This window comes from Pipra filicauda, unplaced genomic scaffold, assembly GCF_003945595.2.
Source record: "Pipra filicauda isolate LSUMZ 115617 unplaced genomic scaffold, ASM394559v2 scaffold87_size3191425_pilon, whole genome shotgun sequence".
Classification (NCBI taxonomy): domain Eukaryota; kingdom Metazoa; phylum Chordata; class Aves; order Passeriformes; family Pipridae; genus Pipra; species Pipra filicauda.
The window spans coordinates 1962553-2230317 of record NW_024105064.1 but is presented as its reverse complement, the minus strand read 5'-3'; the positions used below and the strand labels follow the sequence as shown (position 1 = coordinate 2230317).

At 48.2% G+C, this 267765-nt stretch overlaps 12 protein-coding genes and 1 long non-coding RNA gene across 27 annotated transcripts; 7 read left to right on the top strand and 6 right to left on the bottom strand.

The window, feature by feature from the left end:
* The first annotated feature begins 12979 nt into the window (after positions 1-12979).
* NADK (NAD kinase) lies at positions 12980-31397 on the top strand. Of its 2 annotated transcripts, XM_027728690.2 has the most exons (12): positions 12980-13104; positions 16938-17151; positions 20091-20174; positions 22642-22771; positions 23392-23500; positions 23719-23804; positions 24138-24240; positions 25044-25195; positions 25689-25788; positions 26679-26836; positions 27011-27093; positions 28180-31397. In XM_027728690.2, the coding sequence occupies exons 2-12, from the start codon at positions 16979-16981 to the stop codon at positions 28325-28327; spliced, it is 1326 nt and encodes a 441-aa protein (XP_027584491.1). In that variant the 5' UTR covers positions 12980-13104; positions 16938-16978; the 3' UTR covers positions 28328-31397. The 2 variants fall into 2 exon arrangements, with proteins under 2 accessions (XP_027584491.1, XP_027584493.1); XM_027728692.2 differs by lacking the exons at positions 12980-13104; positions 16938-17151 and adding an exon at positions 17736-17831.
* A 1341-nt stretch (positions 31398-32738) lies between these two features.
* Positions 32739-42703, bottom strand: LOC113991936. Of its 2 annotated transcripts, XM_027728701.2 has the most exons (9): positions 42449-42695; positions 42213-42303; positions 40939-41092; positions 38811-38956; positions 37335-37511; positions 36524-36637; positions 34991-35077; positions 33960-34107; positions 32739-33525 (listed from the first exon to the last, which is right to left on the bottom strand). In XM_027728701.2, exons 1-9 carry the CDS (start codon positions 42457-42459, stop codon positions 33494-33496), a joined length of 960 nt encoding a protein of 319 aa, XP_027584502.1. In that variant the 5' UTR covers positions 42460-42695; the 3' UTR covers positions 32739-33493. The 2 variants fall into 2 exon arrangements, with proteins under 2 accessions (XP_027584502.1, XP_027584505.1); XM_027728704.2 differs by lacking the exon at positions 37335-37511 and having other exon boundaries at positions 42449-42703.
* Positions 42561-52214, top strand: LOC113991934 (solute carrier family 35 member E2A-like). 4 transcript variants are annotated; one of them, XM_027728698.2, is made up of 9 exons: positions 42561-42665; positions 45693-46218; positions 46656-46791; positions 47535-47662; positions 48396-48516; positions 48847-48900; positions 49210-49282; positions 49845-49990; positions 50219-50462. In XM_027728698.2, the coding sequence occupies exons 2-9, from the start codon at positions 45894-45896 to the stop codon at positions 50460-50462; spliced, it is 1227 nt and encodes a 408-aa protein (XP_027584499.1). In that variant the 5' UTR covers positions 42561-42665; positions 45693-45893. The 4 variants fall into 4 exon arrangements, with proteins under 4 accessions (XP_027584499.1, XP_027584496.1, XP_027584497.1 ...); XM_027728695.2 differs by having other exon boundaries at positions 42578-42723; positions 50219-52214; XM_027728696.2 differs by lacking the exon at positions 42561-42665 and adding an exon at positions 42739-42988.
* Positions 52215-53071: 857 nt separating this feature from the next.
* Positions 53072-69089, top strand: LOC113991932 (cyclin-dependent kinase 11B). 5 transcript variants are annotated; one of them, XM_027728689.2, is made up of 20 exons: positions 53072-53419; positions 54424-54554; positions 55060-55175; positions 55494-55618; positions 56210-56348; positions 56921-57051; positions 58182-58304; positions 59448-59543; positions 59656-59787; positions 60522-60587; positions 61095-61264; positions 61814-61904; positions 62152-62273; positions 62591-62696; positions 63238-63359; positions 63563-63670; positions 64376-64492; positions 64720-64868; positions 65700-65889; positions 66713-69089. In XM_027728689.2, exons 2-20 carry the CDS (start codon positions 54444-54446, stop codon positions 66803-66805), a joined length of 2307 nt encoding a protein of 768 aa, XP_027584490.1. In that variant the 5' UTR covers positions 53072-53419; positions 54424-54443; the 3' UTR covers positions 66806-69089. The 5 variants fall into 5 exon arrangements, with proteins under 5 accessions (XP_027584490.1, XP_027584488.1, XP_039246769.1 ...); XM_027728687.2 differs by having other exon boundaries at positions 61089-61264; XM_027728688.2 differs by having other exon boundaries at positions 53073-53419; positions 59445-59543.
* Positions 68597-78191, bottom strand: MMP23B (matrix metallopeptidase 23B). Its single transcript, XM_027728700.2, has 8 exons — positions 78021-78191; positions 74659-74801; positions 73244-73383; positions 71746-71913; positions 70965-71129; positions 70659-70769; positions 69683-69809; positions 68597-69036 (listed from the first exon to the last, which is right to left on the bottom strand). The coding sequence occupies exons 1-8, from the start codon at positions 78189-78191 to the stop codon at positions 68862-68864; spliced, it is 1200 nt and encodes a 399-aa protein (XP_027584501.1). The 3' UTR covers positions 68597-68861.
* A 7349-nt stretch (positions 78192-85540) lies between these two features.
* Positions 85541-126818, bottom strand: MIB2 (MIB E3 ubiquitin protein ligase 2). 2 transcript variants are annotated; one of them, XM_027728685.2, is made up of 19 exons: positions 126512-126818; positions 114732-115052; positions 113040-113211; positions 103956-104062; positions 102006-102200; positions 100636-100778; positions 99072-99179; positions 97521-97625; positions 96678-96840; positions 95796-95929; positions 93801-93949; positions 92994-93150; positions 92284-92438; positions 91613-91739; positions 91043-91273; positions 89528-89706; positions 88294-88478; positions 87460-87525; positions 85541-86236 (listed from the first exon to the last, which is right to left on the bottom strand). In XM_027728685.2, the coding sequence occupies exons 2-19, from the start codon at positions 114976-114978 to the stop codon at positions 85995-85997; spliced, it is 2865 nt and encodes a 954-aa protein (XP_027584486.1). In that variant the 5' UTR covers positions 114979-115052; positions 126512-126818; the 3' UTR covers positions 85541-85994. The 2 variants fall into 2 exon arrangements, with proteins under 2 accessions (XP_027584486.1, XP_039246803.1); XM_039390869.1 differs by lacking the exon at positions 126512-126818 and adding an exon at positions 116247-119250.
* A 1842-nt stretch (positions 126819-128660) lies between these two features.
* Positions 128661-138092, bottom strand: LOC120325193. The gene is made up of 3 exons (XR_005567073.1): positions 137611-138092; positions 129862-129966; positions 128661-128735 (listed from the first exon to the last, which is right to left on the bottom strand). It is a non-coding gene; the product is annotated as an uncharacterized LOC120325193 (long non-coding RNA).
* On the top strand, positions 137950-163488 carry LOC113991945 (Golgi integral membrane protein 4-like). The gene is made up of 14 exons (XM_027728723.2): positions 137950-138662; positions 142928-143002; positions 144254-144303; positions 145850-145903; positions 149763-149913; positions 151664-151746; positions 153129-153266; positions 153390-153659; positions 154176-154333; positions 156407-156615; positions 156757-156824; positions 157261-157425; positions 158455-158526; positions 159537-163488. Exons 1-14 carry the CDS (start codon positions 138476-138478, stop codon positions 159645-159647), a joined length of 1791 nt encoding a protein of 596 aa, XP_027584524.1. The 5' UTR covers positions 137950-138475; the 3' UTR covers positions 159648-163488.
* Positions 163489-164888: 1400 nt separating this feature from the next.
* FNDC10 (fibronectin type III domain containing 10) lies at positions 164889-167637 on the top strand. The gene has a single exon (XM_027728824.2). The coding sequence runs from the start codon at positions 164977-164979 to the stop codon at positions 165652-165654; it is 678 nt and encodes a 225-aa protein (XP_027584625.1). The 5' UTR covers positions 164889-164976; the 3' UTR covers positions 165655-167637.
* A 2974-nt stretch (positions 167638-170611) lies between these two features.
* SSU72 (SSU72 homolog, RNA polymerase II CTD phosphatase) lies at positions 170612-189991 on the top strand. Its single transcript, XM_027728819.2, has 5 exons — positions 170612-170765; positions 176709-176852; positions 186499-186638; positions 188356-188474; positions 189361-189991. Exons 1-5 carry the CDS (start codon positions 170686-170688, stop codon positions 189460-189462), a joined length of 585 nt encoding a protein of 194 aa, XP_027584620.1. The 5' UTR covers positions 170612-170685; the 3' UTR covers positions 189463-189991.
* A 3366-nt stretch (positions 189992-193357) lies between these two features.
* On the top strand, positions 193358-207680 carry TMEM240 (transmembrane protein 240). Of its 5 annotated transcripts, none has more exons than XM_039390868.1 (4): positions 193358-193637; positions 194826-194932; positions 204821-205029; positions 207254-207680. In XM_039390868.1, exons 2-4 carry the CDS (start codon positions 194841-194843, stop codon positions 207400-207402), a joined length of 450 nt encoding a protein of 149 aa, XP_039246802.1. In that variant the 5' UTR covers positions 193358-193637; positions 194826-194840; the 3' UTR covers positions 207403-207680. The 5 variants fall into 5 exon arrangements, with proteins under 5 accessions (XP_039246802.1, XP_027584624.1, XP_027584623.1 ...); XM_027728823.2 differs by having other exon boundaries at positions 193358-193641; XM_027728822.2 differs by lacking the exon at positions 193358-193637 and adding an exon at positions 194278-194566.
* An 8369-nt stretch (positions 207681-216049) lies between these two features.
* On the bottom strand, positions 216050-239667 carry ATAD3A (ATPase family AAA domain containing 3A). Its single transcript, XM_027728818.2, has 16 exons — positions 239420-239667; positions 238096-238172; positions 237345-237446; positions 235853-235912; positions 235423-235492; positions 234205-234370; positions 233199-233268; positions 230912-231067; positions 230640-230696; positions 229582-229707; positions 228666-228790; positions 226330-226381; positions 225375-225445; positions 222792-222959; positions 222398-222506; positions 216050-216459 (listed from the first exon to the last, which is right to left on the bottom strand). The coding sequence occupies exons 1-16, from the start codon at positions 239643-239645 to the stop codon at positions 216280-216282; spliced, it is 1815 nt and encodes a 604-aa protein (XP_027584619.1). The 5' UTR covers positions 239646-239667; the 3' UTR covers positions 216050-216279.
* A 969-nt stretch (positions 239668-240636) lies between these two features.
* VWA1 (von Willebrand factor A domain containing 1) lies at positions 240637-256169 on the bottom strand. The gene is made up of 6 exons (XM_027728742.2): positions 255579-256169; positions 250216-250779; positions 245491-245769; positions 244675-244947; positions 243394-243663; positions 240637-242295 (listed from the first exon to the last, which is right to left on the bottom strand). The coding sequence occupies exons 1-6, from the start codon at positions 255649-255651 to the stop codon at positions 242255-242257; spliced, it is 1500 nt and encodes a 499-aa protein (XP_027584543.1). The 5' UTR covers positions 255652-256169; the 3' UTR covers positions 240637-242254.
* Between the last annotated feature and the right edge of the window lie 11596 nt (positions 256170-267765).

Genomic DNA, 267765 nt, shown 5'->3' with positions numbered 1-267765 from the left:
CTTCCATGGGGCTGGAATCCTCTCATGGAGCTGCAGGGAAGGAGGAGTGGAGGAAGAGAGAACAGATTTCTCAACCTCAGTACCCAGAGTTAGGACTTAGAATATTTTCTGTGCCCAACGTGGCCTTTAATTTCTTAGTGAATTAAATGTATTTTAAAAGATCTGAGGTGCCAGTAGGAAAAAAAAAAAGTGAGTTGGGCATTAAGTGCCCTGAGTGTTTGAAATCAGCTGTGAGACACACTTAAAGTGACTGATTGAATCATGCCCTGTAAGAGCTAAAAATAGAATAATCTGGGTTCTGGGAAGTGGCAGAGTAAATAAAGAATAATAAAACCTGTCACCCATGCTGAGTTCTGTGGGACTTGGTCTGAGGCGAGTCAGGATCCTGTGTGGTTTTGTGATTAACACTTTGTAGTGGAGGTGTAACCATGAGTTCAGATTAGAGGGGATAGAAGAAAAGGAACAAGTTGGAGCAGCAGTTGGCTGTTTCTGCACAATGATGGTCTGTGTTCCTTCTCTTCATATCATCCTCAGAGTCTGCCTGTGATTTAAACGTGGATTCCTGGTGGATCTGAGCTGGATTTACACTCCACTGTGTCATAATTCCAAAGGATGTGAAAAGTTGAGTTTGTTCTGTGTTGGGGCTGTAGGAGAAAGTTTGGAAAAATTAAACCATAGATTTCAGTTTCACTCTTCTAGAAAGGGGAGGGCTTAGTGCATTCCCTGTCCCTCCTGCCCCAAATGGCCCTGTCCTGTGGGAATTCCCTGTATCCAGGGATCCACTGGTAAACCAGAATGTTCCATCAGTCACTGGGGTGAGAGAATGAGGGCTTTGATCCTGACCTTCACGCCCAGGTTTGGGGTCTCAGGGGCTGTTGGGGACCATTTTCACCTTCAGTTTTGGGGTCCAAGGTGTTTTGGGGGACCCTTTTCACCCCTAACATCTTGGACCCCCATATCCAGGGTGAGAAGGGTCCCAGAAAACACCCCGGGACCTCCAAATTTGGGGTGAAAAGGGTCCTCCCCTCACCTAGGATCCCCAAATTGGGGTGATAAAGGGTCCCCATAAACCCCAGGAACCCCCAAATTGGGCTGAAAAGCGTCTCCAAACTCCTGGGACCCCCCCATTGGTGGCTGGATGCAGTTCCAGGCTGAACTGCTCTGGTTAAAGCCTCTCTCCAGGAAGCTGCTGGGACAATGTGCAGTTCCTGGCAGGGGCTGGAGCAGGACTGGCACATTCCTGGCCTGCCCACGGGCTTGGAGCTGTGCTTTGCTGCCTGCTGAGCCTGTGCCCTGGGCATGTTTCATGCAGACCAGGGACGTTTCCTCATGTACCACTTGCTCTGGGGCTTAAATCAGTTCAGTGGAAGCAGGAAAGCTTCAAATATTAACAAACTGTGGGATCCCAGATCAGGAGTTGATGTTCTCTTTTAATAATCTGGGCCCATTCAAAGTATGCTCGTTAAAGGAAAGCCAAGTTGAATTATTCTGCAACTGCCTACTCAGCTTTTTCTTCAAATGTCAATGCTAAAAGGTCTCCAGGGAGTACTTTTAAAGCATGTATGAGATAGTTAGTCAGTGTTTGTAAAATTACCACTTAGCTGGGAAAAACAGAAATGTGAATAAAACCTGGGTGAGCTTCTCATTGCTCAGAGCTGACTGCTAAAAACTCTGGAAACACAGGCCCTGCACGACACTCATTCAAGTATTTCCTGCCTCAACCCAAGACAGTTTTTGTCATGAAATAGAACAAAGAGAATCTTCCTCCCTCAATTATTCATCAGGCCATTTGCTGGAGCTGAGTGCAGTGAGACGTGATTGACCCCGAGAGGTGGGGAGTCATCTGGGGAGCTGGGAGTGCCCAAAGGAGATGTCACAGGTTTTTCAAACGGCAGAGGAGATAAGGGAGGGGAAAGTCTGGTCGAAAGGGATGGAGGTGGTGACACGCTGAGGTCTCTGGGAGCACACACGGGGCAGCTCCATCTGGTGGTGGAAAACATGGAAAACCCCGGGAAATGGGTTTTCAGAGCAGAGAAAACGGGCGTGACAGAGCAGCCTGGGCTGAGTTCCTGGTCCATGGAAACCCCCCTCCCTGTGTCTCCGGAGCCCACTGAGGATGTTGTGGGTTTTCCATAAAGCCTTGCAAACAAACCGGGCTTTTCCTCCTGTTTACTTTTAACAGGGATTTTCTTATCTAGTGTTTCGTGTAGGAACTTGAGCCAGTGGGGATGGAGAGGTTAAAAATAGCCACTGGTGCCTGGAGCAGGGTCTGCTGGACAGCTTCAAATCCAGCTCTTGGTTAGGAAGTAGTGGATGGAGATGATGAAGAGCCTCAGTAATTCCCTGCTTGTCTCCCCCAATATTTCTGAGCTCCCTCTCAGTATTTCTGACATGCTGTCACAGCTCTGATCCCAACTCCTCGCTCTTCCCAGCCTTCCTCCTGTGCTCTAAGTAGGAATTGGGATCTGGAGTCACTAATGAAGATATTTTGATGGACAGGGTGTTCCTGCTGAGATCACTGTGATCCCAGTGCTGTCCAGCAGGGAAGCACCTCTGCCTTCCTGCGTGGGAATGAGGGCTGCCCTGATCCTCACTGTGGTGTGGGAGAGAGCCAGCACAGAAATCCCAAGTCCTTGTTTATAAAAATGGATGTATTTTAAGATCTGTAGAATTCTAATATGTAGTTTTTGTCTCCTTTGCACAAGAAGGATTCCTGGTGAGTGAGGAGCAGCAGCAGCTCCTTCTCTCCCCTGGCTGGTGCTTGGCACAGTGAGTCACACTGGAATGACACGTAACTGCATGTATTTATCTCAACTTCCATGGATCTTCCACCATAGATTCCTTATCTTTGTTTTATTGATTTACTTTCTGTGATATTACAAGCAAAACTGAAACAATGTCCATTGGGAATAATCACATTTGATCCTTGGCTCCCTCAAGCTGTTGCTTAATCCCATGGGAAGAGCAGGACAAGGTTTAGAATAAATGGTTGACAACATCTGACAGTTAAAATTCCTCAGGCTTTATAACTGCAAGGTTTTGCTCTGTGTTCTCTTGTGCACTGAAGGTGCTCAGAATACCTAGAGGGTCTTTCACCTCCCCTTATCTTCTTCAGAAGGGCTCGAGGGGACAAAGTTCATCCCACCTTGTGGCAGTAGAAGAATTAAAGTGACAGTTGGTGGATTGCTGGAGCTGAAGGCCATCCACCTCCTGGAGCCACTGAGAATTCAGCCTTTGTGGTTTTCTTGTGTTTGAGAATTTAGCACTGGTTTCTTTCTGAAAGCAACAAAACACAGGTGAGGGGAGGAGTCCTGAGGTGAGACACTGAGCTCCCCTTAAGAGCACCACGTTTCCTCTGGGCCCTTCAGGCCCCTGCAGGTTTTCTTTTCGAGCACAGGGGCTGTTTAAGTGATGAAGTAGCTGCTGTTCTTTGCCTGCTGGGGATCTGAGCCTTGAATGAACAATAAGTATTCAAGGAGTGACAGCTCTGGGAGTGATGGACACCAGTTTGCACTAATGAGAGATCTGGGAGCCTTGCCAAGGATGACTGCAGCACTTAATTGAACAATTCTATATTTCATCTGCCTCTTGCATCAGGCATGTGTTTAACCCACTGCATTCTGAAAAGCTTGGCCAGTCTTGTCCCAGGTTCCTGCTGTCGGGAAATGGGTGAGAGTTGCCCAGGGAATGAGTTATGACTGAGTTCTTAAAGGGAAGCCAAAGAGCCAAGAACACTCAGATGGTGGAAAATGAGGGAGATGCACTGGCCAGGCTGGTTCAGTGGCAGCTCTAAAAAGTGATGTTGGAATTAAAAACTGACTCTGTCGAGCTGTTCTATCTCCCTCCTCCCATGGCTTCCTTCAATCAAGTGATAGCATCAGACGTGCTGGCAGGAAATGGAGCAATTACAGATAGACTTCAAGGAACAGCTTATCAGAATTGGAGGTTAAACTTTCATAAGCAAAAGGATCATTCCTGTTCTTTGAAGCCTGTCACAGCTCTGTGCACCACGAGTAACTTCACCAGAAATACCAGATGGGAGCCAGGCAGCCCCTGACCTCAGCTCTGATCCTCTGCAAGTGGAAGTTCCTCTCCAAGCTGTAAAGCCTGAATTAACAGGGCTGATTTCTCGTTCTCCACTGAAAAATATAAATGAAAACCCTTGGGCCTGTTTTGCAGTGTATCAGCTGCATCCTCCTTGCCCTTAGAGCCCAAATTACTCTGTCAGGTCTCTGCCCTTCCACCAGCCTCCTCAAGTACAGTTTGTGGTGCAAAACAGGCGGTTAAGGTGAGTGGTACAACTGCTGAGAACTGCAAAACCTCCCTGCCCTCCTGCTGATTCTGAATAGTTTAACTTACTAATACACTATTTCACCTCTCTGTTCATGTTTTGAAGGGCAAGCAGCAGCACTGGCAGGAGCAGCAGTTCACTTGCTTTTGCAGGGTGAGGTTTGCAAAGAAGCCTCTTGATCTGAATTGAACAATTCAGATCCATGTCAGACCTCTGCGTGCCCTTTGCCACCTTGATCATTCAATGCTTGCTTGTCTCTCCAGCTAAAAAGGCAAAAGCTCCCAAAGGATTTCATCACACTCCTGTGAGGAAGGAGTTTCCTCCACTTTGCTGGGATTTCCCCTTGTCCTGTGCTGGTGAGTGAGAGCCCCTGAGCTGTGTGTGAGGGACACGTGGGTTCCTTTGCCCTTCCCTTTCTGCCCCACATCCGAGGGATTTGGGCAGTTCCCATCACCTGCAGAACCACCCCGGGGAGCCCCAGGAGGTGATGGCAGCAGGGTCAGGGTGGGGTGAGCAGGACACGCTTTGGGAGGAAGCCTTAACTGTGATGCCTTTGGGTGTGAGCCAGAGGGAGCACAAATATCCCTAATTTTACAGTTTATTCTGGTAGAGGGATGATCTTGGAGCTGTGTTTGGCCGAGTTCATCCTCTGCACTCACGTCCCAGGGATCTCTAAGCCAGTTTGGGGTTGTTTGGGGAGGCTTTAAGGCTGTGCAGTGTGGACACCCAGCTCTGGAGGGAGGCCAGGCCATAAAATGATTGTCTGGGCTCTGAAAAATTACGTAACTGGGCAGCTGCATCCCATCTGAGAGTGGCTTGGATCTCTCCCCTGCTCCCCTCCTTCTCCATGTCACAAAGCCAGCAACTCCCATTATTAACCCAGAGCTGTTGAAACAAGTCTGAAGTGACTCTAATTTGTATTCCGGCCTGCCAGGACAGCTCCCTGCACTGCTGCTGCTGGAATCCAACCCCTGGGGATGCTGACAGAGCCTGTGCCTTCAGCACTAACTCACAGGAGTGCTGTGCATTATTTAGGAGCTTTCCTTGCATGAGTGCTCAGGCCCAGACTCTTCAGCTGCTGGGAATTGGAGCCTCTGCCATGTGTGAACATGAAATCCTGCTTTTCCTGGGCTTGGAGGACGTTTGGGGTCTGACTTCTGGCCCTGTAGTCACAACTGTGTAATGACTTATCAGGTTAATGACATCTGAGTGGTTTGGTTTCTGGTCACTGACGATAACTGATGTTTGACAGAATGTGCTTGAACTTCCAGGTGCATTTTACGAGTTTTTTTATAAAATAATAGATAAAATTATATATTTTTAACAAAATAATATTTTATAAAATATGAGATGTAGGGAACAAGTCCCTAAAGTTCAGCAGGAGCTTTTTAGCTGTGGATTTTGTGTGTGCTGGCACGTTTGCACACACACAGTACAGAGTGGGGAACATGGATAACCAATCAATAGCTGATGGATTTGCCTCCTTTTGCATGATATTTTCCCACGAGGAGCATGAGAACAGCCCCCAGTCTGCTGTGGTGCTGGATAGTGGAGCAAACCTGGAGTTTGCAGGGAGCCCAACGTGTCTGGGGGCTCCAGAGAACCAGCCTTTGGCTTCTGCTGCCACCTGCTGCTGGTGCCCAGTTTAGCCTGGGAACTGGTCCCAGGGATCCCAAATGCTTTGCAACACTAAGGTGTGGCCCAAGGGCAAAGGAGGCACCAAAATACGGGAATGGCAGCTGGTCTTCAGTGGTTCTATGGTGTGTAGTAGGTCAGAGCATGTGGTAAGAGGCCACTTTGATGAAAGCTGGGCAGCAAACACCGTGATTTTCCCAATTGTATCGAGGAATATTCCCCCCAGAGCCCGTGGTATTTCACAGGGGTGAAATACCTGCTGTTTTTAGGGAATAGTGTTATAGACAATATTTTTGTAAAACCTTCAATACCAACTCTTGCTATGTCCCTCCTCAGTGCCTGGTGAAACGTGCTGCTTTCCTGAACCTTCACTTACTTACAGACACGAAAGATGAGGAGGAGCTACTATTTCTTCTGTGCTACTCAATCTTTACAGCCAGTGTGTAAAGGAGTAGTAAACCCAACCTTCTGTGTGCTCCAAAGGAGACTGACCTCAAAGTTACCTGCAGGGAACTTGACTGGGAAAGACAGAACTGAGCTGAGCTGGCTGGGGGGCCCCAGGGCTGGGGGGAGCAGCGTCACTCAGCTCAGGAAGGTTCCCCTTTGGGGCTTGAAAACCTTCTGGGCTTCATTAAAACGTTCAGTTATGAGCTTTGCCCAGTGCCAGGAGCACTAGAGGGCACTGCTGCAGTTCTTACAGCAGCTCTGCCCTGGTTTCCAGGGGATCAGGGAATCACACAGTGTGCCCGAGCTGGGAGGGACCCATCAGGACCATCGAGTCCAGCTCCTGGCCCTGCACAGGACACCCCAAGAACTGCCCGGGTCTGGGTGGGGTTTGGAGCAGAGTTAAGGGGTGTAGCAGGAGCAGCAGTTGCACCTTCTGCCTAATTTGGGTGCCCCTGGCCTGGGGACAGACACAGCTTGTCCTGTCCTGTCCTGAAGTCCCCCATCCCAAGGGCTGTGTGTGCCTTCCTGGGGCTGTGGCACCTCTGACCAGCCCTGAGGGGTATCTGCTGGACATGCCATGGATAAAACCCCCCCTGCCTTGGGGCAGAGCAGTGTGTGACCCCCTGACCCATCACCAAGTGCTCCTTTCCCGTGCCTGGGGGTTGTTCAGTCCCAGATCTGTGAACGCTGACCTGAGTGTTCTCTGAATAACAGCCCTGCTGTCTCCCAGCAGGTGAATGAATGCTCAGGGACAGAACAGGAAGGGAAGGCAGGATTTGGGACCAGCCCTGGGATCTGTGATGGTGAGTGGGGGATGCTGCCAGGACAGGAAAGTTTGTAGAGGAAGAAACTGGGATTTGCAGGAAACTAAAACCAAATCTGCTGGGTTCAAAAAGAAACAGTGACTTTGAGAGGTGGTTACCTGGGGGAATGAGGTGCAGACAGGTCTGGTGGGAGAGGGCAACACACACCAATGTTATTTTGGATGATACTCTGATGATTTCGCTGGGGTTTTTTTTGTAAATAGCTGCCTGGCCATCTAATTAGGAAAATCATCTGTGAACAAAGAGGGAAAATAAATTGGTGCCTCAGTGAAGCCAGTCAGTAACCATGAGAACAAATCAGCCCTCCAGGAGCAGAGCAGGGCTTTTTTCTGGTCCTTTTTGCAGTGCAATGTTTTGGGGAAAGGAGAGGTTTCCCCTGGGGCCACGATCACTCTCAGGAGGGAGCAGGATCAGTGGTTTCACCCACTGGAAAAGCAGGTGCAGGTCTGAGTGTGTGTCATTCTTTTATCTGAAAAATTACCCCGCTTTTTTTTCGAGGAAGAAAAGGATCATTTCACTCCAGTGCAGGCTGTTCTTTGGTGAGGGGTATTTGGTCAGGTGTGTTTCCTCTTGTGCAAAGGCAAAGGGTATCTGCAGCACCTTTCTGAGCACTAGAACAAAGGGGCTGAGTGGGGAGGTTTTCAAATGCATCTGTGATCTGAGCATCTGCAGAATACAAGGCAGTTGAATACATGAAAAGAAGAAGTTAATAACACTGGGCTATAGAGAATTCTGATGCAAATGAACCAGAAGTTGGCAGAGACCAGTCTCTTTTCATGTCTGCTTTTGACAGTCACAAGAGTGTGATGCAAGGCTTATATTCAGAATTAATCCTACCTTGCATTGAAGCTTCTGGATTCCAGGCTGATTTCCTCTGCATTTGTGTTGTTCTGATCACATCGACTGATTTGATGTTCCTGCTTTCAGGATTATATTTAAGTTTCCCCTTTGCACAGGTTTTTTTTTCCAAGCATTAATTCTGTCTCTTCAAGTCCACGTTGTGCTTTGCCTTAATGTGGCAAAGCAGGATGGCTCCATGTGACCCTCAGCAGCAAATCGGGGTCCAGGCACTTACTTTTGAAGCTATTCCATCGAGATTTCAAGTTTCTTAAGGAAAAAATAAGTAAATAATAATAAAAAAAAAAATCGTGGTGATCCCAAGCCACTGCTTAGAACTCTTTTTTGTGCTGGTAAATAACTCATAGGGCAGCACAAACCTGAAGGTCAAAGGAACAAAAAGCCTCAACTACAAGAAAAAGTAACAGAGGAAGAGCAACTTTTTTAATGCAGGGACTGTTTTGTGGGTTTTTTTACCAGTGTTTAATACAAGATTAGGCTCTGTTTGATAAGCCAAGGACTGCAATGGAGCACTGACTTCCAAGGAAGATTATGTCAGTGACTTTGCTGATTGTGGAGAACACAGCTCTTGAACTTGGAACTGCAGTGTCTGAGGGCTGCAAGGAAATCTGTGTTAATGGCCAAGCTGCAGATGGGCTCCTGAGTGACTCTGAGGGCAGAGGTTTGTGTTAACTCAGGGTGAGTTCCCAGGGATCAGCCCCTGCAGCTGGAAGGTGTGTTTGCAGTGCACAGGGAGTGGGACTCGCTGCAACCAACCCGTTTGTGATAAGGCTTTGTTGTGGTGACCCAGGCAAAAGAAGGAGCTTTCCCTCTCCTTCCCTCTCCTTCCATCTCCTTCCATGCTCCTTCCATCTCCCTTCCCTTTGAACATGAGGAGTTCACCCCAGCACAGCACTTAGGAAGGGCCTGCAGGGACAATTCCCTCCCTTGCTCTCCCTTGGCAGTGGGAGAACAGGGTTTGGCCGTTCCACTTGGAATTCGTGCCTCTCCTCTCAGCTCACTGCAGGGCTGCAGAAGGGTCTGTCAGTGGCACTGGGGACACTGATAACGAGGAGGAATCGAAGGCAGAGGAGCCATTTCACTGTGTTGTTCTCTCTCATTGGGCTGTTTGCAAGGTTTGGGCAGTTATGGAACTCGTGACCCAACTTCCTCCAGTCTGACAACAGGGTGTTTATCTTCCTCCTTGGACTTGGGTGACTTCTGGCAAGGAAAAGCCCCAGAACCACCACCAGCCCTGCCATTATCAAGGCCCAGCTGGTGGCTGAAATGGCAACTTCAGTATCTTTTAGCAGTTTGTTCTGGGGTGTGTTCCCGTGGCAGTCCAGGACATACAAATACAGCATCAGCCTGGAAATCCTGAGAGCCAGAATCCTGTAAGGACAGATCCCGACCCCTCTCCTGCATTCCTGTCATAAATGCTGGAAGCACTGCTGGCCTGGGGGCAGGAAGCAGCTGCAATTCCCAGACCTCCAGACAAGGTGTTTTACAGAAAACCAAGAGCAGGTTTTCCCTGGCGTTGCCTTTGGTCTCCCCACTTGGAATTGCAGACAACGTTGACTTTGCCAGTGTGAAAGTTTAGCAGGTTTAAGGGGTGTTGGACTTCAGAGGGGTCCTACAGAAAACAGAATTCATCCCTCTGGCCTGCAGACCAGGCTGGTAACCGGGTTTAAAATGCAGTGCTGCAGCAGTTTGCCTGTAGAATCATCTGGGAAACTGTAGCAACTGAAAGCTTTTACATTTTCTAGTTAATCGAGCTGCTTTCCTGAAAAGAGTCAAGGTCCTTCCTTAGAAGAATCACCAGTTTTCCTGTGAACAGTGAAATGGTGTGATAAGCAGACCAGTTTTTGAATTCTTTTTAGTAGAGTAGCAACTGGAAACCCATAAACTGAAGAATTCTTGCTTCTCAGGCACACACAGCTTCCTGTGCCAGTGAGATTAGAGTCCTGACAAGATGGATCAAGAGGAAAGTCGTTGTTTTTATCTGTTTTGAAGGCACAAACCCAGACTCCATTAGTCACACGGGGAGAGACAGAGCACCTCCCAGACACCCAGAGCTGGATCTCAAGCTGTTCTCCACGGCTCTGTCTCTTCTCCACATCCTGCTGGGACACAGGAGGTAAGTCCTGGCTGCCTCTTTTGATCCTCCACATGTTGGATTTCTCCAGAATCTCTCCACTTGTGTTACCTAACCCTTCTTTCCTGGCTGCCAGCAGCTCTCAATCCTCCCCTGACACTATCAAAGGAGATCTCTGTCATCAGTGGGTCGAGTGTGGGGCTACAGGGCAACATTCCCCATTGCTTATCTCAGCTGGGACACAGATTTATTAACCCTTGTGCTAGCCCATTAATCCAGTTCAGTCCTAAAATCGGGATAATGACATTTATGTAACGACTGGAGGTGTTGGTGATCAGCCTGAACAATGAACACAATGCTGGGGACATTTCTCTGCCTTTGTGTCACTGGGTGACCACTGAGAAATAACTTGTTTGTCACACTCACGTGCCACCATTTTCAACAGAATTTAAAACTTTGTGGCACAGTTTTATTCCTCATGATTCCTCAGGAATTCTGAGTCATCAGAGACTATTTGAAATTGAGGCTGAGAGGTAAGAACTATGTTCTTCAGCCCTGCTGGATGTTAATAGAGACAATTTGCTAATTGTTTCCTGCTCTGTGGAAACACCTCCCGCTGAAGGCAGGTTTGGGGTGTAGGTGGAGACTGAACAGAGCCTCTCTGTGTCAGGCACATCTTCTGTGCAAGTTGTCAAACAACAGCGGTTTTGTTAAATTATCTTTCTTGTTAATCTAAAGCCAGTCAAATTGTATTTCCAAGAACTGAGAGCCTCATTAGAAAAAAAAAAAGCAGAATGTTTTTATGCTCCTTTTTCTCAAGTTGCTGCCAACATTTCTCTTTATTTTCCCTGGGAGAGAGGGAACACAGCCTGGGTTAGAGAGCCGAGCTACACTGTTCTGCTGGTGGTGTTGGGAGGACAAGCTCAAAAGGGACCTAAAACTCTTCTGTTTCTTATGGCCCTTCAGTCTGTGGAGGGAAGAGCTGGTACAACAGCCTGGGACATCCTTCCTGCCTCCCAGGCAGAGCTCCCAAGGTCGAGGCTGGACCTGCCCAGCTCAGAGCTGCTGTTTTAGCCGTAGCTCTTTTATAAATAGGCCCAGCTCAGCTGCTTAGCAGACTTATCTCCACCAATTACCAGGGATAAGTGCTCGGTGCTGCAGAGTTCATGCCTCTTACAAAGTGTTGAGTAACTGTGGGAGGTTACTCTGTGTGTGGGGAAAAAGAACCTGCCACTGGAAATGTGTGTTTTTTAACAGTCACTGTATATTGGTGTGGAAAATGGCTCTAGTGGGGATTTATTACTTTCTTCTTAATGAATTTGGGAAAATCCATGCCAAGAGCCAGCTCAAATGACAGGGTACTCCTTGGGCAGTAGCTGGGTGTGGACAGATGTGGCTCACAGAGGTGTCCAAGCTCCTCTCACCTGGAATGTTTCGCTGCAGACTTCAGGTTAATGCTTTGACCCTGTAAAACTGAGCACTGAGTTCCTGCCCAGTGTCATGTTCTGGTGTCCCTTCACAGTTTGGGAATCTCTTCCACCTCATTAAAGACATTTGAGACCCCGAGACATCATTAACTCCATAGCACTGTGTACTGTTGCCTTAATTCCTTGCAGACTGGGCTGAGCAAGAAGGACTGAAGTGACATTTTAACTCAAACCCCTGGACTTTCACAAGTGATGTAACCTGGAATTTTCCCACATGTAGCAACTGCTTCCTCTTTTTCAAGTTTGTCTCAGCGTTTGCTGACTGTCAGTTGTTTACAGCTTCCAGTTTCTCGAAAACAAACTCCTACATGAAGGAGAAAACAAAATCCCCGATTGCCACATTCTCACATGGGGTAACTTGTTCTCTCTTTGTGGCTTTGTCCTGATGTGATTTATCCAGTGAGTCTGTGATCTCTTCAAAGTACTATTGGTTTGAGATGCAATTTAGGAATTAGAAAACCTGCCTGGGTTTGGTAACTGAAGGAGTCTTTTACTGTTGGCATCTGTACAGGGGCTTGATCCTGCCTCTGTTGGAGGATCTGGTTTTTTGTGACAAAGCTCCTGGTGATTTCAAGGGACTGAAACCAGATGCCTTTTGTTTTTCCAGATCAAGTACAGACTGGAAAATGGTTTCCTCCATTTCAGCACCTTCTGCCTGTATTTGAGTGACTCTGACACAGTAATGTGTGTTGTCAAACAGGGGGTTTGTACCAGAAAGAGAATTTAACTGATGATGTCAGGCCACTTGAGGGTAAAAGTTCAGGACAGGTATTGTGGGAGATGTGAGGAGGGCGTGGGTGAGCTGTGCCAACAGCTACACCCTTGGCAAAGGGAGGGGAAGGCGTGGTGGGAGCTGGAGGGCACAGGGAGACAAGTGGGTGTGCAAACTGTGCCTGTCCTGGCAGTGCAGGTAGGGGGGACATGGGGGGATGGTCGGGGGTGACTCTGTGACTGAGGGGAGAGGGTTGGAGGAGATGGTGGTTCAAGGGGAGATGGTCAGAGGAGATGATGGTTGGAAGTGGGATGGTTGGAGGGAGATGATGGTTGGAGGGGAGATGGCCTGAGGAGATGATGGCTGGGGGTGGTGGGGTGGTCGGAGGGGAGCTGCCCCATGTCCCACAGCCGGCACCTCTCCCGCGCGTGTACCCGCACCCGTGCGGGATCGCACTGTTGGCCACTATACAAACCCGACCATCCCCGATTAATTAATTAATAAATATCTGGGCGATCAACCAGCCATGAGGGAGTTGGGGGGCGGGGGGGGCGGCCCCGCGCAGCGGCCGCGCCTGCGCGCTGGGCCCGGGTGGCTCCGCGCCTGCGCGCGGGGAGGCGGGGACGGGACGATGGAGGCGCGCAGGGAGCGCCGGGCCCTCGCCCCGCACCGACCGCCCCGCGCCCGCCACAGCGCCCGGCACAGCGCCCGGCACGGCGCTCAGCACCGCCCGCACCGCCCGCACAGCCCGCACCGCCGCTGAGACACCGCCCGCGGTGAGTCCGGCCCGCGCACGCCCACCCGCGCAGGAGCGCGGCCGGGCCGGGGGGAGCGGGGCGTCCCTCTGTCCCTCGGTGCGGTTCCCTCTGTCTCCCCCGGTGCAGGTCCCTCTGTCCCCTCGGTGTGGGTCCCTCTGTCCCCCCGGTGTCCGTGGGTCCCCCCGGTGCGGGTCCCTCTGTCCCCCCGGTGCAATGTGTCCCAGTGTGTGTCCCTCTGTCCCTCTCTCCCCCTGGTGCGGGTGTGTCCCTCTGTCCCCCCGCTGCTCGCGTGTCCCTTGTGCGTGTCTCTCTTTTCCCCCGGGTGTTTCCCGGTGTCCGTGTGTCCCCGCCATGGGCGTCTGTCCCCCCGGTGCGGGTCCCCAGTGCGTGTCCTGTCCCCAGGGTGCCTGTCCTGCCCCGGTGCGTGTCCCTCTGTCCCCTCCGTGAGTGTCCCCGGTGCGTGTCCCCGCCGGGGCCGCTTGGATCTCCATCCCACGTGCCCGCATCCCCATCCCGCATCCCTCTCGGGCTCCCCGGGAGCTCCGGCCAGACCCAGGAATGTTCCCCACCGGGAACCCCGGGGCGGGACACTTCCCGTAGGGATAACAGCTCATCCCGGAGGAATAACAGCTCATCCCGCAGGGATAACAGCTCATCCCGCAGGGATAACAGCTCATCCCGGAGGAATAACAGCTCATCCCGGAGGTGCGGGTCCGGCTCAGAGCGGGCCGGTGGGCTCGGGGTGTTAATGCCCCGCCCGTGGTGCTGTCGGGGGGTGTTTTGGGGTGGAAGGGTTAACAAACGGGCTTGTTTTGCCCGAGTGTCGCACACGTGATGGTCACACCGTCTGGTTTTTGGTAGAAATAGCATTTGGGTGTGTAATCAAAACCCGGGCGGATGAATTGCAGCTGCTGTCAGAGAGGGATCGGGCTTGTTCAGACCCACGAAAATGCGAAGTTCTAAACCAAACCAAGAGGAAGTTTTGGCTGTCTCATACACTTGTTCCTTTTTCTGCGTGTGAGAGGGGCGTTTAGTGCCCTGGGGGAAAGAGTCAAAGGCAGGTAAACCTCTCTTGCAGTGCTTCCTTCAGCCAAATACAACATAAAAAAACCTTCTCCACAGAACTAAGTGATCCAGCAGACAGGGCTCTGTAGCAGTGGGGTGAGTGGTAGCAGTTTTGGATAGAACCTTGTCCTCTTTTGTCCTAATACAAGGTACAAAACAAGGTGTTTTGAATACCTCTTCAGTGTCCAGGAAATCAGAAATGCTGCAGCCTTGAAGGCGTGTGAGGATCTGGTGGGGATGGACCTGCACTGACCCTGTAACCAGGATCACTCGGGGCAGAGCCTTTGACAGGGAGAGTTTGTTATGAAATAACAGCTCTCAGGTCATTAAAAAATAAAATTAAGTCCCCTGGTGATTTGCAGCCTTATGCTCCTTCTGGGGATGTGATGGCCTTGTGTCCCTCTACATAAAGATGGTTTGATGAAACCTCTTCATGGGAGTGTTAATTCACAGTGACAGAGAAATGTGAGGTGGGAAACTACAGTAAAACTGCAGTTGGATCCATGTGAGAGGTGATTCACCTGGTTCCTGTGTCACCATCACAGATATTTAATACTGAATGTTGACAGTTCCTCAATTGTCCTTCATTCTGCAATGTTGTTTTCCTTAGTTTTTTTTTTTCTTAAGTTTTTTAAATTCTTGACATGATTTAAAGCAGAGCAGCCTTTTCATTGCTTTGTTAACATGTGTTTAAAAGTCTTTGGATCCAGTCCTGGAAGCTGTTCAGTGATAGTTTTGTCCTTATGTCAAGTCTGCTTATTTAATAAAGGTCTTGTGAGGGAACGTTAATTAAACAGTGCACGGTGCAAGCTGTAGTTAAAACAGCCTGAATTGGAAAGTATTACATGGAGGGAGTTCTTAGGCTGTATTTAGTAGGTCTGTGCACCTTCTTACTTCCACTTTTGTGCTAATCTGATTTTCTTTACTGTCAGCATCTGTCAGATGAACATAATTCAATCAAAGTCACATGGAAACACTCCTTACTTATTGCTTATTATATAAATTATTGTTCTCTGCCCTCCCCCCTTAGTCACCTAACTGGCACAAGCTTTACATTGAGCTTAAATTGTCTCAAAATAGAGGTACATTTTTTCCCCAGTCTTAGTTATGAGGAGTTATGAATATGTTGAAATGAGGATTTCCCAAGTGCTGGTCACGGGTGACGCTGAGCAATGAGTAACCCACAGCTAAACTTTGATGCCTCTGCAAGTGCAGGATGTTATCAATTATTGATGGTGGCAGTAATTGTACCTGTCTGTGGGGGTGACTGAGCTGCAGCAGGAGCAGAAGTCCTTTTTAATTTGATTAGCTGGTGGTTCTGTCTCATTCAGTAACGAGCCAGTGCTGGGTCTGAAATTCCAGCTGCGTTTTATCGGTGGTTTTGTTGCCTGGAAGTTGGGATGCTGGGAAACAGCACCTGTAAGATCATGGAGTGTGTCATCCTCTGGGGATTTTTCTGGGACTGTTTTCCAGAGCCACAGCCCATTTTAAAGGTTTCAGGGGTGCTCAGTTCCCCTCTGCACAGGACAAAGTGGGAAGTGCATCCAAAGGGATGAAACTTTGAAAAACGTCTGCAGGTTTTTAAGGAACCAACTTTTTCCCCGTCTCGGAATCCAGTGCCTCAAGGAATGTGCTGTTCCTCTGGGCTGCTCTCCTTGGATACTATTTGTTTATAGTTTGGTGTTTGTCCATACCCTGAAAGTTGGTTTCTATTTATATTCTGATAAGGCTGGTTCTGTTCGCTTCAAGTAATGAGAACTTACATACGAGATTTCTGGAACTTTTGCAGTTATTTCAAGTTTAGGTTTTGGTTTGGTTTTGGTTTGGTTTGTTTCTGCAGAGCTGGGCTTTAACCAGCTGTTTATCTTCTGTTTGTGCTGGTTGTTGGTGGAAGTGAAATACTTCACATTTGTCCTTATTTTGTCGTGTTTGTTTTGGACACATTTTGTCACAAATGAGTTAAGAACTTTCTTCCAACTTCTCCTCCAGCTTGTTTTTCTCTCTTCTCAGCTTGGAGTTAACCTGATTTTTGTGAAGAGCTGAGGTTTATTATGGTTATTTCTATTTCATTATCTGACAGGGGTATTTTTTTATGCTCTGTCTTAGAGTATTCTGGTTTTATGTGTCCAATATATATATCACCTAATGGGAGACTTTATAGTTTTTCCTGAGTCTTCATTCCTTGGCACATATTTAAAGCTTTCCCTCCTCTTCAGTATCAAAAATAAATTCATTTTATCCCTTGTGTAACTGAAGACATGAATCTGTGCTGGTCTTGAAACAACTTTGTACTAAGCCTGTTCTAAATCTGGGAACATACTGGTCATTTTTAATTCCAGTGTCTCCTGATTACCTTGAAGAACTTCCCAATTGGGATCCTTCGGGGAAGTGTTTGTCAGTGGGTGTGAACTCGGTGTTTCATGTACCTCCCAGCTCCTCTTGCAGAAGCTTTAATAAAAACCAATTAAAAAACCACTGTGGGGGCACTGGGAGGACCCCACCTGAAGCACTTTGTGGTGAGTGATGCTGAGCACGGAGCAGGGGCTGCAGAAAGCAGGGAAATCCCCCAAACCACACGGCTCATCTTGGCAGCAGGGGCAGTTCCAGTCACTTTTTGATGTTAAGCACAGCTCCAGTAATTTTTTGGTGTCCAGCACTTGAACTGCTGAGAGAAGAGGGCGCCTTGGGGCAGTGTCAGCAGCCTGGGGTTAAAGCAGTGATCTGCATTTGAAGGGGAGCCCCGTTAGCTTTGCTAATACCCACATTTTAATTTTTTTTTTCCCCAGGGATCGAATTTCTCTCTGGCTGAGGCTCCTTCGCTTCCAGGATGGAGATGAGTCGGGAGAAGCTGTGTGCCAGCAAGGCTGAGGGCAGCTCAGACTCTGGCTATCACTGCTCAGCCTGTCACGATGACGAGGAGTGGGGCAACACCAGCCGGGGACGGTCCAAGTCACGAAGTCTGTCGGCTTCACCAGCCCTGGGAAGCACCAAAGAATTCCGGTACAAACTCCTGCTTCTTCCTCTTCCTGCTAAAATAGATCAATTTAGCTGGATTTTAGTTTTCACTCCTTTTGTATAACCCTAAAATGCACCTCAGGAGGTTGGTTTTCCAAAGCGAGGGCAGGAAGTTGAAGGTGGGGGGTAAACTAAGAAAAACAATATAATAATGTAATTAATAATAATTAATAAAAGTGGCCTGGCTGTCTAAACAGGTGTCTGAGAGTTCATAGTCTCAAAAAAAAAAAAAAAGGCACAAATCAACAGCAGAGACACTCCTGCAAATCTTTACCAATGTTCTAGTGCTGCTTTTATTTCCGCTAGGCAGAGCTCTAGGACTGTGTTAAAACCTGTGTGAGTGTTTAGGTTCTGTGTGAGGCAGCACAGTCAGTTTGTGTTTGCAGACACTTCCCCAGCCCTGAGAAAGTTCCAGTTGTTCCTTTGGGCCAAATTTCCACTCTCGCTGCAAGGCCCTTGTCATGTGGACAGTGATGGAACCTCTGATTCCGTGATCTTTGGACCCTCTGCAAATATTGGGCAGTGCTGGGGCAGCAGTGGGTCTGCTGTGGTGGAAGGCACAGCAGAACTTCACCTTCCTTGCCCTGTGAGCCTCTCAAGCACGGCCAGAGCCACAGAGGAGTTCCCCAGCCCATGGAATGTCATCCAGAGTTCCTGCTTTGCTGGTAGGAATGTCCTTGGGAGGCAGAGCACGGGTGGGTGAGGCTGCACTTCACAGGGTGCAGGGAGGCAAACTGAGAGCCTCGGTCTGGAGAGGCTGCAGGGTTAGGAAAATACCCTCTGTGTGTGGAGTTCAGGGTGTTTAATGCTTCTGGAAGGGGTTTGCTGAGGGCTCTGCTCTGACTGTTCCATCCTAGCTATGGTGGGGTGTGTGTAGTCAATAAATAAGACTTTAAATCATCCTGTAAAACTGGGGGGCTTCCTCTGCTCCACTTTATGAACATAGACTTCAGTCAACCTGTGTAAAAGGCCATGTGGTCCAAATTTTTGTGTATTATCTTCTGGCTAAATAACTGCTTTTTCAGCCAGGAGAGATCTTCGTGGGCCCCTGTGCATTGTGGTTTGGGTTGGGGTAATTGCTGCTGAGATTTTTTCTTCATTAAGATGCTCTGCAGTCATTCACTGTCTTCAATTTAGGGCTAAATTGTCACAAGACTGCCAGGAAGTGCTGTCAGGCTTCCTCTGGAGTGCTCAGATGGAGGGAGTTGCCCATCTGCTCTGAACTGACAGGCAGATTTTCCTAAAAGATGTATAATTTCCAGGGCACTGCTGCTCATTCCTAGCAAAGACTGACTACAGATAACTTTAAATTCAGTGCAGGCATTTTATTGAGTAAATAATAAACCCAAGTGAAACCTCAATGAGAAGTTACACCAAGTATTGATTCATCTCTGGAACGTCCTGAAGGTTGGCCGTGGATATTTGAGGCCTCATGTGGGATCAGAATTCCAGTTACTGGGAGGGGCCTGGAATTCTTTCAACCTGTGTTGAAAGAAGGCAAAAAATGACAGTTATCTGGGAGAAGCTTGAGTGGGGCAAGAAGTGGGAGGTGATGTTGTGCCAGGGTGTTATTTAACTCTCCTCATTTCAGGTGTAATTGCTCATGAGTGGAGGGAGACTTATCATTCCCTTGCCCGTGTTGGCACACACGTTAATCCCTCGTTATGTCAGGCCTTGCTCATTTTTCTGCTTTAATGTAGATAAGGTAAACTTTATAAAACACTTAGTAATACTCTTATCTGACTGGGTTAGTCATGCCTGGCCTTAACAGATGGAAAAAAAAATTATCTGAGAAACGAATGTAATTTCTGTTTTCACGGTGGGAAGTCGGATCTTGGGCGCTCACATTTTGTTAGACGTGGAACAAGCAAGATGTTGCTGTTATTCCTTAATTATATGTATTTGTAACCTGTGATCTGGTTTTGATTTTTATTAGATTTCTGAGGGGTTTTTTTTTAGCTCTAAGAGTGAGTCACAGGGCTGGCCTGAGCTGCTTTATAACACACACAATAGAAGGCAGTGCAGTAATGATGGTGGCTGCCAAGCAGTGGGGTAAGTGAATTAAGCACAGGAAAGGCATGTTTCCCCCTTCTTTTTAATGGAATAATTCTGGGAGCACTCACAGAACGTTTCAACAGTTCCATGATCAAGTTTTGCTCCCCTTTCCAGATTTGCTGAGGGAGGTGGGAGGGAGGTGAGTTCTGACGTGCTCCAGATAATCCCATCCTGGAGCCAGGAGTAACCCTGTGTTCTCCTGTCTTCATTTTGAGCATAAATGAGACCTCAGAGCTCCTGTTTGTTTGAAGGCAAAGATCACATGAGATAAATAAATAGTGGGGGGAAAGCATTTTTTTCAATCTGTTCAAAACTGTAGCCTCGTACTGCAGATATCTCTGTGTAGAACTGAAGGGTTTGCATTTCATTAATTTATTGAGTGCCAAGATTTAAACAACAAGAAGGTGTTTAAATAACCAGGACATGCATCACTGTGGCAAAAGAGTTTGAAGGAGTTGCCTTGGTGTTGGAGATCTCGCTGTAAATGCTTGTCAGGGCACACACTGGGAGACCTAATGCATGGACATTTTTGAGATGAAGAGCCCTCACCGAGCCATTTTCCGTGCATTTACACCAGGTTTAGTCATTCTAAAGATGTTTGCTTTCAGGTGAGATCTACATCTTAAAGGAAGAGAGGAAAAAAAGTATTGTTACTGTGCCTGCAGCGGCCAAGCTGGTGCAGACACCTGAAATGTGAGAGTTAATACCTACAAAATGAAACGGTAACAATAAATGTAGGGTTAAGAAATGCACTTTGCCCTGTATTTCTTAGTGCAGCTGTTCCAGAGAAGTGGTTTTGGTGGCTGTGGAGCCAAATGTGCCCAGATTTCTTTTATTCACTGGTTGTTTGGGTTTTTTTGTCCCTTCAGGAGAACGCGCTCCCTGCACGGACCATGCCCAGTGACCACGTTTGGACCAAAGGCCTGTATGCTGCAAAACCCTAAAACCATTATGTAAGTGCTCATTCTGGGGCAAAGAGAAGTTTGCTTTCCCACTCCTCACCCCCTAACCAGTGCTGTGTGTGTGTTTTTACCTGATGTTTGGAGGTTTTGCCATCCTGGGGCTGCTCTGCCAGACTGGCACGATCTGCAACCCACAGTTTGGGGGCAATAATGGCAACTTTAATCACTGTAAACTCGGGGGAACAAAAATCCTTCAGGACAGCTCGAGGAAAGGGAGAGGAATTGTTCTGTGTGCTGTGGAATCTGAGGAGAGGCTTCTCCCTCCCTCGGTGATGATGTTAGAATGGGTAGTTTGAGTTTTTTGTGTTTGATCTCTGGCACTTTCTCTGTATGAATATTGTTAGGGCAGGCTTGCTTTCAGACTGCTGATCAGTGTGGAAGGAAGGGTTGGTGTCTGCTGAGTGGGCAAATAAACATTTTAATTTTGTAGGTTGGGTGGTGTCAAGTGTTGCTTTTTACACCATGTGTTATATACTCAGGAAATGGTGTCTTGGTCAAACGAGGAATGTCAGGGTTTGACCAAGGCAGGAGTCCCTGATTTTGGGGTGGGGAGGCCCTGGCACAGGTTACCCAGAGAAGCTGTGGCTGCCCCATCCCTGGGAGTGTCCAAGGCTGGGTTTGAGCAACCTGGGCTAGTGGAAGGTGTCCCTGCCCAGGGGAAGGGAACTGGGTGACCTCTAAGTTCCCTCCCAACCCAAACCGTTCTGCGATCCCGTGATTTTTGTCCCTTTAAAAGGTTTTATTTCTTTGCTCTCTCCATTAAGTGTGAGGTATTTCAGTCAATATTTACCTGCCCAAACCTTTCCCTCAGTAGACAGTGATGTTCCTCAGAACACTGGTGGCACCCAAACCTTTCCATCAGTAGACAGGGATGTTCCTCAGAGCACTGGTGGCACCCAAACCCTCCCCAGGCAGGTGTGGCTCAGGTGAGGGCACCCTGAGCTTCCTCATTCCTCGTGTGTGGTGTAAAAGGTGCCCTGCAGAGCTGAGTTCAGCTGAAACCCCGCCTGGGCTGTGTTTCCTCACCTGGCTGTGGGGGAGCAGCTCCTCCCAGGGGCTGGCCCAGGACAAGGGATATAAACCAGGGACAGGAGCCCTGGGCTGCAGAGCCTGCGGGTGACACGTGCCAGGGAAAAGCTGCCTGGGCAGGAGAGCTGGGGAGCAAAGGTGCCTGAACTGAGGGACTGTTGGAGGACCAAACTGTAAATGTCCTTTTCTTACCGCACCCGAGGTTTTGTTGGATCTTCTAAAAACAAGCAAAACATTTTTTGTTTTGGTTTGGTTTGTTTTTTTTCTCTTGTGTAATCAATAATATTGTTAAACTCCCTTCGCTGGGAGGGATTTTTTAACAGAACATTAAGTACAGGCAGAAGTCAGTGAAGGTCTTGGCGTGTCTCTCAATATGACCATCGGCACCAGAGCTTGCAAACCTGCTTTCTGAAGGCTGTTATGATGAACTGAATGAAGACTCAGTGAAAAAAGGATCAGGTGGTTGTGCTCTTTGAGAGAAAGGGGAAGTCAAATACCTGCTTTTAAAGCTCTTTTTTGAAATGGGGTTTTCCTGACGAAATCTTGCCTCTGAAGATCCGGAATAAACTGTTTTACAGGGGATTTTTCTGTGAAGCCTCACTGCTTTTTGTTGGGACTGATTGCAACACTTCATAGGGAGAAACATTTTTCAGAGAAAAATGTTTTCTTCTGAGGTCACAGTTTATTAATTAAGTGATAAAAGCCTCAGCCTTTGACTTTTTTGGAGCTGTTGCATTTGCCTGACTCCTGGAGAGAAACATGAAGATCTTAAAGTGTGTTAGGAGTAATGTTTCCTTTAGTAGAACTGCGTGGAATTGGTGAGTACAGCTCAAAGCAGGCAGAGTGGCTTCTGTCTGAATGAAGTTGGAACTGGTTCTGGGCTTATCCAGTGAAATCAGTGCTGCAAACTTCAGTTCTTGTCAGGTTTATTGATATTAGACCTCCTGCATTAACTTGGTTTCTACTGTACTTGTACATAGAATATAGGCATTAAAATGAATTTTAAATTTACATTAAGCTGTTTGACTTACAGTGTTCAATGGGGGGGAAAAAATTATGCTGTAGCTTTTTTCTGATCCTCTGATTGAGTGTTTCTCCTTACTTTGAGTGGGCTGAAGAGGGCAGAGCACTGAAGCAGGCTGGAGGGGAGCAGGGGAGGTGGCACTGGAAGGGTTTGATCCGAGAGCTTTTGTGGGGCTGCTGTTCCCATCCCTGCTTGCCCTCGTTGTTCACATGGCAGCAGGGCCAGGAGCTACAGCACTTTAATCCTGGGTTATCTTCAGATATCAAAGCACTGATTGGTTTCAGGAGCATCATTACAATGTGAATTATTGCGTTTTCCTGCCTCTCCTTGCAGTGCTGAGGGCTGGGTGTGTTATTGGCAGGTGAGAGCAGGTCAGGGTGACCCTGGGGGGTTTTTGTCCTGCAGGCACATCCAGGATCCAGCCAGCCAGCGGTTGACGTGGAACAAACCCCCCAAGAGTGTCCTTGTGATCAAGAAGATCCGTGATGCCAGTTTGCTGCAGCCTTTCAAGGAGCTTTGCGTGTACCTGACCGAGGTAACGAGATGGAAAATCCAGTTTTACCATAAAAAAAGATTTACATCTAAACCTCTTTGAATTACTGAGCCTGTTTAATGTGCAGAATTATAAATATATATAATATATAAATATTCACACCCATTGCCACTGGATGTAGTAAAATCTGTTTCAGAGCTCAAGATCAGTGCTGAAGTATTTCAAGCTAAAAACCAAAAAAAAGTGAAGTAAAAACTTCCTTCTGCAGTCCCAAAATACAGGGAATGGGATATTTAAAAAGCTTGAAGCCCTGAACAAACAAACACAGCAGTGGTACTGCACCATGTAATCTGTGTTCCAGGCTGTAGTTTAGTTTATGAGATAGGTCTGTGCACGCTGCAAAATTCTCGTGAGAATTAGAACCACACATGGAAAAACAACCAAGAAATGCAGAACACTCCCATAAAATATTATTATAAATATAAATATAATATAATTTTAAATAATGTAACAATATTATAATATTATAATGTAATATTATAAATATAATATATTACATTATAATATTATTTAAATGTTTTAAACTAATGCAAATTGTGGGGAGAGTCAAACGTGTTGGCATTTTAAGACTTTAATAACGAGCTTATTGTCTCTCTCTCAAGGAGAACAATATGATAGTGTACGTAGAAAAAAAGGTGTTGGAAGACCCTGCCATAGCTAATGATGAGAATTTTGGACCAGTGAAGAAGAAGTTTTGCACCTTCAGAGAAGGTATGGAAGTGATTCCCTGAGGGTGCAGTTATTGCTGTTTGTCAACCCAAAGTGTCTTTTGGCAGTGTTTGTTGTTCCATCCCAGCTGTGGGGTTTTTAATGTTTGTGAGGGAACGTTGTGGTGCTGCAGCTTGGAATTTTTTTTCCTGGTTTTAGTTGGGAAACGAAGAGTGTTGCTACAACTGAATTCATATGTTGTGTTTCAATGTTGCTTCCAGATTATGATGATATCTCCAATCAGATAGACTTTATCATTTGCCTGGGAGGAGATGGGACCTTGCTTTATGCTTCTTCACTCTTCCAGGTTGGTCCCTGTGAGAAATAAACCTGTAAACCTTTTTTGTTTTTGAAGCATTTGAAAGTGGTTTTTCCCCCTTTGCTACCGAATTCAGCATTTGTCCTTTGGTGTTTGTTCCTGTTTCACCTTCTGAAAATGATGAAAAATGTGTTGGTTTTGTTAAACACAGTTGAAGTTACATTAAATTAATATTAAAGTTACAGTAAGTAACTTTACATATTGAAGTTACGTTAAATTAATATTAAAAATAAAATTAAGAGTCAAAATATTTACAGGCAACGAGTTGAAGTGTGAATTGCTTTGATTCAGTGGCTTTAAGATTCTTTTCTTTATTGATAGGGTAGTGTCCCTCCAGTTATGGCTTTTCATCTGGGATCCCTTGGATTTCTTACTCCATTTAATTTTGAGAATTTTCAGTCCCAAGTCACTCAGGTTATAGAAGGTAAATTTAAGGGGACAAGGCTTGGGGTGTTTCTGTTTGTTACATTTCTTCTGTACCTTTTTCTCAAGGTGAATTAAATTTTCTTAACTCATTTGGGTTCTCCCTTAAGATTGAGACTGGAGAAACGTGTATTAAATTAACAGAAGTATTGCACTGCATTGACCCTTCCAGTGCTGCTGTTCTGTGAAGGAAAATGGCTCAGAAATAACTTTGTGGAGCAGACAAGTCCAAGATGATGCAGAACTCACATTAAATGGCAGCTAAACATAGAAATAGAGTTTAGCTCTGAAGCCTCTGTGCTGGTTCTCTAAGCAGTGCAGTGCTTAAAAACAGAGAAGTCAGGCAAATATAGAATATTTAAGGAAATAAATACTTTATTTCTTCAATATGAGATTGAGTTGTATCCAAAGTAGATTCCTGAGAAGATGTATAGAATCCCCACATTTCTAGAATGTTTCCTTTTAAATACATGTTTCTGCTGCTCTGATTTTCCTTAGGCTTAGCTTTTGCCTCAGTGAGGATCACCTGAGCCCAGCAGCGTTTTCCAATCTTGATCCACGTCCCTATAAAATCAAATTTCACATAGTGAGGAGGGTGGGAAGGGAATGAGTTGAAATTTTACTTTAATTTTGCTCGTTGCTACTAAAAGATCAGTTTTGAGCTTTAACCAAGTGTGGCCGGTTCCCTCGGGAATGAAACCGGGAAGGCTGGAAGCTCAGGAATAGAGGGCTGGCATTTCATGCAGTTTGCTGGGGGGGATTTTCTGCATTTAACATGTTTTTTTGTGTGTGTTGCACCCCCAGGCAATGCAGCTCTGGTTCTCAGGAGCAGGCTCAAGGTGAAGGTGGTGAAGGAGCACAGGGAGAAGCTGACGGTCCAGAACGGGATCGAGGAGAACGGAGTCGTGTCTGCAAACCTGGAGAAAGAAGTGGGCAAGCAAATTATGCAATATCAGGTCAGAGGGCAGAGCAAGCAGAAGAACTAAATGCTGGTTTTGAATTGCTTTGTGCTTGTTTTATGATGACTCTCCCCTTTTCTTTAGCTGACTCTCGTTAGCCCAGCACTGTGGGACTGATCTGTGCTGCTCTGACTCAGGGTGGGCACTGAATGAGGGGGATGTGGTGCCCATTTCTGCTGCTGCTGTGCTTTGCTTTGGCAATAATTTCACAGAAATCACAGAATTACTTAGGTTGGAAAAGACCTCCAGGATGGAGTCCAACCTTCCTTCTGTTTTGAAAACAAGTAGCAGCTCTAAAGTGAGATACAGCAAAGTTTTTTGTTTGTTTTTTTTAATAAATGAAAAGAGAAACCACTAGTGACCAGCTTCTGGAAATAACTGTTAATCAGCCTGAATTTTTTGGAGGTCTGGAAAACTTGTTTCCCTTTGTCCTTTATTACCTTGCCAGGGCAGCAGTGCCAGGCTGGGGTAACATTTGGTGTCGTGGCAGGTCCTGAACGAGGTCGTGGTGGATCGTGGTCCTTCCTCCTACCTGTCCAACGTGGATGTGTTTCTGAATGGACACCTGATAACCACGGTGCAGGGAGATGGTGAGTCTGGGGCTCCATCCCTCCCCTCCTCAGCTGGGCACTGGGGTTATTTAACTGCAGGATTCCCTCACCTGGAAATGAAATCTGAAGCTTCAGTTCCCCCGTGGCAGCAAAGATGAGTGTGCAGAAATAGGTGTGCTTGTTGATTGGTTAGTGAACAAACTAGGTGTTGTAAGCTTTGTTTTTGGGCTTGTGGAGGCAAGTGGCAGTTTCTTTGGGTGTCACATGTTTGGGCTAAAGGCAAGAAAGAGCTCAGAAAGGATTGGCTTGGACCGTCTGGAATTTGCCGGAGGCAAACAACCTCAGCTCCCAACAACCTCAGCCCTCAACAGCCTCAGCTCCCAACAACCTCAGCCCCCAACAACCTCAGCCCCCAACAGCCTCAGCTCCCAACAGCCTCAGCCCCCAACAGCCTCAGCCCCCAACAGCCTCAGCTCCCAACAACCTCAGCCCCCAACAACCTCAGCCCCCAACAACCTCAGCCCCCAACAACCTCAGCCCCCAACAGCCTCAGCCCCCAACAACCTCAGCTCCCAACAACCTCAGCTCCCAACAACCTCAGCTCCCAACAACCTCAACTCCCAACAGCCTCAGCCCACAACAGCCTCAGCTCCCAGGCTGCAGGAGTTAATCTGCAGAGCTCTTACCCTTAAAAAAAAAGTGAGAGTCACTGTTACAAAACCCTGTAACCCGAGATGCAGAACTTTGTGCAACTCCCCTACAACGCAGGGCAGGTGGGATGAGGAGGGAGTTTCTCCCTGTGTGTGTGTGTTCCAGGCTGCAGTTCTGCTGGGAGGGACGAGCTCTCTGCTTGGTTTTCACGACTGTGTGATTTGTGTCTCCCACTGTGGTGCTGGTGCAGTCCCAAACTTGCTGTTTGTCCCCCCCAGGGGTCATTGTGTCCACCCCCACGGGCAGCACGGCGTATGCAGCTGCAGCAGGAGCCTCCATGATCCACCCCAACGTTCCTGCCATCATGATCACCCCCATCTGCCCACACTCCCTGTCCTTCAGGCCCATCGTGGTTCCTGCTGGGGTGGAACTCAAGGTCGGCTCCTTCGCTCCGATTTCTCTTTGTAAACCAAAAACATCAAGTGTAAATGTGTTGTGATAAATATATAAATGTTGTGGGCAGTCAAGGAACACCCATGGGAGTGGGACCAAAGCAGGGGGGGTTGGGGAATGCTCTGGACCTGGGATTGAGTTCCTTTCTCTCTTTCAGATCATGCTGTCCCCTGATGCCAGGAACACAGCCTGGGTTTCCTTTGATGGAAGGAAGAGGCAGGAAATATGCCATGGAGACAGGTCAGGCCTTTTTTTTGATTGTAGTATCTCTAAGTGTAGAAAATCCTGATCCATGCAGTTCCCTCATTCTCTGACATCTGCTAAAGGAGTGAAGAAACAAACTTTTATAAACCTCTTACAGCACAAACTGCACTAAAAGGGTTCAATTTCCTTATATCTTCCCATTAAAGCAAGTGAAACGTTCAGACAGAAGCATGTGAACCTTGAAAGCTTGGCAAGGGAGATGGGCATGCCTTTAAAAATAATCTATAAATTTTAACTTCAAGATAAATCTTGGGAGTTCTAGCAGATGTAAATCAGCAGGAGCTGCCTGTAAACAGTGGTGCTGAAAATCTCCACGTGGTTTAAGCTGTGTTAACCTGGGAAATGCTGGTGCTCACTTGCTCCTGCCTTGAGTGAGCAGAACACGGGGTGTGAGGGTCCCTCAGGTTTTATGGGCAGTGTATGGTGGCTCATCCTCATGGGAGGGGATTTCAGGGGTTTAAGGCAGCTGTGAGGAGGTCACTGGTGCATTTGCCATTCAGGAGGAGTTTTTTCCTCTTGGCCCAGACAAGTTGCCAGGAAGGAAAATGTACAGCTGGCATAACTCCATCCTGAACTGCTGGTGTTTCCTCTGAGGCTGAAACATCTTTAAAGTAGTTCTGTAGAATATAGAAACATCTTTAGAGTAGTTCAGGAGAGCAAGAAGGTTTCAAACATGAGGTTTGGCCCCGTTTTAGTTTCTGGACTCTCAGTGCTGTTGCTTATAGTTAAAACTTGAAACTTAAAGGCCAAGGTGGCCACTTGGGTGTTCCTGTGTCACTGTGGGGTTGATGTGAAGAGCAGCAGAGGGGCTGCAGGGCATCCTGGGCTGTGTTCAGTGTTCTCACAGTGCCAGAAGGTGCCCACAGTGCAGCTGGGAGCCATTCCCAGCCCTGGCTTTGCTCTGCTGAGCCGAGCCCCAGTCCCGGTCCCGGCTGGGCTGTGGGAGCTCTTGTTCTCCCAGGTTGGTGGCTGTGGGGCTGTGTTAGCTCAGGAGCAGGTTTGGTTTTGCCCAGAGTGCTGTTTGCTGCCCTGCCTGATGGCTGTCCTGTGTTGCTATTGCAGTATTAGCATCACTACCTCTTGCTACCCCCTTCCTTCCATCTGCTTCCGAGACCCCGTGAGCGACTGGTTCGAGAGCCTGGCCGAGTGTCTGCACTGGAACGTGAGGAAGAAGCAAAACAACTTTGCTGTGGAGGAAGAAGAATTTTGAGTGTCTGCATCTCCCCAGACCCGTGGGAATGGAGTGTGGCAGTATCCCCTCTGTCTGCTTGGATTTTGGAGCCTTTGGCTGCCAGCGTGGACCTGCGCTGTGGTTGTGGTTTTATATCTGTGAGATCCCGTGGCTGGGAATTGTGTTACTGCTCCCTGTGCAACCAAGGGTAGGGATGGAAGAAATTGGGCTCTAGTTGCTGTAGTCCAGGGTGAATTTCCTTCTGGAAACTGGATTCTTTCTGATTGAGAGCGACAGCCACATCTGCAGCTTTGATTGTAACCTCTCCCTTACCAAGGGCATGAATGTAGATACACCCCAGGAGAGTGGCATTAAAACAGCCTGGTTTATTTGGTATATTTGTAATTCCATTGAACACTGCTACGAGTATAAAGGCTCTAAGAAGTTTTCTTAAAAAAAAAAAAAAAGATAATCTCTCCTCTTTGTTAGCTTAAATACATCTGGCCCAGAAAACACTCTCTTACTCTCAGATGTGACACGCTGAAGAAACACCCCTGGAGGATGTTTTTTATTGATAGATGGAACTAGCACAAAAAAGTATCTATTTTTTATGTATACATTTCTGTCTCTTGTGCCCATTTGAACAGTGGCTGACCCTTGGCTGTCAGCACTGTGGAAATACCCACAAATATTATTAGTTATTGCAGCTATCTCTGGTTTTGTAGCTGAGCTGCTTTTAGAGCTCTGCAGTTCCTGCTGCTGGGAATCATCCATGTGTTGTGTTTTTCTAATTCTTTTTGTTTGATTCCCTGGAATAGCATTAGAGACCACCATGTTTTTTAAAAAGAAAAAACAAAACAGTCCTCCAAGTGTTCAGGAAGAATCTGGACTTCAATTGCTACAACATTGTCTAGTTCCACTATTGTCTTGAGGAAAATATCCTGTAATGCCCTCAACTTCCATGGATATCCCTTCCAGCTCTTGGTGCTGAGTAAAAGAGGACGGGATACTGCTCTGGTGGCTGGAGAATTGGAGAGGACACATTCCCAGTGGAGTAGCAACGGTGCCTTCAGCGCTCAAGATTATTCTGAGTCTCGTGTTTTTCCTTTTCTAAGATGCTTTCAGAGGTTTCTAACTTCTCTCTGTACATATTTTATCGTCTGTGCTTTTTCTGAAAGAACAAAAAACAAAAAAAACCCAACGGAAGAACTGGTTGGGGGGGGAAAAATAAAAAAGGGTTTGCCCTGTACTTTACCTGAGAACCAGCAAACCCCAGGATAATGTTTACATTTATGTTCTCTGTGGTGCAGTCTCATGATCATTAATTACCCAAACTTTAGCATTTTTCAGTCTTGCTGCATCGGCTGGTGAAGGAGTGGGCAGGAGCTGTTGCAGTTGGAGTCTTGCAGTGGAATTAGTTTCCTGGTTGAGGTGGGATTTCCTTGGAAACAGAGTGAGGAGCTCTGGTGAACTTTCCCTGGTCGTCTTACGTTGTTTCTGTGGTCCAAAGTGGAGATGGGAAGTGTGTTCATTCCCAGACCCTGCCTGGCCTCTTGTCCTCTGATGGTCTGAATAATGTCTCATCCATTCTGGGTGCTGCCCTAGTCTGAGTTCATTAAATCCAGGTGAGAGCACTTTGCCATAAAAGAGAAGCAAACTCTTGGTTCAAATCACAGTGAAAGTGTGTTGGTAGAAACGAACACTCGGTTTGTAAATGCTGTAAAATAGAATATTGGTTTGATTTGGTCTAAACAGACGGATTTTGTGGTACCTGGGAGAATATCCAGGTAAGCTTTTGGGATTTCTCTTTCACTTGAATCTGCAGTAATTGCTTTATCACTGTTTTCGAAGCTGCTTACGGGTTTGCTGGGTGGAGTATCCAGTTATTTGATAACTGTTTACTTTTTGAACTGTAGAAGTGTCAGGCTTTTTTGCTTTGAAACTATTTTATTTAAACATGCAATAATTGAGAGAAGGAACAGGGTATGGGGAAATGCCTGGTGAGGTGGAAAAGGAGTGGAGTTCTAGGCACACTAGGAAGTGGGAATCATTTTGCAGAGGCAAGGTGAAATGATTTATGAGCCTTATCTAGTATTTTTTTAAAGATAAAACTATATTCAGCACTTTTTATTTATGCTTTTTATAATAGTAAAGCTGTTCTTGACTAAGTGGCCGGACTTTTGATTTTCAGAGTGCACAGGTCATGGAATCTGTAATCAAAGTGTACTGAACTACTTTAGATCTACGTTAGGGGTTGGCTTTGAATTTATTCTTTCAATTTATCACCCACTGCAGCTGCACTGCTGGCTCTGAGGCTGCTGCAGTTTTGCTTGGGGAGCACTCCCTGCTGAGGAGGTGTTTGGGTGTGTGCTCAGCCAAGGCAGAGCTGCATCACCCACCCGAGGCAGGGCTGACTCGGGGCTTGATTTTTCCTTCCAAAAGCTGCCTTGATCCCAGTTATCCCAACTGCTCTGTGCCCAAGCACGGCCCAGGCTGTGCTCAGGCATCTCAGACTTATCTGAGTGTACAAAGTCCCTGGGCAAGGCTTTTAATCCACGAGCTGTAATTCCCAAACCGTAATTCCCAAGCAGGAGAGGGAGGCTGAGCAGCAACTGGGGTTTTCAGACTCAGCTGCTGTCACGTGGGTGAATTTTTTGCTCAGAGCTGAACCAGAAAAAAAAAAAAAAAAGCTGTAAATGCACACTCGGTTCGTTGGCAATAAAACCTCGTTCTGCTGATGTAGCTCATTCGAATTAACTCGTTGAAACTGTACTAAAAACAAAAAAAAATAGGGTTTTGCTGATTAGGAGTTTCTAAAACAAGGGGTTTGTGGGTGTCCCTGTACCCTGCAGATCCTTTCCAGTCTACAAAGGGCCAAAATGGAAGCTGGGAAAATGAATTTGTTTTTTTTTTTAAAAAAAAAGTTATTATCCTCTAGTAGAAATTGAAGTCATTAACAACTGTGTAGCACGGAATAAAGCAGTGTACTGAATTTTTAAAAGCTGAAAAATCCTGTTACATATTGTTAACGCATTGAGAACTCGTTTTGAATATTGTTGAAAACGAATATTTTTCAATCCTTTCAATAAAATCTTTTTGTAAAGTTGCATTTGTCGAGCAGCGCTTTGACTGGGGGAGAATATCAGATTAAGAACACACACACAGTTAGTTGGAGAGCAAATGTCCAGGGTGGGCTTTGACACGTTGTCTCGTGGAACAGGGGCATCTGTTTTACTAAAATACAGCCAGGGCTTTTCTGAGGGTATTGTCTGATAACAGTCTGGGCTCAAGAGTTTCAAAAGAAATGCTGGATTTGCTGTGCAAATTGAAACAGATCTTGTGTATGAGTAGCTGGGCTACATTAACTGTGTTTTTGAAGGCCCAGGGATAGAAATACCAGGGCAGTGATGTCAAATAACCTCTGATAATTTGGATAGCAAGATGAAGATTGAAAATGCAGTTTAATTGCCTGTTGTGTCCTTGGCTTTGCACGTTCTGACCAAGTTCCAGACCCTTCCTCCCTGGAACTTGTCACTAATTGTGTTTGAGAGTCCTTTGGTTTCCTCATTAACGTGTCACCCCTTCCAGCAGCTCCTGCAGGTGCTGGACAAGTGTGAGGAGACACCTTGGGCAGGTGATGGAGCTGCTTTGGAGTTCATTTGTTTTACAAGCACCTTAGGAAGGATTTTCCATCTTCTCCTGCCTGGCTGGTGACAAACTCCTGCTGTCCCTGGCCAGAGCAATAACCCCCATTGCTGGGACACTGACACTCAGTATGACATAAAACTATTTATTACTCTATTTATTGCATAAAACACACTTTCTTCACCTAATTTTGGTCAAGTCCAGGCTTTCTGCAAGGTCAGAGCCTTCCCTTGCTGGTCCTGCTCTGGGCAGGCCCTGCTGCACAAAAGGCCTGAATGTGCTTGACTGTGTTTCTCCATTTCAGCAACAATTCACAGTCCCTCTGACTTGTGCAGTGAAGTCACAGCCATCAGCTGCTGCTCTGGCAGCTGGGGCCACACAATCCAACCCTTTCATGCCCCCCTTGGGCCTCCTGGAAAGTAGATTTGATTCAGGTTTAGGAGACTGGGATGAGAAAAATACAAATTTTTTAATAGGGCTTTTGAATTTATTTTGTATTTATAATAATTATATACTTAGATATTTAATTTATTTAATTTTATATTTACATTTGTTTTATATATGTTTTATATTATTTTTTAATTTTGTATAGGGGTTTTTTAATAGTTTTTGATATAATCCTTGCAGATTTCCCTGATCAGCTGCAATCCATTTTTGAACTGCTTTGTGCAGTGTACAAGATAAAGATGTGTCTGAGGAGGACTGATGGTCACAGCACATGTGAATTCCAGCCCCTTTCCTGCTTGGCTTGTGAGATTTCCCATTGAATTCGTGCTATTGTAAGTGAAATAATTAGCCACACACACACTGTGCTTGTACTTTATTTAAAAATAGCCAGTAGTTAAAGGTTGCAGTCAATAAAATAGCAAACTTTAAATTACAGTATTAAAGGCTTGTAACAGTCCCCCTGGCGTGGGATGGCACGTTGGTTAGAGACACTGGAGGGGAGCAGGAGATCAGAGTGAGCTGCTCTCGGGTGTAGCTGGGACTGAAAAACAAGTAACTGAAATGTTCTGAAGTCAGAGGAGGAAGAAGAGCCCCAGGCAGGGAAGAGCTGTCACCAAACACCAGCAGGGCTTGGCTTTTCCACCATAAAATCTGAGCTGAGCAACAATGGCAGGACAGAGACACCCAGACCTGGGTATGGGGGGTGCAAAGAACTGTCACTGGGGCTGTGCTGGCCCAGGAAAACACTTTTACAGCAGCAACACTCTGCTCTGTCACTGGGGCTGTGCTGGCCCAGGAAAACACTTTTACAGCAGCAACACTCACATGCACGTCGTGAACCTCCCGTGGTTACAAAGAGCAGGAAAACGAGGAGTGGGAGATGCTCTGTCCTGCCAGAACTCCCCGGGGTGAGAGCACTGACTGCTCCTCTGCTCTCCAAGCCAGCCCCAGCTGCCCTGCTGTGGCTCTCCAGCACCATCCAGGAATGTGTGGTGTTGTCCCCAGCCCCTGTGGAAGTGGCCCCTTAATTTCCCACTCAGAATCAGATGCTTGGTCAGAGCTGCCCCTGCTGTGCCTTCACTCGGTGAGAGCTGCAGGGGGAGCACGGGGGGCTCAGGAGTCGATCCTTCCATAGGAAGAAAACACTGTGGGCAGAGAGGAAGGTCAGTCAGCACCAAGGCAATGCTCAGCAGTGCCCTTCCTGCCAAAGGAGGTCTGAGTTGTTTAGGATTAGGAGCTCTCTGGAGCCCTTTATCCTGTGTCTCTTTGTTATTATACAGCATGGTAAGAAAAATCACAGGTATCTGAGAGATTCTTCCACACAGGCCTGATTTTTTTGGATACCAGGATTCCTGGCAAAGTTGGCAGCAACTTTAACTAGTGTCAGCTTTCCACAGGGAGAAACCACACATATTCTGCTCAAGCTTCTGAGCTTGGTCAGCCCAGTAAACCCTGAGGCTGCAGAAGTGCCTGAGGTCCTCAGAGATGTGCCTTTTACTGGGAGCATCCCTATTTTCCTGGCTCTCCACTGTGATACAACGGGCCACAACCTTCCCAGGTAAGTTTTTGAGGTACTTACTTCTCTCTCTCAGCCCCTGCCCAAAGCTGCGGTACACGTGGAGCAGGGCCCAGAACAGGACAGATTTAATGGCAACAGAAATGCAGGAGCCAGTAATGAAAGCAGCTTCCAGAGTGTAGGAATTCCCTTTGCCCCACTCCCTTATCACCTGCAGGAAAAGGGAGACATAAAACAATCAACACCCAAGATCTGGAAGCCATAAGATGCAATGGAGCACTGAATTTCTGAAAGAAGTGGAATTTGGGGGAAGAAAAAAACCCAAACTGGTCGCTTTTAAATTTAGTTTCCTGTTTAGATGATGGAGGGTAAAGTGTCCTGCTGTGCTGTGCCAGATCAAGCAGGCCTGGAGTAATGGGAAGGGCCTGCTTTGCCTGCACCCTGTGACAAACAGAACCCCAAGGACAGGGGTGGCTGCAGCCCCGGGACTTTTATCCGTGTCTGGAGACTGTGGATGTGGAGCAGGAGAAACCCTGGCCACTGTCAGCATTCCAGCCCTTCCCATGGTGAACAGTCTGCTCTGCCCTTGCCCTTCTCTCTCCCTGCTCCTTTCACATCTTGTGGGAGGTGCTGGAGCCCCACCGGGAAAGGCTTTATCACAAAATAACACCCAGCACTGGACTTGGGTGGGCTTGTTTTGGCTACACCAGGATCAACAGCTGGGGGTGCTGCCTAAGAAATCCTTTAAAACATAACAGCTGAGGCCCTGGTCAAATGCTCTGGCACCACTTGAGGCCTCATGAAGGAAAGGAGGCATTTTTGAGGAGCTCTGTGTCTTGTACTGGAAGATTGTGTTGCATTTTTCCCTAATTATTCTGGACACTTTGCCAGAGACTTCCAGAGCCTCTCCTTGTGTCTAATCAGTTCAAGATCAAGCTGAAATGGTTCCTGTCCTGAAAAATGGATCCTGAAGAGGCAGGATGTGCCTGCTGCTCTTTAGATTCAGCAGGAGGACATTTTGGGCCCAAGGATCCAGCAGGGAAGAGGAGCCCTCCAGCCTTGCTGTTCCCAGCCAGGTGAGTTTGCTGCGTTACCGTGTACAGCAGGTAGATGAGATACACCACTTCAGGGACATTCTGGATCAGAAAAATCCACACCAGGGGTTTCAGCTCTTTCAAAATCTGTAAAATAAGACAAGACACACATACAGCTCTATAACTTGTTGTTATATACTCTGTAAAAGCTACAAACAGCTGATTTTTCAGTGGCGTTTCAAGTGTTGGTCAGGCTGAGTTCTCAGCTGTAACTTTGCCCTCCTGGGCATTTTTTTTAAGCAGGAAATGCAGTCTCTGCTTTGCACTGAGCTGGGCCAGGAGTGATGGTGGTTTTTCTTTGGGTATGCTCAGGTTTTTCTCTAAAACAAAGGAATGTTAACAGCCTGAAAGCTCCCTGTGCCTTTTTTCCCCACCTTTGTTTCTACTTCAGAGAAGTGCAGGCACTGAGGACTGAAATGTCCCAGTAAAACGTGGGAGAAGCAAGAGGATTTCACTGTCAGGAGAACTCTGTTTCCCAATTCACCTTGGGACTTGGGAAAGAGGGAAGGGACTGCCATCCAGTCATGTAAAGACATGAGGCCACCTAACTGGAGCAACTCTTTCTTTTCTTACAAGGACAGAGCCTCTTTTAGTGCCTAAAGGCAACTCCAGGAGCAGCAAAGAATTTATAATCTGTGAGCAGCAACTGCCCAGGTGAACTTTGTTGCTGATGGTGAGGGGAAAGTAGCTGAAAGTTTTTTACATTTTTAATCCCATCAGGAAAACAGGCATCACTCTGATTAGGAGAAAGGTGATTCTGTGTTACCTGAGTTATTAAAGTGTTTTAAAAGCACAGTGCTTGGTGCTACCTCCGTTTTTAGCAAGGAAAGCCACCAAAACAATTGGAAAGCTGTATTTCAGCTGCCAGGAATTCGTGTGAATGTCAAAGCAAACAGCCAAGGAGCCTAAAAAAAACATTCACCCCCCCAAAAAAAACCCCCTAAACTCCTTCCTGGTCATAAAAGACTCACGTATCTGATGTACTTTGGCCCCGATTCTGCAATCACTCTTGGAACAGTCTCATGATTTCAGAGGAGGTTTAGTCTGACTGACGTGAAAAATGACATTTCAAGTTCACAAATCCTCATTTTAACCTGGACACTACCCCTGAACTCTGAAGAAGCTGTCCCCATAAAGGACCACTCAGCCTTTCTGGTGTGGTTTCCTAAGGATTTGAGGCCTGTGAAGTCTCTCTGTGTCTGTATAGCCCCAATAGTTTGGAGGACTGTTCCCAGTTTCACCCAACCTTGTCAGAGAGGTTTCAAACATGGAAGTGTGATCCTACAGGTTTCACTTAAGTAGGTGATCAAGGACTGAGAATAAAACTGTGTCCCTCAGACAGGAAGAATGACACTGTGACGTTGTTTCACCCCCTCAGGTGAGGCACAGATTTAGAAGTGCTGTTGGGGCTCTGGTTCTCTCCATCCTGGCTCCCTTCCCTTGGCAGAGGGGTGTGGAAGGGGGTGGCTGTGGCTCCCCAGGCTGGGGGGAGTGCTCAGGGGTTGTTTCCCTGTGTCTCAGCTGAACACTCACTGCGATGATGCCGATGGTGACCTTCAGGCAGCCCCACAGGGCCCCCGTGGCCGAGATGATGTTGTGCACCAGGGTGATCTTGTGCAGGCTGATCAGCAGGATACACAGGCAGAGCTGGAAGGGGCAGAGACGGGGAAAAAATCATGGCTTTGAGACCCTGCAGCCACCGAAAAAATACCTGGCACAAATCCCCAGCAGCAGAAAGTCGGGCAAAATCTTTCCTTATGGAATGGGAAACCAGGACAGAGGAACTCCCCTGTGTGCCATGATACCAACAACAGAGATGAAGCAAAGATAAGGCAGATAAAGCATAAGGTAACACAGTGGTAAAGAATGAAGGGTAGTGGACAGAAGTGCAGACTTGGTGAACAAACTTGGGGTTCACTTCCCGTGTCTGTAACTTCAGTTGTTCTCTCACCCCCCTGCCCTGTGGGGCAGGTTCCCCTCTCCCACCCCAGGATCACTTCCCCAAGGGTAGGACACAGCTGGGATGTTGTGCAGGAATAACCTTTCCTGTTTTAGGAGGCTGTGGGTGGGTTGGAGCTTCTGGATGTTACTGTTTTTATGGACAAACTTCCCAAAAGTAAGTTTCAGTTCTCCTTTTGAGCAGGACAGTGATAAAACATGTGTTGATTCATTTTTATGGATTTTACCTGAGCTTCCCCATAGAAACCTGGAGATATGACCATTATTATAAGGTAAGACAGAGGCAGGATTGCTCTGGGGAGTTAATAATTAGCTCAGCTTGTCCAACTTATGACTAATAAGAGGAGGAAAAAAAAGGGAAGGTGGGGGGGGCAGAGCTGTTTACCTGTGCCTGGAGATCAAAAGTGAGCATGGAGAAGCAGAGGTTGAGCATGAAGTACTGGGACTGAAGGCTCTCCAGGGCCCCCCCCACCCGGAATGCCATCATGCCCTGGCTCTGGATGAGGATGATGGCACAGATCACATCGAAGGAGCCAACCAGCAGGATCAGCACAAAGCGGGCCTGGGGGGCAGAGACAGGGCTGTGACTGTCAGGGAAAACAGGGACAGGGGGGGACCTGGGATCATCTACCTGGGAATAAAGGAGTGCAGCAGTAAGGAAACCAGGCTGCCCAGTAAGAGAGACTGGTTCTAAGCCTCCTGTTGGCATAAACCAACCGGGGGGAACCTTCCCCCCTGATTCCAGTGGGTTATTCCCAATGCTGGACCTGTTAAATTCCAGGAGACACAGGTTTTGTCTGGGCTGTATTTACCTTGCTGGCATTCACACTAAACCTCTGCTGCTTTAAAGGTGGCTGAAGTGGCAAAAATCCCTTCACAATTGCACTGATATGAGAATATTTACACTAGAAATGATTCCTGCTCAGGAAGCAGGAGTTACAGTAATTCAAGTTACTGTTAAGACTGGTAAAAAAGCCAGTCCTTAACAGTTCTCTTCACATCTTCCACAGCAAGCTTTACTTTGAGGTTCTTGTTTAATATATAAGCTGATGAGTTGGCTGCACATCTTAAAGTACCCTGCACCCTTTTGATGCCTGTTCCTTATTGACCCAAACAAACAACCCAATTTGCTGCAGATAAGCCTGTTCAATTATATGTACAATTGATAGATAAACTAAATTGGAAAATTCTTTGCTCCAGCTTCCTAGTTTGGTTGCCACCTCTCCTATTGAAGAATAATTTTTGGGTGACTTCACAGCAAGGAACTTCCTTCTCCCATTTGTGAGAAAAATGTGATTAAAAAGGAAGGACTTCTGGGAAGCACAGCAAGGGGAAGTTTAACTACAGATCTCAGTAAGGCACAGAATACAGTCTTTGTATCACATTTAATTGCTATGAATGCAAACAAGATAACCTGCAGTGGCAGTATCTTCCCCCAGCTTGTTGTATCTTTGTTTCCCTGCAGCAGGTTCCCATAAATCCCATAAAAACACAAGGCTGTGTTTATGGAGCTGTGTCCTTGCCTATGGATTGGAGATTCCAGGTTAAATTTATGTGACTTTAGGCCAGATGTGAAGCAGAGCAGGTGAAGTGAAGGGTGTTTTCTGCAGTAACCCTGTGCAATCCTTTGACATTTATGTTACTTCCAGATTCTGCCACAAAGAAACCCAGGGAACAGCTCAGAGGAGCAGACCTGCAGCCGTGGACGTGCACACTTTGCTGTTCAGCAGGAATTAACTCAGATTAACTGACATTTCTGTCAGCAGTGCCCTCACCACAGACATCCTGCCTTTCTACGGACGGGTTTTCACACCCAACACATGGGGAAAGGAAAAATGAGTGAAAACCAGTTGAGACTGACCAGGAGCTTTGGCTTTTGCTCAGCGGGGAGGACAGTGAAGTTGGTGATGGAGCGCAGCATCACGAGCAGGATGGAGAGCACGAAGACGACGAGCTCCTGGCGGTTCTCCTGCAGGATCCCCCGGCTCACATAGTACACACAGAACACTGGGGGGACAAGGCAAGGGCAGTGCCAGGTGAGGATACAATGAACACCAGGAAAGCTTCCCAGTGTGCTGGATCTGGGTGCCAAAAACCTGAGCAGAACCACAGAGCTGAGGCTCCTCGGCCCGGAGCGCCTTTGCTCCCACCAAGGAGCCTGAATCAGAGGCTTAAAAAACACTCTCCCTAAGAAATTAAATAATCAGTTAGATTTTTAAATTCCTTGTGAAGTAACTCTCTGCAAATGGCAGTGTATCAGCCACCCACACTGGCAGCTGGGCTGTGTTAATCTGTGAACACTACATTGATCATGTCCAATTGGATATTTGAATTAAATGAAGCAGCACAGTTTTTACTAAAGAACTGAAATGACATCATCTTCCCAGGGAGAGTAATTCAGGTGACTAACAAGCAGTTTACTACTCACACACACCCCCCCCTCTGCAGTGTTGTCTGGCCACTGCACATGGTTTGTGTGTTGAGCTGAACTTGGACAGACTGGATTCAGTTTACTTTTATTGTGGAAATTTCGAAACACCCCACCCTGCAAAATAACTGCAAAGGCCTGAGTTCTGCTTTTATAAAACACATCAACCCCCCCAGTCACCTGTCACAGTGAACTCTGTGCAGTTCTGGCAAAGCTTAAATAAGGAAAAGGCTTTGTTCTTTTATAGGATGCTCCTGCAAACACTGGGTCCTTCTTCCCACAGCCAAAGTAACAATAGGTTTCTTTTTTCCAGAGCGCTGCTTCCTGGATTCCACACGTAAAATCCCCCCCACTTTTGCAAGGCTGGGACATGGGGACAAAGTGCTGTCCAAGTCTTCAAAGGAACACAGTAACCTGAGTGTCTAAACAAACCTTCAGTGACTGAACTTCCTTTTCCACTGCTCTTAACAGGGACCAGGAGAGTGGAAAATGATTGGCAAATTACAGAGTGAATCACGGGGTTTTTGGACATGCTCTTGACCTCAGGAAGACCTCAAAGACTTAAGGCAGCATTTCCTTGTTTTGCAAATTCAGCTGCTCGATCAGAAGAAATTTTGCACGAATAATTTGAAAATAAGCTCTGATTATCAAGCTTTTTGCAGAGGTGGCATGTGCACATTTCTGAAATACAGGACACCCCCTTGGTTTTGGGGGATGAATACTTCTCAACAGATTAAATCCCCAACCCCCCTTAAATTAAATATCTAATTGTAAACCCAAGAGATTGTTGCAGCCAGGGCATCTATTTTTCTTTAAAGAAACACCTGTCCTGTCAGTCTTTGTCTACCACACAGAAAACATGGTTTGGGGGAAAAACAGATGGGCAAGTGTGGCTTCAACTTCCCAGGTCTGTGACTGATTTAATATGAAGGTTCTTCAGGCTGTTCTAACACTGCAGCTTTGTGAGTCCTGTGTGAAAAGCTGCTCATTAAATCAGAGGTTCGGAATTAAAGCATTGTTGGGATTTGTCTAATTATAGAATCTGGAACAAAGCTATTGTCTTTGTTCCCTCTGGGTGAGAGCTGGAAGGCAAGGACTGTGTTACACCCACAATCTCTCCTTTTTCACAATGTTTTGGCAGCCAAGACCTGCTAAAGCCACTTCCTGAAATAGTTTATTATTTTCATGGTAATTTCTATTCGAGACAAATGGACCCAAGAATACGAAAATAAGTTTCTGTTGAAGCTCTCATTGGAAATATCCAAGGAAGTTTGGATCTTCCAGTGGGGGAAAAATATTAGACAAAAAAGAGATTTTTTTTTAAAAAATGAGGTTCTTATTTTAATAAAATATTTTAGGTGAAGCAACATCCTTGCAGGAACTTAGCGCAGAGAGATGCCTTCACATTTTCTTGTTTGAGATCAGACATTAAAATGGGAACTGGAAGTTTTTCTGGCACAGCTGAACATTCAGCACCTCTCACACAAGAAACTTCAGTTGCTGCTTAATTATACTTTGGGGAAAAAAATGTATTTGTTTCAAAATCCCAACAGTTTCTTACCAACTCCAACCAACTGGATAAAGGAAATGGTGAAATCCTCCTCGGTCTGCCGGACCAGTGTCTCTATGGTGAGTCCTATGACACTCAGCAGAGACAAAATAGTGACACAGAAGTAGATCTTCACAGGGAATGAGAGCTCTGAACATGGCTTTATCTGGAAAGGAAGAACATTTCTGAACACATAACGCAGAGTAAACTCGTTGCTGTTCCTAAAAAAAAACACATTAGGGCAAGTTGGGTAAATGAGGCAGTGCAGGGTTTTCCCTTGGGAAAAGGAAGAGAAACCCACCAACTGAACTGAAAGTCCAAAACTGCTGAGGAAGGGAGAAGTCTAACTTTATTGCATAATTAATCTCAGCCTAGACTGCCCTGGTTTATACCTCCAGCCTTTCTGCCTCACAAAGGTCATGGCATTATAATCCCATTCCTGGCCTGGAGATTGCCAGTGCCCACACCTACCCCTGTCAGAGCACGGGGGGGTCCAGCAGGCAACACATTCCCAGACTTTCAGTTTTAGAGAAGTGTAAATACAGGGTCGGTGTTCTCAGTGAGGTGAGGTCCTTATTTTCTTTCACTAAAATACTTCAGGTGAGGCAACATCCTTGCAGGAACTCAACACAGAGAGAGATGACTCCGCTCCCATCTCTGCTCCCTGTGAGCAGGGACAGGACCTGAGGGAACGGCTGGAGCTGTGGCAGGGCAGGGTTAGGCTGGATCTCAGGAAAGAAGGTTCTTCCCCCAGAGGGTGGTTGGGCACTGGAACAGGCTTCCCGTGGAATGGTCACTTCCCAAGGAATGGTCACTTCCCAAGGCTGCCAAAGCTCAAGGAGCATTTGGACAACGCTCTAAGGGACAGGGTGGGATTGTTGGGGCCAAGGGTTGGACTGGCTGATCCCTGTGGGTCCCTTCGGACTTGGGACATTCCATAATTCTGTCACTCTCTATCAGGATGCTCGTTCTGTGACAAGCCTTGGAGAGCAAACACCTGAACTCCCCGGTCCACCTTAATATGAGCGCGGATTCGAGGCACGTTTTCCCATTCCCATGCCATTTGCCATTCTTCCCAGGCAAGGTAACAACGCGGACACAGGGATCCTGCATCCCCGGCAGGGACGGAGGGACCCTGTATCCCCGGCAGGGACCCTGCATCCCCGGCAGGGACGGACTCCGCGGAGATGCCGGTGAGAGGGGCGGGAGAGGCGCCCGGGGCTGGGCCGAGCGCCGCGGGAAGAGCCGCGGGGGTGTGTGCGATGCCGCGGGGTGTCGGTACTCACGGGCCCGCAGGGCGTGGGGATGAGCTGCCGGTGTCGCGGGGTGAGGTTGGGCAGGCTGGGCAGGCTCGGCCCCGCCGGGCCCGCGGCGCCGCTGCGGGGACACAACGGGACGGTCACGGGGCCGCACCACGCACCCGCGGGGGGGGGGCCGCCCGCGCCCTCCCCACCCCCGGCACTGCCCCGCCGTGGGCAGCGCGACGGGGCACCCCCCGCGCCGCGTGTGGTGCCGCCCGTACCTGCCGTCCATGGCCGCGGCCGCGCTCCCGCCCCGCTCTGACGGGACCTACATGGCTGCGGAGGGGCCCCCGCAGCGCTTCCGGGGGACACCCCGCACGTCACTTCCCCGGCACGGCCGGGGAGGGCTCCCGAGGGTCCCGAGGGGCGTCCCCGCCCCGTCCGCCCCCGCGGGCCATGGAGGGCTCGGCGCGGCGGGGGCTCGGCGCGGTTCCCGCTGTGCGTGTCCCGCGTGACCCCCCGCCCCGCTCCTTTGGGTCGTTTCCTCGTGGGTTCGGTAAAATGGCCTCCCCCGAACGGCCGCGGTGACAAAGGGGCGAGCCCGGGGCGCTTCTCCGCCCCGAGGGGCCGGTGCCCGGTGCAGCCCCGGCGGGGCGGTGCGGGGCCGGACCCGCCTCCCCGCCCGGCGCTCCGGGCGCAGCACGGGGAGGGATGGGATGGGATGGGTGGTGGCCGCATCCCGGGAGCCGCATCCCCCGGGGAGCCGCATCCCGGGTTTGCCGGAGCCACGGGAGCGGCGGCGGCGTGCGGGGAGCCCGCAGGTGCCGGGCGGGATGCGCCGAGCGAGGGAGGGAGGAAGGGCAGAGCGGGCGCTGATGGAGAGCAGCATCCCCGGCCGGCCCTGGGAAGGGGGATGTGGGTGCTGGAGGTCTCTGGAAAGCCCTTGGGCCCGGAGGGGCGGGCGGAAAGGCCGCGGTGCAGCTCCTGTGCCGGGGATGCTCGGGATGCTCCGAGCCCTGCTCGGGGGCTGGAAGGCGAGCGGGAATTGTCCGCGTGGGGCTGGTTCGGAATGGGCAGGGAAGGCTCTAGGAGTGGGTGACCAGAAACAGCCTTGGAATGCGAGAAAAGTCTTGAAGCTATTTCCATCTTTCGGCATCCTCTCTGTGTGGGAGCTGTTAATAGTTTTGGTATTGTGCTGTTAATAGCCACAACTCGCTGAATTCTGCCCTGTTTGCTGTGCTGGGGGCAATGTTCGGGTGACCTCTTGTGTAACAGAGGTCACGGACACAAGTCTCTGTTTTTTCACTGTCATATTGGCCTTAAGCACTTGCAGCATAATTGAGCTTTAGTTTTTCTTGAGTAAAGCTGACTTCAGAGAGTTCTTTGTGGATGTGCTTTCCACCTTGACACAACGTTGTTACTGGCAGTGTAGCTGAAGGTTGGAGGAGATACAAGGAAAAGGCAGTGCATGGTGCTGGTTCTTTTGAGCTGGAGGATTGAGGCTTTGTGTGTAATCCAAGAGAAACAACTGCCAACCACTGCCACGTTTTCAGCTGTTGGTAAACATCAGCTGCTGGTTGGCCTTGAGGGAGGAAGACTGAATTAGTTCCAGATGGAGAACTCTTTCAGCCCGTTTAGGCTTTCCAGATGATTTAAGCCAGCAGGTCAGTAATTTAGGGGAGTAGTTCTGTTCTTATTTGCTGTTCTGCTTCCTGCCATGTGTGGAATCAGCGATATCAAACCTGATATCCCAGCGCTGCCGAGGGTGGGAGTTTCATGGTGCTTGATTGCTTCTGGTTTTAATTGACTTGTATAAACAGAAAAGATACTGAAAAAGCTGTGCTAGCCAACTATTTTGAATGTAGAGGGGCATTTTTTTAAGACCTGAAAAAGGAGGAGGAGCCAAGAATCCATTTTTCTAACCAAATTCTCTTGGAGAACGTGTCTCCTCCTTCAAAGTTTTGTGTTGAACTGGGTTAACACAAGCACGGGTTCAACATGAGTGTGTTAGAGGGTCTCATACCTTGGTTTGCTGCTGTCATGATTTCCTGGGAAAATGGAAAGAGATAAAGGAACGGGGATGGAAATCTTCAGTGCTTGGCTGTAACAACAGAACGTGAGGAATGGAAAATTTCACTGTAAAGCAGCTGCTCTGACAGGAGATATTTAACTCTTTAGTACCTCTTTATGATTTATTTGAGATGCCACATTGGGAAAAAAAAAACCTGAAGAAAATAATGTGTCCTGTTCACCTGTTCACATGCTCCCAGAATCAGGGCAGGTGCAGTAGCTCTTGGTACAACTCTTGTATTTCTCTTGCCATTGAATGTTGGTTGTGCTGCTGTTGTTTGATGCATTGTACTATTAGGATCTCATTTCAGATGGCTTTTCCAAGATGTCCAGTAATTAACTTCCCCCACAAGAATCCCTTTTTAAGGCCCATTGTCTTGTCTGTCCACTAAATGTGCTTCTGGAGACAAGCATTTAAAATGTAATTTCCCCGAGTGCTTGTTCACTGAGGAACAAAAGAGCTCCAGTCCCTCAATTCATCTGCATCTGATTCATCCAATTTTCACTTGCTCATAAGACAAAGGCTGCAGAAATAAAAGGGATAAATTCAGAGTGTGTTTTGATGTTGCAGATCAGCTGCTCAGGTGCAGTTTCTTTGTTTCTCAACACAGACTTTGAACCCCTGAGTGGCACTGGCTGACCCTGCCTGGCTGGGGAGGGATGAAGGTCACAGGGGGGGTTTTGGTGCTCTCTGGACTCTGCAACTGTAACTTGGCACATTTTGTGCCATCTGTAAAAGGAGAAAGCTCTACTTGCAAATGATTTAATGCCTTTTTTCTGTCAGATCTATTAAAAAAGGCTTTAAGAATTATTGCAAGTACTGATATTGAATTGCAAGGTACAGCAGTTCTGTGTGGCAAAATAAGTGATGTTGCATTATTTACAAGTAATTAAATAGAGAACAAGTCTGTTTGGAAAGCTCTTGGATATATTTTCCTTCTTTGTTCACCTAGGAATTCACATTTACCAGGATAATTGTGTTTGTGATTACTGGCAGTTACAGTCCTTGATTATTGATTGCTTATTTGACTCGGGTTGATAACAGATTAATTAGTCCAGGCTCCTGCCTGGATTTGCTGGGTTGGGAATATTTTTCTGTGGAGTGGTTAAAGAAGACCTTAGACTGAGATCAAAGACACTGGAGAATCAGGAAGAGGAGTTAGTTATAAGTGGAAAGGCCGTGCTGATGTGCTTTAAAGGAGAAAGAACTTAAACCCACCTGAAGTCTGTTGTGTGTGTGTACGTGCTATTTTAGAATTAGAAAAACCTCCCTTAGATAAATTCTTGGTGCCTAATCTTGGTATCACGATAGGAGGAGTTCAAAATCCAGTCTTGAAAGACTACACAAGCCTTTTTATCTTTGACACAGCGCGGGAGAAATGTGGTATCTTTGCTGCATTAGGGATTTAAAATGTCACTCAGAGCATACACGCTTTTTCCTTCTCTCCCTCTTAGGCAGAAAACATGGAACAGGCCACATGAAGAAGCGCGCGGAGTTTATTTTTGTGCAAGATGTTCTTTGGAGGACCAAGTGCAGGTCCTTTCCAGGCCATGGGAGATGAAGCATTAATCACATGATATTTTTGTTAAGTCAAGTGCTGTGCTAAGTCAATGTTGATTCGTGCTGAGGACAAACATTAATTCCTTAAAGTCACCATGTCGACCGTGGCAAGCGCTCAGACTCCGGAGGCACCGAGTCCTTCGCCCCTGGAAGAGAAGCCAAAGGGAAAATCCCTGTTCCACCTGGGCTCCCTCTTTGCTCACAGGAGTGAGAAGTTTGTGATAGCTCGCAGTGACAGCGTGCCGGAGGAGAACGTCCTCAAAATCACCATCACGGAGACCACGGTCATCGAGTCCGACCTGGGCATCTGGAACTCCCACGCTCTCATCTACCTCACCTTGTGGTTCTTCTTCAGCTTTTGCACTCTTTTTCTTAACAAATACATCCTCTCCTTGCTGGAAGGAGAGCCCAGCATGTTAGGTACTCCTTTTCTTTGCACTCGAATGCCAGGAAGATATTTATATAGGATTTATTTGACTGGAGCAGGCTCCACAGGCACGAGGATTGTTGGGATCCTGGGCAGGGCCAGGAGCTGATGATCCTTGTGGGCCCCTTCCAGCTCAGGATATTCTATGATTTGACAGTACCAGATCCTCTTATATGAAGCTGAGGGACAAAGTGGTTCAACTGAAGTGAAAAAGGCCTGGTTGGGAGATGTGGGGAGGGATCTTGGGGCTGTGATTATGTTCTTTAAAGGGGTTTCTGACACTCTTCTTTCCTCCACTTGCTGAAAGATGAAACTTTGGTCATAGATAAAAGTCCTACAGGAGTTTGTCTGAGAAATTTTCTGAGGTTGCTTGATTTGTCGTGTTCCACCACCTTCTGACTGATTTTGTTTCCCCTCTCATCCTCTTTAGGTGCTGTTCAAATGCTCTCAACCACCTTCATTGGCTGTATAAAAATGTTTGTTCCCTGCTGTTTGTACCAGCACAAGACCCGCATCTCTTACCCCCCCAATTTCATCATGATAATGCTCTTTGTTGGATTGATGAGGTAAATGGGTAAATATTTCCTGCACTGTATTTGCTAAAATTTCCTATACTAGTATTTGTGATTTTTTTCTGAACAGGAGCTATATTTTCATGGCTCTCTGCCTTTTTATTCTTGATCAAAAAGCGTTTGGAGAATTTCCCCCCACCCACAAAAATCACATTTTTGGCTACCTTGGCCTCCCACCACATTTACCTTCTTTCAGAACACACTTCTCTTCCCATTTACTTTCTTCCCCTTCTCTTTTGAGGCTGATGTTTGTTTAGTGCACTGGCATTTACCAGCCTTTTGCCTCAAAAGTGATCCAGGCTATTAATATTTATCTTTAAAAAGTCAATATTTGCTGTGTGCTGGGGTACTATCAGTTTGTGGTCTAGGAGAGAATAAGAATAAATGATTTTATTTCCTTTACACTGCAAAACTGATAAAGAATAATCAAATAAGCGATAAATTAGATTAATTTAATGATTTAAACTATGGTAAATATGTAGCATATCTAATTTACACTAAAGATGGATAACTGCAGATAAAATTTCCATGGTGAATTACTGTTTATCAGCAGACTTTTACTTTTTCTACTGAGCCTAATTGAAAACTTTGGGATTATAGTGCAATTCTTTCTATGCTGGGTGTCTGAGGAGCTCTTAAAGCATTATTTTATTTCCTGCTTCACTTCTTCTGATGTTCTAATTATTTTCTTAGGGTTTTTTTTTTCCTTCATTTCTTTTCCTGTTCTTCTCCTGCAGATTTGCAACAGTAGTGCTGGGCCTTGTGAGCTTGAAGAACGTGGCAGTTTCCTTTGCAGAAACGGTGAAAAGCTCTGCTCCCATTTTCACTGTCATCATGTCTCGGATGATTTTGGGGGAATACACTGGTGAGCACTTCACTGTTGCAATGGGATTTAGTTACTCTGATTTTTTTTTTGGCCATGGAGAAGGAAAGCCCACCAGAATATAAGAAATGCAGCTGGAAGAATCATTCTGAACTCAATAAGCAGATTATATGGGAGTAAAAAAGGGTTTGTTTTAATGCATTGTTAAGTAATTTTTCTGTCAAGAAAACATTATTATGCCCTTAAATAACTGAAGTTCAGTGTGTTCCTCCTTTTAAAGACAATTTAAAATTCTTGAATTTCTTCCCTCTGATTTAAAAATACCACCAAAAAAAGGCCCCAGCCCAGTGTGATTTCACTGTGACTCCAGTGCAACCTCTTGGTGTTTGCTTGGAGAGACTTTGCTTGTTCCCAGCCAGAGGGGTGACACAGTTCAGGTGGCTTTGAGGCTGCAATAAGGCAGAGGAAGGAGAGTAATTCAGTCACAGAGTGAACAGAGAGAGTGGAACTTTCTTCTGGCATTTGGTGAAAAACATGAAACCCAAGACAGTCTCCAGGGCATTTTTCTTCCCAGAGGAGATATTTTATCACTGAGTTTATTTCCCTGTTGTTTTCAAGACCCTCCTGCTGTTGTCTGAGGTATCTCTCTGCTTTTAAATCCTTACACATGACAGTTGTTCTTTCCTTCAGCTAAAGGCAGAATTTCAACTTTCAAGAGTAACTGCCATGCTGGAAATGCAGGAATCAAGCTGAGTTTTGCCCTTTTCCTTTGCAGGATTGCTGGTGAATCTCTCCCTCATCCCTGTGATGGGAGGGCTGGCCCTGTGTACAGCCACTGAAATCAGCTTCAACATTCTGGGGTTCTCAGCAGCTTTATCCACCAATATCATGGACTGGTAAGGGATAAGGAGAGCCGTGTGTGTGGAATAAAGGGATTTTCTTTAGTGTTTCTTGTAGTTAGTTCTGTACACTGCATTTAAATGTTGGTATTTAAAATGCATTTTAACAGGTGATACAATTTCTCTCTCATATCCACGAGCATCAATGAGATTAAATAGTATAATCCCATTAGTTAAAAAAGACCAAACTCCTTTCTTTAGTTGTAGAAAATGCATTTCCCCACCTGAAGGAAAAAAACTGTCATTATCAGGGATTGATTGATTTTTTTTCCTAACTAAAATCCAGGTAAATGGTGATTTTTTTCAAATTTTTTTTTTTTTTTTCAGTTTGCAAAACGTCTTTTCCAAAAAACTTCTCAGCGGAGATAAATACAGATTTTCGTAAGTATTAAAAATATTTCAGGTTTAATTATGGATGGGATTTGGGCTGCTTATATTTATGATTGTATTGCACCAGACTGTTTACAGACAGCCTTCACTGTCATACTTTTATTGGGGAAAGGAAACTCCCCTTATATATATCTATATATATGTGTGTGTGTGTGTGTGTGTGTTTTACCATGGGATAAAATGCAGGTTTTGGTCTTGAAAATATGTGCCCTCTCAGCCAGCACAAAAGGCAAACTCCTCTCTTTGCTTTGAAAAAGGAAGCTTTTAATCATTTTAATTAGCGTTTTTTCTCCTTTGTAGAGCCCCAGAGCTTCAGTTCTACACGAGTGCTGCTGCAGTGGTTATGCTTATTCCAGCTTGGATCTTTTTCATGGTAATTGGAATTCACCTTTTGCAAGGGATTGGGGGAGTAAAAAAGAGAAGACTTTCAGCAAATAATGTAATGCAGACATGAGTTGATCCAAAATGCCTGAGTTTATCTCAGGATTTTTGAGACAAATGTTGTCCAAGTCCATTTGAAGTTTTAGATGAAGACTTGAAAACAAAATCTTACATATTTGTTGACTTTTTGTCGATATTCATATGGTGTACAGGAACATTAACTCTTTGAAAATAAAATTAAGCTAAAGTGAGTGTAATACAGCAGGTTGAGTATGTATCCTTTAAATTGTGGCATTTCATTGCTGTGCATCAGTGTTCAAAAAAGCAAACGGGCCGAACACACTGGGAAGTTCAGTCAGATGAGAGCTGGTTTTCTGATGTATTTTAGGGGAAAATTTATATTATCTGTCTTGTATGTTTTAGGTTTTGTTTTGCTGAAGTTTAAATGTAAAACTGTAAATGCTTCTAATAGGAATGAGTTAGGTGGAAAATCACTTCTGGATTTGCTTATAAACTAAACTCTTCAATTTCTTTTTTTTTTTTTTGCTGTTTAGGATGTGCCTGTGATTGGGAAAAGTGGGAGAAGCTTCAGTTACAACCAGGATATTGTCATACTTCTCTTGATAGATGGAGTCTTGTTCCACCTCCAAAGTGTTACAGCCTATGCCTTGATGGGAAAAATTTCTCCTGTGACTTTCAGGTAAAACTATCAGGAGCACCATTTCACATCCTTTTCTCCTTGCTCAGTATTTCTGCTTGAGAACTGGGCAGGAGAGGGTGTGCAAAGAATTGAAGGAGGTAGATCGTGGAATGGTTGGGGTTGGAAGTGGAGTTTGAGTTGGTGTTTGAAAAGAAAGGAAGACAGAGGTTGTGTGTGGGATCTGACAAAGGGGTTTTTTTCTGACCTTGGTTTTTGATTGCCTTGCAGTGTTGCCAGCACTGTGAAACACGCCCTGTCCATCTGGCTCAGCATCATCGTGTTTGGGAACAAGATCACCAGTCTCTCGGCCATCGGCACCGTCCTGGTGACCATCGGGGTCCTGCTCTACAACAAGGCAAAGCAGCATCAGCAGGAGACCCTGCACAGCCTGGCCACCCCCCCACAGCCCACACAGGGTCCCACTGAGGACACAGAGCCACTGATTCCCAAGGATTTGGAACCCTATGATTAATATGGCCATTTGTTCTTCTGACCGAGTGTAACTCAAAGGAACTCATCCCGAAAGGGGTCGTTGCTCCAGCTGCTGATGCTGTTGGGTTCCTTGGAGTTCAGGTCGAGCCTGGGACCTGGAAGGATCCAGCAAGCCTTGCTCCCCTTGATCCCGGGACCTTCAGCAGGAAGGACCTGGGGAGGATCCAGTAAGCCTTGATGTACTGACCAACTGATACCCCAACCAGGACCTGGTGTCCTGGAACGTGCTAAACGTGGGCTTTAGTGTCTCTCCTTGACTGCAAATAATGACCGAGCCTGTATTAGTGAAAGAACTTCAGTGGCTCGTGGGAAAGCAATTCCTGCCTCCCTCCCCATCAAAGTAATGTGAAAACGTGGGCCCATGGCTGTGTTCTGCTGGCAGTGGGATGGAATTGGGGCGTAACTGAAATTCCTGGTTGTTACTCCACATTTCCTGCATTTTGGGCACCAAAACCTGCCAGAGTCAAGGAGCGTTTGGACAACGCTCTCAGGGACAGGGTGGGATTTTGGGGTGTCCTGTGCAGGGCCAGGAGTTGGACTGATGATCCTTTCCAGCTCAGGATATTCTGTGATTCGAAGAGGGAACCCCCCTCTCTCCCCACAAACAATTTATTCTGGTGTCTGTTTAGTTGGAGCAAACTCTGGGAATGAGTCTGTGCCCCAAAGCAGTGGTGAGCAGCTATTTCCAATGACCAATCTATGGATGAAAACTGATTTTTCTCCTAAAATTTCATTCTGATCATGCATTGACAAAACTGAAATGCAAGTATTCACACACACACACACACACACACATGTGGAGTGGTGAATTAAAATACTTGCACTTGCTTAGAGGTAAAAAACACTGAAAACTTCGGTGATAAAGGAAGCAGGAGCTCTGTATTTCTCTAAGAAACCATTTTAATTTCTTGCATTTTATTATGCATTTCTGTTATGAGGAAATAAGTGGACGGTTTTTTGTATTATTTCTAAGAGCGCAACAAAACGCTGCCTTTTAGAAACTCAGGGTTATGATTCTGACCTGTGTGTAAAGTATTTGTGTAATTTCTGATTATGTAAATAATCTGAGGTATCTGCGACAGATGGAACAGAGGTCGCTGAAGGGAGGAACATTAACCATAAACTGAGGCAAATCTTTATTTCTGCTGCTCTTAAGTTTTCTTTTTTTTTTTTTTTTTTTAAGGAAATTCTGTTTCGTGGTAGGTCAAAGATTAAATCTTAACTTTCCTTTTCGAAATTCTCAAGACTAGTAATTAGTTTTGGCAAAAAAAGCACAAGTAGCTACAAAAGCATTCAAATGGACTTTTTGGGAACATAATTAACAGTTCAAATGAGCGGATTTTAATAATTGCCACTCTTCTGGAAGACTGTAGCGTGGATATAGTGGTAAAAATAATTGCTAATAGGAAGTTTCCAGTAGAGTTCCTGTGAAATTTAGGCTCATGGTTACATTTCCACTTGTGAGGAATTCCACTGGCTTTAGTGAGCTGTTCCTGCAGAGAGCAAAGATGTGTCCAAGAGCCTCTCTGGAGCAGCTGTCCCTGTTTCAGTAGTTTGTGCTTGTTTGGTGCCAATGCTCACTTCAGTTTGCATTCCCACACCTGACTGGTTGCCTGGGGCATATTCCCCTAAAAATGCCAGTTTTTCCTCATTCTGTATGTGATGTGTCTGTGGTATTTTGTTTCTTTTGTACTCTTGTCACTTTTATAAAAGCTGTGGACTGTGGCATGGAGCTCTGTGGGGGTTTTTTTGTTTGTTTGTTTTCTGCCAAATACACTGAGATTTTTGAAAGTATAACTACCAAAAAAAAAAAAAATGTGGTTTGCATCGTATTTCTACTTTTGCAGACAGAAATCCCAGCTCTGTTCTCCTGTAAATACCACCACCACCTGCTTGAGCTTCATTTTAAACCTCAGCTTTTCCTAGTGCTGAAAAATCTTTTGAGTGACCCAAACCCAGCCCTGGGAGGATTTTGGAACTTGTCTTTTCAACGCCTGAGTGGCAGCACAACAATCCTGTTCTCCTTGGGGTTTGTTGACCTTGGGTGCTTTTCTCTGCCCTCTCCTTGCCCTCTGTTTTTATTAGATTCAACAAACCCTCGACTGCCCGCTTTTAAAGCCTTTCCTTCCTCCGCAGTCATACCACTAAATCTCCTTTGCTGGCTGCGTAAACAAGGAGCATTTTTTTTCCTCTTTGTTAAGAATCCACGGCAAGTGTCGCACCCCAGTTTGTGATGGCAGCAGTTCCGTTTCTGCCGGAAAAATCCTCTTTCGGGACGTTTTTTTAGGGTTTCCTTCACTTCGTTTCTCACGGCCCCACCCAGGCCGCGATGAGGACGAGGGTTATTTGCAGAGGAACAGCCACCCTGAATGTGAATTCCTTTAAATGTGAATTTAAATTTAAACGTAACCAAGGTGTAACTGTGTCCCAAATGTCACCGTTACCCAGCCGAAGCGAGGGATTCACAATTAAGCGGTGGCACATAATGAGTTTCCCTGCGCTGCCTTCAGCCCTTTCCTGTGGCTCCCCCTCATGAACTCCCCTGTTTAGAACCGCTGCGTTTGCGCTCAGTTCACGTCGCTTCTCCCTCACGCTGCATCGACATTGTTGTGCTGGCCGTTCCCCTCATGTGACTTGTTTGAAAATCGCTCTTTATTCGACCGGACGGCGAAATTTAACCTGTTTACGGGTAATTAACGGGCGCCTGCGGTGACGGCGCCTGCACTCCCGCCTCTGTGTGCCGGGTCAGTACCCACGGGCAGAGCTGGGCGGTTAATCACCGCGCTGCCGCTGGAGGAACCGCTCAATTAACGGCTCATTAGCGATTTTTTAATTATTTTTTTTTTTGGTTAATTACTTCCCGGGCGTCATCGCCGCGCCTGGCACGGAAGTGACGCGTTAGAGCCGCGCTGGTCGCAGTGCCCGGTGGCGGCGGCGGTGAGTGGGGTCGGGGGGCCCTGAGGGGACCCTGAGGGGACATGGGGGGACACGGGGAGGTCTGGGGGGTCTTGTGGGGCTGAGGGGAACCGGGAGCACCGGGGGGGCTGAGGGGGAGCGGGCAGCGGCCGCGCCCGCGGGTGACACCGCTCCGTGAGGGCCTGTTGGACCCCCCCGGCCCTGAACCCCCCGGGGGTTTGTTTATTCTGAGGCGTTTAACGCAAAAATCGGGTCCATTCCCCGCTCTAAGACAGGCCAGTAATGACAAGCTCGATTGGCACATTGATTATTTATTTCCGATCCCGGTGCTGTTCCATAAACCGAGCCCCACAACTACCACAACTTGTGCTGTTTAGGCATCGTAGCAACCAAAGGAATTAGCGTTTATTTGCTATGAGTCGCATAGTTCTCTTGTAAATTAGTGTTCTCTCTTGTGCTGCTTGACGATTCTCTCACTTCTCGTGCTAATTATTGCCATGTTCGGTCTCTCTTTTGGGTCAGTGGATTTCTCGGCTCGGTAGTCCCTGACTTGGTGGTCGCTTTCCCCCTGCCAAATTAGAATTACTTGTTATTTTTACTACCTTTTACCCCCTCGGAGCTGATTTCAGCACAGCTGCTGAGTTGGGTTTGTTAGTTTTTTCCTTATCTTGGCAGTTCTGTCCCATAAATTCTTTGTGTCCACTGGCACATCCTTTAATCCCAAGCTTTGTTAATCCCCCCCTGCCCCGGGTCTGAGATCGTTGAAGAACGTGACACCAAACCATGGCCACAAACCACGTTTTTTGTGCTCTCCAACAACTCTGTGTTCCTTCTTCTGGGTTTAAACTTTCTAGGTTTAAAACAGACCTTTTTGGTTCAGCGCAAGTCAACCCCCACTTGGCTTTGCTCGAAGATGGAACATCGAGTGTTTGCACTGAAAAAAAAAATAATTGGTGTAAAATAGATTTATCTGTGCTGGGCTGTGTGGTTTGTGTGGGTTTTGCTGACGTCTCCTTCTTTTTCAGACTTTGTTTTTTTAACTCAAATGGGTGATGAAAAGGATTCTTGGAAAGTGAAAACTTTAGATGAAATTCTCCAGGAGAAGAAGCGAAGGAAGGAGCAAGAGGAGAAGGCAGAGATAAAACGTATGAAAAATGTAAGAACCGGTGCCTGTATTAATGGAAAACTGCATTTTCATTGGCTTTACATTTTATACTCTGCTTTGTTCGTAGTTTTTGGTCAGAAAAGGTAAATAAATTGATGTGATTAACTGGAAGTTGCAGTTCAAAGAACAGCCTTTCAGAGAATAGAAGAGTATAGAAAAGTATAGAAGAACGGGGTTAAAATGAATTTGAGTAACTTTTATGTTACTATTTGTACAACTATGTAGAAAATAATTCTTCTGGGAAAAAAAGCCCACAAAATAGTTAGTGCAATCCACCTTAATCAGTGTTAATTATGTTGAATTAAAGCAGTTCAGCTTTAATTGCAGTCCAACTGCATTTGCCTGGTTACAGTATGGATGTGGTTTATAGATGAGTGGGGGCAACCAGTTGGGGATGGATTTTGAGCCAGCAGTACTCTTAAGTAATATTTAAATTTGTTTTCATTCTGTGACACAAAGATTAATTGCCTTTTTCCCTTCCCTGTGTTCCCATCAGTCAGATGACAGGGATTCCAAGCGGGATTCTCTTGAAGAGGGGGAGCTGAGAGACCATCGCATGGAAATAACCATCAGAAACTCACCTTACAGGAGGGAGGACTCCATGGAAGACAGGTAAGAATGAGAAAATCACCTTGTTACCTCAGAAGGAGCTACTGAAGTGAACTTTTAGGAAGAGGATTTAAAATATCTGAAGGGAAAATTCTAATTTTTTAGCGTGCAGATGGGCCAACTCCAGGGTAACTTTTTGAAGCAGTGGTTAAGGCTTAACAGTGTGTTGTGTTCCAGTTTTGGTTCGGGGCTATTATGGAAATCAACTTGAACATAAAATAATAAAACCAGGGATCTTTTCCAAATGGGGAAAAGAGGAAACAACTCGCAGTCTGACAGTACCTGTCACCTCCCTGAGTTTATTCGTGTGCTGTGTTTTAGGGGAGAAGAAGATGATTCCTTGGCTATAAAACCACCCCAGCAAATGTCCCGGAAAGAAAAAACCCACCATAGGAAAGATGAGAAGAGGAAAGAGAAACGCAGGCACCGAAGTCACTCTGCAGAAGGTGGTTGTTGCTGCACTTGGAAGCTTCTGGTTTCTGGGAGCTTCCCAAGGGGAAGCCAAGTAGGCTCCACATAGAGTAAATAACAATAAGTACAGTCTAAAGAAAGGTGGATAAGACAAAGGAATTTAAACTTTTATTATTTCTTTGCCTATGTTTAGTGCCCTTATGGCAATGACAGGGATATAACTGTGGTTGAGAGGACAGGAATCACTTTGGGACAGGGACACTGAGTTCACTTTTACTCCTTCCAGTCTGATAAGCTTCCTCCTGGCTTCACTGAGTGAGTGGGCTGAGCTCTGATCCTTGTACCTGTCTGCAAAGGAAAAGCATACCCTTTCTAGAAACATTCACGTTGTCTTCCTGCTACTAACAGCCATTTTCTACTTTAATGCAAGTATTTGTGCAAGATCTTCTAATCTTTGGATTCTCCGACCCCCCCTTTCAGAACAGGATTTTCCCACTGAGAAAACGCCAGAGAACATGGAAATAGGTTCCCAGAGGTTTCATCCTCTCTCTAGTTTTGCTTGGTAAAAATGGGAGCACCGACTACTCTGACTAGTAACACTCCAAAATTAACTTTTGTTTGTTTAGGGAAACATGCCAGAGTGAAAGAGAAAGAACGGGAGCATGAGCGTAGGAAGAGACATAGAGAAGAGCAGGATAAAGCCCGTCGTGAATGGGAGAGACAGAAACGGAGAGAGATGGCAAGGGAGCATTCCAGGAGGGAGAGGTACAGCTATCCCTGCCTCCCCTGGGGCCACCCAGCACAGACATGAACAGCTGCCTCCTCTAATCTATCTCTAACCATTGCTCTGAAAGGACAAAAAAATCCAGAGGCAAAACTTGCCTGGTGCCAGTATTCCTGGGAATGTGGTGTCCGTGGAATGAGTTCTTGGCTTTAATTACTTTTTAAGTGCTTCGTTGCAAGGGACATTCCGAGGTGCATTCACTGCTGGTGTTTCACCATAATTGAAAGGTTGGACTTGATGACCTTGGAGGTCTTTTCCAACCTAAATTATTCTGTGGGGGGAAAAAAAAGGTGCAAACTGGATTTGCACATTAGGGGATTAATGACCTGAACTTGCTTAATTTCTGTTGAAATCCTGCTAGGGGTGCAGAACTCATGGTCTTTGAAACACATTTTTTAAAGGATCAGCTGAGAAGCTCCATCTTTTTTTTTTTTTTTTGGCCTGGTGAACAAGTGGTGTTGATAATGAAACTGAGCTCGGTGGTTTGTAACAGCAAACCAGCTTTCCCTCCCTTCGTGGGCTGAATTTGTGACAAACAATAATTATTTTCCAGAGATCGTCTGGAGCAACTGGAGAGAGAAAGAGAGAGGAAAATCCGGGAGCAGCAGAAGGAACAGCGGGAGCAGAAGGAGCGGGAGAGGCGAGCGGAGGAGAGGCGGAAGGAGCGGGAAGCCAGGAGAGAAGGTGACTGGCTCTGCAGAAATGTTCTTCCTGCTTACCATCAGTTTACTCCCTGCTGACTCAGTGGTGGAATGGAGGGATAGAAAACCTCCTTCACTTAGGGCAGTGCCAGAATTTAAAAAAAAATTAAAGTGGGGGGGCCTTTTATGTGGGAGGGAAAAGGAAATGCAGGTTCTACAAGGGGAAATAAACAAGGTTATAAAGTTATTGCCTTAAACATCCTGGCAGGTTGATTAGTCAGTGAGTCTTTGCCTCTCTGTCAGTCTGGTTTCCTATAGAAACAAGATTTCTGTCAGTGACACTGTGTTTCTGTGTGTATCCATCAGAGTCTAACACAGTTTGATAGAGACTGAAAGCTCAGAATTCAGTGTTTTAAGGATTTGGGGAAATAAATTGCAAAAGGAGGGAGAGGTCATGTAAGCATTTCACCCATGGAAGATGTGGTAGTGGGAGTCAGGTGGGGAAGATGTGGTAACTGAGCAGTTGAACTTCTACACATGAACCTCACTTTGCTCAGCATGTCAGGTGCTTGCAGCCCTAAGTTCAGATCATTTTTGGCTGAAGAATCTGTTTGTCTCAGCTTTCAGAGGTAAAAATCAGAGCCTATTCCTGTAAACAAGTGACAAAGATTGTTCAAGAGTAGCATTAAAAAACCATATTTTTGCTTTGCTTTCTAGCTCAGCTCATACCAAACAGCTCCTTTTTGTGCTTGGCTTTGTGCTGGCAGCGCTCAATCTACGTAACCTTTCATTTAATTGGTTTTATTGCTCTAAATGTTCTGTCAGCTCCTTCTAAACCTCAGCTGGTTTCATTCTTTGGCAAATCTTCCACTTCCTTCTCTGGCATTGATGCTTTAGTGTCAGGGTGTTTACTGTGCAACACACAGGGCATCTTGCTTCTGTTTTCCAAGCGTGGCAGCAGCTTTCTCTAGGTAGCACAAACCCATATTATTTTATTTGAGGTAAATCACAGTCCTTTGTTCTCCCACACAGAGTTAGACTCCGCTCCTCCCCATTACCCTTTAGTTTGTAAGGAAAAATGAAAAGCATTCCAAGCAGGTGACCGTGGCAGACAGGAATATTCTCAGCAGGGCAGGGAGGGGTAACAATTTCTTGTGGTTTTGTTTTCCCTAGTTTCTGCTCACCATAGAACAGTGAGGGAAGAATATGGAGACAAAGTAAAAATGAGACCCTGGAGTCGCAGCCCTTTACGCCAGCAGAGAGAGAAGCTTGAGCAAGGAGAGAGCAGGAAACCAGGTAGAACCTGCCACTCTACAATGTCTTTGCCTTGGGGGCAGCAGGAGCTGGGCTGGGGTAGTGTTTGACTTTTAGTGTCAAACATATATCCCAGGTACTCAGTTAAAAACCCACCTCAGCCACGGTGGCACGACCCTGGAACATCCATAAACACTTGTACTGGTTTCTGAAGCAATGCTGGGTTTTGCAGGAATTGTGCCAAGTGACAAATGGAATGAATCTTTCCTTTTTTAGTAGTAGGAGGAGTAGTTTAAAAAGTTCCGAAGTGAGTGACTTCATTCAGTGGTGAAAGAAGCAGCTGACTGAATTTTTAAAATCTGGTCGTTTAATTCCCTTGCAGATGGAAAAAGGATGGATTTGTTTTATTAGGAGCTAAGCTACCTTAACAACTTACCTTACAAGGATCAGTGTAGTTTAAACATCACTGATATTGTCATCTTGTAGAAGCAAATAAATGCATAAGGCAGTGTTCTGGTTAGATGGGGAATTTTGATTTCTAAGTCAGAAAATGGTCCTTCCTGTGCCTGGAAGGTTCTAACTGGGGGTAGAAAATTTGCACAATTGACATAAAAATGTCTTTGTTTGAAGAAGAAAAGCTCTGTGTCTGCCCTGTTAACATGTGCAGCTGTGAAAATAAGTGTATCCATTCAAAGCAAGCTGATTACAGATGGAATCAGCTGGAATTCCAGTTGGAGGCAGCGAGTCCTTGGAAACTCCTGCCTAATGAACCATCAGTGATTGACATGGGCTATGTCATGGTGAGCAGAGTCTGCACTGGATAGTGAGCCCTGACAGTCACCACCTCTGGACACACATTAGGGACACTCCTTGTTACCAGGGTGTTTTTCCCCTTTTTTTTCCCCTTTTTTTTTTTAATTAATTTCAGGATTATATCATGTTTAAAAACCAAAAGGCCAGTATTCCATGATTTTGGCAGCTGATCCTGCACCACTGCAGTTCAGAAAAGCTGTTTGTCACTGAGCAGAGCGTGGAATGATTTTGTTTTTAGTGCTCTGAATTTCCAATACAGAATGTTCAGCACTGATTTAATGCCAGCTGAAAGTGCAGCACTTACCTGGGTGTTCAGAGTGTTAAAGTGATGCTCAGTCAGCACCCTGTTCTTAATTTTTGTGGTTTCAGCAGTGAAAGAAGAGAAACCAGAAGAGAGAGATCCTCTTTCTGACTTGCAAGACATCAGTGACAGTGAGAGGAAAACCAGCTCAGCAGAGTCTTCATCAGGTGATTAAATGCAGATGTAATTAATTGTACAAGTGTAATTAATCTCTCTGCTGAGGAAACACTGTCGTTGGTGTGTCCCTGCTTAGTTCTGTGTTTGATTATTCCTCAACAGAATCTGGATCAGGCTCAGAAGAGGAGGAAGAAGAGTCCAGCAGTGAAGGTTCTGAGGAGGAAGGAGAGGAAGAGGAGGAGGAGGAGGAGGAGACAGGAAGCAATTCTGAGGAAGTGTCTGAGCAATCAGCAGGTGAGCAGCACAAAGCAGGGCCCACAAGGGGCTGTGATGACTTTCTTTGTTTCTCATTCTGTGCTGTTTTATTTGAACATTTTCCTTTTCTCTTAGTCTAGGGTAGGCTGAGACCTCACAGGTCAAGATAACTAGAAAGAAAAAAACCAAGTACAAGTCATTTTCTGTCCTTTTGTATAGAGGTAATACCAATTCTTCATCTAAGAAGCCAGATCAGAAACTTGAAAGCCACTTTTGTCTTCCTAACTGGTGTAAGGCCAACAGACTAAGTGTTCTTCTAACACATCAAATATTCTGCAGAGAACAGTTCTGCACTTCTTTGGGGGGTGGTGAAATACAAATGTTTCTGTGATTTCAAATTATTTTCAGTTGCACATTTCAGATTTATTCTTCATCCCAGTACAAGTAAATGAACATGATACCAAAAATGCAGTAAAGAAGTCTGCATACGGGCATTCTGGTCATTACTGAAAAGGCACAACAGGCTGGGTATTTTTCTTTAAAATCAGTTACAATTAATAAGCAAATATTCATAATCCATCCCCAAATGCCCAGATAACTGGTAAGAATTGTGTTCCCTCTTGGAAGCATTTGCTGTCCAAGTGAAGCAGGAGTGCTTGGTCAGTAACAGGCAGTGCAGAGGTGAGGTGGAAAAGCATCTCAGCAGTGATTTGCCTCACGAGGTGCTGCAGGAACGCGGGGAGGGTTCAGCTGAACTCGATTCTGTTTTGCAGAAGAGGTGAGCGAAGAGGAAATGAGTGAAGAGGAGGAGCGGGAGAATGGAAACCACATCCCAGTTGGTACAGTGCAAATCCCGACTGTTTCTGCGGCCAAATCGATCTATTTCTAGAAATACTTTAAATATTTTGAATCCAGTTCTTGTTGCAGTTTTGCCACCATTCTAAAGCATCATATACTTGGCATTTTAAGGCCATTTTCGTGTCAGAATCAGAAATTCCTTGAAATCTGTTCCAAGGCTTAGAGGCAATCAGATCCTAGTCTAATGAGCTGATGTTTCCTTCTTTTTCATTTTGGGCCTCTTGTCCTGTCCTCTCCTCAAAAATCAGAGTGAGATATCCTGGGTCAGTTTTCTCTTTCATTCCAGTGTAAAGTTTTATTTTTCTGACACTGGAAATTGTGTGTCCATGGCTGTAAATGAGTCCTTGAAAGCATCACCTGTGCAAAGAGGAGAGATTGGGCTTCTCAGCAGTGATCAGTGTCTAACTCCCCTCATTTGGCTAAACCTGAATGTAATTATTCCAGACAGCTCCTCTTTCCACCACTGATTCTGACTTTTAAAGTTACAGAGTCGAGGTTTGACCGAGATTCAGCGGGAAGTGAAGTGGAGGAGGAGGAGGTAGGGGAGGGATCCCCTCATTCCAATGCCATGACAGAAGGGGACTATATTCCTGACTCCCCAGCTTCCTCTCCCATTGAACTGAAACAGGAGCTTCCCAAGTACCTTCCTGCACTTCAGGTAGGGGAGAACTCTTAAATGTAGATAAGAAGGGCATAATATAATTGATGCTCTGTTATCTTGGTATTGCCACCTGAAAATAGGTCCCTGTGAGAGAGGAGTTCTGTTATGGTGAACAGGAGTCTGATGGGTGGTTATTCTTTATGTAGCCAACAGCAAAGTGGAGAAATATGAGTAAAAAGCAGATTTTTAATAATTGAGTTATGTGAAAGGTATCAGTGTGAGGTGCCGAGTTGCTGCCTTTGCCATTGTGGCAGAAATTTCAGATTATTCTGTGCAAAAGTGAATGAGTGAAGATTTAATGAAATAATTTAGTTAATAATTTAGTAGTAATTTAGTTAATCTGCTGAAACACAGACTCTGTCCAGGATTCCATTAGAAATCCTGTCAAAAATAACCCCCAAAGATGGTGTAGCCATAATGATGAATTCTCTTGGTAAATCTAAACTGTGAAGTTGCTGAAGTTTGCTGGGTGCCTTTTTAAAAAACCCAAGCAAAACCCTCCCCCAGATGCTGGAGGGGTAAATGTTGTCCCTGTATTTTTTTCAGGGATGTCGCAGCGTGGAGGAATTCCAGTGTTTGAACAGGATTGAAGAAGGAACATATGGGGTGGTGTACAGAGCAAAGGACAAGAAGACTGGTTGGTATCAGTGCTCTCCTGTTCCCTTCAGGGGATTTTAGGGCTGCACTTGTGTGCAAATTATGGTTCTACATTTTTCATTGAGGAACAAAATTATTTAAAACGCTTCTTTACCAGCAAGCAGGTCATTTTCAAGGCAAAACATAGCACAGTAAATTAAATATTAAACAAATGGGTGGCAGAACGCTGGGAGACCCCTTGATGTGTATTTAGTAGCTGTGTGATGGGAAATGTGTTCTCTTTGCAGATGAAATTGTGGCTCTGAAGCGACTGAAGATGGAAAAGGAGAAGGAAGGCTTTCCCATTACTTCTCTGAGGGAAATAAATACTATTCTGAAAGCACAGCATCTAAACATTGTCACTGTCAGAGTAAGGCTACAATCTTCTATGTCACAAGTATTTCTGTTCTTGAAATATTGCCTCTCAGCTTTTAAATGCCTGATGTTAGCAATCCTTGCAGAGCTCATGGGCAGCTGTGTGCTCCTCACAAGACTGTATAGGTATTACTGTCTCCATAACCTGATGTTTTGCAAAAATAAGGTGTTTTTTTAATAGAAGAATACGTTTTCCATGGATTTTACCAGTGGCAGCCTCCATCCTCTTGCCGGGATCAATTTAAAACATTGATTTTTGGGTGCTTTTTAAACACCACGTGCTGGTTTTGACGGTCTGTTTCTGTGTTGTAGGAAATCGTTGTGGGCAGTAATATGGATAAAATCTATATTGTCATGAATTATGTAGAACACGACCTCAAGAGCCTGATGGAAACAATGAAACAGCCCTTCCTGCCAGGTACTGTTTGCCACAGTCTCCTGAAATCCTCCAAACTGGCCCCCACAAATGGCAGCTCTGACGTCAGGGAATGGCTTCGTACAAGCACATGTGGTGCTTTGGAATGTCCCATGTTCCTTGGAACAGAGCATTCCCTGCATTTTCTGTTAGTGCTGTAAAAACTGACACAAATTAAGATTGGATGGGAGTGCTGATACTCCTGCTGATGTTGGGCTGATGAATCCAGTGTGGAGGTGTTCAGAAGTGGAACTGAGGGAATTTCCCCTGTGCTACACTGAAAAGTAACACTGGGCTTAAATTTTGGCTGCTTCCTAGGAGAGGCAATAATTGCTGAGCATAATTTGGGTGCATTCCAGCTACCCAAATGAATTTTGCCTTATTGGCAGCAGCTCTTGTTCTGTGACATGTTTTTATTGTACAAGTTATACTCTGCTTTTAACTCGACACCCCTTCCTGCCCCCTTCCCTGTTCTCCAAATGAAACAAAAATGAAAGGTAGATTTATTCTCATAAATGCATTTGGCTTCTTTTTGTCATTCCAGGGGAAGTGAAAACCTTGATGATTCAGTTACTGCGAGGGGTCAAACACCTTCACGACAACTGGATCCTGCACAGAGACCTGAAAACCTCCAACCTGCTGCTCAGTCATTCAGGCATTTTAAAAGTAAGAATTCCATGGAAAATACCACACTTAGGGAAGAGTTTGTGCTGCAGGATTATACTGTGTCATAGTTCTGGCAAGAGCTGAGAACTGTGTGTTGTGTGTGGCTGTTTCTGAAGGGTGAAGCCACACAGTGGCCAAAAAGGCACTGACAGTGAATGGCCAGTGCTGGAAATGTTTCTAATTGCCATTTATTTTCCTTCTAGGTTGGAGATTTTGGGTTAGCCCGGGAATATGGGTCTCCCCTGAAGCCCTACACCCCCGTGGTGGTGACTCTGTGGTACAGGGCTCCAGAGCTGCTGCTTGGAGCCAAGGTTGGTTCCTCCCCTTCAGCCTGACTGTATTTTATAAATCATGAACAAAGGATGAGCATGCTCTTTGTGTTGATTCAGAGCATGCTCTTTGTGTTGATTCAGAGCTGGAAATTCTGAATATTCAATATTATTCCTCCTAAAAACACAGCTAAAAACCTTCCATCTTCCCCAGACAGAGGGTTTTTCTCCTTTGGAATGATGATGTGGTCAGTGCTGTTGGACTTCTCATGGATTGGGGCAAACTGCAGTTGGGATTTTAATTTTTTTTCTTAAACTAATCTAAAATCTGTGACACCTGAGAGCAGAACAAGGTCCTGGCAATGTTCCCTGCTGATTAAGTGAAATCTGGGTGAAATCAGTCGGGTTCAGTGACAAGAACCATGCCAGAAAAAATCCTGCTTTATCAGCTGTGCTGCTTTGTTTGTGCATGGAAAAGAGAGACATCAGTGTGGAGACCTTCGCCTTTTATCCTGAAGTATTTGTGTACATGGCTATTGCTCACAATTCACAGGAATTACAACCTTTAAATAAATAGAGTTGAGACCTGGGGTGTGGGAATGATTGTGTGTGTGTCCTGGTCAGAGTGTAGAATCCTTAAAAAAACCTCTAAAACAAATAAAACCCCAAACCACAACCCTCCCCCCCCAACCAGTGAAAGTATGTCACTGATTTTATAAGGCATAATTTTATTTTCCTTCTTTCCAGGAATATTCCACAGCCATAGACATGTGGTCAGTGGGGTGTATCTTCGGGGAGCTGCTGACGCAGAAGCCTCTGTTCCCAGGGAAGTCAGAGATTGACCAGATTAACAAAGTTTTTAAGGTAATTTTTTTAATGTTTTTTGGATTCTGACTCGTTTTAGAGATGAGTAGTAAGGAATTAAAAGTGCTTGTTGCTCTGTGACAGAGATTCAGCCTTAATAAAAGGCTCTTTACTCAGAGTAGACCAAAACCACGATCTGGGTGTTGTCCGTTTTCTTTGGATACTTCCCAACTCCTAAGTAAAGGGTTGCACTCTTGAGTTTATTAAGGAGATACTTTAATTTATAGGATCTGGGTACTCCAAGTGAAAAAATCTGGCCTGGGTACAACGAGCTGCCAGCAGTGAAGAAAATGACCTTCACAGAGTACCCCTACAACAACCTGCGCAAGAGATTCGGGGCTCTGCTCTCGGACCAGGGCTTTGACCTCATGAACAAGTGAGTGCAGCTTCCAGGGGCTCCTGGGGAGTGGGTGGGCAGTGGAGCTTGGTTCTGGGTTGTGAAAGGCTGGAAACAGTCAGCCCCAGGCTGAATTATAACCAATTAATAGAACTGTACCCAATACCCAGTCATAGAATTATAACCAATTTATAGAATTAAACCCAATACCCAGTCATAGAATTATAACCAATTTATGACTGGGTATTGGGTTTAATTCTATAGAATTATAACCAGTTAATAGAATTAAACCCAATACCCAGTCATGGAATTATAACCAATTTATAGAATTAAACCCAATACCCAGTCATAGAATTATAACCAATTTATGACTAGGTATTGGGTTTAATTCTATAGGTTAGACTTAAACCCAATACCCATTCTATAGAATTATAACCAGTTAATAGAATTAAACCCAATACCCAGTCATGGAATTATAACCAGTTAATAGAATTAAACCCAATACCCAGTCATGGAATTATAACCAATTTATAGAATTAAACCCAATACCCAGTCATGGAATTATAACCAATTAATAGAATTAAAACCCAATACCCAGTCATGGAATTATAACCAATTAATAGAATTAAAACCGATACCCAGTCATGGAATTGTACCAAATTAATACAATTAAAACCCAATACCTAGTCATGGAATGATACCAAATTATTACAATTAAAACCCAATACCCAGTCATAGAATGATACCAAATTAATAGAATTGTACCCAATCCCCAGTCCTAGGATTCTTTGTTAAACACCAAAACCCCTCAGTTGTGTTCTGGACGGATTTCTAGTTGAGGGGCTCAGCTCCCTTCCCCCCTCTCCGCAGCTTCCTGACGTACTACCCGGCTCGGCGCATCACTGCGGAGGACGGGCTGAAGCACGAGTACTTCCGGGAGACCCCCCTGCCCATCGACCCCTCCATGTTCCCCACCTGGCCGGCCAAGAGCGAGCAGCAGCGCGTCAAGAGGGGCACGAGCCCCCGGCCCCCCGAGGGAGGGCTGGGCTACAGCCAGCTGGTGAGCCCATGGAGCTGGGGGGGCCTTTGGAAAGTCCAGCTTTCCCTCCGTGCCTTCCCAAGGGGCAAATCCACTCACTGCTGTGTTCAGGACACAATCAGGCCTGGTTTTATCCTGGTGCAGAACACTCTCTTTTTAAAAGTGTACCTTGTTTTACACTTCCAGCTAAGCCTTCACATTTGTTTGGGAAGTTAGTCTGCAGCCTGGTGAGTTATACAGGTCTCAGGGGTAGAAATATCCCCAATTTATTCCAGTATTTGGGGAATTCAAAAAAGGCCAGGCTCGTGTTCTTTCTGTCTTTTGGGGTGTCCACGGGACTGTGCTGCCCATGTAAGTCTGGCATGTTCAGAGTCTCAGGTACCTTAATTCCAGTTCCACGTCTCAGCAGAGTTGAAATGGCACTGTACAATATTGTGCCCAATTTAACAGTGTAAGGAAGCTGAAAAGGTTACTTACTTAGCCTTGATTTTTCAGGGTATAAAAATTGTCATGGCACAACCACAGTGTGTTTGATCAGATGCTCACTAAGTGCAGTTTACACTTATTCATACAGTGTGTTCCCAATTTTTTTATCTTTTCCATGCAGTCAAAAGCAGGTGCAAGAACCAGGAACACTCGAGCTGCCTTTAGCAAAGCCAGCTTTTGAACTAGGAATGTTTAAAGATCACAGATAACCCTGCCCAGAACCTGAGCTGTGATGCCACAACAGCAAACATTTGTTTCTCTTTTAGAGATACTTTACTTTTTGTTGTTGTTGTTGAGATTTTTGTGCTGGAGAGGTAAAACCAGCCACTGATCAGTGACCTGTGCTTGCTTTTCCCAGGGTGATGATGATCTGAAAGACACAGGATTTCATCTGACCACCACCAACCAGGGAGCATCTGCTGCAGGACCTGGCTTCAGCCTCAAGTTTTAAACTCAACGTGAAAGAGGGAGGGGGGAAAAAAACCCCACAAAGAAAAAGAAGCACCATTCATGTGAGTGGATTTGAGTGCCCCAGTTCTGTTCTTCGTGTCAGGGGGACGAGATGTGTTTGGTTTTTTTTTTTCCCCTGTGAAAAACTCAAACCTTATCACGGATTCCAAGGCTCTGTTTTATAAATCCACGTGGAGTATAACTGCTGCATTCCATTAGAGGACTGGAGTTACCTGAAAACCCCAGGATCATCACAAACTGTGACAAAGGACAACTTGAACTACAGTCCTGGAACAGTTTCTGGTTTCTTTTTAGGTTTTTTTTGTTTGTTTGTTTGTTTTGTTGGGTTTGGTTTGGTGGGTTTTTTTTTTTTCTCCTTGTAAATTTGTAGAATTAAAATACATTTTCAATTGTTTAACAGTGTGAAGGATTTCATTGCTTCACCTGCAGCAAAGTTGGATGCTGGTGACAGTAAATAGAGTTTATTTTTTATTTTAAGGGAATTGTTTGTGTCTGAATATATTTGGGGCAGGAAAAAAGTGCCAGTTATGAGATTTCTTTCCTGTTACCTTTGAGAGAAGAAGCCTGGGGTGCACTGCTGAGCTGAAAACTGTTTGCTTTGTTCTTTCCATGTATTTCCAGTGGTGCAAAAGAAGTTCCTCTATTGTTTTATAAATCAAAAAAGATGCAATATGGAGACTTGAAACTTTATTTTCTATGGAAGTTCTTTTAATATGCCCTTTTTCCATCAAAAGAAGAGCTTGTGTAGTGATTGTGTAATGCCACATCTCAGGACCGACCAGAGGAGGAACTGTGTTGGAATATCACATCCCTTGCAGTTCCTGATTTATAATGGGCTCACTCTGTTCTGGGAACAAGGGAGGTTTGGAAAACACCAAATTTTCAAGCAGTCAGAACTGGGCACCAGGCCAGGAACAGGATTAACAGAAATCATAAACATTCTATCCCTCTCAGTACATTCTGAAGAGTTCTTCTGAGGGTAAAGGCCTTGGAGCTGGAAGGGGAGGTGCTGAAGTTGGGGTGAGGTTTGGAAGCAGCTGGGTTGTTTTCCCTGTGCAGGAATGTTTCTGTTTCTGAAGGAGAAACAGCTCTGTCACTGGTCTGTCACTGAAACATTCCCGATTCCAGAAGATTCCTCGGAGAGGGAGCTCAGTAACCCCTTGAAAAGCAGGAGTCCACGGAAGCAGAGCCTGTGTGAACTCAAGGATTAAACCATGACTGACTGCAGAGTTTGTATCTGACATGGAATTATTCCCTTCCCAGCTTCGCCAACCACTCCTCGTGCTCTCTTCCAGCTGGATGTGGCACATTTCCCTCAGCCTGGGGGAGGACAGCGATGGAAATCACCTTGTCTGCTCCTGGCTCGGACACCTGAGGGACAAGCTCTGAGCACTCGGGGCCTGTTGGGATCAAAGGAATAAATACAGACCCTGGGAAGGGGATCGGGGGGGAAAAGATGTTCTGGGGATACTTGACCTGCCCACGGTGGACTGTGGAGTTGAGTGAGACAGGGCTGCTGTGCCCCACACCCTCCTCCTGAGCAGGAGGAGCAAACGTGATCCTGGGGCTTAGACTTGGGTAGAACTTCTTGTGTTGCAGAGCACCAGGATCTAAAACAAGGGCAGAAACACTTGCAGAGTATTAAACTGCTCCTTTTCCCTTCCCCAGTCTGCCTCCAGTGCAGCCCAGCTGAGCCATCCTGGTGGCTGATGCAGTTCTGCTCCTGTTTTCCAGCAGTTCCCAGGGATCCACACAGTTCAACTGCACCATCTGACGCTTTTCTTTAAAAAAAAAAAATGTTGTTTTTTTTTTAATTCTCTGTACAGCACCTAGTTGATAAATTCTTTGTCATTAAAACTAATATGGGAGAGTTTTACATTCCAGTAACCAGTCTCAAGAGTCTCTTTTGCCCAGGGTGAGGAAGCAGCTGATGGAGAAGTTCAGTTGCACTACTGGAAATTAAATATAAAAAAATGCCAAAGAAACAATTTGAAACAGAACTAGCAGGAACTGAAGGAGCTCATTCCAGGGCCTTGTCAGTGCTTCAGTCTGATTCTCCAGGAATAAGTAGTCAGGATCCTTTCTTTTTTCTTCACTATACAAGTGTAAGTTCCTTCATTAATTGCATTTGCAATGATGCTCATGTGATCTTCATTTAAGGATAAATAACCTGGATATGAGTATTCCAGAAGCTCCTTATCTTTATACCAGCTGTCATAAGAAAAACAACAGAAATTAAACTACAAATGTCTAGAACAGTTCAATGTGTGTGTTAATTGTTCTTTCTCCCACTAAATTTTTAAGTGCAGAGCAGAGATGGACTTCAAGAAAACACAGTTGGGTTTTACTCTGTATTTCAAGTGTAACAGGGCACAATCCTGAGTAATTCTGGAGCTTGAATCTCACTAAAAGTTAATGGGAATTTGGGTCCTCAATCTAAACCAACTCATGGGCCAATCTCTCAGCATTAAATAACATGCTTGTATTTTAGTAACAGCTAAATAACAATGAACTAAAAGGGTAAATTTAACACTGTTTTTTCTTTTTTTTCAGAATATAGATCAGGGAATTTGGCTTGATCATAGCAATTAGCTTTGTGCTCTGTATGAGAACTGGATTTTATCCTTTTTTTGACCTCCTGGTGGTTTCTGAGAGCTCTGCTTTCAGGCTAAAGAAAAGCTCTGCCACGTTCTGATCAATCACTCTCCCTTCCCACCCCTCTTCCAGCTCTGGAAGGAGCCAGTGACACCCTCCAGATTAGAAACAACTCCATTCCCAGTCACCCAGGTTTGCCATCCTCCCTCATCCTTTCCCTGCAGAGGCTCCCAAGGAGTGGGAGGAGGGATGGAGCACTTACTAGACTTTGCCTTTTTTGTGGATGATCTTCTGCCCGCAGCGGAAGGTGACGTTCCTGCCCTCAGAAACTGTCTTGGTCTTGGTCCTTGGCGGGGGCAGAGTCGGGGGCACCGTTGGAAATGGGAATTCTGTCCCCCCAGAGAGGAGAGAGGGAAGTGGCAGCAGTTAGTGAGCAGCTCTCATCAGCAAGTTTGGTCCTTCCAAAACACTTGCACAGAATTAGGTTGTCATTTAAGGAGCCTTGAAAGTATTAATTTAAAAATGAGCAGTTTTTGGACGGACACGTAACATGATTCACGTGCAAAGATAAAAACTTACTTTGTGGGGTGTAAACTGAGATGGATAAAAATCAACTAGCCCACAGCTATGGAAGAGGATATGAACAGTCCTCAAAGTGTTTGTAATTGTCTGATTGCATCTCTGCATTAATCTGGCCTAAAAAACCCCAATGCTGTGCTGGAGAAGAGGTACCAGTTCACGGTACATCTTAAGGCCAGTTATTTGTCTGAATTTAATTCCACAGCTGCAGCAACTTGGCCTGATCCTGCATTAGTCCCTTATCTGGATCTGTAAAACTGAGAGGCTGGATCAGGATTAACATCCTTTATCTCCTTTTCTGGGAGCAGCTCAAGCCCAGCTGTGCTTGAGATGCCCCTTGTCCTGTTTCTGTCCCCTCCCTGCCTCAGGAACTGCCCTGCAGCCCTTCCCTCTCCCTGCCTGTGGTATTTGTCCCCTGTCACTGGTTCAGTTAAACTAGAGAGGAACAGGACAGTTTAATGTTCCACTCCATGAATGTTTAAACATAAAAGTTGCCCCCTAATACCCGAGACCCCATCTCTGTTGTGCTGCTTGGAGCTGCATCATTTGCACCCACTGATCTCTAGCGTGAAATTAAGATCCTGCCTCTCCCTAAATAACTTTTACCTCCTCTCTCTGTGCAAAACCCCTTCCCAAATCCCAGAAGAAACCTTGGATACCGTAGCAGAAGTCACAGGTGGATGGGCAGTGCTTCTTCATCAGCTTCCTGCGCTTCTCACAGAAGCCTTTTTTTGCCCATGCTGGGCACATAAATAATCTGTCTTTACAGCCTGAAACAGGAGGAGAAACGGGCATTAGAGGGGCTGGGGGAGGGAGTTCCTTCTGAGAAAAAAATCAACACTTAATCAGATCCCCCTGTGTAAATGGGGGAGCTGGGACAGGGAAGAATCTAAAGGAGGAGCACAAACAGAGCTGGGCTCTGACACCACGAGAGCTCTGCAGGATCCAGAGCCCTGGTTCCTCACCATAAAGCCTGTGGATTCCCCACACCTCATCCTGGGAGATGGTCTTTTTCCCAGTCAGGGTGGCGTTGATGTGCATGAGGGCGTTGGGGTTCAGGGAGTGCATCAGGCCCAAGGCATGGCCTATTTCATGAGCTGCTACATGGACCAGGTCTGTCAGCCAAACACCTGGAAGGAAGGGAAAACCAGCTGGAATTGTGTGGTAAAGTGTGTTTGCTAATCCTAAAACCAGAGGAAATAGTTTAGCACTAGCACGGTCCTGTCAAAGGTTGCCCCAGTTTCATCTTCTTTATTGGGTCCAAATAAAGCCAATTATTTCCACATGCTCCTAATTTCCAGCAGCAGGACACAGAGCAGTGCCAGACTCCAAAGGAGCAATGTTTGAAGGCCTGTCCCTGTGCAACACTCACTCTTGTCAGGTTCCCACAGCCCTGAGCTGGAACTGGGGTTTTTAGCAGGAATATTCCAGTCTGAAAGGGCCTCCACTGAGCTCTGCATCCCCCTCAGCCCACGGGACAAACTCAAGCCTCTTGGCAGCATCCTGAACCATGCATCCAGCAGGGGTGGATTTTAACTGAAGGCTATGACTGAACTATGGGATAATTCCATGGAATAATTCAGCCAGAAACAGCCCTGCCACCCCACAGGGTCCCTTGGCCCAGCTGAGTCACGGGGCAGAGGAGCAGCTTCCAAACCCCCACAAAACCACAGCTGGCTCTTTTGCCTCTTTCCCACGTCAGGTAAATCCCAGATTGAAAGCGAAATCCCAGGCATTCCCTGTTACCTTTCTTCCAGCTGAACCTGGTGTTCCCCAGGATCCAGTACTCGTGGTCATCGAAGTGGATTTCTCCGTGGGGTGGGAAGAAGGCGTGGGCCAGTTCCCCCGTGGTGCCATCGAAGCAGTGGTGGGTGAGGGACTCCAGACAGTCCGTGTGGTTGATGGAGTAGAAGCCTGTGGAAAAAAAAGCAGCAGATTGAGTGGATCTGGCAGGGTCAGTGAACTCCTGAGTCACTAAAAAGGTCTCTGATGGGATCCCACGTGTTTTCCGACCTCCGGAGCCACAAAAGCAAAGACAAATGCAAAGCAATGGATGGCCACGTGCTGCCCCTGGATTTAGAGCTGTTCCCAATGGACACAAATAAGTTTACTTCCCAGCAGGGAATGCTGAGCTTGTCTTGCAACATCACGTGGAAATCATTTTTTTTAAGAGAGAAGCTGAACTGATAACCCCGGGATGGAACTGTTCTATTTTAAATGTCAATAAGCAGGGGCAGAGTTACAGTGAGAGCTGCTCCCCAGCTCTTTGTCAGCACCACAGCAGGATCACAGTGCATCCCGCATCCCCTGGAACTGGGGACCTGGAGCTCACAGGGAGCAGGACAGACCCCTGGAAGCACATCATGTGCTCTGAGCAGGGTCCTGCAGCACCAGAGCGAGTTGCGAAACGATGGGGAGTCTGCTGGTTGTCTCAGTCCTGCTGCCACATGCACAGGAAATCAGGATTTCACACAGACCATAAATCCCAGGAAGGATTTACATCTGAGGTTGAGGCTGAGCAGAAAAAGCTTCAGCACTGATGTTTTTCCAGGTCCCAGGAACTCCAGAACAACTGCAGAGCAAGAGAGGGGCAGGAGAGAGGGGAGGGAGCAAAGACAGTGCTCCAGTGGGATCAACAAAAGGGAGACCAAACCCAGGAACAACTGGAATCCATCTCCTGCTCTGGCTCTGTGTGACCCTGGGTATGGCACTTCACCTTCCAACATTCAGATTCCCAATCTGCAGGACAAGAATCTACAGATTCTTATTCTTCTGCAAAATTCCCCATTTCTGGAATAGGAATCTATGGATTTCCCCATTTCTAGAATACAAATCTGGGGATTTCTGCATTTCTGGGACAGGAATATGTGGATTTCCCCATCTGTCCCAGTGGCAGAGTGTTAATTCTTGGCAAATCCCTAAAGCTTCCTGACCACAAGGTTCACAGAAAGCGTGAATCGTGATATTAACATTTCCTAAATATTAACAAGGAATTTTAATAAAAATCAATAAAAATTAATAAGCAATAAAAGCTAAAACAATAAGTAATAAAAGCTAAAAGTAGTTTCTCTGAAAATAATACGTAATTTCAGCTAAAAGCAGTTTCTCTGCCTGACTAAAGGCAAAGGATGTCCCAACCCTCCTCCGAGAGGCCGAGCCCGCCCGGCGCAGGAGGAACATCTCCTGCCTCCCACCCCCTGCTTTACACACTGGAAGTCAATCCCTGGATCCCTCAGGGACTCACCGATTTTGAGGTCGCTGGGGAGGTGCCGGGGGACCTCCCTGAAGCTGAACGGGGACACCTCGCTCCACATGCGGAACGCGGCCGCCAGCCCCCGGCGCGTGTCCCTGGCGCTCAGCAGGTTCCTCGGGAAGGACAGGATTCTGCAGGGACACACGACAGCTTCAGGAAAAACGCCCTCCCCTCCTCAAACACCAGCTGGAGGCCACAGTCAGGCAGACAAGGATTTCTGTTCACTCCAACAGGTTCAAATCGGGAGTCGCCTGAACTGGATGTTACCCACGTTTAATGAACCCCCGTGGGGATGAATAAAGAGCTGATGTTCTCCACAGTCACGTGCTCTGCACTTCAGCTTTTGCTCCTCCTCTCAAGCACAGCACTTAAGACAAGGTTCCCTCAGATAACTATTTTTATCCTGATGTCTCCCAGTCTGCCGTGCAGGGTTGCTGGAAGAGGAAACGACTGCGTTCCAGCAGCAGGGAACTCCTGCTCCTGACACTTGGGCTACAATGGATGTGCACAGTGGTGTAAAATACTCCCAGGTAGAACTTCTGAAAGAGAGTCCCAAAGAATATCAAAGACTTGTTTTCTTATCAAGTTATTTCCTTTAGAAAAAAAGCTCTAAATCCCATGGGAGAGAGACTCAAGAGAGGTTTTTGGTTAGGCTACGGAGTGAGCTGGGGGAAAACTCCTGGTGCAGGCCCTGTTTGTACCATGGGAATGCACAGATGGCTCCTGGAAACTTACCTTGGCCCACGGGAAGATCTGCATTCAGGGAATTGCCTCAATGGGGAAAAGTTGGGTATATTCTCTATCCCCTCTGGTTGTTTTTTAGCTATGCTGATTATGTTCTCCCTTCGTCCCAGCACATCCTAAAGGGAGCAGAAGGTTTCGTATCAAGCCAGGCTGTTAACGAGGGGAAACCTGGACAATTAAGGCTCTGGTGAGGCTGAGCCTGTTTGGGATGCTCCTGCAAAGGAGCACAGCATTCCCTCACCCCAGGATTGTCATGGGCTTTTTGTTGTTTATTAATAATCCAAGAGCTGAAATCCTTTCCCAAAGACAACAGGGAGACAGATTCCTAAAAGTACCAAGAGCTCTGTCCTCCTGAAATCAGAGAGATCTCGAAATCCCAACGGGGATTTCCCTCAGGGATGGTTTAGGTTCAAACAGAACTGTTAAAAACATCAGCATGACAGAGCTAGTCCTCCAGTCACGACCTTCTGAGGGAGGTCCCTGCTCAGGAAGCCTGAATCTGCCCTGAAGGGTTTCACTGAAGTGAGAGGTGCAGCATTTGTAGGATTATTCCTATTTCAGAGTGGCTTTAGCAGCTCTCCCTGCACAGGGCTGAGGAATAACCACATGGGCAATACCCAAACCCGTGGCAGGAAGAACTCAGGCCCCAGGATCCCTCTTACTTGTAGGTCAGGTTGAAGTGGTCCCATCTCAAGTGCCCCGGGGTGATGGTGTAGCGTTTTCTCCGCGCTGGAGGACGAGGGAAAGCTGGGCTTTGTGAAGCTGAGGAACCCTCTCTGTGCAGGCCAGGGGATGTGGCATCTTCCTTAAAGACAAAGCAGCAGGTTGGAAGGGGTGGGAGACACCCCAGGCCTGAACAGTGTGCAATAAAAACGACCAGTACAGGACAGCTGCAGGCTGGGGAGCACAACTGGAGCTGCCTTGGGGGTGTCCAGGAGACAAGATGGTCCTGTCTGGCTGCACCATCCCACCCCAGGGCACTGCAGCCACTCTCCTCTTGGAGTGTGGCACAGATGGAGCAGAAAAGAAGCTTCAGGAGGCTTCTGGCCACGGCAAGTGCTGCAGCTCTGCCTGGAAAGTTTTCATTTCCTTTTCGCTTTCCTGTTGCTCTCCAGCCTCGCCACAGAAGAAATGTAAAGCTGGAAAAATGACTAAAACAGGCAGCTCTTTGTGCAGAGAGCTCTTTATAAGAGCTGTGCTGTGGATCTGAAATGCCTTCAAAGTAAACAGCAGCCCTGGAAACCCTGGAGAGGATTTAAACCATCGAAAAGTAAGAGACATTAAATTTAGTGACACGTCTGACTCCAATTAGAAAAGCCTTTTCATCCCGAGCAGTGGAGGTAAAAGAATGGGACCCAACATGATTTTCTGGATGGCTTCCTGCTCTGTCTCCCCTTTCCAGGACTAAGACACTGAATATCTGTGAGCCATCTTTGCTCCAGAGGCACCAGGACACTTCCCAAGTGACATGTACAGTGGCTGTGGCACAAAAGCTGCACCAGCTCGAGTCTGTTCAGCCTCACAGCACATTCCACAGGAAACAAGAGCTGTCCTCATTTTCCTCATGGAAGAACCGAGGCTCTGAGAGCCAAAGCAGCACGTCCCTGGTGTCACAGCGAGGCGGTGGCAGGGGAGGACAAGAGGCCTGAAGCGACGGCTGCCAGATGTGCCCGGAGCACCAGCGCTCACCATCCTGAGGGATTCCATCCCAACAGCAAACCAGCCTCTTTTCTCACGTCTCACTGCCACTCTTCCCTCCACCCTGATCTAATCTCAGCCTCTTTCTTTCCCAGGAGGGCAGTTTTCAGCCTTTCCTGCAGCTCAGCCCTGGCTCTGACTCACCATCGGAGCCCAGCACAGTCTTTGCCCACAAGGAACTCGAGGGACATCCCTGAGAGACAGAGGTGGGAGCCAGCACTGCCCTCTGAGCTGAAAGCCTTTGGCAGGGGGTTGGATCACAGCTTTTGGGTCACTCAGCTCAAGGCCCTGCCCCTTCCTCCCCAGGCACAGGTGATGTGGGTGCAGTGGCTGTTGTCCCTCTCCCTTCACCTCCAGTGGCTTCTACTCTGAGAATGCCTTTTTCCCTCCATATGAAAGGGAAATTTTGCATCCTTTTGAGCAGCACAGACAAGGTGGAGGATCTGTTGGAGCTGCAAGAGAAGCCTGGAGAAGATTAGCTCATAATTACAGGATAATAAGTTATCTTCCCCTTTTATTTTTTTGCAGTTCTTTCAAGCAGTGAAGAATTGTGCAAATCCTTTCTGTCTTTGTTGTTTTCTCTGCAATCCCGTGCCAGTATTGGGGTTGATTACATTATTAATGTAATCTGGCATCAGTCAGGAAGAGCCCAGGATTACTGGGAATTCTGTCAGTCTCTGGACTCCAGCTCAGGAGATTTGTTAACTCACACTGGGGTGAGCAGCTCTCTGTCCCTGTGCTGGATGTTCCTGCTCCTGAGCAAAGCCAGAACACTGAATTTGCTCTCTCCTGCAGCCCCAAGGGAGAAAAATGATTGTCTTTTCTACAGCCATTGAGCTTAAAACCCTCAGGCCATTCATTAGTGCTGAACAGGCAAAGGGAAACAATTAAAATAATGTGTCACTAGTGAACTTATCCTCAAAATCCAAACCAAACTGAGGGTGACCCAGGCCCAGCATCAACCCCTGAGACATGAATGTGACCCACTGGACCAAGAGAGGTGCAGAGCCTGAGTTCTCTTGCTCAAACCTTCTGCCCAGTCTCTGTTCTCCTTTAGGCTCAAGTTCTACCCACCACTGGTGCAACAAAATGCTTTTAATTAAGAAAAGCCTTGCAGAACAAATTGGGGAAGGGTGGGGAACCACCCAAAGTGCAGCTCAGACGTGGGGTTCTGACAGAAATGGAGTGACCTCGTTAAAAATTCACAGTATAACTTCCATCAAAGGATCTGCCCGGGTGCCAGAGATCCAAGACTTTGGGAATACACAGAACTGAAGAGGTCAGACACTCCCAGGAAGAAACTCATTCAGCTGTGGGTTAAGGTCTCAAAAACTCCAAAATGCCTGGGAGGTACTAGAAGGGCAGGTGTTCAGTTCTCCCTCTCAGCAGCACACATAGTTGTTGAAATCATATATATAATCTCAAATATATATGAGACATATATATATAAATATAAAGGCAGACACTGGCCAACATCCCTGCTCTGCATTATTCCCCCTTGCAGTCAGACCTCCAGTAAGTTACTTCACTGAGCTGTAACGACTGTAATTAATTCCCTTCTCCCTCCTGGCCACGCAGTTCCCCTCTCAAACCACACAATAACATAACTCTGAATCAGGACCAATTAATAACAGCCTTGAGCATGTGATGCAAACAAGGGGGGCCAGTGCCAAGAGCTTCATAAACACAAAAAGACCCAGGAGAAGATGCACTTCAAGATTTTTTTTTTTAACATATAAATTTAAAAGCTAAATTTAAGATAAAAGCAAAAATAAAGATCAGCTCCTGAAAGTCCCAGAGCCTTGCCAGAGTTCCCCCTGGATTCAGACTGTCCCAGCACATCTTGATAATGGAAGGACCTTGAAAGGGAGTCAATACCAGCCAAGAGTTCTGTGGGACCCAGTTTAGGTCCTACACAAGCCCTGAGTCCCTAGGAAAGCTCAGTTGCTCCAGAAATCCCAGGACATGCAATGCCACATCATCCCAGGCTGGGAGAGCAGAGGATTCACAGGAACAGCCAAAGCTCTGGGGGAAAACAACCCAAATTTTTTGTGCCTCCACTGTTTGGTTGCCCCAGACTGCACACACACCTCTGACAACCTGACTCCACTGGGATGCACCATCACCTTCAGGGATCCTTTGCCAAAAGGGACTCAGCCAGCCCTAAACACACCTTGTTGCCCTACGAGATATTTCTCTATTTAGATCAGATATCTCTCTATTCAGATTTCTCCCTGAATGCATCCACCTGCCAAACAGAACATACACAGGTATTTGATACCCCACACCCCTTCCAGGCATTTGAGAATCAGATCCCTTCTCCTACCTGACTTTCCTGAACTGCAGCTCCAGCTGGATATTCCACAACCGCCAGCAGAGCCACCACAGGGAACAGGCACAAAAATCCCACCACGGTTCTCCAGCCACTGCTCTTTTTTTTGTCCAGTGAGGGGAAGCCTTTCCTCCTGTCTGCACAAAGTTCTTCTGCTTGATCCATGTCTCTCTTTAATAGCTTTTGGAGGGAGCTGGGACAGGCACTAAGACATCCCCTGCACTGAGCTCATCTTGTGCTCACATTTGGAGCATCTGTGAGGAGCCCGTTGCAGCTCCTGCCAAAGCTGTGCAGAACCACCAGAGCTTCAAAAAAAGCTCTCAAAAAAAAAAAAAAAAAAAAAAAAAAAAAAAAAGGAAAAAAAAAGTAGACTTTACATTAAGCCTCTTCCCAATGTGCCAGAGATTCTCTCAGGCTCTGCCAAGTGGGATCATGTTACTGCAGCTGAAATTTGGGCTGGCGGAGGAACAGCAGCAAAGTGAAACAAGCTGGGGTGGACATGAACTCCTTTCTTTAACTGTGTAATCAACAGGGGACAGATCTGCAGTTGTCAGCTTTATGTAATGAAAGAATTGGGGGAGGGGGCAGCCCAGGGAATCCAGCAGCCAGCATCATGCCCTTGGAATGTTTCATTAGGGATGCTGAACGCTGAGAGCTGTCATTTGTCAAGGGCTTGTCTTCAGGAGGAGAGAGGCAAAAACGAGATGCAGTGAGAGCAGGCAGGGCTTTCTCTGCTTGGGAAACTGCTCGGGGAGTTTACAAACTCACAGAAAAGTAAACATCAGCTCCCTCTCCCATCAAGCTCAGCAAGGGATCTGCAAGTTTCTGGTGTACTTGGGTTATCACGCTGAGGAAAATGAGTATTTTCAGAACCTTACTGATTTTGGGGTCACACAGACTGACCTGGGGAAGTGGCCGCTTTGTCTTGAGCTGGGAGGTTCTTGGAGGCATCTCCAGGCTCCAGACTTGAATCGGTTCAGGACTTTTTAAAAAAAGCTTACTCAGAAATTCTCAGGTTTTCAGAGACAGCTGCACTTCCCTGTGGGGTCACCCCCTGGTCCTGAGGGGGGGGAGTGACCTCAGCTCCAGTTCTTCCCAGCCAAAGGAAAAGGAACTCTGCAAGCTCCCAGTTTCACAAGCAAATGCCAGGGAGGAGGGGGGGGTAGGTCTGTTGCCAGCCCATATAAAACATTCCTTGGGGGTATCCGAGGCATTTGAAAGGTTTCAGAAAATTCTTGTAATTGTAATAAAGAAAAATTGTTTAATTTGCATTTTTTCCCCCTAGTTCATGAGCTTGCAACATTTCATGTATTTTTCAGACTAAAGCTGGCCTGGGGCTTTTCAAACAACTCAGAATAAATAAGACCAATGAGTCTGTGTGTAAAATTGCACGAAAATTTTCCCTTTCCATTCCCCCCAAGCTCTCCCCTGGAGAAAACCCATGTTTTCTGCAGAGAGAGGACAACGTGCAGCAGTTGTTCAGATACCAGAAGGACAGAATAAGGGGTAACGTGGAAGGAAGCCATGGATAGAATTACAAAGGGAAGCTGGAACTGTGATGAAAAGCAGAAAGTCAGGGTGCAGGGCTCTACCTCCTGTGGAATTGGCTCACCTCAGCTGCTGCTGCAGCTTTCTAGGGATGGTTCCTCCTTCCCCAGCAGCACAGTTGGCAGAAGGAACGTGCCTGTTCATGAACCCTCTGAAAAAGCCCTTTGTTTGGAGCTCCAAAGAGAGATGCAAATGCAGCTCCGTTTGTGGTTTGAGCTGCAGATCAAAGCACCAAGTGAGAAAGTGGGAACAACAAACTCCTGAAGGATCAATGCCTCGAGTCCCCCGAACAAGCTGCTTTCTGTAGGTGAGAACACACCTACAAAGACTGATTGAGAAGGGAGTCTTGAAGTAAAAGCTGCCTTGGAATGAGGCTCAAAACCTTCAGCCAAGAGCTCTTCTCCAGTAAAACAGCACTGGCTTGAAAAGAAAAATATTGCTATCAAAGAGTGCTGGAAGAACACTGAGTTTCAGCCACAGAACTGCGCAAGAGCTTCGAGTGCCTCTGCCTTTCACCCAGCCAGGAAGAGTCAGCAGTGCTCGAAAATCAGCTTATGCACTGCACATCCACCTCCTGCCAGAGCACCTGAGCACCTCAGAGCAGGGGATCTCACACCAGTCCTGACTGCACTGAACCTGCACCTTGCAGGGTGAGACCCACGGCACCGGGCAGGAGAAAGACCTGCCTGAGGCAGAGGGTGGAATCTTGAAGAACAGCAACCTGAAATCTTCTAAGCACACAGTCAGGGCCTTGTTTCTGTGAAGAGGAGCACAGGAACCTGAGCTTTAAAGCACAGACTGGGAACTCACACAACCACAGCCTGAGGGAACCAGGAATTTCCTTTGTCCCATTGTAAAGAAAGTTTTTGTAAAATACTTCCCAGCACAGAGCCTTGCAAAGTTACTGTACAGAGCTTTAGTAACAGTGCATTCTTAGGATCTCATTGTTTCTGAATACTTATTCATGCAGTTACTAAAGGTTAGCACAGCCAAGACAACCCTTTTCCCAGGAGTTACTGGAATATTCTGGATGGGAAGGGACCATACTGCCCGTGAGCCATTTATCTTGTGCCACATGTGGTGGCTGAATGGGAATCTTTTCCTGGAGAGACGACTCACAACCTCTGTGACATCTAGGATCCTGCTTCCCTGTCAGGGTAGCAAGCAGGTTACACCTGGATGGATTAGGAGTGAGAGTAGAGTTTCCTGGAAAGCCCTTAGTTCACTTCCCCCCCTATGCTGGGAATGCTCTGTGCCCATTCACCCAGAATGCCTGTGCATCCAACCCCACCAAGCCACTGGCTGCAGGATGCTCTAAAAACTCTTCAAGTTCAAGCCAAATATTTGTTGAGAAAGCACCTCAGCAGCAAGGCCAGGACAAAGCCCAGTGTTTGGGGCAGTGAAAGCCCGGTGGGGAGAGCTCTTGTGCTCCTGTGCTGAGGCATTCAGGGCTCACAGATGGAGCTCGTGGAGCCAAGGGGGACACATGAACCCACTGCTGTGCACAAACAACACTCCTGAGAAAGCCTCTGTGCACCTGGATCCACCAGGGCACCAGCTCTGGCCAGAATTCCCAGTGTCACTGGTGAATGTATTCCCCACACTCAGCACTGAGGGAGCTGCTGCAGCCTCAGAGTTCTGCTGAGCTCAAGAGGTCTCAGGTTCTGGAGCGAGGATATTTGGTTTGGACTCCAGGCAAGGACTGTCATCCTGACTATATTTGGACAGAAAAACATTCCTGGCTCTGGTTTCTGCACAGTGTCTGAAAGCAGTGGAACACATTACACTGAGGGAACCCATATGGTGGGATGGGGAAAGGGAAGGGAGGCAGGCACAGAACTGACTTTGCTTTGTCTTCATGCTCTTGGCAGTGCCCAGGACCTGGACATCTTTTGGAGGGAGCTGGGATTGTCCAAGCAAACAGTCAGGGATGCGTATCCCGAGATCCCTGCATGCACTAAATGTCCCTGGAGCAGCAGGCTCTGACCAGCTGTCAGGAGGGAAGGAATGTTTATGTGGAATGTTGCATAAAACCCACAATGGCCAACTAGAGACTATGGAAAACATAAAGCCCTGGATCATTTGCACAGCACAACACGCTTTCCTTGTTCAGTCACCTCAGCCTGGCTTTGCTCTTTTCACTTAACTGCTGAAATGTTCAGTTTAAAGGGGGGCTGCTGTGTAATGCACAACATATGGCTCCATTCCCCAGGGCAAGCTTTAGCTCAAATATAAATACTTTTTCACTTCTGTGGATTATTCTTAGTATTTCTCTCCTTTCCTTTATTCAGCACTGTTAACATTAAATGTTATTTTCAGCACTATTTCCAGCATCTCTGCCCCATCCCAGGGCAAAGCCAGCCCTGGTGCCCAGGCCAGGGAGGACACTGGCACTGCTTCACTCAAGTCCCCAAAACAGCACGAGAACAATCCATTACAACAAATATTACAACAATCCACAACAACAAACTTGTATTAAGAGATGCCACAGAGAGAACAACCACCAGAGCTAGAACTGCAGCTGCCTGACTGTCCCAAGGGAATCTCACCTCTCACATGGATAAGAGCCCATTATTTAGGATTAAAACAAACCACCCCCCCGTCAGCTTCCCCTGTTGTGGACTGGCAGTTCTACATGGAGGTGGGAAAGAAGAACCTGATCTCTGACCGTGTCTGATGGCTCAAGGCACGAGGATCAACATCTCATCTCCAGGGCACTGGTCCAAACCCAGCCCCAGGCCAGGAAGGGGGTAAAGCACAGGGGTGAATGTGATTTACCACAGATCAGCTCCTTGGTGGCCCATGTGAAGAGAATTAGGAAACCCTCATATAGCTCTTATTTTTAAAAGCACTTACAGATTTAGCCCTGCAGCTCACAACCTGGGGGGGTGGGGAAAACAACCCAACATTCCTGCCCGGGGTTCCTGTGGGAATGGCAGTTCAAATTTGTGCTTTTTCAGGGGGTCAGGCACTAAAAAAAGGACTGTATGTGCTGCAACAGGGAGCAACGTTCCCCAGGGAGGGGGAGAACAATAATGATGCTCTTCAGCCCCCAAACATTCTCCCGCTTTCTGTCGTGCAGCCCCTCGTGATCAGCATCTGCTGATGTTCCTAGAAAAGTCCACGGTCTGATGAATAACAAATGAGCTGAAAACAAGGGCTCGCTCCAGCTGGCAAAGAAAATGGAATATTTTGCTTAACTGTCAGTTGGAGCTGCAGCTCACAGAGGTGCCTGCACTGGCCTGACCTCGTGTGACCAGAGAGCCCTGACCCCAGGCGGGAGCTCAGCCACGGCCACGCAGGACGTCAGGAATGAAAAAGAGGGAGAAATTCAGAAATGAGGGAGAAATTTTTCCTCAAATCACAAAGATAACAAAGTGCATCCACAAGGGAGGAAGAACTGCTTCCCTGCGTGGGGATGGTTTTGTGGTTGGGGCTGTTACTAATGACCTGTAATCCACTCGTGGATGGACCAATCCTCCCGAAATCCTGGGAGCAGCACGGACTAGTGGGAACAGAATCAAAGGAGAGATGGGCTCTTTACCTGACTCTGCCTTTCAACAATCTCCCTCTCTACTCCCTCAGCCTCACATGGTCTGTAAAACGTGGATTTTTGGCCACACTTCCAAAGGAGGAGCTTTAGAAACCCCCGTGCCAAGCATGAGACCAGCTGACATCTCATAACTAAAGCTGTACACCTGAAAAACTTGGGAATATCTAAGGCACAGAGCTGCATTCAGGAGATGACAGAAGCTCCAGTGAAAACCAGGAGCTCCCCAGTTCGTTTGTGGGAGAGCAACTGGTGATAAACATCCAGCAGAAAGGATGCTCACTGTCCACTCCAGTTAAATAATGACAATATTTGCCTTTGAAGGAGCATTTGCTCCTGCTCTGGCACCCCTTGCCTCCCCCTTCAGCAGCAGGAACAGCCTCCCTGCTCCTCAAACCAAGAAAACCAACCAGGAGCAAAAGGAGAGAGAGGAGGAGCATCTTCCCCTACCTCTCCTGTCTTATATTCTCCAGCTAAATTGGATTCAGGCTCATCAAGGAAGATAAAAGAGCAGGAGTTCCTTCCCTCCTGCAAAGCCTCCCCCTCCCATGGAGCTGAGCCTGGTGTAGGGGGGCAAAGTTTGCCAAAAACATACTTGGTACAAAGGGGCTCCTCCTGTGATCTCCTGTTCCTGGGGCTCCACTGACCATCCTGGTTCTTCTCTGGTGGGTGCAGAAATTCCCCTTCTTCTTACTGGGTAAAAATGAAAGGGTTAAAATGGTGCTTCTGAGCAACCACAGCAGGAAAATTCATGAAAATAAGAGAGAACACGTAAAAATAACAGAAAATAAAAGAATATTCCCAAAACAAACACAACATTTATACAAACCATTTCTGTAGCTCTTAAGCAGGTTTTTTTTTTTTGCTGTGCAAAACTCCCAACTTGGCCACACAACGAATTTCAGACATGAAAACAAGCTCAGGAGACCTCAAAATGGAGCTTGAGTTTTGCAAAAAGTTACATCACAAAACTGAGGGGAGCTCTTCTTTCCCTACAAAAATCTCTTTTCATTAGACAGGACGAGAAGAAAAAAAAAATAATAATTTTTAAACCACCTCAATTTTCTGCAACAGCTGCACAGCTCCCAAGTCAAAGGCTCCAGTTGTCCTAGGATTTATTTTTTTTTCCTTTAGGGAAAATAATCACTTGGAAGCCTCTCTTCATTCAGCACCCAAAGAAACTATTAAAAAAAAAAAAAAAAAAAGAAGCAGATGCTCCATGTTGTTTTTCCTGAATAAAATGACATCTTTGGGCTGACACTGAGCACTTTGTCACCTCTGTCCCCTCTCCCCACATTCAACACACAGGATGAAACAGCAGCAGTTTTTACCTTTAGCAAAGTGCTTTTGGACTTATGCAGAGCACAGATTTTGGATTTATGCAGAGGCTTGTAAAAGAAATGTGTTTAAAAAGAAACTCTTAGCATGGGGCTGGGGTGATGTATAGTCTGGGAAATTATTCACTTGCATCAAATAGTGGTTAAAGCAGCTCCTGGATGATAAAAATGGCTCAGATTTGTACTTTTACACTTGTACACTTTGGTATTGCTGCCCCCCCAATCTACAGGAGTCCCGAATTTGTGAAATGACTCTCTCAACACACCACTGGGTTGTAAAGTTAATAAATATCCCTGCAACTGCCACCCACTCCCCGGAGCTAAAAAATTCCTTTAGAAGCTTCGCCACCTCTTTGCAAAAGGAACAAAGAGAGCAGAGGAACACAGGAGGTTTTTGCTTGGTTTAAATATTGCTCCAAATACGTAACAAACAGTGTGTTTGGGCATAATTGTGTCGTCAGAGAGGAGACACCCCACACAAACACGTATGTGCACGTACACACACGTGTGGCACGCGAGCCACACTTCCACCAACAGCTACTTAACAGGATGACTCAGTGGATAATATTTCTTCACTCAGCTGGAAAACACAATACAGCTGGATCCACATTTCAGCTACTGTTTGTACATTCATTTTAATGCTCAGGAAAATATATACTTTATTTTATTAAGTTTTGCTGCAAAACAAAGAAACAAAAATGAACAACCCCCCCCCTTTTTTTTTTTCTTCCGCTCTCTCGTCTCTTAATTATTAACTATTTATTTTCTTTACACTTTGATTGGAGTATTTAACACCTGCCTTTGGCATTATGGATAGAAAGCTCAGGAGTCTCTGAACACACAGTTGTGCCAAAAAAAAAAAAAAAATAAAATATGGAAGAAGAGCGTCACTTAGAGGTTAGAAATATTTGTTGTAACAACATATTTTCTTCAATCAGTGTTCACTACTTTATCTCTAAGGCACATGCTCTGTCTTTAGGACCTTATTACATCCAGTTTGCCTCTGTTCTGGTAGAGTGGAGTCCACAGGTTCTGGGTTGGAGAGGACACTCTCAGGACATCCCTCCCTACCCCTGGCAGGCAGCTGGGATCTCCTCGGGGGAAGTGCAGCGTGTGCTCTTCCACCTCCTGCCAAGGGATGAGGGGTGAGGAACATCCTGCTCCACCTGCCACGGGATGAGGGGTGAGGAACATCCTGCTCCAGTCTCTCCTTCCAGGGCAGTCCAGGGAAACCCACCCCGCAGGGCACTGGCTGTGGTGCAGTCCTGGAGCTGGATGCCAGTGGGGAACATCTCCACGTGGAATTCTGTCCATCTCTCTGCTCCAGAAGGGCTCTTTTACCCCGGGCAGACGGGTCAGAGCTGTTTATGATGGAGGAGCAGCACAGGGGAGGGGGTGCCGAGGGGCCACCTCCGACACCAGCTGTGTGTGTGACACCTCCCTCTCCTCCAGGAGGGCTTTGCAGGGAGGAGCCAAACCCCCAAAACGCAACCAAGGAGGGGGCAGAGGGGGGAGGCAGGGGCGGGAGCAGCCCTAGACGAAGATGGGGATCCTCTCTCGGATGGCCTGGCGGCAGATGGGGCACACGGTGAGGGCCGTGCTGCAGTCGGGGCAGGAGCCGTGCCCGCACTGGAACACCAGCTTGATCTGGTCGTCGATGCAGATGGGGCAGGTGATCCTCTCCTCCATCTGCCGGTAGCGGCTCTGCAGCTCCTCCATGAGCTTCCTCTGGTCCGTGGATTCCGAGCTGGGGCTGCACTCCACCTCCGTGCTGTCTGCGGGGCACCAGGGAGGGTTAGTCAGGTCACACTCCGCCCCTAAACTCTCCTTACTGAGCCTTATCCAGGAATTCCTCAAATAAAAGCCCGGGGGACGCTTTTCAGACTTGGCCAGAAAGTGCTCTTTCCTCCCTTCTGGTCTGTGTGTGTGTGTGGGTTTGAGGTGGCTTGGTGGGTTGTGGTTTTTTTTTTTGTTTTAAAGGAAACAAAATGTTGGCTGAGATGTCCTGCCTTGGTGCTCTGGAACATGAGAACACTCAGAGCTGGGTGGGATGTTCTGCCACGCCAGCCCAGGAATCCTTCCAGTGTTCTCCCTGTTCACATCTGGCACTCAAATTTCTGGTCAAGCCCTTCAGGGCACACATGGTCAAACAAGAAGAAACTACTTGACATGACCTATCTTGACTTTTACACAAATAGGGTCACTCTGTCAACTCTGTGAAATGAAAGAACCCCAAATGCCAGCTTAGGTAAACAGACTCCTCCTGGTTTCAGCTTAATTCAGCCCCACTGCTCATATTCTGCTCCTCTAATCCTTGATTAGGGAGCTCTACAATTCAATATAGATGCCCCTTTCCTCAGCATTCTGGGGCCACTTGCACATCTGTGGTGCAAGGAGTGGTTTCAAATCCATGAAGGTGAAGCGGGTTTGGGGACAAAGCACTGAAGACATCACTGACAGGGAAACCCAGCTGGTATTTTTGGAGACCTTGATGTTCCTCCTCCAGCAAAAATCTGCATGCAAATGTCTCATCTGGAACTGAGCTGAAGAGCCTTATTGAAACAATCCAGCTCAGGGATTCCTGGAGAGCTGGGTAATGCCAGCCCTGCACAGGCACTGTGATTTTGGCCAAGGCACAGGCAAGGCTTGCACAAAATGCAATTTTTCCTCTCTCATAAATTTTCACTGTTAAGCCACCACATGTGAAAACAGACTGGAGAGCCTGATATTTGCTTTCAATGCACAGAATAAGCCAGACCCAGGCAAAGCTTCCTTAAATGTCCTGTCTATGCAGGTTGAGCTTGGCCTGTGACATCTGAGATGTTCTTTTTTCCCTCTAAAGGTGGGCAAGGCAATAGGCACACACACACACACACACACACAAGCCCAAACAAATTAACTCTCTTTGCTATTCCACTGAAAATCATCAATGCCCCTCAAACCCACCCCTGTACAGGACCCCTCCCACAGCACTCACAGCAGGAACAGCAAACATTACCTTGTTTCAGCTTTTTGGTTATTGTCACTTGACATTTGATGCACTTCTTCATCCTCCTGGAGCATTCTAGCACAAATGACACGAGAAGAGATCACAGTTAAGCCCCCTGATGTCAGAACAGAGAGGAAAGCAACGGACTCAAGAACACCAGCTTTGAACAACCTGAGGCCTCCCTGGTGATTAAGAGATTGTTTCTGCACGGAAGGAGGTCACAACCTGCTTTTTGTGCCTTAAGTCTCCTGGTTTAATCTTTCCTAGGTCAGTAGCAAACACAACACCTTTAAGTCCCTGATGCTCTGTGGCACTGGCACTGCTGCACTGTGGATCCAAACAGCTCTGGGGGAAAAGGGAGCAGCTCTGGCACACAAAAATCCCAAATTCCCTGGGGTCAGACTGTGAGTGCCTTGTGAGATAACAAACTTGCTGACATCTTTGAGCAGGCTGCCACTAAAACAACTGAAATGCAAACAGCAGTGAAAGCCAGAGAAGAGGGAAATCCTTCTGAGGAGGTTTTTGATGGATAAAGCACTGACAGCTAGAACTGAGGCACCTGCCTTTCCTTCTGAATCGTGCAGGCATCTACAAGCACAAGTAAAGCTGCCTTGGGTCCCAATCAGCAGGTGGGCAGAACATTCTGTGCTTTTCAAAGATAACTTTGGATGTCCTGCCCGAGCTGCTGAAATCATGCTGGGGTTGTTTCAGGACACAAACAGCACAATGGCTCACTCTGTGTCCACACAGAGCCTGATTTATGGGAGCCCAGCTAAGGAGGCTGGGCGGTGGAACGGGAAAGAAAAACATGGAAAGAGGGAAAGGAACAGGGGAAGGACTCACCTTCGCACACAATACTGTGCTGGCACGGGAAGAAGTGGATGAGCAAGGCCAGCTCTGAGCAGACCAGGCACTCTGTGGGCACGGCCACGCTGGACACGCTGAGGTTGGTCATGGTGTTGGGCGTGGTGTGCACACGGCGAAGGCTGCAGGTGATGGTGGAGCTCTCCGAAGAAACCTGCTGTTCCCTGAAAGCAGGAGCAGCACAAAACGTGAGCCACACACCCCAGATCCTCCTGCAGCAGCTTTGTGCTGATCCCTGGCAAACGCTCAGCGGCATAAACTTGTGATCCCTCACTCGCCCTACTGGGACCGACTCAGCTGGGATTCTGACTAGTTCTACCTAAAAAGAAAAGAGCAAGGATGGCTCATATTTACACAGGTTGAAAATGCCCTTTTGGAGGGCAGCAGTGAGGTACTGACAGCACAATCAGCTGCTGAAACCAGCATGCTGTTCTGAGAAATGTCAGTCTGAAAGAAATGACATTCCTTAAGCAAAAAAACCCTCAATCCAACATATGCTCCACTGACAAAATTCCTGTGCAAGATGTTTAAAGGGACACATTTCACCTTTTTTTCCACAGTGGACCAGAGGCATGGCCAGTTACAGCACTGCTGTGTGGTTCCTCCTCCAGCAGTAACAGGACCAAGTCTGTGCCCTCATATCAAACTCTGCTTTCATGTTTGCAAAGTCAAAATGCAAACAGATATTTTCTCAGAACCCGAGTTAAAGCCATCTTTGACTGGCTATACTCTCCCTTTTCTCAGCTATTTCTCTTATCAGCTGAAAAACAAGCATTTATCCGGCTCTGGAATGAATTCTGTGGGTTCTGGTGGCCACCCTTTTGCTGCACTTCCTCTCTGCTTAGACTTTAAATACCTGCAACTGCAGAATCAAATGGAAATAAAACAGAACCCAGAATGACTCTGCAAAGTTGCTCTTGGCTTCAGTGGCCAGACTCCTCAGGTTGCCTCAGGGCTCTCTGTTAAGTCAGGAGGCTGAGTTTGCACTGAGCAACATTAATCTGCTTTTCCCAACACTTTCCAATGGCAGCACCCAGCCTCACACAACCCCTCCAGAAACACGGGGCAGCAACCAGCTCCAGAAGAAACAGGAGGTGCTCAGACTGACACCCCAAGTGTTCCAGAGATGCTCCATCCCTCCTGGAAGAGCTGGAGGGAGCACTCTGTGGTTTGCAGGGGAGTTTGCTGTCACTGGCTTGAGCACAAGGTTTACCTGAATTTCTGTGAGAAGTCTTTGACAATCTGGATAATCCTCCCATCTGTAATGAGGTCTAAAGGAGATTTTCCTCTGTGGTTTGCATAATTGATATCTGCTCCTTCTTGTGCTAAGTAGCAGGCAATTGCAGTCCCCACATTCAGCTCTACGTTTCCAAGAAAGCCAGAAGCCTGCAGCTAAAGGATGTGGAGGAACACACTCTGTTAGCACAAAAAGTTTCTGTTACATGGACACGACCTGTATCAAATTCTAAACAAAGTCTTACACCCTGTACTTAAAATTTGAAAGTACAACTTAGCATTAGTTTTTGAAAACACAAAAAAGACCCTTCAGCACGTAAAGAGCAGATTCAAATTTACATTCCAGGGACAACAGTGCATAAGGCTGGCCCTAACTGGTGATAATCAACACAAATCATAGTAATGGGCATTCACTTCTGCAGGTGGTGAAAAGGAAGCAGGTGAAGACACCACAGCACACACCAGCTGATGAACAGCTGGCCCATGGAGCCTTAAGTGACAAAATTTTTATGTACATGACCCAAATTAAAGTCAACAAACGTTTCCCAATGACTTAAAAGACCAGAGTGTGTTAAGTCAGGGCAAATAAAATTGGACATGAAGGACCCTACAGCATCTAGATATGATATTATTGTAAATAACAGTGGGAATGACACACACAGATCCCTCTTTAAGATTTCCTGCATCCAGGACCAGCTGTTGGCTGCCTTTGGCCATGCACTTGAGCCATCAGCTCTTGCTACCACAAGAATGGCAGTTTGGCAACCTGCAGAATGGATGACCAATGCACTGGGTTTTTCCAAGCACCAACAGTTAGAAAGGAGGAACGGGTGGTTTTGCTTATTCTGATCATTTGAAAATAAATAAAGAAAGAAAAAAAAATCCATGCTGGATTTTCCAGTGCATTAAATTATCCCCACACCCTTGGCATGTGCTGCACTGATTTCTAGAACTAGGGTCTTTATATCCATGAATAGAGAACAGCACAGGGAAATCCAGTTCAGGCTTTGTAACAACTTTGTCTTTATCCTTCAGCCCGATCCACCTCACCTCTCACACACTGCTGTCCTCCCGCAGATAACTGGGGTGGCTGTGGTTTGCTGTCCTCATATTTTCCATGCCATCAGACAGAAATGAATTGCTGTGGTCCTGGGGCATGAATTAAACCCAGGACTCTTGGCTCTGCAAGTGGATTCGTGACCTTTCCCATGTCAGGAAAGAAGCACAATGCTAATAAAAATATCGGGGGAGACGGGATGAATTGTTGTCTGGCTATGTCGAGTTCCATGCTATAAATTCAAGCACCCCCTCAGAGGACCTATTTGCTTTCCCACAAGCAGGAAGGCTTGTTCCTATTTGTTTCTATGCTCCCCATCTGCACTGGCTTGCCACAGTTTCCCTGCCTTCCTTCGCCCCCTCGGATCCCGCTGACATTCCGACAGCGAGCGTTCTCCTGCCCTGGGTGCTGGAATTCCTCCTGCTCCCAGCTCACCTTGGCAAGGAGGGAGGGTCCCATGTCCCCCTCGCGCTTCTCCATGGCCAGGGCCATGAGCTGCTGCCTCTCCAGGGCGATGTGCATGGCCGTGTCCCCGTCCTCGTCCTCGGCGTTGACGTCGCTGCCCTCGCCCACCAGCAGCTGCACCATCCCCACGTGGCCCTGGATCACTGCCAGGTGCAGAGGGGTCTGGTTCCGGTTGTTTTTGAGGTTCACGTCGCAGCGGCCCTGGAAGGGAAGGGATTGCACCAGAGTGAGCTGGTGCTGCTGGGTTTGGCTGCTCAACAGCCCGGCGAGGTCCCGAACCTCGAGTCCGTCTTCACCGAACGTTTTCCAGCAGGCTCCGGTTCCAACCCGCTTTGTTCTGGCCAAGACACCCTTCTCCTCTCTGCCAGTGCCAAAGGAAAACACCCCTGGGAATGCCAACTCTTCTTCTTCAGTCTGGCAAACGATGCCAGCTCTTCAAAGAGACATTTCTGTGAGTCCCAGCAGAAATGTGGGGGGCTGGGAGTGGGGCAGATGGGAGTGGGGCAGATCATGACGGGTTTGTTTTGTTTTTTTCCTTACCTCTTTGATGAGAATTTCTGCCACTTCCATGTGATTGTTGAGAGCAGCAAGGTGCAGGGCAGTGAAACCATCTTCCTTCTTGGAGTCAACCAGCTGCCGAGCTCTTGCCAGAATCTTCTTTATGGCTCTGGAGTGTTGGAGGTTAACAGAGAGGGAAGAGTTACTTTATCAGGAAAAAAGGAGTTATGGATGTTCATATTTTAATAGGCAGCACCACGAGCTGACACTGGTGATGCAGAGCAGTCCCTTTAACTCACAGATTGAATTACAGGAATACAACAAAAGCCCTCAGTTATCATCTAATAAAGTAATAAAGGGTAAAGTCACACTGCTTTGGAAATAATGAGCAGATTTATCCTTGGAAGAGTTCCAGAGGTTCTCAATTAGACACAGTCTTTACTACAGACCTTCTCCTGCCCTTCCAAGTGTGAACCCAAACACTTAAGGAAACTAAGCAGACATTTTCAAGCCAAGCTGGGGAGGTATGAGAGAGATGGGATGGGGAAAGGAGGCAGGAGTTTGCTGTGAAGGCAAGGAGGGCAACAGCTACACCCAGTCATATCTATTTTCTTCCCATCTATCCAGAACTACAGCTGCCACCTTGTTACTGCTGAGACAAGCATGAGTTAAGATCTGCAAAAGCCATAAAAATGAAAAAAAAGGTCACTCACAGCTTGTTGCCTTTCAGAGCAGAATAGTGGAGCAGGTTGAAGCCTTGGCCATTCTGGACAGTGAAGTCTATGTTGGGTACTTCAGTGAGAATCTCAATAACCACTTTGTAATCCAGAGTGATGGCATAATGCAGGGGGGTGTCTCCCTGGGAATCCTGCACATGGACACCCAAGCAGAACACAGGTTACCCACCTCAGGAAGCCAAGGGAAACCACCTAAGAGCTGCTGACCTTCCCAGCTAGCTTTGAGACACTGACCCAGCACAGTCCAGCCCCAGCACCACACAAGCACAGCCTAAAAATGGGCTGGGTCCAAGCCACCATCACTGCCTGTCTTCAGAAATCTCAGCCCTCCTTATTGCTGGCAACAGGAGCGTTGCAACAACAACACCCACCAACAGCAGGTCAGCCCTCACTGGGAGCCCGAGTCCAGCACAGAGACTGTCACTGCACTGAGCTGGGCAGACCCAAACCTGGAATTCCAGAGCACTGAAGGAATACTTCAGTATAAATAATCCTATTGAAAGGAATACTTCCTGTGCAACGCACAGCAGTGCATTTTAGGAGAACGACTTTCAAACCCGACAAAGCACCGAGCGGTTTAACACATAAAGAAGCACCTCCCCACCTCAAAAAAAAAACCCACCAGGAAAAAAAATAAAAACTCAAACACCCCTTTACCCCAAATCCCCCCCGAGCCCCAAACTCACCGGGAGGTTGACATCACAGTTGAGCTCACAGAGGGCCCTCACCACGTCGGTGAAGCCCTGGCTCACAGCCACGTACAGCGCCGTGCACTTGGCATTGTTCAACAGGTCTGCGCTGGCTCCTTTGCCAATGAGCACACGGGCAACCTCAGCTTGGTTTCTGATTTAAAAGCAAGGAGCAAAACAGGTTAGAGCCGATCCTGTGACAGTAAATTCTTCCTCCTTGAAAAGTAACAGAGCTTCTTGGGTTTTGTATCCCTGCGGTTTCATCCCACTTCTTATTAGTATTAAAAAAAAGCCCCACACAACAAAACCTTCCTAATTTGTGCTCTAGAATCTGATCCCTCTGTTCTAAATCAACAGGAACTTCCCACTTTTATTGATGAATTCTTCCCTGGTGATGGACAAAACAATTAAAAATTCCATCTTCCTCTGGAAAACACATGCACTTACAGGAACCAACCAACCAACCAAAGTGATTTCAAACCAACCAAACCACCTCCCCCTACCCCTTGAAAAAAAAAAAATCTAATCACCAAAAGCTCTCTTTCTGATTCACCAAAACCTCTTGTTCTGATTCCCCCCAAAATTCCCAGCATGGAAACCTTGCTGCGGAGGATAAAGGAGTGTGCTAAGAAACGTTCCTGGGGGGCTTAATCTCAAACACCAATTTCTAATACAGGGTAAAATCAGAGAAAAGCCTCCACCAGCCACACATCCTTCCCACAGATTGTCCATTTACGTCCAGAACATAAATTCTGCAGCCCTTTAGATCCTGCACCAGAGGCAGCAAGGAGTCAGGCATCCTACCCGAAAGCCGCGTAGTGCAGCGCCGTGTCCCCCTCGTCGTCCCGCAGGTTGACGCTGGCATGTGCCTGCAGCAAAGCCTTCACCACCTCCAGGTGCCCCTGGTAGGAGGCAATTTGCAGGGCAGTCCTGCCCTGGTTCTTGGCATCGACCTGTGGGAAGGGCAGAGGCACAGCAGATGAGGAACGACCTCGTGCCGGGGCCAGAGTGGGACGGGAGTGGAACAGCTGCAGGCTCCCAACTGCCAGGCGGGATCTGGGCCCCGCTGGCTCCACTCCCCGGGCACCAACTCCAAGCTGACCTTGTCCCAGAACGTTTCTCAAGGGGAAGGGGACAGCACATGGAGGCAAGAGGGGAGAAGTGAGAGAACAGAGCCGGGAGCCAGGGCTCTAATTGCAGCTCTCTTGCCAAATCACTCTGTGCCTGCAAGCACAACACTTCTTGCCACCTCTGCCAACAATTCCTCTCCCAATAGGAAAATGTGTGAGGAAATCAAATTAGCTTTGCATAAGGCTCTGAAGGTGCCAAGTCCCCCATTGTTCTGTGCTGCTGCAGGTACTTCACTGGGTGCAATGGCTGGAGGGGATATCACAGAGCTCAAGTGCTGCAGTGAGATTTGTTGAGCATTAAAGAGACTGAAGAGCAAGGAGAGCCTATGTGAAAAGCAAGGGAAAAAAAGGGAAAAGCAGCTGTTGAAACCGGTGGGAGGCTAAGGAGAGGAGATGAAGGAGCTACAAAACCTCAGCAGACCGGCAGGGAGAACAAGTTAATGAACAAGTTTTTTTTTTCCCCCCTGCAGCTGGTTCTATGCAGCAGCCAGGGCAGGACAGGCAGGACTTCCCTTGGAACACCCAAATGATGGGAGAGTCATTTTGACAAGGAGGCCACTGTGCTTTTCTTCCATTTGCACACAACAGACAATGCTGATAAGCTGGAGAGGCCTTGGCAAGCAATTCCAACCTGCACTAAGTGAGCCTCAAATCCAGCCCCCTCTTGCTGGGTATAACACTCTAAGAGAAAGAACTAATTTGTTAATATGAGTATCAGAATAGAAACAGAAATCTAATAAAAAAGTAACTAATCACATAATGGATTCCTTACTCCTGGCACTTCCTTATCTGAGATCAATTTGACAAGTGCAGGTATTTGTCTATTATTCCCATCTCCAGAAGCCCCATTAACTTTGTAAAATAAAGAACTATAATGAACACCAGACAACTATCCACTCAATCAGCTTCACAGGGGTTCCTTCACAACTGATCCCACTTTTGCTGGTTCACACATCCAGCTGCTTCCTCCAGCCACACAGACACAGCTTCAACAAAACTTCTTTTTTGTTACCAATGGTTTCCAAGGACACTGCTGAAATACTTTGTTCTCTGGTGGTTCTTTTTTTATCTGTTTATAAAGCCTGAACCCCTCCCTGAAGGAGCCTGACAGAGCAGAGATTTCAGGAGTCATGATCCTGAGTTTGGCAGTCTGCAAGCACAAAAAATTGTTCAGCAACAAGTCAAGCCCAGTTCTCTGCTCCAGTCAGACATGAGATAAGACACTGCACAGATCTGGGCAGCTTTTCTCTTTCCTGATTCCAACAATATGATTTTGCAAGGTCATCTAAGGACAGACACAGCCAGACACAGCCCATTGGCTTCCTTTTCCAACAGAGACTCGGGTATCTCCTCCTGTTTTCATACAGATAAACCCCTCTCCCCCACATTCTGCAGGTGCACTGTCCACACAGGAAATCTGGGAAAAGCCAGCTCTGGAAATGTGCTGTAAGGACTTAACTCCAGTTCAGATTTAATGCCACAAACTAGAGGCATAAAATATGCACATTTAACCCTAAATTGCAGCAAAATAACCTTCCAGCTCTTAGGAGATATTAATAGGTCTGAAAAATCTATCGTTTTTCTCCCATCCTTCTCCCCAGTGGACCACAAAATTTTATGACAGAAAAGCAAGAGAAAACCAGCCATTCAGGATGTCTCCAGAACTTGCCTTGTCCGGGTATTTCTGCAGGAGCTCCCGGACCTTGGCTGTGTTGTTGAGGGCTGCACAAATGACCAGGCACCCAGCATGCTCTGACTCTGTCTTCTGGGACAGCAGCTTCTCCAGAACAGCCACCAAAGTACCTGAATGAGGAACAGAAAGGACCTGTAACTCCACAATTTTGGGTGCCTGAGAGGACAGAGGTGTTACAGTTCTCCAGACAGAGCAAAGTGGAAAAAGTCTGGGCTAGTATCAAGTTGTCCTTGAAGTCTATCTTGAGTGTAAGAGCCATCTACAAAGCAAAACAAAACAACCCTGGCAAGTCTTGTCCTCTCTCCCACATGATCCTGACATCTAAAGGATGTAAGTATGGTGAGGCCACAAAAAAAATTTATGAGCAGAAGTGCAAAACAGACCAAAAAACCCCTCTCCACATCATGTGATCCCAAATTCAATTTCAGGGTGGATTGGGCAAAATAATTGTGGATTTCACAACACTTCCACACACAGTCCTGGGACTATTTCACAAGCCTTCAACAATTAGTATCCTAGTACAGGAAACAGGATGGACCAGGAAACTGAGACAGAACAAGACAAACACTGAACCCAGGGCAGGGCTGTGGTCAGCACTTCCGAGTCCTAAATTCTGTATTTTCCTGTTAAGACCAGCTTTGCTCGCCCAGTAAGGCACAGCTGGCCAGCTTGGCTTGCCCAGTAAGGTACAGCTGGGTTTTATTCTGTATTTTCCTGTTAAGGCCAGCTTGGCTTGGCCAGTAAGGCACAGCTGGGTCTTGGAGCTCTGTCCGGGGAAGAACAGCTGGAGTTTAACACCGCCCAAAGAGCTGCAGCAAAGAGCTCCCAGGTCCCTGAAGGGTCTGACATCTCTCTCACTCTTTGACTCCTTTGCACTCTCTGTGGTCATGAGGTTTGCCTCCTCCTCCCTCTGGTATGCTGTCAGGCAGGCAGGGTTGAACGTCCAGGACTGCCCTCCCACCGACACGCGCAGATCTCCGTCCCCGTAGACCTTGATCACCTTCCCGATGTGCCCCAGGGTCTGCAAGGAAAGAGAAGGTGGTTTCTCAAAGGTCTCAGCCCCAAAGCAATGTTTTCTAAGAGGGCTTCCCCAAGCTGCAGCCCTGCTGGGTGGGGAGAAGCACTGGACAGGGACACACTCACAGGCAGCTCCCACTTCGAGGGCATCAGAGGGTTCTCACCAGTTTTACACAGAAGGGTTTCCCAGACACCTTATAAATGTCTGGGGAAGGAGGCGGTGAAACAACAAAGTGTGGTTTGAAGAACACAGAGAACTGACCAAAGTGGGACTAGGAAAGGTTTCCTCTGGGTGTTTAATTGCTCCTGGAGGATCAATTAACCTGTATCCCACTTTCTAGCCGCACTGGTCTGATCAGACCATTCTTCCACTTGGACACTTCCCTGCCTCATTCCAGAGAATTAGGGAGGGTGTAAGAGGACTTGTTTACTTTGGTCAGCAAAACCTCTTATCTGAGCTGGTGGCAGCCAAACCCTTGGTCAGACTTGCCCTGTCCCTGTTTGCTTTGGGTGCTGCAACACGACTGGGTCACCAGGAGCCAACAGCAGGAGGGAGCAGGGACTCTGCAGGGCCCCAGCAAGGTCTGGGCACTCAGTGACCAGCAGGAGTGTCTGGGCGGGCAGTGCAAGCCCATCACTCTCAGGGATTGCTTGGGCAAACTCCTGGGGCTGGGGTGCACTCACAGGGGCCATCTCGTCCGTCCACTCGCCGTGGCCAGGCTGGAACCGCTTCACTGTCTCCATGTCATCGATCACCCGGACCACATCACCCACCCAGAACGTGTTCAGCTACAAGAAAAAGAAAGTCATAAGCTTTTGGGAGATGAAGCCACCAAAAAAACCCCCAAAACCAACCCCAGAAACCCAACCAAACACGACACCCGTCGACTCAAAAAACACCCACTGGCTCAGAAAACAAGGCCCTGCAAACCATTAGTACAACTGTAATCACTGCACTGCCAAAGAAACACAGTCCAAGGGCTGGGGTAACTCTCTTTCAAGCCAAGTGCACATTTAAGTAGGGAAATAATTTGCAACAGACAGTTTTCTAACTTTTTGTTCTTCTTCAAGCCATTTATAATTAATGGCAGTATAAAATTGTGGGGCTTTCCTCGGTCCATCTCCTCACTACACCTGACCTGGCACTGGAGATTTTAATTCACTTTAATAAGGGAGTTAAATCTGTTTTTTATTTAAAAGAGAAAAGGGAAACCAGAGTTTATCTGTTCTGGTAATATGCCAGATGCTCCCTCTGCTCACTGAGCTAAGAAGGGAGCACTGTCAAAACACACTTTTCAAAGCAGACTAGTTCTGTGCAAAACAGTCTGACACTGCATTTTTCCCTTGATTTTGGAGTTTTTAGCATTGTGACCTTGTTCAGGTCTTTCAGAATTTTGTGGTCTTCCAGTAGCTTCTTCTATATCTAATTATCTCTGTTTCTAATCATCCACATTTCAAACCTCTGGGGAAGGCCAGAGCTATGAGCTTTAGAAACACAGACACAAAATTAGAAGAGCTGGATTAAAGACTCAGGTCATCCAGAAGAATCAAAGAGAAGGGAGACAAAGGTGCAAAAAAAGGAGAATAACACAGAGACACGGGAACAAGGAAGAAAACGAAATCAAAAGGAAGAAAACAAAATCAAATGGAAGAAAACGAAATCAAATGGAAGAAAACGAAATCAAATGGAAGAAAACAAAATCAAATGGAAGAAAACAAAATCAAATGGAAGAAAACAAAATCAAATGGAAGAAAACAAAATCAAATGGAAGAAAACAAAATCAAATGGAAGAAAACAAAATCAAATGGAAGAAAACAAAATCAAATGGAAGAAAACAAAATCAAATGGAAGAAAACAAAATCAAATGGAAGAAAACAAAATCAAATGGCAATTATGTGGAAAAAGGTTGAAAGGCAGTTGCAGAAAGATGAGCTACTGTAGGTAAACTGTCATATGAAAGAAGCTGGAATCAAGAAATGGAATTTACCTGAAGAAATTGCATTTAAAATGCAGAAGCTCATCAAACTGGCCAGCCCAGCAGCCCAACTCCCACTGCCTGCAACCATCTGCCTGAGCTCTGATGGGCTGCAGGGAGCTCTGCCCAAACCCACTGTGTTTGGCCCAGCAGGGCATCCCTTCAGCACTTGCTTGTGCCACACCATGTCCCAGCCCAGCAGGCTGAAGGACAGCTCTTCCCTGCAGCATTCCCAGCCCTGGCCCAGCCCAGCACGTACCTTGGTCAGGGCTCCAGGATGGAAAGTCCAGCGGGTTTCGCTGTTGAACTGGACCCTCACGTCCCCTCTGTCCGTGATCCTGTGCACAGTCCCTGTCTGGCCAATGAACTTTTGATAGGGGGGAAAAAAAAGTAGGGGAAAGCCCCTAAATAAATCACATTGCTTAACAGTGGGGAAAGCAGGCATAGGTGGCTAAATTACCCAGCATTTCCAATCCACAGACTAACAGAGCTCCCAAACCTGCTTCACACGAGATGCAGCCATTGTTTGTCTACAAAAGTAGGGAAAGGCTCCTTAAGAAGCTCCTTTAAAGTAGGAGCATATTGGGGGAGGAGGGGGGTAGGAATACAAAGTGCAAAAAATCCTGGAAAATGCAGCACAAATTGTCCTCTTCCCAAATGACAAAGGTGGGCAGAGATCACAACATTGTTCTGCATTATAATACCAGCAAAGCACATCCTGAGAGAGGGAAAAAAAGGGGCATGGCAGAGGAGACAAAATAAAGTATAGTTGTGTAGTGCAGTGCTCTAGAATTGTTGGTTCTGGCAGGTCCTGAGCAGTTCATAGTTTAGAAGGAGGCAAAAAGGACCAATTTCTGAAATGACAGGAAGTTACTGTTTTACATCTAGTAAAAATCTCTGTTTAATATCCCCCTCTACACCTGGATTCACCAACAACAGGAATTCAGGAGCACAGAGGTTTTAACAACCAACAGACACCAGGAACCACACAGCAGCATTCAGAAACTACAGCTTTGGGGATGGAATAAAAAATTCCTGGCTCCACTGGCAGCCTTCTTAAAGTTCCTGCCAGGAGATGCCAAGTCCCTGCCTGCCAGGCTGAAGAAAACCAGGAGGCTGATGCTCAGTTAACAGATTTCCACATTGAAGCTGAAATGACACAGTTTGTCTCGACATTTTAAAGCCTGATTTCAAAAAGCCTGCTCACCTACAGGGCAGGTTGGGCCAGGATACATATATAAAGTGACTTTTATAATTTTATAGCACCGCTTCATGCTGTTCCACAGTAATAGGTGTCACTTCTATCTTTACTTCCTCTGCTCTCTGGGTTTTTTTAGACAACAGGTGACAGCAGAGTGAGAGCTCTTCAATCTAAAGACAAGACAACAGGCTAAGCTCCAAGAATATCATATGGGCTGAGAAATTTTAGCCCTGGCCAGGGACAGAGCCCACTGTTGACAAAACACATAACTTCCATTAGCAAAGAAGCCAAACAAGGAATGGATCCAGAACCCTGAAGAAAAGGTCCAGGGCTCATCTGAAAACAGACAAACCAGCCATTATTTTTTTGCTCCCAAGACTTCTGAGCAACTCTTGTGCAGGGCTCCACGAGGCAACTGTCACATAAATCCGAGCCTAAAAATAAATCTGACTCCAGTGTCCTACCACTAAAAAAATCTGTATTTGGGCTTCAGTTAACTCAATATAAATGCAGGAGGTACCGTGTTACACAAAGATGTTCTGGTAACTTCCTAACCAGTGCCTACCTGTGCAGGCTGAGACAGTGACTGATACTTTACCCAGAGGAGTAACCAGCCTCATACCTCTGCCATTTTGGGGTTCCAGCCTCCATGGCCCTCCTGCATCTCCCTCAGGATGTCGATGTCCAGCAGGCACTTCACCTTGTCCCCGTGCTGGAATGGGTGTCTGTCTGTGCTCTCCTTCCTCTGCAGCTCAGCTGGCTTTCCTGGGGAGAATAACACCACCCACAGACATGCAGGATGCAATAATACACCTTTGTGCCTCACTGGCTTTGTAACAAGGGCCACAAATTAACATTAATTGGGGTAGAATGGTGTAAAAACACCCCTTTTCTATTTGGGGTATGCCCTAGGTGGAGAAATCAGGAGGATTTAGCTCTAATTCTATGAATTAAACATGAGGCAGTTCTAACAAGACACATTCTGTCCCTTCCCAGAGCGGGGAATGCCTTTGAAGGACGCCTCTCATGTCATGGCAGACATCAGGAGCTGTTCTTAGCAGCTCAGTCACCCACAACTGGTGTTCAGCAGACACACCCACTCAGCACCCAAAATAAGTTCTCTTCCACAGGCAGTCACATAACTTGCTTTGAGGAGTGCCTTCCCCTCCTACCCTTCCCGTGCAGAGGGAGGCTGCACCACTGGGATAAACTCCCCATCCAACCCTTCCCTTCCCTCATGCTCTTGCCAAGCTGCTCAGGGAGAGGAAAGAATGAGAAAGGCCTGATTCTGCTGCTGCAAACACAGGAACAGACCCCCTCTTGTTTTCTTTCAGGGGAGCAAAAGATGGACCCTGCAACTCATTAAAATAAACACAACTAAATTATGCATTGGTAAAGAAAAGCTGCAAGTCCAAAAGCACAAATAGTCTCCTTGGTTTCATCAGAGTTAAATGTGAATTGCAGCATGTTGCCAATACAGACATCACCTTTTCCAATCACTTTTTCTAATCTCTCTCTCCCGGGCAAGTATTTGGCAGCTCCATTCTCAGAACTCTCCCTTTGGTCACGTCCCCTCCAACACACTTTTGGGTCCACCAGAGCAATGATCTTTGCTCTGTAAAAGCACAGTGAACACCAGCTGAACCACTGCTTGCCTGAAGAACTAAAAGCTCTGGGTTAACAGAACTGGCACTGGGTTGAATTCTCCGTGACAGAGTGGGAGTTTCCTGCATTTCCAGCAGGGCTTTGCCTTGGCAGAAGATCCCTCTCCGGGACATGGCTGTGGGCACCTCATGGTTTTACCACAGCACTATTTCATTGACCACTCTGAAATCAAGCAGCAGGTCACACACAAGCCACTTCTCTTGAATGGCACATATGATGTAGGAACTTTACAAAACCACCTGCTGCTTTTCTGCCTTCCAAGCAAAACGGCTTCAGTGTCTCCCGACGGCATCCCAACCTCCCAGCGGGCGACTTGGCTCTACACACCTAATTTCGGGAGATGCTCCTTGTAGTAGAAGCCCCCGGAAGCCTCCACGGTGCATTTCAGGTCCACCTTCCCCTTGTGGCCCACCCTGTAGACGTTGGTGGTCCCGTCAGCCCACGTCACGCTGGCCACGCTGCGCCCGGTCTCCACGTCCCAGCCGCGGATATCGACCACGCGGCCCGTTTTACCTTCGCCTCCTGAGGGGGGAAAAGGAAAAAATCGGGAAAATTAAATCGTGACACGGCTCGGTTTGGCCAGCTAGGAGCGCGTTTAAACTCGCTGAAAGCCAGCCAGCCATCTACTTTGGAATACAGATGTGGAAAAAGCTGAGTTCTGTGCAGAATTCCTCCTGGTGTGCGTGGCCTAGGTTAGGGAACACACAGTGTCATGGCACCACACTGTGGCAAGACAAAAAACAGTGATGTAAAACCCACCTAAGATCTTTAATTTCTCCCCAACACCAGCCAGGTGGAAGAGCATCAAATAAGGTTTGTTCTGGTACTTCTCTTCACCTGCCCAAGAAAGGAGCAGTACACTGGACAAAACCAGAACAGGAGGATATGTGTGTGGAGATAAATCTGGCTGGGCACATGGGACACGTTGTCATCCAAGAGACAACAGTCTATGAACACTGAACCTCATGAAGGAAGTCACAGTTTGCAGATTCCCAACCCAACTCTGCTGCCAAGTCACTTGGGCAAGTCCCAAACGGAGACAGCAACATCTGTCTGTCTGAGTGGACAAAGAGCTTCTAATCGCCTCTAAAGTCTTGAAATTTAACAGCTTAAAGGAGTTTAATTCCTCATCTAACTGCACATCTGACTAAAAAGCACAACACAAACCAGTGGGCTTTCGTGCCAGTCCTATCAGTGACAAGAGGAGCAAACGGCTGTGGGTGGGGGCAGCTCCACCAAAACCAGGGTGGTGCTCATCAGAGACCACCTGAGGGGCTAGATTTAGGGTTTTTAGGGTTCTTCCCACTGGTCTTGCTGGTGTAACTGGTTTCAGGTCACCACCATCGTAAGCAACGCGAGTCTCAGACATGTAAATGTCCATCTGATCTCAACAGGATGGATAAGCTGTATTGAGCATAAGCTGCTTTTGCTCTCAGACCCTGCAAGTATCCATGTCCTCCACTGAACCCAGAGCTGCAATAAATGGCAGAGTCAACTTTGGAAACCTTTGAACTTCTGACTTAATTCTTAAAGGACAAAAGGAGCTGTAAACATTACAGTGTGAGCAGGGCTCTGGAATAGGAACGGACAGTACAGCTTCCTGAACCCTGCAGCACTAACAGAAATTGGTATCAGTGAATTAAGTACAGTCATTACACCCAAGAACAGCTCTAAAAAAGGCATTTTTGTCCCTCTGCATTTTCAGCCTGAAGTTACAAATCCTACTGAAAGCAGAAACCATTCTGCAGTAACCACAGCAAACAGTTCATTAATGTTCCATGGGAAACCATCCTTAGAGCATTTCTCCTCACTGTTCTTAAAAGTGTCCAAATAAGGATATTCCACAGAACTCCAGAGCAGAAAGGAGTACTGTACACAGAGTCAGACAACCCTTACTCCCACTGTAAATGAAAGCTTTTTCAGGAAAAGATGGGTCTTTGTTTATCATCATGTACACTTATAGTTTTATACAAGAACTTCCAGGATGGTTCCCAGGAGTTTTCATGTCTGTGAAACAGGAGTAGCAAAACTTCCCTCCCACACCCTCAATGAATGCATATGGTTTATGTCACAGATATGTGACAAATAACCAAGAAAACAAGGAATATTTAATACTCTAAACAACAGCAACCTCCATCCTCCGAGCAGCTCCCCAGAAGCTGCTGCTCAGCACACGCACTTTCAATTTGCCAAAAAGAAAAAATAAAATTTTACGTAATTTATGTTTAAAAACAAATCCAATGGTGTGTTTTACAGGACATCCCAAAAGCAGCTTACCATCCTGGTTACCCCACTCCCAGTCAGGGCCACGGACCACTTTAGCCCCCTGGAAAGTCCCTTTTAAGGTGATGCGAGTCAAATTCTGTCGAGGACTCACCAGGACTCTGAAAAAAACCAAAATGAGAGAAAACAAATGAATTTATTGTTATTATTGACACTGTTTAAAGCTCTGATCCAACTGAGGTCTGTCACATGAGGACTATCCCTCATTTTAAGGGGATGCTGATGGACTTCTCTGGGGTGCCCATTGCATTAACGCTTTGGAGTCACAAGGAGTTCAGTACATCCCATACCCTGACCTGCACAGCACAGTTCACCTGCTGAAAGGCAGAGCAGATCAGACCATGGCTACACCATTCCCAGGATCTCCCAGCCCTTTCCATGTGCCCTGCACTCCACACTCCAGACACACCCCCCCCTCCAGCTCACGGACAAAGGGAAGGTACCTACGTGATAGTGAACAGGGGGTCTGATGTCCTGTTAAAGCAGCTTCCAATTCCCATAGTGTCACAGCAGCTCCTCTGCTGGCTCTGTGCGTGCTCTGCCCGCTCTGCTCCCCAGCAGAAAGCCTTCTCATGAGTCACCAAGCCACCAAAATCCTCAGGGAGCTGTTTGGGCTGCTCACCCGGGGTACAATCCACTTTTCGAGGCGACTGCCAAGGTGCCCCAATCCATACCCCTGGAGCCTGACAGGCTCTTGGCAACTCCCAGAGCAGACAGAGCAAACCAAGTTCAGCAGCTGTTCCACAGGGCAAGGGGAGGGGAAGCTTACTGGGGGTAGGGCTGACCTCAGAACACTGTATTTATTTTCCATCTAATACCTACAGAGAGAAGGTGGAGACTCAGAAGGATAAAAAGCTTAGGCCTGAACTTACTGTTTACTTATCCACCAAATGCTTAAGTCTTTTACCTTTCTTAACCTGCTGACGGATCTCCCACCTCTGGTTTACAACCTAATGTGTTTAAAAAGAGGGAGAGATTATTTACACAGGCTCTTACAATGGTGGAATGTTCATTGTCCAGATTGCAGCTCAACAGGAGCAAGAGGAAGACCCTTTATTTTGATGGTTGGGATTTTGCCTGGTTTAAGCACCAGCAAGGCTGGATGTTGTTATGAAAGGAGATAATGAGAGTGGGATAGGGAAAAGCTCAGCTAAAAAGAGATGCTGATCAGCATTCATTTTACTGCTCTGTGTCAGGCACTAGAGACCAGCTTCAAAAACCAGCATGGATTTGGACACTGTGTCTGAAACAGCTCAGCTACAACACTGTTTTCACTGTATTTTGTTGCATGTTTTTCTAACAATTCATCAAAGATCTCTCAGTCAAGCCCTGACTGAGTGATAAAAATATACTTCTCTCCTGCAAACCCTACTCTCTCAAGGGAGCTTTCAATGCAAAGATCCTCAGTGATAGTAAAATAAAGCACTGAGCTAAGCTTAAGCAAGATGTTTAAAGAGCAAAACAACCACGACTCATTCTATTCCCAGCAGAAGTTCCCTTTTTGTGTAGTCACAGAACAGGAGTCATTTCCCATCTCAACAGCCCTCACGTTAACCCGCCACTTTCGGTGAAATCTGTGGCTGGAGACCAAGAAAACAAAGCCAACCACTTCAGAAAGGAAGAAAACTGTTAGGAAACTCCACCTCTTGCTGGAGACAACCCACCAGAAAAACCTTCCTTCCCTCCCAAAAACAATGCCCCTGCCTTGAACCACCCTGCTGACCAGCACCCAGGAACGATGCAAGAACCTCATGTCCTGAGCCAATGTGTCTTAGCTTTTAATCTAATTCAACATGTTTTGCTCCAAACACTGGGTAACAACCGAAGTTATTCGTGTGATGCTAAAATACCCTCGAGATAAATTTAATCACCGCGATGCTGCCTTTAATAACGGCGTTAATTATGACAGCCAAAGTCTGCAGCCATTTCTGCCCTACAAATTCCAACGATATTAAATTACTGTAGAGTCCAGAAAACACTTGGGAGCGTGTACTGTACAGAATGAAGTTATGTCTCTCTCCAGCAGGCTGGGAACCACTCCCTGGGGATATTCTGCCTGTGCTCAAGTTTCACCGAGGTGCTTACACAGCTTTTCACATCCCTGGGAGCTCTGCTCCACACAGCTCCAACAGCAGCATCACCCTGGCTTTGGAGAGATGTGGGACCCAAATAAACTGACCTGGAGAAGTTTAAACAGATTGCTTTTAACTTGCAGTAATGACCTGAGACCCTGCAGGAGTCAGAGACCCTTCACACCAGGCACAGCTGAAGTATTTGGCAAGACAGAGACTTTTCCACTGCAGGAAGTTCTTATCCCAAAAAGACAAGCACAGTGCATGGGGCTGGAGAGCAGAAGGGATGGACACCCTGAAAGGCAGCGGGCCATAAATACCACGTTCATCTCTTCAGAAAGGCACAGCTGCAAACGAGACTTTCAGCTCACGGTAGACACAAACCCACAGCAGACACAAAACCCACATCCCTTCCAGGATGTGCAAAGATCTACACAGGGTGAACTCAAGAAAATCAACACAAAGACCTTGCAGAAACCACAGATAAAACTGAGCTCGATGCAAGAAATTCTAGATTCTCTAATCCCCCCCCCAGCAAAGCTTTTCCTGAAGCACTTCCAGCAGAGGATAAAGGAAGGCAATTCTGACAGATGGCAGGGGCTGCTGGTTGCTCAAGCATGAACCAGACTAAGACAAGGGCGCTGGTGAGGGATCAGGATCACGGAAACCTATTTCAGGAACTGTCTTTACCAAGATTCTTCCTTTTCAATCCTGTCCTTCCTTGACAAGGCAGCAGTTCTTCACAAAACCAGCTGTGTCTTTAGAACTCGGGTCTGGGCTGGGCTAAAAGCTCAGTCTTTTTTGGGTGACCTCCAAAGCTCAGAGCAGACTCAGGGTTTCAGACCAACACAGAAGCACCCCTGAGCACACAAAGTGAAATAAATGTCTTGTCCTCATCCTTTAAACATGACTATCAGTTCAAAACACAGGCTAAGGATGTTTTAGTGAAGATTTCTTTTGCTTACAGTTTGGATCGTGTAATTCCACAAAAGGTAAAGATAAAATATGTCATTAAAATGCAACCCCTGCTCTACAAATCAAACAGAATGTTCCAAAATAAACAAGGGAAGCCCTAATGTGGGGATATGCAATGGTGTTCTGCAATGCACAAGGAGGCAAGCCTAGCCATGATGACATGACATGACAGTTTGGTATTTTATCTGGCAAATAATGATTTTTTTTAAAAGTAAAATTATATTAATTCATTGATAGAACAAATTAATACATAATTTGACATTAAGAAATTAATTTTTTTTTACAGGTTAGGAAACAAACCCATCATCACAGAAGAGTCAGATTTGAGTCAACAGCCACCAAAACTTCTGAGACCAACAGCTTAAACTGCCATTGCATAAATAACACATGTTGAAGAGGTTACTATGTAAATAAACCTGCATCCCCTTTATTGCCCAGTAATCAAACACCCAGCAGTTGTCACTCAGCTGCTGGATTAGTCCAGGCTCACAGTCCAAGCAGCCCCAGATGGAAGGTTGGATTATTAAAGCTGCCTTGAATGGGTCTGCACTGCACTGGCAAACCCAAACCAGAGCATGCACTTGTTCCTGTATCTGATTTCCAAATCCAGCTGGTAACCAGACTAGACAGAGCTGGTTTAAGAATTAGGGCTGAAAATAACTGCACTCTCTATTTTGACTACAGGATAAAACACAATGTGAGAAAATATTTGTATTTCTTATGCTTGATTACACAGGATATTTCCCTGTGTGGTTTGCTGGCTCCTCCAACTCCATTGTTGGCCAGGGAAGAAAAAACAGGACTTGTGAAAAATTGTTGTGATTTATTGGTGAGTGAAGCCTAGAAAATAGCCTGGGTAAAACATCCCCCACTGAAATTCAGCTCAGCCCCATCCTCGAGCAGGTGATCCAAGCAAAATTCCAGTGCTGCTCTTGCACTGGGATATAATAACACTAATATCTTGTATGAGAGGTAGATTATTTGCAGAATCATCAGAGCATGCCTGACTATTGCAGCCCTAAAATAAACTTGATGAGTTTTGCTTTGCTGCCCTGCTCCCAGACACTGATTTATCTTCCAATTACCAAGCACATATTCACCAAATGGATACACAACTCTGGAAAAAAAGCTCTTGAGAAAAACTGAGTTGTTCATCCTTCTAAGCCAAGGATGAGAGCGTCTCCCACAGCAGCCACAAAACTCAAACCAAAAAAAGACCAATAAAATAGAAAAACAACTGGAAGAGGTCAGGAAGAGATTACCTCTAATAGCAAATTTAAAAAAAACCCCAACAGTACTTCCTGCCACCAGAGGTTCAAACTCAGGTCATTTTAAGACCTGAAATAGCCTTCAGGTAAAGGAGTCTTCAAAGCCTCTTTGGAAAACTGATTGGGAACCCTCTGCAGCGTCTGTCTGGGGTTAAATCCTCCTAAATCCCAGGATTAGTGACCTGCTACAAGGAGCAACGTGTTGGCCTGGAGGGACTGGAAACTCCCAGCTCTTCATCTCTGGTTCAAGAAAGACTCGAGGTGAGAGCTCCATCCCACAGTCCTACATTTGATCTCACCAGTGGCAACCCAAGGACTGTGTAAGCAACCCCAACTTCGTTCTTCAAATCCAAGACTATGGGATGCTGTCAAACTTGTTGGGAAGCCTCTCCATCCACTCCCTTTCAGCTTTCTGACTAATTAACACTCCAGAGGGCTCATCACAGCACTTTGCCTGGATCCTGAGACCAACACACTCCTGAGGCTCCTTTTGAAGAACCAAAAGATCCCCATTCCCTGCCAGAGAAAGGGAGGAGGGACAACCCTGGTCTCCAAAGGAGACTCATCCTGCATTTCACAGCCACTGAACAACAAAACCCAAACCCACGCAGCATTTACCTGTGTGTCTTTTTTAAACACACAGATTTTTGGGGGGCCTGAGGGAACTGCCAAAGATTTTATCTTCTACTTTATTTAGCAAAAAAAAAAAAAAAAACAAACAACTAAAAGAGAGAGATGAGTGCTCCAAGCAACAGTGCAGTGAGTCATGAGCCATGCAATTCCTGTTCTTTGAAAAGGACTGTGCACTGCCTGAGGCAGTGTCTGTACAGCTCAGACCTCACTTATTCCAAAGAAATCCTTTCTGTGGCATTGTTCAAAGGTGATCCAGACCCTTTGTTTCACTTATTTTTTTTTTTTTTTATTTCTTATATGAGGACATTCAATTCTTAATGCAGAGCAACCTCCGGAACACCAGAGCAACAAATCACAGGACTGCATCTGCATTAAAGCAAAGATGTTCCTGCTTCTTCCTTGTTCCTGCACTGAAAGGCATTTCTGGGGAATTCAATTTGCCAGCTCCCTGTCCAAAAGCTCCTGCACAAAACACACACTGCACTGTGCCATCCAGCTCAGCCAAATGCCTGGAACAAAACCCACTCCTGACCCGTTTCCTCCAACAGCTGAGTGACTCCTAAGAACCACAATATGCACTCCTCATTCATCTTTAAAATTGCAGCTTCCCACAGCTGGAAGCTTCTTCCTTGAGGGTTTCTAATTCCTCTCCATCCCTAAGCTCAGCTGGAATCAGTACCTGCCACACAGAACAGCAGGAGAGGTGTTTTATTATCCAATTACAACTATTGCTGCTTTACCCTTACCCCTTACTGAGGCTCCCAGAAGCCACTGTCACACCTGACAGGCTCATGCTGTGTCCCTGAAGTCACACACACACCCCTTTTCCTTTTTTCCTTCTTTTTTTTTTCTTTGCTGCTTGGCATTAAGGTCATTGTTCCTGCTAACACACTGATGTAAATCAGAATAGTGCTACTTTAACAAAGACTGGGTGTCACATTCTGGCCCATGTCTAGACTTCTTTTTATCAAATAAAATTAATTCATATCACATCTTCTCTAAAACCACTCAATGAGCCACATTCACAGGAAAAAAATGAGCCACACTCACAGAAAAAAAAAAAAAGGCAAAGTAATTTAGGAAAAAACCAACCCAACCCAACCCAAAAGCCACCAAAGCACCATCAGATTTTTGCTACAATGGGCATCTACCTCCAAAGAGTCCTCCAGTGCTTCCAGCACATTCCAGAGCAGCGCTGCAGTGCTCTGGGAAAGTCAAACAACTCACCCAGGACAGCACTGGGTCTGGCAGCTTTCCTGGCCACCCTCCAGGCTCCCTTTTCTCCCTGACAGCAACCACCCAACTGCCCAATTCCAGGCTGCCCAACTCCAGGCTGCCCAACTCCAGGCTGCCCAACTCCAGGCTGCCCAACTCCAGGCTGCCCAACTCCAGGCTGCCCAACTCCAGGCTGCCCAACTCCAGGCTGCCCAACTCCAGGCTGCCCAACTCCAGCCTGCCCAACTCCAGCCTGCCCAACTCCAGGCTGCCCAACTCCAGCCTGCCCAACTCCAGCCTGCCCAACTCCAGCCTGCCCAACTCCAGCCTGCCCAACTCCAGCCAGCCTGCCAGCCTGCCCAACTCCAGCCTGCCCAACTCCAGCCTGCCCAACTCCAGGCCTGCCCAACTCCAGCCTGCCCAACTCCAGCCTGCCCAACTCCAGGCCTGCCCACTCCAGCCTCCAGCCTGCCCAACTCCAGCCTGCCCAACTCCAGCCTGCCCAACTCCAGCCTGCCCAACTCCAGCCTGCCCAATTCCAGCCTGCCCAATTCCAGCCTGCCCAATTCCAGCCTGCCCAATTCCAGCCTGCCCAATTCCAGGCTGCCCAATTCCAGCCTGCCCAATTCCAGTAGCACAGTCTGGGCACAGGGTGGGGACAAGCCCTGAAAGGAAAAACTGCCCTCGGTACATCCTTCCCCGAGTCCTGGGGAGAAACTGCCTTAGAAATCTGCCTTTGGATCGGGGTGTTCCCAAGGGAATTCAGCTCTGCAGGGCTGGGAGATCCCATGCCCAGGGAAGAAAATCTGGGCTGCTCTGCAGCCTCTCACAGCAACTGCTGCCTACCTTTTCTTTTTTTTTTCTCTTTTTTCTTTAAATGTGAGTAGGATTATGTACCTTCAGCTCAAAGAAAAGACACAGTCAGGCATCCCTGAGTAACTACTTGGAGATAATTATAATATTAATAGAAAGAGAAAAAACCCCACATGCCTATTTTTATATATATATTTATATATACACGAAATCATGGAGTTCATTTCCAAGCAGGATCTGCCTGGCTTGCCATATTTAACACAAGCTCCAGAAACATCCTAATCTGGTGGATAAACACAAGCCCCAGAGCTCAGAGGGGAGATTCTCTGGACAAACATCCATCCCTTGGCTTGCACTTGGAATTCTGGCTCAACCACACCGGCACAGCTCTGGTAATTAACTCCATGGAGAGCTTCCCATAAGGCAGGAAAAGCAGCTGCAAATCCCCCCCAGCTGCCTTTAGCACAGTAATTACACTTTCCATTCCACGGGCGGATGCGAAGCACTGGGATATTTTCAAAGGGAGGCAAGAAAAGGAAAAATCAACGACAGACACAAGCTGATTTCTCGTGACTTCCCCTGAAGGCAAGAGGATTAAAAGATTCATCTTCGTGCCCGCTGGAGGAGGTGCAAATAAAACCACTGTTTTAATATTTTTAATTTTCACCTTAATCAAACTTCCCAGAAAAATTCTGATTTCTATTTGCTGTGTTTTTCTCAAGCAGCTTCATAAAAGTGCCCAACCCAGCCTTACACTCTTCTGTAGGACAGAGTCCCCAAACCTTTTTGATCATGCAAGCCAAGGAGTAAAAACATTTTGAGCGCTCCCCAATACCCATTTATTTATATAAAAATGCATTTATATAAAAATACAAATGCATTTCTATATAAATATATAAAATATAAACTGCCATTTATATATAAAATTAATTTGATGTATAAATACATTTCTATATAAATGTAAAAATAAACATACATACATTTAGATATAGAATTTTGTTTTATGTATAAATATAGATACATTTTTATATAAATATATTTTACATTTATATAGAAATACTTTTATTTCTATGTAAGTTATACAGAATTACATTTATTTCTACATAAATTACGTAGAAATATTTATTTCTACATAAATTACATGGAAATATTTATTTCTACGTAAATTACATAGAAATACATTTATTTCTATAAATTACATAGAAATAAATTTATTTCTATGTAAATGATACAGAAATACATTTATTTCTATGTAAATTACACTGAAATACATTTATTTCTACGTAAATTACGTAGAAATATTTATTCTATATAAATTACATAGACATATTTATTCTATGTAAATTATATAGAGTCAAATTTATTTCTACGTAAATTACACAGAAATATTTCTTTCTACGTAAATTACACAGAAATATTTCTTTCTACGTAAATTACACAGAAATATTTCTTTCTACGTAAATTACACAGAAATATTTATTTCTACGTAAATTACACAGAAATATTTATTTCTACGTAAATTACACAGAAATATTTATTTCTACATAAATGACATAGAAATATTTATTTCTACGTAAATTACATAGAAATACATTTATTTCTATAAATTATACTGAAATACATTTATTTCTACATAAATTACACAGAAATACTTATTTCTACGTAAATTACGTAGAAATATTTATTCTATATAAATTACATAGACATATTTATTCTATGTAAATTATATAGAGTCAAATTTATTTCTACGTAAATGATATAGAAATAAATTTATTTCTATGTAAATGATATAGAAATAAATTTATTTCTATGTAAATGGTATAGAAAGAAATTTATTTCTATGTAAATGATATAGAAATAAATTTATTTCTATGTAAATGGTATAGAAAGAAATTTATTTCTATGTAAATGGTATAGAAAGAAATTTATTTCTATGTAAATGATACAGAAATACATTTATTTCTATATAAATGATACAGACATGTACTAGTTAGGTGCTGTGCATCATCCCTGCACTTTGGCAGATGGTTTTGCACACCCCTGGGGGGTCCAAACCCCATTTTGGAGCCCCCCCAAAGCCCCCCCCGGCTGCCAGGACTCACGGCTGGGAATGTGCCGTCTCGTAGCGCTCGAAGGAGTGGGACAGGTCGTGTTTGTTGTTCATGTAGCACTGAGTGCACAGGTCGTAGTCGAAGCACATCTTGCACTTCCACCTCATGCCACGGATGCCGTGCTTCTTGCAGCAGTCGCAGATGATGTTGGGGTGACGGACACCTGGGAGAGCACAAGGGCAAAGGAGTGCGGGATTCACCCAAAATCCAGAGAAACAGGCTCTCGGGACCTTTCTCAAAGGAAAAACTCATGGACTGTGTGTGTGTTGAAGGTGATGCAATAATAAAACGTGAGGGATATGTGTGACCTGTGCATGTACAACACGTGTGATGTGTCTCTGTGCTGGGCAGTGACAGGACCCCAGGGAACGGCCTCAAGTTGTGCCAGGGGAGGGTTGGGTTGGGTATCAGTGAAAGGTTCTTCCCCAGAGGGTGGTTGGGCACTGACCAGGCTCCCCAGGGCAGCGGGCACGGCCCCAAGGCTGCCAGAGCTCAAGAAGTGTTTGGACAACACCCTCAGGGACAGGGTGGGATTGTTGGGGTGTCTGTGCAGGGCCAGGGGTTGGACTGGATCATCCTTGTGGGTCCCTTCCAGCTCAGGACATTCTGGGGTTCTGTAATATGAAGTCTCCATTTCCTGGCTTGAGGGACTCGCGTCCTAAAGTCAGGTCAGGCTCCAACAAAGGCAAAGTCAGCAAAACTGTTCAACTCAGAAAAAGGAGGAAAGAAAAGCCTTTGCACAGGGGCAAACAGGAGTTCCCTCACCATGAACTGGCTCAGTGTGTGCTCTGCTGCTGCTCAGCCTCACTCCACAGGCAGGAGCAAAAGGCTGACCCTTAGAATCACACAGTGATGGAATGTGCTGAGCTGGAAGGGACCCATGGGGATCACCGAGTCCAACTCCTGTCCCTGCGCCCGACACTTCCAGCCAGGCTTTTATTTCAAGTAAATCACATTTGCTTCAGTCAAATAATATTTAAAAATAAAATTCAAACAATTTATTAAGAACGGGGATCCTCACAGATGGGAAATGCTACACAAACTAAGGCAGGAGATGGGTTTGCCAAGGTCTGTGCTCCCTGTCCTTGCCATACTCATCAATTTGGGTGTTGCTGTAGAGCAGGAGATCATAAGCCCCCTGTTCTTGCCATACTCCTCAATTTGGGTGTTGCCACAGAGTAGAAGATCATAATCCCCCTTTCCTTGCCATCCATACTTCTCATTTTGGGTGTTGCCATAGAGCAGGAGTTCTTAAGCCTCCTGTCCTTGCCATACTCAGCAATTTGGCTGTTGCCATAAAGGAGATCATAACCCCCTGTCCTTGCCATGCTCATAAATTTGGGTGTTGCCATAAAGGAGGAGATCATAATCCCCCTGTCCTTGCCATGCTCATAAATTTGGGTGTTGCCATAAAGGAGGAGATTATAATCCCCCTGTCCTTGCCATGCTCATAAATTTGGGTGTTGCCACGGAGTAGATCATAACCCCCCTGCCCTTGCCATACTCATCAATTTGGGTGCTGTCAGAGCAGGAGTTCCTAAGCCCCCTGTCCATGCCATACTCATCAGTTTGGGTATTGCCACAGAGCAGGAGTTCCTAAGCCCCCTGTCCTTGCCATGCTCATAAATTTGGGTGTTGCCACGGAGTAGGAGCTCATAACCCCCCTGCCCTCGCCCTACTCACCAATCTGGGCGTTGTCATAGAGCAGCAGGTCGTAGGCCCCCTGGAAGCCCGTGCGGTAGTTGGTCCTGTTGCCCTGGTCCCACTGCACCACCACGGTCTTGTCGGGGGTGGTGGGGCTGCCGGCGCGGCCGATCTCCACCACGGTGCCCACGTTGCCCTCGCCGCTGTCCTGGCTGCCCCACTTCCAGTCCACGCCGCGCACCACCCGCATGCCCACCTGCATGCTGGCACAGGGCTCCACGTCCATGGATGTGCTCGGCAACCCCTACAGCTCTGCCCCTCGCCGGGGCTCGGGCACGGGCAGCAGCATGGTCAGCACGCCTGGAACACAACGTGGCACACGTGGGTAACGCCCAGCACCTCACATCCCCCCTCCAGAATGTCACATCCCCCCTCCAGAACGTCACATTCCCCCTCCAGAACGTCACATTCCCCCTCCAGAACGTCACATCCCCCCTCCTAGAATGTCACATCCCCCCTCCCAGAACATCACATCCCCCCTCCCAGACATCCCCCCTCCTAGAATGTCACATCCCCCCTCCCATGTCACATCCCCCCTCCCAGAACATCACATCCCCCCTCCCCCCTCTCCTAGAATGTCACATCCCCCCCTCCCAGAACGACCTGGCACAGGACAAGCCTGACCCACCAACTACACACATTTACTTTATTCAACTGTAATTTTTTTAAAGATAAACTATTTATATTAAGACGATTTAAATAATATTTGCTTTAGTAGAACTGTAATTTTTTAAAAGATAAACTATTTATATTGGCACAGGAGCCTGACCCACCAACTACACACATTTACTTTATTCAACTTAAATAATATTTGCTTTAGTAGAACGGTTTAAAATAATTATTTGGATTGTTTGTAAAATATTTAAATACTGTTTTGCTTTAGCTAAGTAATATTTAAGAGATAAGACTCGAGCAAATGTACTTTATTAAAAACAGGGATCCACACGTGGGTAACGCCCAGCACATCACGTCCCCCCTCCCAGAAGGACCTGGCACAGGACAGGCCTGACCCTCCAACTACACACATTTACTTTATTCAACTGTAATATTTTTAAAGAATTACTTAAACTATTTATATTAAGATGATTTAAATAATATTTGTTTTAAAATAATTATTTGGATTATTTGTAAAATATTTAAATACTGTTTTGCTTTAGTTAAGTAATATTTAAAAGCTAAGATTCGAGTAAATGTACTTTATTAAAAACAGGGATCCTCACAGCTTTAGCACAGGTGGGAATGATACACAAACTAGCCAGGCTTCCAAGGCAGATAATCTAACATCCAAAAGCTTATTCCAGAGCTCTGTGTGTGAGGGAAGAGAACTGGGCAAGGAGTCTTTACACACCCCAGTACCAGCCCTTGACCCCAAACTCAGGAATAAATGCAACAGCCACCGACAGCAGAAACAAAAAAAACCAGTAAAGAGAGTTGGAATAATTGTCCAGGAAAGCACCAGCCCTGTGATTTTAGCAATAAAAAGTCAATACCCACCTATTTTTCAGGAAGACCCTTCATGTGCACCTCATCACTTATCACTGCACTTCATCCTTAACCCTGCAGGGGGGAGTTTCACTTGCCCTCAAAGTTAGTTTTGGTTTCGGTTTGGGGATACAGGAAGTTTGAAAACTGCACTTGAAAGAAACGTTTGTCTGTTTTCCCTGCGGTTTTTAAAAACATTGCCAACGTCAGATAAATTTCAGTCTTTCCCTGCTATTTATCAATGAGCAGGAACAGGGAAGGGCTATTATTGTTTACCTGCAACAAGCAGAGCAGATTTTGTGCTGGGATCAGTTAAAGCTTGGGATAGCCTTCCCAACTGTTGCCATGGCAATGGGTAAATGAGGTGAATACCACACAGATGCATCACATCCTCAATTTTGAATTGAATCAGATCATCAAACCCTGGTTTCTCTCTTTACCACAACAGCAAGACAGAGAAGAAGAGCGTGGCTTTCAACATTTAGGACCTGGAAAAAATCTACTGTGATATTGCTGGGTCCCCCTCCATAACATCCAATATTGCCTCAAAAATTTGAAAATTGAGACCCAACAGAATGCCAAGGGCCAGAGAGTGCAGGTGCCAAAAGCAACCCTCACCCACTGCCACGACACAGAGCAGCTCAGCCCGGGGTGACAAGTGTCAGGGTGACAATCCTGGCCCAGCTCAGGGATGTGCTCAGACACAGCAAGAGGAGCAGCTCCGGGCCCTGTGACGTGTTGTCGATGCCCCCACCCACCCAGTAAAGCAACTGAAACCACCAAGAACCTAAAAATAAGCCCTTCCTCCAGCCCCAGAGCCCCGACTGAACGTGCGGGGGAGTCGCTTGATGCAAAATCATGTTCCCGGCGTGCAGAGAGAGGCCGATTCCTGCTCAGCTTCAGCACCTCTGCAGCTTCAGACTTTTCCTGCCGCGCGTGGCTGTGACATCCAGACAACTGTCACACGAGAGCAACATCAAACCCAGATGTCCTCGTGAACCTCCCGTCATCTCTCCTTCTAATCATCACCAAAAGATGCCTCGGGCGACTCTCACTGAGAGCAGTGGAGGTGGATGTAACATTGCTGAGCTGGAGGTGCACCAGTGTTTACTGCCTTTATGAAAGCAGGAATCATCAAAGAACATCCTTTTCAGAAAGCATTGCAGGGCCTAATGAGATTTGTGTGATCCCCCTCTTCCTCCGGATCAGAGATGACTAAAGTGGACTATTTATTCCTTCAACTAAAAGGCAGAACTGCTTTTTTTAAAGGCTGCTGTGAACCAGTCGAGAGCCTGAGAAAACAAATGGGAGCAGCCAACAATGCAAAGGTGCAAGAGAAATGTAGCTCAGTTATTCCTACAGGCCTTTTCCTTAAAAACAACCACCACCATCCTTCCTGTTTTAGTCCGAGTGAACAGGGGGGTAGGTGGGGTAGGTAATAACAGAGGGAAAAGGAATTGCATGCTTAGGGAAGGAAACAATAAATACCACAAGATATCTTACATGAGGACAGAGTGACACTTCCCAGCCTAAAGGGTTTTATCCCATTTCACTGGACCTTCTTCTTCCTCTCCCCAGGAATGAATGCATGAATGAAACAGCACAGGCTCCATCACAACTCCCAGCATTTCCAGGAAGGAAGTGCCAGTTCCAGCAATTGTCCGTCGCAAAAGAACATTCCAGGCTGTGCCACAAACCCACAAAACTGAAGTCTCTGCAGTACAAAGGAGGATAATCCCTTGCCACCTGGAAACAGCGGGGCAGGCTGGCACGTGACAGCTGGTGACCTGAACAGAGCAGTCCAGGAGCTCAGCACCAACCTTGGCCCAGAAAGGTGGGACCTACAGACAGGGCAAACCCCCACGTTGTGCCCCTTCCCACCACCCCTGGATGCTGCTCTAGCTCAGTGTGCTCCTGTGATGCTGAATTCCAGTTAAGGGGGTTGTCTGGGCTGCAAAGACCCCACCAGCCCCTTGCTGGCTGATCCGAGGCCGTCTTCCTAATGTGAATATTCCATTTTCCACACAAGAATGCACCAAATGCATTCTGCATTCCCATCTGCTCTGCAGGGGAGATGCATAACAAGAATAAAGGACTGTTCAAAACCTTTATGAGATGAATTACAGTGCTCTTGCAGGCTGAACCTTGCCAGAGCAGCATTATTTACTTCCTAAGTGGAAATGTTTCACTCACTGAAGCAAATACTCCTCTCTTGATGCTGTCTAGGTCATAATTATTCCAGGGAAGGATAGGTACAGCTGCCAGAAATGATTCACAGAGAAAACATCAGTTTCCCCATGGGAATTTAAAGCAACTATGAACAAATACTCCATTATAAGACACAAGCATATTTCTGAATCCTGAGGTAACATTCTGACCTTGTCTACTGTGACACAGGAAAGAGCAGCCCAGGCATACCTGTGAGTCCATTCCTAGGAAATCCCAGTAATACTTTACTGGGACAAAGGGAAAACACGTCAGAACCTTCAGTTGCAATAACTGTGGCAAATTTCTGCCAATGTTCAACTCCTCCAGAGGCAGAAGGTGCTCTAGAAACAACCCAATATCCATCTCACAGGAGACAAAGGTTGCTGCTGCTCTGGATACAGAGCAAACAGAACCCAGGAGTGGTGTAAACAGTTGGCAAAATCAGTGCATGCAACTCGGTGATCACATTATTTGAACAGCAAGGCAAACAGAGGAAGTGCTTAAACCAACAACAACAACAAAAAAAGCAGGTTTTTTTCTCTCTTCCTTACACACGTTTTGCAGTTTGAATTGTCTTCTCAGGTGAATTATTCCACCCTACAGAGATTTGCCTATCCAGAGGATGCTTCCCTAGGCAATTGCAAATTTCCAAAAGAGCAGCACAGGCTCAGACTTGGACACTTCCCTCATTTCTGCACATCATTTCTGAACACACGTGGGGGTGGCTGCAGCAGAACTCCTATTACAGGGTCTCTTCACAGCAGCTCACTCGAGCCTGAAATCTCCAACCTCCCCCACTAATACTTTTATATTCTTTAATAACAGCAAACAACCAGCAAATAGCCCTTGGAGCCCAAGGCTCAAAGCTGCTCAGTTAATTACCTAAGTTAATATCCATGAAAAAAAAAGCTCAAATTCAGCCTTACCTTTCCCTTTTCTTTCTCCTCAGCACAGCGAGAGCACAGCAAACACACACGAGCTCTCACTAACAGGGTGCAGTGCAGTTGCTCTCAAGGATACACACAACTCCCACAAATGTAATCACTAGTGAATGAAAACTGAGCAGGAAACCAGCAAAACACACAGCAAACAACCCTTCTGGACCCACCACCATCCGAACACTGCCTTGCACCTCCCGGGTGAGGCCAGAACTCCCCAGCCCTGACCCAGGTGTGCTGCCTTGGGCACTTCCAAGCCCAGAGAGACCCTCCCTGCCTCCCACCACAGCTGAACCCTGGCATTCCCAGCTCCATTTTCCAGTAGTTTCCACCCTGGAGACTTTTGCCAAGCCTGTGGCATTTTATTACCTCACCTACAACCCACACCAGTTCAACAGCCAGCTCTGCCACTCGTAAATCTCTCTTCCTTGTCTACTCTGACCCCCCTGCAGCCCAGCAAAGGGATTTGCAGAATTGGCCGAAGTGAATAGTTTAATATTATTTAATAGGCTATTTAAAAGAGCCTGGAGTGACAGAACAAGTGGGAATGGCTTCAAACTGACAGAGAGGAGGTTCAGATGGGATACTGGGAAGAAATTCTTCCTTGTGAGAGTGCCGAGGCCCTGGCATGGGTTGCCCAGAGAAGCTGTGGCTGCCCCATTCCTGGAGGGTCCAAGGGGCTTGGAACAACCTGGTCTAGTGGAAGGTGTCCCTGTCCATGGCAGTGGGTGGGACTGGATGACCTTTAAGGTCCCTTCCAACCCAAATCCTTCTGAGATCCTGTGATATTCCACTGCAGAGCCACGAGACCTCAGTGATCCTTTCCTTCCCTTTCCCATGTGCAGTCAGGAATTCTGTTTAGTCTAAATTTTGCAAAATGCCATCTCCGGCACAGGGGAGGGAGAGAGAAGAGCAGATGATGTTTTTGTGGCTTAAATATCAACAGCAGATAAACGAAGCCATTCTCCTGATAAATTAGTCTCAGCTGAAAAACGGGGGGAGGGGAGAATCAGAAATGGGGCAGCTGCCACCAGTAAAATCAATCAATCAAAAAAAACCAAAAAAGCCCGTGAGGTTAAATAATTTCCATGCCCCAAACCTCACCTGCTCCCCAAGTATATTTAACTGCATTACATAAACAGAATAAAGCAGGTGATTAATACGCCTTTGCTCGGGGATTAATATCTTGTCATTCCAGCGTCAGGGACACATCCCAACATCCTCAAACACTGGCACACAGAGGGAGGAAACAGCTAAAAATACCAAGCCAGGCACTCTGCTCAGAGTCCCACCGAGAGCATTTTATCTCTGCAATCAACACTTGTCCTCTGCAAATGCCAGCCCATTGATCTGTTTTGCCTACACTGAATTTCACATTCCATTTACACCGATTGTGTTCTAGCACCCGAGTTGTTATGGTGAGAGGGGAACGTTCCCTTCCCTTGCAAGCTGTAGCAGCAATGTTTCAGAGGTTATCACGCTGCTTTACCAGCTATTCTTTCACCTTGTTAAAGGATGGAGGCCTAAAGGAAGCACCAGCAAATTTATTAATACTCAGGACTGGTAGTTTCGGGCAAACCTTTCTGAGAAGCTTGATCCCAGCATTCTGTTTTCCTGAAAAATGGCAAACAAGCTCAGAATAGATCCTAAAAATGGAAGAAGTTATAGAGAAGTTGCCTATCTTACATTTTGGGTTCATTATGGACGAGTATGGCAGGACCCAACAGCTGCAGAGGACACAAAGCCAACTGAACTGAGCTGGCCTTGAACCTCCAGTTCTCACTTTGCTCAAACTTCAACCCCCCTGCGATGACAACAGACCCAGAAAAGTGAACCTGCTTCAAAAACTGAACCCTAATCTGCACAGCCTCAGTCCAAACTGGTTTTGTCACCAAGCTCCATGGACCAAAAAGGGATTTCTGTCAGCCACGAGTAACAACATCAGCTAAAAAGAAAGTGCCAGTCCGAGGCACACGATCCCCCAGGAGCACAGGACTTTTCATGAACCAGCTCCCTGCTAACCCATGGACCAGACCAGGAAATTCACTGGATTGCACAATGGTCAATATTTGCTTTAAACCATAAAAAAAGCAAACATTACCTTTGGGAAACACCACCAGCAAGACAAAAATAAACATCTGTCACGGGCTTCCACCAGGAGAGGTTGTGGTACACCACAGAGCACTGGTTTGGGCTGGGGTGGACTTCATTCTCTTCACAGCAGCTTGGATGGTGCTCTGGTTTGGATTTGGGACCAACCCAGGGTTGGTAACACAGGGGTGTTTTAGCTGGTGCTGAACAGAGCTCACACAGCACCAAAGCCTTTCCTGTTCCTCACACTGCCCTGCCAGTGAGGGGCTGAGGGAGCACAGGAATTTGGGAGGGAACAGAGCCAGGACAGCTGACCCCAAGTGACCAAAGGGATAGCCACCACGACATGGTGCTCAGGAATAAAAAATGGGGAAGAAATAGGAAGGGGGGGGATGTTTGGAGTCAGTCTTCGCCTTCCAAAGCAACCCTTGTACCTAATGAAATCCTGCTTTCTCAACCTGACCCCTGCAGCCCCTTCCCTATCCTGGGGGGGTGGAAGTGAGGAAGCAGCTCTGTGGAGCTCAGCTGCCCACCAGGGTCAACCCACCACACACAAAAAGGCAGAATATCTTTTGCCAGGTCAGGGACGTTCAAAATTCAGATTTCTAAGTCAAACCCTACAGAAGAACAAGTTCCCCCTACCAGCTTCTATCGAACACAACAACTTCAGGCTTCAGATTGCTGAGATCAGTGCTCATCTGCCCACTGGAGAATTAAAAGTGATTATAAGTGAAAGTTCACACTGGGCATCTAGTGGATGTCTCTTATTACATCCCACGAGATAATTGCTCATGAGCCCGATGAAATTTCCTTCTGGCTTTTGATGAACTGTGTTCTCTCCAGGAGGGAGAAAAAACAGCTCCAGCCATTTGCTTTAATTGGACCCGACAGTTTGCAGATTGTTGCCTCCAGCCCAGAAAAGCTCAGTAGCTGGGGCTGATGAGAATCCACTTTTTTCCTCAAGAGCGGATTTCAGAGTTAAATTTACATTGCATTACAGTACAAACAAACACACACACACACACACCCCTCCCTGCCCACACACACGACCACTAGGTAATGTTGTTTAAGGAAAAAAAAAAACAAAACCAAACAACATTATTTGCTAAGTTTTCACTTTACACAGAAAAAAATGGGAGAATGGTATTTTAACTTTCCCATGGAAGATCCCTGTGGCAGAAGGAAAACAAAAATCCAGTAGTATTGCATCCCATCTCCTGCCAAGAACCACCATCAATTTTCTGACCCTTGGCATTAAGAGGTCAATACTCAACCACCTGCATCCCTTGCAGGTCTTTCTGTGCTCAGAACACTGACAAAAGCCATAATATATTAAAAAATAGCTTAATAAAGTCAAATACAAGTCATCCAGGGCAGCTAGAACATCTCCATTACTTAAAGAACAAGCTTAACAGACCCTTCAGGAAGGGTTTCAGTGTATTTATCATGCCTTGTGGAAAAGGATGGACTAGGTGGCCTCAGCAAAATCCCTTCCAGAACTATTTTCAATCATCTAGAAATAGAGGATCAGACAGAAACATATTCCAACAGTGAGAAATCTGTCTTGGCAGCGGATTTCAACTGTGCTCTTACTTGACATTGCTCTAATGTATTTCTCAGAGGCAAGACCATCTGGCCCAGAGCTGATGGTGTGGAGCCCTGGTAAGGCTCAGGTCTGCAGCTCTCTCACACCAGCTATCAACTCCTATTTACCCTTAAAACCCGACTTAAATCACTTCAAAGTTCATGAACCTCCAATCTAATCCCACAACTGCCCTGTCTGCCCAGAAAGGCAGGAAGTGTCCCCACAGGTCGTGCAAAAATCAAAAGACTAACTTACTGCAGGAGTGGAAAAATCAAGAGGAATTAATTCTGAAGTCCTGCAAGAAGGGAGGTGGTTGAACAGTGGGCTGAGAAAAGGCAGTGCTGGGGCTGCTCAGAGGGGTTTAGAGCCTGGTGCCCTCAGCAGTGGAGGTACAATAGGATTACAAATCCTCTGAGTTAGGAACAAACACAACATCCTCCAGCTTTTCCAGATGAAAAGCAGTTACTTCAGACTGGTACAGAGCGAGCTGAGCATAAAACCTGCCGGACCTCCGATGAGCCCCTGGAGCTCATCCGACTGACTTCAGATCCCCTGCAGGCTTTCAGAAGGGGCAACACTGCACTCCTGCCCGTTTCCAGCCTGGAACTTGCCCTTTCTGTGCTCTGAAAGCAGATCAAAAGGTTTAAGTCTAATCTACCCTGACATGCCTTTGGCCAGAGAGACGTTGGCTGCGTAGGAGCAGAAGGAATTGAGCAGTAGCTGTTGCTTCCCTCCCTGGGACTCAGCGAAGGTTTGAGGGTCAGCACGTACACAACTCACAAGTTTGTGCATTTTACAATTACAGATGCCATCTTTTTGCTCTGAGCATTTTAAAGAACACAGGAACACTCTGCAGAGGGGAAATGGAGCCCCAGTTCTCCATGGAACTGGTGGCAGAGCCAGGAACGAAGCTCACATATCCCAGCTCCAAGTCCTGTTCTCCACAGCCTGGCCCACACTAGTCACAGGAAAAAAGGAAGTACAAACCCATGATCCAGGATGCATCCCTGCATTCCTTGGGGTCACAGCAGGGAATGTGGATGAGTAAGATCAAGCCATTGACTCTCCTGCTCACACACACGTAACTTCACTGGTTTTCCAGTCTAAGTGCTGGCAGACTACTTCTGTGTTCCTGGAAATTTCAACCACCACCACAACTCTCATCACAGAGAGAAAAGAAATATTTAAATCCTGTAAGTCTCCCAAGAAATAAGAAACTCCACTTTCTCTTTGCTCAAGAAGAGAAGAGTATCCAATGATCTCTCTCCCATCTGAGCTTTTAGTGAGAGTGTATTGAAAAGTGTGCTGGTTGCCCTCTGAGCACACTGTATTACAACACTTTGGCCCCTCCAAAAATGACCTTGATAAGCCATGAATGTAGAGAATCCTTGCAAAACAACCAGAACTCAAATTGTCTGCTCCCAGGACTTTCCCTTCTATTCCTGGATCCCTGGAAAACAGCAACTGAAAATGAAAGGGCATGATCAGTGCTGCTGTGAGAGGTACGGTGACATTCATCCCTGAGTCCTGCCAGAGCCCAGGAGCAGTTCTGCAGCAGAGATGATGAGCAAGGCAAACGGATTTGATGGGAACAGGCAGGGACAACACGACCTCAGAGAGCTGAACGAGGCTGGAGAAAGCCTTCAACTTCAGAGAGACCAGGACTGGGCTCTGTGAGCAACCAGGACTGCTGATACTACTACTGGTACACAAACACAAGGCACAAGACAAGCTTGTTCCAGAGACAACTGCTCTCTGAGCAGCCCATGGGGGTCTGTAGCCACCCACTTCTTCATCAAGGCAGCTTAGAAGGCCATGGACACCCCCCTCTCCACGTAAAAATGGAAGGAGACAACTGCAACCACCACACTTGCAGCACTTCCACAGGTTTTCCAAGACATTTGTCCAAGTTTCAGTGGCAAGGGGCTGTGCATGGCCTCCCAGCTCTTCCAGACAATCCCAGCACTGGATCAGTGGCCACTGCAGACCAAAGCAGGAAAATAGCAGATTCTTTATTGACGAATTTGGCACAGGATTTTCACAGCCACGGAGCTCCAAACATGCACTCAAAATAAATGTCAAAACATATGATGCTATACAGCAATATCAGAATAAGCAGAGAATTGAGCCAAGCCAAATATCACACAAGTATGAAGATTCTCCTCGTGTCAGTGACTCAGAGAGCTGTGCTGTGCAAAGAGGAAGGGATTGCAAACACATTTACCTTTGTGAAGCCTAAAAAAGAGAAACTGTTAATATGCTGCAGCCACACTTCGGTCCTAAAGGAATTTACATCCTTCCACCACAGAAACAGATGAGATCAGTACAGAAAACAGGCATAAGGTACTGAAAATACACCAGTGGTAGAGCTGGGACACCCCATCTACTGGCCTGTTAGTTGAAAAAGACCTTCTTGAAGGGAACCATCACCTGCCCAACAGAAGTTATCTGCTCCAGACTCAAATCTAAACAGCTACAACTTGGAGCAGAAAGCGAAGCTCAAAAAACAGCAAGACCTTCTCTAGCTCTGCCAAAGCTACTGAAGCTTTCCCTTTCCAATTTCCATTATCAACATGTCACACAGCATCATTCCACCCATAACAATGTGGGTAATGTGGGTTATTTGCAGTAACTGCATCCTTTGGCAATTCACTCATCTATACTCTGAAACCATGAATGAAAAATTCAACAGGTAATCAAGTACAGAGGAAGGTCCTAGAAGGATGAACAACTGCATCATTCGTCATAGGAAGCAGTTTTAGGAGACCAAGGAGCTACTAAAGAGAGAAGAAATAAAAATGGTATCTCATTCGAGCCAAATAAACTCCTGCTATAGCAACAGAGGAGTGCAGAGGATGTAATAAGGCTCTTAGCCAAAAAGAGAGAAGGTTGAGCAGTAAAGCCAAGCTCAAGTGACCTCCATGAAGGTGAGCCAGAGCTCACTTGTTTCTCAGCGACGTAGAAATTGGAATTTGTTACATTCAGAAAGTAATTCTGCAGCCGAGCGCCTGCAGGGAAATCAGAGCAAACACATTTAGTGCTTCCAGTGCAGCTGTACCAACTTCTCCGGGGTTAAGTCCGGCCCTTGCTTCCATGCCTCTTGCCAGATCAGGAAGATCGCAAATATCACGGAAACACGGGAGGGGGGGAAGAAAAAGCCACATGTGCTTCAGCGCCGAGTTCGAGCCGGCACAGCCGCAGGGACACGAAACGCCCCCGAGGAACCCCCGCCCGCCTTTCAGGTCTCACCTTGGCAAGCGAGGACTTACCTGCAGTACCTGTTCGGGAGCAGGATGTGTGCTCACATCCCCCAGGGCAGCCAGGAGAAAGGAAAATGGAGCAGGAGCCAGCGGACTCGCCCCACCGGCGGCCCCAGCCCCGCCTAAAGGCGGCAAGGGCAGCGCCGATCCCGGCTTAACCCAGCGGGGAAACCGGGGGGAAAACCGCGCACCTACCCGAGAGCGCGGGGAGAGCGGAGGATCCCGAGAGCCCTTATCCAGCGGCTTCCCTGCCTTCCTTCCCTCCTTCATCCTCGGAGCAGCAGCAGCTGCTCCAGCGCGGCCCGGGCGGGGGGAGAGCGGCGGGGCTCAGGTGGCACAGCACGGGAGCGCGGGGCGGGCTGAGCCCCCCGGGACCCCCCGGCAGCGAGCTGGGCACCGGCACCCCCGGCAGCACCCAGGGGCACCCTCGGCGGCACCCAGGGGCTCCTCCCAAGCCCCGCCGAAGCGCCGGGAAGCGGCCGGGCCGTGGCCCCGCGGAGCTGCTGCCGCAGCGGCGCCGCTCGACCCCGGGGCCGCCCCGCCCGCTCCGCCCGCCCGCCCTCCGGCGGCACGACGGGAGCCGTAGTTCCTCCCCGACCAGCTCCGGGCACCGCCGACTACAACTCCCGGGAGCCCCCGGGGAGCCGCGGGCACCGCCCGGCTCGGCGGAGGATGCGGGGGGGGGGTGGGATGCAGGATGCTCCCGGGATGCAGGAGCGGCCCCGGGAGGGATGCGCGAACCGCGCTGTGTGTGTGTGTGTGTGTGTGTGTGTGTGTGTGTGTGTGTGAGCGAAACGAGGGTTTGCGGGTCTCTTTGGGGAGGTTTTAGGATGGCTTAGTCCGGTAGGTAGTGGGTTTGGTGGGCTCGAGGCGAAAGGGAGCGGGTTTAGGCTGGATGTTAAGGAGGGAATGGGGTATTAGGAAGGAAGTGGGGTATTAGGAAAGGAAGGAAGGAATAGGACGTTAGGAAAATTGGATGTTAGGAGAATTGGATATCAGGAAGGAATTCTTGGCTGTGAGGGTGGGGAGGCCCTGGCACGGGTTGCCCAGAGAAGCTGTGGCTGCCCCATCCCTAGAAATGTCCAAGGCCAGGTTGGAGCAACCTGGCATAGTGGAAGGTGTCCGTGCCCATAGCAGGGGGTGGAACTGGATGATCTTTAAGGTCCCTTCCAACCCAAACCATTCCATGAGTGTGTGAACTCTAAGGGAGATTTGTGTCCTTGTTTGGCAGGTGGCCAGGAGGGCTTTGAAATCCTCTTCCCACTGCCTGCCCCCAGCCTTCTGCCTGGATGAGATTAAGTGCCACCACACAGGAATCTGAACACCTGGACTGTAGAATCATGGAATGCTTTGGGTTGGAAGGGACCTTAAAGATCATCCAGTTCCACCCCCTGCTATGGGCAGGGACACCTTCCACTAGACCAGATTGCTCAGAGCTCCCTCTAGCCTGTCCTTGAACCCAAAAGCACAATTACTACTGTGTTTATATTGACTTTCAGAGGCAATTTACAAGTTTGTGTCACGTCTCTGATGACGATACTGATGACAGTGTCCATGTAAACCTCTCCTGTCTGGGATAGGAGTCAACTGACTGTACCCCTGCTGAGGTCAGAGACACCTTGAAAACATGCTGGCTAAGTAAGGTAAGACCTTGCCAGTGTAACACCCTGCAATCACAACAGGAATATGGCAGTAAGGTCATAAAGAAAAATCACATATGCCATCCCATCCTGCCCATCAGGAACACTATCAGAGCCCTAAAACTCAGAGGAAACAGAGACATCAGGCAGCAGCGTTGCCTGGAGCTAATGGAGAGTGAAGAGGGCAAATTTCTGAGACAGTGCCACAGCACAGTAGCTGTTCCTGTAAGTTTGATGCCTGCAGGGTACAAAGGACCTGTCCAAACCCAAGCTTGTCACTGCCATTTGATAAAGCCAAGCAGGAGGACTCGGTGTCCCTCGTCCTCTGTGTTGCGTAAAAGCGATGTTGGCCAGGCCAGGTAAACACACGTTGGGCTGACTGTGAACATGTGAAATGATGAATTGATCTGCCTTGGCCCTGACCACAACTGCATTTTAGGCCACCCTTTGGCCAGGAGGTGAAGACTGAGTGCTGGGAAGGATTTAGGAAGGTGATAAGTGGATCTGAGCATGCACTGGTGCTCCCTCCCTCAGCTTGCTTTTGTCCAGGTGGATTTATGTTAGTGTAAATATAGCAAGACATTGGAGACAGGTGAGTGCAGCCAACATCAGTTGTCTGACAAGATCCATTCACATCTGGAGCACCTGCTTTTGGGCTCACTCAATAAATACAGAGATAACTTAGGCCTTCCTTCTGTTGGCCCCTGTTGTAAACGTGAACTTGCACACTCCAGGCTCTGAGTCGTGTCAGGTTGTTCCTTTTGGTTTTTTTTGTCCAGCTAATCTCAAAAAAAAAAAAAAAAAAAAAAAAGCGTTAGACTGCTTGTGAAGGCACTTTCTCAGGCATCAGCAGCCCAAAATTAATAGGTTAAAATGCAGCAATGAAAACTCAGGTTGGGCGTGAGGGAAAACTCGGACATTGTGATGTTTTGCTGCAACGGGCTGGAGTTGCACAGCCCTGGATATGGGAGAGAAACCTCTACTCTTACGTGGCCCTATCCTGGTTTTTCAAAGGCATTACCAGGAATCCTTCTTTGCCCACTGGATGCCGCTGTTACACAGAAATATCCACCGACTAGTTCTTAGGCTTCTTGTTAAGCACCTTCTATCGGCCACTCCAGGGTCAGCCAGGCCATGTGAATTTAGCCCTGTTAACCTGCCTTTTTTTTCCCCAAAGGAAGCCTCCTTGACATTTTGCAGCTTCCTGACACGGCACATGGAGAACTTGGGCCGCCAAGGTTGGCCCCTGTGTGATGGCAACACCAGCAGCAGGAACAGATGATGTTCTTTGAACTGTACATGGAAAAAAAAAATGTTGTCCAAAATGTGTCTTTGGGTCATGTATAGAAGGACACTTTCCCCAAGAACTGCATCCTGCAGTGCTGTTTTGCGTGCTTAATACAGGAATTTTTATGTGGAAAAACTGGTCCAGAGAATTCTCTCCTTGAAAGCAGAGCCTGGAAGCAGCAGCTTTGCCTGGATCCCGCACGGATGTTACACAGTTACACCTTGTGGCACTGCCTTCAGAGGCACTGACCTGGATAGAACAGCAGGGATGTGTGTGCTTCCACTTTTTAGCAAAAAATGAGTGGTATTTATAGCTCAGCTGAGTCTCAGAACAAAGGAGAGTGACCTACATCCAGTGCCCAGCTTTGGGAATTAATTTTGAGGAAATTCAGTTCAGACTGAATTCAGCAATTCAGACCTAAATTCAGATTTAGGTCTCTCCTCTAAAGCAAATGGAAGCAGGGCTTAATAGAATCCAAACCCAAGGGAAATTCCTCTTTATTTGTTTCCAACAGTTTTTAGCACTGTAAAACAACTGCAAAATGTACCAAGAAGAACAATTAAGAGCAGTTGTAGCAGGTGGGGATGATAGAGAACCTCCCTGTGTGAGATAATCACCTGTGCCAGCAGTTCTGCTGTTTGAAGTGAATTTGGAGTCCCCTCTTCCCACCATGGCTGCTCCAGACAATATCTAAGACAGGATCCATCCAATGCTCAGCATCACTGAAAAACAGGAAAACTGGATCAATCTGTTTCCTCCAGACTTCTGGCCTTTGCTGCGTGTCCAGGTAGTGCCAGGTGGAAGATTGGCTGAATTCTGGGATGGCTGTGCCTAAAGCCCAGGGTTGAGTGCAGAAATCTAGTAAGGAAACTCCTAATAAATTGCTAAATATCAAGTTCTCCCCCTGCCCTCTGCCCACTTCCACTGAAGCACATTTAGAGGGTTCAGAAAAAAGCTATATATAAAAAAAAAAAAAGTAATAGGCAAATTTCCATTCAATGACTTCATCTGTTTCTAACTCCATGGTTAAAGGATTTTAAAATCAGAAATGCCTTCTCAGCCTGCCCCTCTTTAATATGGTGTATTTATTGTGCCTCAGGAATACAGCATATGGAATTCTGCAAGGGAAGCCTGTCCGTGCTGCTATAATTAGCTGGCAATGGTGACAGCAGGCATCTTGGCTTCTTTATTATTTTAAAATTCTCAGCACTGTATTATGGGATGAATTTCTACCACCTCGGAATGCTAATGCTTGGGGAAGCCTGTGAGTGCAGTATCCTTCAAAATCCCAAAGTGATCCCAAGTGTGACTGCACTAAAATCAGTGGGATTACACCAGAGCTGAACTTGGTCCCAGCCCCAGAGTAGACAAGGAAACTAATCCTCCTTTTTTCCCCCTGCTCCTGCAGTGTTTCAAGCAACTTACCCATGTACCTGAGGTCAAGTTCTGTAATTAATGTTTGGCTTCGTTCCTCCCTGCACCAAGGGGAATTAGGTCCTTGTGCCTCCCTGGCTGCACCGTGCACACAACCCCATTTTATGAGTAGTGCTTGTGCTGTAAATGTCGCCAGGTCCTGTCTTAAAACCGAGTTCATTTTTAAAAGTAAACCCGCCCCCCACAGCCCCACCCTTCCAGTCCTCAGTGAACCCCGAGCCCCTTGCACAGCCAGGGTTGGAGATCTCTGCAAACAGCAGCTCCTGCAGCAGCTGAAAACCTGGACCATGAAATCCTGGTGCTCTGGGAGGGTCTCAGAAGGGACATCCCATCTTTGCTGCAGGACTGTTGGGGAAGGAGACATTGCAATGCTGGTCATCCCCTCATTCCCCTGCCAGAGCCCAGTCCCCGCTCCTGACTGTCCCTGTGGTGCCCAGGGAAGGAGATTCCAAGGGCTCACCTCACTCTTTTCTATCCACACCCCAGATGTGAAATCTGGTGGGAGGAAACTGCAGCGGGGAAGGTGAGACACTGCAGTGTCCCTTTGTGCTGAACTGGAGGTAGGGAGGACATGCCAATGGTAAATAAAAAAAGAGCAGAGAAAGAGGGGAGTAACTGGCAGTGTCTCCTGGAGAAAAAGCTGGAATATCAGCAGAACTGTCCTGTGCCTCGTTCCTCGGGGTGTTTGTCAGTGCACTGAAGGACTGAACCTAACAGGCAGAGCACTAACCATCAACTCATCATCTGGAGAAGAGGGGCTTGAATTACTTTGCCCTAGAGGGGCTTTTTTCCTGTCTAAATGACATGAAGAGGGCTGGGCGAGTCCCTTTGCACAAGGTTCATTATTTGGTGTTATGTAAGAAGCAGAGTTTGTGCTCCTTGAGGTTGACTTTGCAGGCAGCGCTGGCCAGGACGTGCATTTTTGTGCAGGAGCTGAGGGCCTGCAAGCCAAATTGTCTGCCTGTGCCTCCAGCCACAGGATCTGAGAGCCACAGGCACTTCTGCAGATTTTAGCTCTAAATACAGCCTCTGGTATGTGTGCAGGGGGGCAAATGAACAATGTGCTCAAACACTTCTGGGCTGATCAGACATGCAGAGCTGGAAATACAGGCAGGTAACAACTTCTTGTATTCAGAGGCCTCTCTGTAATTAGCTTGTTGTCAACTTGATTGTTGGCCACGGAGAGAATTTCTGACAGGTTGCTATAGAACAGGAGCTGATTTCCATTTTTATAGCTCCATGTTGTTCTCTCTGTTGAAGTCTTACTATTAAACATGTCCCTTCTCTGCCATGGATGTAGGTGTACACCTGGAAGGAGGCTCCTGAAGACCTTAGGAGGATTCCCAGATAGTCTGAGTGGTAGATGAGATCCTCTTGTTCTGCAAAACAGATGTTTGCAGACCTCAGACTCAACATCTCTGTGGTAAATACATTTAGACTGTGTTCCCCTTATCTGTGTGCAGAAAAAATGCTGAATGAAATCTGCAGAACCAAGTACATGATTCAGGAAAGTCTATTCTATTTAAAATCAGCAATGATTAAGCAGTATATAAAATCTCACCATAAATCTGTCGATGGCTACAGTTAACACACAGTGACAAAGCAGAGATGACTTCAGCTCTTGGCTTATGGGGGTGTTAAAAACCAGCCTGAAATCCCCCTGGCTGACACCTCACAAGCAGGGATGGCAGCTGAAGTTGCTCATAAATGATCTTTCCAGCTCGATGTATCACGCATTTCTCTGAATAGCACAAAACCAAACCCGAAGTGAAACAAAGCAGCCCTGTGTCCAACTGAGGAGGCTGGCTCATTCCAAGGGAACGCTTGTGCAGGCACGAAGCTTCCCCCAGAAAAACACTGCAGTGAGATCATGAGGAATTCACATCCCTGTGTCACCCCAGGATGCCACATGGCAGAGCAGAAAATCCTGGAGGAGGAAGCAGAACACGCAGATCCGCTGCTGAGTGTTCTGTGTCAGCTCCATGCTGAGGGTTTCTCCTCCCACCATCACCTCTTTCTCTGAGAAGTGTTCTCCCTGCTCGGCCTTGGCTGAGCCAACCACTCACATGGGAATACAATTAAAAGGTTCTCTGCTTTTCCCAGCAATTCCCCCGCAAGAACACAGTGACAAATCACCCACAGCAAGGAAAAAATGTCTGTACTTCCAGGCACAGGTGATCCAGAATCCTGTGGCTGATGCAGACTTCCTGGAATATATATTTCAAGATAAATGCAGGGAGCAACGTTTTGTGGTGTGTAGAGTAGTGCCTTGCTGGGTTACTTCATGAAAAGGTAGAAATAAAGCCCAGCAACACAGAGGTGCTGGAAAGAATTGCAGAATGATGTGCTGTCTTGGTCATACTCATGTCTGGAGTCCTTCCCAGCCCGTGTTACAGCAGGTGAGTTGAACATGGGGAGTTTGAGCAGATGTTATTCATTGAATAGTAACACTGGACTTCACAAAGCTCAGTGGTCATGCAGGAAGAAAAACTTCAGTGTGAGTGCCGGTGTTCTCCCTGTGGCACAATTTCTCTCCAGGCAGAACAGAGCCCACGAGGAAGAGAAGGAAACTGAGCTCCTGGAGATAAATTCCTTCACCCTTGGATATGAGGAAGGCTCATACCTGTGGGTGAGCCCAGCAGGCTGTGATTAGCCCTGCCAAGCTCTTCTGCCGTGGGCAGGGCTTCACCCACTGCCTCACTGGCTCCCCTCCAGTGCAGCCACCTTTTTCCACTAATGCTTCTCTGGAATGAACAGTTGAGGCTTTATCCGTGTTAACCACGTGCAAAGACTTCTCCTGGCACCTCTGCCTTTAACCTGACATGGAGACAAAAGGATCCAGTGGAAGAAGAGGAGCCTCTACCACCCTGGACTTGGCTGGCTGATGCTTCGGGGCTGAGCAGAGCATGGAGTCAGAATCCTTCAGGGCCCTTCAGTTCAACGAGGCAAAACCCCCCCTTACTAGTTTGCTATTGTCTTCTGGCACACTCCATTTTTATTACCTTTGGAAGCTGGAATGTTCCCTGGCTCTAATAAAAATGTCTGTTCCTTGGAAAGGCAGTAAAGGCTTTGCACATATTTAAAGGGCATTGGCTTCACTTTAAATGGCTCCGTGAGTGACACTGAAAGCAAACAGGCAGTGGAGTCACAGGGCTGTGGCTGTGCTGTGGTGCCTTTTCCATGCAGAATATGTTCTTTGGTCCTTCTCGTTTGTTTTTGTCCCTTTGAATCCAATTCTCACTGCTTTGGATTAAAACTAACCCAAACCACAGACCGGTTCAGGACTCAAGGCAAAATATCCTCCACAGGAAGATTTCCAGTCCAAAGTGTGAAAGATGAGGTGGAATTAAAAGGGAAAGATGCTTTCTTTTTCCAAAGGAATTAAGGTGCAATAGCTCACATGGTGGAGGTTTTCTGCACTGTAAGTTCTTGGAATGAAGATTGGTTTTTGAAAGAATAATGAGTTTCTCTCATAATACTTTGACTCTGGGAGCTGATGTTTCAAGGCAAGTACCAAGTAACACGCCAAAATTACCAGACCTCTTCTGCTAATTGTGGATGTAACATAATTCCCCTTGCACTCCAGTTTCAAGTACTCTTCTAGATGATGAGTTTGACCCTAGAACCTTGTCAAAAAGACAAGGTTTATGCTCATTTTGCTCCCTTGTTCCCGTTCTCCTGTGTCGTGGCCATGCCCACAGTTTGCTCAGTGCTTGTCCCCGAGGTCTGCCAGGGCTGTGAGAGCACCAAGGGTTCCCAAGATCCCATAGCCCCACTTTTAGGCAGAGCACTGAGATGACTCAAAGCACATCCTTAGGCCCTGGGGAAGAGAATGGAAAGCTCTGAGCCAACAGGGAGAGAGTGAGACGAAAAATAATTCCAACAAGGAATCCTGAAAAATGGTCCCATCAGCTCCCTGGGGCAGCTCTAATGAATCCTAATTAGAAGCTGTCTCTCCTCATTATGGGAAGGAAGGAATGGTTCAGCTTTCCCACCTTGGAGACACAGGGATGAGATCTGTCCCAGGGCATTTTTGCCCCCTGTAAGAAATTTTTTGGGAATGTCTGTGTGGGGAAAGGGCAGGCACCTCCAGGAGCGCTGGCAGGTTCTTCTAGTGCTCTAAATTCATGCACATACGGATGCCCACTTGAGAACACTTTATCTTTCAAACATTTGTGCCTGCCATTTCTCATTCTCTGGACTCCTGCCTCAAACTCCTCTCCTGCTCAGCCTATTCCCTCCCACATTTATGCACTGGATTCCCACAGTGGATCTTCCTGGAATGCACATCCAAGCCCCATCAAGTCTGTAGGGTGACAATGCCCTGCTCAGCCTATTTCCAAGGGTTGTGGATGTTGCCAGTTAGATCGGCAGGTTTATAAAACACTGCTGTGAAACCGCAACCCCGAAACAATCCAACCTCCCTTCTGCCTCCTGCTAGCACATTCCTTACATCCATCTTTTCCAGACACATGGTTTCTTGACAGCATTTACATAACCTGGCTGAAAACACTCCCCCAGCCGATTAAATGCCTGCTATGAAATCCAAAGCTCCCATTAAAAGGATGGAGCTCTCCAGGACTGCAATACTTGCACAGATGGTTAATACTCATGGTTTGTTCTACAAGGGGAAAGAGTGGCATTTTTCTTTACAAGCACGTACAGTCAGAGCTTTCCCATGGGAATTGCTTGTTCTGCTCAGATTATTATTTTAAAGCTGTCATCAGATGTGATCACCCACTGGATTAGAGGGAGCAAAAGGAGATGATCAGATAATCTCCTGAGGCACGAAGCATTTCGAGTTGGATTTGAAGGGAGTTCTCTCACCTATGGCCCATTTGTTTAGCTCAGGGTTCTCCCTCCTCTGTATCTTCCTAAAAATGCTCGTGCCTGGTGGCAGTAGACCTGTGGGGATGTGGGATGTTGCTGTACTCTGCACAAGGAAGAATCCTCTGAATCACACAAATACTGGCAAAGCACGAACAAGAAGCAAAGCCTTTGGCTCTAACCATGGCTGTACAATTCATCTGGCCCTAGATCTGCTGCAGAAAGACAGAATTAAGTCTATAACTGCCTTTATTGCAGTGTAGAAGAGTAAAGTGCTTGATCCCAGAAATTCTGTCAATCAAATCTTTCTCAGATAAACATTCCCTAATTCAGGATTTTAACCTTTTCCAGACTCCTCTCTGTCAAAGCCTCAGAAATTCCCAGTGTTTCTCAGTGTTTCAACCAGCACATCAGGAACTAATTAATGAGAGCAGGAGAAAAAAAAAAAAAAAGAAGAAGAATGTGCTGAATAGAGGCAAAACTGAGACTCAAAGCCCTCATCCCATGGGCTGCCTGCTCAGTCCTCAGGATGCAGACAAAAGACATTCCAGCTCCTGACAAAAAGCCTGAAGAGATGCTGGAGCATCCAACAACCCCCCCAGGACTTTTGTGTAAAGACACAGTGGGACAGGAAGACTGGCAGATACAGGGTAGGTGGAGTGTCTGGAACTGAGAGATGTGAATCAGGTTATCCCTGGTCCTACATGGGGGTGATCCATGGGAGACAAAATCCACATGGAACATCCCATCAGTGCTATTCTGAACGGAAGGGTTAAGCAGTAACCCTGAAATAATCAGTCAATTCATTAAGGAAAGTCTGTAATGTTTTCTGGGAGCTGTACCCAGAGCCAGGACCACCACGCAGATCATCCCATTTCCAGCAGGCTGAGTCTCACCCAGAGTCTGGCAGACACCTCAAATCCACTTCAAAGGCTTTGGGGGGAAAAACCTCCACCATAAAAAAGTTACTTTGGTTAAATCATAACCTTACAGGAATTGCTGTGCCTCAGGTTTCCCATTGACACATTAAGGTGCCAGAAATGCCACTCAGCTGATTCCCTGCAGTGCTGTAAAGCTCATTTGATTGCCATTTATAAAACCACACGTGATTCTTAGAGGGGAATTGCTGATGAAGAATTGTTATGATTGTTGCTTATTCCCCAGATGCCCAAAATATGGAACTTGGCAGGATTCCAGGGGAAAAATCCTTGTGAGCTAAGAGGTGAGCCAACCTAACAGTCAGACTGTTGGTGCATCATAAACACAGGGGTCTTAAATAGACCTGAGCTCAGAGCATGGGCAAGGCTTTGGCTGTGCTATGAAGTGCAGAATCATGGAATGGTTTGGATTGGAAGGGACCTTTAGGGACCATCTAGTCACCTTGTGCATCACAGACCTTGATAAAGCAGGTTGGGTTCTGCCAGGAGAGAACAGCCCACTTTTAAGGCAGGTGCTTGGGAGAGGCTCAGCTGCCAAGAACACAAAGGTTCCTCCCAGATAGAAGATGCCAGCACAAAAAGCCTATCCATGGAGTGCCAAGAGTGGCCCAACAACTGCACATGAGGCTTTCTTTCCTGGGTGGAACCTCCTAACTCCAGCGCAGCGCTCCTGCAAGCAAACAACTGCCCTTCCACCCAGGAAAGAAAGCCCTGACCTGTCTCCCAAGTGCAGTTTATGTGCCACCCTTGGCACTCCATGGGCAGCTTGAACTTCCTGTGCTGGCACCTTTTGTCTTGGAGGAATCTCCTGCAGGAGGAATCTCACTTGCAGGAGCCCTGCGCTTAGACTGGCATTCTGCTCCCCAAAATTCAGCGCTGACCTTGGAATCCCCCCATCCCTGGAAGTGTCCAAGGCCGGGCTGGTTGGGGCTTGGAGCAACCTGGGATAGTCGAAGGTGTCCCAGGGGGTAGAACAGGGTGAGTTTTAAGGTCCCTTCCGACTCAAAGCATTCTGTGACTGTAAGAAAAAGCCACTCACCCCCTTCTCCTTGTGCTGTTCTCATGCCTTTATCAGCTCGTATTTTAGCGAGAAGAAACCGCAGCTCTTAAAACCCTGCAGGTTTTAAAGTACTCACGTGAGGATGCCCTCCCGTGTCCCTCACCCACCTCCCGTTCCCAACAGGTGCCGGCAGTGGGTGTGGCCGCTCCTTTGGATCAGGGAGGGGAATACACGCCCGTGGGAGAGGTCGGGGGCTCAAGGCTGGGCTGGGGGCGGCGATGCCGCTTCCTCCGCGCAGGAAGGCGGGTGGGACCCCCCTGCACCACCGGGGCAGGGGCTGCGGGTCCCCCACGGGTGTCCCTGGGTGTCCCCAGGGGCTCGGGGCGCTGCGGTCCCCCCCGGCCCCCCCCGGCCCCTCCCGCCTCGGAGGGCGGACTCGCCGCCGCCGCAGCCCGGATGCCACCGCCGCCGCTTTCCTGGCCCTGCTCCCGGCTCCCGGTGCCGCCGCTTCCTCCCGGGAGCCGCGGGGAGGGGGCCCAAGGGCTTCTCCTCCCGCCGGGTTATTTTTTCCGGCCGCTGCTCCAGCGGGGGAGGTGGGAAGAGCCAAAGGCGGCGGTACCCCCTTCCCGCCCCCCCGGCCGCTGCAGCACATGGGAAGCAAAAGTTTTCCTCCTCCTCCCGCCGCTCCTCCTGCTTCTTCTGCTCCTGTTCTCTCCCCTCCGCCGGCTGCCCTCGCCCCGCAGCCCCCCCGGGCCGCCCCCCGGTCCCCGCATCCCGAGGATGCTCCCGCGGCCGCTCCGCTCGGACCCCGGCCGGGAGCTGCGGCGCTCCCCGATGGACAGCCGGGAATAGAGCGCGGCTGGAGCCTCTCCCGCTGCTCTGAGCGCTGGGAAGGAGGAAAGGCGAGACTCGCATCGCATCTTCCAGAGGGATCTGCGAATTTGCGGAGGAAAGGGGCTGTTGGGCAAATTTAATCAGATGGTTTAGCAGCGCCGGCGAGGCAGCGCCGCATCGCTGTGCTCCGGCCCCACCATGGGCACCGGCATGTGCTCCAGGAGGCAGAAGGGGCTCCTGCAGACCGCCTTCTGCCTGGTCACCGTGGCGTGCCTGGGCTCCGGAGTTTTCCTCTACAACCACTTGCAGCAGAAGGTGCGGAACGCAGAAGCCCTGGCCCAGAAATACAAACAGCAGCAGGAAGCGCTGTCAGCGCAGCTCCAAGGTGAGTGACCTGCCCTGTGTGCGTGTCTGTGTGTGCACACTCTGCCTGAACTTCCCTCGCTCCCGTCGTTACCTGCCGCTGGCTTTGCTGCCCAGCCACAAGCGGGTGCCTCGGGCATGTCCAGCCTTCGGCTTTAAAGAGCTCTAAGGTGTTGTGCCCGTTTCCTTCCCCCCGTGGCTGTCTGGAATTAGAACAGCCGTGAGTCCCCCTCGCTGCTCGCAGCGAGGGGAGCGGAGCGTGTCGGATGGGCGAGTTCAGCTGCGTCACGCCTATTCCATTTCTTTCCCCTTTGGCTGTAAAAATTAAACCTCTGTGAAGCAGCACCAGCTCAGACAGGGCTCGCAGGGGCTGACTGGGCAGGCTCCGAGATGTGGCTCCTCTCTCTACCCTGTGTCTGTCCGGGAAGTGAAGGGACAGGGAAGGGATCCTTCGGTAAAGTTTGTTGTCACACTGTGCTGCCCATTGCAAGGAAACAAGCCCACCTTCTTCTCAAGAGGCTGATCCGTGACTAGAAAGGTCTTGCCGGCATGCTTGGGGCTGAAGGATGCCGCGGCACACAGCTCCCTAAAAAGGGGGGAGAAGGAGGAGGAGGAGGAGTAAGAATTGGCTTTTCTGAGCCCGCTGACCAGCACTGGGCTCCTCTGGCAAGAGCTGCCGGGGACCGGAAGGCGAACACAGTGTGCGTATTCCTCCTCCCCCTTTCTCTCCTCAGTTGTCCTCCTTCCATAACTGCCTAACTGTGGGAAAATGGCACTTTAGCCCACGGGGAGGTCTCGGCAGGGAAGGCTGAGGACACACGTTACTCCATCCCTGAACTCTTACCTCCTTTGTCTAGTCTGTCATCCCAGCCTTAGTGCATCTGCCAGAGCGACGTTTCCAGCAGCTGTCACTAGATTTGAAGTCTCCAGAGGGATTTGCTGAGCTCCCTGTGGAGAGGTTTGGTGGGAATCCACTCTGGGGAGCCAGCAGTTGGGGGTGCAGTGCTGGAGGGCAGGCCGGGTCTGGGTGCCCACGGAATGAATTTTATGTGCACAAAATATTGTTTGCTGTGGTTCCACTCAAGGTCAGGAGATGCATTTAACCCTTTTTTTTTTGTCTAACAAGTCGGTTTAGATCGCAGTGTTTATGTTAGAGCTCTTCCTCAGGCTTAAATCAAATACAGGGTATCCATCGTGACCTCGGTGGACCCATCCAGTGATACTGTTTCCAGAGCCTGTAGTGCTCAGGAATTCTGCAGATCTGTGACTCGACGTTTATGTCTTTCAGGGTTAAATCTCCTCTGGTGGTTCTGTGTGCAGTGTTGTGATGCAAATGCAACATCCTCCAAGGGCTGCTTGAGCCCAGGGCTGTGTATTTCTGTTTGTAAACAGCCAGAGCAGAGTGTGGTGTGTTCCTCTCCAGGAAACATGCTTTAAAAAACCCGTCTTGGAAAGGGATCTAGTGTGTGTTTTGGTTCACTGCTATTATGGCTTGTTTCCATTCCTTCTATCAGGCAGTCAAACACCTCATGTGTTGCTCAGTCCCAGCCACAATTTCCACCTGCATCCTGGGTTTGGGAGATGCAAAGATCAGCAGGGCAGAAGTTAACCCACATTCCTTTCTGGTGTGTCAGCATCTCATGCTCCTCTTGGAGAGAGGGGCTGGTTCTTCAGAGAATAAGCTGACAGTGGTAGCCTCAGGGAACCCCAGTTTTGGCAACAACAGGCTCAAGCCAACAGCTGAGCCAGGCTTATATTTTTTCCACCCAAATATGCCTGAATGGCAGAGCTGTAGCCTGTTGCTGGGGTTTCTATCCCCCCTCCTATTCCTAAATACAGTTGTTGCCATGGCTACCCTTTTTTATTTTGAGAAGACACTTGCTCGTCCAACAAATTTAACAAAGGCAAGGCTTCTTTTTGGGTTTGGCTGGTGGGAGAATCCTGGTGACTGGCAGAGAGGAGCCAGTTCATGGAAGGTTTGCAGTGCAGGGCTGTCTGGCTCATCTGGCCATGGCTCTGGTGTCTGTGCTCTCCCTGCAGCTCTGTGGTGCTGGGCACAGCAGAGCTGGGGCTCTGGGCTCCCTCCCTGCCCTGTGCTCACTTGTTGCATGACTTTATAATTCCTGTGTCTTGGCTTTAGTTCCTGTGTCTTCTGCACCTCGTTCTGTCTTTTCAGCAAGGCACTGCCAGGAACTTCATTGTTTCAGCACCTCGAATCCTGCGTTCTGGCTCATTTGGCAGCAGGTGACTGTTCCTTAGTGCTGAGTTCTGGCTGAATCCCAGGATTTAGATCCTCACCACCCTCTATTCTCCCTTATAATAGTGAATTGTTAAAGACTTCCTGGCTCCCTGGCCTGCAGAGCTGTAGAGTGCCAGGTTGGTTGGATGAGTTGCTATGTTCCACCATGAAGATAAGTATAGAATAGAGAATCACAGAATTATAGAATATCCTGAATTGGAAAGGACCCACAGGGATCATCAAAGTCCAGCTCCTGGCCCTGAGAGCAGAGACACCACTGTGTGCAGTGCTCTCTGCAGAGCTGGACCCCCCTGCTCTGGGCTCTGGACACCTGGAGGAATGGCAGGAGAGATTACAACTTTCTTTTCCAGTCACTGGGGGTCACTTCAGTTTATCTGACTTATGAAAAAAAAAAAAAAAAGAAAAAAGGGTCAGGAGAGCCAGATTTTGTGTTCTAAAATTCTGAACAAACAGCCCATGATGTGGAGCTGCTCCTGAAGCCTCCTCTGCTCCGGGATGGAGCATCAGGATCTGTGGCTTTGGGTGTCTGCACGAGCCCATCACTACAGATGCTTTTCACTGCTGGTATGAGGTTCCCATCACATCAAAGACTTGCCCTCAGGAGGCTCTGCTACATAGGACTGCAAGGAAGTGAGATGCTTCTGGCAGAAACATGAGTGCCCAGAGCTCCCAGATCCTTGGGGAACTGGCTGATGTTCTCAAGGTGACAATTGCCTTGAACAAGTCGTGAAGGAGCACCCAGGGTGTGCTCAGCTGGGGAAGCCCTCAGGGTGACATCTGAGTAGTCTGTTGGGAAAAGTGTTTCTAAAAATAAAGCTGTCATGAAGGAGACACTTGGACAGCTGCAGTGATGGCTTCAGCAGCAGTGCTCTGCAAGGGAAACCTCCCTCCAGATGGAAACCACGTATTTCTGCTGTGATGGTTTGAAGAATATGGGAGTCTCCTCGCTCCAGAGGAAAATCTTAAGGCAGTGGCCCAGTCCAAGGGAAGCATCTTCACCATTGGGGTCTGTCTGTGTTGTCTGGGGAGGGTAACAAAGAGAAGGAAGGAGATAAAGTGGCTGGTGACAGCGGGAATTCCTCACCTAGGGCACTGTCCTTCCTGCTCCCTGAGGGAGCATGAAGTGATAGAGGACTTAGGTGAGCTTTGCTGCTCCATTATGGCCCAAGTGGAGCTGGCAGGCTCTATAGATCCACTTGGAGGGAGAGCACGAGTCTCTCAGGACTCTTGGCTTGACAAGATTTCACCAAGGAATGGATTAACACTTCTTTTATGCATAAAAACCTTGCCCCACTTAGTTCATTTTCCTGGAGATTGTGTGTTATGGCACGACTTGCCCCCAAAGGTCTTGGCTCTGGAGGGATCTTGGCTCTGGGAGCAGGTTTCTTTTATCACCTCTCCCCTCTGACTTGCTGCCCAGTGCTGTTCTGGCCCGGTGTCCATCTGTGCCAGGGGGATGAGGAGCCTGTTCCAGCTCAGGGAGAGCTCTTGGTTTGTATTCAGCCATCAGAGTGCATTAAAATCACCATCCATCAGGAAGCTTCTGTGGTGCTTTGATTTGTCACGTGGCTGCTGCATGAAGCAGCCTCATCCCTGTCCCTCCTCTGCTCCTGGGCACATGCAGGGGCTGTTTTGGGTGGGATGGGACAGGGAGCTGCCTGGCTCACTTTTCCTCACTGGCATGAGGGCCAGTCAGTGGAATGGGAGAAAATGTCTCTCCTGCATGCAGCTCTTGACCTGGAAGGCTCTGGCTGCCTTAACCCTGGCTGGGCACTTGGTTCACAAAGACATAGTTTAGCCCTTGGCCACTAAAGCAGCTCTTGGGCATCACAACTTGGGCTCCAAAGCAAAACCTGAGGGCAAATACTCACGGGGTGAGGAAAGTGTGTTGTATCGTGAATATCCACGGTTTCCAGCCCAGCTGTGCCCTCCCTGCTCCAGATAGGAGAGGAAATATGTGGGGGAAAAGAAGCGTGTGTGAAGGAAGGTGAGGTTTCTCTCATGCTGTGCCTCTCTCTGCTCCCCAGTGGTGTACGAGCACAGGTCCCGGCTGGAACGGTCCCTGCAGAAGGAGCGAGGGGAGCACAAGAAGACAAAGGAAGGTGAGTCCCTTGCAGGGTTGTCCCAGCAGTGGCCAGGCAAGCCCCCAGCTGTCCTGGGGGAGAGGTGTGTGCTGTGCCCAAAGCCTTCCCTGCCTCAGGGCCGTGTGTGGCTGTCCCTGAGTGCCCCCAGGTGAGCTCAGCCCCGGGTTGTACCCGGGGAACAGTGAACTCACGTGTTTATTGTCCGTGGGCAGAAGGTGCTGGGAGGGAGGAGGTTCTGTTCTCTCACACTCCCACTCATGTCCTCAGTGCAATCTGTGAGTAACAGTGCCCAGGATGTGCTGTTTGAGCACTTTAAGTGGTGGCTAAACCTGGCACTGGACCATGATTTTTTTCTTGGAAATATGTCAACTTTCCTCTAAAAGTGATTTGAAGATGCTGAGCTCTACAAGTGCTTAATGATATCAGCATCACTGCCCTCCACGACACATGGACAATGCAGGCTGTCAGATCCTTTAGAGCTGATGTACATAAGTAGATATAAATATGCAAGATATTTTAAGACCACGAAATCCAACAGGAAGCAGAAAGCCAACAGTTTAGCCCTTCAGTGGAGTGCTGTGCTTGGATGTCAGGCCCCTCTGCACCTGATTGTTGCTGGCAACTTAATAACTTGGCTTTTATCTCCAAAACTGGTATGTGGAGTAACACCAGTGCTCCTCACTCTGAGGTGCTCTGGTTTTCTGGAAGTGCTGCCACGCAGCATCCAGGCTTGGCTGCATCCCTGAGGGAGAAGCTGCATTTCTGCCACCTCTAATCTATTTGGTGAGCACTGACTGAGCAAATATATCCTAATATGTGTTATCTAGTCATGGCACCTGCCCATTTTAAGAAGGTGGTGCAGATGAGATCAGCAGATTCATTCCTTTTGGTCTCACAGAAGCTTTGGTTTCTCTTTCCCAAAGTCTTTTCACTTCAGAGCACCCCAAATCCTCCTGCAGCCTCAGAGACATCGAACTGTAGCCATTTGTGTGCTGAAGTAGGAAATCACTGAGGTACTTGAGTATAGAGTGGGAAAGCAAAGACATTTGGGCCAGTCTAGCTGGGTGGACAGCTCTCATGGAAAACACTCCCATCTTTCCAAGGGCATTGAGTGGTCTCCTGGCAGCATCTGCATTCCAGCTTGTTGACTTGCAGCCTTTTGCTCAGCAAGGGGCTGATTTCCCCCTTCCCTCCCCCCGCCCCAAAATACAAACCAGATCCTCGTTAAATTCCAGCTCGTTAAATCGCCTTCTCTTCTTCCACTTCCAGATTTTTTAGTGTACAAGTTAGAAGCTCAGGAAGCTCTCAACAAGGAGAAGGTAGGTGAGGTTTGTTCCTCGGGGTGTCTGTGTGATGCTGGTAAATATTTCCTCGGGGTTGGGGGGCCAGGGCTGCTGCCTGGGAGGCACAAAGGTGGGTCTGTGTGCACGGTGCAGGGTGAACTTTGGCTGACTCCACTGGGCAAGGCTGCTGGTGGGTGAGGATTCACTTCATCTGAGGGAAAGACTACACAGTTCTCGACCTGCTCTGCCCATTCTCCCGTGTGTGACAGCCCAGGAGACGATTCCCAGCTCCTGGTGGGGCAGGGAGCCCTGTGCTGCAGCCTGAAGGGAGAATTGCTGCTCCACGGCACAGAAGAGCCCTGGAGAAACTGAATTCAAGGCACACCACGGGGAACACGGAGAAGAAAGACCATGTGGTGTGGGGAAAAGCATATCCATTGTTTTCTGTCTCCAGGGATTGTCAAATGATTTTCACTTGCCTGTGGACCTCTCATTCAGCAGGGAAAAGGACTCCTCAGTGAGGGTTGGGAAGAAATGCATCCCTGGGATACAGTCTGTCACATTCACTTAGGTTATAAGGCTGGGTTTATTCCTTTCCCAGAGCATCTGCTGATGAGATGCTGGGGAAGGGGAATCGCTTTTAGCCCCTTCATCTGTGGGTCAATGTCAGCCTGTTACAGAAAAACTCGGCCATGAATATCTGATTTTTTTTAATCTGTGCTCATTTGCTGGTGATATTTCATTCCATATTGTGTATTTATCATATAAATTGAGTTGGGAGTTGTAGTGGGAATCTCTGCACGGGGATTAGTTTGCACTTCCACGGTGCTGCTTTGTGGATCAGCCACGTTGCTTTAAGGTCCCCAAACGTGGGTCCCAGCATGTCCTGGGACAAGCTGCAGCCTCAGGTGCCACTGCTGCCCTGGGGACAAAGCCTTTGGGCACAGGGGGTGGTGACTTCCACCCGTGCTGTGAGGAGATGTTGGTGCTGTGGTGAAGAGTGGAACCTTGGGGGCACAGGGGAAGAACCTGACCCTTAGCAAGGCATGAGCAGAGCCGCTGAACTGGTCCAGACCCCTCTGTGGGCACTCATAAATCCCTCTCCACTGCTGGTTTGTGCCAGCTGAGCCTAGTCTGGCTGCTGTACCCTAGTTACAGAGCTTGCTTTAGGCTCCCTCAATTGCCTAGTGATCCATTTTTTGTTAAATGGTGCAATTTTGGTGTGTAGGCGACAGGCTCAGCTCTGCTGCTCTCTGCCTCCCCCTCAGCTGCTGCCAGCAGAGCTCAGCCTTCGGGGAAGGGGGTTCACTGTGCACAGCTCCTTCAGCACTGGGCCTGGCCTAGATACAGAGCTGAGGGCTGGGAAAAACAACTCTGAATGGGAATTAAGAGCGCAGTTAATGAGCTGGTGTGAAAAGGTTCTTTTCCAGCCCTGCACGTTCCGCTGGTCCCCGTCCCCACCTGTGTGTGTGAAGTGGCTGGGCAGGTGCTCTGGTGGGTTTTCCTCCCCGCCTTGGGTTTTTCTGGAATCTAATGGCACTGTTGAATCTCTTTTTTTTTTTTTCTTTTTTTTTTACCCCAGCAAGACTCCATGAACAGATATGGGGCCCTCAGCTCCCAGCACAAGATCCTGAAGGTAAGGGAGGAGGCTGGGTCATGGACTGACCATCTGCTGCACATTAAAGGATGCTCCTGGGAAGGAGAGTCCTAGCAGGGACCCAGGGCTTCCTGCAGTCAGTGCCAGCAGGGAGGGAGGAGACCACTCTGTTGATCTACATTCCTTCCTGACTGTTCAGGTCCAGGGGAGTTTCCTATTTATTCTGTATCAGATTACAGCTTTCACCTACACCTCCATTCAATGGCAGCCTTTGTGCACTTTATCACACAGGATTCTGCTGTTCAGCCTGCTCCTTTCTGGGTCCCTTAGTGTGAAAATGGGTCTATTCATTGTAGCTTGCCCTTTGGGCTAATACAACATATTCCAGCCCATGTGAGAAGCTCAGAGCAGGGCAGCTTATAGCATTTTATAGCTTATCACGTGCACTACCTGGGGCATATCTTGATGTTAAATTTTCCTGTTGTTAGAGCAACACAACCGGGGCTGGCAATGGTGGTTTTTAAAGGTTTTTAGTTGGAGCTTTGGCAGCGAAATGGTAATTTAATTCTGGGCTGCAGAAGGAGGGCTGGGTTCCAGCAGCCCTTAGCACCGCTGGGTTGTATTTCCTGAGCAGAGCTGGACCTCCAGCTGCCTGGCTTTTGGATTCAAACTTCGGGAAAAGGGAAGTACAGTTCTGTCTCTTGGGTATTATCCAGCACTGTGGACTCTGGGAACGCTTTGCAATAGCAACATTCCTCCTCATAGCAACTGCTAAGGCTGAGCAGAATGCTCTGGTTTGCTGCTCTCGAGGGGACAGTTGAGAGCATTTCGTCCTGGCTCCCTTTCTCTTGCTTCCTTTTATTGGAGGGGTGGGGGAAAAAAAAACACCCTTTTTTTTTTTTTTTTTAAACTACATTTACAGCTGCTGAAAGACAGACCAGCCCTTGGGGCTGCAGAGTGGGAGATTTCAACCCCCCCACCCTGAAAAAGGAGCATTTAGCCCAGCTTCTGCTAGTTATGAGCCTGTGAGCAACACTTCTGTTACTGGAGCCCAGGCAAAAATGCTTCCCACTGAAACTGGCTTCCTCAGGAGGAAGATTGCTGCCAGGATATCGTTCCCTAGGAAGTGGACATGTCACACTGAACAGAAGCAACTAACTCTGCTAAGCTGCAGGTCCCAAAGGGTCCCATGAAGCCACAGCACATCTGGCTTTGGTGTCCCTGGCCTCTGCTCTTCTCCTGACCTGCACTGGAATCCTCCCTGGTTGATTTACATCTGGAGCTGGCACAGCAGCTCAGAGGTGCAAGGGCCTTGACTTGGTCCAAAAATAGCAGTTGTGATCATTGCCTGTGTTGTCTGGATTCCTGCTGGGGCCAGACTTTGTCTCACAATTCCTTTCTCCCTCTTGAGTGGAGATGAAAGCGTTTTGCTCCCATCACTCTGCAGAGTGCATCCTGGCATTCACTGGAGCAGGCAGGCAAGGAGGGGGTGGCTTCAAACAAAGGAATTTTTGACATGAACTTCCTGAAACTGCTGGAACATGAAAACTGGCAATGAGCTGTGCCCTTCCTTTGCTTGTGGGTTAAGGCATCCACTTACTGATTCCACTTTGTACAGTGCTGTCCACAGAGCTGCTTTTGAATCCTGGTAGAAATACCTGGGTTTGAGGGACTGTTCTTTTCTTCTCCCCCTTCACCTGCCCATTCCCCAGAAACCTCAGTGCCACAGATCTGACACATTTGGGCACTACCTGTTGTCTGAACAACAAAGGGAAGGTGGGGTGAGAGAACCTGCTGCCCCGAGTTCCTGCAGTTGAGCTGAAGAATTCCCAATTTTTGGAGGCTGATCTGACTTGTGAGTGATAAGATTTCCCCGTATTGCAGCGTGAGCACCAGAGAAAAGCCACGACAACGTGGTCTCTGTGTTCCCTCAGCCCAGCTGCCTCTGGGCATGATCTGCACAACACTCATGTGCTCTGTCCTGTGGTTTCTGCTTGGCTGAGTAGAACAGCAGAACTGTGAGGGAGAGGAGGGAATGGCATTGCAGCCAGGGGGGAAGACAGCAGAGGTTCCTGGGTTCCTCAGGGTACCTGGCCTTGGTGGAACTGCCTGGGTCAGGAATGTTCTGCCCACAGGTAATTAAATTGCTTCTCTGAAAAACAGTTTAGTGTGTTCCAGACTTCCTGCCTGCAAATAACACAAAGGCATCTTTGGATTCCTCCTCAGGTCTGCACACACTGGTCCCACCACGCTCAGAAAGCAGCTGAGAGGGAGGATGCTCCATGTGCTTAACGAGGAGGCAGCCTCAGGTGCTGCCTGTGACCTTGGGCAAGGCACTCATATCCCTCTCCAGCTTCCTGCTGCTGTCAGAGGATGAACATTCCCTCCCTTCTTCCTGCCTGGGAGCAGTCTGGGGACACACATTATGCACATCACCTTCCAGGCAGAATATGGGTTGGGAATTAATTGACCTGAGCTGATGAGGACTTAAAATTCCTTGAATTTCTTAAGAGTTTCTTGTTCAAATCAATCTTCACTTGCTACTGTTGGTGGTTTCTGATGTGTTTAGTATCAAAATGATCTTAAGGAAGTGGTTCCTCTGCAGAGCTTTCTGCCAGGGGCTCTGATGAGAACTGCAAGTGCCTAATGCCTGTGGAAATCAAAGCAGGAATCTTCTGTGCTCTTTATTTCCCCCTCTAGATCTTGTGATCTGATTAACCTGACATCCTTGTGTCTCTTCTTTATCCTGGCTCTGGGACCCCTCTGCACCAACAGCCTTCTCCTCTGCATCACGTGTATTTTTGGAGCACGGCTATATCTCTTTTAGTGGAGGATAATTGCTTCAGGGGGAAGGCCTGGGCCACAGACACTTTGTTTTCCTGGGGATAAATGCAATCATCAATAGCATTTAGAGGTTTGGGGTTTTTAGAAAACAAAAAAAAAAAAAAAAAGAAAAGAGAAAAGATTTATTTTTTTTTTTCCCAGGAAGGCTGATTGAAATGACTGCCTGGACTCCTGGGGGGGAGTTGGGTTGTGTGGCAGGGCCAGGGTTCACCTGAGAGCCAGTCAATCTGCATACATAATTGGTGTTGACAAACTGAATGTGGAAGGAATCTCTCAGGGTTACCATGGGAACAAAAAAAAAAAAAAAAAAGGAGGTGAATTCTGGTTCAGCGGGTCCGAGCAAAAGGATGTTTCTGCATGTTTTGTTCTTGGGCCCTGCAAGAGGGGAGGGGAGAAGGGAGTAGCTTTTCAGCCCACCTCTGTCTGCTGAATTCTTGGCCTGCTTGAAATTGTCTGTGGTCTTGGGAGAGTCTTGTTATCCCGGAACTCGATGCCTGTGAGCCCCATGTTACTGAGGGGAATGGGGGCTCTCTCTGGTCCCTGTCAGAGGATGTGGTGTCCTTGCACAAGCTCTCCCTGCTCCATGGGAACTATCCTTGCAGGTAAAGTCCTTCAGCATGTTGAGATTCTGGAAAGGACCTTGGATTTGTGAAGGATTCGACAGGGATTTGGTCTGATGTCAGCAAATGTCACAGCCCGTGTGCTCTCAGAGCAGGGTGTGCAGGGAGGCTGGGAAGGAGCAGGAGTAGTTCCTGTGTCCCAGAGCCTCCACCTCTTCCAGGTGGGAGTGAATCTGCCATAACATTCCACTTCCAGTTTAGTGGCTTCCAAGGAGACCTCCCAAACCGCTCCCCGAGGTGGAGTTTAGCTGGCATTTCACATCCCCCCCTGAACCACCGGACACAGGGAATACCTGACTGTGCCTGGGATTTCTGGGAACAAACATCTCCTGCCTCCCCAGGCAACTTGTTAAACAGGGGCACTCAGGGAGCACTTGGCAGCAGCTGAATCACTCCTCTCCCTGCGCTGACTCTGTCGCTTCTCTCGTACCCAGAACCAGCACGACGATGTCAAGAAGCAGCTGCTTGACCTGCAGGTGCAGCACAACAGCCTGAAGCTGGAACACCGCAAGACACTGGAGAGCCACAGCCAGAAATACGCCCAGCTGCAGCAGGAGAGGGACAGCGAGGTCACCAGCCTGCAGGGTGAGCGGGCTGGGGGAACACCAGGCTGAAGGGCTGAGCTCAGGGCAGGGCAGAGGTTTCCTCTGCAGGTCCCCCAAAGGGTCTGTGAACACCCCAGGGACGTCCCTGTGTGACAGTGTGCAGCACCTTGGCTGGAGTGTTATCCTGCCCCGGGTGGTGGTGCAGGAACAACCTGCAAATCCTGGCGTTTGAGCCTGGGAGCAAATCAAACACACTTCTTGCAATTAGTGTTGTGGATCTATAAAATGCCTTTAATGGTGCAAGTATCGTAGACAATGCTGATCCCTTTAATTCCCAAAGAGTGGTTTCTATTTAGTCTGCTGTTTAATTACATCGTGGGGCTTTTAAGGTTTGCATCTGTTCTTACTTGATTAGGTCTGGAAGAGCGAAATCTGATGGTGTCTTGTTTGTTTATTTTTTCCTCTGGTCAACAAAGCCCACTGGAGTATCTGATGAGCACTCCTGGGTTAGAAGGAAGGAAATTGAGGATAAATAAGTGAAACCTAAATATTTGATTGTCTCTGTTCCTGAAATACTCGGCCCCCACTGCTCAGGGCTGCCAGAGTGGAATGGAGGGATTTTTGCTAGATTGGCTCTTTTGGAGGCTCTTCTGGGGGACTGTCTGTCATGGTCAGAGGTCTTGGTAGCAGCATCTGTGCTTGCTGTCACCTGGCCTGGACCAGCTGCCTGCAAACACAAGGTAACAGGTAAAGCTGGAGTCCCACAGGACATGATTCCATATTTCCTTCTGGCTGCAGGAAAGACAGAGCCTTCCCTTCTCAGTTTGATGTCAACCTTCACTGCAAGGCAGGAGCACAGCACCCAGTCTCAGTGGGAGAATGTCCTGTCCCAGGGCTGAGCATTGCAAAGAAAAGATGTGCCACTGTAATCAGAAATATCTCTAATACTGAGCTGAAACCTTGTGTGCAACTCAGCCCACAACAAAGGGCTGAATCCCTTCCCAGTCCATGGTGGCAGGTGCAGCTGTGTTTGCAGAGAAATCCCAGTGCATGATGTTCTGGTGATGGTTTAAGAGAGATTCAGGAACCGAAACAGGGCTGACATTTTTGGACACAGTCTTTGTTTCACACTGGAGGGTGCAGGATTATGTCCAAGGCAATGAAACGTCAGTACACGGCGTGTCTTGTCCCTGATGTCCCTGAAGTACTCAGGAGCGTGCAAAGAGCTTGAAAAAGCTCAACCCCGGGGGGCTGCAGGGCACAACGTTATTTAAAATCCCAGGAATAGCCACGCCTGAGGGCAGAGCTGTGCCATGATTGCTTTCTGTGAGGGGGTCATGGGTGTTTTGTTCGTGCCATCAAGAGGCAGCTTCTCTCTGAAGGAGGAGGGAAGCTCCTTATCACATCTTGGGGGTTCAGGAGACCTGAGAGACCTCCCCTGTGGTTGTTTCTTAACCTTCCAGTCACCACAGGCAGGGACAGTGAGTGCTGCTCTTCAGCTGCAAGGGGGGGGGGGGGGAGAAATGAGGAAGCAAATATCTTGCTCTTGAAGCAAGCACAGGGAGAGCCTGACCCTGAGAGCAGTGGTTAGCAGAGGCTCTGGAGAGAAGGGTGTTCCTTGGAGTGCTGGAAGGAACGATGGATCGGGTTTGTCCGTCTCTGGCTCGTGCTTCACTGTAATTCCTGGGCTTGGAGAGACCTGTGAGCTGCAGGCTAATTTACAGCGAGAAAGGGAGATACTACACTGGCAAAAAATAGCTCTTTCAATCAAATTTCTTCTCCTCCTGCAGATACAGTGTTTAAACTCAGGGAGGAGAGCAAGCTCCTTCGGAAGGCCCACCAGGAGGTTCACTCCCAGCTCCTTAATGCCCAGGTAACCCACCAGGGGCTGTTTGTGGGACACTGGGGTCTGCATGCACATCAAATATTCTCTAATTGCTAACTCTTATCAGCTGTATCCCACTGCTGACAGGTGTTGGCAATGTAGATCCATACAAGTAAAATTTTCCACCCTGGAGTCTGTCCCAGCTGCTGAAAACCCAGGTAGTGCTGCACAAGTCCCTGGGGTTCAAGGCAGCGTGAACCAGCATATTCCCAACCCTGGAACGCCTCCTGTCACCTCCACACATCTCAAGCACTTCCAAATGATGGTGGATTGTCTTTGTTTATGCCTATTAAATTAATTGCAGAGAGAAACAGCAGCGCAGAGGGGCCTTGCCTGGTTTGCTGACCCCCTTAACAGGCTTTGGATGGGCACAAGCTTCGCATCCATCCGGGTTGTTCTGCCTGGGAGCAGCATCCTGCAAGTTCATATCCCATGAACTGCTCTTGGCTGCCTTCTCCTCATTCCTTTTATGTTAGCTGCGCTGGGTGGTTTTGTCGGGGTTTGTTTTGTTGTTTTAAATGTTAATTTTAAGGTCAGATTTCAGGGGGAGGAACTGAAATCAACAGAGCCTGCTCAGGAATTAATTTCCTGCTAAACTTTCCTTGCTGCTTGGAAGCTTTCCTACTCAGCCCTGTCCCTAATTTGGTCCATTTCCAGGTACCCTGGCAAGCACATGAAAAGCTCTCCCCCCTCACTCTCCTATAAATAACCAGGGTGGAAGTGGGGAGCTTTTCCTGAGTGGCTTTTTCAAGCCCTACTTTTCAGGGTTGGAGCTGAAAGAAATAAGCTTCAGGAGAGAGAGAGAAAAAGTGTTGCATTTGCTTACCAGTCCAGGAGAATTGATTTTTCATTTGTCTTGCAAAGTAAATTGGATTGTCAAGTTGGATTATGCCAATTATTGCCAGCCCTGCTGAGATGAGCACATCCAGGGAGAAATGCTGCAACTGGAAGGAAATAAATTGACCTGGAGCTATATGAGTGTGAGGCACAGGAGGAGAGGGAGGCACAACTAAGACCCAGGGTACAATTCTTGTGCCAAGGCAGGAGTTACAGCAATGGCTCACGCACTGAACAGCATCAGGAAAAGGACCAGTGTCACAGCTCAGCACTTTCCAGGGTAAAAGTGTCCAATAAGATGCAAGACTGGCAAAGGGGGAACACAGAATAGCCATGAAATCTGGAGGGAAAGCTGAAAACAAGCTTGTCATTTATGGTTGTGTGTTTTCTCCAGCCTTTCCTATGTATAAAACACATCTCTTTAGAGTCCATCTGTGCCAGACAAACGGCCACAAAGGGTGGCTGCTCCCAGCAAGGAGGTGCTTAACCCTGTTACTGTGGGAGGTTTCTCCGTGTCCTTCTCACCCCCTCAGGCCCAGATGGAAGAGTTCAGGCAGCTCAAGGAAGCTCTACAGAAGATGCCAGGCTTCAGAGGAGGAGGAGGAGGAGCTGGGAAGGGGCAGCAGCCCGTGGTGCCAGCCCACAGCCAGCTGCAGCTGGGGAGGCAGAAGGTGTGGTATTCCCAGGAAAACCCTGGTAGGAGCGTTCTGCAGGGCTCCTGTGGGTTTCCAGCACGGGGAACAAGCCCAGCTCCCTCCAGCTCAGAGTTTGCCGTTGTCCTTTCTTCCTTGCAGGGTTTTCCAGTCAATCCAGAGAACGGGGTCCCGCTGGCATCCCCTGTCTCCGGGTTCCAGAGGCCGGCGGAAGTCCCGATGCTGCAGGGACAGAACTCCTACAGCAAGGACGGCCCGAGGCCACAGCCAAACGTGCCCCTAACCCACCCCACCCCACCCCAGGATGCCAACTCGCTGCCAGAGGCTGTGCCAGCCTGGCCAGCGCGCCGTGGGGACGGGCACGTGGTGAGGTTCACCCGGACCATGAACAGCCTCCCAAACGGGAACCCCGTACGTTCCTGGGGCTTTGCTTGGGGAGCTCAGGACTCAGAGAGCTGCAGTGCTCTGTGTGTGTGTGAATCTCACAGCCCTGGGGTGCTTTCAGACTCCTGTGCACTTGTGGTTTCGCCACCAGGTTCAGGGGAGTGGGACGAGGTTCTTCTGCCAGAGCTGCAAAGAGTAAATCATAAAATCAGGCCCCCCCCTGCCCCCTGGGCTGATTGAGAGCGAGTTCTGGACAGTAAATATCTAAAAAAAGACAATAAACTGCAGTGTGGCTAGACTATAATTACAGTAACTATTATAAGGATGTGGGGTGGGGGACCTAAATTATTTCCTTTTGTCTTGGAAGGAGAAGGGCCTGTTCTACTGCAGGCTGGACAGGGCTGTAGGTTTGTTCTGGAGCACTTCTGAATCTTTTTTCTCTGATAAGGGATTTTCTGGCCCATAAACCTGCCCAAATGCAAGATCTGGGGATGTGTGGTAAGATTAGGCTCTCGTGCACATCCCAAGTTGTCTCCTCTCCAGGACGTGAAGATGGTGATGCGCATCCAGGTGAGGAGCCACGAGGAAAGCCAGGCTCCTGGGCTGGCCCTGCCTGGTCCCAGACAACCCTCTGCAGCAGGAAAACCTCCAGTTCCAGACAACCACCTCTCCCCAGGGAACAGACAGGGGCAAATGCAAAGGTTGGTGGCACACAACTCCCTTCTGCTCTCAAAGTTTAGGCTGAAGGTTCCAAACAGGGGCACCCCTGGTCTCTCTCTGCTCGTGTTTATTGTGGGTCTACCTGGAAGGTGGTTGAAGAAACAACCTTTCCTCGGGGTGTTACTGGTGTTGTCTGGTCAGGATCCTGTTGTACTGGACGGTGTAAGGCACTGGGGAGACTGTTCACTGTCTCAGCAGCACTTGCAGGAGACTGGTTTGTTTTGCAAAAGGAAAAAAAATGTCTCTCTGCAGCTGCAATTCATCAAAGTCTGGCCATAATCCAAAAAGGGACTCTGAAAATAGTGCTTCCTCCTTTAACTTATTTATCTCCTGTCCGTGTCCAGGTCCTATCTGTTCAGCTTACCGGAGCAAACAGGATTTCATGTCTATTTTATCTGTAGAGGAAGCTTCTGGATTTCATTCTAGATTCAGCCTGACCCTTTCTGCTCTTCTATTTTTTGTTTGTTCACTTAACCTGTAACCTTCCCAGGGCAGGGATTGTGCTTTTCTTCCTCCTTCAAATGGCAGTGTCCTCCCCAGGCTGCTGTGACAGGCACAGGAGTTGTGCCCAGGGGATGTTCTGCTCATTCAGGGAGGGACTTGTGTGGGTGTCACTGAGGGTGAGGTGGTGGTGGCACAATGGCCTTTTTTCAGCCATGCAGAGCCCAGCCAGGTTACCATCACTCTGTGAGTCTGAAAATGCAAACACTGACGTGTTTGGCAAGTGCTTTTTCGGTGAGGACAGAGGTCCTGGCATGTTTGGTGTGCTTTGCTTTTCCTGGATCTATCATCAAGGAATTAAGGAGCAGCTGGAGGCTGTTGTTTGCACTGTGGGAGATCTGTGATAAGGAGCACATAACCCAACCTTGTCCATGCCAAGAGCAATAAGGGACCTCAGGACAGCACAAAGAGCCCATGGATCCAAGGCCAGGAACTGCTGCCTTGGGTGGCTGAGGTTCCACGTGAGCCCTGGAGGGGCAGTTTGCATTTTGATGGTTTTATAAGGGGGGGAATCTGAGCTGAGGGCTGGGTTAGGATTTTACTCACTGAAAGTTTTGTGTGCTGGCTTAAAAAGCTGCTAAAGCCAAGGCCACTTGTCCTTTCTCAGCTTTTAAACACAGAAATATCCTTAAGCAGACTTTTAAATCTCATGCAGAGGACAGGCTGAACCGAGCAGTCGTTCTGCTTGGGACTGCTGTAACTCACCCAGGTTAAAAGGGTTTGTTCAGTCATGTTTCAGAGTCCCTATTACTGGGACTTCATCCCTTCCTCTACCCTTCTTTGCTTCTGAAGCTGTCCCTGAGGAAGGATATTTGGATATTTGGTAAGAAATCATTCCTTCTGAGACAGCCCTGCCTTCTGGGCTTTCCCAGGGGTTCACTCAAATTAATATGAAGATATTCCATTTTTTTGCTTTGACCTCAAACTACTTTCCATGCAGTGGAAACGGAACATTTTCACTGTTTGGGTTTGCACAGGGGCAGATGCATCCTATGCAAGAGTTTTATAAACAGATGCTGGTTAAAATATCCATCCCAGTTGCAAAGCTTTGTATTGCAGTTTTCCTCTTTATTTTGAAAGGGTTTTTTTTCTCCTCGTAGCCAAAATTCTACACTTTTACTTCAGCAGCGTCTTCATTTTCAATTAAGTTGGAACAATAAAGACCACTTATGGTTTTGATGTTTTCTAAACCCTCAGATTTGTTTATTTGGGTATGTGTGAGGCATGAGTAAGAATCTGTTTAGAACTGGAGTTCGTTGCCATGTAGATGTTATTGTATCATATGAATAATAGCAAGAGAGCTCACAATAAATTGTGTTTATAAAGCATAACTGCTTTTGTACTATGTGGCATATTAAATGTTCTCTTTCAAGCAGATATCACAGCAATTAATACAATCTGCCAGTTTTGTCAAAAGGTTAAATTAGGACAAAATTCTGCGTGTGTTGGAGTATTTTTTTTTTCTCTGCTTGCCATTGTGAAATAGCTTTATGAAATATCTCCTGGTGCACTGAGGCAGGGGGTTCATGTTTTGTTCCATACCCTCGTTGCAGCTGGAAAGACATAGTGAACAAGGTGAATGCCCAGATGGACGAAGAACAAGCACGTGGTTACCCAAAGAACCTCCAGTTTGAGCCCCAGCCTGGGCAGGAGGTGCAGAGGGGCAGCTCCCAGGCCCCCAGCCAGGGGAGAGGGGAAGAGCATCACAGAGCTGAGCAGGGAGGAGAGAAGGAGAGGATGGATGAGGAAGAACTGGAAATGGGTATGGTTTCCCTCATGGCATTGGAGGAGCATTTCTCTGCAAACACAGAGCATTGGCTGCCTCAAATCCCTGCTTGGCACAAAGTTAAGACACTGGTGACACTGAGTCTGAGACAGCACTGACTGTGCCTGTTCCTTGCAGATGCAGGAGTGATTGAGAGGGAGGAGAACTTGCACCCTCAGAAAGAGACTGTTGTCCAGGAGCCAATGGTAAGGAATGGTAGAATGATAAAATCACAGGGTGCTTTGGGTTGGAAGGGACCTTAAAAGATCATCTCATTCCAACCCTCTGCTGTGGGCAGGGACACCTTCCAGTAGACCAGGTTGCTCAGGGCCCCATCCCACCTGGCCTTGGAAAGTAGTGGTGCCACTTGTCATCTGGATGCAATTCCAGCTTGGAATGAGAGTCCAATAAGTCAATAATTACCCAGAAGTTTCCATAGTGTGGAACTCCAAACACCCAGGATCTGGAGGGGTTCAGAGGGATAACAAAGGCTGGGGTTTTTGTTTTTACAAACACTACCAGGCTTGGGGAGGCATGACTAAGTGCTGCAAGCCAGCACTCTGCTTGCTGGGAAGGCATCAAGCCTTCTGCCTCCTGAGGAGACATCCTGCCAGGTGCTCACAGGAGGCTTTTCTTGTCCAGATGCCAGATGATGCTGCAGATCCTGCCCAGGATCCCAATAACCAAGGCGAGGATGAGTTTGAGGAAGCTGAGCTGGAGAGACCTGACTTCGAAGAGAAGGTGGGAGGTTTGGAGAAGTTCAAGGAGCCCAGTGTGAAAGAAGAGTCAAAGGAGAAGCCACTGAAGGTGACTGACATGAGGGCAACCAGCAGGGATGGGGGGGACCCCCAGCTGTGGATGGGGGGAGACAGAGGGCTTAAGGACTCGAAGGAAAACGTCATGTTCCTGGATGGATCCATAATCCCACTGCCAGGACGTGGCAGGCAGGAGAAACCTCTTTCTGAGTGAGAACTGGCAGGTTGGTCAGTCCCAGAGCTTGTTCTGGTTCTGTCCTCTCTGCTTGTTGAAGTCACCCCTGGCATTTGCAACACCTACATAGCTGGAGAGATGTGGAATAGGGGATGGCTCACTCAAAACTGCTCCTGCACAGGGGCTGTGGCTTTTCATGCACTCAAGACCAAAGCTAGAGACAATAATATGAGTCTCTGCTTTTCTGGTCGATGCAGCCCTGCCTGTTTCAGGCTCCTGGCAGCAGTGACAACACAAGGGAGCTCTGCCTCCTTGTTTGCCTCCTTGCAGATGGAATCCATTTACTTCCCAAAGTGTTTCTCGCTGCCTGAAGCCAGACTCAGCTTGTTTTGACAAGCAGCTGAGTGTTGCTTGTTTTAAAAATGAGTGTTTTATCTGTCAGGCTTTAAAATCGTGATTAATAGTGAGATTAAGAAAAAAAAAAAAGACCTCCAGGCCAATGAAATCAAACAAGAGAGAGATGCTGGCACCGATAGAGTAACACCTCCTTGAGATTAGTGCAAATGTGGAAAGAATTAGTGACATCAATACCTGGCTCTCAGATGGGGCTGTGCTGTGTTCCTTAAATAACTCACAGATTCCCTGCAGTCCTGGGACTTGAGGCAACAGCCCTGGGACCCTCCTGCTGCAGGAGAAACCTCTCTCCACAGTGGAAGGAGCCGGGAAGAGAGACTGGGTGGAGGAAGCTCATGGAGTTTGTGTTGCCTGACTGTCTCTTTGCTCCCCCTGATTCCTGGTGCAGCTCAGTCTTCCAGACCTGGGGCTCCAATGCCAGCGAGCTGTGTCCCTGGCGGGGAATGGGAGCAGGCTGGGGCACTCTCAACAGTGTCTGACTGTATTTTGCAGGATGCTGGCAGACCTGCCAAGCCCAGGGAAGACCCAATGGATGACTATCAAGAAGATCAGGAGCAAGAAATTGTACGACCCCAAGGTTCTCCCCCTTTCCCTCTCTGGTGTGGTTGTTACTGGGAGTGTTGGGAGCCAGGAGCTGGGGAGGACTCAGCTTTTAGGGAGCCAGATGTGAGCACTGGCTTCAGGTTTGCCTCTGCCTGCCCAGTGAGGTGGATCACCAGAACAACCCTGGGGCCCACCTACCTCTGCTCCCTTTTTCAGGGGTTCAGAGTACCCTCTATGTTCTATCTCCCCTCCTCATTTCCATCTGCATCCATCTGCAACAGCTGGGCTGTGGGATGCCTCCCAAACAGGAGCTGGGGGGAATTACAGGCTGTGATAGTGCTACTGGGCAAGATCCCTGTGTTTCTCCAAGCATGAGCTGGAGAGGATCACCCAGAAGGCTTCTGACTCCCGTAGAGAGAAATGAGGGATCCTCTTCCAGTCTCATTCATCCTCTCCTTGCCCTTTGTGAATGGTTGCTGTGGGATTTTTTCCTGCAGTTTCAACATGATTGCTGAGGAATTGAGGGCTTGGGCTGCCTGCTGGGAATGAAGAGAGTGGGGAAACGAGGGGTGGGCAGAGCAGAGTTGGTGTCAGGAGGTTTCCTTTTCCTGTGTGTATCCAGGCCTCTTGTAGGCTCTACGCTGGATAGTTGGACCTAAAAGTGTCCCTGGAGGCTGTGCTGGCTGCTGCCTATCACGGGTGGGATTTGGGACACAGTTTTCCACGTGGTGGATGTAGAGGATCATCTTCTACAGTGGCAGCAGGCTGAGATGTTAAAGTTGCATTGGAATGCCAGGACATTAAATGTGCTTAAAACAAACAGGCTGATCATGGCAACACCTCTGTCTTGGCTAAGTGACCTGCCAATCACACCTGGCAGAGGCGGACTCTTCCCTGTTTTCCCAAGTTTCCGAGCTGGGCTGGTATGGTAGCACAGCTGTATTGGGAAGCAGCACAGTGTGCTGCCAGTCGGGGTCTCCTTTTCCAGGCCTTGCTGATTTTTCCCTCCTGGCTGTTCCCTCTGCACCCAGGAGGATCATGGAGGTGAGGTGGATGACAACGATGACCTGGAGCTTGTCCAAGAGCGGAAGGACCGTGTGGGCCTGCAGGGAGCTGGTGGCAAGAAGGACGACTACTACTGAGAGACGCTGAAGGAAAACGGGATACTCTCGGAATGAGGGGATGGGAACTCCTCCTGGGAACTGGCTCCTGTATTAAACACTGCCCAGAACAAAGGCAGGAGGAGGTAACTCTTGCAGGCCCTGAGCAGGGGCCTTGCAGACGTGCGTTACATCTCTGTGTGGGGGCCGTTGGCTCTCCGGTCGATGGCATGGAAGTGCTCCCAGATTGTAGGAACGATTTTATCCTGCTGCTTTTCTTAGAAGCACTTTTTGATTTACTGTGTTCTTCACCTTCTTGTTTTCCATATCCCCTCCACAGCTGGAGAGGGGTTTTTTTGTTGGTTTTTGGGGGTATTTTACCCCCCTGGGCAGCAGAGGGGTGCCTGAACCGGTCCCTGGACTTACTCAACTGATTGCTAATACAAAGGAATCTCTCTTCATAAAACATTTTGCTCAGTGGTGTTTCTTTAACACAGCCTTTTTGCTCCCCTCAGAGTAAGGTGGGAAGGGAGTCAGAGGAAATTATCCTGCTCTTTGTGTGGGCAGTGCAGGGATGATAACCAACCCCGAGCTCCCACAGAAGTGATTGTGTGCCAGCAGTGTGTGTGCCTGTGTGTGTGTGAGAACAGCTGGATCCTCTTCCTGGTGCAGAGACCTCCCAGTGACCCAGAGGAGAACCCTGTGGAGTTCTCCTTTCCTTGGATTTGAGCCATGACTGTCCTGCTGGGCTTGGAGCCTCCCCATCTAATGCTGTGCATCTTGGCCTGGTAGAGCTGCTGCTCCCTGGGTTCCTGGAGATGTGGGCTGGCCTGCACTAAGACAGGCTCTTCTGTGGTGTTGCCAGGGACTACCATGCAAAGAAATGGGAAAGAAGGAATATTTGCACCCCAACTAATGTAATTCCATCCTGTTCAGCTCCTTTCCAGTCTCCCAACACTTGGCAGGGAGCTAAGATCAATTTTGCATCTTCTAGACAGGTTTTAATCAGCAAGTTGGGTATTTCTAGTGTTCTGTTGATGCAGTAGATTGAAGCCTGTGGTGCTTTACTTGATCTCCAAAAGATATCTTCCCTGACCTCAGGTAGAAAGAAGGAATGAGTCAGCTGGAGTCCCCGGGATTTAAGGAGGCAGCTGAAAGGAGAGTGGGCTTAATCATGATATCTCAAAGCCCAGGACCTGTTTTAGTCATCCTACCAGGGCAGAGCTGTCACATTCCCTGCCTTGTGTAAGAACCAGGTGTCTGAGCTGTCTCCTGCTTCCTCATCCCCACTCGGAAGTCCTGGACCCTGGGACATCACTCACCAAACGAATGGTTTGAATGTGGTCACCTGGTAAAAGATCAGAGGAGAGATCTTTGTTCTCTATTTGGATTAGTTAAACTTTTTTTAATCCCTTGTTTGGGGCATATTTGGTAAGCACTTTTAGACACTTGGGAAAACAGTATTTATTTCCCAATAAGCTCAGTCTTTTTCATTCTGACAGTATTGATTTTTTTTTTCTTCCACTGGTTGTAATGGAGCTTGAAATTTGCACTTCATAGGTCTTTTTGGTTCTTCAATTTTTATTCTGCTTGTGTTTCCTAGCAGCATGATCAGCTGTGCAAGTCCAGCTCCGGGGTAGAGTGGAGTGGTCAGAATAAGCAAAGGTGCCAGAGGCAGAAGAGCAGTCAGTGGCAGCTCCAGGGAGTCTAGGAAATGATCTATTAGCCAAGTGCCCACTGAGCCCACTGAGGAGCTCACTGCAAAGCTACAGGGGGGTTTAAGGCATCCAAAATGCCTTGAAATGGTTAATGCTGCCTTGGTTCTTTCTATGCCAGCCCTGCTGTATGATGCAACACTGCTGGGCCCCCAGTGCCTGCTATAAATAGCACATTCAGAACAGATTAGCTGGACTTGCAGTTACTGGTTCAGAGCATCCTGACCAGAAATACCTCCAGTTCTCAGCTGGGCTGCCGAGATGTCATTGTTTCACAGCTCAGTGCAGGATCCATGACCACACAGACCATGGCCTGGGTGCCAAACCTTCGTGCCCAGGCTGCCCCAGCGAGGTATTTAGTGCAGCTCTGTGCCTGCTGCAGCTCATTCGCTCCTCTCACGTGCTCCCCGTGGCCTGTGACTGTCAGAGCACGTAAGTTCAGCCCCTGCTGGAAGTGAATCAAGCACTGGAAATAGAAGCCCAGTGGGGGAGAGGCTGCACACTGATTCAGATGCAGGAGCTCTCTGGATTAGGAGGCAGATTCTCTGCGTTTGCATGTCTAGGATGAGTAATCCTCCAAGTTATGACTTGGAGGGAACTGCAGCAACTCAGGCCTGAATGTAAAGCTCCCTGCTAGGAGGATGCTTTAGCAACCATATGTCATATGCTGCCCTTAGCTGAGAGCTGAGCATCTCTGCTCTGGAGATTGTCTGCCCTGGCCATATCCAAGACTAAAATTAGCAAGAGTGTTGCATAAATTGTGAGCTGTGGCTGGTTGGTGCTTCCTTGCCTGGCCTACAGCAAGTTGCCCCCATTTTCATACCAGTTCACTGTTTCTTCTAACAGGAGACAATAAACTCAGTGAAGGAGAACCAGAAAAGCTGAAACCCCGTGGTGCTGGGTCTGTCAAAGCTGAGTCTGGCCTACAAAGCAAGCTGGGATGCTGCTGGTTTTGATGTGCTGCTGGGGGTTCACTGCTTACAGCAAATCCTGGTGTTTTGCCTGAGCAGTGAACTCTTGAAGTGATGACATGAGAACTCCAGGCTGAGTTTTATTTAGGGCACAGAAGAAGGGCTTGGGAAACAGCTGGGTTACTAAGAGAACAAACAATGAGACAGAAGGTTCATATGAAGCCAGCACAGGCAGACTGACCAAGCCAAAGCATGTGGCTTTGCTTGGCTCCTGCATAGATAATTGTTTTATGCTCAGAGCACAGTGCAGGGCCGAAGGACACGGGGCAGAAGGTGTAGTTAACCTGTAGTGATGGTACAAATTTTTTGATGGGTTCAGGGTTTCCATTGCTGTGCCAGCTATTTTCCTTCCCTGTACCACATGCCAGACTGTTGGATCTCTCACCACAACTCAAAGTGAATTGCAAAGCACCCTCATAAGCCCCCTCAGAGGCTGGTGCCAGATGCCTTCCCTGGTCATGGAAATGGTAACAGCTCTGGAGTGCAATCTGCTCTCCGTAGTAGTTGGGAGAAGGGCACAAAGCTGAAGGAGGCAAAACTTGCTTGGTTTGGCTCCAGCCATTTCCTGAACACCCTCACGTTTCTCTGGAAGGGCTTTCAGATCTTCAGTTTTGCATCCAGCTGGGATTCCACAGGTGAGTTTGCCTCAGCCACCAAGAAGTGCCTTCAGCAGCACAGCACCTCCTATTGCTCTGACAACAGTGTTTTCCAAGGAGAGCAGCCATAACTACGACATCAGCATCCTTTTCTGTGCTGATCCTATTTTTTGATTGATAACTCTTGGTATTAAAAGAGATTTCTAACAACTTTTTAAAGGCTAGCAGGCACCCCCATTAAATTTGAATAAAAACTAGATGTGGAAATAACTTATAATACTTGGTATTGTTAAATTAAAGAGTTCATTAAGGACTATATATTTTAAAAGGCCAGTCTTTCTGACAGGAAAGGGGGTCCTGATGTCCAGATCCTTGAGTTACCTTGTTGTTCAGTGCATCAGAAAATGAAACTATTTAAACAAGTTCCACATTGCTACAAATAACACTTCTTGTGCAAAGTAACACCTTCCATGAAGTGCAAGGTGTGTGATTGGGGTCTGGTTTTTTTGTTTAGGCTGTGAAATAAAAATAGGCTTTGGAACATTGTTTTTGTTATATTTTCGACTTATGTAAGATAATAAACACTTCAAGAGAAAATTTACACAGTTAATCTGCAGATCTCGTGTTTCCAAACAGGTAACACAGTGAAGAGCTACAGCAATGTGTTTAGGCACATTTCTGAGAGTTTTAACCAAGCAAAATGATAATTATTCTGTTTTACAAGTTAAATATAGACAAATGCTTACATTTTGCTATACAGTCTAGAACAGGACCCTATGTAAAACCTGATCAAGATACAAACAAAAAGAAATGCCACTTTTTTTCCCCTGCAACCTGGAAAAGACAGGACTTAAAGGAACTTTTACCAATTTAACTGTTGAAAGGCTCTTCCAACACTGCTTAAATCTGTATTTTTTATCAGTGTTTCGTTAGAATGCTTTGGTTTCCATATTTAGACAAGCCTATACGCTCGTGTACATCATTCAAGGTCGTTCTGAGAGCATTAATTACGGTGTAATGCTGGGATGGAGCACTGCTGTCTCCTGCTGTGCTGCACAATCAGCTTGCTGGCTCCAGATCCAAGGGATGGATTGGGTTTGGTCCTGCTGCAGAGAGAGGAAATGGCATTTGGCAGAAGACAGGAGGAAGAGGAGTATCCTTTTTCCTTCGCTCTCCCATTGTGCACTAAGACCCAGAGCGTTATCACTGCTCTCAGCTGATGTCCTGAGGTGTCTTTCTGTACTAGATCCGTGCCGAGTTTATTTAAATTTCCAGTGCCAAGAGGTTAAAGCAGCCTGGATTAGAAGGTATAACCATTAAAAAAAAAAGAAAAAAAAAAAGAAGCCTGTGTAACCTCCGTTTCTTTGAGCAAGCTTTGCATCAGCTGGAGAGGAGCTCTGCCACTTCCCACAGCCCTGCCGTGGATCTGCATCCCTCCTGGTGTGAGCCCCGGGGGGGCAGAGGCACCTCCCGACCATCCGCGGGCACATTTCAGGGGGGGTTCAGCCATGAAACGGTGATGATTATTGCATTTTTGAGAGTTAGATATCGACAAATGCTTATGTTCTGCTATAAAAACTGAAAGAGGATCCTATATAAAACCTGATAAAAACACACGCACACACAAAAGGCAACCCCCCCCCCCCAGGAAGCCAACAAACAAAACCTACATATTTTTTGATGTGGAACGAAATCTGCAACTCGGAAAAGGCAGGACTGAGCAGCGCTTGGAGCCGCGCTCCCCAGCCCCTCGGGGACGCAGCCGAGCCCGCAGAGCCCGGGGGAGGGAGGGCGGCGGCCGAGCATCCCCCGCGCCGGCCCTTACGGGGGGTCTCATCCCTCGGGGCACCCCGAGCCGGGGGGCTGCGGCCCCGCGGGGGTCCGGAGCGGTGCCGGGGGCGGTGTCCAGCCCCGCAGCCCCGCGCCCGGGCGGTCAGAGGCGGCGCGGCGGGTGCTCCGCAGCCCAGCGAGAGTTAACGGCGGCGCCGCCTCTCCATTGGCGGCCCCGCAGCGGCTGCGGGAGCCCGCGCTTATAACGCGCCGCGTCCGCCCCGCTCCGCGGCCCGGGCTCCATGCGGCGGCCGCCGGCATGCCCGGCATGCCCAGCCTGCTGCCGCCGCTGCTCGCCCTGCTCTGCCTGGGGGCGCGGGGGGCCGAGCGCGACCCCGAGCGCGACCCCGAGCCCGACGAGCCGTGGTGCCCCTACAAGGTGGGCGCGGATGGCGCGGAGGGGGCGCGGCTGTGCTTCCGCCCGCCGGCCCGCGGCTTCCAGTGCGCGGCCCGCGGGTGCCGCGCCCACCGCTCCGCGGGCGGCGCGCTGGTGGCCAACGTGCTGCGGAACGGCAGCGTGCTGCTGCAGTGGGGGCTGCGGCACTGGGGGCCGCCTCGCCCGCCCGCCGCCGCCGCCCTGCGCGGCTTCGCGCTCAACTGCTCCTGGGACGGCACCTACACGCGCTTCCCCTGCGACAGCGTGGAGCTGGGCGCCGCATGTCGCGACTACCTGCTGCCCGAGGCGCACGGCAGCGTGCGGTACCGCCTGTGCCTGCGCCCGCGCTACGCCCCGCCGCGCCCCGCGCCGCCCGCGCAGTGCGTGGAGTTCCGCGTGGAGCCCGCGGCCATGCGGGACATCGTCGTGGCCATGACGGCCGTGGGGGGATCCATCTGCGTGATGCTCGTCTTCATCTGCCTGCTCGTGGCCTACATCACCGAGAACCTCATGAGCCCCGCGCTGGCCCGCGCCGCCGCCGCGGCTCCGCGCCGCGCGTAACGGGGGATGCTGCGAGCCCTCCCTCCCCGTCCCGCTGCGCCGAGGCTCCCGGTTCTCCCGCCTTCCGGGAAGGGAAGAGGTTTTCCAGACTCTTCTCGCGGCCGTTCCCAAACTTCCAGGATTAGGGGTTCACCACGCCCGCCGCCGTCCTTCCAGCGCGTTCCGGAGAGGGAAGAGGTTTTCCAGACTGTTCTCGCAGCCGTGGGCTTGCCACTCCTAAACTTCGAGGATTTGGGTTTCCCTCGGTGCTTGGAGCTCTTCTTCCTCCTAGGCTGGCTTTTCAGCCAGAGCTGTGCGTGGTTACTGAACTCATGGGATCTCAGTGGATTAAAAAACAATGGCAGAGGTCCACAAGTGCCAGAAATTGTCTGTTTTTAAGGGCAAGCGGCAGATCTTACAAGGGCCTGTTTGAGAAGACTCTCCAGAAAACCCTTATTTTAAACCTATGCCTAAACCCTCCTGCTCTTAGACCTGTGCTAGATTTTTTTCCTGTGGGCGAAAGTTGTTCGAGGTTCAGGAGAACAGACCGCTGGAACCACCAACCCCATAGCTAAGTGTGTGTTTGATCCAAGGCCCACTTAAATCTCGTGACTTAAGTGGGTTTTGTATCCCACCTTACGCCGGTCACAAATTTTTGGGGCCCGTCCAAAGCAAAATGGGGGTTTCTGGTCAGCTCGAGCGAGCATCAACATCTGACACCCGCTTTTCTCCCATTAGAACTGTCATCTTGGTAGTTCCACAAAGAGCGATGGCAAGGGGACAAATTGAGTTTGAAAACTCCATTTTGTCGAGCAAGTATGACCCAATCCTTAATTATAAAATAAGTACAGTGTAGGTGAGCACCGTCCCTCCCTCTGAAATCCCCTCTTTTAGCAATGCTGTGTGCAGCTACACTAAGGTAGACGCTTCTTGAACACAGAACTCACTAATGTAGCCAAGCGTTTTGAGCGTAGGAACACTCCTCATTAACTACTCACTCGATGCTGTAGTAAGTAAGGTTTTAGCCATACTCTAGTATTAATTCTATTGTGCCTTAGTGCTAAGAATTTGTCCCATTTTATTGGTATATCTGTTCCTGTAGTCCTCATAGACAAGTGTATCTCCCTCGTGTTCTTGTCTCTGAAACTGGTGGTTGTTGGTCTTGTCTGTTTGGTTGTTTGTTTTCTTAAGAAAAAACAAACTTGGGCTGATCATTACTTGAACTTTACTATAGATACACAAAATAGTTACCGTCAGGTATTTATTTAGTGAGCTGGTTTTTAGTTCGTGTTGTTCGTACGTAGTTAACTGCTGTAACACAGAATTAATTTATATCACTTAGAAACTGAGCACCTAAAGCAAAAAAAAGTAGGAGAACGACTCCTCTGTAAAGGGGTGTTGCTGTCAGGTTCATGTGTGATCTGTTTGTGTAAATGTTTAGCACTGGTGAATGACCTGTTTGCTTTTCTTTGTGAAAGTAGTTTGTGAAGTATCAACTTGGTAGTAGAGGGTAAGTATAGACAGTATATGGAATCCTTAATAATACACAGTATTTGTACTGATCATAATCCCTTCAATAACTTGGGAGTGGCTGAGAAACTGAAGGTCTGGATTTCATCAGGCAGAAATACCTTTTATTTGTTTGTTATTCTTGCTTTGTTTTCTTTCTCACATGCAGCTGACTCAGTTTAAGTGTTCTCTGTTTATTACCTTGCCTGTATACTTGATTTTAGCAGCCTGGCAAAGAAAAGGTGATCAGTTTTTAGGAGTTTGGTCAAAGGTCTTTGAAGGTTTCAAGTCAGCCTTTCCTGTAGCCAGTTCTGCACAGGCCCATGAGAGTGCCACTGATTTTGTACATCTCTGTCAGCTTCTGTCAACCAGTGTTACTGTTTTGTTCTTCATCTCGTCACGAATTGCCAGATGTGAAAATCAAACTGTAGGAACAATGAGCCTTGTACCACCTTGGCATTGAACTTAATAAATTAAGAGAATAATGAAAAGAAATGAAGACTTCATAAATATTTAATGGTTCGAGATCTTGTTTGACTGAAAGTGGGAAAATCTGCCCAAACACTGGTCATGATGGTATTCCGTGGCCTACTGTAAAATTATGACAACATTAAGGTATGCAACAGCATGCTGGGCAGAGGGTAGACAAGACCAAAATATGTAGAACAAGAATATAAATCCTGATAGAAGAAAATATCTAATTCTCTAAAGGCTTATTTTTAATTTTTTTTTCCTTTCCGTGCATTATAAATGGGAATGTGGAGAACAATGTCTCAGTTTCTCATTCATTTTCAGCGGGTTAAGTTTTAATTGAACACATCTTGGTGTATGGAAAATCAGGGTATTCCCTGCTTCATTTTATGTGACATCAAGCAAAACATCTGCTGATCCCTGATAAGTGTGGGTTTTTTCCTCCCACACACCATACACGTACCATACGTGTGGTACGTTCTTAGGTGTTACACTATCTTGCATTTATCCAATAATTTCCAGTACAAATATCAGGCCATACCCATTTCTACAGGAGTTAAAACGGAGAATCACATGCTCATTAACAACCTTTTTTTTCCTTGCCTTGTGCTAAATGTGAGGAAAGCTACTGTTTAAATGTGAGCAGCTCAAAGCCCAGCCTGACCCCAGCTTTGAATCTTCTGGAGGAAACAGTCTGTGCCTCAGGCAAAGAATCTCTTTTAATTGCATTATGGTATTTTTTGTGGTACATAAAAGGAAAGGCTGCTCGGCTTTATTTGGAGGTGCAAGTGAAAGCTGGTATTTTGCTTCCATGGAGACCTGGAGTTGTAGTCTTACAAGACAGCAAACTGCTGCTGTATTTCACCAGGACGTTCTGAAAGAAAGGCTGGGAAGAGTGGGCTGAAAGTAGAAAAAGTGGCAGATAACAGTGTCACATTCCTGTTAAAGGCTTGGAATTACAGCAGCGATGCTTGGACGGGGTCTTTGGCAGTTTTAGGCTAAGCAAACACACCCTGAGACTGGTGTTGCTTTATCGTAGCTCTGGTTGCTACATCTCCGATAATTCACTTAACCAGGTATCCCAGAACCACCAGGTGATTTCCAGGGTGCCTTTGCAGAGAAAGAATGAAGAAAACAGTGGGCAGGGTTATTAGGAATGGCTGAGCAGACACCCAGAGGAAGAGGGGTTTGCAGGAAGGAAGCTCTGAGGGGACACGTTTAGGCTGGAAACGCTGGGTGACAGAACAGCTGTGTGAGAGGGAAGATCTGAGGAGAAGGGAGCGGTTGAGGGGAGACGGAAGGATTTCTTTGGGAAAGTCGAGAGAATAGTGACAAAAGGGGTTTTTTTTAACAGAAAATACTAGATGAAGGGTTTTGCATGGATGCGCTGAGGGAGGACGAGGCTTTTGCAACAAGGAGAGAGGAGAGCGGCGGGTTGTGGGAGCAGGTGATGGAGGTGCTGAAAGGTGGGAAAAGGCTCTGCTGGAAGTGCTGGGGTGATAGTGCAGAAAAAATTCCTCAGAAAGCACAAAGGAAAACAATACCAATGGGAGGACAGAACATGTTTTTAGAAAGCACTGAGGAGAGAGAGTCCTGCCTTGCTGGTGAAGTTCAGGTGGGCTGGAGAATAGATTTGTTCCTTTGATGTCCTGATTTATCTTGTATTTCTCTTGCTCCCTGTTACCTGCTTCTGCCGTTGAAACAGTGAAAGTAAACCAAGGTGGAAAAGCAGGGTGAGGTGGAAGGGGGAAAAGACGACGTAAACCTCAGGGAAAAATGGAATTGGGCTGGGCTGGGCTGAGCAGGGAGCACCACGATAATTTTGACCTGTCCACGTGAAAACAATTCTGAAATCCGTGCATTTTACAAGGCAGTGGGTACATAAATAACCCCTGGTTTTGGACACTCTTATTTGTGCAGTTTTCAGCAAAAAGCCCGAGCGTTTACTCCTAATTCCATGATTAATCGTAACAGCAAGCATGTGTCTGTATTATGTTCACTTCAGATGCCTCAGCACAGAGCGCTCTGGGCACAGCCATGGCGGGGGGATTATCCAGGGTGTCGGACCCAATTTTCTTCCTCGGGATGACTCAATTCTCCATCCGAACGCTTCCCCTCGGGATCTTTCCATGTCCCCAGCCCAGCGGCCCCACTGCTGACATTTGGCTGCCACCTAGTGCCGAGACAGAAAACTATCCAAACCCTCTGCTTTTTCTGGCAAGTGGGTGTTTTTAATTTCACAGCCCAAGGAGCCAGCAAGACTGAGGAATTCATGACCCACAAGGACATCAGTCCAACCCGACATCCCAACAATCCCACCCTGTCCCTTGAGGGTGTTGTCCAAACGCTCCTTGAGCTGTGGCAGCCTTGGGGCCGTGACCAAACCCTGACGACCCGGTGAGGGAAGAACCTTTTCTGCTGATATCCAACCTGATCCTCCCCTGGCACAACGTCAGGGCATTCCCTGGGATCGCCAGAGAGATCAGTGCCTGCCCCTTCCACTTCCCCTCAGCAAGAAGCCGCAGGCTGCGATGGGGTCTCCCCTCAACCTCCATTTCCCCAAGCCGAACAAACCCGAGTGCCCTCAGCCTCCCCTCACGGGGCTTCCCCTCAAAACCCCCCGCCACCCTCTCTAACAGCTTAATGCCTTTTTTTTTTTTTTTTAATATACACTGTTTTTTTAATACTCTTTATTGCCCCCCCCAAACCGTCACGCACAAGGCCGGCAGAGCAGGGGAGGGACTACCCCGTCCCTCCACGTCGCGCCTGAGGGACACGGTGGAGACCCGCATATAAAACTTGCCAGGGATTGGGACCTCTAATTCCTGGCAGTGTCCCCCCAACATCCCCACAGCCGCGGGGCCCCGAGCGGGGGCGGGCGACGGGGAGGCGGAGCGGCGGCCGCCGCTCCGCCTCCCCGCCGCCCGCCCCCGCTCGGGGCCCCGCGGCCCGGCCCTGCTGACACGTCCCGTCCCCGCCCGCCGCGCTGCGCCGCCATTTTGTGCGAGCCGCGGCCGGCAGCCGCGGGCAGCAGCCGCTCGTCTGCCTGTCCCCGCCGCCGCCGCTGCTGCCATGCCTTCCGCGCCGCTCCGCGTGGCCGTGGTGTGCTCCAGCAACCAGAACCGCAGCATGGAGGCGCACAACATCCTCAGGTAAGCGGGAGCGGGGGAAAGGCTGCCGGCCGGATACTTCCCTTCCTGGCCTGGGCCGCGCCTGGGCCGCTCCGCTGTCAGGGCGGGCCCTGCTCGGTGCCACCGTCCTGTTCGCATCCCCGGGCCGGGCTCGGGGGTCCCGGCGCGGTGGCGGCTGTTTCTGCCCTCCCTGATGAGCCCTCTGGAGTCGGCGTTGAAAACGGCGGGCTGGGCCCCTTCGACAGGCCCAAAACGGGGCCCGGTGTCTCGACGTCTGAAAGCTTAAAGGCTCCCTCTCGTAAATTTTTATTTATTTATTTATTTTAGATTTTTATTTTTGTTCGTTTGTTTGTTTTTAATTTTTTTCCCCTTTTTTTTTCCCGCACTTTTTTTTTTTTTTTTTCACTTTAACGCATCTGAAGGGGGCCCACGGGGAAGCCGGAGAGGGCCTGACTCTCCATCAGGAGCTGGGGTATTAATAGGGACAAGGAGTACAAATTGAAAGAGGGGAAATTTCTAGGTTAGATGTTAGGAAGAAGTTTGGTTGTTTTTTTTGTTTTTTTTTTTTTACTGCGGTAGAAAGGGTGGTGGGGCACTGGCAGGGGATGCCCAGAGAGGTTGTGGCTGGAAGTGTTCAAAGCCAGGTTGGGCAAGGCCTTGAGCAACCTGGTCTAGTGGAAAGTGTCCCTGCCCATGGCAGGGGGTGGAACAAAACGATATTTAAGGCCCATCCCAACCCTGTAACATCCTATGAAGACTGGAACCACTCCATGCCCTGAAAGGGAGCCCTTTCCTCTTGCGGGAGAACCAGGCCAAGTGTTTGGGTCAGAACGTTAAATGTCTTTGAGATTAAAAGTGTTAATCTGTTTAGGACTCTAGGTGTTTTCAGCTTGGCTGAATTCAAAAGGGGGGATGGGAGACTGAGGATGGACTGACGGGACAGGAGGAGACCTGATCTGCCTGAAATCATGTCCCTAAACCTTCCCTTTGCACTGCAGGAACATGATGAAGGTGGTTGGGTTTATTTTGTTAAAGTTCTGCAAAGAAAAATTCACATTAGAAATACACGTAGCTGGCACAAGAAGCCGAACAACTATCTGTAGGTTGTGTGCTACATTTAAATAAAAACAATAGCCTTCGGAGGAATAAATAACAGAAGCATCTGGTTCTGGCAGCCATCTTACTGTGAGCAGCATTTTGTGCTTTTAAGGCTTAAACTTGGCATCAGATGTTACCCGTGAAAACATGATGCTGTTATTTTCTGCTAATGACGCTGAAACTGAGTTGTAATTGCAACCTGAGTACTAATGACGAAGTTAAATTTACTTCCAGCGTCAGGCCTTTTCCTTCCTCTCGCGTTTTTGCAGAAGAAATAAATCACTTCCGGTGTGACCGAGGGTTGGCAAATGTGGCAGGGGAACGTTCGGGTTTGTTGTTTTTTTTTTTTGTTTAAAGTCTGTTCTCCCTTAAAATTTGAATTAAAACGTAACAAAACGTGTTTATTCGGAAAATGTTTAATTTTATGTAATTACGGCAGCAGTTGTATAAACAGCAAAATAAAGATGAGGAAATAGCTGCCCCATGGAATGAGGATGGTGACTTGCCAGTAAATGTCAGGAAAACGTCTGTGTTGGCTCAGAGCCCACCTGCCTCACCAGTTCAGGCAGTGTCTTGCTGTGCGTTGCACTGCAGTTGGAAAGAACACATGATTAAAAGAGGAAGAAACTGGGGAATTATGAAACTTTAAAGTATGTTGTTAGTGGATTATAAGACTTTAAAGGATATAAATTCTATCAGAAGTGCAGGTGACTATCAGAAAACAGAGTCTGGGGTTCAGCCTTCAGTGTGTGCTTGTGTGTTTTGCAATCAACCAGGTTTAAACACTTTGTTCTAATTTTCCAGCAGAAGTCAAACTGGAGGTCTGGGTGAAGTTTGTTGGTAGGGTAAGAGCCATCACCCCAGGGGTTTGCTGGGACGTGGAAGCAAAGGGAAAACAGGAACAGCAATAAGGGCTGTGCAGAAGGACATGCTCTTCCTTGTCAGACTGGGTGTGTGTGTAACCAGTCCCTGGGTCACATCTTACTCATCCTGCATTATTTATCACACGTGATGTGCACCCTCAGCCCGCTGGGGTGGGGTGAGAAGCACAACAGGCCTTGGTGCTGTGTGAGCACTGCTCAGCAATAACAGCATATCCCTCTGTTACCAACACAAACCCAACACACAGCTCACGCTAGCCACTGTGAAGAAAATTAACCCAGCCAAACCCAGCACATTCTGTAGGTCTTTTTGACTTTTATTTTCCTTCTTTTATCTTTTGTTACCACAGAGCACGCAGACAGGCCGTGGTTCTCCCTCAAACACAGAGGAGGGAGGCAGAAGAGTTAACTCTTCTCTGGTAACCAAATGTTTTTATGTAGCAACTGCCACATTTCCCTTTGTGTGTATTTGCTTGATAATACCTTGATGGCCTTGAAAGGAAGTTACTGAGTTCAGAGTCTCTGTTCTGCTGGTAATGAAAACCTGTAGGAGGCTGATACACACTTAAGCCACATATTCCTTTGTTTTGGGAAACAAAGTCTTGGGAAATTAGGAGTGTCTTAGTGGCAGTAGAGAGTTTTAAATATCGAAACCACAGTAGCTAAAACTTAAATTTCATATTGATGGTAAGACTTGTAGTTCAATATTGACCCTGTGAGAGAACACCAGTGCTGTTTGTGTAACTTGTTAGTCACAGCTTGTCTCCTGGCATCATCTGTCAGCAGCTAAATGCAGTGAGATATTGGCATTTATATTTCCTACTTAAACTGTATTAATAAGCCCTCAAGAAGAAGGAAATGTTCTCAGATTTTTAGATTAAAGCACTTCATTTGACATCTTGTTAGTGATAATGCAAATTACAGCAAGTTAGTAGTATTCAAAATTTAGTTGCCAACTCTTTTGTCCTGCTTTTAACAGTGTGGGGTTGTCTGGGGGGTGGGTTTTTTAGGTTGATTGAATGGCACAGTACGCTTTCTAAGCAGCCTACAAGGAGGGCACTGTTGGTAGTTATTTTCCTGCTACATGTTGTGGAAAGGGTTGTGTTAAAATTAGTGATTGGTCCCCTGAAAATCCTCACCACTACCAGCTGCAGTAGCACTGCAGGATTCATTGCATTTGCTTTAAGTTTAGTAATACTCACTACTGGCCACTGTAAAGAGAAGCTGTGCTGTTACGACTGTACAGAAAGCTGAAAAAATACCTTAATAAGAACGTGTGAGATCTCGAAACAACAATGAAACAGAAGAAAGGTGTGGACAGAAGCTCCCATCTCAGTCTGCACAGATGAATATTTCTCCTGTCAGTGAAGCTGAGTGGTACAGCCCTGTGGTGTGTGAGTGCTGTGTTGGTGCAGTCTGTGTTGCTTTCAGCAGCAGTTGTGTCCCTGTGACAGGGGGTGTTTGCAGGGAGCTCTGAGGGTTTGTGGAGGGACATGAGTAGTGCACGTGAACTCGTTGTCATGAGCTCTGGGCTTGGACTGAGGTGAGCAGAAAATGAACCTGTACACTGACTCACTTTGTCCTTAATATACTGGTAGTTTATCTACGTCAGTCTCGTTGCTATTAATAGAAACAACTTCCTGAAATTTGGCACCATTTATAGTTTTGTTAATGTTTAAGCTCCGCGTTTCCAGAAATCAGTGCTAGGATAGTCTGTTAGTCTGCCTTACCCTTTGCTGTTCATGACAAAGCTGAAGCTCATTATTTTCCATCTCCTGGGTAGTTTTACCAGGCCAAGAACAAATACTGGATACACATTGTCTTGTAGGAGTTGTGCATCCTGAAAAGGCTGTGCCACAGGAGCACACACACTCGGTGACTCGCTACACTGGATCTCTCCAGCTGTTTCAGAAAAGCAGGCTGGTGAATAAAGGCTCTGTGCAGGCATCCTTCCCTCCCCTGTGCCCCAGTTGTTGCAAGAAAGGTGTTGAAACACTTCTGGAATATTTCGTAGCAGTTTACCTGATGTGTAAACAATGTAAAAGTTGACACTACCAGTTGCCAAGGTACAAAGCATGAAATTCCACGTGAGGAACACGTATTCCAGCTACTCAAGGAAGTAATTTTGAATGGGTCACTGGCCTTGGAGGCACAAATTTCTGATGTGTGGAAGGCCATATGAAGATTTCTGTTTTGTTTTATATGAGATCACACAAACTTCAGGGACACTTCCAGCGGGGGATTTTGATGCCTGTGATGCAAACAGACCTCTTTCAAAGAATAATATTAAAAGAAAAAAAAAAAAGTTAGGAGGAAACCATAGAAGAAAAAAATCAACTTGAATTATTTCCTTAGCATTGCATTTTCTTCTATACCTATTATGACTCACTTTGTGTCCAGTAGAAGCAGCAGAATAAAAACATGGGTCTGGAAGTATTGCAGGGAAAATAAATTACCAGTGACTCATAACTGCACCAGTTACATGTGATGGAGGGCTGGGAGGGGCAAAGAATTGCATTTTTTTTCCACTTGCATCCGTTTTCAGTCATTAGTCCTGCAGAAAGAAGCAAAAAATCATCATGTATCCTGTCTGTTTACAGAAATAGGGACCTATAAATAGTTGCTGGAGGAAAAAGTAGGGAAGCAAGAAAAGAGAAAGGAGGGGCTGAGTCCTTATAGGAGGAATGAGAGGAAATAAGTGTTGATAGTTGCAGAGCAGTGTCTGAGCTTGGGGCAGAACTTGGTCACAGTAGTCTGTGCACAGAAACATTTTTGGATCACTTTGAAGGCACCATTTGAAGGCAAACAGGCAACTTGTATTGGTGTCTTCTCCTGGATTTCCTTGCTGACCAAGGAGTGACTCTTGCACTGGTCCCCAGTCTCCTGTTCACTGTTCTCAGGGGCAAACTCTACAAATTGGGTTTTGGGGAGTGGGAAGGCACAGGCATTGGGTTGTTCGCCTGCTTTTTGTTTTAACATCGTTCACTCCATTCAGTCTCTGCTAAAATCATTGAAGGTGGAAGTGGGAGTCCTTAAAAAATAGATTAAGTCATGGTCTTGACCTGTTTGAAGTTACATTGTCATTATAGACCCAAATGTTTCAGGACTAATGGACAACAGCAACAGTATCTTACCATGTAACTTTGTCCATTAGACCAGGAGAAAACAGTCTGGTTTTGGTCCTGTTATTCAACAAATGTATTGTCATGTTTGTTAATATTACTGAAGAATGTATTGAGGCTCAAGTACAAATATTTTAGTTAATCAGAAAGAACATTTTGACATTACCCCTAAAGACAAGCAGGTTCCTGCCTCCCTTTTTTTATTTTAATTAGAACTATTAAACAAGTGGTTGTTCATAAGAATGGAATGGAGCAACCCCTGATTTACCCCGTAGTTTTAGGCACCAGCCAGCAGAATATCTCCCCCCTTGTGTAAATGTAATTACACTGGATGGTTTGCAGTGCACTTGAGCAAAGTACCAGGCACACAAATGTTTGTCCTGGGCTAATTAAATTACACCAGAGGTAGTTTGGGCAAGAGTGAGAGGAATGTAGTTATCCCAGAGACTTTAGCAGAACATTTAAGTATTGATCAGTTGGTACTTTTACTTACTTTCTTAAATGAAGAGAAAAACATCTTTGCCTCTACTGTATATTGTTGAGAAGGAAATACAAGACACATGCTTTCTTGCAAATCCAGGATGTCTGAAAGCACAAAAGAAGCATCCAAAAAGCTGAGTACCATAATTGTAAGAAAATCTCTATCAAATATAGGTGCTCCTTTAGAAATGGTGTGTGAGTTTGGATTGTAACTGCAAGGAAATCTGTACACAGATTGCCACTTTGGTTGCTGAACTGTTTGCTTGTGATTTGGCTGATTGCTGAGAGGTGTTTTTAAAATTCACTGTGTTCTTGAGCGCTTTTCCTGTTGGAAATCACCCAGTCTAATTGCCCTCCCTCTCCCCTTCCCTTCTGTCTTGCAGCAAACGAGGATTCAGCGTTCGCTCCTTTGGCACAGGGACTCACGTGAAACTGCCAGGACCTGCCCCGGACAAGCCAAATGTTTATGACTTCAAAACAACATATGATCAGATGTACAATGATCTGCTTAGGAAAGACAAAGAACTGTATCCCTGTTGGCATGGCCTCTTTAAAAAATCCAGTGTGGTTCATCCTTGAAAGGTGTAATTCATTACTTGGCATTGTGCATTAGGAACAGAGAGTTGCTTGACTGGCGAACTTAAAATGATTTCAGTTTATAGGTTTTTTGTTTTTTTTTTTTTTACAGTGGGCCTCTAATGCTCCCTTGTAAATTGCTGAGTTACAATGCACACATCCCAAATGCTCTTTTGTAGTGTGTTAACATGTTTAGCTCTTGAATGAAAGCACATCAGTACTCACAGATTATCCATTGCCTGCTCTGCACTGTGGATCACACGCTCTCAGTGCAAAGACTGTCCTGATAATGGATCTGGGAAGAGCGACCACCTCGACATTAATGTTGTATTTAGCTCAGACAAACTGCCAGGTAAGGTTTACAGATACTTTCTCTGGGAGAGAGGATACCTTTCATTAAAGAGCTCACCCTTCTCACTGAGGATTTCGTGGTACATGATCTGTGCACCAAGAAAAAAATAACCCTATAGTTTATTATAAAGAATGGACATAGGAGAGCCCAATAACATATTTAATCCTGGAGAGCAGAGGTGATCAGGGTTAGGCACACTGCTAAAAACCATGACTAATGTCAAACTGCATGATTTAAAAATATCTATATTTAAAGTTGATTTATTTTTTTTTTTTTAGGAAAACCCACAAACCTATAAAATTGAGGCACTCACTCTAGATACTCTTTTTTTTTTTTTCAACAAAGATCTTTTTTTTAAAAAGAATTCAAAATGTAGGATATAGTCTTACTGTATCACATGTGATGTGCTGGTTTATTTGTTGGTGTTTTTTTTTTAATCCCTCCGCCTATAGAGAAAAAGGCAAATCTTGCAAACCCAACATAATGAGGTATGTCATATCCATATCTTGATTAAAAGAACTGCTTCAAAAGAAAATAACTTGAATTGAGAATTAATTTTAACAAGCACTAGCGACTTGTGATTTCCTTTTTGCATCCTTCATTGCTGCTGTCCTGAGTACGGCAGTACTTAAAAAAAAAACCCCAAACAACAGAAAACCTGCCCAGCCCCCCCGTTCAGCATGTTTAGGAGTTGCCATCGTGGTTCTGCTCCATGCTGGACACGGTTGCTGTGTTCCCCAAATGTACCTGCAGTGTCACAGTTAAACCTTTTCTCAGGATGAAGGAAAGCAGGTTTAAACAACAGCCATTTCAAGGGAAATAGGGCAGGAGCAATTGCCTCTGTGACTTTGCTTTTTTGATTCTCGGCTAATTTGAGGTTTTCAGACTGAAGACTCAGCACAGAAATCAACTCCATTCCCAGAAATGGGTTTTGAGGGTAAAGACTTTAACCAAAAGCAGACCTACTCTCATCAGTGAGGTGTGGAATAGGTTTTTTGTGAACCAGGGTCCCAGGGACCTCAGTCCTTTTGGGTGAGCCTTAATTCCTAGGGGTGGTGGGCATGGGGACATGGCCTGTGTGGGGGGAGGGCCTGCTCTTCTCCTGGGCTTGGATTGGGGTGGGGAAACAAAAGGAGCTGTTTTTCCATATGATTGAGCTGCTTGTTCTGTTCCCCAGCCTTGCTTTCATCAGCTCAGTGGACATGACTCTCAACTGTAGCCTTCCCCTGTGCTCTGAAATGGTGTGTCCTGGGGACATTCCCATATGGCAGCGAGGAGCCACGGGCAGTGTGAGGGCTCAGCATCCAGTTCTGCCTCACTGGGGAGTGATCTCCATCCAGTCCCACGTGCCAGCAGGGATCCCAGGCACTCTGCACACCAGATACTCAGTGAAATTGTGGCTGTAAGGGACATGGAACATTTATTCCCTGCCCAAAGAAATGTCCCCAGTTTCAGAAAGCAGTGATTTCAAACAGCAAAGAGCTGCTGCAGTGTTGGACCTCCCTCAGAGCAAGGTGTTAAAACTGTGTTAGAGAGAAGATCCACTGAACCTCTCCTGTTCACTTGTGAAAAGGGGGGACAACTATTAAAAACCCACTCTACAGAGACTAAAAGCACCTTCATTATAGTTAATTAGTGAAATATAGAGCACAGGCTCACATACCTTGAAGGCATATGTTGCATTTAAGAAGCACAGGAATAAGAGATTTGGTTGAGTAGGTGGTTACAGTGTGTCTAAAATGGAAGTACTTCAAAGCCTTTTAAGATGTGGTAGTTAAAACTTATAGTTAAAATAAGTACCCACATCCCCCATTGCATTTGGAGAATATAGCATTTAAATTCCCTGAGCCCTAATAGAGGGCTGTGACAAAACCATTTAAAGCTGTTCTGAATGTGGCTTTTGGTTGCTTTTTTAAAATATTCCTCTATTATTTCTAGGACAACAGTAGAGGAAGATTCTGCTGCTAATCTGGAGGAGACATGGCCAGGCAGCACCTCTGGGGCTGTGTGTGTAGTACAGATACACCACCTTGTACTTGCATGCGTGATCCACCTTTCCAAGATCATGATTACTTGCCCCTTACAACTGTGTGAGGGGGTTTGAGGACTCAGTTCTAATTATATGGTGGTGACTTTAAAGATGAAGCAAAAATAGAGCAAAACTGGTGAACCCTGCCTTCAAGTGAACTCAAAAATTAGTCAGGGATGAAACTTGCTAAACACCAGTTTAAATCTTCATCAGCAGGTGCTTTTATGCCCAGGGATAGGAACTGTTCAAATGGAAATTTGACCAAAATTTTGCAGCAGTAGCTCCTGGGTCCTTTATCAATGCTGACTAACTCCCTGACTGATTGTTCCTTTCCTTTTCTCAACACTGGTGTATCTGTGACCCTCACATTAAAGATGCCTAATGATTTCCTTAGATAGGTGGGCATTTTTAATTAGGATTTCTAGGCAGCCTACATCTAATCTGCAAACCTGGTCTCTTGTTCTCTTCCCTGTGTTTTACCTCCTCTTTTAATGTGACCTGCTCTGTAACTGTAGATAGGATTCCGGTTTTAGCTCCATAGTTACATGAGGATATAAAATTGAGGGGAGGGTGGAAAAGGTGTCCTCAAGACATTCCTAAAGGTGTGCTTGTTAGGAGGAAAATTTCAGAAGTGAAGAAGAAAAACTGGCTTGGTACATCTCACTTGAAGACATACTGATTCTTTTCTGTCAAAAAAAAAAAAAGGTAGTGATAATCTTGGTGATTGGGATCTAGTTCTTCTCTGTGAACTCCATGTTGAAGCTGGATGCCCGTGTGGTATTGCCTTGTAGCTCAGTCTTGAGCAGTAACTTATTTAATTCTACTTCAGGTAAGCTCTTCATGCATGTATTTATCTTACATTTTATCAGTTTTTCTCATGGATTTTGAGCTGATAAGCAGTTGTCAGCTTCTGTTCTGAGCTGTCATTGCAGTGGTCAGCAGGGTAGCTTCTGTGTCTGGAGACCACTCTGGGATGGTTTATTTTAGATATGTTTAGGGTTGGGTTTTGGTGTTTTTTTTTTTTTTTTTAGGTTGGGCTTGGTTTTTTTCTTCTCTGTTTTTTTTTGAAGCCTGACCTTCCAAGAGCTAAAAATAGTTGAAGTCATGGCCTACCTGTCAGTGGCAAAATTCTTCCAAAGGCAGTGCAGTACAAGTCTCATTTTCTTCCTTAACATGCCTTTCAAAGTACTTCAGTGCTCCTAGAAACAGAAGCAGTGTTTAAACTGGATTTGAACAGGCTTCTAAGAGGCACATTTGTGTGAATCAATATGCTTCCAGCCATAGCTGATTTCCAATCCCTTTTTCTCCATGAAGGATCATAAGACCAACACACTTCACAAAGTCCCAGACCTTTCAAACGCAGCATTTTTCAGTACTTTTTAGTCTGACTTCTGGTCAGAATGCCTTTAATCTTGGCTTCATTTACATTTAAAAGGAAAGATATAAAATTATTAAAAATATATAAACCAGAAATATATTATTTAAATGTTATTTCCCCTGTGTTTGAACTTAGGGACACGGTAGAAACTGCAGACTCCAATCTAATATTAAATACTTTTCAGCATCTAAAACATCTCTGCCATCCTGTCAGTCTGCCAGCTAGTCTTTGGAAGGTTTATTTCCTTAGCCAAGGTGAGTCCTGAACAGATGTTCTAAGGAATTCTGACTGCAGGATCCTATCTGAGGCTGAGGACTCTTGTAAAATCCATTTAGAATTGGAATGATTTCATTTATTGGCCCAGGTTTGGCAGTTTCATCCCGACTTGAAGGAGAGGAGCGTTGAAGACTTTACCTCCCGTTAACACAAAACTTCTGTGCCAGCATAAGGGATGCTTATACCTTCTTTTCCTTACAATAATTCCAAATCCATTTTCATGGTAGTGACTGTAATTTCTTGAACTGGCATTAATTGCAAGTCAGTGTTGCACTGAGGACTGTTTCCTGCAGACTCATCCAGCGTGTTGCTTCCCCTGCGTGCTGCTGTTCCACAGTGGCCCTGCTGTCTTTGTGATTGTGTTCTCAGGTTTCCCAGATGCCTTAAATGAAACGGCTTAATTGATTTAGGGTTTGTAATGCTTGGGGTTTGCTTTATCTGAGGTTCCCTCTCCAGCTCTAACTCCAGGTAGCTGAAAATTACCTTTGAGTTTCACAGCACAAAGCAGTGAGAGCAGCAGAAGGCAATTTGAGAAGGGCTGTTGCAGCCCCTGCTTCCCTGAGATGTTAAATGGGGTGACTTTCTCTCTCACAAACCTCTCTCTCTCCTCACAGCTTCCTCAGAGCTCTTCTTCCCCCTCAGCCCAGTCCTACAACATTTGCTGCTCATCCTCTGGAACCTGGCAGTGGTTTCCAAACCTGAGAAGAGCATCTAAAAGTCATGGGTGACACTTCTGAGCTTTCTTGCCCACTGGTCCTGACAGTGACTGTTGTATTCCTTTTTACATGTCCCTGTCACTTACTGAACTTGGCAGTAGTTTGAGCCAAGTGATCAAACACTGGACATTCCAGCAATCCAAACTCCTCTTGAAATTCACACTTGGCTGAAGTGCAGCTGTTGGATGACATGGGCAGACATGCCACACATCTTCAAAGTCATCTTGTGGTCTGTCTCTGGTATCCTTATCTTCCTTTAGTCCCTTCAGTATATCTGTGCCGTCCCTTCTCCAGGTCTTTGGTTTTCCCATTGCTCCATTTCTTTTCCCCTTTGACAACTTGTTTCTCTCCAGTTTCATCCCCAAATACTGTTTCAGCTGTTCAGCACCAACAAGTCACTGGCATTTGAGCTCTGGGCTTAAACTCAAGATGTTTCCTGCTTCTGCTGATGTTTGGGTAGGTACCCTCAGCTTTGGGGCTCAGCCAGGCTTGAGGGAGTGAGCAGGGCTGGCATGTGGTTATATTTGGACCAGCTGCTTTGTGCAGGCTCAGCTGGACTTCTCGGTGCAGTTTGTAGCCTAAAAATCCCAGGTAGTTGTCCTTCACGAGGAAAAACAAGTTCAGTTCTTTGCAGGTCATTAATGCAGGCACAGATGTTACCAGAAATGTTACTTAACCCAGCTTAGTATGTTTGTTATGGTTTGGAATGGCCTGTTTTAGAATCAAAGAATCACAGAATGGTTTGGGTTGGAAGGGACCTTCAAGATCATCCATTTCCACCCCTTCCCATGGGCAGGGACACCTTCCACTGTCCCAGGTTGCTCCAACCTGGCCTTGGACACTTCAGGGATGGGGCAGCCACAGCTTCTCTGGGCAACCTGCAATAGGGCCTCCCCACCCTCACAGGGAACAATTTCTCTCCAATATCCATCTAAACCTACTCTCTTTTCATTTTGAATCCAGTAGAATCATAGAATGGTTCAGTGTTTAGACTTTAGAGTACCATGAAAGACTTGTGACCAAACTGGTTTGTGCTAAACCCAACCCAATTTCGGTTCAAGTGAAAGGCAGTTTGTGCTCTGGCTGTGGAGTGAAGGCAGTTCTTGCAGCTGTAATCACCGAGCTTGGAAAGTAGATTTGTAGTGCCCAGGCCCATTTTCAGGCTTTCATTCCCTGTAAAAGGAGCTGATGCTGAAGGTGGAAGAAGGTTGGGCAGCCTCACCCCCCCCCCCACGTCCTTTAAGGAAATATCTACTTCTTAGACAAATTGCCAAGCAGGGTTTAACACAATGTGAGTTGTTTGTAATGCAGGTAGTAATAAATAAATTTAGATGGTGTAGAAAAGAGACCTGCACATGGAGGTGTGAGAAGCATTCTGTTCTGCTGCTGGTTTTCCCAAAGAACAGCAATGAATATGGTGGCACCTGCACCACAGGGAATAATCAGCATGTCAGATTTGTTTGAAGATGTAGAAACTTTGGGTGCCAACCATTAATTTAAAGATTCCCCCCCACACACACACTAAAAAGTATGTATACATTTTAGCAAATGTTCTTTGCCCAGTTATGTTTAATGAAGTGGCCTCTAGTGTATTTTTACAGAATGGCCTGGGTTGGAAGGGACCTTAAAGATCATCTCCTTCCAACCTCTCTCCATAGGCAGGGACACCTCCCACTATCCCAGGTTGCTCCAAGCCCCATCCAACCTGGCCTTGAACACTTCCAGGGATGGGGATTTTAGATGACTATGTAATTAATTTATATACCCCAAAACTTTTCAGCTCAGATCACTTGGGAGCTTCAGCTTCACGTGGGAGTTAAAATGAAAGTTACTGAATACTTGGATCAGTAAGATCACTTTTCTGTTATCATACAGGATTAGAGACTTTTTGCTCATGGCTAAAAGTGTTCACCCTGTCAGTGACACAAATTACTGATGAAGTGGTTGGAGGGGTGAGGGATGTTTGGTAAAAGGCATTTCTGGTGTCTAAGACAGTAGGACAGGAATTTTAAATTTGGGTGGCAGAAGCTGTGAAAGCTTTAGGGGGTTCATCCAAACACACACGTAACTCCTTTTTTTAAATACGTGTATATCTTCATCACTGGATTATTATGGGGTGTCCTTAGCTAAAAGGAGAGGATGCACAGTCAGAAACAATAGAAATAGGTGGGTATGGCCATGTCCATATAAGAATGAGCAACACTGGTGTATCTATTGCAAAAACCCAACTTGTATTGCACCATCTCCTTTTTACATCAAACCTTTCCATTGCTGAGCCGTCACACAGGGATCATCAGATCCATCACTGTGGATCTGTTTAGCACAGTCACTGCAATAAAGGTGAAATCTGAACTGGACTCCCTGTAAAAATGTGATGGATTTACTATGCCATTGTTTGCAGGAGGTGAAGGCCTCTTAGAGAAATGCAGGCATGTTCTGTTGAGTGTGAGCATGGCAGGGAAGGTGTGACAGCAGGGAAAGGCAGGGGGAAATCTTGGGAGGATCTGCTGAAGAAGTGGCTGCTGAAGAGAAAGAGCAGAGATGCACGGGATAGGGAGCATGGGGTTAAAATCTGCTGGAAGGAAAGCAGAGCCTGACTTCAATGATTCCACATCTGGCAGTGTAGTGAAAACCATTACTGAGTTGTAGGATCTGCATTCACCTGAGCTCACAGAGAGGAAGAAGCTGGGTTGTGATCATGCATTGGGGGCAGTCGTGCAGAGCACATCCCCCTGCCTGCTCAGGGGGTGCTGTGCTCCTTTCTGCCAGGTGAAAAAGATTTCAGGCAACCAAATATGAAAGTGTCATGAATCTTTAACTGCTTATTTCAGTCTCCTTTTATAGGCAGATGGACCCTTGGAGGAGAAAAAAAAAATAGCTGTAAGTTGGCAGCAGAAAGCTCGGCTGTGAGGCAGAAAGCTTGTGTGGGTTTTTGGAATATGCGTAATTCTGTCTCCAGGCTCAGTCAGGAAAGCTAGGGGACAGATGCCAGCAACATTTTATCCTAGAAAGGGAAAAAAGAGAACCCAAAAAAGTGTGTGGGATGTTGTGGATTTTTTTTTTCCCCCTTGAACTGCATGATGTAGAAACGAGGACTACGGAGCCCAGAAAGGGCTCCCCTTCCAACAGAACAAAGCAGCACAGCCAGGTGTTGACAGGTATTTTGAAAATGGTATTTTGAAAATGCAGTCATTTTCAAAATGCTCTAGAAATAACCAGAGGTCTGAAATGGCTTCATCAAAGTGTTTGGTTTGTTTTTTTTCCAAGCATGACAAACCCAAGGAGAGTTTACAGAGGTGCTGAGAGGAAGAAGTGGGTGCTGGTGTGCAGGAGCTGCTTGTGAGAGACCTTTGGGCTATGAAGGACAATTCTTTAATAATATAAGGAGAAATCTTTTGGGAAAGAAGAGTGGTAAAAGGCTTGGGAGCGACCTGGAGAAAAGAAATGTGGTCCAAGTCAGTTGACTGAGAGAGAGAATTTACTACATATATTTGTGATAAATAGCTTATCATTCCATTTGTGGTGCAGAATTCTGAAGTAGTTGAAGTGCAGTGGTGCAGACACAAAAGAACCAAGTATATTTTCAACATAAAGTAGATCTAATAGGTAGAAAGATGGGTTTAGTTCTTGATAGAGCTTAAACACTTGAAAGATTTAAAAGCTTTGGAGGCTTTTTGCTTGAAGACTGTTCGAGAACACCTTGGAGCACATGGTGCACATCTGGCTACCAAGGGGGAGTAGAACTTGGGCTACCAGAGGGCAACTGCAAAAAGGTAGGCAGAAAGTTGTTGGTCTTTTGTTACAAAAATATTAGGACTGTTCTCTGAAAAGAAATACATGTATGTGACCTTTTCAGCAGGGAAATAAGCCAAGATGACCCCTCACATACTGCTACTAATGATTTTTTTTTTCTCAGAATCCTGTTACCTCAAGAAATTATAGGCTGCTGTTTGAATGTAAAAATACCTACTTAGATGGCTAAAAATACAGCAGTGTCAAAGTAAGGAAGAGGTGCATCTGCCTCCAGGCTTTCTCCATTCAAACCTTTCCTGGCATTCCTGATTTGCCCATAAAGCTTGGCCTTCAGAGGGAGTTTGGTTTTACTCAAGCGAGTAGATTCGTGTGACAGTCAGCCCTGGAGTGCTCCTGATGGAACTGTGTGTCCCAGAAGGCTCAGGAGACAGTGGGATTGGTGAATCCTGCCTGAAAGGGGGATGCAGGATGTTAAGCCTCGAGGTTACAGTAGCAGCACAAATATAGCTCCCAGGCAGCATAACAGATTCCTTTCACACGGTGATGAGGCTCTGACAGGCATAAAGTCAGTGTTTTTCTTATTCCCTAAATGGGAATGTGTCTTGGGATATTTTTAAGGGATGTGCTTCTGTTATTTCCTTGACTTTCTTTGGGAGTTCAGTTGCATAAACCCAAGGCCCAGGTGGGGCTTTGTGCAGGTGACACCACAAACACCCTGGAATTGCCTTTGAAGAGGGAGGCCCCTGGAGTGAATGTAGGACATTCTGCTTATGCAAACAGAGCAGGCTGTGTGTTCTAAACATTATGGATATAAAAATAGTTGCCCAAGAAAAGTTGTCCTTCTGAGTTCTTCTGAGGGCCTCCTAAAGCTGTCCTGCCATTGCACTGGTGACAGTGGCAGGTCTCTGCATGAATTACCCTGATGGGGGTCACACTGTCGTCTTGGGAGTCTCTTTAATGGTCATTGAACTTTATATTTGCAAACAGAAAGAATCTTATTTTAAAGATACTGTAATAATTTAACTTGTACTGGTCATTTGCTCAAAAACGTGACTTGTCTTAAAGTGAAGGTACTTAACTCAAGCGACTTCAGATACACACAGAATGGGATTTTACACATGTTGGACAGAAATAAGAGAATCAAGCCACGACCAGAGAGATTCCAGAACTGCAAAGATGTTTTTGATTTGATCCTAACGTGTGAAGAAAGAGTCTATGATCAAGTAGTAGAAGGTAAGGACCTTGAACTGATAAACCAAGTTAACTTTGGGTGCTTCCCCCCCCCCTCCTCCCTGAAGTCCTTCACAAATCTGGAACCACCTCTGTCTCCTCCAACTACTGCTGCTGGAACACGAGTGGGGACAAGAGCTTGCAGTCATTGATGCAGACTTTGTGTACCAGAGCTGGGATGGCTGAGCACTTGTTTCTGAAAGATGTTGGCAGCTACAGGGAGAGTGTATGTGTAGCAATGTTAAGGGCTGACATAAGGAAATTTGTAGAAACTCAGGTAACACGTTTGGTTTGGAAATGCCCATGGATCTCAAAAACCAACAAGTTGTATGAGATGAGCATTTTTCCACCCTGGGTTGATGGAGCAGCAAAGCCTTAAGATCTCTTCCTTATGCAACTTCCCTTCCCTGCAGAAGGCTTCCTGTGACCTACTGAGCAGTTTATCCACGTTAAATGCCTCTTGTACAGGTGGAGAAGCTGTTCCTGAGTGTTGTTAACACTGTGCAAACGTGGCATGGCTTTGCCTTGAATGAGTCAAAGTGAGATGTGCCAGAGGCATGTGTGCTGGGGGTTGGGTGCCACATGATCTCAGTGCACAGGCTCCATGTGAACTCACCCAAAACCTTGGGCTCTCAGCAGTGACTCAGTTCCTGGGCTGAGAAACCTTGTCTGCCTCTGGAAATGCTGGATACAGGATTTAAGGGGTTCCTTTCACACTGAAAGACCAGCCAGCTCAATTAGTATCATACACACAACTTAGAGGGCTGTCACCTTGGCTTTTCCATCCTCAGTGGTCACGTCACAGGCAGTGCAGGGCACATTTGGGCCCCTGCAAAGCGAGCAGTCAGTGTTCTGAATGCTTAAGGGAAGGGTTGAAATGTGTGAGTAAGTTCTGAGGGCAGCTCTGGCACTTGAGGGGGCCTTCAGCAAGTGCAGCGTGTCTCACGTAGAAAGGAGCTCTCCCTCTGATGTTTTAGGTGAGTCTCCTGAGGAAGGGAGGGTTTTCCAGTTGTGCATCTCTCTCCCTTCATGGTAATAATGCCCTTCACAATCGGCCCAAATGGCTCTGGGTGTGAAACCCATGGAGGCCTCAAGGGGTTTGCCAAAATGAAGGTGCTGGATGAGGATGGGAGAGAACTTTTATGTCTAGTAGGAAGGGTGTCAGAGAGGCACAGCAATAGTACAAGGGCCCACTAGTAGGAAAAGATTGGAGGTTTTTTTTCCCCCTCCACCCCTTGTTAATAAGTGGACACATTAAAGCTAGGATTTTTTAATGTGACTGTCAGTGCTTGGCTTGTAGGAGTTCACCTTGCAGTGTCACATTCAGAGTGTTGGATGAACAGTGCTTTTTTTTAAAAAAGGAGCAATTAAAACCCTCCAGGTGAGGAAGCCCAAAATCCTTCTTGATTTTTGAGACTCCTGATCGTGGTCTTTAAAGAGTAAAGTGAGCAGTAACCTTCCTTGAGCAGGGCAAATAAACTGGCGTGACCCTTCCACAAATCTGAATTATTCTGTGTCCAAAATCCATTTCTTGTTTTTGAAATGAAAGGGACAATGTGTAAGACAATGTTAAATAAAAAAATATTCTAAAAACTGGTTTGGGAAAGACTGATGTGACAGTGCCTGTGCATTTTTAAAAGCCTTGTTAATACTTTGTGTGTAAAACACGATACAGTTCCACCCCGACTTTTGCTGTTACGTGTGCTTTGTTTTCAAATAGATTTAAATTCCAGAGAGCAGGAGACGTGTCAGCCAGTCCATGTGATCAATGTGGACATTCAGGATAACCACGAGGAGGCCACTCTGGGTGCTTTCCTTATCTGTGAGCTCTGCCAGTGTGTAAGTAGAGAGGGCTCATTGCCTGGGGGTGCCTGGGACTGCACAGGGGGCTGGGCTTTGCTTAGTGCTCCTGAGAGGTGCTGCATATTGCAGAAGTGGGGTCAGTAAAATCCGTGTCAAGGATTGTAAGTTCCCAGATTCCCCTGGTTATTTTCAGAGCTCTTGGGCAAATAGATGAACTTAACCACGGGTTCGTGGTTTCCAAAGTGAAACAATTTGAATTAGGTGGGACTTAAACGTCAGAGTTGCATTCTGAATCCCGATATTCTTGAAAATAATCCCTTTATAGGTGTGTTTCATAGCACCACAGGGCTGTGTGTGTGATGTGGAACAAAACACTGGTGCCCCAGCCCTTGGTGTAAGACTGAAATGAGCTGCACTCAGACAAGGGAACTGAGAGCAGAGCAAGGACCTGTGTCCTTTTACACTGCCCAGGTTGAGGAGTTCACCTATTCCAGGGTGGCAACAGCCTTTCTTTTTTTTAACGCCAGCCCGTGTGGTCTATTTTGGTCTCAAATCCTTTCCAGATTCAAAAAGCCTAAGAGGGTTCAAGGACTTGAAATTTTAGCCATCTGTTCAGTGTGTGCCTGGAGCTATTCTGGAGGGTTCTAAGCTGGTGGGGAGGGATGTTGCCTACTCGACAAAGTGCTAGTGAAGTGCCAGTTGGGTGGGTTGGGGAAGGAAGGATCTGCAGATAAACATAAAGCAGAATATCTGTGCATTTGGGAGTGCTGGCAGTGTCAATAAAGCACCCAAGGGCTGCACTGTCGGGCACAGCCTCTGCTGGGTTAGATTTCCCAGGGAGCCAAAAGCCTGGGATTGTTACAGTTTTCTAAACAGCATCATATCCTTGGAGTGTGGTTGCTTAGTCTTTTTTCTCTTCTAGATACAGCACACAGAAGACATGGAAAATGAAATAGATGAGCTGTTACAGGAATTCGAAGAGAAAAGTGGAAGGACTTTTCTTCATACTGTCTGCTTTTATTAAAGCACATCTGTCTCTTAGGCCTTAATACAGATGAGGGAAGCATGTGTTTAAATTTCTGATTATACTGTATTTTCCTGGAAAATGAATATTGATCTTTTTTTGTTTGTTTGTTTGTTTGTTTAAAAACTCCTTTTCAGTGTCTTTTTGTTTCAGGTGTTCTGTCACAGGTAGGCAGAGGTACTGGTTGGGCTTGTACATATGAAATGATGAAAAGTATACACAAAGGCCACCTATTTAAAAATTAAATTCAAGTTCTTTTCTAAATCCTACTTTAATTATTGCAAGTAGGTTTTTAATTATAAAGAGAATGTTTCTTGAATATAAGTTTATAATGTATTTTTCCAGCTTACAAATTTATTTTATTTCAGTTGTGCTTTTTTTTTTGGCTTGTTTTTTTCTTTTTTTTTTTTTTTTTTTTTAAATTTAACGTGACAGAATGGCTGAGGATGTGAATGGAACAATTAAATAACTGAGTATCTGTATATTATTAGCTATAAAGTTGGAAGCATCCAATAAAAATGAAAAACCTCTAAGTTTGTCTGTTTTCAAAGTAGCAGCTGAGGAAGTGTCTTGTTTCTGAGGTAAAACACAAAGTATCTGTGTGAGATGAATAAAACTGAGAGGCTGTAACTGTAGCAGTCAGGGCCCAATGAATAAGGAAGATGGGGAGAAATGGCAAACTCCACTGTCAACAGAAATAATTTAGATTTGGGTGGTTTTTTTTTAACCAAAGTAGTTTTGAATAGAAGCATTGACTGGTAGAGCCTTGTTGCTTACAGGCAAGAGAGGATCCTAAAAGTTGTTTTGTTTAAAGGAACCTGTGAACAATTTGGAGCAAACGAGGCTCTTCTGGGGTAGCTGAGGACAACAAACATGATGCTGGGAGTGAAGCAGCATCAAGTGGGGTTTGTGTTCCTGGCTGGGGTTTGTGCTCCTGCCTTCTCCCGTTCCATCACTGACCTCTGGCAGCTTGCAGGAATTACCTCATTTTCCTTGTTAACTGTTTTGCACATGCAGGGGTTTGGTGCAAGTGCTTTCAGCTCAGACCAGCGTCACCCCTCTGTGCAGACAACTTTGTGTGGCAGTAAATCATGAGGTGATGCTGCTTAACCTCTGTCAGAGAACACACAGGTATTAAAGGAGCAGCATTTCGGGTTCCACACCTGAGAACTGCAAGTCCCTGTTGGAAAATAACTTCTTGGCAGCTGCAAATCCCGAAGTCTCAGTCAGGCTCCCAAAGAAACCTTACACCTCACTGCTCCTGGGATCTTGGGGGTTGGCTGTGGTTTCAACTGCTTTGTGGTAAAACTCAGACCTCTGCCAGCTCAATCCGTGTCCTGGACAGTGTCCAAGTGGGTCAGTGCATCATCCTCGGGTCCTGGGAGTGTTTAATATCCCTGAATTACCTGTGCTGTTTTGCCTGTCTGTTAAAAATACTTAAAAATGTCTTGGAGAACGACTGGATCAGAACAAATAGGGGCTGGGGAGCTGGAGCAGCAGCTGTGATAAGGTTTGCAGGGTGTGTGTTTTCCAATTGGCTTGTCCTGTCCCATTTTGTTCCTGGAGACTCTGTGTTTGATGGATTTCCTTGGCCTCCTCTGCTCCTCCTCGTTTGTCTGTCTGATACCATCTCTGTTACCATGGGGATATTTACAGCCAAGGGAAGGAGATGGTTCTGTGAGGACTGAACTGCTTTAGTTGATCTCTTTAAAAAGGCATTCCAAGCAGGCACAGTGCTGAGCATTTTGAGCAGAGTTTTCCTTCCCCATGCGGTACCAGCGCTGAGTTCTGCTCTTGGCAAGGTGAAACCTGGGGAGTGCTTGAAAAATGTTTTTGCTTTCAACTTAATTCGTCCTAAACAGAGCTCTTTGTTGTTATTTCACAGGAAGGCAGGAAAAACCCACACAGGATGTTTTAACCCAAGTTTTGTGTGTATATGGAGATTCACAGCAGAGTCCTCTTTATTACAGAAAGGTTGCACTTCTCGTGTGTGTGGCTGGCAGAGAATTCTGGCTGCTGTAGTGCTAAGTATGGAATAATTAGAAATTCACTGCATCTCTTAACTAAGAAGCCTAAAACCATAATAGAGTCTACAGGATGTTACAGAACAGTTCTTTCCATCCTAAACATCCTGTTCATAAGGCAAAGCAGCACTGGGAGCTGGTCATTTGTCACTTGTTTATTTACCAGAGTGCAGAAAGATGGATGGATGATCTGGAAGGAGAAATCAGTATTCTGAATGATCCACAGTCAGTATTTCAGCTTTCTATGAGCATAACTTGTTCTTCAGCTAAAGCTCTTCATACTCTGACACGTTACTTCTCATTTAACTTGAAAAATTTATGCATTTATGTAGTTACTTTGTCTCCACACGCTTCATTTGCGTTGAAATCCTCTGATTTTAGAAGCTCAGTTTGTACAGGAATTTTATGGTGTCCTAGTCTTGTTTGACATACACGAAGTATACATGTATAGGTATAAAACTGTGGCTAAACACAGGGTCGAAGCTATTTTCTGTGTCAAAAGATTTCAAGAGAAACTTTGGTTTAAAGGAAGTGGGAAAAATATCTGGGATATTCTCTCAGCTCCCCTAAGGCCAGGAGAGGTGGCTTTAAAATGCCTAATTCGTGGGGATGGCTCGGAGATGAGGGACATGGACTGGTAGCCAGGCAAAACTTCACTTCCACACAATTCCTTGGGACTTGTCTTCAAGTTCTCTGCTCTCTCCTGTGATTTTATTTGGCTGTTACTTCAAAAATGCTTCTTTTTTCTGCAACCAGCAGAGTAACCAGCTGCATTCTCTTCACATTAGTCCTTCTGAGCTCTGCAAATCAATGGTAGAATCCACTTCTGAGCTCAGTAAGAAGTGGAAGTAGCTGAGGGCAGAGGGTTCTTGAGGAGAGAACTCTCAGGAGTTGGGCAGAGTGTGGCAAGAGATGCCTTCCTAGGCATGAAGTGCCTGGCTTGTCAAACGTTTCATGTGTGTGGTTTAAATTAAAAATCAAAAAAAAAAATCATCTGCAATGCAATCTGTGCTCTAATTTGAGGACACCATTTAGTGGTTTTAATTGTGTGACAGTATTTTGGTATTTTCAATACCCAGTAGTAGGTTAATGACTGTTCCTTGAAGAATGGAGTTTATATAACACAAGTCATTACATAAGAAGGCTGATTGTGGCCTGAGGAGCAGGAGGAAAACAAATATGCAAAAATGCAAAACCCAGCACCAGCAAACTCTGCTTTGACGGCCCTGAGAAGCCTAAAAAAATTAAATACCTGGGCTGTAGCAAGGTGAAGCTCACCTTGAGGAGGGCTGTGAGGACGGGGAGGTGAAGGCACTGCAGGGCACTCCAGCCATCAAGCCCTGTGCTACCACGCATTTCCCACGTGGTGGCCGGAATCGCTTCCCTTCATCCTGCTTCACAGGAAAAGGAGCAACAACCAAACAAGCAAAAAGTTACTGGCTGGCCACTTATTTTCTTTTAATTTCCCCAGAAGCTCCTATACGTGGCCTGAGCTGGACTGACCAACACCGCGGTGAAATAAAGCCGTGGAGAACCCGAAGCACAACCTCTTCCTTGGCCCTTCCATCTGGGGGTTGACAGACGGGACAAAGTTGTTGGTATTCGTGTCCCAAAAGCGAGGGGGGTCTCCTGTGTCTGCACCATCCCAGCTTTCCTCCAGGGAGGTGGGATGTGCTCAGTGTGCTCGGGGCAGGGCAGGGCACCCCCAGCCTTCCTCGGGTGCCCTTTTGGGCGCTTTCCCCGGGGCGGGGGGCGCGGGGCCGGGACCCCCCCCCAAAGGGCCGCTCTCCGTGCGGGCAGCAGCGGGCGGAGGGAGGTGCCGAGGGAAGGCGTGTGCGCGGCGGAGCCCGGGGCTCGCACCCACCGCACGGGCCGTGCCCGGACCCCCGGGCGGGCGAGGGGTCTCGGCGGGGCCCCGGCGCGGGATGCGGCCGGTCCCGCATCCACCCCCCCGGGAGGCGAGAGGGGCCGGGGCCGACCCCGGGCGGAGGAAGGGCGGGGTGAGGATGGCGTGTGGGACTCGAAACGCGGCCAAGCGCCGCTGCCGGGGCTCCGCGTGCGGCTGCGGGGCGGGGGGAGCCCCGCAGGGCCGGCCCGCAGAGCTGCCGCCGCCGCTCGCCATGAGCCGCTCCCGGAGCAGCGCCTCCCCACGTAGGTAAATGCCCGGGGTGGGGAGGGGGCGGCCGGCGCTGCCTGGGCGCATCTCCCCGCTGCATCCCGCATCCCTCCCCTGCATCCCGCATCCCTCCCCCCCGTGCGGGGCCGGCCGGCGGTGCGGAGCCACCCGCGCCCGGGAGGGGCTGGGCCGGGGGCTGCCGGCGCGGAGCGAGCGGCGGGGACACGCAGCCCCGAGCCGGGAGGGTTTGCGGGGGCTTATTTTTGGGGCGGGTGGGCGCGCTGATTTTGGGGTTTGGGGGTATATTTTATTTTCAATTCCATTTCGCAGCGCTCCGGAGCGGGGATGATTTTGGGGAGGGTCGGGGGAGAGGATGCAATGAGGCTCCCCCGGAGTGGGTGATTTTTTTGCAGCCTGCCTCCTCCTCCTCCTCCAGCCTCTCCCCCCCCCCGCACCCCGGGTTTGGCTGCCTCGCTTCCCAGTTGCTGCATGAAGGCTGTGCTTGTGGCGGCGGGTGCCCGCTCCCGGAACCGCGCACCCGCCGCGGCGGCCGCGGCCGGGGGAGAGCCCGGGGCCAACGAACGGGGGGAGCACCAATTTTTTTTTTTTTATTACTATTTATTTTTTTTTTTTTTTTTATTTCTTTTTTACCTGTCACGTTCGTCCTAGAAAAATAAAAATTAAAAAAAAGGGGGCAGGGGCGCGGGAGCCCGAGGCATCCCCGGCACGGGGGAGTGCGTGTGTGTGCGCGGGGGGCGCCCCGCCGCCCCGCCGCCCCCCGCCGCACCGCAGCGTGCGGGCAGCGAGCGCGATGCGCCCCGCGCTCGGCTCTGCGGAATAGCGCGGCCGCCGCTCGCCCTCCGCGGGCTTGGGGCGCACGGACCCGACCGCTGGCCATCCCCTATTGATGTCCATGAATGCAAACACCATGATTTTCATGATCCTGGGCGCCTCTATCGTTATGGTAAGAGATTTTGCTTATCTCCCTCCCCTCCATCATCCTCCCCCCCTCCCTTCCCCTTCCTTCCCCCCCACCCCCCGCACCGTCCCTCAGCCTGAGCACCTCCGTGTGTGTGTGCGTGTGTGTGCATGTGTGTGTGCCCCGGTAAACACCAAAGATTATTTTCTTTATGACTGCTTCAGTCTTTGGCAATCAAACTAGAGTCAATGTTTTATTCCATCATCCAGAGTTGACCAGATGCCTTGGTTGTGGGCTCTTACAGGCAATAGCTTGCTTGATGGACATGAATGCGTTGTTGGACAGATTTCACAATTACATCTTACCACATCTGAGAGGGGAAGACCGAGTTTGTCACTGCAACTGTGGAAGGTAAGTTCACCTGCAGAGGATCTTCCTCCCCCTGCCCCCCCAGCCCCTTCCCACCTTGTCTCACTGGGGAGGCACAGGGGAGGTGGTGGCCGGGGCGCTGCTGTCCGGGCCACCATCTTTGCATTCTGGCTGTGTCTCACCTTCCTCACCAGCTCCTGCATGAACACAGGGAGGGGGGGATTTGTTTTTTTCCTGAAGAAGAGTTTTCCGTGGGCTTGGAAGTCCGTTCTCCTTTGTGTGCGTGTTTGTGTAGGTGCACCCGCGAGCCCTGCCAAAGTGAGTAACTTCGATTGGAACGTTTGTCATTTTGCCTTTGTTGTCCCTGGGTTGTGATGGTCCTCAGCCTGTTTGTGCTCTGGGTCTTGCAGTCGTGTGGCTTAAATGAAATGGGGTTTGGAGAACAGAGAGGATCCGTGCCCAGGCCGGAGTGTGGCTGTGTAGGACAGTGTCACTTTGAGGCTTTGCAATCTCTGATCGGATTTGAATTCCCTGTGGCTTTTCCTTCTGAGAGTTGTGATGCTGCTGGACACAGCACCCCGAGGAGGCTGGGCTGTGGTTTTGTGGAGCGTTCTGTGAGCCAGGGGGACGCTGTGCCAGGAGTCATGCCTTTGCTGTGCACAAGTTTATGACTGGACAAATCCCTGGCTCTCCCCATGGCTGTTGGGAATGCTGAATTCTCCCAAACAACGTCGCTCTTACGTCGTGTGTAATCACTGAAGCGCTCAGCTCGGAGCTGGGATCCGGCTGCTCCCTGTGTTCGGGCCCGGGGGCTGAGTTTTGGGGAGATGAATTTTTCCCTTCCTTGTGGCACTCCTGGAGGCCTCGCTCCCCTCCTGTGCCTGGTTACTCACAGCCTGCAGGAGAGTTTCTTGTCTGTGGGGGAGTGAAGCAGCGTGAGGCTGTGCCAGCTAAAGGACATGCCAGGGGAGCCCTCCCTTGTCACATCCAACGTTTAAATTGAGCTTTACTCCTCTTTGAGCTGCCTCTGGAACCAGCTGCATCCTGTCTCCCAGGCGTCACATCCCTCTGGTGTCCCTGGTGTGGGAGCTGAGCTGGAGCTGGGATGTGCTTCGCTTAATGAAGAGAAGCTGCTTTGCCCTTCCACTTCTGCTTCAGGCACCGAAGGTGATCGGTACCTTTCTCCCCAGACTCCCGTGGCAGAACAGCAGGGAAAGGTACAGGCAGCACCTCCAGGGCCAAATTCAGCCGGACCCTGGATGATACAGTAACAGACCCTAAATATCTGGTGCTCCTTGGGCACCTCAGGCGTCTCCCTGTTAAGGTCAATTGGGAAGACTGGGGGCAAGAAACATCCACAGCGTCTTTGGCTTGTTTTTGGCAAGGATTAGCTTTCTCTTAGCTAATTTTTTTTGAGTCCTCTTGATGTTTTTTGCTAGTTTAGGTTTTTTCCTCCGCCTCTTCCATCGGTTTTTCTTTTTGCTCGTCACAACTTGGTTCAGTGGTGGTGAAAATTGGCTGCTGGCAACAGACTTTAATGTTGTCTGGAGGGGCTGAGGAGTGTCAGGTCTCACTGGTGGTTTGGCAGAGTGTCCTGCCCAAGCCTGAGAAGGTGGCAGGGGGACTCTAACTCTCTGTCTGCAGAGATGCTGTGGAGGCAGATAAATTAGCCATGGCACTCTCCCCAGACATCGTTAGGTCATTTCTTCGAAAGTGCCCAAAACAGCTTCCAAATCATCGAGCGTGGATCTGAGAGGAGACAACAAGCAAAGTTTACCAGTTGCCTCAGGTGCGTAGAAGCAGTGGCTCTTGCCAAGAGAGACATCACACCAGTCCCTGCTCCTGAACATTGGCTCCCACGTGCTCATGCCCTGATGTAGGAGAAGCACCCCTGAGCTGTGGGACCTTGTGTGGCCTCGTGCTCAGGTTTGGGGTGTGATCCCCTCTTGCTCCCTGTGACCTGCTGCCCCAGTGCCAATGTTTTGGGTCCTTTGATTTGAAGGCAGGTGGTGCTGGCTGTGCCTTGTCCTTGCTGTCAGCTCTGCAAGTGCTCTGGGCACAGGCCCTGGGCGCGGGGAGCCGTCAGCAGCTCTGCCTCGCACCAGGGCTGTGTCCTGGAGCGCGTTGTCAGCGCCAGTACCGGGGCTTGATGAAGAACTTAATTTGCCAATAACCAAAGGGAGTCCTTGGAGGAGGGAGCTGGCTGCAGTTCAGTGTGTTGCAGGGAGGAATGGGGAAAATAAGTAAATGTTGCAGAAATGGAAGGGAAGGAGGAATTGGAACAAATGAAGATTGATGTGCAGTGGGCTGAGCTGCTGCAATTAAGGTTTTCCCTCCTGCCCTGGCCTGGGTCGTGGTGTCAGTCAGACCAAATAACTCATTCAGAAATGCTTTCCTTCCACTCTCCTCCCCTGGTTGCACCCTTCCTTGGGGTGTCAGAGGGGACCCCTTCCCCAGGAATGGTCTGCCATGTCCCAGGGTGGACTGCAGACCTGGCACTGGGCATCCAGTGTACAGCAGGATGTACTCTCCAGGAGGAACTGGAATCTGCACTGAACTCCTGTCCCTGTGAGGGGCTGGGAGCTGTTCTGGGCTGGGGGTGGCTGTGGGCAGAGAGGGCTGGCTCTGTGTGTGTCCCACGTGCCAGGGGATGTGGGGCTCTGTGCTCTGCCAGGCTGCCATTGCAGCATCCACAGCCTGGATCCCCACTCCCCTGGCAGTGGGATGGGGCCTGGCTGTGTTTGCAGTTCCAGCTGAGGAGTCACTTGTTCCTGTCCACACTTTCTGCTCGCTGAGGAGGGGTGCTGGGACATGGTGTTGGTCTGTGATGGGAGGCTGGCAGGCAGCAACATGAGTTGTATCCAGGGGTGCCCCAGGCTCTGTCCATGTTTTGGGGGCTCTGGGGCCATTGTCTGCTCTGGCTGCCTCCTCAAAGAGCTCATGGAGGCTGTGCTGGGGTCTGTCCTCATGGGCAGTGATGTGCCTTTCCCTGGACTCTGTCCTCCTTTCCATGGGGCACTGACCAGGAAGAAGGTCCCAGGATAAGTGGAAGGAATGCTATATGGTTTTTTTCCATGTTCATGAGCACTCTGTGTTCACAGTGGCTGGAGAGTGTCATTAGGGTCAAAATATTTGCAGAAGAAAACCAGCCCCATCTTCAGGTGCTGCTGGAGGCTGAACACTTGGCACTGCTGGGGCTGATCCCAACCTTTGTCATGCCCATCCCCATGGAATCAGGACCACTGGGGCTGTTGGAGGCTGAAGCTGTTGCTCATCACTTTATGCCAGAAGCAGGGGAGCAATTTGATGGGGCAACAGTGACCTCACTGGGCCCTGGGAGGTGCTTTTTGGGTCTGTGATGTTGGATGGGAGCTGTGGCTGTTCTTTGTGGAGAACCAAGAGGGAGCTGGTGACACCTGTGCCGTGTGAAGTTTCAGTGACTGTTGGAGGCTGCAGGGACTGGAGCCCGAGGGTGTGGGGTGCTGGGGTAAAGCTGCCTGGGGCTGCACTTGCTGCCCTGCTCCCCTGCCCAGTGCACAGAAACGTGGCCGAGGCTGGCCCATGTTTGCAGTCTTTTGAGTGACAATGTCCACTGAGCCACTGTTTCCAGTTTGAGCGAGCCTGGGCTGGGCCGTGCCTTTGCCACGGGAGTGTTCCTGCTCTGATGGCTGGGATGGATGTTCCCATGGGCTGTGAGGGGTGGCAGATGTTCTCCTCGTGCGGGTGGGCTGTCACCACCGGGCTGGACCCGTGGGGCTGCTCCACCAAGAGCCACAGAGCCAAGGAGGGCAGGGCTGCCAACACCCCTGGGGCCAGCAGGGAGCATCCACAGCTGTTCACTGGGAAAACAGTCCTGCCAGTTGCTTGGGAAGGGAAGCTGGTGTAGGGATGGTGGTGCATGGAGCGAGGACGTCAGCAGAGAGAGACTGGGCTGGCCCTGGCACCTGCTGCTGGTGCTGAGCCTGCACAGCCAGGCAGGGTGTGACAGGGACTGTTCCTCTCCTAACATCTGCCTCCTGGCTGCGGGAGGGAGGGGTGACAGCCACATTTACACTCCTGCTGGCTCCTGTTGACGCCGTGCAGGAATGTGGCTGCTGGAGCAGATCCCTGGGGGAGTTGGCACTCTCTGTCCTCGGCATGTGGAGCATCCAGGCTGTCCAAATCACCGCGGTGGGTCCTCCTTGCAAAGCAGGCTCTGGCCCTACCCCCTTGGGATGTGGATGTTGCCAGGGCAGAGCGGGGCTGGGCAGGACTGCAGAGGTGTCCGAATTTCTCCGTCCCAGCCAGCAAAGGGTCCTCTCTGGAAGCAGAGAGCTGGCAGCAGATCAGGAGCTGGGTGATGTCATGCAAAGGAAAAACACCAAAGGGCGTCCGTGGAGGCAGAGTGAGCTGGAGGGAACAGATGACACCTGCATGGAGCAAAACAGCCTGGGGGGCTTGCAAGGCCCTTGTCTGGAAAGGACAGGGACCTCAGCAGCTCTGGCTTGTGTTCTCCTTGCCACTGACCTTCTGAGTGACCTTGGATGAGTCTTTCCCTCCCAGGCAAAGTGTCTCCCGTGAGCAGGGTTGGAAAGGAGCAGGAGGAGGGTCAGCCTTACCTGAGTGCCAACACCCTGCAGCAGAGCTGGGGGCCTGGCCAGCCTCGAGTCAGCTCTTCCTGTCCCGGGGATACTCCAGCCCTGCTCTCCCTGGGCCCTGATCCAGGAGGGAAAGGCTGTGCTGGACCTCTCCTGAGTGACTGATGTGCATGGAGACCCTGCCATGCAAAGGGCTGTTTCCCGGGAGATCAGCTGGATGCAGGGTGGAATGTGGGATGTGTGAGGAGGCTGCTGGCTGGGATGCTGGTGATCCCTGGTGATCCCAGGATCCCTGCCCTGACGCTGGGATCACTGGTGAGGGTGGCACTGCTGTCATGAGGAATATTCCTGCTCTGTTTCCTCCTTTTCCCAGCCACTCTGGAAAAGTCATCACACCTCTCTGCCCGCAGCCCCTCTGTGGATGTGCTGGGAGGCTGGGAATGCTCATTGCCTTGTGCTGGAGACTGTTGGGACTGCCCTGGGCTTCTGGGAGCTGTGACAATGTGCTGTGTCCCAGGGAGATGTGTCCAGCTGTGCAGTGGTACCACCACTGGTGTGCAGACTGGCCCTGCTGGGAATGGCTCTGAGAGGTGCTGGGCTGTTTGGAATGTTGAGGAATGGCTGCAAGGTCAGGCAGGGATGCAGAACAGGGCAGCACTGCCCCGTGCAGGGCATTCCTGGGGGGCTGGATAAGGCACATTCCCCAAATGCTGCTGCAGCTGGCGATGGGGAATGGGCTGGTCCAGCCAGGATGTGGCAGCTGCAGGATGAGCCCGGGGGATGTGACGTGTCTGACGGGCAGGGACAGACACCTGCCCAGGAGGGAGCCGAGCCGAGCCGGAGCATCCATCGGCACACGGCCACCCCCATCCCACGGGAGGGGGATGTGGGAACTGTGGAGGCACAGAGGGGCTCTCTGTGTTGTAAAACAAAGCAGTGGATTCTTCAGAGGCTCCTGTGCTGTGCTGTGGCTGCAGCAGCCGGAGCACACACAAGGTCACTGGAAGGGACAATAGCGCTCGGGGCAGCTCGGCACTGGAACCTCCAGCCACGGCTTGTCCTGAGGAGGAGAGGAGGTGTTCCCCCTTTGTCACACCCTGGCAGTGGGCACAGGGCTGCTACAGCTCGGGCACACACGTACAGACACACACTGTGCTCCCTTTGTCCGGCAGCTCCAGTTTGTCACCTGAGCCAGGTCCTGCCTGGCCGGGGATGAGCAGCAGATCCAGCCTCTCACTCGCTGCTCACCAGACCCTTCTGCTCCTGAAGTGTGTCTGGCCTGAAGTGCTGACATTTCTGTGCTTTCCTGTGGAAGCTCCAGCACATCCAGGGTGCACATCCAGCACATCCACAGCTCAGGATATTCCATGATTCCCTGAGGGTGGGCACGGCTGAACGTGCATGACGTGTGAGGGGAGGTGGCACGTGATTAACCCAGTCAAAATAATTTGCCCTGGATCTATTGGGACAACTGATACCGGCTGGAACTGCCAGGAACTGTCCCTCAGGTTAAGTGGGACATCTTTTTCTTGTAAATAAACGTGGACAGAACGTGGGTTTGGCTTTTGAGGACCACGTGTGACAGCTCTGTCACAGCAGAGGGGCTGTGGACCCCAGAGACCTCACTCCAGTGCCAGTCCTCTGACTGAGGGCTGAGGTGGTGCCACTCTGAGACAGCTTTTTGACTCTTCTCAAGGGCCTTTGGTTGGTGAGAAGGCACAGCCTTGGACCCCACAGTTCTGAAAACAAGGTTTGGCCAAAAGTGTTTGCTCTGAGGAGCCAGAACCTGGTCTCCAGCACTCTTGCCCTCCCTGGAAGTGCCCTGGCACGGAGCTGGGGGGGTTTCCTGAGCCCACAGAGGTGACACCTTCCCTCACTGCATCCCAGAGCCATCCGGGGCACGTTCTAGTTTCCAATCCCCTTGGCATGTGGTGGGGACCTGGACATTTGTGCACTATTAATAAGGTGCTGTGCTGGTGTGACAGTGTCTGAACCACTCCTGTGACATCCCCAAGGGCTTGAGTGGCAACAGGAACCTTGTGGGGGTCTGTCCCTGCTCTCCTCCCCATTCCAGGGGCACCACTCAATCCTGGTAAGGCAAGACAAAGGATGGAATTCCCTGCAGCCCAGCTCTGCCAACTGTTGCACCAACAGGAAAAATTCACTTTCCCTGAGCTTTGCTAAACCCTTTCCAGAAAACTCTGTGGAGTGGAAATGTGGCTCTGGGATCTCCTCTGTATGGAACTATCCTGGTAACTCAGGGTTCCCAAAAAAGCTGCTTTTCCAGGGAGCTTTAGTGACAGGAGGTTTTGTTTTTTTAAGGAAACTTGCACTTGGGATCCAGCTTTGATTTCTGATACTTGGGTAATTAAATTGCCAAATCCAGACAGGTCAAAGGTTTTACTCTCTGTCGAATTTTGCCTCCCATGAAGTAAAAGAGACTTCAGCTCTGAGCGTGGCCTCTGGAATCACGGGGTGTTGGGAACAGTGAGCACACGGAAAGGGAGCTGAGGAAGGAGAGCCAGGCCCTCCCAGCTGCCCCTGCCCAGCCCAGGGATGAGCACAGGGAGCGAGGAGAGCTGGAGGAGATCCCACTGCAGTGTGCAGAGTCAGCCTGCACCGAGCAGGGACAAGGCAGGGAGGAGGTGACTGTGTCCCTTCCCTCTGCCCAGCAAGGGAACAAGGGCTGTGCAGAGAGCAGGATGGGAGGAAAACCCCTTGGGAAGTGTGTGAGGAGAGGCCTGGATCCCGTGTTAGCACAGCTGGCTGTGCTGCACGTGTGTGACCTGTGTGTGTGTCACATCCCTCAGCACTGGGGGGTTTGGCAGAGGGAAGGGGGGGACTCCAGGACCTTCTTCTTCTGGTCCTGGGCTGAGACTGTCCATGAAAACCACTTCATGTGCGGGGAGAGGTCTGTGCTCACTTCCTGGGATCGGGTCAGTCCTGGATGTGCCTGGGAAGTTTTGCTTCTCTGAGCCTCAGAGATGCTTTTGGTCCCCCCGGGGTTGTGGCACTGTGGTGCAGAGGGGACACACACCAGGTCCTGCTGAGGAATTCCAGCCCTGGATCATCTTAAGGAGCCCAAGTTTTGGGAGGGGTTCGTGGATTCTGTACCTGTGTTGCAGGAAGCAAAAGGGAGTAAGTCAAGGACCTGCCAGGTGTCCCCATGTCATGGAACACGGGAGGGGGTGTGTGCAGAGATTTGGGAAGTGTGGAACATGGGAGGTGTGTGTGCAGGGATTTGGGAATTGTGGAACACAGGAGGTGTGTGTGCAGGGATTTGGGAAGTGTGGAATATGGCAGGTGTGTGAGGCTTCTCTTTCCCCCCCCTGCAAAGCTGGCTGTGTTCATGGGAACCCTCCCAGTCATGGCAAGAGCTCTTTTTTGAGGAGCCCTCCCTCCCACACCCTCCGCCCTTGGATTTTTCCCAAGCCAAATGAGGGAAAACCAAATGAGGGCTGCCCTTACCCCTGAGGTCTCTGTGAGCTGCCATCAGAGCTGGCCTGGAGGCATCTCCTTCTGTTGCATCCCAGTCCGGTCCCTCTGCTGGATGGAAACGGGGACTGGACACGGCTGGATGGGCTGGCTTCCCACTTCCCACCCCCGTGCCATGGCACCAGGCTGTGCCAGCCCTGCCAGCGCCGGTGCCTCTGGTGCAGGTGGCCCCCATTAAGTCGTCGCCGAGATTAGGGCTGTTTTCAGAAGGTTCCTTTGAGTGGAGGTTTGTTTGTGTAAATATTTGGACGTTTCTCAGGCGTGATTATCGAGCAACCTGCACCTCATGCATATTCAGAGGCCTCGGCGATTGCCTCCTCTCCTGCGAGTGGGAGCGGGGCCGGGGCCGTGGCTGGGGGAGGGCCGGGATGCTAAGGATGCTAAGGATGCTAGGGATACTGGGGATGCTAAGGATGCTAGGGATGCTAGGGATACTGGGAATGCTGGGGGTGCTGGGGATGCTGGGGATGCTGGTGGCAGCACAGGGAGAGCCCGTGCAGCTCTACCCCGAGCTGGGAGCACTGGTGATGCCCCCAGTGCCAGGACTGCGGCGGTGCCCGCAGTGCTGGAGGTGCCCTGGGCTCCCTGGAGCGGGGACAGCCCCTACCCTGCGGTGCCCAGCTCTGAGGGAGGCACAGGGAGGGGGCAGGAGGGCTGAGCACAGAGCCTGGGCGGCCCCAGGGCTCCTGGTTGCTCCCCAGGAAGGCTCAGGGCTGTGGAAAGCAGAGGCTCCAGAGCAGCTTGTTTTTCATCCCTGCTTCCCCCGTCATCTGGGATCCTCCCACCCCACAGGCTCAGCTCTCAGGGACCTGTCACTGCTGATCCCCTCCCATTCAGCCCCCACAGACCTGCCTGATTTTTCCTACTCTACAACTCCCTCACTCCATCCCTGCCATTTTCCTGCCTTTCCCAAGTTAACCAGGGTTTTCCAAGCAGTTCAGCTTCACCCCAACCTCGGTCTCCATCACCTCACTGCACAAATGAACCCAGTCACCCTTCTGGCATGAGGCACAGGGCCAGCCCCTCCAAACCCCTGAGAGGGATGGAAGCCTTGGAAAGCTCTGGAGTTGGGAGTGCTGCTCCTTTACCCCCAGAGGTGTTCAGGGCCCTGGGAGGGGAGTTGCCTACTGCTCCCATGCTGGGAGGGATTCTTCTATCTCCTACAGGCAGGAATTGCTGCCTGGTCCTCGAGGAACACCCCAAACCTCCTTGGTCATGCATCAAGAGAGCCTGAGGTGGTCTTGGATCTTGTCTGCAGGAGAGATTCCTTCCTCTGCTGTCAGAGGAGGAATTCAGGGATGCTTTCACGAGCCTCCTCCATGGCTATGAACACTCTCTGCTCTGATATGGGAGGCACAGAAGTCTCATTTCACTCTGGGACATGGAGCAGAACAGCTCACCCCTGGGGCTGTGCTGCAGAGCAGGGAGGGGACAGTTCTCCCTCCTGCCAGGGGACGAGTGGTGGTGGCCCTTGCAGGGCCACACAGCTGCTCCCAGCCCATATGTGCTCACAGGAACAAGGCATTAGTGGCCTCCGCCTCAAACACAGGCAGCTGTGACCTTTGTGTCCCCGGGGGTGGCTGCTCCGACCTCGTGTTCTGCTTAATATTTGATGAGGAAAACCTCGGGCGCGGGGAGCCGGTGTCGGGAGCGCCACACGAGCCCCTGACCCGGGGTCGGGTTTCTGGGCTTTCCCACCCTCCTCCCTGCCAGTTCCTCTGCTGACATCAGCACCGAGGGCCAGGACAGCACTTCAGCTCCCTGGGACGGTGGCAGGAGCTGGGAGGATGGTGTTAAACCCTCCATAACTGGGTGGACGAGGCGCTGACCCTTCTCCCTGTGCGTGTTCCCGCCGCAGGCATCATGTCCATTACGTTATCCCGTACGACGGGGACCAGTCGGTGGTGGATTCCTCGGAGAATTACTTTGTGACTGACAATGTAACCAAGCAGGAGATTGACCTGATGCTGGGACTTTTGCTGGGCTTTTGTATAAGCTGGTTTCTGGTGTGGATGGACGGGGTTCTCCACTACGCGGTGCGAGCCTGGAGAACCAGCCGACGGTATGGTAAGTGCAGCCCCACGGGCTCCTCCTCTGCCCTAAAATCCCCTTCCCCTGCCCCTGGAAGCTGGTGGAGAGGGAGGAGATCCACACTCCTGCCACGTTTATTCCACGTGGGTTTGGCACCACTCTGGCCAGATGTATCCCAGCCCTTTTTATCCCAGGAGTTGGGCTCGATGATCCCTCGTGGGTCCCTTCCAGCTCAGGAGATTCCATGATTGTCTGACAGAAGCAGGAATGTTGATGTGGGAATACTGAGGATCCCAGCCCCGAGGGCTGTGCTTTGGAAAGGGTAATGTCTGTGTGGGTGCAAAGGGGTGTGGGATGCAAAGGAAGGTCTTTCCCCGTGGGCAGGATGGTGTTGGGGGTTCTGTGGCTGCTCATTTGGGCAGAATGTTTTCAGGTCAGACCAAACTTCAAAAAGCTGGATATTAAAAAAAAAAAAAAAAAAAAAAAAAAAATTAGAAAAAAATCTGGATTTTTCCAACTTAAAACCAGGGTTATGCTGTTGGAGAGCAGCCTTGTGTGGCTGTACAAACCTGTGACATTGTGATGACAGTGACAGACATCTGTGCTGTGTCACCCGAGGTTTCCCAACCTCACTGCTGTCCAGACGTGTCCAGATGTGGTGACATCAGCCCCACAGGGAAAAGTGTGGGGCAGACTAGTTAGTCTTTGGACCAGTAAGCTCAGCATCCTGAATTAACACCCTCAGAAGGACAAACAGACGCTCCTTCCCCTCTCCAGTTTGCTCCCTCAGCACGGACACCCCATGGACTTTAATCTTTGGAAGGGAAAAAAAAAAAGACAGGAAAACTATTAATCCAGGGAATGGCTTGAAATTCCCTCACACTGTACCCATAAATCTCAGTGTCTCCAGCTCTGACTGATGGTGTCTGTGAAATTACAACTCAGAGGAAAAGGAGAGCGAGCAAGAGAAAGATTTATCTGCAAAATTCTAATTAGGGAAGTGGACTATCTCTCTCTGAAAACTCAGATAAAAATGATATTAATTTCCCATTAGTCTTCCCAAATCCTGTGTGAGCAGGCTCTGAGTCAGGACTCCCTCCAGGCTGTGGTGCTGCTGTTTCCCAGAGCAGAAGGATAACTGGTTTGCAGCGGGATCTCAGGTGCTGAGCCAGCATTGGGGGCCCTGACCCCCCTGCTTTCCATCTCAGCACCTTTGCTGTGACCTCCTCGGGGCCCATGAGGTCAGGGCTGGCAAAGGGATGTTGTGGTGAGCAGGGGAATGTTGTTCTCCAGAGCTGGAGCTGTGAGCTGCAGTTGTGTTATCACCATCTAACCCACCCCTCGTGAGTGGAGACCGCAGAGGGTTTTATTTTTAGTAATTAATTTAGTATTTAAGCTAATTGATCTCTTTTGTTTCGTTTTTTTTTCTTCCTCCCTGTCTATGCCTATTCTAAGCCTTTAAGAAGGGTTTGGCCAATGGTGCAATGTTCTTTTAGGTATTTCCTATTCATTCAAATCATCTGTGCAAATTAGCCATTTTAAAGGCAATAAGCAGAAAGGAATCCTATTTCTTTGTGGAACAAAGCTGAAATTTTCTTCTGAAGAGAGAAATGGTGCCTGTGAGTGCGACACAGGGGTAGGGTAATACAAATTCTGTGCTGGTACAGGACGAGGAGCCCTCCCTGAAAAACATGAGCACCACTTAGCAGTGACTCAATGTCACATTGGGGCCTGATCAGCTTAAATCGTGGTCTGTTAGAATAACCTATAGCTCCTTCCTGATGGGAGGGATTGCCCAAAATAGCAAACATTCTATGGAAGCTCAGACATCAGGCTGTAGCTGGTCAGAGCAGTCACAGCCACCTCATGGCAGCTGCAATCAGGGGCTCAGGCTCCTTTGGGATGGAAAAGACCCCTGAGATCATCGAGTCCAACCCTTTCCCAGCACGGTTGTTTAACTTCACACAGTCTGTCGTTCTCTGGGACTTCCCAGCTGCCCTTTGTGGGATTTTTGGGGGGAATCATCCCGAACTCTGGTGGAACAGGACGGCAGGGGGAGGTTTGGGGGCTCAGAGCTGAACCACTGGGGGACAAAATGACACCGTCCAGGCTGCACGAGCTGAGGGGCAGAGAGTGACCCAGTGCTGTCACATCCACCTCGCCCCTGTTCCGTCCCGAAGGGAGGAACTCAGGGGTGGGACAGCACAGCTCCCACCATTCCCGTCACACCTCACCTTCCTTCTCCCTTCTGCTCTTCCAGACAACTCCTGGTCTTGGATTCCCAAATTTTGTAACTTGAAGGAGTTCAGGAAACGTCACCACAGGCAGTACGAGGAGGCGACCGGGAACATGGTGCACATCAAACAGAAGCTGTACCACAACGGGCACCCCAGCCCGCGGCACCTCTGAGGAAACCTCCCCCCCCTCTGGAGACTGCAGGGAGCTTTTAAAAAAACAAACAAACAAACAAACAAACAAACAAAAAAAAAAGGACTTTGCTCTTCTTCCAGCCGGACCAGCTTCTGGTTTGCTCCTCCGTGGAAGCCCAGCCGAGGACACGATTTTACTGATCCATAGCCCGGGACGAGCCACGATGCACAACTAAAGCCAGTCCTGGATGCCACGCAGCCAAGACATTGCACTGTGTTCCACGTTTTATTGTCAGACTCGTGTATATATGTAAAAAAAAAAAAAAAAAAAAAAAAAAAAAAAAAAAAGCAGACCAACTAAAACAAACAAACAACACAAAAAAAAAAAAAAAGAGAGAGAGAGAGAAAGAGAGAAAAGAGATTTGCATTATACTTTCAAGCCCCCACCCCCCTTGAATTTTCCCCGGCATTCCCAGCTGTCCTGCACATCCAGCTGCCCCGAGGGGAATGTTGGCCGAGGGGATGGAGGTGGGACAGCACGAAGAAGATGCAGAGTGTCTCATCCAAGAGCTCAAGTCCCCCGTTTCTTTGGTCCTTTGGCTTGGTTTTGCTCTGCCCTGTCCCTTCTGTTGCTAAAATGGCTTTGGCTGGTCACAGGTTTGGATGGGCACTGCTGCCAGCGGGTTGGGAAGGCACAGTGTCCCTTTTTGCTTTGGTTCATGTTTTGGGGAGTCGCTGTGGAGGGAAGGAAATCCTGGGAATGTGTAAGTGGTTTGTTGTTTGAGTTGCTGTATACACTGAAACCTGCCTTAAGCAATCCAGGGAATTTTTGTGCCAGGGGAACGGCCCCGTGAGGTGCCAGCCCGTGGGGCAGGGCTGGCCCTGCCTGGGTCACCCCTCTGGTGGGATCTTGGTGATGTCAGAGCTGTTGTTCTTCACTAGAGCTGGAGGGGAGGGAGGGAGGGAGGAGTGGATGGTGTTGGATCTGACTTTGCACCCCAATCATACCCCTCTGCTCATAAACACCCCCCACCCCTTCCCTGGGAGCAAAGGAGCTGCTCTCCCCCTCTTTTGGAGGGAGAGCCCAGGGCCCTGGTTAAACCACCCCAAAACCACTGGCAGTGCAGTGAGAGGGTCCTGTGAACAGTCTCACTCCCCCTGCACATGAACAAACACCTATTTCTCGTGCTCCTGCCCTGAGCTGAAACAGCAGCAGGTCCTGGCTTGGCTTGAGGGACACAGAGATGTGGAACCTGAAGCCAAACTCCTCTACAGAGCCAAATGTCCCAAATGTCCCACGTTCACATGGTTGAATCAAAGCATGAGGATGCTCTGATGTGGTTTTGTCTTTGCTTCCCCCAGTCACATCTCAGATGTGGGTTTTAAGGTCTGAGTGTGACCGAGGGTCTGAAACCAACCTCCACACCCAGAGACCTCCCTCACCTGCAGGCAGAGGTGCCTGAAGGAGCTGATACAGCCCCTGTGTGGTGGTGTCTGACCCCTGCAGTGGGTCCTGTTCTGCTGGTGGGGAGAGAGAGAATTGGCTGAGAGGAATAAAGGAGGGAGATGCCCCAAGAAGTTAAGGTGGTGGCCCCGAAATCACATCTCCTTCATTCACCATTTTGTATTGAGTGGGTTTGTGCTCAGATGGGGAAAACACCCAGGACAAAAGAAGATGAATGTTGGCAGAAACTGCTGGTTTATTCCATGGATTCCCTGACACTGGCAGTGGCCTCCTGTTGTTTGATGGCAATATCTGTGGAGGGAGAAGGACACCATCACTCCAGCTCTTTCCTCCCTGCTTCAGCTTCTCTGTCTTGGGGTTTGTTTTTTTTTAATTTGTTATGCCCAGGGTCAGATCAGTTAATTACAAGCCCCAAGAGCCAAACATTCCCATTTCTCTGCCATTCCTACCTTTGCTATTCCCTAGGGCCTCTTGTCTTGGAGCCCCAGTTTCTGTCTGGGCCTAAAGAATTGCCTGGTCCGTACTCATGTCTGTTTGACTGTCTGTCATTCCGGGTTCCCTGTGGCTGGAATGTCTGCAGCCACCTGTTGGGATCTAAGGAATGACTTTTTCCTGGAGCAGCTCCTTTCCAAGACACAGAGCTTTGCACCCTCCTTGTGCCATGGCACACACTGAAGTGGCAGGGAAGAGCAGGTCCTGTGTTATCAACATGCCTTTAGGTGGGACAACATTTTGTAGGGGAGAAAATTCCATCATGGTAAGGAGAATACCTCTGGAACTAGTTATGGGGGGGAAAAAAGCACTTTAAATAATCTTTCCACTTGGAGCCTCTCAAGAGAGAGACTTAAGGCAGTGACTTAGACTGAATATAAAGCCTGGTTCTGCCCTGCTCTAGCAGCTGACCTTGGTTGAAACATCATTAAATATGGGACAGCTGGAAATAGTGAAGTGATGGCTCTCACTCATTAAGTCTGATCTGTCTGATCCACAGCAAAATTTCAGAAGAGCCTGAGGCTCTGGAAGAAGGAGGAAAAAAAATCCCACACAATACATAATCCCATTATTTAAGAACAGAATTTTTTTTTTTATTTGGGCCTGTAGCTCTCACCTCATGAGCCTCTCTCTTGTTCACACAGTCAAAAAAAAAATAAATCAAAGATAATCTCAGTGCAATTAAATTTACTGGGAGTTATTTACTGGTCTTAAATGCACAGAAACCAGACATGTCCCAGCACAAACTAAACAAGCTTACAAGATCTTTGATTTTCATCCTTAATAAACATGGAGTAAAATTCCTTCCCATGCAGGGAGGGAATTCTACTCCTGACCCACAAGACCTGCTGCATCTTCTGTGCAGGGGTGGTTTCAAACAGCTGAGCAGCTCCTGGTGTGAGGTGGGTTTTCCTCTGAGTCCTGGAAGCTGCTGTAGATTCCAGCCTGTGGAGCAGAGATGGGAATGTGCCTCTTTTGGGGCTGGATAACCTCCCATGGAATCCATCCTATGGAGCAGAGATGGGAATGTGCCTGTTGTGGGGCTGGATAACCTCCCATGGAATCCATCCTATGGAGCAGAGATGGGAATGTGCCTGTTGTGGGGCTGGATAAGGTCCCTCACAGATCAGGCTGCAGCAGTGAGAACCCCCCTGCACAGGAACAGCTCAGTCCCACGGGATATTTAATGGCCAAAAAAAAGATAGACAAGGGCTGTTCCCCACAGCCACGTGTCTGCCATGTCCCCTCTCCGTGACAAAGCCCCCAGAGAAGCAGAAGGTGAGGGAGGTTTTTGGGTATCGCGGAACCCCGGCACCGTCACTGCCCTGCAGCCCCTGCTCTCCCTGCCTGCCACCATCACTGCTGTCCCTGTGCCACCCTCTCAGCTGATCCTGCTCCAGTGGGAGTCTTCCCAGCCCTGTCTGACGTGTGCTCTCTTGTCCCTCTGTCCCCGTGAGGTCGCTGCTCTTGCTGTCAGCTCAGTTGTCCGTGGTCCTGCTGTTCCTCTGTGCATGTGTCTGTTTTGCTTCTCTCTGCTGTGGGGGTGTTTTCTCCTCGTTTAATTGTCCCAGATGTACTAGTGTTGACTTGTTTGTTGTTCTCTTGCCTCTGATCCAGTCTTCACACACACACACAGAGTAACAAACCAAAAAACCAACCACAGATGGAAATAACAACAACAAAAACACCCAAACCCAGCGACAACCCCAGGCAAAAAGGGTTCGGTTGGGAGCAAGTGACTTCAGCATCAGGGAGCTGACAAAACAAGGGCAGGAAGGGAGAAAAGGGGGTGCAGAGCTGGCAGCTGTGCCTGTGGTGGCAGCTCTGTGGGACACGGGAATGGGATCTGCAGGACAGGGGAGTGGGAAGTGTGGGCCACTCTCAGCACTCGCCCGCCAGATGCTTCGAGGGAGGCTCTGATGGTGGTGGTGGTGGTGGGGTTTGTGGGCTATTTTTAGAGTAGAGGTAGAGCTTAAAACTGTGCATGTCGATCCTCCAGAGCTGGGATTGGCACTGGGAATGTTCTCCTGCGTTTTTGGTGTGAGGAGCCCAGATCTGACTGCCTGCACACCCCATGGGTGTGTGCCGGGGGTTGGGAGCTGCTGCAAAGGGGAGGAGTGGGAAGACAGGTGGAGAAAAGCAGGGGATTGAGAAATCCATTGCATCAACCAGTAGCTCCTTTTTAAAATCAAATCCTGTCCTCAGTACCAGCACTGCTGAATAAACCCCTTTTGCCCATAAAAACAACAAGAAGGACCCTTCCTCTTTGAGGAACAGTTTGGGAAGGCGTCTCCTGTGATTCCATCCATCCATCCATCCATCCATCTGTCCACTGTGCCCTCTTACTGCTCAGCCAGCCCTTGAGCCAGCCAGGGACACATCAACTGGCCCATCCTGGCTGAAGTACCTGGCAGCACTTGATCCATAATCAGTCAAAGACCAGGAGGGAGCCTGGAACGTGTGTCCCAGGCACTGACAGCAGGGTGGGGTGGTTTTAGTTACTCTCACTGCTATTCTACCTCATTTTCTGGTTGTGCTCAGCTGGGAGAAGAGAATCCCTGATCAAAAGGGGTATTAAACACAGCCACTAAGGTGATTAAGGGACTGGAGCATCCCTTCTGTGAGGGAAGGCTGGGAAAGCTGGGGCTGTTCAGCCTGGGGAAGAGAAGGTACATAAATACCTGGAGGGAGGGTGCAAAGAAGGCAGAGCCAGGCTTTTTAACTGGTGCACCAGAGGCAGAGGGCAAAAAGGAAACATGAGGGGATCTACTTGAACATCATGAATCTCTTTTTTTACTGGGAGGGTGGCTGAGCACTGGGACAAGTTGCCAGAGAAGATGTGGAGTCTCTGTCCTTGGAGACAGTCAAAAGCCAGCTGGAGGTGGTTCTCAGGCAGCCTGCTCTGGGGGGCTGTGCTTGAGCAGGAGAATTGGACTAAATGAATTCCAGAGGTCCCTTCCAGACCAAACCATTCCGTGAAAAAAAAAAAAGCCATGCAAGAGGTGCCAGGTGAGCTGGGGCTGAAGAGACCCAGAGCTGGTGGTTGAAGCCCACAGCAGGCAGTGCAGACACAAACACCAACAGCCTTTGCTTACCTTGGATAAGGTCTAGGTGAGCCCAGGCAGGAGAAAGCCCTGACCCAAGGTCATTCCCCAGCTTGGGAGAAAGCACATGGTGAAAAGAGAGGGGGATGTTCACCTTCCAGAGTGCCCTGCAGGAGGTGGAGGTTGGCAGGGGATCAGTGGCACAGGGAGCTCAGTCTCATTCCAGATCTCACCCCAGCAGCATTTAATATTCAGTGTGGCAGTGATGGAGGGTGTGGGTGATGAAGTTCTCTTCTGGATTCGGGAGGCTTTGAAGGCACAAACGGCCAACAGAAAATCCCAGAGCACCTCTGGCTGGGAAAGAACAGAAGTACTTCCATCACTAGAGCGTGTGGTACAAGCAGACACTCGGATCAATCGTTTTCCACCCTGGATATGTTGGTGGGACAGATCTGTGCTTCAGTGAGAGGCAACAGGATGTAGGGCAGGGAATAGACAGGGCAGGGATGTAGGATTGCTGGTTCTATCCTAGGATGGAGTGAAGATGAGGTGTTCTCTCAGCCCAGCTCACTGGGGTGCCCAGGAGAATGTGAAGCAGCAAGTGAATTTAGTGAAAAAAATTTTAAAAAGCCAAGTCTACGATCTTTCTGCAGGGGGCTTTTGGGGCAAAGAAGGAAGCAGAGGAGTGGGAAAGCGTGGCAGGTGTAAGGAGGAGCTGGGCTGCCAGTCTGCTGGATCCTGGTGGGCCCCCAGGATCCTGCTCCGGGATGTGTGTCCGTGCGTGTCCGTGCGCTCACCGCCGTGTGTCCTCACGTGTTCACTGCATGAGCCTGTTCCTCCTCTAGTGCCTCCCTCCCATTTGCACTCATTTCTTTTCCAAAGGGGTTGCCAGTTTGAGTCCCCACTCAGAGCTGAGCCCTGGGGTTCCCAGGAGGGGTGACCCCAGGGTGGCTCAGCCCCCAGCTCACACCGACCAAGGCAGGGGAAGCCCTTGCAGGGCAGAGCACTCAGCCCAGGCAGATTTTTTCCACTGGTGCTCTGCACTGAGAACACGAGAACGAAGCTTGGAGTGCTGTTTTCCCTGATTGTTAATCCTTCTTTTCTTTATTTCTGCACCCAAACCAGTTTTGCATGCACCAGGCAGGGAGAGGCACAGCACACGTCGAGACTAAGAGAGAGAGATTATACTCTGCTCCGAGTCTGATCACAGAATAATCTCTACTGTGGTTGAAAAGCAATAATGGCTAATTTTTTAAATTCAATATACTTGCACAGGCAGATGTCACCCAAGGGTTTGTGCTCTCCAGTGGCTGTGCTGGAGGGGTGACAACCTGTGCTGAGGGAGCAGCTGAAGGCGCAGAGAGAGCTTGGGGTGGGGGAGGCAATAGAAAAAGCACACTGTGATTTTATTTGGGTCAACGAGTGAGTGTATTTCAGCCATTCCTTCCCTTTCAATAAGATGTTTGTATATAACCAGTTCAGCTCCTGGAACTAAGCCCCTCCTTTGCTGTTTGTCAGTAAAATAGTTTTTTGCATGTTTTGCATCTGAGTGTTTCTTCCAACCCTTTGAACCCCACGGTACCCCCGGGGCAGGGGCTGGGGCACTGCAGAGCAGCAGCTTTGGGCAGGGGCTTGAGAGAGGAGGAGGAGAAGGCACAAACAAGGCTGGAAAGGTGAGGGAAAACCTGTCCTGATCTCTGAAGAAGGGCTGTGTGATTTCCCCCAGGTTATGTGACATCACAGGACGCTGTCCCAGATTTTCACCTGCTTGTCTCCTGCTCACCGGGATCACAGGGAAGCTCCAAGGTCCAGAACTGATTTTAAAGGAAGAGAAATATTTTACTGTTAAATTCTGGGTGCAAGTTACCTCCAGAGAGCAGCCTGGGCCTCTCGTGTTGCCTGCACAGGCAAGAAAGGCAGGAAAAGCGCAGGGAACTCAGGGCTTTGGCAGGGAGAAGGAAAAGTGGGAACATTTCCCATTCTAGCAGTACCAAAATCTGCCACCATGACCCAGCCCTTTAGCATCCTTTCAGTCTGCTCCTTGCTGGAACAGAACCACACACACACAAAACAGAGCAGGTCTGACCCTGAGTGGGACCCCAGTCCTTCTGCACAAAGATTCTGCTGCACGAGTTGTTCTCCAAGTCTGGGCACATCTCAGGCTCGGTGCAGACTCCACGTGAGGGCAGAGCAGTAAATAAAGCCCAACACCCAAGACAAGGGATTATAAAAGACTCTGAGTGTTTCTTTTCCATTCCAGACACAGACACAGGTTGGCAGAGAAAAGCTTCCTGGGGAGACTCCCACCTCCCCGAGTCCCACAGCGCGCGCACCCTTGTGCTTCCACAGTGGGACTTTGCTCCCAGTGTATCACATCCAGAAGTAAATACTTCAATGGATGGCAACTGGGAGGAGACAGAGATGACCAGGCTGTAAATCTGCCTCCCAGCTGCAGTGCTGGAGCACAGGGAGCACGTTTGAGCTGGCACAGGCCAAGCTGGGGAGTGATGGATTGCCTGCTAATCCATCTGCTCTGAGATTTGCTCTCCAACACAAAATACCATTTTAATAAAGTGCTGTTGGCTCGTAACTCACTCAGTGTCACAAGAGAAGCTCACCTCAGCCTGAGGTTGCCATTCTCTGTCCCTGCAGGGAGTGTCACATAGCTGGGTGCCACCTCCACAGGGACAGCAGTCACCCTGGGGCTGACTGGCCTGTGAGACTGCCAGAGGTGACAGGGTCCTGCCTTGGAATCTTGGATGAGGCAGGAGTTCCCTCTCCTGTCCCACTCCACAGGAGCAGCAGCAGCAGTGACAGCACCTGGCCCAGGTGTTCAGTGGGCAGCAGAGCTGGGCACACCAGTGACCTGCCTGGTTCTGCCCCTGGGCTCACCAGCTCCTGCCAGAGTGAGTGCCTGGGAGCTCAGCCACAACCACCAGTGAAGAGGCTGCTGTCAGTTCCTGTGTGAGGAGAACAGCTCAGCAAGGTACTCAAGGGCGCAGATTTGGGTCATGTTTGCACCATGTAGTTACAGAAAGGGCCTCGGAGCAGAGCACAGGGTTCAAATCCAGTTCAAACTCCGAAAAAAAAATCAGGAGATTTTCTGACCTGTCTCTTATATGCACACAAGCAGAATGAATGTCAGCTCATCAACACAGGCTCGTGTTCAGGACTTGACAACGGCACAGTTCTCAGCTGCTCCAGAAATGCAGCAGAAGACTCCTGTTGCAAAGGCAGCTCGAGCAGTGGGAGTAAACAAGCCTCTTTCATCCCTGGAGACTGTGCTGGACACCTTCGTGCCAGAGAGACCCCCTGAGCCCTGCCTGCTCACCTCCTGAAGAGAAAGGGGAGTTACCTGGGGGAAAAATACCCAGGGCTGCTCTCAGACAACCTGTGTTGGCTCCGAGTTAACCAGGTGAGTTCACACCAAATCCACCTCTCTAACACAAACTCTGCTCTGAGTCTGGGAAGGACAACACGAGAATGATGCCACATGTGGGGACATAAGCAAGGAAGCAGGTCATGGAGCTGGGAAAAAAGGTGAGAAAAACCTCTGCTGGACATAAACCCTACAAATTAAATACACAGGAGTAGCAGGCTTGGACAGGCCCTGGGCTCTCCCTGGGAGGATTTGGGGTTTGGGCCCCTCCAGCAGGAGAGGCCACACAGACCAACACAGTCAGTGGTATTTCAGCAAGGGGGTCCTTTAATTCAGTTGCTTCTGCCTCGTTTAAACCGTGTTGTTTTCTGGTGCTGTTTCAAACCACGAGATCCAAGGCAGGCTGAGGCAGCACCCCCTCCCTTGCACCAAAGGACACACTTCTCTCAACAGATGATCCCACCAAACCACAAGACCCTCCCAGCTCTCTCCCGGGGCCTCGGCCCCACGCACGCTGGTCTGAAGCCTGCAGACTTCTCACACCGGGGTTCCTCTGGGGAAAGGCAGCAGGGGGTTCCTGCCAGTCCCTTTGCTTTCTTCAGCACCTTCTGTTTTCAGCCACTCCATCTTCTGCCTGTGCTGCTGCACAGCGTCGGCCACGCGGGCGTCGATCATGGCCTCGGTGAGAACGCCGTCCTCGGAGGCGTAGGCTGCTGCCTGGAGAGGAAAAGGGAGGAGGGACAGGTCAGGGATGGCAATTCTCTCTTGTTCTCCATGCATGCTTTCCCCCACACGCCCCCAACACAACCCCCAGCCTGGTTCTCAGTCAGTGGTGGCACCCGGAGCAGTCACTGACATCCTTTGCCCTCCTGCCTCTGGATTTCCTGGGAGAGACAAGATCTTTGCTTTCAGGAGAGACAAAGCCACGGGTTCCTAATGCTGAACTCATGGTCAGGCTGCAGCCACACTTGACCTGTTTAGATTTCCTCTCCTGCTTCAGAAGCCCTGCACGAGGGGAGCCAGTAAGGTAAAGAGCAACGGGGGCAGGATGGGGATTGAATGAGCCCACCCAAGGCAGCAGGAAACGTCTGAAACACCTGCACAGCAGAACTAACACCAGTGCTGGGGTGAACATGGGCGAGGTGGCACCTCTACAGTGATGTCTAACATGCACTGATCTTGCTTTCCTCATGTGTCAGCTCTCCCCCTGTACTCATCTGCCCACAGCATCTTCCCTTTTGTCTCCCCTCCACTCATCCCACAGTCCCTGTCCCTCCAGTTCTGCTTGGTAAGCACTTGGTCCTGTAGCTGCTACAACAGGCAGCACAGATCTGATCACAGCTCCCCAGAGAAAGGGCTGTAAACTCCTGACATCTTTGCCAAACACCCCCCAGGGGAAGCAGGGCTGTGTGACTCCTCTCCAGCTGCAGCAAGAGGACTGTCCCCCTTGTCCCCACACCCAGGGCAGCTGGAACTGCACTGATCCTCCTGCAGGTGACAACGTGCAGCCAGTCCCTCCATGGAAGGGGAGGATGTTTATGCTGTTAACTGCACCCATCTCCAAGGAAACAGAGCAACTCCCAGGCTGCAGATTTCTAAATCTGGTTCCTCCCCCTGCAAGTGCTCCTGAGAGCAAATCCATGTCCTGTTCCCTGTGCAGCTATGGAATGAGGGAGCTTGACACCACCCACGGTGGGACCCCCTCCAGCTTCTCACACCCACACTGCCTGCCCCAAACAGCCCCAAACTTCTGTCCAACCTCCTTCCACAGAGCTGTCACATCCTGCACTGCCACATTCTCTCTGCAGGGTTTACAACATCCCAGTCAGGAATATTAACTTGGGCTTTCACGACAGACTGAAGTGTGTTTCTAAGGTATTACACACAGGCTCCATCAATCATTAATGGTGCAAAATGACAGTTACACCAAGAAATGAAGTTTACTGCAAAAGCACCACAGAAACAAACTCCAGCGAGACCATTTCCTGCACCCCCTGTCCATGTGATGATGATGAGGGAGAAGACAAACCCCAGGATAAGCTGTTGTACTGGTACTATCTCAGTACTGTAGGTTATACCTGCCTATTAGATTGGTGTTACCTCACTGCAGGAGGAATAATTATTTCAAGAAATGAGCAAAAGGTCACCCAAGTTGGTTCTCAGCCTCCTCTAACCTACTTTCCAGCCCTTTTTGGGGAACTGGTTAGCTTACAAAAGGTCTTGTTGCACAAACCACAGAGCTGGCAGGTGCTGGTTTTTCCTGCAAGAAGCATCAAATCCTTTGCAAAGATCCTTCCCCGTGCAAAACCCTTGCAATCCTTCCTTCAGGCAGCAGTGAGAGGTTAGACTAATGCTCCTGCTTGAGATTAGGAGTAAACAGTGGCCACAGGGAAGGAGAAGGTCTGCAAACAGAGAATTCACTCAGCATTAAAAGCACTTGTCCTGCTTTCACTGGCAGAGCAGGAGGCATCCTCAGCACAGCCAGCCTGCCACTTCCACACCACCAGGAGGAAAGCACAGCTTCCACAACCTGCCAAATATTTACCCAACACCCATCACAGCCTGACCTGTCTTCACTCACCCCCCTTTCCATTTGTTTTTTTTTTTTTGCAGGACCTGCCAACGCAGCCCCTCCAGGTAGGAGGGCTGGGTGTTTGAAAAGGGACAAGGTGCTTTCCTGGGATGCACTGATGTGTCTCCACAGCACAAAGAGAGGATGTCTTTCTTCCCTCCCCTCCTCCCTGCCACTGCACAGCCCATCCAGCCCACTGTGGAACCTCCTGCAAAGCTGTGCAGTTCACGCTCTGTTGATTTTCTCAATGACTTTCTATTTTTAGAAAGCCTTAGGCCCTTGCTGTCAAGAAAGCAAATGGGAGAAGCAGCTGCCCCTTCTGGGAGTAGCTTGCACACACACAAAAATGGTACCAAGCCTCATTTATATTCATACCTCTGCCTCCTGCATGGACACATTTTAACCCATTTTCTCCAGTGCAGCTATTCCTGGTTTACTGCTCAAATCCAATTCCGAAATAAGCTGAAAACAAAGTGTTTGGTGGGGAAATAGAGGGAGGAACAGATGACAAGTCCAGCCCAGATGACCTAATGTTTCATTTCAGCCAAGACTCATGGTTTATTTTAACCTGGCCAGACTAATCTGTATCCTTTGAATCACATTTATAATAAAAATAGCCTGATTAAAAAAAACCAAAACAACAAACCACACAAGTACTGTTTTTAAAATACAAACAAGGTTCAGGGAGCAAAAAGGCATTTATGTCAGTGCCATAAAAGGCAAGGAAATGACAGGAAGCTCACACTGGGACATAAAACTCCTGGGAATTCTCCTGAAGCACTGCCAAAACAGTTTTCCAAGATTACAGCTTGGAATAGTGAAAGGTGGATTTTTATTTTTTTTTTTACATTTTATCTAAAGCAGATCAAGGGGTTTAAGTACAGTGTGCAGAACCATAAACAGATTTGAGGGGAATTTTTCAGTGTATAAATGCATCCAGCCCATATTCTAGTCCTAAAGGGTTAGATCTGGGGGATGGAAAAGCACAAGGACAAAAGGGAATGCTCAGTCTCCTGCAGAAGAGATTAAAATGGATTTCTAGCACGCAGACTATTAGCTGTGCCAGACAGCAATATTTTTCCCAGTGCTAGAGGTTACACTCTCTGCCTTTCTGCATCTTATTTTTTTTTCTGTTGGTAAATTCAGGACAAATCAAGCCAGACTGAAACAAGAGTGAACTAGAATTTGGTGTAAATGACAGGCAATCCATCTCAAGCCCAGCTTATGGTGGAATTAAGCCCAGGAAAGCTGCAGCTATTGCTCAGTTTAACTGAGATGCTTTGGTTAAAGGGTGATATTGGCAGAAGAATCCAAAAATATTTTCATGGGAACCGACTGCAAGGCCACAGGGCAGCAGAGTGGCACTGCTGCTGCCCAGGTACTCCTCTAAGAGCTGACAGTTGGGATGGTTTCTCCTCCAGCTGCTTCAGCACTTCACCCTTCCCCAAACCATCTCTGAGATTCGGTTCTGGCCAGGAGAGATGATCCCAGGGAAGCCAGGAAGAGCTGATGGCACCTCCCAACTCCATCAGGTCCCTGAGTACATGATTAAAACTCAAGTGTGCATTCACAAAGGTGCTGCTCACATCAGGCACAGGGAGGGATTACTGAGTTTATCCTGGGCAGGGTCAGGAATTGGGCTTTTAGGACCCTTGTGGGTCCCTCCCAGCTCAGGATATTCAATGATTCTGTGACCAGGTTATTTCCCACATCAGCCATCTTTGGCATGCAGCATCTTGAATCCAAAATTCAGTTACATAGGGAGTTTAAAAGACCAACAGCTCAAGAGTTAACAGTGGATCTGTAGCACACAACCACCCTACAGCTGTTCCATCCAGCTGAGGGAAGCCTGATGAGCATTTTTTGAGTCAGTGATGTGGTTCCTACAGCCCCTACTTCCCTTGACCCCCTCCCTGGGATGTGCCAGAGCACTGTAGCTATGCAGTTAACTTGCCTTGCCAGGCTATTTTTAACTCTGCTCAGCTCCCTGACCCAGTTCACAGCACAGCCATACACAGGGGTGCTCCAGCACCATGGGAAGGAGAGCAGGAAGGCAGGAATGTAAGGCAGGAATAGCACTGCCAGGAATGCTTGTCAAACTGCAGCCTTAATCCTGCCCTGACAGCCCAGAGCACTGCACCAGCTACAAACATCCCTGCAAGTTCTCTGTTAGTGCTAACCCAGGCCCCAAAACACCAGCACCACTCAGGAGATCAGCTGGGGTTTAGAGTACCCAAAATACCTGCTTAGAGAGGCTTTTAACCACACCTACTGAAGGGCCACACCTTGGTGCTTTACACAGGCAAAACCAAACTGCCACAGTCCAAGCTCAGTGGCCACACCTAAACACAGCTTCTGTTAAGCTCTGGTCGAGCTCCAGTCGGTCACAGCTCCAAATTCCTCGACCCAGTGACTGAAAAAGCACTTCCAGAAGCACTGAGGATCAACAGCTCTGCCAGGGAGCTCCCAGGGCAGTGCTCAAGACAAGTTGTATCCCATTCTGGATGCCCTCACAACTGCACCCATCAGCCATCTCCCAAGGAAATGTGTCCACATGTCCACTCACCACCTGGGCTATTTTAGCACCTACCCCTGGCACATCACACTTCCCTTCCTGCCCCTTGTTCCAGCACACCAGCAACTTTGATTTTGACACAGATGAAGCTTCTTGCAGCTTCTACATCAAACCAATTAGTGTATTTTTGCCCACCCTCTCCTGCAGGGTTTTTTTTTAAGCCCTTTGAGTGCTTTATGATGGCAGAGAGGAGAGAACTTCCTGCTGCAATTTGACACTGAACCTTGTTAATAGGCTTGGCACTATGAGGCACATTTTAAAAAGCTATCAGTGCAACACTAAGGAATTAGTCACTCCCACCTTCCCCTTCCTTCATGATCACTTAAAGGATAAATGATAAAAGCTGAGGTCATTCCTGGGGATTAATGACAAGCTTGCAGATAAGGAAGGGGTGATAAAAAGCAAAGGATCATTTATCACAACTTTTTATTACTGGAAATACCTGGCAGCAAAGCCTTTAGCACACATGGGGCAGGTGTCAGCACACAGTTTGAAATATGCTTCAGTAACACAAAATTCACATACTAAAATTAACCAGCTGTGTGCTACCAAAGAATAAAATAAAAGCTCTCAAACGGTGGCTTTGGACCTCAGCTCCTGACTACTGCAGTTTAAATTAATTTAGATTAGGAAGGATAAATATTTTCTGTACCTTTAAAGGCGGAAAAACGGTAGCAGGAGGAATGAAATGCACAAACTTTGTAAAATGTTTGTGAACTGCTAAACTAAATAAAAAATTTAAAAACTAAACAAAAAGCTGCTTTGTTTATTCAATCCCTGAAAGGGAGCTGACATGAGTAAGTTACACGACATACAATTTGGGGCATATTCCTTACAATGATATTTCTAGGTTAGTTCATGAAAATGCACAATCCAGTAAGAAACTGGCAGCTGTGACAAAACCAGGTGAAAGCCTGATTTAAAAAAAAAAAAGCACTTAAGCTTGTTAAGCACATGAATAATTGTACTCCAAGTGACTGCATTTTTTATTTCTATACAGGGAGAAATAAATGGAAGAAATACCTTATTTTTTTCAGCTCCATTTCCAGTTAGTTTTGTTTCTTTAATTACTCCAGTTGCACTACAAATGTGTTTAGAACAAAGTAGGGAAGCAGGGTGGTTTAGTGCCCTAATGCTGTCGATTCCTGAGGGCAACAACATGAGGCATCTCCTGAGCTGGACCACAAGTCATGGCCAGCATGATCTGCCCCAGCCCATTCCAAACTCACCTGCTTTACTTAAATTCAGTAAGGGATCTTCTATCAGTGATGGACTTTGTGACCTTGAAGGTGTTTTCCAACCTGAATGATTTATGATGATCAGAACTGTTCCTGTTTATGAGATGAGGAACTGTGCTGATGCTCTGACACTCACCCCAGAGCCAGAAGTGTTCTGGGACCACCCTTTGGACATAATGGAGCTTTCAAAGGGAAGCTCCAAGACTCCAAAATCAAACCCTCAAACCTTCCAGAAAGAGAGAAGGAGCCCAGAGTGAAAGCCCCACTCACCTGCCATGCCACAGCAAGCTGGGAGATCTCTCTCCCAGACATGCCCTCGGTCAGCCTGGCGATCTCCGAGCACTTCTTCCCATAGTCAAACTGGGCCAACTTCAACCTCCTGGGAGACAGAGGGACCAGGGTTAGTTGACATTTAGCCACATGACAGGAGTTCCAATGGTGTTCCTACTTGCATTATTGCCTCCAGTGCAGCAGCCTCCTAAATTCTAAGGTCACAACAAACTGTGGCACAAAATCCTAGGATGGCATCTCCTCCTGCGACAGGAAGAGGCATCTCTCCAAATCTTAACTTGGTTAAAGTGACAAAATACAAAATACACAGAAAAGGAGAAGAAAAGCAATAGAAGAGAATTCCCCAGGGTGGGAGGTGTGCAGGGACACTCACTGTTTGCCTTCTGTGGCTGGTTTCAGGACATGCCGATCGAAATACATCCGGACGAGCCGCTCCCGTTCCTCCAGCTGGGGCAGATCAAAGTTCACCATCTCATCTATCCTATCGTTGATAGCCCAATCAAACTGCTCAGGCTGGTTGCTTGCTAAAACAAGCATAAACCTGGAATGATGAAACAAGAGAGGGAAGACTCAAAAAAACCATAAAAACAAAAATCAATGAACTCGTCTGAACATCGGGAACTGCCACGGTCGGTACCAAAGACATTTCATCACTTGGGAAGATGAAGATGCCCTAGAAACAGCTTTGTAACAGCATCTCAAGCCCCATGCTAAAATGCAGTGCTGTTTGGGCTATTTAGAACAGTCTCATGTGTGCAGAGACATTCAGAATGAACATTATAAACTAAAGATGCTTTGTTTTCCCAAGCTTTGCTCCATTGTACAGATGTGCTGCTTCCAGGTCCTGCTCTCTCCTGCTGCATTTTGAAGCTAAAAATCCCCTTTTTTTTTTTTTTTTTTTTTGCTTTGTAATGATGCTTCTTCCCTGTGCCAATACTTTAATGCTTTAATTGATGTTACCAGCTTAATAGTGCATAATAATTTGCCATGGGCTTTTAACCACAGCTATTGGAATATCGACGTTCCTCCTGTCTGTTTGAATCATAGTCTACAAGGGGCTGTGTTCCTTGCTGTCATTTCTGAGGATAACTTTGCCAACCCAAGAGCCACAGAGGCAGGAAACTGTGGCTTTTCTACCAACAAGGACTTCCCCCAAGCTGCAGAAACACAGCCTGGATAAAGGGCTGACATTCAACCTGACACTCAGGCACTGCTCATTTCTATCATGACAATGATACAAATGAGCAAGAGATGTTGGCATTTGCAGTCAGATACCCAGCAAGAAGATTTTGGGAGGTTTAAGCCAGCAATTCACATTGCTTAGTTATGCTGCTGACAATTCACTGCTCAAGTAACAGTTCTCCTCAGGGTCTCACCAAAGCTGCCACATTTACATGCCCCATTACACTTATTCAAGTGAACTCCCATTCATGGATCCAGGACTCCTCCTTGCCCAAAGCAGCAATAAGGCTGTTCAGAAGTAAAAAGCAGTGCATGAATCACAAAAGGGCATGTTCAGTGTCCTAGAATGGCTCATGGTTTAAATCAGGGCTGAATTCAACATCTGCCCAACTGCTCTGAGGGCAGGCAGAGCACCCACAGCACCCAAACAGACCCAGAGCTCTGCTACAGCAATTTAACATCAGGGGAAAGAAAGAACCCTCCCCCTGCCACCCCCTGCCACCCCCTGCCTTGCAGTGCAAAGATTTATTGTATTTATTCTTGCAAACAGCAAGTACAATATCAATTAATAACAATAATAATGAACTCAGCTTTATAGAGCAACTTGATGTATAATTTCAGAAGAGACTTGCCAGCCTCCCAAAGGGAAAAACAAAGTTCTTGCAGGCTCAACACCTTGCTTTCTAACAATTTATTCATTTTTTTGGAAAGGCATACCTTCCCAGGCACCTCCCTGTGACAGAGAAGCTACACACAAGCAATCACTAGTTAGAGCTGCATTGGTTCTAATAAGTTCAAGATACCCCAAGGACAGAAAATGCCCTGATTTGTCCTTCCAGAATATTTATTTCAATGTGATGAGGTTACTATAACAGGTATTTCATTCCAACACTACTAAGGGAGCAATTCATCACAAGAAACTCACTTCCCCACATACAGACAGAGACAACTTTTCTTGTTGGCTCAATTTCTTTGTACAAGTTTAACAACTAAGTAAAGTTCACACACATCAAAAAAAATCAAATATTATTTGGAAAAGGTCGAGGAAAGGTCATCTCTCTATTATGACAGCCAGGAAAGGGGTTTTGTTAAACTAAGCAGTGTTGTGCAGGGAGGTGACATCAATGTGACATGGTGAGCATGGATGGATGGACAGTGACAGTCACACACACACAGACATCTGCCAGCTCAGCCCTGCAATCCCATGTTTGGCAAATCCAGGAAGGGAACAGCTCTGGGATCCCTAAATTCATGAGCAAGGCTGCTCACAGACGTTCTGAGCAGCTCAGGCGAAAGTAATGGAGTCAGATTTGAACTCATCTGCCCCAAAGTTCCTGCACACACATGCACAAGATGGAAAGAGGTCACCAAAGCACTGGAGAGGAGCAGCAGCTCAAAGAAGCACCTGCTGAAGCATTTTTTTCAAGAGCTCCTGAAGCATCCAGCCAGGATCAACTCTGAGTTCTCTTTTGTGATATTGATTTTCACAGGCCCAATACTGTTCTTGTATAAACAGCAACTTATCAAAAAAGAAAATATTAATCAAGGTGTCCAAACACCATCCTGGTTTCAGGAAACAATTTCTCCATAGTTCTGATTTCTGAGCTGCATTCAATACATAAACTGAAAAGGGGATATTCTCTGCAGATTTTTTTTTAAGCCCTCAGCAGCACATATAATTTCCAACTTTCATTTGTACACCACAGACCCTTCATAGATTCTCCTCAATCCAGAGAAACACCAACTGCTGTAAGGGCTGGAACTGGATACTCACTTGTTGCTGTGCTGCCCTGTTCTGTGCAGGAATGCATTTAAAGTTGCTCTGAGATCTTCACTGATTTTCTCCTGCAAAGATGAAATCCAAAGGAAGATCAACTGCTGGGCTCTGCAGCCAGGTCACAGCTTTGAGCAGCATTATGGACAAAGGGAGTTCTGTTATTGTCAAGCACTTGAATTACAGTAGAATCCAAAGCACTGTAATACCTTGGGGAAAAAGGATCAATTTGTATACCCAGGAGAAATGTTAGGAACTAAAGCTTCCAGTAGAGAGATTACATATTTATCCACACTCATCCAGTGATTTTCTTGATTCCAAACCCAAGGTTCCACCCATTGGCCCAGGTGGCTTCCCTGCTGAACACCATTTTAGCTGGGAGGTCCAGTAAGATGCAGGAAAATAAGCCAGAGCAAAGAATTCACCTATACACTCAAAGTAATTTTCTAGGGAGAGCTCTTTAAATAGACCACTGGGGTCCAAGTAGCAGGTCCAGACTGAATGTAGAATGTGGTGACTGACTTTGAAAACACAGATTATTTGTACAGGGGAAGATGCTGGTGTAGTTTTGCTAACGATTAAAATGACTGCCAATGATAAAAAGCAGTTTTGTCATGAAAACCCCCCTAAGATAAATATCTGCTGGGAGAAAACACACACCCTGAGGGGCACCAGCTCTGCAGTGTGAGCAACCTCCTCTTGTTTTCAAGATTTGCCTCTTTCCTTCCTGCAAAGCACCCCTGAAGACTGTGCCACCCATCCTTTGCAGGGAGGGATTCTCAGCCAGTCTGGAGATGCTCATTCCATTGAGCTGCGAGGTGCTGGTGTCTTGTCTCTGCATCAGTTAATTAGGTGAGCAGTGAGGCCCCTGCCAGCTCTCATCTTTTGCCAGTGGAAGGCAGTTAATGAGACTGAACAGGGCTGTTGGCTGGTGACAGACACAGAGAGCACTCACCGTGGCCCTTTTCCGCAGGAACGCGTCCGCCTCATCCACGAACAGCAGGAGGCTGCAAGAGGAAAGCACAGGAACAGGACACGGGTAAGTGAGGCTCAGACAGCCCAAGGACCCTCCTGCCCCACTGCCAGGCACCCAGAGCTGTGCCCAGGTGAACACCCAAAGGATTGCACAAGCGAACTCATTTCTTCAGGCAATGCTTCTCACTGAGCTGCAGCAACGTTTCCACTGCACCTGGCCCGGCCCAGCAGTTGAGAAAGGGATGGGACTGAGACACCTCAGGCCATAAATTTGACCCCAGGCCTCTGGAGTTGTTTTTCCTGCTGTTCAGAAGAAGACTGAAGCGATTCTAGGGCCCACGACCTTAAACTCCCCTGGATTTTTAAATATCTAGGAGTTTTCACAGGCATGGTTTGGCAGTGGGTTTGTATCTGACAGTGCTGGTGTGTTACTGCCAAGCTGCAGGAGACATCTGAAAGGCAGAGAGTGCTTATTTTAGCATTCCCTCCTATTTAGAGAAATGTGTGCAGGGGTACAAGACAGGCACACAAGCACAGAAGAAGTCTTGGTGACAATGGTACCTTCCTGCCATTTTTCTTCCTTGTACCATTCTGAAAACCTCAACCCAGAGTCCTCTCCTCAACTTGCTTTGTTGTTTAGAGGGGTTTTTTCTCTTCCAAACCACACTAGCACTAAGGGTTTTACTACCTGTGGAGCAGTGAATTAATAAAGTCCATGAATTATTCACAAAAATAAATTCACTTATAACCCAAGGGCAGTGCTCTTCCCAAGAGACTAAGCCTGTAAAGATGTTTATCAATAACAGAACCGAGTTGCTCATAAAGCTGTCACGGCTTGTATTACCTTCTTGCCAAGCTTCAAACCCAGCTTTCTTCCATGGGATTTCAGGGTCTATTAACATCTTTTACTCAACCTCAGCTTCTCTGAAAATATTCTCAGCTACAGAGAAGTGTCTTTTATCACAACAGCTTTCAGCTAATAAAGGCAACACTACTCACAGCTAAAACTGGTGGATATTCAGAGCAAAACCTGCTTAAATCCTTCAGTGTTACTGGAGGTGAGAATATTGATGTGGACACATGTAACCTTTGATCAGGACTCTCAGAAAATGGCTATCTGAGGTGTATGAAGTTCAAATGCACAGAAGTTTTTATCAGGGCAGAGAAATTCAGACCCAGGCAGTGCTGTGAAAGAATTCTTTCGTGGGAGCATCCAGCAGTCTTCATCCAGCTGAGTATCCTCACATCTCTTCCAACTTCTGTTTCATCCAGCTGAGTATCCTCACATCTCTTCCAACTTCTGTTTCTAAGCTCCCTTAAATTCTTACACCTTCCCTTCTATAGCTCCTCAGGGTAGGAGAAGCTTAAAAAATTTAAATCTTTAGGACATTTCTCTGCTTTTTTTTTGGTTTAAGAGGAAATAGAAACATTTAGGTGACAAATGCAGTAAGGATTAAAACAGACACTGCAAGATAATGTCCATCTAAAGCAATCAGAGAACACATAAATCACTGGTTAGCCACATTTACAGAAGACCTGAGATCAAGACAGCACAAAACCCAAACTGACACCCACTGAAAATTCTATATTGAATTTTAACATCCTGGCTGGACAAGCAACTTCTTAGCTACCTCTGCACTGCACAAATCCATTTGCATTAGGATGAGCAAATTAACTCCATGCTCTTACAAAATCAGGGAGTCAAGATTTAGCCTCAACATGAATATGCTTATTTGCAGATAGAAGTTTGCTATTAAAGGCACAACAGCTTGTGACTTTTACACCTAATGCCAATGCCTTTAGCATCTGTCTCCTCCTTATCCTCATTTATTTCTTTCAATTCACTGCTTCTGCTTGAGACTCAAAAATAAACACTATCAGTGTTTATAATCTGAGCAGCAGAGGAGGGAAGATAATATTCAGAGAGTGTAAACAACTGGTTGCACCTCCATTTGTGCTAAATCTTCTTACTTCTGTCAGAACACTCATCACCCTGAAAGAAATGTGTCCCAGCTTTCAAGTGGGCAATATCTCCCCCCTTGCCTGGTGAGATCAGCAGACAATCCAGTTATGACTGACCTGGAAAATCTGAGGTAAACAAGGAGGGTTTGAGGGAACAGAAGAGCAAAAGCTTTCAGCCTTTTAAATATTACCAGGCAGCAAGAATTCACCCATTCCAGGAAAACTTCAGATGTCACCTTTGGTCAGTGTTACCTCCTCTGTGCACTAGCACTGTTCAGTAAAAGCAACTAAATTGCTGTGGTGAGTTTTTTTGAGCAAGAACCTGATTCAGGACCCAGGGGAACATGTACTTACCCTCTCCTACTGGTGTTGGCCCAGTCAAAGAGTTTGTGCATGGCTGTGACCCCCTCCCGCCCCATGGGGGCCACGTCCCCTCCTGTCATGATGGCATAATCCATGCCTGAGTGCACAGCTAATTTCTGGAAGGAAACAAAACCAGAGAGTCCCTTTCACTGCAAGGCCACTGAACATGAGGGAGACAAAACTAGTTTACTCCTATCAGTGTGCTTATTAGCAGAGGGTAAGTATGCTTAGAGAAGGGAGTACTTTAGTCACTTAGTGGCAACTTTTACTTGTGTATTGTTTATTTCTTCCACTTCTGTCCATCTCTACTGCTTTCAAAATCCAAACTAGGTGGCATGCTGTCAGAAAACTCTTGGGATAGGGGTTTAATGTACTGATAGAGGGGAAAAAAAGTCCAACTTGCATCAGCATGTCAAATCTGCCACTGTTAAAGTAAGTTTGTGAAACCTCAGACCTTGTGGACAAGCACTGAAGAGCAAGGAAAAATGGAAATTCTGACTCAAATCCATGTAAAAAGCATCCTGGCAGTGCACATGCACAGTGAAGCCATGCCTGTCTCTGCTCTGGGATTGTAAGCAAAGAAAGGAAAGACTCTCCTTAGATGAGTGCATAAAATCCAAGAGGTGGACATGAGGTGGCTGCTGTTGTGATTCCACGAGCCCCAGCTGCCAAGTGCCTTTCCCAGATGGAGGGGCTCTCCTGCCTATGCTCTGCACTAGAACCCAAGTGACTGCAGTAATTCAGAGCTGGAGCAGCCTGGCTGCCCTTTCCTCCCTTCCCAACACAGGAACACAATGTTGAGCAATACTCCAGCAAGAGGTTTCAGCCCAGGGAGGGTGCTCAGCCCCTGAGGTTTTCTGAGCACCTTGCAAGATGCAGGTTGGCACAACCCTGGCAGGGTTTTTACCTTGGCAAAGAGCGTCTTCCCAGTGCCAGGGGGACCGTACATGAGAATGTTCCTGTACAGGCTTTTGTTCTTTTTTGTGTTCCTGGTTGCTATGGCAATGTCTCTCACACGAGCTTCTAACTGGGGCTGCAAGAGAAGAGTTAAACTTAAGGAACAGAAAGGACCAAGAGACCTGCACCTACCAGGTTCCCAGATCAGTACCTGCAAGAAGGAGGCAGCATCCGACAGGCTCAAGCTTTTAAGTCTTAACTTCAGCTGCTCCTGACTCCAGACCAGGCTCATTTCCTGTCCTATGTCAGGATTTACTCCATTTTCTGTCCACTTGGCTACAATTCTTTTATAAGAAAAAGCAGCAGTGCAGGAAGCAGTGCAGTAACTACTACAGATAACACCTAAATATAATATAGTAACCACTACAGGTAACACCTAAATATTCACTTCCTATTGGATGCCCTGGGAGGGACAAGTCAGAACATAAGCAACTGTTTCCAGTGCTAACTCCTTCATAAGTCATGTTTATATTTACTACTGCATTTGTGGATACTGGGAGAAAGCTATTCCTGCAGGAGCATTTTCCCTCAGCAACTTCAAGGAGCTCTTAAATTTGGCTGATATATCCAGGAATCAAACTCAGAAGCAAATATACAGAAGCAGCTACAGAATTAGCAAGGTAAGAACCATTCAAAGATGGGCAAATGCACACAGTGCTTAAGACTTTTTGGCCTACAAGCAGATGAAGGTTCAGTAATCCTTAGAGATCAGATGGGACAAGTGGAATGTGAATCTTAACATGCTGACTACAGAGAGAAACTGCAGCAGAGCAAGGACTGAGCTACGATTTCCAACTGCTTTTTACAGAGGAAAAAAGGTTAACAGACTGCTTAATGCATGTCACACTGAACACAGGAGCTTATTTATGGTCTCAGTGCCCCAAGGGTGCTATGCCTCCAAAATTGCTGGAATTACAGCTTTTGAAGTGAGTTTAAGGAAACAGCCCTTCTTATTTAGATTCTAAAGCCATCCTTCACGGAGCAAGGCAGGGAAACAAGAGTACTCACACTGAGAACAACTCCTTCAAGGGCATCCTGAGCCTTGCTGGTGAGACGTTTACCAACCTGGAGAGGACAAATTCAATTACTCACACAGAAAACAGCCACAGTTTTTTAACAGCTCGCCTGGACAAAAAGGTCATAAAACACCAGCGAGCTCAGCTCACCTCTGCTCCCTCCAACACTGTGTTTATTCAGAGACCCACTGACAGTTCCCAGCTGCAAAAGGAGCTTTGCATCCTGGTGTCTGAGGGTAACAGAGAAGCAAAGCTGAGCTTTACCTTGATAGGATGTTTCAAAGCCTCCAGCACAGTGATCCGAGAGGTTTCCCTCACCAGGGAAGGTTTGCCCAAACGGGCCTCAATGTATCTCCCTGCTACTGCTGTGGCATTTTTGGCAGAGTAAACACCCACTGCCAGCAGGGTCAGACCTGCCACCTGCAAAGAAAAGGGGGAAGGATTAGGACAAAACCACTTGGCAAGGCAATGCTGTTGCGTGGAGCAGGCCCTGTGGTGGGGAATTAAGATTCAAGGACGAATGCTGAGCAAGAGGGGTTTATTTTTGGTAAGGTGTTTTATCCCTGTGCAGACAGTCACGGTCTCACACTCCCTGCTCACAGGGCATTCACTGCTCCTGCACAGTGAAAGGCAGAGGAAGCACAAGGGCAGGATATAGTCCTGTATGCAGAGGTATGTACATCCTGCTCAAAATGTGTGGGGCTTTTCAGACTTAATTAACTTGAGTAATGAAGACAAATAGCCGTATCAACCAGGTGCTGTCTGCCAGACCACCCCTCACCATGCAAGACAATGAGTGCTGAATTAAAGGTGCCAGGATAAACATCTGAATTGGGGCTGCCACCAAGGCAGTGCACAGGAGGGAACAGAAAGGACTAGCCAGGGAACATCTGCTAAAGGTGACAGTCCCAACACAACAGGGAAATAGGTACTCCAGAGGAATAAAACCAAAACCACATGGGAATTACCATCCCTGCATTAGACTGTTGTGTCAGAAACCCCAGAAGATGAGACATTCCCATCGATTTGCCAGTGAAGCAGAAACACTCCAGGCTTAGGAGTCAGCTTAAAGCTGATGCCAATAAATTTTATGAGGGAAAGGCCAAACAGACAAAAGAGCAAACTGCAGCAATTGCTTTTAAAGTAAGCAGACTTCTCCTGCAAGTACAGCCCAAGGTCAAAAGCCCCAAGGACAACAAGGATGGCACTGCTCAACAAACCATGAGACACCATCTGTTCGCTTTCTCTCTGCTTAAATGGGTGACATCACTTTTGCTCTGGGTGGAAACGTGGAAGGTTCAGAACTGGGAGCTCTGGGATGCAAAGAATAAGGGAACCTCCACACCTGATTCAGCTCAGAACACAGAAGAGGCTTCACCTTTTTAGCAGCCTCGCTTTTAAAAACAAGATACCATTGATCTCGTGCACTCTTAGACCAGTCCTGAGCAAAGTTACAGCTCACACCTCTCCCTGCATGGATCTGACATAAGTATTTCAGATTTTTGGACTTCCCTGACATTCATCTTACAAGATACAGAGAAACAGAGCTGTAAGACTGACAGCTCTGTATCAAAACAAGAACCCAACTACCATGCCAACTCTAAAAATCAGCCTGATTACAGTGTCTACCTGGTTATCATGCAAAGGACTGGATCTCTGATGAAGGAACAAAGTGAATTCCACTGAAAAACATAACAAGCCCCAAAAAACTTGGAGCAGAACATCTGGGGTACTGCTTGGATGGGAAGAAGTAGGAAAAGAGCAATACAATAAGCAGGAAGAGATGAAAATTCCTGCCTCATTCACAGGAACCCTAAAATAACTGTCTAGTTCTTACCTTATAGCCATTTTTCAAAGCAACAGAAAATATGAGTTCCAGCTGTGTTATCCCCTTTCCAAAAACATACTTACCTTTTTATTTTTTTTTTTTTAACCTAAATGTCCCAAATTCACAAGACAAGAGCGTGTCAGAAGCAAAAATGACCATAATGCAGGAAATCAGTATCTGGGTCAAGTGAATACACAGCTAAAAGCACCAAGCACTGATCTGCACAAGGCTCTGAATACAGAGCCACCCCAGGTACAGATGACAAAAGGATCCATTTAAAAGCATGTCTTGTTCTCCCCAGTGCTCTCAGGCAAAGTGTCTTTTGTACCAGCCTGTGTGTATAAAATTAGAGGGTGGAGCAGATGGTGGTGCCTGACTTAAAGCAGAATGTCCATTTTAACCAGCCACGCTACCAAAAATACATTTTCACTGAAGTTTTGTGGTAAGAAGTACACTGAGAAACAACTTTGTGTCCCTAAGAAGCTCTTTTATCCTGTGAAAAGATATTGGTCTGGTTTTTATGGATTTATTTAAGACACAACAGTACTCTAAGTGCTCTTTCAGCTACATCAAAATTAGATATAAAGCTGTAATATAAGCAGCAAAGCAAGTTTTAGATCATCATGGTTTCCACTTTATAAACACACCAAAGCAAGGAGTTGATTTAGCACACATTTACAGACAGACTTTTCTGGAAGTTACTGGCAGGTATCACAATCTTACCGTGGCTGTAACTTTATCCCAGTCTGTTACAAAAGCACGGAATCCTTCCCCAAAGAGCATCCCAGCTGTCCTGTGGTGAGCAAACAGCAAAGCAAGAAGGAGAAAAGGGGATTTCAAAGACTGAATTGAAACAATTTACAAGACAATTTTAAAATTATCTTCTTCAGAACCAGTCAAAAGCTAAGTGAGGGCTCACCATGGAACTGAAACATGAACAAACACAGCAAATACGTTTATAATCATCTGATGTCTACACCTGATCTGGGATTAAGTCCAGAAAAGCATTTGGCCACAAGATGGTATGTATTTATTTCTTTAATACATTAGTGGTGCTGAACTGCAATAAAAGGTATTTAATTCTAAAGCTCTTTTGTTATTCAAAATCTCAAAGGACCTAAAATTCCAAATCTAAATACCCACCCCTTTGGAGACAGACTGCTTTCTACCTTTATGGCATATGTTCAGAAAGTGAAAGTACTGAGGGGTTTCAGAGTAACTGAGTCTCAATATTAGAGGATGGGGCTTGAAATAATATGACAGAAAAATTGTAGAAAACTCACAAGTCTACAAATAGCTTGTCTGGTTCACATTCAGGTGACAATGTAGTGAGACAAGTGAAGGAGAGGGTTCTTGTTAACACAATTCCTGCTGTTCAGAACCACCAAATATGCTGAGTTGGGAGGGACCCACATGGATCATCGAGTCCAGCTCCTGGCCCTGCACAGGCCCAGCCCCAGCACTCCCACCATGTGCCTGAGAGGATCATCCAAACACTCCTGGAGCTCTGGCAGCCTTGGGGCCGTGCCCACTGCCCTGGGGAGCCTGGTCAGTGCCCACCACCCTCTGGGGGAAGAACCTTTCCCTGAGATCCCCCCCGAGCACAAGGGGTACAACACCGACATTCCTCAGAGCTCTGAGGAATAAATGAGTTTTCCCACGTGATGGGAGAACTCTGCTAAAGGACCAAGGCAGGCTGTGCCCTCCTGCTGCTCATCCCTGCACGTACTTGAGGGACTCCAGCACGGTCTGGCGGTGCTCGGCGGCTTTGAGGCGGATCTGCTCCCGGATGATGTCCGCGTTCTCCCGCTCCGCCTTGGCGCGGGCTCTGGCCTCCGCCTCCACCCGCAGCATCTCGTTCTTGTGCCTCAGCTCCATCTCTCTCTCCACAGTAGCTTGAAAAAAAGAAAAACCAAACACCAGGAGAACAGTTCAATCTTTTGGGCTGGCTTAATCCCAGAGAGCAGAACCCTTGTAAGGAAGAGAAGCAAAACGGAGCTGCCGGTCCCCAAATGGGATTTTGGAAGCTTTGTTACTTGGGACACCCGGGATTGTGACAGACACATTAAGATTAAATCTCCTTTCACATCAATGAGAAACCTAGAACAGCCCGGGAGACGGGATGAGGATTTCATAGCCAGAATCCTCTGTCTTCAGGGTCACAAGGAATCCTGAAGGGCTGCCCAGGCTACCCTGACATTTGTATTTGGTGCCTCTGAGTAGGGTGACACGACAGGAGTAAAATAACCCATTACAGGAGTAAAATAACACACTCCTACAGGGTTTCACCACCGAGTTTTGTTACATGGATGCTACAGTACTTCCCTCAGATGCTGGGAGCACACTAGCTGGCAGCCAGCAGAGGACAGCACAGCTGTCCACATCTGTGCTCGGAGCAAACCGGCCTTTCGTTCCCACAGAGTCACACACAAATTGCCTTAACAATTGTAAGGCTTGTACCCCAGTGGAATCCCACTGGAGTTCTGCAAACCCAGCAATCCTGCCAATTGCACAACAACCAAAAGAAATAAAGCAAGTTGCAGACTAAAACTTCGTTATTTGGCTTTTATTCTGTGCAGGAAACAGTGAATGCAGATGATGTGACACAGATTCAACCACTCCTCCCAGGGGCTGTTTTGTTTCTCTTCCCTCCTCAAAACTGGTTCTATTTCAGATTGTCCCAGTGCAAAATCACAATTTCAGCTGCTATACCAAAAAATGCCAATGGTTCATTGGGAAACCCAAGCACCATAGGGCAAATGTTTAGGACTGCAGCCACTAAAGCTAATCTTGGAAGCAACTGGTAGTTCTGGTACTACTGGGATTTACCTGTTACTTGCCAATGTGACATTAATGGAGCATCAACCAATATGGACAAAGAGTCAAAGATCAGTACAAGGAATTCACATGCCCACACACTCTTACAAGCCACAGAAAAATGACTTACCACGCCTCATGGCCTCCTGCTTCTGCACAGATTCTTCCTGTTTCCTCAGATTCTCCTCATTAGCAAGTTGCTACAGGCAGAGATGACAACAAAAGATGTGTTAAAGTTGTAAGAACTCCATCAAGTAGGCATTTGTGTAAGTTCAAGCACTACAAATGTTTTCAAGAAGCTAGTGCTCAGGTGGAAGTCCATTCTTCCTCCCCCCATCTCCCAGATTTATTCTCCTAATCCCACGCTCCTGGCTGCTCTGCCCTAATTCCCAGTCTTTGATTTGCCTGGTCAGTACTGAAGATGCCAAGCAAGCAGTACAGACGAAAGCAACTGTGCCCAGCACCAGCCACTTGGCCAGGGCACAGCTCCAGATCATCTCTTGGGCTTAAGAGAGCTCCTACCCAATTCCCAGCTGGATCAGAGGAGGAATCCACCCTACCTGCTGTCGCATCTGCTCGTCGTAGCGCTGCCGTGCCAGCTTGTCCTGGTACTGGGCCCTCTTCAAAAAAGAAAACAGGACTCAGAACACAGAGATTTGGCAGTGAAGAGAGAACCTGGTCCTGAGGGAAATGAGGTTTGAAATGTGCAAAACCAAAATAAAGTGAGAAACCCCCCCCCACCCAAAAAAAACAATCCTGGGTTTGAATACGAACAGGGCAAAATTTGGGGCAGCCAGCATCAAAATCTCCTCTACGCTGAAAAACCGACATAGTTTGACTTCATTTTAAGGTGTTACAGAAATAAAAACAGAGAACAAGTGTTTCTTGACTCAGAAATTACTTACTTCACTGGGAAAACCACAGATTTCATGTTCTAAAACACATTATTTGGACTGGTGACTGCAAGCAATAGAACTCTCAAGATATGCTGCCTGTCACATGGGCTCTGGTTTTAATAGATTTACTTGTTCCTCATTAATTTCTCTATCAATTTTCCACTGGCAAATAAACCCAAGCCATCTACACTCAACTAGAAGTGGTCTGAGGGTCCATATCCATCAGCAAGGAGAACTCTGCACGAGGGATGGAATCATTCCCTATTCCAAACGGATGGCAGAAGAGCCTGGAATTTATCTCCTCAGCCACTGTAAAACATGGCACTTCAGGAGCAAATCAGGACTGGGTTTGCTCTGACTTCAAATGATGCCTTGTGAGCTGCAGGGGGTGAAGAGCCAACCCCTGGAGGGAGCAGCTGCTTCCTGAGCCAGCCCCGTTCAAAGTCCAAACCCTGACAGGATAAAAGCAACATGTGCCAAATAAGCACATTTCCCAAGCTAGGTGACCCATTAGAATTAATCAATTCCCTCATCTCCTGTGCTCTCAAATTAAAAAGTCACCATATATGAGCCACCAGCATAAAGGCCAGGTTTAATTTTCCCTGTTTCAGTATTATTGCCACTACAGTAACTCATGCCAAAAGAAACCAGGAAGCACCAACACTTCCACAACAGACCCTCTGGTAACTCTCAGATCTGCATCCTTTCTCCTCTTAAGATATTTTTTTCCTGTCAAACAGATCAAACTTGGAAGAAATAGGGTTACAAGCTACTTAAGAACTGAAATCCAAATAACTTCAGAGCCATTTCACCATCCAGACTAACAAATACACTTGATAAGCCTTCAACACTTCCCTGAAAGGTCCTTTAGGAAAATTCCAAAGAGAGAAAGTGCTGCTGCCAGTTCCTTTGGATGTTCAACAACTTGGTAACAAAAGTTCAAGAGGACAGAGCTGCCTGGAACTACAAATCAAGCTCAACATTACAAAGTCAGGATAGAACATGGGCTCAGCCTGTGAACATCCTCACACCTCTGGCTGCCCGTGAGTCCCTTTCCCCCAACCCCAAAAGGGGGAATTAAAGCACTGGTGCCTTTTCCATGAAGAAAGACACAAACAGGGTCTCCCATCACTTGGCTTTCCCCTCATTCCCTTACTGCTTGATGCTGTTTTGTTTCTTCACTGAGTGTTTTCCTTCTCTCTTCTGCTTGTACCCGGATCTGCTCGTTCTTCAGTTGCTCTATGGCAGCTTCATACTCCTGTTAAAATGGATAATTATCACAAGTGAACTTAACAGAGAAACTCTACTGACAATTACATTCCAAGAAATCCATCTGTAATCAGAGTGGTGCCCTTAAAAGGTGACCAGTGCCAGCAGAAAGCTAAAATATGATCATAAAAAATGACTGTAAGAAATCTCATAATTAACCATTTCAGGATTAAACACAATTTATTTTTTAAAAAAACCACCAAGCCAACCAACACTCAAATAATCCTTAAATCCCTTTAAAATATATATATGAGTCTGTACTCACTCAACTGCTTTAGAGTTTCCTACAGAAAACCCTTGTCATTCCCTCAAAACTGTGGTGACCTTCTAAACCACTTTGAAAGTTAAAAAAGCTTAGAAGTGACTTAGAAGTTACAAAACCACTCAGGAAATGCAAGTTTTAAACAAAGTATGTCCCAGAATAGGCCAAATCAGCTTGTACTTCACCTTCCAGAATTACTTTTTTTTTTTAAAAGAGGTAAGTAACTTCAGCAAATAATGTTGAAGCTGAACAGCAACAGGAAAACCTCACCATCCTCTGCAGGGCAGAGATTTCAACTCCTGCCCCTTCAAACCTGGCAGCTGCCTCAGGTGGGCTGGGTGTACAACACAGGAGGAGTTCCAAAGCTCCAACATACCTTGAGCTTGGTTTGCTGTTCCAGCTGCAAGGTCTGCTCCTGCATCTGGGCAAGGCTGAGGGCATCTTTGGCATGGCCTGTAAAGGGCAGCAGGGAGAGATTATGGGCAGTGAAAGGTCTTTTCTCAGGAAAGATGATGCTCAGATTATTCAATCCACTGGGGCTCCCTAGAGCACAGCTCTGCAGTTGCACATTCAGCCCTCCCTGGCAAAATGATCAGGAGTCTTCTCAGCACACCCATGACCTGAAGCCAACAGGTTTAACCAGCAGAGAAGGTCCAGCCAAGGCCAGGTTGGATGGGGCTTGGAGGTCTAGTGGAAGGTGTCCCTGCCCATGGCAGGGAGTGGGACTGGATGAGCTTTAAGGTCCCTTCCAACCCAAACCAGTCTGGGATTCTCTGATTCTATTCCAGCACCCCTGGGTGAGCAGGGCAGGAGCCTGAGGCTGCCCCAGGCCAAGCAGGACCCGACAGGACACGAGTTATCACAGAATTCCAGAAGGGTTCAGGCTGGAAGGGACCACAGTGGTCCCATCTGGTCCCACCTCCCTGCTCCAGCAGGGTCATCCCAGAGCATTGCAGATGGCTCTGGGATATCCCCAGTGAGGGAGACTCCACACCCTCCTCTGGCCAATCTGTTCCCACACAGCAAAGAAATTCTTCCACATATTCAGGGGGAACTTCCCAGGCATGAGTTCCTGCCTGTTCCTCTTGTGGGCACGCCCTGACGTCAGGGTTTGGAGATGTAAGTGGAACGTACCCTAAAAACTACATCTGGATGAGCCAAGTGATTTAAAGGGACTAACCAAGCAAAGCAAAGAGACAACGAGGAGAGGAGCTGAGGCAGCCACCAAAGCAATACTCAGCTGCTGTATAACCAAGTGAATTGCCTTGAACAAGGTCATAAGGCAGAACTATAGGGTGTTCAGGCACAGAAGAGCATCAAAGACCCCCGAAGAAGCCCCTTATAAGGTCTCTGAGGGGATATGTACATATGTTAACAGGACATGCAAATATGCTAACAGGTGTTGGGAAATACCAATGAATATGTAACAGGAATGCGGGGAGCTCAAAGTCAACCATGTGATGCCGACCCATCAGCTGCAGTGGAGACACCTCGGGATGCAATCTGGCGAAATGATGACCGAGTAAAGAATGCTGAGACCTGTAAACTCACCAACGGGTCTCGGAGGTTTCTGTCAAGCAACACCCCGAGCAGATCCCGGTGCATCGCCGACCCCTCCCTCTGGGCATGCACACACACCGCCGAGGTACCGACGCCCGCCAGCCCCACCCCGCGCCCTCCCCGCCCGTCCCCTCACGCACGGGACGCGTCCAGCTCCCGCGCCGCCTTGGCCGCCCGCTCCAGGCCCGTGGGGTCGAAGTTGCTCCATTTGTCCTTGGGCGTCTGGCGGTCCCCGGCGCCTCCCGCAGCGGCACCGCCGGGGGCCGGGGGCAGGGAGAGGCCGGTCCCTGCCCCGGGGCCCCCTCCGGCCCCTCCGTCGCCGCCGCCCGGGGCGGCCCCGCGGTTCAGCCCGAACAGCCACGACATGAGAGCGGGCGGCTGCACGCGGCGCGCCGCGCGCCTGCGCAGCGGGGCGGGCCGCCCGCTCATTGGCCCGCGCCGGGGGCGGGTCGCCTGCCCATTGGCCCGCTCCACGGGGCGGGCCGCTCTATGATTGGAGGGGCGGTGCCGCGTGCGGGGTTTGATTGGTTGTGCGAGGGGAAGAGGCGGGACCACGGGAAAAGGCAAACGGCGCTTCCGCATAGCAACGGGAGTTTGACGCGTTGCTAAGGGCGGGGAGGGAAACGGCGCGCTGGGGTTACGGGGACAGAGGGATGGATTTCCCCTGGAAATCGGCTCCTGGTCCAACTGGTTGGAACAGGAGAGACAACACAAAAGCCTTTAGAAAAGGGGAATGGAAGGAAACCCATGTGTGTGCTGGTCCGGGATTTCCCTGAAAATCAGCTCCTAATTCAACTGCTTGGAATGGGAAAGATGATAGGGAAGTGTAAAAGAAAAGGGGAGTGGAGGGAAACCCATCTCTGTGGTTATCCAGGATAAACAGCAGGATTTCCCTCGGAAATTGGCTCCTACTCCAACTGCTGGGAATGGGAAAGTGTAAAAGGAAAGGGGAGTGGAGGGAAACCCATTTATGTGCTGAACCAGGATTTCCCTGAAAATCAGCTCACAAGTACTTACCAGTTCTGCCAAGATCTCAGGGTCATTTACTCTTTGGCTCTTTGCAAAACAATTCTTAGTGGAGCTGAGACTTTACTGATATATTTCTATTTATATATTTCCAGCACACTTTTTGAGGGATGGGGGTGAAGTTTTGTGTAAACCAGACTATGAAGTCATGGGCAGAACACTTACTTTCTAGCCATTTAAAATTAAGATGATTTAACAGCTCAGCTTGGTGATCTCAGAGGCCTTTCCCAGCTTTTATGACTCTACGAATACCAGCTTTTCAACCCTTGGAACAAAAGCTACACTCCACAGATTTGCCCTGATTGCCATCAAGAACAAAGTAATCATTCAATAGCTCTTGTATTTATATTTAATTGTCTTCAAGAGGGTGTGTTACAATTGGGGGGGTGGGTGACATGTTAATGGATTAATAAACTACGCAGGGAGTTGTGCAAACTTAATTTCTGTCCTACAGCAAGAACAAACAAGATCATCTTATTGCATGAGAGATTCCAGAGGCTTTATCATCCCTTCAGCACGGAGATTAATCAGTCACAAATGCACATTCCAAAGGAGGACACAAATCACAGGAAATCTCCTTATTGAGTTAATGAGTGGCTCGCCTCCCTCCATCCCTTCCTCCTGTGCAAGACAGACCGTGGAAAATGCTCCATAAACCTACAGATGATGAATTCAGCACTCAGGAGACAAGGCCAGGGATAAAGTTCCTCTAAGCTCCAAAAGGAGCTGTTTTGAGAAGTCCAAAGCAGAGCTAAGGGAGGGTTTGTGACACTGGATGGGGCTCTCCAACAAACAGCTCAGCTTTAAAAAATGAGTTCCATGTGTAGGACAAATAAGCAATACATTTAAAACAGAGCAAGTGCTACTGAGGGAGGGTGTTCCCACTGATCTGGGTTTTAGCAGAGAAGTATTTACATTTCTTTACAGCCCTAAGCCCTGAATTTTGAGACCAGTTGCTTTGTCACTAAGTATTTAATTTGTGGGTTTTTTCCAGCTCTGCTTCCCAGAGAAGCTTAGTGACAGCAAAGTCAAGCCTGGGGCCAAAAGGAAAGAATCAGATCTACTCTTCCCCTAAAAAACTGACTTTTAAGTGTAGCTCAAGCTTAGCACTGGGTGGAAGCCCAGGACAAGACACTAAATATGTGCTAGGTGTGTGCAGAGGAATGATAGTGCTGGAGACTTATTGCCTGTAATTAGTCACAGAACAGGCTAATTAATCTCCATATAGCTGCTCTGACAGCAGGACTCACATCCAGTTTGGTGAAATGATTGCAGTGGTGATGATCCAGGCAGGGCTGCACTGCTGTTTGGAGGTGTGCATTTGAAGGAGGAACAAAAATAAGTGCTCTAGATGGTCTTGCTGTCTGGCTTTTCTGGACTCACTGCTGCTCCTTGAGCTCAGCTGAGGGCTCAGAGCTCTGGAGTAACCTACTGGGAAAGCAAATTCCCATGGTTTTGAGTTTCCTGCTCTCTCAGACTCCAGGTTCAGTGGCTGTTGAGAGCAGGAATGGATTTGGCCACATGGAATCTTTCTGAGAGTGCCCTGAATGAAAGGCCAGAGCAGTGAACAGTCAAGTCTAGAACGTGCTCAGAAGCTGCAAAAATAAAACTGTATCGACATTTAATAAATAGAGAACAGGCAGCAAGCAAGCAAGAGTGAGGGTTCACCACTTTGCCTTCTGTTTGTTATGTGTTGGGCATATTTATATAAAAGAGGGTACGGATTTGGGATCTATTACTCAGATTGGTTGTTCCACCCAGCCAAGCCAAACCTTTAAGCTTTCAGAGAACTTGGCTGAGGACACCTTTGGGCTCGACCACCAGGACACCTCAGGGGACAGTGCAGGCTGGGAGATGATCTCTGAGCTTCCCCTGACCCCTCCTTTTCATCCAAGTCTTTGTCCAAGCAGGATCCCTTGTTCTGCTGGGAATCAGTTCACTCCAGTCCATCACGCTCTCTGTCTGTGCCTGTACCCCTGGGCCTCTGTAACTGGAAGAACACAAGAAATACAATGTCAGCTTTATCCACCCTTCTCCAAATTTGACTGAGTCAGGGATCTCGCCCCTGTGGTCGTTTTTACTCTCCCTCCAGCCTCTTGCTGGGAAAAAGGCCGTGCTTCTGCACGGCCACACAGCTTCTGTTTAGCTCTTCATCCTATCCAGAATCCCTTTTTGTTCCGTGGCAGGAAGTGGCTTCTGGGCAGCAGGAGGAAGAAAGAAGATGTGTTGTGTCTTAGTAACTGGCTTTAATAGTTACCTAGGCCCAGCCACGTTGGAGAGCGAAGGGTACATTCCAAATTAAACAGTGTTTCCAATGCCCATGCCAGCTTTTAGCAGTATTCCCACCCTTGGCATCCCAAAGCAGTTCCAGGACTGTCTCCACTGTACACTTTTCCTCCTGCCTGCCATGTGCTCCACTAGGAGGAGTCTTGCTCCAAAAAACAGGGGAAAAGAGCCCATCCTTGGTCAGTTTGGTGCTGTGATGAAGCCCCATGACAAACCAGCTGATGAGCACAGAATATTCCAGCCACGAGGGCTCCTCTGTGCTGGTTCTCCAGCACCTCAGGGCTGATAGGAGAAATAGAAACTTTACTCACAGTATCTTGGAATGCCCAAATAAGGAACAATATAATCTTAGAGAAGCCTTAGAGAATTAGATAAGGGATGTAACTCAAACAAACAGCACGTAAACTAAGCTCTGTGTACCCAAACAAGATAAAGAACAAACGTTACAGGTTTTGGGGGTGAAATACTACGATGCCGTGGCCGCTCAAGAACTGAGGTCAAGACAAGCAAGAAGACCCAGAAGGACCGAAAAAAGGACTTCCAATAAAGGTGTGACTACGTAAAGCAAACTAATGAATATGTATTAAGTAAGCAAGACCATCTAATGACTACGTGAACAGTGTGTGTGATAAAAAGTGTAATAAAAAGCCCTGTCCATCTGTCACTGGAGAGGAGCTCTCCTCCCAACGCCCTTTTTAACACCTACAAATTGATGTTAAGGAGTTTGGTTTTGGAGCATCAGGGCCCTTCAGGACCCTGGGCTGAGGGCCCCCAGGATGTGCCTTGCCCCCCCCCAGCTCACCTGGCTGCATGTGCACCACACGGCAGAGCCTTCTGCCGGGCTGGTTCCTGTACACGGGCTTCACACAGACCTTGTTGGTGGTGCCTGAGGCCAGGTCTGTGAGCAGCACGCTGTGCACCCGCGGGGACACGCTGAGCACCGAGGACGGGCCCGTCTGCCGCCGGCACCGCACCTTGTAACCCAGGACCTGCCCGTCAGCAGAGTCCCACGAGGCTTTCAGGGTGTTGGGGCCCATGTCCTCGAAGCGGAGGTGCCTCACTTTGGAGCCCTCTGGAGAAAGAAGATCCATGTCACTGCTGTGGGACATTTGTGTGTCTATTCCCCCCTGCCCCGAGGAGGGGCTGCCAGCCAGCCTGGGCATTTGTTTTCTGTTGTTCACTGTTTTTTAACAGTAGCAAGAGATGAAGATGAAGATAGCAGTGACAATTAAACCAGTCTGGGCCATTCCACAGTTGGAAAGTTCTAATTTCTGCCTGCCAAAGATCCTGCCTGTCCCTGCTCTCCCAGGGGCCAGAAGCAGGAGGGGTGGGGATTGAGGGCTGTCTCCTCCAGGTAGGGAGGAGTGGACATATGTGGCTTTAGAAAGGTTAACTCAGGTGATGTTGCCAATGTCTGGTATTTTCCTTAAAGCACCCAACCCCTGGATTCACGTGGGAATCTCTCCTTCCATTAAAATCCCAGACTAGTAGCTTTTAGACCTGGTAGATGCACAGACCCAACATAACTCTACATCTCCACACTGGAGGAGCTCGGCCTAATTAGTCCTTAACTTTGTGCAGCACAAAGTACTTTTGTTTGCACCATTAGGCACTGACTGTGACCTCCCACACCCTCAGCTCTGTCATTCCCTGAGCTCCTCACTCCTGAGCCCTGATAAGAGCTGGACTTTGCCTCCTGCAATACCTTTACAGGTATTTCTTCAAAGGAGAAGCTTCTGCTGGTTAAACTTTTACTCCTTGAACGCTAAATCACAACGAACAGACACTCAGGAGACAGGAGGGAAAGGCAGTTTTCTTTCTCTTTTAGAGAGATCCATGTGCATTCTGCTTGTGCTGAACCAGCAGCATCAGCACCCCCTGTACCATCCATCATGTGTGTGTCTGATTCTCTTCAGTCCTCACACATCTGCTGCATCCTGATGGCACAGCATCAGAAGCTGCAGCTTTCCCCTTGCCATCCCACCCCAGTAACTGGATTCAGAGCTCTCTGGCCTCACCTAGAGGCAGGTGGGAAAGACACAGGGACACTCCAGAGACTCCTTGTGCCCTGCTGCTCACTCACCTTCCTGGGTGCACGCCTTGGCTGACAGGGACTTCTCCTTCCCTGACCTGTAGATTGCAGTCACTGTCACCAGGTAGGTGGTGTTCGGTGCCAGATTCTCCACCACGGTGCTGTTGTGCCTCCCATCCACCTCCAGCACCTTCACTGAGTTCCCTGGGAGGGGTCCATACAGGACCTGGTAGCCCATCACACTGTCCAGTGTGGGAGCCCAGCTCACGTGGAAGCTGCGTGGTCCAGACTCTGAGATGAGAACCTGAGCTGGGCTTATTTCCTCTGGAAGAAATGAAGAGAGATGTGAGGATGTAATTCAAGGCATAGGGATGCTGTCAGAGGAGCATAATTGACCCCCACCATAGCTGGCTTTCAGGAGGTGGAAGAAAATCAACCCAGCAAGTGGATGTTGATAGTCACCCAAGTCAGCACAACCCCACTCAGCCCGAAGAGACTGGTTTCTCTACCTGTGCTGCATAGACTGGCCAGAATTACACAGCCAGAACTGTTCTTGCTCACAAGAAATTAATATCAGACACAAGTCCACCTTGGCTTTGCTTAGGTTTTCAGTGTGCCACCTTTTTGCACGCTGCCATCCAGCATAAATCTAAGTTACTCTCTGGCCCAAATGACTGGTCTGCACAGAGGGACTGGTTTTTGCTCTGAGCACTCCCCCTCTCCTTCCCGCTTACACAGAGAGTTCCCATCAGTCACATACACCTGCTTCCAGCACCCTCCTCTCCCCCAGCTGCTCCTCCAGCCTCCAGGTAGGAGACAGGGAGCTCCTTGTTCCCAGAGCAGCTGCTGCAGCCTCGCACATTTTACCTGCCAGTGTGGTAACCCTGGTTGTCTGGGGAGGGAAGTAGTGGACGTTGGACTCAGGAATGAGGGCCACCTCATAAGTGGTTTCTGGTGCGAGGTTGCTCAGCACGAGGCTGGTGTGAGCCCCAGACACCTGCTTTGTCCTCTTCCTTGCTAGATCATCTGTTGGGGCATATTCCAGGGTGTAGTAGCCAGTTTCTTGGGAGAGGAGCTTGGGCCACATCAGACGGAAGCTGCTTGAGGTGACATCGACTGCGTGGAGCCGATTGGCTTGGAGAACATCTGCAAGGCAAACAGGGGCAGGAATCAATACACAGAACACAGAACATCTGAAATCCCAGCCCTTCTGGGTGGGAGATGCAGCTGGTAGCAGCACTGGCTGATCCCTGAAGTCACCAAGGTGTGGCCCATCCTGAGCTCCCTGTGGGAACCACCTCCCAGCAAAGCCAAACCACTGAATTCTGTCCTGTGTGCGAAGCAGCCCAGGGTGTGAAGAACTACATTTCTCCCTGCTCTCTGCCAGTGCCCAGTGGCCAGGAAGAAGGGGCAGGAACTGGGGACTGCCCAGCATTGCTGAGCCAGCTGAATTCACCCCAGCTGAGGTCACTGCCCACGAGGTTTCACAGAGCTCTGTTGTTCGGTGACATTCAACATTCAGAGCCCTCTTGTGCCGTCTCACCTCTCCCCACCCCTGCACAGAGGCTTCTCTTCAAGGCTCACGCTACCTTTGAGTCTCAGACCCCAAATGCCAGGCACAAATACCTCTTCTGATGCTCACAGCTCCCCCAGCTTCCTCTGCTACTTGACCCTTCCCACATGCGTGGCCTCCCAAGCCCATCTCGGGCAGAATTCCACTGTTCTCTGGTCTTCCAGAGGGGCAGAAACACATAAGACTTTGTTTCTCCAGGGGAGTGACATATGAAAACACAAAGATGCTCTTCTGTTTCTAAAGAATTTTCAGAAGCACCCTGAGCCTTGAAGAAGTGCATTTGCTCTGCACAGTGTCACTCCTGAAACGTTATGATAGAACCCTCCAGCTCATGCCTAAATCCTTCACAGAGTCCTGTGGGTAGTTCTGTCTGGCTCCCCATTGCACAGAGGAAAAAAGAGGCACAAAAGTCTGCCCAGACCTGCAAAATGGGGTCACTTTGCACTCTCAGACTTGTCCTTTAACAGGGAGAGGATCAGCTTCTCCTCCTCCTCCGAGTCCCTGCCAACTCCCCTGTACCAAGTAAAACAGCCTCAGTTTTTCCTCTGAGCTGTTCTTTGGCTCTCCCAGGCAGGCAGGAACATTTCCCTGCCTGCTCCATGCCCTGCCCTCCCATCCACATGCTGCCAGCCAGCAGCACTCCACCCGCTTGGAGCGTGGAGAGGCCGGGAGAAGGATCAGAGGTCCTGGGATGCTGCACCCTTCTGTGAGCCCCACAAAACACCAGTGGCCAAGCCACGAAGGAACAGGGAGCAGAGGAAAGGCCTCAGTGCCAAAAGTCCTGCCAAAAGCTCAGGGAATGGAAATAAGTGAGCCTGGAGGCTCAGGGACACTGTGAATAAAACGGGCACATCAAAGGGACAGGGCACAGGAAGCCCACGGCAAACAGCTCTGCCCCTCCTTGCCAGATCACAGATTCCTTAAGCACATAAAGAGGGCAATAATCCCCAGAAAATAGATGTCCATGGCGTGCTTCCCAGCACCACCTTGTTCCCAGAGGGAAGCAACAAGGTAATCTCCTGTATTAGACCCAGGCAGGATCCAGCAACACTCAGAGACAGCTCATGACACACTTTTCCTTCCACCTCCTGCCTCTTGGTGACTTTGAAGCACTATTTTGCAGCCACAAGTTTGTTGGCATCCTCTGAACTCTGGCAAGGTCAGGATCAGACTTGCAGGAATGCTGCTGCTTTCCTGAGGGGCAGCAGGTGAACCTTTCCAGCCCTGGGTACATGGTCCCCTCTCTGCTGCAGGGATTTGGGACAAACCACTTCTGCTTCACGGTTTTAGTTCTCTGGTTTGATATGGATGGGGGAGGGTTCTGGTTCTGGGAGGGAGGGAATACACTCCTCCATTACCAGGGTGGACATTCAAGGTCTGAGATCCCTCCCTCTGGTCACCTGCTTATATTCAATTCCAGGTGAAAATATCAGAGGACTCAGAGTGAAGCCTTCACTGCACCAGAAGTTATCCAGGACTTCATTTCAGATCAGAAATGTGTTACCCTGACCTGAGTACCCACGGGAAGTGGCTGATGTTTTGTGCCTGCTGGGCACGTGGGCTCCTGCAAAACTTGGCTCAGAAGGTGGAGCCTGAGGATGGAGCAAGTCAGCAGCTGTCAGTTCAAGTGGCTGAGTGGAGAGCAAGTGGGTGCAAGCACAGAACCTGGTGTCACCTCAGAGGAATGCCCTGGTTTCACAAGGTTGGTCCTTCCCCAGGAGAGCACCAAATGCCATCTGTTGGGTACATACTGATATATAAGATGCAGTGGAAAGAGCCTGTGCTCCTTCCCAGCCCGAGTCCCTCTCCTTCCCACTTGGAAGGAGCCAGCTGTGCCATAGCCAGGCTGGCTGGCAGCTGCCTTCTGCAGACTTGTTGTGTCGGGACCATGTGCCAAGGAAAAAGAGAGGGTGTGAACACACACATCCATCCACAGTCCCTGCTGTCTTGCACCCCTTCCACGTAGCAGCATTACTGGCACTATTTCGGGTCCACCATGTCTCTCTCTGTGGAGACTGAGCTGTTCCACAGAGGGTTCTCAGCCCACCTGAGGCAGCAGCAGCAGCTTGGCAGGGACCCTTGTGGTGGGGTATCTGTGGAGCAGGCACAGAACATTCCATTCCTGGAAAGGAGGAGAGCAACTCTTGACAAAGCCTGTTTGTGCCTCTACAAAAGGCTTCACTGTTTTTTAACAGTAGCAAGAGATGAAGGATAAGATAGCAGTGACAATTAAACCAGTCTGGGCCATTCCACAGTTGAAAAGGCCTAATTTCTGCCTGCCAAGGATCCTGTCTGTCCCTGCTCTCCCAGGGGCCAGAAGCAGGAGGGGTGGGGATTGAGGGCTGCCTCCTCCCGGTAGGGAAGAGTGGACATATGTGGCTTTAGAAAGGTTAACTCAGGTGATGTTGCCAATGTCTGGTATTTTCCTTAAAGCATCCAATCCCTGGATTCATGTGGGAATCTCACCTTCCATTAAAATCCCAGACTAGTAGCTTTTAGACCTGGTAGATGCACAGAATGCTGCCCTCAGGCACAGCAGAGTAGTTGTTACCCTTGCAGACCTTATGATCTTCAAGACAATCTTGTGCTGCAGGAGATTTCTCATTTTGGGATGCTGTTTTATACCATCTGGATCCAGGATGCTCCAGAAACTAAATAACCACTGAAACAAAACATCTGGGGGTCTGTGTGGTGGCTGGTACAGGAGAGGGGCTGTTGGCACTGCCCCAGGTATGGGAGAGAAGTGGGTGTTTGGGGGAGAACACACAGTCCCTGTGTGTGGTTTGTTAAATGATCACGGCTGGAAGCAGGAAGGAATTGCTACACAGGGAAGATTCTGTGGAAAGGGTTACTGGGACACTAAACCCAGCTCCAACCAACTCACAGAGCAAAAGGCAAAAAAGGAATCAAATCAGGATTTCCAATGGAGAGAGAACCTCCAGAAAATCCATGGAAAGTCTGCAAAGTCATAGTAACTCCCTCAGCATTCCAAACAAATCCAGAGGCACCTGGGAGGCTGCTTTGCAGTCAGGGCAGTCCCACAGGGATGGGCTGTGGAGAGAACACCCCGTGGGCAGTGCAGAATGCAGATCAGCAGGGGATACTGCCCTTGGCTTCCCAATGCCTGTCCTCTGGCCCAGAGTATGGCTTTGGATCTCCTCAGACCCTCTCCTGGATGCTTTAAAAACCTGGACTGATGAAAAATCTGACCTGCTGCCTGTTCCCTCTCACAGCAACCACCACAACCCCAGAGAAACACCTTTGTGTCCTCCACCTCCGTCAGCTGGCACAGAGCCAGCCAGACACACGTTTTAGAGGGAAAAAAAAAATCACCCTGAATATGAAAATCAAGTTCAAGGGGCTCAGACACCTCGCTCCCACAGTCAGCAACCTCCTGCTGAGGTTGAATCGTTTGGGAAGCCTTTGGTTAACAGCCTGTGCAGGTGGGGGCATTTTCCTGCTCTGCTGGGATTGTACGGATGCCTGACCTGCATGACTCACTTCAAAGGCTTGTGGGGTTTTTAAGGAATCCGGAGAATACCCTGCCTGAGCCTCCTTCCTTCATTACCAACTAAACAACTCCTTACAAACACAAGCTCATCTCACTAACACATCTCCAAGAGGGAATTTGTCCCACTCAGTCATGGAACATTCCAAGGGGAGTAGAGATGTTTGTCCCAGACCTCCCAAAAGCTCTGGTTTATGTTTGGACCTGTAGCACTGTGGACAGTTTGCAAGGGCAGCACCTGTGAGCCAGGAGAACCACTGGTTTTGGGGGATTCTCCCGCTGCCTGCCCTGCAGAGCCAGGCATTAACTCATCTTCATTAACACTTAAATAAATTAGTGCTGGGCTTATCTGGGCAACCAGCAGAGAGAGACTGTGCTGCTGCCCACACACACACGGGGGTTTTGAAAGATTCCCTGTGGGTTGTCTGGCATTGTCATGTGGTTTTTTCATCTGAACTCATCTTCAGCCCCGTTCCAAACTCCCAGTGACCACAACCCCGCACCAGCCTACCTCGGATCCCATCCTGCAGCTCCTTGGTGATGATGGGCAGGTCATCCACGTCCACAAAGTGCAGGTGTTTGTCTGGGGGCTGGCTGGCAGCAGCAGAGAGCTCCAGGTAGTTGCCCCGGCCCGTGCTGACGATGAACACCGTCACCCCCATGTCCTTCAGCAGCTGCATGGGCTCCGAGATGTCATCAGTGGAGAAACCATCCGTCACCCAAACCAGCACCTTGGGCACGTCTGGCCGGGCTCCAGCCTCGCCACTGAAGAGCTTTTCCTTGGCAAAGGACAGAGCTTTGCCCGTGTTGGTGTCTCCCATGAGCTGCCGCGTGTCCCGGATCGCCTGCCGCAGGCTCCCGCCGGACGGGTGCCGGTCGAACGGGAACTCCATGGTGGGCGTGGTGCTGATGTGGATGATGCTGGTCTGGACATCTCTGGGGCCGAAGGTGAAAGGTTGCAAAAGGTCCCACATGAATTCCTTGACCCTGGAGAACTCATAGTGGGAGACGCTGGCAGAGCTGTCCAGCAGGAAGAGGAGGTCCCCCTCCGTGTTGGAAATAGGTGGCCGGGGACCTGGAAGGGAAAGGGAGAGGGAAGAGTGTTAGAGGAGGGATGTGAACCCAAAACCTGCCAGGAAAGCTTGGTTGTTCTGTGCCAAATCTGAGAATTCAGTGAGAGGTGTTTGTTGAGATGGCAGAGTTCCACCAGACCTCCTGGAACAACAGGAGAAATCAGGCGGAGCCTTCAGAAATGGAGAAGGTTAAAGTTACTTGGAGGTGACTGTTTACAAGAGCCTGTGGTGACAGGACAAGGGGGATTCAGACTGACAGAGGATAGGTTTAGATTAGATATTAGGAATAAATCCTTCCCTGGGAGGGGGGAGGCCCTTGCACAGGTTGCCTAGAGAAGCTGTGGCTGCCCCATCCCTGGAAGCATCCAAGGCCAGGTTGGACAGGGCTTGGAGCAATCTGGGCTAGTGGAAGGTGTCCCTGCCCATGGCAGGGGGTGGAAATGGATGATCTTTAAGGTCCCTTCCAAATCAAACCATCCTGTGATTCTTTGATCCTCTGACTAATCTAGAGAGGCCAGGAGGAGGCAGGAGACCTGCCATCCACCTGGATCACAGCCAATTCCATGTGCCCAGCACAGCTCAGCCCTGTGCCACAGACACACCCTCCAGAGTTACCCGGCACTGAGAGCTGAGCAGAAAATGAAAGTGAAGTCCAGTGAGCTTTCCTGTGTGCCTGCAGCAACTGCCATTTCATCACCACATCACGCAGTGGAGCTGAACTGTGACCCACAGGACCCTGCCACTGGTTCCCAGAACTCCTACTGGCATTCCAGCAGGGCTTTGTTTAGGGTTTCTGGCTGCATGAGCAAGGCAAGCACACGTAGCCATGGCTCTCTGCTTTTTTGGGGGGGAGGTTTAGGCTGGATACCAGGAAAAGGTTCTTCCCCCAGAGGGTGGTTGGCACTGGACAGGCTCCCCAGGGCAGTGGGCACAGCCCCAAGGCTGCCAGAGCTCCAGGAGGGTTTGGACAACACTCTGAGGGACAGGGTGGGATTGTTGAGGTGTCTGTGCAGGGCCAGGGGTTGGACTGGATGATCCTGATGGGTCCCTTCCAACTCAGCATATTCTATTATTTTCTCTCTGCTGGCAGAAGTACAAGCCACTGACTTGGCTGGCAGGACACAGGGAGAGATCTTGGAACACGGCTGCCACCTCCCTGGGGGACATCGTGGTTCCTCACTGGTTTGAGGAGTGTCACTCACTTCCCAAATGTTGCAACCAACAGCTGTAAAAGCTCCTGGCCCTGGCAGGGCGGGGGGCAGCGGCCAGAGGACACTGCTCACAAGCAGTAAACAACAGGGTCACATGTACAAACCCTGGGAGGGGAATCTGGAGTTCACCTCGAGGGAGCAGACACAAGCAGAAATCCTACTGCTGCCAGAACGACCTGCAGAGGGAACACCCCTGGGAAAACCGGCGTGGAACACCCCATTCAAAGAGAAGGACATCAAAGGAGAGTCACAGCCATGCCCTCTGGTCTGTACCCTGCAGCTCTGGGGCACCCAGAGAGCTGGGCAGAACACTGCCATCCTTTAAGCATAGCTGGGAATAGCTGTGTTAATTAGGAACAGCTACAGCCTGACACCACAAGGTTCTGCCTGCAGGGGAGAAAGCATTGATTAACAACAACTGATTAACAACTGGTTAACAAAACCAACAGCTAAACCCAGTGGTGGGCAGGGTGTATTTTGGAGCTGAAGGGACTGTCTGTGGGTGGAGCAGAAGCCTCATCCTTCATGCAGAAAAACGCCATCTACCTAACACTCAGCCCTGCATGAGAGGCAAACAAGTCGCTCCCGTTCAGATTTTGGCAGCGGAAAGAACCCGTAAAAGAAAAAAAAAAAAAAAATCGAGACAAAGGCTCTCGCTACACCGGGAGCGTGGCAACGCTTCCAAAGCCACTGGGCACCCCCTCGTCCTTCCCCTCATCCTTCCTCCTGCTCCTTGTCCCGCATCCAACCCAAACATGCCATCTGTGCCAGAGGTGGGGCCGTGGAGGTTGGTTGCCACTGAATCCCTGCCTTACGCAAGCGGCTGCTGTTTTCTGGCAGTTCCCTCGCTCCAGACGGAGAGATGATTGGCTGTTTGGCAGCGTGCCAAGTGAGGATCTCTCACTTCCAGCGGGATTTGGAGGGAAGAGGCATCCATGAGCCTGTCAGGTCTTCGCTTGGAATAACTCTGGAGACCTCCCGTCGCTGCGGTCCCTGCGCTCTGCTTGACTCCAGGGAACGACAGAGAGCGCAGGGCAGGATCCTCTTGTCACTGCCTGGTCAATAAACTCAGATCAGCCACGCAGAGAAGTGTTTGGAAGGGGCTGATAGGGGAGCAACACGTCACTATGGAGACACGGTGCTGCCTGTTGGCTTTTCCAGGAGAAAAACAGCTGGCCAGACTTCCCTGTGATGCTGACAGGAGACATCCGCTTCCAGAGCTCCCCCTGCTCTCAGCTGGGACCTGAACACATGCCACACGCCTGATTTACGTGGGGCTTGGAGCTCGTGGAGCATAATTACAGCCAGAAAAGATCATGTCCTGTCTTGGTTAACTGTGCTTGACATTCCACATTTGTCTTCTCATCTCGCTGTTTGGCCACGCGAGGGAAAAAAAGTTCTCCTGTGAGTGGAGGCAGGTTTGGAGGCTGAGGAACACGGACTCTGCTTCCCTGTGGCCCCTTTGGATCACAGTGAGAGGCAGGAGGGGAAAGGCACCACCTCTCCCAGACAGAGAGGTGTCCCACCCCAGGAGGGGTTTTACACTTCAAACCACGCCAGAGAGGGCTGTGCCAGGGGAGAGGGGTTGATCACACACTTGATTGAGGAGCTGAGCCCCACCAAGCACAATAAACTTGTGTGACTAAAAGCCCAAACTGCCTGTGCAGGTTCCAGCTCGTCTGTGCCACGGATTTCGGGCTGAGAGTTGAGAAACGGCCCTTCAGACAAATCCCAACAGCAGGAAGGAAGCTGTGCTGCCACCTCTTAGGATCTTTTTAGGAGTTTCATTATCTCTGTTCTTTTATTTGGAGCCTCAAGAGTTCTGGAATCGTGGAATTACAGCAGGTGCTGAGCTGTGCTTCAGAGATCAGTAAAGGCTCCCTACAAAGTGGGTATGGATGGGCCAAGTCTTTATTTTTCACTCACTGCCCCACAGGGATAGCAACATCCCCATCATTTTCAGCTGATGCTCGTCCAGAGTAACCCAGTAATGACGATCTGATTTCATTTATCAAAGCCCAGACTATCAAATGGTCACACTTTACACTGATGCAACAGAGATCTGAACCTGGACCCAAAGAGGAAAGTGGTGGAACCGTGTGATGCTCTGCCTTGACTCTGTGCCTTGGTGCCTGAAATCAATACCCACTGCCCTGAACAATCTAATCATTCCTGAGCATGTGGAAGCACCACTGGCCATCCAGCAGCTTCTTCCCTTTGCCCACTGCAGCTGGAACGAAGCCACAACCCTTCACCTTTGGTCAAGTCCCAAGGAAACAGGGTTATGGACGTGCATCCTGACCTCTCAAACAGCCCGGTGTGTGATCATCCCAACACCTCTGGACAAGCACCATCCCATTCCCGGGAGCCCTCCCAGGCCAGCTGCTCGCTCGGGGCTGCCTTAGGGAGCACCCAGAGGAGCTGAGGAGGCTCCACATCAAAAAGCTGCTGGGTGGGCATCTCCCCCCCAGCAGGTTCATTCCCCTGCGGGTGCCTGGCAGTGTGCAGCCAAAGGCAGCCCAGCAGTAACACAGCACACACCTCCGGCTCTGGAGCAAGGCACAATCCTTCTGGAATGCCGTGGCTTGCTCTGTCACATGCCCTGAAGGTCTGAGCATTGTTTTTAGCCCGAGCTGGGAAGCTGCCACATACACTCCCAGGGCAGCAGAGTGGCAGGACAATAGGAATAACGGCTGCCTGCGTGGACTTTGAGCACTGTGGCAATGCCAGAAGCAGCAGTACCATTCCTGAACCAGCTTGGGACACTGAGGGACAGGATCCAGCACCCTGCAAGGAGATCTGAGCTACACACACAGCCTGCTCTGGGTACCAGAAACAGAATCAGACCCCAACAGTCTGAGCTGCTGAGTCCAAGGACCTCCTGTCCACACAGACATGAGGTTCACTCTCCTTTCCCACTGGATTGCACTCCCCAGGTGCAGTGAAAACCAGACACAACCAGCACTAGCCGTGCAGCCACAGAACCTTTTCTACTTGTGGGGAAAAAGGCAGTTCAAAAATGAATTGCACCAGCTCAGCCACCACGGTGTGGGATGAGTCTCTGCCCAGCAGCACAGTGCAGGGACCAGGAATGAGACATTCACCTCCTCCACATCCCTTTTCCCACTGTCAGTTCTGCAGGACTGACCCACAGTCGTTTTCCACGAACAGTATCCAAGAGAAAGCATTTTAAAGAGAAACTGTAATGGTTGAATTACAGAGATTAGCAAGAGGAGAAGACAAGGATAGTGTTAATCACTGGTTTTACTTCTCTTAACGCATGTCCTCCAGTACAGAGGTAACAGTGAGGAGCAAGGATTTTTTCCATATGATTACACTAAACTCTGCAAGTTTTTGAAATAGTTTCCTTTTCCCTACTGGAAACAAACAGGGCAACATTTCCAATAGGCGATTTTAGACAGGTTTGTTTGTTTGTTTGTTTGTTCTTTATACGAGTATAACTATACACCTAAAGCATCAATACAACCTCAGCTTTTATTCTGAAAAGGTTTCGGGAGAAGCTCTGAGGAGCAGGAGGTATAAAATGGGGGAAAGCACCACGGGAACGCCTCGCCTTTCCAGGCACTCACCTCGCTCAGGTGTGTCCTGTCCCGCAGCAAACCGCAGCCACAGACCGAGAGAAAGCACTGCCTTGGCCAACATAGCAAAGCCTGGTCCTGGGCAAACTACCTTAAATCCAACAGCTGGGCTCTGTGAAGGCAGATGAAAAGCTTAAGATCAGTCATAGTACGCCAGATCCCGGGGTGCCACTTCCACGCTGCTCATGCCTTGGGATCCGGCTGCTCCTCCCCGTGTGTTTCGCTGGGCTGTGGTGTAAGCTCTGGCTCCTGGAGGCAATTTCCCTTCCTTCCCCCCCTGCCCCCCCCCCACTCCTTTTAGAGTCATAAATCCATCTTGACAGGAATAGCTGGAGGAGAGGCACACACGGCACCCCTGCTGCTCTTCCTCTCCCCGAGTTAAGCTTTGCCCCAGGAGCGGGGGATTCGGTTGCAGCCTGAGCGCAGCTGGGCTGGTTCGAAAAATATATCCCCGCAGATAAAAACTTTGGCCCTGCGAGACACTGGCAGCGGGCCAGCTGCCAGGGGGGGAAAAAAAGGAGGGAAACGCTCAGAGAAATCCAAAGCTCTCTGCTCTGGAATGAGCTGGAAGAAGGAGAAACACGTATATAAAGGAAAGAAAAAAGTAGAGAGGCTGGGGAGCTGCCCTGCCCTGGGAATATTGGCTAATCTTCGGGGAGGAGGCACGGAGCATTCCGCAGGTCCTAGTGCTGCCCAGCGTGTCCCTGCCCTGCCTGGGGGGCACAAGGGGGGACACACGGACCTGCTGTGCCCTGGGGAAGGGCTGGTGCAGTCACGGAGCCTGCAGGAAGGAGCTGCTGCCGGGGTGGGAGAGGGCATGGAGCGATCCTGGGAATTGCAGCAGCCCGTGGATCATCTCCCTCGGCGTGGTGTTAAATACGTCCTCGGGTCTGTGATCCTGAGTCACAGGGGGCTCACACGCCTAAAGATAAACCTGTGACAAACGTCTTGCTGGATGGAGGGGCTCAGAGTTTGGCAGAGAGCAAATACCAAAGCCCCCAAGGGTCAGCCTTCACTGGCTGCAGCCTCTCAATGCTCCTGTGCGGGAGAATCAGCCAGAACACAAACCAAACCAAACCAAACCTTACCCTTCTCCTGGCTGTCCTGCTCTCCATGGACCTGCTTCTGGCTCCTCCTCACATCAGCTACAGGTGACAACAGCCCCTTTCCCTCTTTCCCTGTGGGTTTTTGGCTGCTTCTGGATGGATCCAAGATGTTACTCGTAGAGGAAAAAGCTGGCAAGTTCCACCTAATTATGAAGAGACTCATCAACCATCACCTCCTTAACACAGGGAGTGTTTCAGCCTGACCAACAGGACAGGCTGAAAAATAGCAGAGGAGGAATGCTCAGAGTTTTGTGGGATTTATGAAACCAGTGAGCAAAGAGGGGTTAGGGGCCAAGGGGTGTGCAGGGTGGAAAAAAGTTGCATCCAAACTCACCCTCCAAGTGGAAAGTCAGAACAGGCCCAAGAAATCAGATATAATTGAGAGACCGTGGATTCAGTCAACTAATTAAACTTCCTGGGCACTTAGTTGGTGTTCCCCTGCCAGTGTGGTAGCATGTGCATCACAAAGGAGCTGTGCAGTATCAGGCTGTGCAATAACTGTGTCCCATGTGGCCCTGTATGAGTGACAGCATCATCCACTGGTTCCTACAGGCTGAGATAAGCATTATCTCGGGTACTCAAGAGAAGGAGATACCCCTGCTCTCATCCTGAGATCCCCTCAAAGGTGCCAGTCTGGGTCCTGAGGCGGTAGGAGGAGCAGGTACTGTGGCAGAGGAGCTGTCAGTCTGCAGCCTCACGTGGCAAGGAAGCTTCCAGGGAAAAACTACAAAGCAAAGCAAATCACACCATGGTCTAATTCACCAATCTGAGCCAATTCATCAGCTCCTTCTGCACAGATTCACATTCCATTCAGGTGCTGCTGTATTGACCATGGTGGCAACCAAGAAGGTAAAAGGCTTTCTAAGCTACTGCTGAGTGCAGGATTTGTCCAGTCTCATCCTTGTTCTCTCCTAGTGTGTGTGTCCTGCTTGCTGCTCTCACACTGGCTGGATTCTGGACCTGGGATACCGAAGGGATGAGCTGGAGGAAGCAAGTGTTGCTCCATTGCAAACCATTTGCTTCTCATCAACTAGCCCAGACAGTCCTGCCCCATTCTCCTCCTGTTCTGAGAAAATGATCTAGAAATGCTCTGGGTCTTGTTCCCAGGGCTCTCAGATGCACATCTAGAGCCCCTTGAACAGGGCTGGTGGGTATCTGGAGATGATTTCCTTCCATTACTCACTTCCCAAGGAAGCGTTGCTCATCTTAGAATAATTCCCTTTTTTTGCCATTTTATCAATGTGAATGCCATTCAGCCTCACACCCTGCAGCCTGGAGGGATTTCAGCCTTTATGTCCCTGTAGATCCTGCTGGGATAGGTGGAAGCAGGAAAAAGCAGCCTGGAAAATAATTAGATCTTAACACAGTTCGGGTTTATTTTTAAACTTTACAGTAATTGGCAAATCCTGTTTCCAGTAAGGCTGGTGCCTGCTCATGCTGATTCTTTCCTGGATGCATCCTGCACTCTTGAAGTGTCACTCCAGATCTGCTCCTGCATAAATTGAGCTCAAACTCTGGCTGCAGATCTCAGCTCAGGCTCAGCTCCCCATCACTGCTAAGCTCAGGTTCTCCACCTGCCTTGGACTTGGCCAAAATTCCCCCCAGGGGTGATCCAGGCACCGAGATGCCAAGTTACAGAACAGCTCGGCATCAACTGACAACTGCAAGAAGGAAAAACCAAAAATCCCCAAATGAAAGCCGCCCCCCACCCTCCCCAATCAACCACAGTTTGGTCGTGGTGTTGCTGAGTGAGGCTCAGGCAGGTACACACATATTTTATAGAGCACAAGCCCTCAGCTTGTTCTGGTGTCGTGCTGTGGCTGCTGTGACACTCCAGGGATGTAAACAACCCACAATTTCTGGAGAGATGCAACATCCTCTCCGAGACAAATGACTGCAGCTGGAACAAACACGGGCTTTTGGGAACACAGCCTTGCTTCAGCTCCACATAGGCGGGTTTGTTTGCTGGGGGAATCTATATATGGCAGTTTGGAAATTCCCCATTTGGAAAGGAAGCGGAGCGGCTTCACAAGCACCGGGAGGATGATGGGCGTGAAAACTTCCCCTTGAGCTCCAGGGCAGGTTTGTGCAGTCCAGCACAGGTGGGGAGATACCCAAGGAGCCAGGGATCCAACTGGAATCCACGCACCAGGTCTTGGGCTGGAAGGCCAGACCCCAGCAGAGGATGCTGAGAGCTACTGAAACACCAACAGCATTCCCAGCCAGCTCCAGGTTTTCCCCCAAAATGACCAGGCACAGCTCATCCCACTGCCCCAGTCACACTCAGCTTCTACACAGCCCCAGGCTGCATGGCCAGAGGGCATGAACTTCAACTCCCTGACCCCAGAAATGCCAGCCTGGCTCCCAGCAGAGGATCAGGCCCCGTGCTGCCACTTCTCAGTTAACAGTGTGTCGTGGAGTCTCCAGCCTCAAGTCATCTCTTATTTTTGTTTGACTTGGAAGACAAACTACAAAAATAGATGTGTTTACTTGCTGCATTCACCAGTTTTATGTTTCTCAGGAGTCGACCAGTGCCTAGGAATGACTCCACAGTGAGGTAAGGTCTAGCTTATAGATGATCTCTTTTATCCCAAAGCATCCTAAAATGTCACACAACACAAGAATACAGCCACTTCTGGGGTGAAGTGCAGGAGCAGCCTAGATTCTCTACCCTAAATTCAGAGTACCTCAACCCTAAATTCAGAGTACCTCAAACCCAGAGATTTCATTTTCTCCTGCCTGGAACTGCTGTAATTCCTTTGACTCATCCTAACTGCTCACAGCTAGAGCAGGCTACCCCACACAGGGCAAACCAGTGAAGGGGTAAACCAGGAGAAACAGCAAAAGATGACTTGGACCTTTGCTCTTTCAGAGGCTTCTGGATGTCTCCTGTTATCAGGTAGGTCAGAAATAGCCCAGCTCCTGCCTTTTTCCCAGCTGGACTCAAACTGTAGCCTCTCTTTGCATGCCAGGAAGCCAAATAGCTCCAGGAATTGGACCCACTTCTAAGCAGTACAAGTGAGGTCTGGATGTAGTGGTCAATTTTTAACCAAAGGCTATTCTTTGGAGTGGATCCTTTTCCTTATTGCTTGACTTTTATCCCTTATCTCTATCCTGTTAGGAAAGCCCAGACAACTGGGAAAGGCCAGTTTTAAGAGAATCTCCTTAGAACTGGGTTTCCTGAGGAATTTCCAGCGACACAATAAGCTGCTATTTCCCATTGAACAGCAAGTTCTCAGCCTTGTGAACCCTCAGCCTCTCTCAAGAATTGTAGGCTCTTAACATGTCAGTCTGGGAGAGAGGGAAGAGACAATGTAGAGCATCCTGCAGGCATGTCCACACACACACAAGAGCCAGACGTGGCAGAGAGAGCCTCCTGCACAGAGGAGGTTCTGCATTTGGACAGCTTTCCCAGCTTGTTTGTCTGCAGGGTGTCTCAGGGAGGAGCCAGTAAAGAAACAACCAAAGCAAAGGGTATCAGATTCCCTCCCCAGGAGGCTGCTTTGTCATCTGTTTTGCTTATTTTACCTTCTGTCCCCAATTTCTTTTGAGTCCCAGCAGTAATTGTTGAGGCAGTTTTACAGCCTCGTGCCCCTGCAGCTCTGACACGCTGCTGGGTGGGTTTTGGAGGGCTCAGTTAACTCCATCGTGACTTTTAGCAGCTTGTTTGGACAACAGTGCTGTTCATCCATCCCTGCCTCACCTTTCAGGCAGTGGTGGCATAAGGAGAGGCCACCAGGGCATTATTTCCCTTTCCCAAGCTCATGCCCTGGGAGCCACAGCCCATTGATGGTCAGGAATAGAGCAGCCCCCCCTCCAGGAGAGTTCCTGCTCCCATCAGCTGTGTTTTAGGTGTGCTCTATTTTTAGAGGCTTCTCTAAATCTTGCCAGACTCTGGGAGTTCTCAGCGTGGTGGGTGGGGGGAAGCAAGGCAAAGACAGTGATGGATGAGCCTCTGAGCACCCATCAGCCCCTCCAGCCACAACAGGAAAGGGAAGCAGAGGGTGGCTGCTGAGTTCCTATCAGGAGAGACCGCCTGGCCCCCACTTCAAGTGCAGCTGCAGGAGAGCTGGCCAAGCTCTGCTCTCTGCTCACAGCCTGGAATTCAGACCGGAGTGAGGCCGATTTTCCATCAGCCTCAACACCCAGGTGACAGCTCGAGCCTCTCCCCTCCCAGCTCTGCAGCTTTCCTGTTCTCCCCCTCATGCCAGCAGCCTTTGGGACTAGAGAAGCTTGGCTTCAGGATAAATGCCACCCAAAAACTGGCATGCTGGGGTGGAACAGGTTCAGCACTGGAGCACAGGAGCACAACTGGACCAGTCTGAGACAGGGATTTCCAGTTATTTCTCTGGTCCAGGCTGCCAGAAAGGCACAGACCTCCAGTTTTGGGGTTTATAATGGGGCTGCCTCTAAGGTGGGCTTTGCTGAGGGCTCTCTTTGCATCTGGAGCCTTTTACCCCCTCTCAAAAATAAGGCAAAAACACGTGAGCAGGAACAAAGCTCGGAGCACAAGAAACAATCCCCCTTTTTGTGTGAAGCCAGCCCGGCAGCCGGGCAGTGAGTGGGAGGAGAGGGAATGACTCCCTGTGCTGTCAGCAGGGCTCCTCCAGCCCGGCTGACCTCAGCCAGCTCACTCCATCCTCCTGGAACACTTGGAAACTTGTCCCCCCATGCTGGGCAGCGACAGAGGGAGCACAGCATGGGATCACCTCTGAGTCAGCTCCAAGTTTCTCCCTCAAGGCACCGATTCTTCATTTTCCACGCGTTCATCAAGTTCTGGAGGTGCGGGTGCCTTGTGGATCCAGGCTCTGGTGCACAAAAACCACAGACAGGATGGGACAATCCACATACTGACTTTGCTGGCACAAAAGAGCTGAGCCAGTGAGGCTCCTGGAGCACTGGGAAGCTCAGGAGGGAAAGGATGTGGAGCAGGGCACACTCTGTCCCTGGGCAAGGCTGCCACTGCCCTCACAAACCAACCCTCGGGAGCTGGCAAGGCTCATGTGTCCCTTTTCACCATCACAGGCTCAGTTTGAGGTCATTTTATCAATTAAAGGGGTAGAGGAGGGCTGCTGAGATTTCCAAGGACTGAACAGTCACTTGTTCCTGTGGGAAGGGACCAATTCCACCCTGAGCCACCCAATGCAGGCAGGAGCTTCATTGCACCTGATGCCAACACTGGGGGACATAACCCTTAATATCCAACTTGAACTCACTCCTGGAAAGAGCCATGCTGAGCTCTGAGAGGGCAGGATGAAATCTGAAAGTAATAAGGGGGGAAAGACTTCCTACCATCAACAAGTTGCTGTTTACAGTCAAAAGAAGGCAGATTAGAATTCCTGTGGCATAAACAAGCCCGAGGGAGTGGAGGGTTCTGCTGGGAAACACTCTGCCTGACTCTTCCTCACTGCAAGTCCTGCCAGCCTTGTGTCCTCCCACGTCACACCAGGGAAATAGCTGCAATTCCAGCAGTCCATAAAGAAAGAGGTGACTTGATGCCTGCAAAGCCATCAAAACAATTCCCATCTATTTTGGGGATAAGAGACTTTTGTTCCAGAGCTGGGTGCTGTAATGCCTGACCCAGTGGGGAAAGGACAACAAGAGCACAAATATTCCCCCGCAAATAAGTGGCACTATTGGACAGAAATGTCCCCTCTGCTCCCCACCCTTCCAGGGAGGCTCCTTCTGCAAGAGGAATTTGCTTCTTCAGTCAAGAAAGAGGAGGCAGGTGATGTGAGTGCAGAGCCACATGCACACTCCTCACTTCCCAACAGGAAAGAGGAGTCAAATCAAATCCAGTAAGAAACATTACAGAAGCTGGAAAGGAGGTGAAGTCCACTAAGCTAAACAAATTAGCCTCGTGGAAATCTGCCACTGCAGCAAATTCCTAGAAATGGTCTTGGAAATCCCCCCAAAAATGTGATGGGTCACAGGGAATACCACTTAAACATTCAGAGGAGTAGAGTATGGGAACAGCAACAGAGCAACAGCTGCACTCACACTAACACTGACCCACATCTCTGTGCATGATTGGACTCAAATCCTGGTCTTTACTGAAAATCTGCAATTCCAGCTATTCCTGCCCTCCCCAGCTGAACCAAGAAATGAAGTAACACTTACCACTTCCACAGGCATTTTCCCTCCTGGCTCTCCAAAGAAGAGGAGAGTTCTGTGTGCACAGATTTATATGTGGATGGGATGCAGGGCAGAAAAAAAGGGAGGGAGGGGTCGTCAGCCTCAGGCACGTTCAGCTGGAAATTCCAGGTGTTTCTGTTGCTGTTCAGGAGAGGTGGCAGGGAAGGCTGTGTTCAAACTGGGCTGCTCAAAGTGTGGGGCCTGCCCTGATCCCTGGTCCTGCAGAGGAAATCTGGCAGATCCTGTTTTGGAGAGTTCTCCCACACATGGGGCTCTTTCTGCCTCTGCTTCCTGGCACCTGTCAAGGACGTTGCTGTCGTGATACTCTGCCAGTAAAAGACACTCAGAGCTTCTCTTCTCGTGTGTTCTGTGCCTTTCCTCATCTCCATGACTGACAAGCTCTTGAGAGGCCGTGGCAGGCTGGTCAGGAATGGAGGTGACACGTGGAACATGATGGAGAGGTGTCCCAGAGGGTAAACAAGGAAAATTGATGCGCAATGGACCTGTGAAACTGAAAAAAAAAGCACCTTTTCCCTGCAGTCTTTCCCCCAGACTATTTGCTTGCATCATCATTCACGTAGGCTATCAAGATTTCTCTCCCTGTGTGGAATTCCCTACAAATCTCCAAATTCTGGGGGGTTCTTCCCTCTTCTCTCCTGCCCCTTCAGACGAGCTCGTGGCTGGATGTGAGGGGACACCCATTGCTCCACATTTCATCAGCAGAACGCAGCAAAAACGCAGTGTTTTCACCCCTTGTGTCAGACCTCTGACCCCAAACAGGAATCAAACGTTTTCCAGGACTGTGGATCAAAAAGCAGACAGTTTTAGTACAGGGATTCCTGGAATCATTTTTGTTACGGTTCGTCATTAATCAGGATGACAAGACTTTCCTGTGTTGCAGTTTTGGAAAGGAGCATGAAAGCTGGAGGCTGAGCCACGTCGTGTGTGCTGCAGTGAGTATCCCAAATCCTTCTGGAGCAGATATGGAGGATGCCAGCAGGAATGCAAAGACACTTAATGTCCCGTGGTAGACCCTAGTAAAACATCCTGCACACGAGGGGGTCATGAGCTCAAAGAGAAAGTGTTTAATTTCTGGTTGTGAACGATCCAGACACAGGAGGAACTCCAACAGTGACCTCATGGAAATGTGTTGTGCCAGAGGAACGCTTGGCCAGGCTTTGGAGGGAATTTTCCTTGTCTCCAGAATGTTCATGGGGTTTTGCTGAGCAGCCACGTCCAGCAGGACTGACGGAGAGATGGTGCATCTGTTGTGAACAGCCCTGCCCTGGGGTACAGTTACATGGGAGAACAACCTCCACCACCTGTGGGTTGCTCTGTTCTATCCTTTTAATCTTTCCTGGATAAGAAAAGGGGCTTGTTGGTCTACAGCTTTTCCCTCTAACCATTAGTATTGGGAATCCGTGAGTCTCTGTGAAATGGTTCAGCACAAACACGGCTTTGTTGCTTTCTGGTGGAAATGGGGGGATTCTGCAGCTGCAACATTTGTACTCCAGGAAATCTCCACCTGTGTTTTTCCAGCTCACAGGTCATAGCAAACCCTGTTCTCCATCACTGCTGTCTTGATGAGACAACCCCCAAAGGCTCATCACAGCCTTTGGGTACCACATTGGAGGGGCTAAAATTGTGGCAAGGGGCAGTGAGATGTTAAATGGTCAAGGCAAGCACCAAAAAGCCCCATGAACAAAGGGCCCTTCGTCAAGAAACCAAGGTGAGTTCCACCCTCAGTACCTGTGCAATCCCAAGGAAACCTGATTTGCCAGGTGCTGACAGGAATGGTCTAGCCCAGGCACAGAGCCATGCCCAGGTACTGAGAACAAACTAGAAAAATAGCAGAGGTGTTCCCACCCTTATTCAGCTGCATGACATCCTTAACTGCAACCAGGCAAAAGGGTTTTCTGTCTTACCCCTCTATTTATGTTGGATATGGAGTATTGCATTATTAAAAAGCAGTAAATCAGGAGGCTGAATGAACCCTTTCCCTGTAACCTGAACTAAAACCCTCTGGTGCTCTGAAACACTTGGACTGATTGATTTCCTCTCTAGGCTTAATGTTTTGTTCTCTGGGTTTCTAAGCTGTGACTAGAAAGCAAATGCCAGAATATCCCAAGCAGAGTGTTTGCCTGGTGCATCTGGCTCGGATGGAGTCAGACCCCACAGCAAATTAAATGTGTCCAAGAGCAGGTGAAGTGCAGCTGGTGCCTGCAAGAAAAGTGCCCTTTGTAACAGCATCTGTGCCCAAAGCTGAGACAATCCCACCCTCCCTGTCTGTGGGTCAAGACCTCATGAGGGGAAAGGCAGTGTGAGAGGGGAAAGCCATTTCCAAGAAGAAATAGGAGCTGTCCAAGAGCAGTTTGCAGAAAACTAGTTGGATCTCTTCCCTCTCTCCCATGCCCTGTTGTGGTAAAGCCCAATTTTCTGGCAGGAAAGGCAGTCCCTGGGTGTGCTGCAGGGCTGAGCTCGTTTTGGGACAAGGATAAGGATAAGGAGTTTTATTTCCCAGCTGGACTCTGCTAACACTTGTTCCTCTCAAACAGTGAGCGCTGTGTGAGTGGAGGGCTCTGTCTCCATCTCAGCAGCAGCTGATTTAGGGAGGCTGAGGGATCCAGGATGGCTGGAAAGGTGGGAATCCCGGTGTAAGTGCTGATGGCCAGCATGGGACCACGGTCACCACACCTAAAATAGAAACCAGAAGGTCAAAAGGCAATTCTTTCCAAAATGTGCTGAGCAGAGCCCCAGGCTCAGCATCACAACTGGGGCTGAAACAGCCCAGACTGATGAGGGGAAGCTGGTGAAGGAGCCAGGAGGGCTTTTCAGGGACAAAGCAGATATTCTGGGATTTGAGCAGCAGGATGCTTTTGTCTGGAGGAAGTCTGCTCCCCTGGCTTCCAATTTTACTTCTGTTCTTCTGTGTAGGGCTTGGTTTCCTCAGTTCTATCCAAGTACGTGAGGAACAATGAAGGAGGCACGAGTGGAACTGGAGGCATCTGAAAGCAGAGAGCAAACAGCACCACTGCTTCCCTGAGTGGTTTGTCTGGGTTTTTTTGGCTTTGCTTCTTATCTCTCCCTGAGCTTCACACGAACCATTGAAACCCAGGTCCAGCCCTGCACGTCCTGTCTCTTTTTTACCTGCTGGAGGGTTGCCCACCGTGTCTCAGGGGGCAGGAGCACTCCAGTGTCTCCTGGTGTGACCCAGCAGTGCTTCCCAGGATGGTCTGGTTGACCTTTATGATGCTGAACCCCCCGGCTGTGCCGACAGTGGAACAAACTGCTTCATGCAGAGATGTCCTGTCTCCCAAAGTAGCCCCAGAGACAGGATGTCAGAACAATCTCCAGCTCCTAAAAGGGCTGGGAATGGCTTTTCAGCTTCCCCTTAAATATCCAGCGTGATAACTTGTGCCAGTAGAGCTGCTCAAAGCCCCAGTTTCTGCAGCCTGACAAGAATATGCTGAAAGGCCACAGAAAACAGCACAATTCTGTTTCCCCTTTTTCCTCCCCAAATGTCTGCCAGAAGGAGTTCCTTCCAGTGGTATCAAAGATGGGCCACAGCCACTCTGTGCCTGTGGGAAATCCTCACCAGCCTTTGATTGCATCCTGCTCTGTCCCTGGAGGTGCCAGGGATTTGAGAAGGGCTCAGTGGCAGCTTTTCAGAACAGCAGATCCCAAGGGCAGATTGCTTTCATAGGGACACCCACTGCAGCCAAGTGCATCCCTGTGTTTCCTCCTGCAGACCAGGGACCCGGAGCCAGCTCCCTTTTCACTCTTGGCCACCTGCCCTGTCTGTCCCCACACCAGCCAGCACTTTCTCTTTGCAGTTTTCACCGTGTTATCTAAAACCCTCTTCCTTGGTGGGGTTGGAACCAGATGATCTTTACAGTCCCTTCCAACCCAAACCATTCTGTGATCCCTTAGGCAGGTTCTCATCCTTTCCTGGGGAGAGAGACAAGGAAGGTGCAGGGACTGGGGAGTTGTGATTATCCCCTTGCACTGATAGAACACGAGCTGCCAGCCCCCCAGGATGGGCAGAGCAGTCATGTTGGCATTGCAACACTTCACAAAGGCTTTAACACACTGCAGCAGCCTCCTGCCTGGTGCCACGCTGATGGAAAGGTGTTGACAAAAGAGTGATTTTAGCACCCTGGTTTATTAACTCTGCTGCTGAAGAGCAGGAGCAGAACAGTGCTTTTGGGGGAGAGGGAGGAATGAACCCTCCTGTCCATCACCACTGCTCTGCTGCCAAGGAGTTACAGAGCCAGCACCTCTGTAGAATGCTCTGGCAGCTGCAGACAACTCCCTGAATGCTCATCAGCTGGCACAGCTCAGCAGGCAGCTCAGAGCTGGGGTGCTCTCTAAGGGCCAGTGTCCCTTCCAATAACTCCCAGTCACCTTCCTGAGTGCAGGAATGTCCTGAGTGAACATCTCTTTGCTCTTCCTTGCAGCAGGCTCAGGAAAGAGGAGTCCTTACTTAGGCCTGGCTTTGGGGAAGGATGCCAAGGACAGGCCCCCAGTGAGGCAGAATTCCTGGAGCACAGCTTCAGGTTGCACTTCACTTGGTGAAACTGGAGTAGATGCTCCGAGTGTCCCTTGTCCTCCCCTCCCTTGTGACTCAGGCACTCTGAGTGTGTGGCCAGGGAGGAGCTGGCTGGGAAAGCTGACAGGGATTTAATTGCTTCTGGCATCCAAGGGCACCCACCCACAGCCTGGGCTGGTCCTGCTTCCCCACACCAGCATTTCCATGAACTCATGCCCTGGCAGAGGGAGAACTGCCTAGCACAGCCGTGACAATCCCTGCAGCTCTGAGCATCCAGCGTGGACAATCCACAGCTCTTCTCTTGAAAAGTGGCTCTGTTGTTGGGCTGATAAATGCCCCTATTTTTTTGCCCCTGGGGAATGGGGTGTAGGTCCTTCCCTTGGGCTGC

Excerpts from the sequence above, each read along its gene's own strand:
- NADK (XM_027728690.2), top strand. The coding sequence starts at position 16,979 with ATGGAGATGAGTCGGGAGAAGCTGTGTGCCAGCAAGGCTGAGGGCAGC. Across the intron at positions 20,175-22,641 it reads CAAAACCCTAAAACCATTAT|GCACATCCAGGATCCAGCCA; the intron begins GTAAGTGCTCAT and ends TTTGTCCTGCAG. Across the intron at positions 25,789-26,678 it reads AACCACGGTGCAGGGAGATG|GGGTCATTGTGTCCACCCCC; the intron begins GTGAGTCTGGGG and ends TGTCCCCCCCAG.
- FNDC10 (XM_027728824.2), top strand. The coding sequence starts at position 164,977 with ATGCCCGGCATGCCCAGCCTGCTGCCGCCGCTGCTCGCCCTGCTCTGC.
- LOC113991932 (XM_027728686.2), top strand. The coding sequence starts at position 54,444 with ATGGGTGATGAAAAGGATTCTTGGAAAGTGAAAACTTTAGATGAAATT. Across the intron at positions 56,349-56,920 it reads GAGCATTCCAGGAGGGAGAG|AGATCGTCTGGAGCAACTGG; the intron begins GTACAGCTATCC and ends ATTATTTTCCAG. Across the intron at positions 64,869-65,699 it reads GGCTTTGACCTCATGAACAA|CTTCCTGACGTACTACCCGG; the intron begins GTGAGTGCAGCT and ends CCCTCTCCGCAG.
- LOC113991945 (XM_027728723.2), top strand. The coding sequence starts at position 138,476 with ATGGGCACCGGCATGTGCTCCAGGAGGCAGAAGGGGCTCCTGCAGACC. Across the intron at positions 156,616-156,756 it reads TGAGGAAGAACTGGAAATGG|ATGCAGGAGTGATTGAGAGG; the intron begins GTATGGTTTCCC and ends TGTTCCTTGCAG. Across the intron at positions 156,825-157,260 it reads CTGTTGTCCAGGAGCCAATG|ATGCCAGATGATGCTGCAGA; the intron begins GTAAGGAATGGT and ends TTTCTTGTCCAG.
- LOC113991936 (XM_027728701.2), bottom strand. Across the intron at positions 34,108-34,990 it reads TCATCTACCTGCTGTACACG|GTGATAAGGGAGTGGGGCAA; the intron begins GTAACGCAGCAA and ends CTTTTCCTGCAG. Across the intron at positions 33,526-33,959 it reads GCAGGGGCTGAGAGAGAGAA|TGTTTTCTTCCTATGGAAGG; the intron begins GTAAGTACCTCA and ends CTCTGCCCACAG.
- TMEM240 (XM_027728820.2), top strand. The coding sequence starts at position 194,733 with ATGACTGCTTCAGTCTTTGGCAATCAAACTAGAGTCAATGTTTTATTC. Across the intron at positions 194,933-204,820 it reads TGTCACTGCAACTGTGGAAG|GCATCATGTCCATTACGTTA; the intron begins GTAAGTTCACCT and ends TTCCCGCCGCAG. Across the intron at positions 205,030-207,253 it reads GAGAACCAGCCGACGGTATG|ACAACTCCTGGTCTTGGATT; the intron begins GTAAGTGCAGCC and ends CTGCTCTTCCAG.
- ATAD3A (XM_027728818.2), bottom strand. The coding sequence starts at position 239,645 with ATGTCGTGGCTGTTCGGGCTGAACCGCGGGGCCGCCCCGGGCGGCGGC. Across the intron at positions 238,173-239,419 it reads GCGGGAGCTGGACGCGTCCC|GCCATGCCAAAGATGCCCTC; the intron begins GTGCGTGAGGGG and ends TGCCCTTTACAG. Across the intron at positions 222,507-222,791 it reads CCAGCCACAGAAGGCAAACA|GAGGTTGAAGTTGGCCCAGT; the intron begins GTGAGTGTCCCT and ends TCTGTCTCCCAG.
- VWA1 (XM_027728742.2), bottom strand. The coding sequence starts at position 255,651 with ATGTTGGCCAAGGCAGTGCTTTCTCTCGGTCTGTGGCTGCGGTTTGCT. Across the intron at positions 244,948-245,490 it reads CAGGGTTACCACACTGGCAG|AGGAAATAAGCCCAGCTCAG; the intron begins GTAAAATGTGCG and ends CATTTCTTCCAG. Across the intron at positions 242,296-243,393 it reads TGTGGTGCACATGCAGCCAG|TTACAGAGGCCCAGGGGTAC; the intron begins GTGAGCTGGGGG and ends GTGTTCTTCCAG.
- LOC113991934 (XM_027728695.2), top strand. The coding sequence starts at position 45,894 with ATGTCGACCGTGGCAAGCGCTCAGACTCCGGAGGCACCGAGTCCTTCG. Across the intron at positions 47,663-48,395 it reads GATTTTGGGGGAATACACTG|GATTGCTGGTGAATCTCTCC; the intron begins GTGAGCACTTCA and ends TTTCCTTTGCAG. Across the intron at positions 49,283-49,844 it reads CAGCTTGGATCTTTTTCATG|GATGTGCCTGTGATTGGGAA; the intron begins GTAATTGGAATT and ends TTTGCTGTTTAG.
- MMP23B (XM_027728700.2), bottom strand. The coding sequence starts at position 78,191 with ATGGATCAAGCAGAAGAACTTTGTGCAGACAGGAGGAAAGGCTTCCCC. Across the intron at positions 73,384-74,658 it reads CACTTCAACCTGACCTACAA|AATCCTGTCCTTCCCGAGGA; the intron begins GTAAGAGGGATC and ends GTGTCCCTGCAG. Across the intron at positions 71,914-73,243 it reads CCCCAGCGACCTCAAAATCG|GCTTCTACTCCATCAACCAC; the intron begins GTGAGTCCCTGA and ends TTTTTTCCACAG.
- SSU72 (XM_027728819.2), top strand. The coding sequence starts at position 170,686 with ATGCCTTCCGCGCCGCTCCGCGTGGCCGTGGTGTGCTCCAGCAACCAG. Across the intron at positions 170,766-176,708 it reads GAGGCGCACAACATCCTCAG|CAAACGAGGATTCAGCGTTC; the intron begins GTAAGCGGGAGC and ends TCTGTCTTGCAG. Across the intron at positions 188,475-189,360 it reads TCTGTGAGCTCTGCCAGTGT|ATACAGCACACAGAAGACAT; the intron begins GTAAGTAGAGAG and ends TTTCTCTTCTAG.
- MIB2 (XM_027728685.2), bottom strand. The coding sequence starts at position 114,978 with ATGGACGTGGAGCCCTGTGCCAGCATGCAGGTGGGCATGCGGGTGGTG. Across the intron at positions 104,063-113,039 it reads GAGACGGCACATTCCCAGCC|AGTCCTGGTGAGTCCTCGAC; the intron begins GTGAGTCCTGGC and ends GGTTTTTTTCAG. Across the intron at positions 100,779-102,005 it reads GGAGCATCTCCCGAAATTAG|GAAAGCCAGCTGAGCTGCAG; the intron begins GTGTGTAGAGCC and ends TATTCTCCCCAG.